Source organism: Sphaeramia orbicularis, chromosome 22 (genome assembly GCF_902148855.1).
Source record: "Sphaeramia orbicularis chromosome 22, fSphaOr1.1, whole genome shotgun sequence".
NCBI lineage: Eukaryota > Metazoa > Chordata > Actinopteri > Kurtiformes > Apogonidae > Sphaeramia > Sphaeramia orbicularis.
Genome location: NC_043978.1, coordinates 35873456 through 36161813, shown reverse-complemented (window position 1 = coordinate 36161813; position 288358 = coordinate 35873456). Strand labels below are relative to the sequence as shown.

The window sequence follows — 288358 nt, the reverse complement described above, 5'->3', positions numbered from 1 at the left end:
AAATACATATATCTATATACACTTTATTCACAGTTATAGTAAAAAAAAAAAATCGTGCAATTGTGGATATACAGTTAAGCAATTATACTATTGAGCATGTCCTCAAATATACTGTTTGGTGTTAAAGATTAAGAGGAAAACTGCAGTTGTCAGAATATTTAAGTGTTTTATTCTGGTGAATTGTTAAGACTGCACTATCCGCTTCCTTCCCATGTGTTTAGTGTTTCATTGCCGTTGTGCATATGTGTTATTTGCCCTTTTCAGTGTCTGTCAGGTGTTCAGCCTCCTGCCACCTGCTGACTCCTCCCTCCACCAAACACTTTCACACCTGAACTTCCTGTCTGTAATCAAGCCACCTCCAGACCTTGTCCTGGTCCTGGTCAGTTCAGTTTAACTCTAACCATTACTTCATCCATGGATCAATAGTTGACAACTAGTCGATTGATTGTTGCAGGAAACTCAAGCTGGAAGCAGGACTGAAGCTTTCAGGTCAGACTGTGAGTTAAGTTTCTATCATGTGTCCCTTTGTGGTACTGGAATGTGCTTCTGTGCCATGACTCTACAGTAGCTGTGGAAACCTGCAGACTAGTGTCAGTCCATGTGAAATCAGCCTCCTTTAACCCTTTCATGCATGCATTATGAGAACCTTAGTCAATATATTTTTCTTCAGTGTTTTTATTCCTTGTTAGGCATGAAAAAAACAATGCAACTGATTTTTTTTTTTTTTTTTTTTTTTTTTTTTTTTAAAGAACCTGTTTTTCGTAGAGTTACAAAAATGTCCACTCAGCTGGACACCATGCATTTAAGTTTTGAAGCAAAGAAACATATCTTGTGTGAAAACTATGAAAAAAAAAAAACATCTTTAATGCCGCTAATTGCTAAATTGCTACTGTTTTCTCACATTTTTTATCATACTATAATATTAGTTATTACTCATTTCATGGTGATAATTTCCTCCTGAGACCCAGGAAATTGACAGTTTTAGCTGTTTTACATTAAAAAAATTGTCTTGATTGGAAACTGCATAATGCAACAGTTTTTTCAGATACATTTTTAAATTATTTTTATTTATTTAGTGATTTTTTAATGGAATGTCCTTTGCAATGCACAGCAAACTTTTTTCCCATACAGAGGACAAAATGCATTGCTGGGTTTCAGGAGGATATGCAAAAAAAAAAAAAAAAACTTTTTTTTTTTTTTCCCAGAAAACTGTTGATTACAGTCTAATAACAATTAGCAATTGATTTACACTCAGTGATTGTATGAATTGCAGTGTTTGTGATGATGCACTAGTGTCCACTGTGTTGGCTGATATGGAACTAAAACAACAAAACCCATGAATATACAAGAGAACAGCTGGAGAATAACTGTCCAATGTAGTGACTTCTGTGCATGAAAGGGTTAATGACCAGCTCTGATTTACTTCATACTTTCATAAAATAATGTTATTAGCTCTAGTAACACCATGCAAAACTTTAGCTTCATATCAGGGGTGTCAAGCTGATTTTGGTTGAGGGGTCACATTCAGCCCAGTTTGATCTCAGTAAAATTATGACATAATAACCTATAAATGATGACAACTCCAAGTTTTTCCTCTGTGTTATAGTACAAAACCCCATTTTATTCTGAAAATATTTACATTTTACAAAAAAAAAAAAAAAACCTGAAAAAAAATGAAATTTCAAAAGAAAAATTCATACACTTTTAACAATATTATGCCTCAATTTATTTATACATGTGCAAAACCCATTCAATTCTGAAAATATTTACATTTTACAAAAAAAAGAATAACCTGAAAAAAATGAAATTTCAAAAGAAAAATGAGTACAGTTTTAACAATATTATGCCTCAGTTTATTTATACATGTGCATTACACACAATATTACAAGCACATGGTAACGGGCATAATATTGTTAAAATTTTGGAGTTTGGATCTAAAATATTATGTCTCAACTTAGTATTAACAAAGCTTACAGATCACAGTGGATCCACAAATGCAAAATATTGTTAAAATTTCACATTTCAGGTTCATATTTGTTTTTATTTGTGTATTTGTATTTTGTTGTGAAAGGATAGTTTGCAAATGTAAATTTTTTTCATAGAGTAATGTTATTTTTTCACATTAAACCAAAAAGGAAATGTGTAGTTTGTCATTAGGGACGTTAGAAAATATCAGTTCTGCAATATATCGCGATATTTCATTTCACAATACTGTATCGATATTAAAAAGTACTGTATCGATATTTTTAGGTATTTATTCAAATGCAGATATTGTGGAGGTTTATTTTTGTTTGTTTGTTTTTGTTTTTCTTTTTTGTTTACATTTTATTTATTATTATTTCATACTCTTTTAATAAATAATGTTAGTTCCTTTGTTGAGATTGTACAAAAATAATGTTATGATCTAATAGAATATGAACATTTGAGTAGGATCTTAAACTGTAATGTCTGTAAAACATCATTTAAGTTTGAACACAGGAAATTTTTGTGATATAGCATTAGATCCTGTTGTGATCAAATAAAAATGTGTTTAGTATTTGTGCATATTTCTGGTGTAATTCAATTCTTCCAGGAAATAATATTTTAAAATGAAACAACACCAATAAAAAAATTGCCTTTTTAACAGTATCGTGATATATTGTATTGTGATCCTAGTATTGTGATTTGTATCGTATCACCACATTCTTGCCAATACACAGCCCTAGTTGTCATTATATATAGATTATTATGTTATTATCTTACTTGAGATCACATTGGTCTCTAACCTGAACCAGAATGATTGTGACACCTTTGACCGTTACTATCCTCAGTGTAATTTTGGCACTTTCATCCTGTGGGCCAGACTGGAACCTTTGATGGGCCAGATTTGGCCCACGGGCCGCATGTTTGGCACCCCTGCTTTATAGTATTGAGGCTTTGAAAATGGGCTGTGATACCTTTTCCAGTAAAACTGAGAAGAAGACCCTAAATACATTAAATTAGTACTTTTGAACTATATAAGATAGATGCATGAAATATTAAGTATTTGTCTTTAAGGTACAAGATGCATTTAACTCTTTGAAAAACAAAGTTCACATATAATATTTATCAAATTATAGCTTTAGAACAAAACAAAAACAAATCCCAATCACATCTGTCAAATGTTGGTATTTATTTTTAATGTTGTCATAGTCCTGTGGTGACTATTTGTCTGTTTTTTAAGAGACAGTTTGATTCAAACTAATTTATGTGGCATTAAAAATTGGAAATAGAAAAAAAAAGATTTATGACGTGTATTTCAAATGCATGATGCTCATATATGACAAAAACAATAAAAAACAATTGTAACTGGAAAGAACTCTGCAGAATCTCTGCCCTAAAACATGAGTTGTTACTATGACCAAACACTATAGTTCTGAGGTATCAAATATGTCATGTTCAGATGTAAATATACAAACATTTTCTGAAATTTGGTGATTTGATGTAGATTTAGCCACTAATAAAATCATAAATTATTATTTTTATGATTCACAAGCACGATCAGGTTGCTGACATTCCTGCATTATTATAATTTAGTCTTAGTCCATGTGCATTGAATTGAGAAATAGTGGGTTTTGTTGTGTTTATTCTGTCAGACATTGGTTCCATCATCCCTCTGAGCAGTGGAGGACGAAGTAAAAGTATAAACACATAAAAAAAAACAAAAAACAACACACACTATATAGTAAATGTTCTGTATTCAAAATGCCATGTAAAGAGTTAAAATGAGCTAAATGCATTTAAAGTACAGCAAATAAAAGTAGTTTTGCTGGTTAATAGTTCTTATTTTAACATTTGTGCTGCATTTTATTGGTAGATGATTTAATTTGATCTTATGTGAATTATTTTATTTATTGATGGGCTGTTTAACCAAGACTAACTAATCTAAAGTGTTAACTTTACATGAGCTCTGTCTAAGGTATAGGGCAAGGTAATTTAACCCTTTAACCCCTGCTGTGTCTGTGGTGAACGCTCTGAAAGGATGATTTATTTTAAATATTCATAACAATTCAGCCGTTTGCTCAATAAGAAAAATTTCAAATCGTGCTGATAGAATAGACCTTGTTCTTTCCACAGACATCTGAGCATGCTCAGTACACTCCCCGCTGCCTGTGGGATCAGGGGCAAAACAGAGCAGTGAGTGAAATTGACACACTATAAAAATACATGGTTTGGGCTCTTTATTTTTTATTTATTTATCTTTTTTTTTTTTTTTACACCATTTTCCCTGTGGTTTTTTGTTTTTACTGCAGTGTTGTGGTGATTTTCCTTTTTTTGTTTTTCACTGTGTTTTTACGGAGTTTTGACCGTGTAACTACTTTTTGGAGTTCACCCAGGTGCCAAAAAGCAGCTGGACTGATTTAGAAAAAAAAAGACCCCCAAAGCAAAAAGTACAGAGCCAAAATTCAAACCCTTGTTGTTCAGTGTGTTCTAGTTCACAACTCATGTTCAACATCCTAAATCTCTTATTAATGTATATTCTGAATGCATTATTTGGTAAAAACCTGTCAAACTTCAATTCCTCCGTTTGTGTTTTCCTGTTTTTCCACCGTTTACACCGAAATAATGTCTCAGGGGTTAAAGGATTGAAAGAGGTGTTGAAGTTTTTAGCTCAAGATGGAAGAGAATTTTCTTCATTATTAACATTTAACACATTTGAAGATGAATCATTTTCACCAGGTAGGAAATTAATGTAAAAACTGAAATCTAAACTTAACTAAAATCTAAATCACCCAGATAAATATAGCAATGTAAACTTCCTAACACCATGCAGGGAATATTCATTGCTTTACATTAAAGAACAGCATTGAACATTACATTACTTAACGTTTTAACCTACTGATCCAATTTTTGAAGGTGTGGATGTCAACGTAGAGTAAGATGTCTGTCAAATAAATTAAACTCTTAATTCACCTTTAAATCTAACACACCACCACAGAATCTTCACCCTCACTGAACCTACATTTGCTTTCTATAATAGGTATTATTACAGGCTGATTGGAATGAAATGAATTGCAGTTCTTGTGTTTCACCCTGTAAACACTGGAGGGCAGTATGAGCATGGCATAAAAACTCAGATTGTCATTTTGCATCCTCTTCTAGGTTCCATCGTTGGAGACTAAACAGGTGCTTCTTAGTTCATCTGAGATACAGTGGAGTATGTATTGCATCTGGGACATTTTTTTAGTCACCGCTCAGTTTGAGCAATGGGAGGCAATAAGCTTGTGCAGAGGTCAGTTTTATTTTGTTACATATGGGCTGGAAATGGCTCACATGAGGATTAATTGAGACCCATAAATGCTGCTTATGGGACAATTTATAATGCAAGGACACTTGGATTAATATAATATAAGTAGGGCTGGGAGACATAGGGAAAATGTTGAATCTTCGTTTTTTTTTTTTCTTCAGTATTATCGATCATTCCTGTTTTTAACATGAACTCAAGGCAAAACATGAATCCAAAGCAGTTTTACTCATTAAAACTATACACGTCACATATGCAATGTAAAAAATGACAGAGCAGCTCTTTGGAGGGTGTCAATGTGTGTTATTAAAAAAATAAAGAACCACTTACAGGCAATAACTGGAAAAAAAAAATCATAATTAATGTATTACAACAGTTTGCTCTTTGAATTTTTGACGAGAACCCACATATCTTGATTTCATGATCAAATTAATTTAATATATTGTCATATACCCAACATGTAAAGCTAGTAGATAACATCTCACTCACACCGCTGTGATTGTTTTTTTGTGTTATCATTTAGTTCTAAGTGCAAAATATTGAGTCTACAATTATTTTGTTTGCCAGATGATTTAATGACTTGTCAGGAATTGTCACTGAATGCAAGCTACTAAATGATTAATTTAGTGACACGCAGGGAAACTGTCATTTCTGAAGGTTGTGTACTTTGTCAGACATAATGACATATCATGGGCCATATTCCCTAAGATTGGCAGTGCCCAAAACAAAAGTTTATTATATGTGCTCTTGATTATGTTGACACTATAATTATTAACTGTCAAGAAAGGAACCTGTACATTAGATATGTTTTTCTCTGAGCTAAAATTATGTTAATTATTTATTCCCTCTAACAAAATTATTGTTTATTGTTTTGACACTACGGTGTTGCCATGGAGCCAGGATGATTGACAGCCCCTGCTAGGTTTCATCTGAGTTCACTAAACTTGACTGAGATTATTTTAAACTACTATAACAGTCAATGCTGTTTTAGAAAGAAAACACTGGAAACAACAGGGCTACACCTTTGTCAGCTAAGTCTGTTTAATCCATCTGATACCAGACATCGTACAGTATTATCAGGACTGTGATAAAACTGAGTTTCACAGTTAACAGTACCTTTGTAAACTGGAAAGCTAACTGCTAGTACTGCAGGCTATCTTAAAATTTGCAGTCTGTACAGTTGGTATTAAAAGTCATAAATATTACTGGAGATTCTGACCCATAGACTGAGGACTGAAGAAGAGCAGTGTCATTATAAATGGGAGAAATGGACAATTTTCATTTCAATGTCACATAGTCACAAAGGTTTTTTATGGTTAATGTATCCAAAATGTCCCTCATGTTTGTATTGTACAGAAATCAAACAATAAAAATAAAGTTAAAAAAAAAAAAAATCATAAATATTACGATTTACACAAATACAAACTTGACATCTGCCAATATTTTTTATTTTCGCTTGTAAAGAATACAATTCATCCAGATTTAACCCATAAAGGCCCAGTGCTACTATTATGTCACTTCCCAAATTATTTTTTTCTCTCAATTTATGTTTCTTAAGTGATTTATCACCATTTATTATAACATTATCTTCTATATTTTGCATTTTTCACTCTAAATCATGTATTTTCCTATACTTCATTTAGATGGTCATGAAAACTCAGAGTTAATTCAAAGGTTATTATATCAAAACAGAGAAAACTAAAAAAAAAGTGAATTTTTCAGCAAAGATACCAATAACTGAACATATAAACAAGCATCTCCATCCACTGTCATTTATTAAACTCTATGCGTTTTGCTGGTGAATCAATGTTTTAGAAGATGACAGTGTTTCCACGGTAACTACAGAGCTTCTGAACGTCCAAATATCTGATGACCATGAAAAGATGACAAACTATATTTTACATGAAAAAATAAAGGAAGGTCCGCACAACCTGTGAGCTCCCAAAACATTTATTCAGCTTACGTAGCTAAATAAATGTTTTGGGAGCTCACAGGTTGTGTGGACCTTCCTTTATTTTTTCATGGTTAATTTTGGGATCCTGCACACCTCCTATTTTTGGATGTGCGTGTCGTTTACCTTTTTTCATGAATTATATTTTACACTAATTATTTACATGTATTGATAGGATTAATGGATCAACAGGTGTTAACCAGTTTAGATCAGTAGATGCTCTTGGTCACCAGTGGCTGTTTGGGTCTTTATGGGTTAAGGCCAGTGTATTTAGATCATATTGTTACTCAAGTAATGCAGTATGTTGTAAAAGTAACATGGTGAGCAAAACAAAAACTGTGCCAAAACAGCAACAAAATATGCACATTTTTATGACTGCATTCATAGCACATTGTTCTAATAATAGACTGAATGAACATCATAAATGCAGTAGCACACAAAATATGTGAGATAAACAACAGGGTTTATTTGTTTCTTTTTTACTTGAGTTGCAAATAACATTTTAGTTTTGTTTCTTAAATTATGAAACAACACACGTTTGGGTTTCAGTTGCTTTTATTGTTAGTGTTTGTAGGTCTACACTGTTAATGTTAGAATAAAATATCTCTTCTCATGAAATGAATGTGATAATGTGATTTATCCTTGATAAAGTGACTCTGTATGTAATCATTGAACCTGGTCAGAGGTGATTACTGATGTGTATAAATAGGAATGAAAAGAGTAATGTGTCTGAAAAACAAAATTATTCCAACTGTATGGGCGACAGTTTAATATGTATGCCATAACTTTCCTACAAAAACAATGAAACAAAGCCTGTTATCTTTCAGTCAGATGTTTTACCGTTATTGTTGACACATGTCTGTCAAAATAAAAATCTGACATCAGACATCATTTAAAGGGATAAAAAGCAATGAAATAATGTTTAATCACACACTTATGAGTCACCAGATGACAAAGAATCTGCAGCTCAGACTAAATATATACAGGCCTGACAATCCCAAAACAAACCCTTTGAACAGTAGTGGGTAAGAAAAGCAGGAAAATCCAACAGATTAAAAGGAATAACCAATAAAGTAAAGCAAAAACTAACTGAACTCTGCAGGAGGGGCGGACTGTGAAGCTTCAAAAACATATTCCCTTATTTGGAGTATTGATGATGTGGCACAAAATCTCCCTGGATCTGGTGACTATGACACCTTCACCTTCAGCTATAACATGTCCCCTCTGTCTCATGTCTCTTTGCACACCCTGTCCATTCCCAGTGTCCACATGAAGGGTGAAGTTGGACAGTGATGATCTGTAGTTGAACCAAGCACCACCTTTCAGATGTGTTACACCATGGAGCCATGTTTGGAGGTAAGACGCCAGACCCGTGCTGCAGTCGTCTCCAGTTTTCTTACAGAATACTAATTATGTTTGCATAATTGGTTTTAGTCATTTAAATGCAGAGCTTGTTAAATCTTTTCCCCCTGTTTTCACCTACAGCTAAATTTAACTATTAAGGTCTGTCTGAATCTGAACCGCTTTGTTCAAAAAATAAGGAATTAGTGATTTAGACTTCACAGTGCAGCATCAATTGATCTTACATCTTAAAAGAGAGAAGATAAAAATTTGAAATGACTTAACAACTGCTTATGTGATAAGCCTCGGCAGTGTTTTTGTGTTTCACAGCTGAATAGCTTTAAGCAGCCTCTTCTTGTGAAATAGCAGAGAGATTTTAAAGAAATGTGACATTTTGTTTTAATTTCCAGTTGATTATCTATGATTATGTACCAAAACAGCAAACTTGCACCGCCTTTAGTGAGTGAAAACGTAAAAGGCTAGAAATTAGAATCACCAGAGAAAAGTATGGCCTGGGGAAAAGCATCAAGTAATGTGCTTTTCCATATCCACCCGCACTCCCTCATCTTCATTTTTGCCATTTGAATATACACAGAATTATTTACACCTTCAAGGCAACTCGACTGAACTGCACATCAGTCAATTAGTAAATCAGAAATTTTCTGTGATTCCAGTTTAGCGTGGAGTCCTTGGCTCCCTCTGGTCCCCCCCTTTTAGTCTCCCATCCTGACAGTGACAAATTACTCCTCTGCTTGGCGAGATTGAAAATTAAAAGCATTTAAAGTTGCTCATGCATTTATGCTAATGAGAAATTCAGATATGATTTGCATGCGAAAGAGGCTAGTCTGAGAACTCATCATTGCCCCCACCACCACCTCCAGCTCTGCATTTCTTTAGGCTCTTTTTTAATGCATGTTAGCAAAGAAGAAAATGCTGTGTGTAAACATTCTCAATATATGACATTTTATATGGCTGTGTCTCATTAAATACAAGAAATCATATTATTGCCTATATGAGAGTCTTTGTAGTCTCTCTGCACCCTACCATTTACTCCCCCGTATAGCCACTCAGCCAAATTGGGTCATTGTGTCTAGCGTTGTCACATCACTCCACAGGAGGAAACACTATGAACATAATGACAATGTGCAGTTACTGCTCATGCTGTCGACTGTCAGCGGTTGGATAGGTATCTATTAAATACAGGACATGTTCACTAGTGTAACACTGCTACGGTAAAACTTAAAGTACGTACACTCCTCCCTGTGCATAAGCTCCACAAGTCTAATATTAAAATGTTTGTTCAGATGAAAAAAGGCTTTGTTTTGTGATAAACATGTGCGGAACACTTTGGAGCCGGAGGATTAATACTCAGTGCTGATTTGTTTTCCCAGTAAGCTCCAGCCATGTCTCCGTCTCTAAATATCAAAGCACACGCTTCTTTGCGTTTGTTTGTTCCAGAGTTACTAAATGATTGTAACCTTGGAAACAAGATGCATTAATGAAGGAGGAAAATGAAATGGGACTTTAATTTGTTTCAGTGTTCATAGCTGAGGTGAAATGGATTAGCTTTGATTGAGGTGTGAGATGAAGAAGGAAAGCGCTGACATGACACTTGTATTTGTCATCATGTCATTTCAAGGAGGATGCTGCAGCAATTATGAATATGGGTACACAGCAATTAAAAGCGGTAGTATTCATTAATAATTTTTATATTAATTTTTCACTGGTCGCTGGAATGATTGCCACTGTGCACAGGCGTTCCAATTATGCAGCTTAATTAGAAATGTCAATATTAAGAAATAATTAAACTTGGGAATACATTAAGGTTGTCAGAAATACTTGAAAAGTTGTGACCATCACTCAGCTGATGTTTTCTCTAATATGTTTCGCAATGATTTGTAAATTAAAGATGAGACTGTGATCAATGTGTGTGGCAAACTAAACTAGATAAGTTACATGATGTTGTATGTTGTTTTTAATGGAGGCTGCTTTCACATTTAGCATTCGTGTACACATCTCAGTCTCATTAGGGAACAGAGGGATGTGCTACTTCCTCACCTTTGACCCCTGTCCTAACCCAGACGCCGGCCTCTGTAAACCCTGCCTGTTCAAAGTCACCAGAGAGGTTAAGAGATGATAGAACCGGTCCACACCGCTAATCTCAAGGTAATCAGATGTGTTGTTTGGTTTACATTTAGTATTCAGAACTTATTCATCACCAGTGAAATTAAAGAGGGAAGTGTTTTAATTGTTATCATGAGATTAAAGCTAAAGTTAGAGCGATAGACCATTACATGTGTGTATCTTTTGCCGAGACTCGCATAAATAGACAAAATTCAGGCATTACTTGATTAAATGATATTGTTTAATCCATTTGCACACATGAATATACATGTACATGTCCTGGCGCTTGATTTTGATTGCATTTATTTTTTCATATTGTGAGAAAAACAATAAGTATTCATTTACTTTTTTCACTCTTTATTTAACCAGAAGGTCTTCAGGGATGCAATTTATGAGCCAGGCCTAAATGAGAAAAACAAAGAAGTGCAAAAAAACACATTCATAGGGAAAGCAGGATATAGATGTAGATCAGGGGTGTCAAACATGCGGCCCGGGGGCCAAAACTGGCCCGCCAAAGGGTCCAATCTGGCCCGCGGGATGAATTAGTCAAGTACAAAAATTACACTGAAGATATTAGCAATCAAGGATGTTAAAATAAATTTAGTTCAGTTCCATCTGAAGTGGGTCAGACCAGCAAAATACTATCATAATAAAGTATAAATAACAAAAACCACATATTTTTCTCTGTTTTAGTGTAACAAAAAAAATAAAATTACAAAAAATGTTAACATTTACATTTACAAAAAATGTGGAAAACCTGAACAAATATGAACAACCTGAAATGTCTTAAGAGATTTAAGAGTAATTGTACCAATATTCTGTCTGTTATTAAATGTTTTGTGTATTTGTAGATCCACTGTTATCTGTATGTTGTAATGAACATGTAAAAATGAGAAGCTGAGGCCAAATAATGGCATAAATTGTTAAAATTGCACTTTTTTTCTTAATAAATTTCATTTTGGTCATGGTTCATGTTTTTCCATATTTTTTTAAAGGATAGTTTGTAGATGTATAAATTTTGATAATATAATCTTACTTTTTTCACTCTAAAACATAGAAATTAGACATACAAATTTTGGAATCGATATGATTTATATATTATTTTGTTAATATTTTAATGATCCGGCCCACTGCAGGTCATATTGGGCTTTATGTGGCCCCTGAACTAACATGAATTTGACACCCCTGGTGTAGATCAAGTGAAAGTGGACATCAACATGAAAAAGTACATTTGCACACATCATTTATCAAGTGGGTTAATTTTTTTTTAGCTAAAAATCTCTATTTTTACTTCTGCCAAGTGTAACGGCCGAGGTTAAGTTTTCATTGGGGTTTGTCTTTCTGTTTGTTAGCAAGATAACTCAAAAAGTTATGGATGGATTTTCTGGAAATTTTCAGGAAATGTTGATACTGGCACAAAGAACAAATGATAAAATTTTGATGGTGATTGGTGGGGGGGTAATTTTTTGTTTGTTCTTCTGTCTGTTAACAAGATAACTCAAAAAGTTATTTACGGATGTGGATGAAATTTTCAGGAAATGTTGATACTGGCACAAGGAACAAATGATTACATTTTGGTGGTGTTGTGGGGGGGGGGGGGGGGGGACTGATTTGCCTTGGCGGAGGTCTGCGATCTCCAAGTGCTTTTCTAGTATGGAACTCTTATCCTTTTTAAAATACCACTTAGACAGTACAAGAGAAGTTCCAAACCTTCTGCTAGGCTGCATTAAATTAACAAAAAGACATGCAAAAGACTGTTTATTACTTTGAGAAATTAAAATTCTGAATGATGAAGTTGGTGAATTCATACACTGGTCACATTTAAAAAGACTATCTGTGAGCGCCGGCAACTTTTATGCATATGTTTTGGACATGTCCCTTCCTTCGCACATTCTGGCCTGCAATATTTAACTCTTTGAGTGAGGTTTTTAATATGGTTATTAATCTACATCCTTTGATAGTTTTATTTGGTGTAAGACCTGTGGGGACTGTGACTGGCCATTAAATATCTATAATGTTGTGGCCTTTACTACCTTACTCACCCGTCGCCAAATACTATTAAATTGGAAGAGCTCTGAACCCCCATCCCACGTCAGGTGGATCAGGGACATTACATTTCACCTGAAACTGGAGAAGATCAAATTCACTCTGAGAGGAAATAAGAACAATTTTAACAAGGTTTGGATGCCTTTTCTGACTTATTTCAACAACATTACCGATGTGATAAACTGGGACTAGTAGAGTATATTTGTATACAGTATTTCTGCATATTTAGATGAAGACTGGCAACTTAAACCAGTGGTGTGTTTATTTCATTTCCCTTTTTTTTCTTTTTCTTTTTAAATGTATTTATTTATGTAAAAAAAAAAAATATATTTTTTTTTATTTATTTACCTATTTACTATTTATTTTGTATTTTGTGTCCTCTTTTCCTTTAGAGGATCTGGGATCATGGGGTGGGGGTGGGGCAAGGGGGGAATGAGGGGATCTACTGTGTACATTTACTGAATTTGTGATTTGTATGTTTTTAACAAAATATGTTGATAAACATTAAAAAAAAAAAAAAGACTATCTGTGACCTGTTACCAAGAAATTACTCTTTATTTGTAATTGACCTATATCAGTATGGACCACCACAAGTTGTAAATAACACTGTGTTAAATAAAGCATTGTGATTATATCTGACTTGTTTTAAAAAATAAGTCAACATTTTGGGTGGTGCATACAATAGTAAAGAGTTGTCCACGTGTTACTATGGCAACCTGTCCACATGTTACCACATTCTCATGTCAATAAAACAGAGACTTTTCAATGTTTTACTCCAAAATTTATTTTCATCATAGTTGAACATAATATCTAAAAGCTTTTGTCCTACTTGATATCAGTTTATATTGAGAACCGCATGTTTTGAATGTTTACGTAAAGCTTAAAAAATTGATGTCCGTTTCAAGTCCACATGTTACCAAGCAGTAATTTGACATTTTTCACCTAAAAATTTTCATCTCCCCACATTTTGTTATGCATAATGTTAAAGTGCTTATAAATACCTTCTCAAATATGTATAATACATGCGTATAAGTTACTCTGCTTACATAACAGAGACTGTTGAACACTAAATGTGTCCATGTGTTACTGTTTGCACCTTTGAATATATGAGAATATTCCTACATTCACCTAATATATGTGAACATGGGCAATATTATCTTCTTGAAACTAAAACTCCTGTATTTTAAAATGAAATAAGAAGAAAGACATGACTGAATCAAATGTTTATTGTAGGCTTTATTTAATTCTAGTTCACGGTGAGGTTGTTCTGTCTGCCTCTGGATATTAAAAGCACTAAGAAAGCCTTCACTTGCTTTTTATGTTGAGACAAAACAATATTTCACTCCCTTTGATTATTAGTTCGCATTCTAAGTGAAGAGATTTCACAGGTAGTTGAATATTGATACTGTCAATTTAAGGCAGGCTAATCCTGTGGAACCATCACCTGTTGACTGCAGCTGAGGCTGATGGGAAGAAAAGACTTAAAAGCATGTGTAGCTCAAAGCGAAGGCAGCCTCTAATGATAGGATCTGTTTTTGCACAGCACGTTGGCCACGTTTCCTGTAAAGTCTTATGTGACAGCTCTTTAATTGGACTCTTACTCCGGTGTTACTCGGTTGTTGCGCTGCAGCAGGGGTGTCAAACATGTGGATGAATTCAGGTACAAAAATTACACTGAAGATATTAACAGTCAAACTTGTTTTAGTTCAGGGGCCACATTCAAACCACTTATGATCTTAAATAAAATATAAGCGTAATAACTTAGAAATTTTCCTCTTGGTTTTATGTGAAAAATAGAATAAAATTACATTATGCCTATAAATAATGACCACTCCAAATTTGTCTCTTTGTTTTAGTGCAAAAAAATAACATTAAATCATAAAAATATTTACATTAACAAACTATCCTTTAACAATAACATATGAATAACCTGAACAAATATGAACATTCTGAAATATCTAAAGAAAATTAAATGCAATTTTAACAATATAAGGCCTTTAACTGAATGTTTTGTGCCTTTTTAGATCCGATCTAATGCACATGTATAATATTGTTAAAATTCCACTTATTTTTCTCAAGAAATTTCAGTTTTTTTTTTCAGGTTATTCACATCTTTTTTGTTTGGATAGTTTGTAAATGTATATTTTTTCAGAATTTAATGCTACTTTTTGAAGCAAATAGAAAAATTTGGAGTTGTCATTATTTATAGGCTATTATGCTTTAAATTTTACTGGTCAGGTCCACTTCAGATCAAACTGGACCGTATGTGTCCCCTGAAAGATCATCTCTGCACTACAGGAATATATGGTAATCTGTATTATAAATGCCAAGTGGCCTCTGCATGTGTGTGTGTGTGTGTGTGTCCAGGGATTCACACAAAATCTGGAAATAGCTGATTGCAGCAGTTTGAGATATTGATGTATTTTTGGTCAAGGAAGAGACTAGTGAAAACGGCAAGTTGATAGGACCAATATTTTGGGAGATATTGGTAATTTTGGAATACAATAGCCTTACAATCACGTTGCTATATCCAGAACGCTTTGGCGGTGACTGCTGGACAAATGCGGTACAGCATGCATGAATACACAACAGCGTAAAAACTACCACATCTAGAACCCACAGATCCCCGCAGATCAACGAGCTAGTAAAATTTAATGAGACAATGTTAAAATCAAGGAATTCTGGTGCATCTGTTTATAAACCGCCAATGTGTGGTGAACGATTTCTCCCCCTAATCAAATGCTACCTGAGCACTCATGCATGTAAGTGAAGGAGGAACAGAGGCTCCTTGGTGTTAACAGTTAAGGCAGTGCTTTTTGCATTCATCACAGGATAATTACTAGAACCATGTCTAATTACCTGGAGTTTTTCAAGTCAGTAGCGACAATATTTAGAAGTAGTGACTTTGGAAATTAGTCTCTCTTTGTTTGTTTCTTTACAGTATCTTATATGACCAAAATATTATATAATAGGGCATTTTTTATGAATTAAATGCAGTTTGTACAACGTGACAACACACAAAAAAACCCTATTTCATACATTTTAAATTATTTACTCTAAAATTTTAACAGTATTTACTCATTTGTTTCTTTTTTCTGTTATTTAGTATGTTTTCTTTTTTGTAAATGTTCAATTAAGTGTGAGGAAAATATAAATAATGGCTGTGTAAAAAGATAAATAGAAAACACTTTTCAATGGCAGTGTGTGGCATAAAAGTCCATTTTTTTTAAAAAATTTCATCCAGGTCTAGACAGAGCTCCTTAGTTTTGGTTTCTTTCATCATTTGGGTAATTGTTTGTGGTTGGGATAAAGTTGCATGAAGGCAACACAAGTAATCAAAGAGGAAAGTGAACGTTTTATTTAGTGGTGGAAAAAAGTTTTCAGACTCCCTTAAAATTTGACACAATCTCAAACATGAAATGTGGAGAAATCTTTTTTGTGTTTCAAAAGGTGTGACTGCAACAGACAAACAAATGCAAGAAAAACTAAATTAAATTCTTCAGTTTCTGCATGCCATGTCGTGAATGTGCTTCATTATTTTGCTGAAACATCCAGTTTTGACCTTGATGGAACAGAGCATGTGCAGAAGAGCGTATGTGGGTTTCTAGATGGAACAAAACTTGGCAGAGTTCAATGATTTAACCCATAAAGACCCAAACAGCCACCGCTGATCAAAGCATTTACAGATCTAAACTGTTTAATCACTACTGATCCATTAATCCTATCAATACATGTAAATAATTGAGGTAAAATGCAGTTTGTCGTCTTTATATTATAATCAGATTTGACCCATTTGGATGTTCAGAGGCGCCGTAGTGAACGTGGAAACACCGTAATCTTCTACAAAATTGATTCACCAGTAAATCCCATAGAGTTGGATCAATGACGGTGGATGGAGACATTTGTTCTTACATTCAGTTATAGATATATTTGCTGAAAAACTCACTTTTTCTTTAGTTTTTTTCTGTTTCTGATTCAATATCCCTCAACTTTAATCTGAGTTTTTATGAACATCTTCATGATCAGTGAATTAGATATAGGAAAATACATAATTTATACAGAAAAATCCAAAATACCGAGGTCAATATTACATTGAATGGGGATAAATTACTTAAAAATGGTTAAATATGGAGAAAAATTCATTTGGGAACTGCCACAATAGTAGCACTGGGTCTTCATGGGTTCAGACTGATTCTTAATGCAGTGTATAACAAATGCATGAGGTGAACAAAAATGTTTCCAGCTCTGTATGTGACGTTCACTTTTCTCTTTGATTTCTTCTGTTGCCTTCATAAAAGTTTGTGTCCGTGCTGCGTGGAAACATGAACAATCACACAAATGATGACAAATATTGCTGTAGTGTGATGTCTGAGGATGTATGTATTGTTTTTTGTCGTTCTGCGATACATGCATATCATCATATCACACACACTGCTCTGTGGGGCGTCGTGTCCTTGACCTTGGTACTGTTGACATCTCTCTCTTTCTGTCTCTTCCTTGTTGCTTTTGCCCCCCCCCACCCCAAACCCCAACTCATCTAAGCTAAACGGAAAGTAGAAAGACCTTTGTGAACCAAAGCCTATATCAGTCAGATGAGAGAGGATGGAGCCAGAGTGTGTGTCTTCTCTTACCCTGCGGCAGCAGATTAGCCATGAGAGCCAGAGGATCGCCCCCGCTCTCTGACAAATGAGAAAAGCCACAGTGGCCCTGGCCAAAGTGACAGGCCAAATGGAAGCAATTCCTCCCGAGGCGGGGGAGAGCAGCTGTGGCCCGGGCCCTACTCTAGACAGAACTCAGTGTGTGTGTGTGTGTGTGTGTGTGTGTGTGTTGGCTATAGAGACTTAACCCACAAGACAATTGGCATTTCTCTCCTGGCAGTCATCGTGAAGCGGTGTGTGTTGCTGACCTATGGGAAACCCCATCAGTCGCAAATGACCGTGCACCTTCACCTGGGGGGTGTGTTGGTGTGTTGGGTGTGTTTATTTTTACCTGCCCTGTGCTTTACAAGATGTGTGTGTGTTTCCGCTGCCTTTATGAACAGTACTAGTCATCACTATTGTGCGAGTTAATTCCAAACTGTAATACATTACACATTACTTGTTACTGTTATTTAAAAGTAATTCCTTACCGTACAATATTACTCTCAGAATTGTAATGCATTACATGACTTGTCATAAATGGCACATGCACAGTAGAACCCAACCCCCGCCCCAAAAGCAGGGTTAGGGTTAGTAATGAGCATACGTCCATCTCATGAATGTACCGTCTTCTGCCGTCTTCACCCATTGGCTGAACACCAACAGGAAACAGAACTTTCCTGTTGCATTTTTGATTCCTTAAAGCAGTGTATGACTTTCATCACAAATTTTTCTTCACCCCCAAGGAGCGAGTGAGCAGTGAGGGCCCGGTCATACCCTGTATGCTTATGAGCATGCTGCACAATGACATATTCCTAAAATGCCATGAAACTGATGTCTAAGTGTTGTTTTTCATGATCACTTATATTATGAGGTGACAGTTGACTTACAGTAGTTCCTTCCATTTGTTCTGACCCGGTAGCAGACACAGTTCCATTGTTTGTTGTTTCTGTGTTTGTTGCTGCTGCAGCTGTGTGGAATTCCCATTCCCACAATGCACTTGACGACAAAATTTCTGAAAAGGCCCAAGTGACTTATCGATTTGGTATGTAAACAAATGGACTGCTTGTGATGGAGTCATCTTTGAAGTTGTTCACCGTGAGGGAAGTGATTTAGGTGTGTAAGACTAATGGATTAGTGATAATTAGGCTATCACTGGGGTTTTACACATTTGAAGAAAAATTTGTGATAAAAGTTATACGCTGTTTTAAGGTCTCACAGTCTTGCTGTTTTTCTTTCTTTTTTTTTTTCATTTGCACAATAAAATTATGGGCGAAAAGTGTGTTGTAATGCAAGCGCTACTGAACATGTACCGAGTAAAATATGACTGAAAATTGATTAGTAATACCTTACACTACTGCCTTACAGCAACAAGTAATCCGTTACTGTTAAGCATTACTTTTGTAATACGTTACTCCCAGTGGCGGCTGCTCGTCCTTCAGAGAGGGGAAGCTCATTGTCGGCTTACATAAAAAAAAAAGGTGAAGCTATTTAAACATAAATTTGGCCCTCCGTTCCTTTTTAAGAAAATGGTCGTATCGTACCAAATAAACAAGAAAACATTGAAATTATGTTAAATTGAAACAAGGAAGTACAATGAGTGTGTTTAATTTACAGTGCAAGAAATGAACAAGTAATTTCGTAGTGGTTTCTCTCTTGATTTCACAAGAGGAATGCGCAACAGAATTAAACTGAACTCTGTCAGTGAAAGAGTAGATCTCAAACTAGCTGTCAATCAAAAAGGATTCAACCTTTTGACCGATCCTCCAATCAGCACGTGTAACCCTGGCGTCCAGCCCAGCCGAGCTCCGCCCACAGCTCCATTCACCCCCAGAGATGCCCGGCGTCCGGGGGCGGGACAACATCATGGCATTTATCCAATTACCGTCTAGTTTTGAGGCAATGAAAAAAACTGTTCCACTCAGTCCCATTGAAGTGCATTGATGCCGGGCGTCTACGGGCAAATGCACTGAGCAGAGATCGTATGAGAAAACAGCGCAACGGGAATATATGAGAAGTGAACAACATCGTGTCCGTTGATTTGTGATAAAACTGATTCTGAACGAACTTGTCCTTGAGATGAACGTGTTCTAACACATTTGTAGTCAATGAATTGTCAACACAACTGTACATATTTAACCATTGATTTTTCGTAATTTTAGGGGAAGCCGGGCTTCCCTTGCAGTCTATGAGAAATCGCCTCTGGTTACTCCCAACACTGAAAGTCATGTCTGTAATTTTGTTGATTTAACTTTTTACATTACATTAGTTTGAGGATTGCTGAGACAACTGACCTCAGACAAAGCTCGTGCTGTGGGTCCATTCTCTTTAAAATGCAGTGCCAGGGTATGTCAGTGTAGCTTCAGAGCCCTGTTCTTGTGTGAGTAATTAACACTTAGCCCTGATGGATTAAATACTATCCTGCTGAGATTGACTCTGTCTGCTGCCGTTGGCATAGTGACCTGCCAGCAACGAGGCATTTTCAGGGGCAAGGACAAAACTGATCAGAGCATCTAGCACTGAGGGAAATGCAGCGGGAGTTTATCAGTTCCAAACCATCTCTATAAACAAGACAGGTGTTTTGTATAATGCATCTGAGTGAATCATCTTAAAAATGAGGATTAAAAGATGGATAGCTCAGGGTTGGAGGCTATTCCCGCTCGTGTGTTGTATTTTGCCTCTAGTTCAGTAAGGCTGTCAGGAGATATATTCAAGCCGGCGTCTCCGCGCTGTCTTTTCCTCCTCGTCTCTAAATCTGTCTGTTCTCGCCGCACTTTCTCTCCTATCACCCAGGGCCAAGTGGATCAGGCTTCACTTTCGACACAGCCATCATAATTACTCTGCGGCGGAAGAATCAATTACAGCTAAGCACCATTGTTTCCAGAATGGAGCTAAACATTAAAGTTTAAAAATTCCGAATTATTAAAAAGTCATGCTCTCAGGGACACATACAGAATATTTACTGTTAACAAATAACTTAATAACTTCACTCCGAATTATTAATTCATGGCTCGCATTGGCTCAGCAAGACTTGTCTCATGGTTAATTTCTCTGCCTTTATACACTTTTAAATATGCATCACTTCTTGACTATTCCATATGAGCTGTGGCAAATCTGTCAGCGCTTTTTGTGCGAGTGTTAGAAAATGGGAGCAGCACTTTTGCCTGTTGACGTACTGATGTGAAATTTCTAGTCTCAGCTAATGTTATGTGTATAGCTCAGGGAACGGGGGCATTCTGTCGTGCATTATACTGATATTTGTGGTCTAGCTCTCTCTGGTGGTAATTGCTGTCATTTAACCGAGATACCTCCATGTCAACTTGCTTTGACTCGCGTACGAGCTAATGAGGTGGTTCTGATTAGAGCGCCTCACAATTCAGCAATCATCCATCACTGTTTGGTGTTTCGTCCTGCAGCGATCCCCCGCTGGGTGCTAACTGTTTGAAGGTGAAATTAGCTAACTAATCAGTCATGCCTCTTGAACCTAGAGTACAAAATGATTGTCACAAAACAAAGGTGGGAAAAAAACTGACAGGAGTGACACTGGACAGTTTAAAGCAGTGGGTTTTCGGAACTTAATCTGTAATTTTTGTGTGTGTGATTGCTTGTCTACTTAACCTGTAAAGACCCAAACATCTACCGTCGACCAAAAGCATCTACAGATCTAAACTGTTGAATACTAGTCCAGTGGTTTCCAACCTTTTTGTGGCCTCGTTGTAACGTCACAAGTTTCTGGTGACCCCAGACATTCAAAACTGAGATATTTTTCTCTTGTAGATGTCTTAGCGGGGTCTGTTCGGTCTGGTTTTCTGACTGCGAATGGGGCAGGTTGAAGTGTAGTAACGCATGTGGTCATATGATCGGGTCAATCAAGATAAGCCCTCTCAGATTTTATATCCTACAGGGTGGAGAAGCAAAATTTACAATATATTGAGGCAGGGATTGAAAGACAGTGTATGACCAATTAGTTTATTGAAAGTCATGAGAATTTATTTGCCACAAGAAAATTGACATAATAGAAAATGTTTTTATTCTATGTGTCCTCCTTCTTTCTCAATAACTGCCTTCACACGCTTCCTGGAACTTGTGCAAGTGTTCCTCAAATATTCAGGTGACAACTTCTCCCATTCTTCTTTAATAGTATCTTCCAGACTTTCTGGTAATAGTTTTGCTCATAGTCATTCTCTTCTTTCCATTATAAACAGTCTTTATGGACACTCCAACTATTTTTGAAATCTCCTTTGGTGTGACGAGTGCATTCAGCAAATCACACACTCTTTGACGTTTGCTTTCCTGATTACTCATATGGGCAAAAGTTTCTGAAAAGGTATGGATAATAGTGTTAGGTATGATTATGACATCAATATATGTTTGGTTTCAAAACAATTGACGTAGTGCCTGCTGAGAAAAAACAACTAAATGTTCATTGTAAATTTTGCTTCCCCACCCTGTACATTATATTTGAACTTGATTTTTACAAGAAAAGGGTGTGGTGTTTTTAATTATAATGAAATATATGTTGAATCATTAAAAAAAAACTCTATTAGTAATTTATTTTTATCAATTACTAGAAATTTCAGGTGACCCCATCTGGGATTGCAACCCCAAGGTTGAAAAACACTACACTAATCCTATCAATACATGTAAATAATTGGTGTAAATACAGTTTGTCATCTTTTCATGGTCATCAGATAAGACCTATTTGGATGTTCAGGGGCTTCGTAGTTACCATGGAAACACTGTCATCTTCTACAATATTGATTCACCAGTAAAACCCATGGAGTTGGATCAATAACAGTGGATGGAGACACTTTTTTTTTGTTTTTTTTTTTCAGTTATTGATATATTTGCTGAAAAAGTCTGTTTTTCTTCAGTTTTCTCAGTTTCAGATACAACAAGTGGTGCCAGGCACAACAAACCCCGCCCCTTGCACATATTATAAGTAAATGTGAAGATTTTAAAAATTCATAAAAAATGTGAACTTTGACCTACTGTTCCCAAAATGTAATGAGATCCATTCTAGGTCACTGTTAATCTATAAAGTCAATTTGGTATGAATTCAACCAATAGTTTTGCTGCTACAGACATGTGAAATTTTGCCCATTATAAGTAAATGGGATTATTATTATTTTTTTAATTCTTAAAAAAATTTAACATTGACCTACTTTTTCCAAAATGTAATGAGATCTATTCTGGGTCACTGGCAATCTATAAACCCAGTTTGGTATGAATTCAACCAATAGTTTTGCTGCTGAAGTGTCAACAAAGAAACAAACCAGACCAAAAACAATACCCTTTGCCTCTCCTTCGAGGGGCGGGGTAATGACCTTCAACTGTAATCCGAGCTTTTATGAACATCTACATGATCAGTGAATTAAATCTAAGAAAATATTTGATTTTCACTGAACATTTGCAAAATACAGAAGATGATATTACAATAAATGGTGATAAATAACGTAAGAAAGGTTACATTGAGAGAAAAAAATCATTTGGGAACTACCACAAAAGTCACACTGGGTCTTTATGGGTTAAAATCAACACAGGCCGTTCCAGATTGTTCTGTATCCTCAGATTGGCAGTCAATCGGCTGTATCCGGTCCTGAAGCCAACTGTTGCTGATGGCACTTCTTACTCATTTCCGCAGGCTATGCGAACCGAATATTGCAAAAGGGATTTATTTCCTTATTGGCTTTTTATGCTCACTTCAAGTAGTTGGGTTTTCATAAGATTAATGTTATTGCTGACTTGTTCTAATAGCCGTTGCAGCAAGCAGAAAACATTTTCCATTATAGGTTACACATACAGTAGTCCATGAAATGCAAATACCACCTCCGTTACAGAGGGGATGAATGGAATTTAATGGGCCAGAGGATGATTGAGAATCAGGAAAGTGAAGGTACTTGCTCTTTTAGCCCCATCCAGCTGAGTGAATCAAAAACTCTACGGCAGAACCTGAAATAGTTCGCAGCTTCAGGAAAAAAAGACCCCAGGGGCTGTAAATTGGCTCTCAGAAGAGGGAAAAAGAAACAATTGCCCTTTACCTCTGAGGTTGCATGTCATCTCTGTGAAACTCACTACTGGGCAGATTAAGGTCAAGTAGATCACCCCCCCCACCCTTCCCCTCTCCTGTGAAGGGAGCGAGTAAAATGATGACAAGGAGGGATTGAGAGAGAGAGCATGGGTAAAAACTGGGATTTTTAAGGTCTTTGAAAGAGGTTTTACACCCATCCCTGGTGGCTTTCCTCCCTCACTCCAGGAACGGTGTTGATAATGGCTGCTTGTCAAAGAGGATGAGCCCACTTGATCTTTGTAACTCAGTCCTGCTGCTTTGGTTCACAGCATCACCACCATTTTCATTAGTTTATGATTTGATTTTTCACCTCATTTCATTTTTAGTTAGTTTTTACAAATGTATTAGTGGTGCGTTTATTTTTTATTTCATGGAGTTGACTAGTTTCAGTTTAGCATTTAATTAGTTTAGCCTCAATATGTAGAAGCTGAAAAAGGTAGAAAGAAAGATTGTATATGGCTGGGTGATATGGCCAGAAAAATAAATTTGAAAAAATTTCAGCATTATGGACAATTCATTGACATAAACTCAAAACATTCAATAACAATTCAATAATAATATTCTTTACTAAAACTATATAGTTGGAGGAACATTTTCACAATAAACATATTACAAGACATAAACACTTTTTGGCTGTTTTTGGTTTTCAGATGAATAATCTTAATTTTAATATTAACAGTCTCTGAAATTAATACATTATATTGCCCAGCCCTAGCGCAAGGCATCAAATATGATTCACAAAACTATTTAACCAACTCAAATTATTTATCAAAAATCCCATATTGTCTAAAACTATTTTATTCTTGACCAACATCAGCACTGGAGAAAAATGAAGCTGATTTTACCCCCCCTCCTCTAATTTTAGCCCTTGTTGCTTTGTTCCGTGTATATGTATAGTTTTCAATCATGCCTGATAAAACTGGTTGATGAATTTTTAATTAAGTTGGTGAAATTCTTTTGCACTGTTAGCTTTATGTCCTGTTCACATTAATACATGCAATAAATTTGGGCTTCTTCAGATGTACATCCTTTACATCGCAAAAACAGAGATTTTTAAAAACTCTTTCCAAATTCTGGTTTGTGTGTATCCAAGGAAAAGGGTGAGATTGGAAAACGATAGTGTCACATCCCATTTTGCTCATGTCTGTTATTGCTTTTTGTAATGAACCTGCACCTGAAACATCAAATCCAGGTGTATAAATCAGTGTCTGACCTGCAGTAGATCGAGATCAGCATGGATTCATTTGAAAGACAGACCAGACCGGCATTATGGACAAATGTGTAAAGAAAGCACTTCGATAACCACGACAAACGCCTAAAAAACTTCAGTTTATATGTTAACTTGTTGTTTCTGCTCACCTTTGTGACAGCTTAATTCCTTGGGGTGGTTGTAGATCACAAGGTAAAGCAGGATGTCCAATGATCAGAGGGTTGGCAGTTCAAGTCCTGCTCCATTATACTGGGGAAAAAATGTCCCTCTAAAAACAAGTCAATAAAATAGGACCAAGGATCCTGTAATCCAACATCATATTTAAAGACATTCATTTGACCATTCAAGATTATCTTATATCAAAGGTTGTGTCATTAAACAAGTCGTGATACTAGTATATTTCATCATATTGCACATGCTGTTAATTTTGAATTTAGATTTTGGACTTTAGAAAAACTTCTTGTAGAACTGACTTTTATCTTGTGTCTTTTCGTCTTGCTTGTACATGTTTTTAGCCAAAATCTACAGTCTGGGATTGACCTCTCAAGGTCAAAGGTCATGGCACCAAATGAAAGCCCATATGTGACTTCCTATCTATTGCCAATAGTAATTATAACAATATCTTCAACTGTTCTCAAGTTACAGCACTTTGAAATTTGTCCCATTATAAACCAGCGGGGATTTTTAAAATGGTAAAAATTCAAGAAAACTAATTAAAAATCCCCAATTCTTTCAATAAATTTGGTAGACCTTACTCCATAGATGCTCCACAACAATATCAAGTCATTCTGACTGGCAGTTTCGGAGAAGAAGAGTCTTGAACGATTGTTTTTGGACAATGGACAGACGACAACTGATACCAATAGTCTATTGGATCCTTCGGGCCGTTGGACTAAAAAATGAAAACAAGTCTTGCAAACCGACACATTTATTTAGAAAGTGAAAAGTCCCTTAAAGCAAAAATTCAGGTATCATTCTCCACCATTTCTTGGGCAACTTCACCCACCTTGACCTGGTGGTCAGAGAGGCTGTTGGTACAGGTTAGCAGCCATATTTCCATCACATGTATAAAGGGGTGAATGAGTAATGGATTCAACTTTGAGTTCCCTGAAAAGTGCCATATAAATACAGTTCATTATTATTATTATTATTATTATTTTTTTTTTATATTATTATTTATTTTTTATTTTTTGTATTATTATTGTCCATGTTCATTCCATTTTGTTGTCTTTTTTGTGTTATTGTGTGGACGTAAATGTTTTGTAAGACAAAGGTCATGTGACTAGTGAAAGTATCTGTTTAGAAAAATAAATGTTAGTGTGGACATATTTGTTTTACTTCCCTTTAACCCAAACTTATTCCTTGTAGTGAAGCATATTTAATATCCTTTGACAAATACATTTTGCTGATAAAACACACATTTTTCTTTCTGCCTGCCGTTATAATTTGTTCACCAAACTGTAGGCCATAGAAGGTCAACCACCTCAACTCTGAATTACCAGACTGACCACAGATATCGGAGATAGCAGAGGCCATTACCACACTAACGCCATATTATGTCATTAGGTGCTTTCTCGTCACAGATGATAAATCAATGAAGCCGAAGTGGCAAGTCTGCCAATTTTAATTACAGAATCAATTGACACACAGTTAAGTGTTTTGTTTCAGTGGATTGTCCTGTCAATCAGGAGAGAGCTCTTGCACGTTCACTAATGTGTGAGTGAGTGGCATAACATTTTGCTTTCCATGTCAAGGGCGTAGTCACCAAGACTGTGTGCAATTAAGAACTATAATGTGCTGAGTCGAGCACGGAAACAAAATAGGCGGCAATTTCTTCTGCCTCTGTTGAAATTATGCTTATCAGGTACCTCGCCTCAGTAAAGGTGAAGGGTCGGCCCGAGCAGGCAGGCAGCATTTCTCCACATAATTGAGAGAAGTTTGGATTTAATTGTATAATTAATCTTGTCGAATTAAGTTACACAGAAGTCCGACCCCTAAATTAGGCAGTCTGGAATATTTTAAATTGCCTTAATGTGAAATCTGACTCCAGAATGCACTTTGTTCTCTCCTGATGGTATGAGGCAAGTTTTTAGCTGTGATGAACACGGCATGCCGTAATAACCTGTTAGCAGTTCTTATCACGTTGTTCCTTTATATGATTAATTTCCTCAGAAAGTAATTGCAATTTCAAAAAGAGGCTCTTTTTTATTGTATATCTCATTGTGCACCAATGAAGTAAGACTATAGAGGCAGAATTCACAGTGAAGCTCATCAGACTCAGTTCTGATAACATTACAGCTTATTTTATTTAGTTGCTTAGTTTATATTACTAAGTTAATGTATTCTTAACAATCATGAGTCCTAAAATGAAGCATTGGATATTGGTATAGGATATTTAAAAAGTACCATAGCCCAAGTGTTTACATAATTTTATAATTCATTATTTGCTTAAGGTATTTATGAAATGCAAATTCAGACTGTTTTCAATGTACCTTTGTGAATGTGAGGATTTGCAGTTTGCTTGATCTAATTATGTTTTTATAATGGATTGGTTTTGTTCTGTTGATTTTGCAAAATTTTACCCCGGGCTTTGTGAAATGGAATGGCCATGTTTTGTAATTTAAAGTAATTTATGAGATTAGAAGAAGTTTAATTGAGAGGCCGGGAAAAACTATTGGCAGAATAAAATAATTATTATTGTTTGAGGTCGATGGCGATGGTCAGAATACAGCAGTTTTGTACAGGATCCAAAATGCAATGTGTTGGAAATACAGGGAGAGGTTGAATTGTTATCAGACATTTTCTAGTGCATATCATGCCTGTAAGTAGGGATGGGTGATCTGGCCAAAATGACTATCCATAATCTGAATTACAATTTTTTTCACCCTGTATAAAATTTAAGTGAGTTAAAACCAAACTGTAACTCCGATTTTTTTTTTCTAGTTTTCACTGGTTTGTGGAGGTTTAGGTCATTTTTCACATTCAATAGTCCAGTAGACACGATTGGGACTACAAAATTGGTAATGCTAGATATTTATTGTATATATTTATTGGTGTACCTGTAAATGGAGGCTGCCAGTTAGACATGACATTCACTATGTTTGAAGTGTTTGTGGATTGTTTGATGGTGAACATGGTGCTTAAATAAAAAAATGGATATTTATCAAGATTTCCTGTCTCTGGGTCTCTTCATTAGACCAGTTTGCAATAATACATGATGTAACAGATGCTTTAATCTGTCACAAAGGTGAGCAACAACAACAAGTTACAAGTTACTTTAAAGGGGTCATATTTTCCTAAACCAACTTGTATTAGTCTTTGGTACATTAATTTGTGTATTTGGGGACCCTATTAGTTCCAAAAGTTTGAATTTGAACCCTTGTTGAGCCGCATTATGTAATAAATTCCCATTATGTAATAAAAGTTCAAAATGTAATAAGAATGTCACGTCATCTTGTAATAAAGCCGCATTATGTAATAAACTGACACATTTTGTAATAAACTACCTTAATGCATTATGTAGTAAATTTTTTCGCATTATGTAGTAAGTTATTACAATTTGAGAAATTTATTACAAAATGCACTTGACACATTTTTATTTTCAGGAAAATGTAATGTGCTAAATTAATCTTTAAACTCTGTGGTTAAACTTCTGATTCCATTACCTGTAGCTCCTGTGACTAATGTCTTCTAAATTGCTCTGAAATTATATTAATTTGGATTGTTATTACATCATGAACCATGTTATTACTTTTTTTTTTTTTAAATAAAAATGTGTCAAGTGCATTTTGTAATAAATTTCTCTAATTGTAATAACTTACTACATAATGTGAAAAAATTTACTATGTAATGCGTTGACGTAGTTTATTACAAAATGCGTCAGTTTATTACATAATGCGGCTTTATTACAAGATGATGTGACATTCTTATTTCATTTTGAACTTTTATTACATAATGGGAATTTATTACATTATGCGGCTCAACAACCCTCCAAGTGCTGCAAAGCTATCTTTACATTCATTTTGGCAAAAATCTAGTGGATTTCTACAACCTGTTTTAATTCTTTCTTAATTTGCTATGTCTATAACTAGTTACGTCACGACATTTGCACATATAAGGTCAAGACTTCCAACGAACATTTCTCTGAGTATGACATAACTGTTTGTCAGCAGCAGCGCTTGTAGTAAAAACTGAAAATATGTCTAAACTTTGAGCTGATTACCTAAAATGTTCATTTGTTGGTTGAATGGGACAGAGCAGCACAGCCAACAACCTGGAGGGGGTGGGGCCTGAAGTGGCTCGTTTGCATTTAAAGGGCCAGCGCTCAAAACGACCTTTCTGGTGTCATTACTCAGAAATAGGGTTGAAGATGGACCTGTGGAGTTGAATTAATGAAGAATTCAGACCCCAGCATAGCATTTATAGTTTATGTAGACCACAGGGAAATGATTTAAATTGCAAAATATCACTCCTTTAAGTGTTAGATCAGGGGTGTCAAACTCATTTTAGTTCGGGGGCCACATTCAGCCCAATTTGATCTCAAGTGGGCTGGACCAGTAAAATAATAACAGTAAAAAAAAAAGTAAAATTCTATTATGATCAGGTTTACGTCTAGAAAGTTTCCTTCAATATCTGAATAACATGAACAACTTGAATTGTCTTAAGAAAAACAAGTGCAATTTTAACAATATTCTGCCTCGGTTTATCACTTTATCATTTACACTTGTGCATTACAATCGCACAAAACATTTAGTAACAAGCAGAACATTGGTAAAATTGCATTTACTTTTCTTAACACATTTCCATTTGTTCATATTTGTTCAGGTTATTCACATTTTTTGTAAATGTATAGTTTGGTGATGTAAACATTTTCATGTAATTTTACTTTTTTTACACCAAAAAATGAAGAGAAAATTTGGGGTTGTCATTATTTATAGGTTATTATGATAATATTTACTGGTCTGACCCACTTGAAATCTAATTGGACTGTATGTGTCTGTATGTGGAACCTGAATTAAAATGATTTTGACACCATTGATTGTTAATATCTTCAGTGTAATTTTTGCAGTTTTTCACAAATTCATCCCGCGGGCCGGATTGGACCCTTTGGCGGGCTGGTTTTGGCCCCCGGGCCGCATGTTTGACACCTGTGTGTTAGATGAAGTTGTTCCAGGTGTGTTCCTTACCTGATGTAGATTTGTTCATAATGCTGGTCTGGTCTGACCCCCGAAGGTATCCATGCTGATCTCAATCTTCTATGTTGATTTATACACTTGGATTTGATGTTTCAGGTGCAGGTTCATTACACAAAGCAGTGACAAACATGCACAAAATGGGGTATGATGCCATCATTTTTATCATTCATCAATTTTTAGAAAGTGTTTTAAAAATCTCCTGAAATGCTTTTTAAGTCTGGACTAGAGGCTCAAATATAGAAAAAAAATTAATTCTTTCTGCAAAATACTATGACATTAGAAGTTTTATAGTGAATCAAAGTACATTTTCTCACCAGGATAAGCCTAAAGCATCTATGTAAATCAGAGTCGCTCATGTCGGAGTTCAGAAGCCGAACACTACAGAGCACTACATCGTCAATACTTCCTCAGCAGCACCAAAACGGCAGATTATTCAAACTCTGCAAGTTAATGTGAACCAAACTTGAACACTTTAGTCTAGACCAGGGGTGTCAAACTCATTTTAGTTCAGGGGCCACATTCAGCTAAATTTGATCTGAAGTGGGCTGAACCAGTAAAATAATATAACATATTTAACAATATAACATAATAATATATAAATAATGTTGACTCCAAACTTTTCTCTGTTTTAGAGTGAACAAAGTAAATTTACATGATGGAAAGGTTTATATCTACAAACTATCCTTTCAAATGATGTGAATAACATGAACAAACTAAAAAAATAAGTGTAATTTTAACAATATTATGCCTCAGTTTATCATTTACACATGTACATAATAACGTACAGATCACAGTGGATCTACAAATACACAAAACGTTTAATAACAGGCAGAATCTTGTTAAAATTGTACTTCTCTAAAGACATTTCAGGTTGTTCATATTTGTTCAGGTTATTTACATTTTTTGCAAATTTATGCTTTGTTTTAGTGTAAATGCGTGAAAATATTTACATTTACAGAGAGGAACATTTGGAGTTGTCATTATTTATATGGTATTATGATTGTATTTTACTGGTCCGGCCCACTTGAGATTGAATTGGTCTGAATGTGGAACCTGAACAAAAAGAACTGTTAATATCTTAGTGTAATTTTTGCATTTCACAAATTCATCCCAAGGGCCGGACTGGACCCTTTGGCAGGCCAGATTTGGCCCCCGGGCCGTATGTTTGACACCTGTGGTCTAGACAGACACTGAAATGCTGCTATAAACAGACTAAAATAAATTCACTGGCCTAGGGACCTGAGCTAACAATATTAATGCTACAAACCAATGAGATGGTGCCATACTCTCTGTAAAACACTACAATGACACCAATAAGTGGGCCATTCGAAATGAAAGTTAGCTGAGTACAATTACCATCCATCTGAAAAGTGGATCATTTGCCAAATTAAGATCGATTGTGATCTAAAATCCCGAGATCACCCAGTCCTACTTGTAAGTATGTGCTGCGTAGTACAAGCCTTTGGATGCATCTGCACTCCTCTGTTGCAAATATATTGTGTTTTCCAGCCTGTTAGGAGAGTCATACATCTAATAATGTCCTGTTGCTGTTAGCACACTGTCACCTCTGTTCTACGTCGAGAGTCAATAACACCTGCTGAGCCTTGGTCTATAGAAGGTGTAATTATTCCGTCTCCTCTTGAACTGTATTGTAGCTGAAGTCGTATGGTGTCTGTGTTGATGCTGCGGCGTAATCTCGTCTTAAATCCAAAAAGTCTCCATCTTGAAGCAAATGAAAGCACCTCACCATCTCTCAGCCAGATAATCTCGTTTCAAGTCACAGTTAAGAGTGCATCTCACAACAGTGTCTCTCAACAGACTTTTCGCAGAGATTAGAAACACTTGAGTGGAGATTGGTTTAGGAGAGAAAAGCCAGTTGAGGCGTCACATGGGAAAGGGATAAAACGTTGACGGTATCAATGAACTGACAATAATCTGAGATGTTGATAACACACCAGTTTGGCTTTTCATCATCATGAGGAAAAGGATTTTCTTTTGAGCAGTGCATCCACTTATTTTAATATGAATTTAGGACTTAATATGTACTCTGTGGCAAACAAAGCTCTGTGAAGACCTCATGCACTTTATGTTCAACTGCAGGTACACTACATAATTCATTTCCCCACTATATTAATTTGCATCTGTGTAGCTGACTCAACTCTAATGACAACATTTCTATTTACTGCAGTATGGAGATGAGGATGCACGTCCAGTCGTCTTCTGCCTAGAAAGCGGGAGGCCCCTGGGGTATTTGCCAGCATAATTCTCTTCTTAACACAACGACCTTACTCTGCTGCTGTTGTCAGATTTAGTAACAGCAGACACATGAGAAGAGCTGGTAGGAAAAACTCTCCTTCGGCTTGTTCCAATGCCAAATGTGTGTATGAGCTTTCAAAGGGTCTTCTTTTATGTCCGTGACGTACGACTGTTTCTGTGTAGACGGCATCTGGGGGAGAGAAGCGCTACCCCTGCACAGTGCCGCTGTCACCCAGAATACAGATGGAGGATCTGCCCTTGTGCTCTTTCCCTGAAGTACGTACTTGCATAGATGGCTCTATTCTGCACTGATGCGTGTGTACTTTATGCAACTGGGGAGACGTACGGTTGCTGCAGTGGAGTTTTCTGGAGTGTGATTATTTTTAGTGTCTGACTTTTTATCTCTCTCTCTCTATCTTTTACCAAATTGAGTCAGGCATCTTTGCGATAAACCCATTTCTGGTTACTGGCAGAATGTGAGACTCTCAAGACTAAGGGGGGTCGAAGATGTGGTTTTGTGCTATAGGAATCGTTCTGGTGTGGTTTGTTGTCCAGAAGGGGCGTACCTTCCTGTCCCTGCAGAGAACATCAGGATAGCATTACCCTGCTTGGGAAAGTGGTCTCAGACTACAGTCTTGGCCACAGAGTCTCAACGTGTTTAACCTTTACCCTTGATAGTCCCGTGATATTTTGCAAAAGGCATTGTTTTTCAGCAGCAAACCATGGCAACGCGCTACTATGAAACCAAATCAACTTGCCTTTTTTTTTTTCTTTTTTTTTTTTTTTAAGACGTCTGTGCTTTATTTGCCCCCCCACCCCCCCACCCCCCGCCAATCCTTTTTTGATCATTCAGGGAAATCTTGTGAAATGCAAATAAGGCCAAACAGAATGTAATTGCTGCTGTGTGATGATTACAAGGGAGAACTAATGATGTCCCAACACTAGGGTCAGGTAGGGTTTAATTAGAGGAGGCATAACCGGTGTCACTCTACTCTCACACTCTGCTGTTCCTGGTGCATGCCTGGTCCTGTGCCAGCTAGGTCTCCAAGAGAGTTTAAAGAAAATGGGTTGCTGATGTGTAATGAGAGAGGGGGGTAGAAATTAATGCAGCTAAGTTCTTTTGTTCAGAATGAGGTTGGTGTGAAAATGGAGCCCCTTATGAAACAGTGGCCTGTCTGAAGACAAAGGTGCAGGTTAATGAATGAATGAATGGAAAAGGTTGCCATTTGTGTACCTGAAAACAGTGGTTAAAAAACAGCCCTGTGTTTAACTTACAGTAGCTCGCATTCCCACTGTAACCCCAGTAGCAAAAGGCTCCCAGGTGGATTGTTGTGATCATACATCATAGTTGAGCAGGAATATGTTGTGCAACTGTGCAGATTACAGCAACAAGGAGACCAGATTGGACAGATGAGTGAATCCAGCCAAGGAGCATAACTGTGGCCAACATTCCTGATTATCCAATCAGCACTCCAAAAACATCAATTCCATCTCGTCAATAGATAATTAAGAGGGATAATTGGCTGGCTGTGCTCTGGGCAGACAAGCGCTGCTGGGAAAGTTCCATCCCTTACCTCAGCAACATAAACACACAAAGCAAATGTGTCTGCCCACTGAAGGTCAACCGTCTACCTGATGTAACAGGATGAGGTTTAAGAGTTAAAGCGAGTAGTAATATAATACTAGAGCGACCTCCAGGACTGAGGAGTGAAATTACTGTAATTAAATTATAAAATGAATTCAATTATAACCTCTGCAATTGTTTCAGTAAGTGAGGAAATATCTGTAATTAAAATACAATTACTAAATGTAGGTGATTATGATTGAATATGTTCTTCAGGGTAAAAGGCTTAGATGTTGAAAATATCAAAATAAAACCAAACGGTATGAAGGACACGACAACTGCGGTCAGTGATAGAAATTCAACAGTTTTCCCTCTGAAACCTGGAAAAAGTTCGGTGTTGGTTTCTATTGTTGCTTTAAGGGCTTTTCAGTTTTATTGTCCAGTTTTGCATTTGTCAGTAAAGTCATCAAAATGTAATAAACTAGATTACTTGGATGAAATCATTCAAATAATTAGCTTGCTTATTATTTTCATTTTGTTAAAGCTTCATGATGCTATAGTTTTATGAGTAACAGTTACCTTTCAGTGTGTTATGAATCTGATGGTCTGAGAGAAAACCATCCTTCAGCACAGTGCCTTGGATGTGTTTTCATATTATACAATATCCACTCTATGATGCAAGATCTTGGCCGCTCATAGGTGTTTTCACAGATGCAGAGTGTTTAAATATCAGATTGACAGCTGTAATTACTGACTGCTGTTTAGATTCCATCAAACTTGACTTTACTGCTCTACTCATGGCTTCATTTTTCCACAATGGCATGAAATGGTATCAGGTATTCTTATCTATTCTTTTGATTTGGACGAAGAAGGGAGACCTACAGAAGGAAGCTTTATATCCTTATTTATATAGGCGTTTTTCTTTCCACCCCGATTTCAGCTCCTGCAGCTTTAACTAGCAATGTGTATGCTCAAGTTTCAAGTTGCAAGTTCATTGTTGTCTGTTCTGCATTCAAAGAACACAATGAGAATCCTTCTGCCTCAGGTAGGATCCGTAAAAAGACAAAGACGGTGCAGAACATGAGGGCAAGACCCACAACCGTGGAAAAGCGATACATGGAGAACGGTAAAGAAAAATAGTGCAGCATGAATTGTACAGGCAGGCCTAGTGCAGAACATGAGGATAAAAACCATCCACCTCTTACATTTCAAAGGTAACCTTCAGAACGCTGGTGTCTTCCTTTAAAAAGACCCCGGCCAGCTGTTCCACATTAGGATTTTTTCCATGTGGATGCCATTGTTTTAAAGCTACTATTAAGGATTGTCTTACTTAGCAGCTAAAGGCCAATTTTCACCAGGCAACCCCCTTCGTAGACTAGATTTTTTTTCTGAAGCGTCTTGCTCAGACCTATTCATCCCCTTTAGATCCACGAGTGTCGGTGAAGTACAGGCCGGCAGATTTAACCGGACAGGGCCAGAGATTTAAAACATTGACCCGCTCGGTCTCAACAGCTGTGTGCTAATCCATTGCTCTGACTGTCCTCCCCCCTTTTTCCTGCTCTGGTGAATAGCAAGGTCCTTAATGTGTGAGATCAAGAGGAAAATAAGGCTCTCCAAATGGAATCAAATCACACGGAGGGGCTGCCCGACTCGTAGCAAAAAGGCCTCAGCAGCATTAGGGGCCAGAATAAGACAGAGCAATTGGACTGTAATTCCTTTTCCAGCTATTAGCCCGTCACAGCTTGCCGTTTGCTCGGTTCGCCCCCCCACCCCCACCCCCACCTTCTCCACTCTGAACAACCGGTCTTTGATTAATTCATTAATTCACAAACAGAAGCTGAATCACATCTCGGTGCTTGGTTGACTCAAATTGGATGCAGGGTAACAATCAGTCCCTCCCACCCCAGACTGATCTGACAAATAAAAAATACAGCATTACTGAGTAAATAGATCTCTGTCCATTCGGCCTGATAATTTGTTGCATTTTCATGTTTTATTTATGCTCAGAGAAGCTGCCTGCTCTCGTATATCACAAACCCAACGAGGCAAGGCGGGTAGGGGTGTATTGATTTGGGTTGACTGTGCACCCCTCCACACAGCCTTACCCCTACTTCCCCCTGCTACGCCCTTTGCAGTTTGTATTCGTCTCAAGCTTTTAGCCCTCTAGCCCTTGTACATTGGCTCTCATTCAATGGTCCCCCTTCTTGGCTCACACAAGGCCCAATCCCATTCCCATGCATTCAATATTCCCATTATAAGCTCATTAGTCTAGTCATTGTTTTGGACTCATTAATAGGATATCCATCGCCTTAGACACCTCTGAATTAGCATGTCTCAGTGTGGCCCCTTTCAGAGCGTCAACAGTGTGTGGATTTGCAGAGTTGCGCACGAGTGTGTGTAAATGTGCGTCCACGCTTGTGTGTGCCACGTCGACCTTGAGTTTGCTGACATGCCAGCCCCTCTAGAAACCTGCTGACACACTTCATGAGGATACACATGCACCACACATACACACACTGAAGTCTGCCCTCCTAAGCACCAGTTCCCCGCCCACTCGCTCCCAGAGGCTTGTCCGTCAGTGATGCAGGAGACAACGGAGTGAGCGGGTAAGGGGCGGGGGGCTACGGCTGGATCGGGTTTTTAACATGCGAAGCAGGTCCTCCTATGCGTACGTATTGATCCTCTGAGGGCTCCCAAGCCCCCTTTTTCCTTTCTCTCCCTGGCAGTGGAGGCCATTCATCACAGAGGCCATGACTGGAGAGCTCAAACAGCCGTCTCTGTCAGAAAATGGGCTGTGCTGTGCCACACAGAGCTGGCCTCTCTCATCAGAAGGGATGAAGCCTTGACACAGTGGCTCATGGCGTGATCTGTTCCTTTCACTCGCAGGAGTCATCCATAGCGTAGTGGTCAATGCACAGTCATGCTTTTATAAAGCCAGGCTTCCAATAACTGCCTTATTGGATTGCAGTTGTCTACTCTCACCTAACATGTTTTTATCGATTTGTAGGGAATAAAAAAATCATACAAAGTGGATACAGAGCAGGCGTTTACGCTGCTTGGTAAAAGTAACAATCATATTTTAAATGGCCTTTCCTCTACAGGGCTATTTTTAATGTGTGCTCAAAAAGGAAATATGAATCTGGATCCAGATCATGTTCGTCTCTGACATCTCTCCCCTCGCTGGTGATTTATGCAAGTCTCCTGCAGTCTCCCTTCCTTCCTGCCTCCTGCCACACCTAGGTCCTCCCCCGCACCCTCATGTTTGATTGATAGTGACTTTCGACGCCATGGGGAGATGTGCATCCCAGCTGAGCTGCCAAGGCTGGAGCTCCCGCCTATGTTTGGGCCACGACAAGGACAAACCGGGAGACAGAAAGACGGTGAGAGGGGAGCAGAATGGAGCAAGGCCTCAGCGTCACATGCGTTTAAATAACTTTGACACTGGAGTTTTAAGTGTCTCTCTGGGCTGGAGCTAATCTGATGTGAGAGGATGCCACACTGAGGCTGATAGGACACAGAGATAGAGGAGAGGACGACAAGGCAAAGGGAGAGAGGAAGGATATAGAGGTGCTCACTCAGCTGGTGGGAAATCTGCCCTCTTCATCTTTTCATCTCTCCATCCTCTCTCTTTCTCACTTTGCCCCTGCCTCCCCCACCCAGTTGTATCCATTTACCACCAAGCCTCAGCTCACCACTTCTTTCTCTTCTTTCTCTTTCACACTTTGCGTCACGCTCCCCCCCCCCACGCCTATGCCTCCATCTCTCTGCCCGTCGTCCCTTTTCGCTCACCCTCTCCCCCGCCTCTCCGCTGCCTCCCTCTGTCTTTCACAGACGATTTAGGAAGTCACAGCCTCTCCCTTCCATTTATGAAATTGCTCATGTTATTTCCTGCCCCCCCTCCACCTCCTGTGCCCAGCTCTCCCTCATAAGTCTTAGTGGATGCATCCTCTCCCTGCAGATAGTAAGCACATGGCCCAATCCTCCATCCATAAAGGACACCTCTCAGTGGCCAATGCTCTTAAAAAAAAAACAAACAAAAAATCATGTGGACTGTAATATTCTCAGACAGCATGACTAACCCCTGAGACCACGACCCCGCCATAACACTAAGCATCCATTCTTAATCCCCACCCATGGCCTCTTGTTTACCTCATCGCCCTCTGGCCACTGTGAAAAGGCTCACACTGGCCCATTTTTCCCCTGGCTATGTCTTTTTTTATGGCATTACTGCTCTGAGGCCATAGTGGTTATGAGTGTTGTCCGAGCGGTTGAGTAGTCTGAGAGATTTACAGGACCTCGAAATGTTTTTGTTTTTTTCTTCTTCACAAAATGGAGAAACATTGAGCATGAGTCATTTATACCTGAAAAGGATAGAATTCTATAGCTGTAGTATTGAATTATACAGACTCTTACTGAATGACAGAGTACTTTTACACATATGTTTTAGAGGAATGGAGAAACTATTACACAGTTTCATTCAGAGAAGCTCCATTAAAGAGTACGATGTAATAAAACAGTCTAGTAACTGGGTTTATAAACATGTGCATAAACACTACATTAACGTTAGGAGTGGGTTTGTGGGAATTTTTGAGTCCTCTTCGAGTTGTGATGTGCTAGTTCATATGTAGCAGGAAGAAAATAAGACACAAATGTTAATTTTGACAACAGTGAGGTCAAAACAATAAATGTATATTTTTATGGCATGATCATGAGTGTGCAATGGATCAACTTCCTTCCATCTTCCATTGCACTGCAGAATAAGATACCAGCTTTGTTTAACTGAGCCCCATTTTTATGGCACTTAAATTGGAATTGTTGTTATATAGTTGCTGGTTTTATATTTTTATTGATTGTATTCTTATTTGTATTCTTTTTTTTTTTTTTTTTTTTCGGGGATTGATTCAATACACATCTGATTTTCAACAATTAGTGTTTTCTTATTCTGTGATAATGAACTGTCAGACTGAGTGTTTTTGTGTGTATTTGTCATTGTTGATTAATATGCAGCAGCATGTAGCACTGGTGTCCAAGCCAAATTTTCCACAAGGGGAAATAAAGTATATTCTATCTATTCTATCGATCTATCAAAGATACCTGGTGCAGATGTAAATCAGAGAAAATAACCATTATATGATGAAGTGTGAGGGAAACGACTGATGAGCTGGACAGATGTTCTGGTGAATTAGCAACTCTACCTAATGCTGTGTTTACACACTTCAGATTGTTGTTGTCGTTTCTATTGCATTATAGAAAGTTCCAAGACAAGAAGTGATTTATTACTGGCAAAAGTATTTACACTTATCCCAAGAAACTGGTGTCAGCAGCCCCCCAGGGCAGAAACTCTGAGATGTAGTGCTGGCAGTTTAAGCAGAACAAAACAATAGGTTTTCTTAGTCTCCATAAAAACTTTGTTGTTTTCAAAAAATAGATTGTTAGTTGAGACCCTGAAATGTGTGTTTTAGGGGTAAAAATGCTGCTCATATACAACAAACAGTCACAGGGATTTAACACGGGGTGGTTACTGTAGATGATCTATGTTGGACTGAACTGAACCGACAAGAAAACACCATTAGCAGCAATATGCAGAAAAAATAGCAGCTGAGAGTGGATTTATGCCCATTCTACACTCATACGCATATTTTTTTAGTGTACAGATTAGAGCGTAAAAATGACTACAAATGGTCAGATAAACCATCATAACTGTTGGACTTTAAACTGTGGACGCTGAGCTGCAATAAAAGGCATAAACTTAAATTATTTTCTTTATATTATGTAGCTTTCACCGCAACACTGGTACATCCATCTGCCAAATGTGTCTGTGCTGACTTCAGTCTACTGCAGGTAATAATAAACACACTGACGTATGCACCTATGACCTATATTTAATGTTAAACATAAACATACACAGGTGCATGTTTGTTACTCAGCAACAATATGCATGTGTGAATTAGGGTGTGACGCTATTGTTTTCCAATGTTTGTTTGTTTGACAAATCTCCATTTGTAACCGAAAATGTCATTTACTTGTGCACAAGAGGTGTACAAATAGAGAGAAGTGTTTGTTTTGCAAAGTTGGGGGTATTTAATAGATAAAAATGCAACTTTTTCATCAGATGTTTTGTATTTATGCTGTAACAGATTTATATTTATGCAGATATCCATTTGTCATTACATTACAACATTGCATAAAACCTGAGAAAAAGCCTTACTCTCATACAATTGTGAGCTAGATGCTATTTTTTGTCACATTTTGAGCTGGGCAGATAGTGTACAATGGGTTCTTTAGGGCTTTTTGGCTGCGAACATCCGCCTGCTAAAAAATGACAATGAGTTTCTAGAATTGGGGAATGTGTTGGGGTCAAGGGAGAGTTCTTTGTGGCTTCATCACTACTTTAACATTGTTCATTAGACACAAATATTAACCTGGACATTAGAAAATAGAAATATCTTGGATTGAATAAAACTGGATTGGATTGAATTGGATTAATTTAACAATATAACAAGATTTTTACAGTGTTGGTTTGTTTATGTGCTATTCAGTTTTGGATATTATTAAGTTAATAATGGTAGATAACAGGATAACAAATACTACATGCCAGTTTCTAAGTAGCACTGGATTGTCCTTTAATAAAGCTGCTTTTCAGTATTAGTGTAAATGGGCTATTACCTGCTACCTGATTCACAGTAATTGGGTGTAGTGTACTATGCATAGTGTGCATGTAACCTTACAAAATGGAATGACTCCATATGAATAGCTGTGCAAGGATGTGTGCCAAACCTGTGACTGTGTGCAAGGAAGCACACAGGTATTTTTTTTTTTTTTTTTTTTACATTACATGGAATGTGATGTAGAGCAGAACAGGCAGAGAGCCAGACAGTAGGAAGTAGGGAAGGGGTGTCAAATTGTGAAAGACAAAACATTCAGGGGGACCTTGATGGTGCTTGGCTTTCCAGGATAAGGTAAGGGAGGGAAAGAGATTGAGTGAAGAGTGTGTGTATGTGTGTGAGGTGTGTAGAGGGAGGCAGAAATGTGGCGGCCTGTCCTTGTGCCTCCTCCACTTCTCTCCTCTCCAGCCTTCTCCTCTCTCCTCTCAGCCTGTTTCTGGCTCATTACCCCCTCCGCCAGCAGACTTCTCCCTGGGCGGCAGTGAAAAGAACTGTCCTCTCTCGCTCTCTGTTTCTCCCCGACAGCCGCAGCCTGAGCACTGCCCTGCCCTCCTGATATTAATCAACACACACGCACACACACACACACACTCACAGACACACACTCCTTCCAGCACACTCTCGCTCTCCCCAGTGAGCTCTTCTGACGGACAGGCTGGTGGGCAGCCGTCTCTTCTCCTGGCCCTCACTTGCAAATGAGACATCTAACCTCCTAGAGAAGCAGGCGAGGGACAGGATATTAGAAAAGTTTTATGGGCAGGAAACTTTGTTTTCATTATAGGTTCAAATGTGAGTGACTGTGGGAGGAAATACTAAATGAGCATGGTGCTGATGGGCAATTTTGTATTTTTCTTACATGCTTTAAAATCAATTATTTAAATACAATTCTGTGTCCCTGTTGACATTCATACTAAAACTACTAATAAAAATAACACTGGTCTACAATGTACTAAAATAGTTAGAGTAGTAAATTTTTACCATGTGTGAGTCACTGATAAAGAAAAATCAAGTCAAAAATGCTGTTTGGCTGAGGTTTCCAAGATACAGTCTTGGGTCAAAATGTGAAATTCGAGAATTAACAAGAGAATGGGTTTTATTCAAAAGGAATATTTGTCTCAGAGCTACCAGATCTACTTCAAAACACTGTCCGCACATTGCAGTACATTCACTTTACAAGTTCTATCTAATGGAAGATTATAAATCTGTTGTATAAATATACATAAACCAATGTGTAATAACACTGTATCATATACCTGGAAAACATCCACAAACCAGCACTTTTGTCATTTGTTTTCCAAGTGATCTTATTAAAATATGTAACATTTAACACATTTAATCTCTGAGGCAGATAATTAAAAAAGAAAAAAAGTAGACTGGTGTAACAGATTCTACCCACAGTGGAGGCATTTTTTTCTCATTCTGTTCTTGGCTGTAGACATTTCACTAGCACATTGTATTAAAGCAGACATTCATTATTAGCATCTTAGCATATCTGTATTATAAAAGCCAAGTGGCCTCTGTGTGCGTGTGTGTATGTGTGTCCAGGGATTCACACAAAATCCAGAAAGAGGTGACTGCTGCAGTGTGGCGTACTTATGTATTTTTGGTCACGGAAGAGAGAGTGAAAATGGAGAGTTGATAGGACCAATATTTTGGAAGATATTAGTAATTTTGGAATATAATAGCCTTACAATCACGTTTATGTGGCCAGGATGCTTTGGCGGTGACTGCTGGACAAATGTGGTACAACATGCACAAATACACAACAGCATAAAAACTACCACATCTAGAACCTGTGGATCCCCACGGGTCAACGCACTACTTGTAGTTACCTATATATTATTGTAAAGTAATTAGTATTGCTTTATTCTGCATGACCTATAGTATCTCTCAGTTACCTTATAATTACTGCTTATTGATAGTAAATTCTTATCTATAAGTTGAGCTGCTGCAACAACAAAAATTTTTGTTGATTAACTAATTAATGTACTAATGTTTTAATTTTTCTTTTCTGTTTACTTTGTCAATTGTATAATGTAACTCAACACACATAACAGCTAATGAAGCAGCACACTGGAAAACATAGTACAATATAAGCCTTACAGTATTTTATTAATACACATACAGACAACATAATTATAAGAAGAGCCATTTATTGACCATTGGAACAATAAATTCTAAGATGTTTCTCTTTGTGTTTTGAATAAATAAATAAACTGAATATTCAAAAAGCCTAGAATATGCAGCTAAGTGCCTCATGTTGAAGGAGCAGCAGTGATATAACAGTATTAAAAGAGCACCAGTCAGTCTTAAACGGTGTAAAGACACATAGAAATATTAAGTTTTTCTTCAGCTGTTTATACAGTTGAGTCCAATTAATTATTATTATGCAAAATTATTGCTGTTAACTTAAATAATTACAATAGGGTGATTATATAATAACAGTGAAGCTCACACTGTGCAAAGCATATTATGGTCATTATTATTCATGTAGATAAAATGCAAAAAACCACTGCATTTTTTCAGATTTCATCAATATCTGTATTTATTTAAAATGGCAAGCGTCAAAGGTTAGTGGAGAAAGCCAACGTGCTCTTCAAAGTGCCGTAGTGTGTTTATCACACACTGTATCTCGCCTAAAGATATCCCAGAGCCCCAGCCCCACCCTGTCTTACCCTCTTTGCCCTCTCTTAAAGCCTGTGCCCGCTGACAGTCTGCCAGGTGTGCCCATACCCAGGAGACATGCCCGGTGTCACAGACCAAGCGGGCTCGCATTGGCTGTGAAGAGAGGCGAGATGCCAGCTCGGCCACAGAATAGCTTTAGGGACGACAGCGATGATCCCTGACGCTGGTATGTGTGACATTAGCTGGCTGCCTTCCCTCTCAGCCCCAGCTCTGCCTTCACACGCTGACTAGGTATGTGACCCGGTGTCCAAGTGACATATTCCCTGGCAGGGAGTCAGAATACGAAATGATCATATTATTCACGTCCTACCTTTGACATTGCCTGTTAGCTGTACCGTGGAGGTAGTGGGTGTGTAAGCATCAATAAGGATGCCTGCAATAGCCACCTCTCTCATGTGTGTTGTTACACAGCATCATTCAAAACAGCTCTCCAGGTCTGATGCGGCGCTAATATCTTTGCTTCCATTTTTGTGGTTCTGTCTCACGGGTGTTCCTCGAGTCTTCCTGTTCTGATGAGAGCAGCTGGACACCGGGGAGTCTTCGTCTCCTTTCTCAGGCAGACTATGCAATTTAAACCTGCCTCAGGCATGTAGATATTACTCCCCGGCGAGATGGCTGAAAATTAATGGAAATTGTTTTAGAGGAATCATTATTAACATTCTCCTTTGGATGCCCTTTTGTCATCTCAGCCCTGCCGCCTCTCCTGTGTTATTCTCACGCTAATTTATGCAGCCGTTGACATTCCTTTTGGTCTGTGTGAATGTGCCTGGAAATGGGGATAATCAGACTAATAATTAGTAATTGCACCGTCACTTCAGTGGGCATATATTTTGGCTTTAAAAGAATATCAATCATGCATATTCTCTTATCTCACTGTTGTTTTCCCCGTTATGTTCTTTGTTATTGTTTCGGTTCTGTAGCTTGAAAACTTCAGGTATCATTATTGGGCAGAAAAGAAGAAGCTATCACCCTCACATTTTACCTCTACTGAAGAAGACCTGGTTGTATCATACTATAACTGGAAATTACATTCCTCCACACATACTCTACAACTCAATTTCACACCGTAAGCTGGATTAAGAGGAGTCTTCGCTCCAGGCCTGCTCAGAAAAAAGGGTAAATATCACCCTTGTTCCTGCTCCGGGAAAATCCGCTATTTAAATGGGGAGTAATATAACTGACATTTTCCAGTTCATTATGCACCCCATGACCTTCACCGTGTACGACTTGGATACTTCTCTGGCCTGGTACTTTCTAATGGGAGATGTTTGACCTTGTCAGGAACTAAGAGGGGGGTCAGGGATGAAGGAGGCTGTAATCGGCCCAAGAGGAAATGGGACGCAAAAGAGGTGCAACATGCGAAACAGCAATTCTGATAGGTGTGACTCAGAGTGGGAGAGCTGGGAAATGTAAAAACTGGACAAATTTCTGACAGAGACGAGCAAATGTTCCTGTTTTGTGAAACGTGATTTTGATACATTATGTAAATTCCTGATCTGCTTGGATAATCTATAACTGTCGAATGTGTATTACATCATCTGGTGTTCAGATTTGTGTTTATCTGTAGTTTGTGGCCAAACTGCTCAAGATTATCATAGATGGATTCAGCTAATCTTCAACTGGCTCTTTGCCTTTATGTCCAACTGTACTTTAAAGACTCCTCAGGATTTAAGATAAATCCATTGCACTCAGTCACCAAACGTAATAGAAAGTAATCATATCGGGAGTCTTTCACGGATTAGGCTGTTTTGAATGTGACTTGTAATCTCTCCCATTTGTGTGAACTACAATGCTGAGCACTGGGCGCCTGGCAGAGATAATCTTATTACCCAGTTGGCTTTTGTTTTCTGCTGCCTTGCTTTTATTCTTTATTAAAACATTTTGCTGCATTAAACATGCTAATTTGTGGCTGGGCATAATTGGGGTCTTGCTTTAAAAACCTCTCATCTATTTGGTAGAAGATTAGGAATTTCATCTTCAGGATTATGTATAGAGTACATTGAAAGCCCATGAAATAGTCTTGCTTTCCATTATGTTTAAAGCCACTCAAGCTTATTAATGTGAAAAGAAAATGTATTATTCTGAAGCCATTGTCATATGACAAAAAGATGTCAGATGGTGGGTATTTTGATTGATGGGATTGGTCGACTGATTAGTTGTTGTCCAATCAGAACGCTTCAGGGATGAGATCCACAGAGCCAATCAGTTTCCTTGAGTGTATTTTCAGGATTGTTGGAAACGCAGGGCTGCAAAACTGTCAAACCTTCTATATTACAGTCATAAGCAGAACAGCAGCAAGCCTAAGTTTGGACAGCAGAAGTAAGAATGTGAGCCAGATAAAGCCCAACAACTCACACTGGAATCCTCATTGATCACTGGTGGCTTTCCATGAGCCTCAGATGTTGAGTGATCAGAGCTTCAGTCTCACTGCGAAATGATATCTCACAATGTGAAATTATTCCCAGATCTGCTACAAAAATGTCAAAGAAAGTGCAAAGAGAATATTCAGGTGTCAGTATTTCTGCCTAGTTCACCTAGGGGTCTAATAAGTGATCACACAAAAAACGGGGGAATCTCTACCCCATAATGCTGAGCAACTTTTGATTTTGTGTCAAAACATATTTAAAATTTGAACAGTACCGTCATTCCTGTGGCGTGCCGCGCTCTCCGTGGGGCTTGTCACGGGAGGCGTCACGGCATGCAGTACCAATACACGAGGCTCCTTTCATTTTTCTGTCTGACATGTTAAGTGTGATGGCACAAAGAGGTTCAATTTTAATTGTTTGGACAGATCACTCAAGGGAGAGAGGCTTTGATATTGGGTGTTGACAGAATAGGCACAGGCCTGCTGAGCTGCTTTGGTGTCTGTCTTGCTGGTTCTGGCACTGCGTTGTATTGATTGTGATAGGACGTCTACCTCAGGCTGCACTTAACCCAAGTCCAACCTGTATGTCCAGCCAATGCCAGGGCTTATTGCTTGTGGTCGTACATTGTTTTGAACAGCTTGTTATTTCAGATTTGTATTTTTATTCTGATGTAGCCTTTCCATTTGATTTTTGAGTTTGGTTACAGTTTTGCATTTGTATGAATACTTTTAATTTAGTAATATAATAGGATAATAAAAAATAAAAGGAAAATAAAAGAATGAAATATAATAAATAGTAAAAGAAAAAATACTTTTAATTTGACTAAGTAGTTTTAGTTCAGTTTTATGTAGTTTTAGTGTAAGCTGTACTTTTTCATGTTTTCTTATTATGAGGGAAACCTTGATTTGTAAACCTTTTTTATTTTATTTTTTTTATTTGACCTTTAATTAACCAGGAAAAAGCTCATTGAGATTAAAAATCTCTTTTTTAAGAGTGTCCTGGCCAAGACAGCAGCAGCAGAAGTAACACCAAATAGAAATCGCAGCCATACATCCACACTAAAAATATACATAAAACACAATAAAAGTCTGTTCTAAAACCATAAATAAAACAGTAAACTAAGAACATACATAAAAAACACCATCAATAATTGTAAAATGATATAAATGGGATAAATACATCAACAGTGGTTTATGAAAACGTTGTTCATTAAAGATCCTATATTGTCCAAACTATTTTAATTTTTATGTAGTTTTTTTATGCTGCTAAATTTACTTATCTCAGTTTCCATTTACTTTAATCACCCTGATTTATACACAGAAGCCTATTCAATCAAACTTTGACCGTCAGTGCATTTTTATTGGATAATCGCTCAGGTATACCATACGAGGAAAGCTTTGCGGCAAGCGCAGTGACAAATAAGTCATTGATCTATAAGCATGGGTCTACTGTATGTGTAATATCTGTATTAAATAAGATGAATGGGCACTTGAGCTGTGCCGTGTGGGCGCTTTATGAAATAGGAGTATACTTCGATGAAGCCTATGGAGCGGTGAGAAATCACCTGTTGATAGCCCATAATGTAATAGAACATTCCTTTTGAATGGGCGGGAACCATAATGTCACACAGTCCATTAATATTCTCCTGCTGTGCCCACGTCCTGGGTCTCTGCTCCAGGGGAATGATTAGGGTGACGGACGGTGGAGTGATGACACAAGAAAACAACTTCTCCACCTCCCTCTCCCCCTCCTCACCCCATCAACCCCCTCACTCCCTTTTCTTTGCCTCCCCTCAAGCCTTCAACACAACAGCCACAAATTACCCACTTTACTCGCAATATTATCAGGGCTGATCGTTGGTGTCCATAATTAGAGTCTTAGTGTCGTCTAGCCTCCATTAGGCTCACAATAGAGCCTTGGAACAAGGCCACTTTGGGCAAATAACATGTTGAGAACACTTGACTTTTGTGAAGAGATAGTGAAAAGCATCTGAGGCCATTACTGATCCAAACAGCCTTGAATGGTTCTGTGGCAGCTGGGTGTGTGAAAGCCATGGATACTGTAGGCTCACTGTGTTTTCATCTCCATTGTAGAAAAACACACATACATAGACAAAGATGCATAGGATGGAATCACAAGAAGAAACACAATTGCATAGCGTTGTGCTGAACCAGTGACAGTGTTTTGCTTTCTGTGCCCATATTCCTTTGACAGAGACACAAATACAAATATCATCACACTCCACGCTGCAGCTTAGTCGAGCTTGTATTTCAATCACACAGTGTTAGATAGCTAGCTGCTGAGTTTCCTCCCAGGCTACGGAGAAAGAGAGAGAGACGGCGCTCTGTATTCTGAGCCCAGGCCCTGTTTGATCTCCGTCATCGCCCCTCTAAGACATCATTGTGTAACACTGTAAAAGCGGACGGCTTCATGGTGCGAAGGAAATATCAAGGAAGTTATTCATAAATATTAGATAAGATCAAAACAGCCGGTTGCTCTCAGACTCTGAGCTCCTGGGTCAAGCCATCCACATCCCTTTGATTTTTTTCTTTTCCACTCAGGCTGAGCACAGAGGATTGAGCGTGCATTGAAATTGAAGCCCCCCCCCCTTTTTTTTTTAAGAGCTAGAAAACAGGAAAATAAGAAGGAAAAAAAACATGTCGAGTCCAATTCTGTTACTAATAAGCCTCTAATAAAGCACAAATCTACTGTTTTGTTTCATTTCTGATCAACACTTTTCATTATTCATAATTCTCTTGTTTTGATTACCGTCCCTAACGCACAGTGCGCCGAAACCTAAGGAGATTAATAGGCAGCATTCTCCAAACTCTTCCTCCTCTCCTCCGGAGCTGACACAAATTGGTGAAATATCACTTTGATCATGCCTCCTGAACAACAAACAAAACACAAACCTAATTAGCCTAATTCAAAATCGTTCCAAATGCCTCTGTTTGTTATGAAAGCCTTCCTTCTCTGAGCTGTTGTTAAAGATAAAACTAACTTGGACAAGAGTCAGTGTTTTACTTCTGCCGATTTCTCTTTCTGAATGTTTGTGGATTATGAGTCCCCCTAATGCGTTATATGACCTTTGACCTTTCGGTTCAGAGAAGGCAGGGGGTGCCAGTTGCTCTGGTGCTGTCTGTGGTGGGTTTTTGTTTTTTTTCTGATGTGGGAGAGCTCATTCAGCTTTGTTGATGTTACTCATCCCATCTGGATTGAAATGTCAAGTGGCAGGGGAATGGAAAAGCTTCTGATTTATTGCACCACATTTGTTTTTCAAAGCCAGAAAAGAATAGGTGTAGAATCTGCTAATGCACTTAGTGTAAACTGGGAGGATAATAATGAAATGGTTTTACATTTTTTGAACATCTCAAGGAGCTCATCAGGAGGCTTCTATTTCAGTACATGAATATGCTATGTAAGCCACTCCAAGGTGATGTGGAAGCAATGAAATTAGCAATTTGCTGCTGGTGCCACTAATTTGTGGTAAAAGTTGACGCATCATGTCAGCGTCTGTTTGCCATGGGGGAATTTTTTTTTTCAAGGGCAGCAATGCACCAAAGCTACTATACAGCATTTGAAGTGTTCACTTACTGCAAGCACCATGAAGTCTACCTTGCAATGCTAGTGGATTAGCTCACGATGCCTAGCTAACATATGCAATGACTGCCGGCGAGTTCTTCCCCATTAGGTTGGCACATCAAAGGCGGCGGGAGAAGTTCTTCACAGGCAGTTAAAAGTGGGCTCAGTGTGGATCTTGTAAATACCGTCTTTGAGTCTGTGCCTCTCGGGGGACACTTCACACGCTCCTCCAGTCAGGAGAAGGGAGGGAGAGGAGGGAGGGAAGGAGAGGAACAGTGACAGGCATCAGAGAGGGAGGAGGGGATAGAGGGTATGGGGTGGGGGTGTGGGGGTGTATGTGGGTGTGGGGGTTCTGAGAGCCCGGTCCCCTGTCACCATCAGGATAGGATCTGTGGATGAAGAAAATCACTCTCCTCTCCTCTCCTCTCCTCTCCTCTCCTCTCCTTTCCTCTCCTTTCCCTGTCTGTATCTTACTCTCTCATCCCGTTCCTCCTCTTCACACTTCACATGATAGCTGAAAGTAGAGCATAGCTGTTTTCCTTTTTCTTTTGAGTCATGTTTTTCATAACACATAAATAGAGCATGCGGCGTCCTGGGAATTCTGTGATTCTGTGTTTCAGTATACGGGCGGACACAATAGCATCCACTCTTTTCAAGTGTTGTTGAAAACATTTTATCCATCATAGCCGTTTGTAGGGCTCTGGTGAGGCCCTCGACTCCGCAAGGAGCAGAAAGGAATAAGAGATGTGTTTTGTTAGCAGCCTCATGAACACACACACGGAAAGCCACGCACGTACCATACGCTCCCAAGCCCATCGTTGCCTGATTTTGCAGACTGATCAATGCAAATGCTGTTATTTACCCAAGCCTGAAATGAAAAGACTATGGATCAATTTGATGCACTTCCATAGGGTGTGCTCACAATGGCTGGCTGGGTTTTTGTCTCGACTACACGCAGCCCTCCTCCTCCACCCCTCTTCTTAAATACCCCCCCCCCCATCCTTTTAACATCACTAATGCAAAATATACTACCATACTCTCCAGCATACAAAACCATCATCTCTGCATTCTCGCTATGCACAATCTTCCTCTCTTTTTCTTTCAAACACACCCACAGTGTGACACCGGGGCTGCATCCGTCTGAGCTGTGTGTGTATCTCTGTGTGCATGTGTGTTTGTGTGTGTTTTGGGCTGACCCACTTTCTGTGCTTGGCCAGGCTTGTGCTGCTGCTGCTGCTGCTGCTGTCTGCTGTGCTGTTCTGTGCTGTGCTGCTAGGGGGAGATCCCTGCAGACTCCCCCGGAACAGACTCCAGCTCTCCTCCTGACAGACACTCACTGTGGCATGTTATCCCCCCACGGATTGAAGACCTCTGCCTCTGTCAGTGTGTGTGTGTGTGTGTGTGTGTGTGTGTGTGTGTGTGAGTGTGTGTGTGTGCATGTGAGTCAGATACACCTTGATGCAGATGCACAAATGAATACTCACAGAAGTGCATGCACATGAGCGCACATACAGTAACACACTCCTTACCAGTGAGCACACACATTCTTACTCACATACTCACACATACTCAAAACATATACCACTCCAGATCTGTATATTTTTAATTCCATCCACCCTCTTCCGGCTCCTCCTCCTCTCTTCCCTGTGTTTGTCTGGAGTTATTGTTTCAATCTTGCTGCATCAGGGGGCCCCTGAAGGTTATAAATTAAACATAAATGCAAATGCGCTGAGCCATTGCCCTCCTCCACCTCCCTCCTCCCGCACGCACACACACCCTTCCTCGCCATTCAAACAGATCAGTGTGTCTGCGAATTAATAGGAGAACAGTGGGCTTTTTTTAATGAGCGAGAGAGGGAAATTAGAGTTGCAAAGCCACAGCGCGGCACACCCAGAGCTGCAGCCGAGGCAACGGCTTGAAAAGCCGGGCGCCATCATAGAATATGCTAATGCCCCAGGTCCCCTCACTGTCAGCGTTGGTGTTGCCGTAGATGAGATCAGAGCTGAGGCTTTGATCTGGGACACTGATGGGAGCCAGAATCGTCATGAGCACAAAGTACAGAGAGCAGGAAGGGTGTGGATGAGGCTTGTTCTAATCAGAAATTGTGAATATAACCAGTGATGAAACTCCAAGTTGACAGTGAAGGTGTAGAATTTCTTGATCATTTAAGAAAATACACTTTGCTCTACACTTATTTCTGTCACCTAAACATTTTCGGTCCCTCACTCACAGAGGATGCAAATGTGATGAGTTCTACGGCCATCCTATAGATAAACAGCCATCTGGTCCTGTTGATGCTATAGGCTGGGCCTAAGCTACCTGAGTAGTGAACACCATGCAGACTTTGTATTTGGACCATATTAATGTTACGGCTTTGATTCTCTGCCATATGGACTCATAAAGGCAAACGGCTGGAAAAGGGTTTTAGGGCTGACACTCACTTTTATTTTTCTCCAGTCAGTGAGCCTCCTTTTGGAAAAATGTGAACGTCTTGATATGAATATAGAACAGTATTTTTGTTTATCACATCATCATTTCATCATCACATTTTGGGTTTTTTGTGCCTGTCACTGTCTCAATAGTCTCACTCTCGTCTGTCATACTCAAACACATGGGGTTCTTGGTTTTTTTAGCATTCTATTTATTTTTCAAACAGTGACTTGTACTAACAATACATCTCCACCAGGGGTCTTCCCATTGTCATGTACATGGCCTCATAGTAAATAATGTAGCTCAGTGGATTAGGCAGGAATAATTTCTACCTAATTATTTGCAAATATATGATTTTTGCAACACTAGTCAAAACAGATACTGGCCATCCATTACCAGAATCACAGCTGTCATCATCACCATCATCATCATTATCACCATCATCATCATCATCATAGTCATATTTCCCACTACCAGAAGTCATTATCATTACCATGGCTATCCTCAGTACCACACTCATCCCCAAATCCTTCTCTTCCCACCCTCCCCCCTCCCTTCCTCCCCTCTTTCATCCGCAGCTCCCTCTGTTGATCAAATGCATCTGATCTCATCAAAGCAGACCCTCTGCTCATTCAAGTCTCAACAGACACCCCTGCTTCTTTACTAAGCACTATTTTACATTCATGTGTGAATATTGCTGATGGGATAGCACGTCTTGTAGACTTTGGTTTTGTGTGGTCCTACACTGCAGCCTGGGGTTGCATTCCTCCCTCTTTCTTTTTCTGTGTTATTCATTGTCATTTTCACTTCAGAAAAGTTCGTATCTGACAAAGTAAATTCAATGAAGGAAATTAAAGTCTGTGGTCTTCTACTCAAATAACACCCTAATGAAGAATGGCTTTAATATTCATAACATTGAAGAGTGGATCTACTGTAGCACACTCGTGCTTAATGGAAAATGTGATATGTTATTACAGCCACAGTCATGTAGAGTATGATATAGTGTGTGATATATGGTTCTAGTCTTTTTACCGGATAGTTACAGTTCTTTGTTGAAGATGATCATTATTCCTTTGCAGGTTGAAAAGATGTGATTGGAGTGGCTATGGGATGAGTTCTGGTACAGATATTACAACATTATAGCCGCTATAAAGTGCGATTACATTCTTATTCCGATGGCAACATTATTGCGCACAGCTTGTGGTTGCGTGTCCGACTCCTGTCAGAGCTGCAGAGAACTGGCTTGAGCCGAGGGACAGAGAGGATGGGAAGAGGGAAAATCAGATCTGGATAAGTAGGGAGAAACTCGCAGGGGCTTATTTTAACAGCTGTTGTTGTGTTTATTTGACGGATCCGCTCCAAAGTGAGCAACAAAATCTATGCGTAATTTGTCAATTCTCGAATAGACTAACCTATATAGAGTAAATTTAAGAAAGATTAACCTGAAACTCAATGGAAGACGCCGTTCCTTGGCTGTCAAAGGAGCAGACATTAAAATAAAACACTTTTTAATGTCTAACCAAAGACGTTGTGTAATTTACAACGATTGCGCGCTTTGTGTTGCTTTTCCTAACACGAACCTGTAATGTTAAGGTTTGTGAAACACTGTCACATCAGCGTGCATCGTGCGTAATGGCTCACGACTCCAGTCCGGATTTTCCATGTGAGGCGCGCCGGAGCCCTGGAGGTGGATAAGCTGGTAGAGCCCGCTCTCTCTCATGCCATGCTGGGCCACAAGGGCTCCGGGAGACGCTGCTACATATTACCGAGAACCGGGATGGAGGAGAGGCGGTGGGGGGAAGAAAAAAGTTTCGTTTAAAACTGGCAGAGAAACTTTCAACATGAAGCCTCATTGGCGCACCATGTCACCATCACAGCAACACCAGCGCTAGAACAAAGCTTGCTTTTAGTGAATATATTTTTTACCTCCCAGCGCGTGTTTTTCTCCCCTCTTGTACTCTTTTCTGCGTGCAAGGCTGGCCGGGGCTTGCTGTCATTGCGCGCTGAGATGTTGGAGTGACCATGGCTGCGCAAGTGGCATCGGCTCCGACCAGAACTAATAACAAAAATAAGAAATTATCCAGCGGGTTGGGACCGGAGCTCAATTCGGGGAAATCCGGAGGAGGAGGAGGAGGGACCGTACAGCGGACTGGACCGATGCTGGGTGCCGGAGATGGGACTCTGAATAATGTAGACCATCACCGCCGAAACGAGCTGAACATGGTCCATTCAACTTCCACGAGTCATAACGCTCCGGACGGCCACGACAAGGATGGGAATAACCTCACGTCAGCCTCGGCGTCGACTAATTCATCCACTTCCTCGATGGAAACGGGCTTGATCGCGAACCATAAGCTGAAATGTGTGGGGAGCGGAGATCCCCCTCAGCCTCAGCCGCCGCCGCAGCAGCAGCAGCCGCCATCGCAATTCGGCCAATTTGCGCCACATCAGCAGCGACAGATCCAAAGTAACAACACCGCAAATAACAACGGCCAGGGGCCCCGTGGGGACAGGGGTATGGATCACCCACACCACGGTGGTAAAGAGAACCTGTTGGGGGGCCAGGGGGAGCCACAGCAGCAGCACATACCAGGGAAAGGTGAGGGGGAGCTCACCTGTAAACCTGCAGAGAGGATGATGGGGAGCAGGTATGAGCACTCCAACTTGGGACCAACTAATAACAACTCCGAGTTTAATAACAACAACTATTACACTCCAAGGTCTTGTTATGAGCAACATGGCGGACAGCACCAACAAAGCAGTGGGATGGGGATAACGCACTCCACGGCGCATAACAGCATGGAGAACTCCCACGAAGCTGGGTACCACAACAGCCAGTACAACCAGTACCCGTCGTACCGCGCGGGCTACGGTGGCGGGGCCTACGGGATGATGGGCCCCTCCGGATGCAGACAACCTGGGAACATGATGATGGGCAGTAACTCCCCAGCAAGCCACGGCAAGTCTCCTCTTGGAGCAGCTGCCTCGGGTGGCTTTCAGAGGTTCCCAGGACAGACTCAGCAGCAGCAGCAGCAGCAGCAGCAGCAGCAGCAGCAGCATCCCTCAGGGGCCACCCCGACCCTCAACCAGCTGCTTACCTCTCCGAGCCCGATGATGCGGGGTTATGGCGGTGCATATCAAGACTACAGCGGCCCCACGGCTCAGCAGCAAGCCGGCATGGGCCTGGGGAAGGACGTGGGGCCACAGTACGGGGCCACTTCGGCTCACGGCTGGGGAGGACAGCAGAGAAATCACCCCCATTCTATGAGTCCGGGGAACGGGGGACAAGGCCTGGGCAGGACACAGGTAAGTTTTTGGAAACTTTCTGTCTGCTGTCCGCTCCGGTGAGCATCAGTGAACTCCTTGAAGCTCCACAGCGCTGGTGAAGGCGGTCACGCAGAATCACCAAGTGGAGCGTGTTTTCAACACAAACAGCATGTGCGTCTCAGGCAGAGGGTCATCATGTGTGGGCGTGTGTCTTAATTGTGAAAGTGATGAAACTCCAGAAAATTAATAACAATTTTATTCAGCAGCATTTTACGCGTAAGAAAAACAATCGCGTGTGCGTAATTTCTAATGTAAAGATTTAAAGTGTGAGTTTTGGAGTGACAGAGGGAATGAAATGCAATATTTATTTTAAAACTGCCAGTTTTATTCAATCAGAACATCTTATTTTATTCGTCCACACTGTTAGTAGTTTATATTTTGCTGTCATTTTATTATTAAATGTTTAGTTTTAGTACATTTCGAAGCTACATAAATGTTTGGCACATTCACCCTCTGCCGACGTGGTCTCAGACACGTTGTGAAACGCCCTGTTTAGAGGACGTGTTGTGTTCAAGGCGCTCACCGCGGAGAGTGAAATATTCTCTATAGTAAATCCATTTAATTCCTCATTATAAAAACAAACCCTTCTACAGTAATTACCTTCTTCTCATATCAGAAGGATTTGGAAATCCAAACAACCACCGCAGCCGTGACAGGCGGCAGATCGCTCCGCTCTGTGCGCCTCGTATCGAGCGCGTCTGTGCGCCTCGTTCATACTAGTGCAACTCCTCGGAATTTGAATAGTGGAGGTAAACTGGCTAAAAGCTGTGAGTGCTCCTGGCTTACAGTTGACACCCAGTCTGCCATCTGATTGGCTCCCAGTGGCCCCGCTGGGCAGCCTGCACTCAGAGAACAGGGAGGGTTCTGGCACTGATCTGTGGCCATGGCGCTGTAGCGGTGCTGCATTGGTGTCATATGGGAATACTACGGACTTGGAGGCCGTCCAAAGCAATAATTGAACTTTTATGAAGGTTAAGCCCGCATCTGCTAATTATTTTAATGTTTTTTCATATTGAACAGATACTCAAAATGCATGAAATGGAGGCCAAAATGATAAAGAGAAAGGCTGTGTTGCCATGTGCCATATTATCTAAAGTACCCTCTGTGTGCATAAAAATGACGACTGGTTTTATTTGAAATGACTAAAATATTATTTATATCAATGAAATAAATCGAGGGTTACATTTATGTCATCAGTAATCTTTAATGTGTGATATCAAGGCTTGCACTTAAAGATATTTTTTTTGGTTTTCACCAGTACACTTTGTTAGTGTTGTACACTTGTGTTCAGTGGGCCTGTGGAGCAGCTGGGTCTCATATGTCCTGTTCAAAGTGTAACATTTGAGGAAAGAAAAGCTGCTACAATTAACCCTGCCACTTTTTTTAGTGGAATGTCCCTCAGGGGTCTGTGGGTGTCTCTAAACTCCACACACTTTTGGAACCCATTTCTTTGCACGTTGATTGCATGGATGTGTTTACAGACCTACAGCCAAGCAAAGTAAGAGCTGCTAGTTAACAACTGTGCTCTAAAAATACAGAGTTTGTCCAGAAGAGCCATTATTCAGTGGTTGTTTTTAATGCACTAAATTATGTGCAGTGCTGGATGGCACATCTGGATGACTGGAGGGCAAGGTGGTTGAGCGTTGCATTTACTGTCTGCCTATCACACAACAAAAGCAGTTCATTAGCCTACATTGTTTCAATCAAAAGCAATTTGCATTGGATGCTGGGGAAATGAAACGAGTGCTTTAGCGTGGGAGGGTTTGCTGTTGTATTGATTGTTGTAAATTACACTGATAGACACCAGAAACCCACAACAGTCTCACTCCTCTCTGCAGTTAGTGCATGTGATTTTGTGTAGAATAGATATAACAGTGCATATACAGTGTATTTAATAGGTTAAACAATAGTCAGAGCCTACAGTTAAGTGAGACATTCTTATTCAATTTTTATTTTCTGCAGATTTTTGCAGCAAACCGGCCTATTAAATAAAATTTTGCATTTAATGTTTTATTCTGCAAATGTTTTTTTTTTTTTTTTTATTTAGTATGCTACTTAAAGAGTAAGTGCATGTGCTGCTGTGTTTTTTCTTGACTTCACCAACATTTCAGCAGCAGTATATTCACGGTACAAAGCCCTATGTTTAATTCATATTTGGTGTAGCAGCACTGCTCTCCTGTGCACTGACAGGCTGTGTGAGAAAGGCGAGCGGTGTAGTGCATAATACTGCCTCCAAATTGGCCCCGTGATATGACTGCGCTTCACTTCAGAGTGCGTTTGGTGGGAGCACGCCTCTGTCACCTGTTGGCACAGTTTCCCCTCTTTCAAATTCAATTTCCCTCCCCACTGCCTCTCTTCAGGAGCAAGCTGGGAGCGAAACGAGTGCACCTCATTTACACCCCACCACCCACCCACCCACCCACCCACCCAACTCACTTGTCTGGCCACTCACCAAAATGAAGACAGAGCCCCACCATGGTGCGCGTGTGACATGCGTGCACACACACATCTGAGATACAGCAGATATGTTATTTAAAGGTGTGTGTGTGTCGAACCTGCTCCCTCATCAAAATGACATTGTCCTAGTTTTTCAAATGACTGTGGCCTATTTGAGTGAAAGAAAACAGAATCATATTCAGTGTTCAGTGTGTAACCTTCTGCCTGAATGTGTTTGTTGAATGTGTGTCTGCTGCACGTCAGCTGCTGCACATCCAGGCCGTTCCTGCTGAATGTGTTTTCTGTTTTATGACACTGTGTACTATAGCAGCTAAAACCAGCATATGTTCAAATACTAATGACTTACAAAGGTCTAAATCACAAATGAAATAGTATTTTCAGCTTCAACCTGTATGTGTAATAAGGATCCATCTGTTATCCACTAATCAGAACACACACAGTGTACACACACAACAATAAAAGTAATTAGTAGATAATAATGAAGGCCTAGCAAGTTGGAAATAGTGTTGCTGCTTAGATAATTGCAGCTGCAATTCATTTAAATCTGACCTAATAAAACAGAAAATGAATGGAATCTACAGTATTCACTAATTTATCTATTATGCTTAGTGTTTTGCCTTTGTTGTTTTAGAATGGAAATCAAAGCTGTGTAGTTCTACATATCAAAGAGTAGACCCAGTCCCATCCTTGGTAATGTGCTTACCTTGAAATGATCCCTACTCACACTGCTCTCCAGTGCATACTGTTTACATTTCTCTCTTATGAATTATTAGTGTGATATGAACAAAGACTTTATAATGGGAGCAATGCATCAATGTCACATTGTATTATGCGGCTATCTCAGGGAGCCTTGTGCATAGTGATGGGCCTGACTGTGGCGGCTGGAATTTAATTTATGGTACATGTTCTGCATTGAACAGGCAGCCCATGGGGGTCTGGTCAGGAAGTGGGCATGCAGGTGTGTGTGTTTGGGTGCATCTCTCTCTGCCGGCTGCCTGTGTGCGTCCTTGAATGTGTCTGTCTTGTGTGTGTGTGTGTGTGTGTGTGTGTTTGTGTGTGTGAGCAGGCTAAAGCTCCTTCGTCAGCACTAAGCAGTCCAGCCTAACCCCGCCTCTCCCGCATCTCACGCCGTGTGTCTCCTCTTCCTCTTTGCCCCTCCCGTCGCTCGTTTGTTTATGTTGTTTTGTTTACATCTCTGTCTTGGCCAGCCAGCACACTGCTGATTAGCAACACTAGACTGCAATTTTAATTTGCTCTGTTGCGTCCGATAAGAGCCCTGTGCAGCGTTTTTCATCTTCCTTGGATGAAACACAGAGCCTGCTTAGGTAATTGGCAGGCAGAGGTTATCCTGGTGTGCATGTGGTTTGCACAAAATGCCAATTAATTTTGATTTAAAAAATAGTAACGATATAAAAACAACTGTCCAGTTGCACGACTGGGTGTAAGCTTATGTATTATTAGCTAATATGTATTTTTTTATCTGACTCCATTATGCACATACGTATAACATCCCCTGGAGTCAAGGGTTGATGTGAAACACCCTGAAGAAAAGATTTAATTACTATGAGCGGGTGTTGATTTGGTGTCAGCTCTTTCTCAGCTCTGTCTTATCCAAACTGCTGTTGTCAGAAGGGAGCAGAAAAATCAAAACCAAAGCAATTCTAGGGAAGAAAGTTAATTGTCCATATGGGAGAGTTTGACTTTGTGTGGGTGAACTAGTCCAACATTTGGATTTGACATTGATAGTTGTTTTAGTTCCATTTCTTAGTCATAGTACGTGTGTCAGCAGTGATGGGTTCTATTCTTGTTGTCCTTGTATGAAAACTGGAGTTGTCCTGTGGCATTTTGGAATTTGTGTGTTTTATCACGTCTGGTAGATACTGTAGCTACGGGGCTGAAAAATGTCTGTGTGACTTCAAATCAAAGCAAACTTCTGCAAATCTCTCTATTCTCTCAGCTGCGTTAAACTGAAGAATTCAACTTCTTTAATTTTCTACACAGTTACACCCACCAGCAAAAGTGGAACTTCTTCAACCGTCGGTATTTATCACTTATTTTTCATCCATTAAAACTGTAATGAAATATGTCAACCATGTAAAAGTATGTTTTTAATTTTACTGAAGCTTTTTTTTTAATCACACTAATTCATGATCATTGTTGGGGAAACTACTTGAAATAGTGTAGTGAGTTAAAGTACCAATTACCGGACATTAATGACATTTTTAAAGTTCCTACTAAAGAAATGTAACACACTAAGGTAAAAGTAGTTTGTTGCATCAGAAACTGCTTTTTAACATGATTATTATTCTCTAAAATTGAATCAGTTTTTCAGCAGGTCAGCGCTATGACAGAGATCAATAAAACTGTCAGTCAAGCAGATGTGCAGGTAATGCTCAGTTCATTTATGATACACAATAACTGCTTCAATCCTCAGAAAACAATTTAGAAAAAAACACAAAGCGGGTTCCACATAATAACAAAATGCAGGTGTTGAGACTGTTTTAATCTGTGTTTGTTTGTAAGTGCATTTGCACGGATATGCTGAATTTAGATGGAACCAAATTTAGAGCAAAAACTGTAAATTATCTGTAAATTGGTAACTCCTCAGTGTGTCAGGTTCTTTCTGCCATTCCTCTGCTGTCTTTGCACCATCAACTCAATCAGTTCAAATATCATCACATGAACTCACTGTCATACATATACGTCTATGGTGCAGCAGAAGGAAATGCTCGATTAACCCATAAAGACCCAAACATCCACCATCGACCCAAAGCATCTACTGGTCTAAACTGTTGATCCACTCATCCTGTCTATGCATATAAATAATTGGTGTAAAATACAGTTGGTCATCTTTTCATGGTCATCAGATATGACTCTTTTGGACGTTCAGAGGCTCCGTAGTGAACGTGGAAACACTGTCATCTTCTACGACATTGATTCACTAGTAAAACCCATGGAGTTGGATCAATGACAGTGGATGGACACACTTGTTTTATGTTCAGTTCATGATATATTTTACTGAAAAAGTCACTTTTTCTTCAGTTTTTTTTCTGTTTTAAAATAATAACCTTTGAATTTAATCTGAGCTTTTATGAACATCTCCATGATTGTGCAATTAAACATAGGAAAATAGATGATTTTCACTGGAAAAAAATTATAAATTCAGAGGATAATAGTATAATAAATGGTGATAAATCACTTAGTAAAGGTTAAATAGACTGCCACAAAAGTCACACTAGGTCCTTATGGGTTAATAAACATTTTTTTAAAATATCTTTTTATTTCGTAAAAGGAAATCATTCATATACAGTACAAACTTAGCGATAGTGGATTTTACATTTTGCAATTCTGCTTTGTGCACTCTTCCCACCCCCCACCCCTAAAGGAAGAAAACAGCTAAACACACTCAAAAGTAAATATAAATGAATAAAAAAAAGTAAAAGTGATAATAATAATAATAATAATAATAATAATAATAATAATAATAATAATAGGGGTAGCAACATAAGTATAAGCATAGTGATACATACTGTAGCATAAATGATAGTAGGGCAGTATTCAGCATTTGATGTACAAACTCAAACATTCTCCATACCAGAGATTAAAGGCAACCAAAATTCATTAAATTCATTAAAGAGATGGCCAAGGTCAGTTTTTCTAAAGGTAAAAAATGAAGACAGCTGATCATGGAATTAACAGTTTTTTTTTAACCCTTAATAGGTAACCTGGGGTCCCAGCAGACCCCACGTTTTTAATGTTTTATGTTTTCACGCAGTTAAGGAGAATTGTACTTCACGCAGTAAAGGAGAATTTATTTGGAAAATAAAGCACAATTTTGTTATATTTTTTTCGTTTCATTGCTATCCTTTCATACTATAAGCAATAAAGTACCGTAGCTGTGGGGGGGCACCATGGTTACCTATTAAGGGTTAATGATAAGCCAAAATACTGATATTACAACCATGTGACTAAGAATTCCAGTTAAACCAGTTCGTGACTCTGCTGCCCAACACTGGTTATGATCTGCATGAACACACTTATACGGAGCTGTTTTTTTTCCATGTGAGGCCAGAGTGTGTGTACAGGAAGGAGATGCAGAAATGCAGGCGATATTTGAAGTGAGTCACATGGACGACTGCTGACTTCTGAGGAATGGGCCTGGCTGAGTTCAGAGAGGGAGAGAAAAAGGGAGAGAATCAGTATCTGAACTCTGGCAAATGTCAGCATAGTTAAAATCCTCTCCCTCTGGATCTCACCCTACTTCAGCCTGCGAACGATGCGAGGAAAAAGAAGTATTTACGAGCTGTTGGACACACATACACATACATACACACACACACACACATATATATACTGGGTTTCCTCACTCTATTAATGTGTGTGTGTTTGGCAGGAGGCCAGGTCTCATGGTAGCGGGTGCTGCAGTGGCACCCCAAACACCCACTCCACTCACCACCACCCCCCCTGACCTTCACATATGCTAATTAGCCACGTGGAGCTGCTGAATGGAAACCCCCCCCCTCGTCCTCCTCCTCCTCCTCCTCCTCCTCCTCCTCTTCATCCCCCCTCCTCTTCTGCCATCCCAGAGGAATGACGCTTTCTTTCTTTCCTCAGATGTCTCCCTCTTTTTCTTTCTGTTCAGCTGCAGCCCTCTGTAGGTTTATTTTTCTGCGATTAAAGAAAGAAATGTATGGCAGCTAACTATACTTACTGAACAGATGGTCGGCTGTATAGATTGTTTTCACTTTCAGAGCTGTCTCTTTTTGTTCTTTCTGTTTTCTCTCTAAATACGACCTCTCTTCTTTTATCTACCTCCCTGTCCCTGGCTCTCAGCTGCTAGTTAGGTCTCCCAAGGGACCAGCAGTCAGTTCAGAGGTATTTAGACAGCCAACATATCCTTCCGAATAAATAAGCACAAAAGCGGGCAGTTCTGCAGGCCACCACTGTTACAGTATCCTGTCTTCCTTTCTTGTTTCTCCTCTGAGAGCAACAGAAGAGGGGATGGGAAATGAACAGGTCAGACCCTCCAGAAATTAGCAATTTTGGTGATTGCTGCAATTAATTTGAATTCAAAGAGACAGCATGAAATTTTCAAGAACCAGCTAAACTCTGCATCTCATTTGTCTTTGCAGAATAGAACTAATGGTACTCCCGTTCAGCTGCACAAAAAAAGTAAAGAGAGAAGGATAATTGGCACATTATCTGCAGGGAGTTTTATTTATTTTTTATAAAATTAGAAGATTTTTGTTGCAATTATTTTTCTTTTAACCTTCATGTTTTTAGAATTTCTCTTTTGAAGTTGGGATTTGCTAGGTGTAACATATTTGAAATAAAATTCAAGCGAGTAAGATTAAGCACTTTTAAAGCAGAAAACTCAGCACAGGACCTGAATTTTTTTTATACATTAAAAAAACAGATAGGTGAAGGTGCTGCAGAATATGTAAAACAGCGACAAACTGCTGCATAATGTCTCTTTTTTTGTTCGCATTAGGCATAAAGATGTAAATGCGAGCTCATATGTAAGCTTTTCCATACAGCAGTCTTTGCGCGTATGTAAGTATATAAGGAAATCATCATCATCATTATCATCATCATCACTACTAACACTTGTCACTTTGCACATCAAAGCCTGTGCTCTCTCTGCTTCCAGATTGTAGACTGTGCACTCCAGTCGCACGTCTTGCTGTTTGGTTTGAGTTGATCCTAATCAACGCTGGCACGGTGGGACCATTTGCTGAGCTAAAAAAAAAAAAAAAAAAAAAAAAAAAAGGAAAAACACAACCAAATAGCACCAGCAAGGAGCTGTCTGTCGTTTGTAAAGCACAGAGGAACAAAAATAGAAAACCAACGGGACGTTCACCATGCACTGAGTTTCTGTTAATGAGTTTTGTCTGTTTCTTCAGGTTATTTCTTTTCGTCTCCCAGTCCCTATGAGTCCAGCTATATTTTTCTTTTCGTCCCTTCCTGTCTCACACACACACTTGTACGCTCCACACATACAGTCTTAAACACACACTTAGACACGCTCTTCTTTCTCTTTGTCTTTTGTCTGGACTGGTCAACCATGCATTTTTCCAGCCACAACATATTCCATGTTCTTTTATCTTTTTCCTTTGTGAGCGAACCTTAGATTTCCCCATTACAGCCAAATGTGTGTGTGTAAGAGAGAGAGAATGGACAGAGGTGGTGTGCAGATATATTGTTGATTTATAGGCATTTGTCACAACAGGACACTAGTGGTCACTGCTGGCTGGACACGACCCCATTTAGATCAATTTTATCTCAGCAATTTAGGACGCAACTTCACACCACATCCTCTCCCAAACACTTCTGCACAGAGGACACACTTATGCTTTTTTGCACTGGCGGAGGACAAATACCAGACACTACAGTGCAAAAAAAAAAGGTATTCACAAACATGTAAGTTAAAGTGCAGAAAATGTGGCTATTTAGAACTCATTTTAATTGAGTTTAATAATGATTTGATTTTCTTTTACATTAACCCTTAAACTCCTAGGACTATTTTTGTGGTGATTTCCAAATGAGAACTTTTTGCATTTAATGTTTTCAAACTAATTTATCGCCATTTATTATGATGTTATCCTCTGCATTTTACCCCTTTATATGTGTGTTCCTACAGGATGGGGAAGCAAAATTTACAATATTTTGAGGCAGGGATTGAAAGACAGTGTATGACCAATTAGTTTATTGAAAGTCATGAGAAATTATTTGCCACAAGAAAATTGACATAATAGAAAATGTTTTTATTCTATGTGTCCTCCTTCTTTCTCAATAACTGCCTTCACACGCTTCCTGAAACTTCCGCAAGTGTTCCTCAAATATTCGGGTGACAACTTCTCCCATTCTTCTTTAATAGTATCTTCCAGACTTTCTCGTAATAGTTTTGCTCATAGTCATTCTCTTCTTTACATTAGAAACAGTCTTTATGGACACTCCAACTATTTTTGAAATCTCCTTTGGTGTGACGAGTGCATTCAGCAAATCACACACTCTTTGACGTTTGCTTTCCTGATTACTCATATGGGCAAAAGTTTCTGAAAAGGTATGGATAATAGTGTTAGGTATGATTATGACATCAGTATATGTTTGGTTTCAAAACAATTGACGTAGTGCCTGCTGAGAAAAAACAACTAAATGTTCATTGTAAATTTTGCTTCCCCACCCTGTATATTTCATTTACTTATTGTGTAGATGTCCAGAAAAACCCACAGTAAGTTATATCAAAATAGAAAAAAATGAATAAAATGTGACTCGTGAACATTAAAACAAGTATCTTCAATGACTGCCATTTGTCAAACTGCATGTGTTTTACTGGTGAAATAATGTGGCAGAAGATGATGGTGTTTTATTGTTCACTACATAACCTCTAAACGTCCAAATATGACATATCTGATGCCACTGAAAAGTTGAGAAACTGCATTTTACCCAAATTATTTCAATGTATTGATAGGATTAGTTGTTAATAAGTTATTAAACACTTTTCATCAGTGGATGCTGTTCAGGTCTTTCGGGTTAATAATATTGATAAATACCTAGTATTAACTAAAGTTGCTTGTAATCAAGTGAAAAGTCAAATATTTGTCTCTAAATGTAGTAGTTGCATAAAATTGAACTACTTCAACAGTACATAAGTAGAAGTATTTGTTTGCATTCTATCCCTGTACACTTAACAAGAATTACATGAGTACAAGAGACAGGAGATGATCTGTTAAAACTGTGAAATTCAGTGATGATGTGCTGGAGTGAGTTGTAGATTACAGATATTCTTTACTCTTATATGGTTTGATTGGTATTTTACATTCCAGCCACTCCTTTGGCATAAACCGGATGAACTGGATTTGATATCGACAAGACAAGTGAACTTTATTTTAGAGTTTAAATGTCTTATTTCTTTAAGATGTTAATTCCTCCAAAGGATATCAATGCCGTTAGCAAGAGCAGATGTTTGCTGTGCACAGCTAATCTCCCTGTGCAACTGCGCCGGTGTGTGCGTGCGTGTGTGTGTGTGTGTGTGTGTGTGTGCGTGTGTGTGAGCACTGCACACGCCTTCTTGTCTACTCAATGAACATCTATAGCTACTGTTGGCTAAACATGCAAAGGTTACTGTAATGTCAGACACATGCCAGAGGGGAGTGTGGAATACCACATTACCATAATCCATAGACAACTGTCCCGTGTCCAAACGCCGCCGTGCCAGGCTGGTTGCCACAGTGTTGAACAAGTACACGAACTGTTAGATTCCATCAAGGTACGACTACACAATGGCACTTCTTCCAAAGAAAATGGCTGGTTGTCAACATTTGGCTTGACTTGTCAGGACAGATTATGATGTTTGAAACCGAAGCCTTCTTCTTCTACTCTACCTTAGGCAAAGACTGACAGCCTACATGGCCCTTACAGTTATGAAATGTTGCCTTTCTCACCTGCTGGCCTCTGGGTGTGTGTGAAGAGTTTGTTTGTATCTTGACAGCCTTTATTAGATTTGGCATCCTTTTTCTAAATCCTACTACAAACCACTATCTAAATAACCTCTATTCTTCAAGATATGCTGCAGTAATTGTTATTTTGTCAAGGAATAAGGTCACACATGATTTTTTTTTTTTTGCTTGCCTTTGGGAAGCACTACAGAGACGTATTTAAAGCTACTACTGGACTAATATTTAAAGCATTCAGCGTTAATTAGATGTTTTATGGTAGCTGAGGCGGCTAACATGTTGCCCTCTCACCCGCTGGGGCTGGAGTCTGTGCCGACAGTTGGAGTGATTGTTTTGATAATTATGTGTGCATAAGCCAGAGAAGAGCCTCTTAGAGCATTTTGAAAAATACATTTCATATTTACAGCTCGGTCTGACTGTGCGAGACTCCGCTTTCAGCATTGTTTTCCAGAGATCCATTGTTTTTCACTTGCATAACGCATATTTTAATTAGACTGTCTTTGGAAATTCCCCGCGTGTGTTGTGGTTTGCGTTGGACACTGCAGACTCCCACAGCTCCCAGACATTTCTCAACTTTTTACACACTGGACACATTCCAGAAAGCAGAGTCATGTGGAAACTTCTGCATATTCACATTTTTCTCCTCTGTATTTTAAAAGATAAACAATCTCTCCATCTCCATCTCCTTGTCTCTGTCTAGTTTTTTTGTTTTTTTTTTTCCAATTGTTTCCAAGCCTTCCTCTTTTGGATGCTAGTTGTGGGTGACCTTGGCTGCTGACTACAGTGCCTACTCATTAAGTAGTAAAGATGAATGGTTCCATTATAGCAGGGGGAGAAACGAGCGGGGCCAATTAGTGGTAATTAACAGTGGAGAGGGCGAGGCGCACTGGAGGGCACCCTGACCTATGCTCGGAAGGGGGCAGAGGGGGGCAGGGGGCGAGTGTGAGGCGGAGAGTGAGGTATATGTGGAAGTACATTCACATGCATGTATTAGCAAAAGTGTGTTTTTGATGGGGGTGTGTGTTAAGTACACTGGTGTGTTTATGTAGGTGTTAGTTTACATAATCAGACATATCAGGTGTACAGCAGGAATGCCAATATACACGGACACACTATCTGTGTCTAGGGCTGTGTGATATGATAGTACACACAGGTAAATTAAATTAGTCATGTAATTTTCTGTAAATTAAATGAATAAGTTGTTTCCATAAAGCGCTAACATGAATTGTTACATTTTGATTCCTATAATCATGTATACTCATATCAAATTCCCTTTTTTTAGAACCCTTGTGTGAAGTTGTATTTAAGCATATAAAATGAGTGTGTGTATATATGTATTTAAATACAGAGATACACACTATGGCTCATAAAGTTGGAATAAAATATTTATATTTTTACCTCTTCTCGTGAAATGATTGTGACAATGTCATGTATTCTTGATAGATCAGTATGTGATCATTGTACCTGGTCAAAGGTGAGTATAAATAGGAATAAAAAAAGGAATGTGTCTGAAAACAAACTTACTCCAACTTTGTGGGCAACAGGTTTTGATCTGCAGCAAAACTTGGCTCTGATGTTCTGATTTTGAAGGAAATAAAAGTTATAAAATTTAAAGACTGCATAGTGAATCACCCATTTTTATGGCGAGTTGGCTACTCATTTTCAGAAATTAATGATTAACAATTCTGACTTGGATTTCAGTTCAGTTATTGTCCAGTTTTTGCTGAAGTCAAAGGCTTCATTTCCTTTTTTTCAGGGGTGATATGGGCTGATTAATTGGCTATCTGCTTTTTTTTATTCCATGCTATTATTTTTATATCAGTCTTTTAAAAACCACTATAGGTCGACCTCTAGTAGAGTTTTTGAGTCTGTGTCAGACTTTCATTGAGTCCAACTTTATTTATAAAGCACATTAAAAAAAAAAAAAAACACCAGTATTTGCCAAAGAGCTGTGAAATAAATAGGAGCAGACTGTGAATATAGTGAAACATCCAGTTTACACACACGAAAGCCCATAAATAAGAACGTAATAACCAAAGACCAAAACATGTGCATGACTCTCAGTGGGTTAAAAGCCAAGGAGGATTAAAGTTGAGTTTTAAGATGCACTTTAACTACCTTGGGGGGGGGTGGGGTGGGGTGACGACTTCTTTTTCATCTTCATCCAAACCATGTCCATTTTGAGGTCCTTGCTTCGCTGTCGTTGGTCAGAGTCCTTCTCTTTTTTGGACTTCTGTCCCATGTTCTCCTTTATGTTTGTGCTGCTTTCATGCAAATTTCCAACCTGCATCTAAGCCACAGGTGTCAAACATATGGCCCGGGGGCCAAATCCGGCCCGCCAGAGGGTCCAATCCAGCCCCTGGGATGAATTTGTGAAATGCAAAAATTATACTCACGATATTAACAGTCAATCCTTTTACTTTAGGGCCCATATAAAGCCCTACTTTAGTCTGAAGTGGGTCAGATCAGTAAAATACCACCATAAAAACCTACAAATAATGACAATTCCAAATGTTTCCTCTTTGTTTTAGTGTAAAAAAGTGAAATCACATGAAAATGTTTAAATTTACAAACTAGCCTCTCACAAAAAATATGAAAAACTAGAAATGTGTTAAGAGAAGTAAGTGCAATTTTACGAATATTCTGCTAGTTACTAAAATATTTTTGTAAATTTGCAGATCCATTGTGATCTGTAAGTTGTAATGCACATTTACAAATGATAAGCAGAGGCAAAATAGAGTTAAAATTGCACTTTTTTTTCCTTAATAAATTTCAGTTTTTTCATGGTTGTTCATGTCATTCATATTTTTAAAAGGACAGTTTATAGATGTAAATGTTTCCATCATGTAATTTTACTTTTTTCACTATAAAACACATCAAAATGTTTGGAGTTGGCATTATTCATATATTATTATTATTATTATGTGGTTAATTTACTGGTCCGGCCCACTGCAGATCATATTGGGAGGATATGGCCCCTGAACTAAAATGAGTTTGACACCCCTGATCTAAGCTGTATGGAAGAATTCAGAACACCATCCAGATGATGAACAAAGAAAAGGTTTTTATTGTCACATTGCAGATTATTAATGTTAACTTACGTCGACATTAAGGTTCAACCTGCGTACCTATATGCATTATAAGGGAACGCTGGTGTTTGAAAATCCTTGCTGACATTCCTGTGTGCTGACAGATGGGAAAAACACCAGGGGATTCGGCACGTTTGAACATTTCGGGGTGACGGGGTCAACAGCCGGCAACACCTCTCTTTGACTTTTGATCCCTGATGTGATGTCACTCCCCCTCCCAGAGCCCTTTGGTGCGACCAGGGAGCTTGTTAGGCAAAGGTCTGAGAATTAAAAGGCCCTGAAATGCCAAGCCAATATACCATCAGCGCTAATGAACATTTTGTGATGATTTTTGTTCTTAATTGGGGATTTGGTTTTGTGCTGATCTGCAGTATTTTAGCATCTCTGTATCAAGGAGAAAGTCAAGGTTGTTCACTGAGAGACTCTCTTACTCTCCCACTGTCTCTTTTTCTCGCTGGCTGTGCTTGATTTATTCACCCCACCTACCTCTGTTTTTTATAAATTTTTTATTTATTTATTTATTTTTTATATCAGTTCTTGGGTGAAATTGTCACAGTCATGTAATCCTTTGGGTGCCACTAACCAGGGAAAACACACACACGTGAGCTGGTACCTGAAGAGAATGCTGTGTGTGTAATTGTTTGTCTAAACAGTAGGTATCACCAGTTCTTGTGTCCAACATGGAAACCCTGGCAAGTCAAAAAAGCAATGTTCAATATACCAGGGGACAAGGCTGTGTTGTCACTTTAACAGACATTTTCGAATTGGCAGTTAGTGAGAGAGAGCATTTGTAAAGGCTGCAGATTTTTTAAGGTATTTTGCAAAGTGCTGGCAAAGTGCTGCTTTCAGGGCCCCTGAAATTGCAATGCCTGGTAAATGGATGGTTTGAGGAGTATACAATGTATTAGAAGTCAATTGTGCATGGGAGGGCCTATTTTCCATATCGCTAGTCGAACAAGTGTGTCACAGTATGTGTGTATGTGCACATGTAGCTGGTGTATCTCTGTGTTCTTGCTACACACACACACACACACACACACAGACTGTACATGCCCCCGCTCAATCTATTCCCCTGTTGCTTTAGTGTCTTTCAGCACCGTCATGTGCAGGTACGTCTACATGGGATTGGAGGGAGGGGGGGCAGCACTGTGGGGGCCGCAGCATACATCAGAAACCATTACCCATAATGGCCTCTTTCCCCACAACCCGCATATCCATTCCCTTTCCCTCTTCTGACATTTATTTTATGACTGCTTACATATCAAATATTTAAATAAACAGAATCGGGGGCTTCGGCTGAGGTTTGCCCGAGGGTGACGGCGTGAAGGGGAGGGGGTTGGGGGGGTGTATGATGACATTCATTTCCGAAACGAGGAAAGAGAAAAAAAATAGTTTGCTGGGTGCAGAGTGGTGAAGGGTGGGAGGAAAAGCATCAGCAGCAAAGAGGAAAGGGGAGAAAAAAAAATGCTTCGCTTGGCTCCAATCAAAGCGGGCGGGCGTGTTTTTTCGCTTACGCCTGGCAGCAGCGGTGACAGACGGTTGTGTATGCGCATGTGTGTATGGGTGCGAATGTTTATGTGCTTGCGCATGTTGTCGCGGGGCTCATCCGTCAGCGTTTCCCGGGGACGCTGGAGGACGTGGGAGAAGGCCCTTGTGGCTCGTAAACAGCAGCCCGCCGTACTGAAGCAATATCAGTTGTGCAGCTTCCGCCAAGGAGATCAGAGCATGAGACAAAGTAAGGAAGAGAAAAAGAACAACAAGAAACAAAGTGTAGCACTGCAATGAGTGGAGGTGGAAAAAAAAAAAGAAAGGACAGAGGGGGGAGATGAAGGTGAGGAGGAGGAAGATTTATCTCTTGTTTCCTCAGGAGATTGAGCGAGAGAGTGGAAGATGGAGAGAAGGCGGGCGGAGAGTGTGAAGGGTAGAGGTAGAAAATAAAGGGGATAAAGAGAGACAGAGATAGGTGTGTATGCTATATATATATGTGAAGGGAGACGGAGTGGTCCTGGGGTGCAGGGGGCCAGTCTTACGCTGGCTGGCGTCGGTGGGAGGCCCATTACTGTCAGACTAATCTTAAAATAATTAATTGCGAAGTCGACGCTTTTTAAAGAGTATTGTAATTGAATCCTAAATTAGGCTTGGGAAAGGGGACGCGTCCTGCTTTGCTGCAAATCTGTTCCCATTCTCCAGTCTCACACACACACACACACACGCACACACACACATGCACACACACATCAGTTGGTCGTGTGCACAGGCGGATAGAAGGAAAAAAAAAAGACAACAGGCGAAGGAAATGCTAATGAAATGCATATTTGGGGAGAAAGGGGCCATCTATAATTTAGCTGTGCTCTTTGAATGTGAATGATGTGTGTGCAAGCGCTGTGATTTATTTTTGTTGTGCAGAGGGATAATTCTGTCAGAGTAGGCTTTTATTCTTGTAAACAAATGTGGGGAAAAGAGCAGAATAAAAGTGGAGTAATAAAGTAAACAGAATGGTATGAATACATTTAGCTGCTGGCATGAATAATTTGTATAGGGGACGGAGGGTTTTGATGAAAGAGAGATGACAGATATGAGAGCTGTGATATTGCCTGATGAAATTTTGGGTTGGCCTCCGTTGTCTATTTTCTAGGATGTTTTGTGTGTTCGCGTGTGAGTGTTTTCTCCTATGGATTAGCGCTGTATATCTTTTCCCACACCCGCACAAGTAGGTAGAACATAGCCTTTGCAGACGCATGCAAACACCCAGCATGCACCTTTATAACCCCTCAAATCCTCCAAGGCCCTGTTGCACTAGCCTCCGCGCCCAGGCTCAGCTGAAAACGAGCAGCTCAATGTGCTTTCATTTACACACACGGCTGCCTACACGGCTCCTCTTGGATGACCCCTACAAAACTATGGGCTATAGAACATTCTGGATCAAAGCTCCGGGAAAAGGGTCTGCCCTCCATAAACGTCGGCCCTGCTCCATAACTCTGGCGGCAGCCAGGGAAGAAAGATGGCACAGGGAGCAGGGTCAGGGAGACAATTCTGCAAAGCAATAATGGAAAATAAGCAGTCAACAGATGCTTTTTGTAAAGGCTAAAAAGTAGAGGCACTGTGATAATGTGCAGGAAAGTTCAGGTCCTCGCCTCAAGGACTATAAGCTATTATTTTCATAGGCAAGTGCATAAACTGAGATTCATCTGGTCATTTTCTTCATTTTATCATCTACCTATGATAATGGCTCAGACATGTCATGTTTGACACAGCAGTTATCGGATTAACCCTACATTTGTTGGACTCAGTCACATTTAGTTTACATGTTTTGTGTTGTGTTGCACCATGGTTCAATCTTACCTTCACAAATGTTACAGGAACCAGTCTAACCACCCCACCAACATGTCCACCCTTGCTGTCATTCAGTGCTATGCCCTAGGCTGTGCACTTCAGGTTCAGCTGGACTTTCATCTGTATTTAAATCCTTATCAGAATCCAAAGAGATTGAAGTTCTTCAGCTCTGGCATAAGAATCTGGCAGCATCTGTATGACAAATCAAATGTTCCTCATGCTGTTTTCCAAATGTTTGAAACCTATTCAACTCCTATTTGGCCCAGATCTGACAGCTATAAACTTGGCTCTCAACATCCCATTTTCTCCTGGCCGACTGGGAAGAATAACAGCAGAGAGGACAATATTGTGGTCTAGCTGAGCAGAGCCGACTCTTCTGTCTCTGTGATCCCTCTATCAATAAGGAACACAGGCCTGTCAGAAGGCCTGCCAACTGTCTGGCTGTCCAAGCAGCCTGCTCTCTACACAACATCTGGACACAGATGGTACACACTGATCACACACACGCACACACAATATTACTACATGTTTTACTGATACCAGCAGACGTTCACAGGCAGTCTGTGTGTACACATGCAATACAAATACCTTATACAGCAGATAAATACAGGTGTGTATGTGTGAACATGTGTGCACTTTAATATCATCAAACTTGGTTAACTCCCATATTGATTTCAAAATGATTTTTACTCACACCTGTAGTATGTGGGCTCATATCCACTCTTACACGTAAACAGCGCAATGTAGCTGAAGATATAAAGTAAATGCTCACACACGCCCTCTTCACAGTGTCAGACACATGGTGAAATCTGTGTGTTGCAGTCAAAGGATCTGTTGCCTCTCCTGGGAAATATGTGCATCGCTTTAATATGTCTGGCCTTTAATAAAAACCTGAACAGAAAAGGTCGGTCAAAGTTTGGTGTGTAAAACAGCTCACGATCAGAGTACTTGCTCTGGTCACAAAATATCATGCTGTTACTACATGCTGTACTAATGCTGAGTAGCAGGATTAAGCCTTGTTTAATTTCCCTTTTCATGTGGTGAAAAAGAAATAAAGCAGTGAAATCTAATTGTGTTTTTACATCACAAATAGATGGAAAAAGAATTGGATTCAATACTAGAGAATAAAAAGTCATTTTCTGTGTGATCATGTCTAAATCTAATTAAGGCTCTTAAATTGCAAATATCACTCAATTTTCTCAGTCATATGTTATTCATATGGTCTGGCACAGGCAGTCCGCCGTAAACATAGCTGCCCTGGGGCTTAGCAATAATGGAAGTGAATGGAAGAGTTCAATGTGAGTCAGAGATGTGTATGTGTGTTCAGTAAGGCCATGCATCAGGGGTCCTACAGGCCTGGAGCCTCTCATTGATCGCCCCAGCTCCCCCAACCTCATGTTCTCAGCCAGCTTTGGTGATTGATTCCAAGTCAAGACTCAGGAGATGGGAGGCCTGGCCCGAGCTCACAGAGCCTGGGGCCTCCCAGAGGGTGACCTGCAGGGGCTGTCAGAGGGGGGGAAGGAAGCCTATTTCCAGGGCCCCTAACACAGGTCGAGGAGCCCATTTCTGGGGAAGCCTTCACAGCGGGGTGGAGGAGAGGAGACTCAGGTTGATTTACAGGGGAAAATTAAGGCCATGTACGCACTGACTCTTACATGGAGCAGTTGGGAAAAACAACGAGCAGTGAATGGAGTATGTTTGAGTGTACGAGGTGAAGAGGTTAAATGATATTGGTGTGTGGGGGTTTGGGGGTAAGAGCACAACATAACATGCTTTTGCACAGTCTGTCACAGCAGCATACCATTATACAACTTAGACACAGCAGCTAGGTGTTTTTTTTTTCTTTTTTTTTTGTTTTGTTTTTTTTCATTGCATCTAAGTTAAATGAAAAGTAGATAAAAAGCTCTGCTGAGAATTCTCTCTCCAACTTCTACTGGTTGTAATGGTATGTACAAAATTCCAGTTAAAAATACCTGACTCCTCTTTAGCCAGTGTTATTTTGTGATTATTATTTTTATGGAACAAAATAATATTTAGGATATTGTACTTATCTCATGAAATCTGCATATTTGCTTAACTTTTTTGTTACTGTTTGAGTATAATGTAAAAAAAAATCTATAACCTGCATGTTTTTGTTTTTTTGTTGTTTTTTTTTACTTACTATAGAAAAAGTCTGCCAGAGCATATCTTTCCATTTTTTCATGCTGTAATGCTAGTTTTTGGAGCTTTTTAATTTGCTATACATCAATACAACCCTTATATCCAATATTTTAATACGTATTTAAAAAGCCCATACTAACCAAATTGCTAAAATTGCAATAAACCACAAAATTTTCTAAACATCTGTATTCCTAAAAATTTTAAATGTAAAAAAGATGTGGAAAATTCTTTCAATCTACAGAAAACTTATTTTGAGTGTTCCCATAACGAACTAAATGCCTAACTAAATGAAACCTAAATATTGCAATCAAATCTATAAGTGTGCCAGGTACTTGCATAAAAAGTGCAGCTGGAAGCCAAGAGAAGTGTTTATCATGGAAAAACTACAAGTCCCAGGAAAATGACATCACTTCCTGTTGTCGGTGGTAGACATGTAAAGGAAAACGATGGGATAGTTCATGTTCAGAATGTGATTATGTAAATTCCAACATTGGAAGTGCTGGAAACACCAGATCACATCTATAAACCACCTGTGGTCTGGATTAGATTTTTTTTTTTTGCTGGATATCTGCAAACCCATCAAAGGAAACATGTTGAATGCATAATATGTAACTCCTCCAGTTTTATATGCAGAAAGAATTATGGCTCTATCTTATTTGGTTGCTGACTGTAGACAACAGCATCTAAACTCCCACAAATCCAATGGAAACCCTGCGTCAGCATACATAACCACTGGGGGGGTAAACACAACAAATTCATGGGGCCTAGCATTAGTGGGCGGCCCATAGAGCAGTGGAGGGGGTCCAGTGGATACAGGTTAGAAGTTGTGAAAATTTCGTGTAAGATCCGCTGTGTAAGTGAGGCATAGAAGTCGGACGTTGAAAGCATGTTAAGTTGAATTTTAGTTTCATGGCAGCGTAAGAGACGGTAGTTATAGACCGCACCCCCACGTATATACAGGGTGGGGAAGCAAAATTTACAATATTTTGAGGCAGGGATTGAAAGACAGTGTATGACCAATTAATTTATTGAAAGTCATGAGAATTTATTTGCCACAAGAAAATGTACATAATAGAAAATGTTTTTATTCTATGTGTCCTCCTTCTTTCTCAATAACTGCCTTCACACGCTTCCTGAAACTTGCGCAAGTGTTCCTCAAATATTCGGGTGACAACTTCTCCCATTCTTCTTTAATAGTATCTTCCAGACTTTCTCATAATAGTTTTGCTCATAGTCATTCTCTTCTTTCCATTATAAACAGTCTTTATGGACACTCCAACTATTTTTGAAATCTCCTTTGGTGTGACGAGTGCATTCAGCAAATCACACACTCTTTGACGTTTGCTTTCCTGATTACTCATATGGGCAAAAGTTTCTGAAAAGGTATGGATAATAGTGTTAGGTATGATTTTGACATCAATATATGTTTGGTTTCAAAACAATTGATGTAGTGCCTACTGAGAAAAAACAACTAAATGTTCATTGTAAATTTTGCTTCCCCACCCTGTATACCAACAGATTGACAAGATACTGAATTTTATAAAGGGTCTACAGTGTTTATCCTTTCATGGGGCCCATAATTGATAGCAGCGCCCCTGCATATCCACATACGCACATACGCTGTTCGTTACCGATAAAACTCAGAATATGTTTTCCAACTAACCTGCAGCATTCCGTTGCACACCCGAACATGGTCTCACCTCACATCTACAGGCCCCTCTCCATGTCACTCTATGGCGGTCGAGCGCAAGGGGGAAAAAAATCATATGAAAATCAATTTTTTTCTAATTAACTTTGTAAATTTCCCGCTGAGCTATCAGACGTGGGGGCCTTGTGTGTCGTGCCGAGTCCGATAATGAAATCAATTTGGTTCAAATTGTTTCAGGTGACTTTTAATGAGTATCTAATATCCGCCTGAGGAAGGAAGGTCAGGGTGTCTGTTTGTTATTTGTATTTTTGTTTTTTGTTTTTTAAGTGATGGATCACCCGCAGGAGAAATATGGATGGTTCCACCCTAGAGGACTGGGCAGCATTCCAAAACAAACTGCCGGAATGTAAATCCTTGTTTTTAGTGGGGAGCCTCTTTAACTGCACCACTGGTGTGACCTAGTTGCTTTTTATAGATATGTTACATTTACTTTTTATTAATTCTTTGATGTAAAAGCCATATATTTTTGGGGATATTCCACCTGTGTTTTAGCAGCACCAAACAAAATCAAGCCACAAAAAAGTGGGTAAAGAAGTGTGTGTGTGTGTGTGTGGGGTGGGTGGGTGTATTGTGCTGTTGCTTTAGGTAGAGCTTTCACATTCATAATTTACTGTGCTCCCTCTTCTTCAGTGGCCAGCCTCCCAGCCTGAAGAGCTCGTTAAGCTTTGCCTTACAGGGAAGACTAATGGATGGCAGAGAAAGCCCCCTCAGGACCCTTTAGCATCGTTTCTGTTGGTCTGCTCGCTTAGTATTCACTTATGTATTTTCACCCTACTCTGAGCACAGTATCATGAATAACCATTGCTAATTCATAAACACACTTGGTGATATGGGGCCTCGTTCATAATTATCTAAGCTGTAGAAAAGCAGTTCCTCTCCAATACCATTCCATTAGCAAAGGTGGTGATTTCCTTGAATAAGAGGAGAATCTAGCTTGCATATTTAATGGCGGCATTTCAGACATGAGAAGCAAATGGACAGGGTGTATTCTGTGTTTGTGGCAGACAGAGTTAATGTCATTTTCCTCCCCTCCTGCCCCCTTTCTCTCTCTTTTATTTCGGTTGCGTAACGACATCTCTATGGGGTTCTGCGGGCTGGGGAAGTTTGAGAGGAGCACATTCCTCTCGTTCCACCACGGCCCTTAGATGAAATGGGCTTTTTCAGCAGGCCCTCCTCTGTCCCAGGGTCGCGACAGGCAAGAAGCACACAGCACTGAGAGCGGAAAAAGCCTGGGAACTAAGCGCTGGCTCCTCTACATCAGAAAATAGGCAAAGCAGCCTTGCTAGAGGTGCCTGTATTTCCTGAAAGCATTTAATTTGCATTGGTTTCAAAGCAATGGTTGTACCTAGCAGCTTTTCAATAGATTTTCTACCCAGTGAGAAACTTTTTAAAGGGAAGACACTGCTGGTTTGTAGCAAAGAAGATTTAAAAACACATGCTCAGCACATGTAAAACCAGCGATGCCTTAGAAGAGAAGATAGTGTGGAATTTTTATCTTTGACCAGACATAAAAAGCTCCACAAAATATCCATGTACAGAGTCTAGTTATAGCAAATAGCTCATTGCTGTAAGGCTGGTATTTTTATTCACAAAGCTGTGCTGCTCCTTGTTATACAGTAAAAATCCAAATGAGCTCAGTTTGGAAAACTGCTTTCTGGCAGGATATCTGACTGGCAATTTGGGGGACCATGCTCTCCCACACATGTTTGCTTTGCAATGTTTGCAGACGATTGCATTTTATTTGTTTTCATTCTCTAATGGTGTGTCACAGGCATGTCAGCCACATCTCGTTTTGTCATTCAGGGGTTTTTTCTTCTTCTTTTTTTTGTCCCTGCCGCTTCTTTAGCTCTCAGTCTCAGTGAAGGAAAAGGGCTCTGGCGACCCCACGACCTCAATCTCACTTGAGACAGATGAAGCCGCCTCTCTTCTTCTCCTCCTCCCTCCTCCTTGCTCCCCCTTCCTCCTTCAGCCCCCTCCTCTTTTCTCTTAATGACGTCTTTGTGTCGGCCGTGATGAACCAAACGCTCTGCAACTTTTGCTGATGCACATGGGAGGGGGTTTAGACGGGGTGTGAGTGTGAGTTTGTGCGTGGTGTAAATATTGGTGTCAAACGCACAGGGCACACCGATCAACAGCTCCAGGACGACGCCGAGGAGAGACCAATTATGTGTATTGCACCATACACAAAAGCATGCTGGTTGGCCGCATTACAGCAGCCTCTTATCTGGCTTCTCTCCGTCCGCCTTCCTTTCTATCTCAGCTGTTCTCCCAGCATCATTGCCAAACACAGTGAATGTATACGTTTCCCCTTGTCTCCTCTATAGCTGTCATTCCCCACACCTCTTTGTCCTCAGATAATTTCATGCGTCTCATTGCTAGCCAGCCTTCATGCCTAGCTGCCTGTGCCATCCAGGCATATTGGGCTGAGGAAAGGCAATTTGGCTCTACCCAGCTCCCTATGGACCAGTCCTACTCTTCACACTGTCATTCGTTACGAGACTTTTTACTAACAAGGCGCGTGCTGAGATGCAGGATGAGATTTTGTTTCAAGATATAATTCACTGAATTGGGTCTTCTCAGCCATGCTGCAGTCACATGGGAACACCATCACCCATGTAGCCTTCCTACTTGACCACAGGACGGTGTCACAAATGTACAATAAGCTCTTTGTTAGATGGAATAAATCTCTGGAACAGATCTGTCAATGCAGATACAGTGTGCAGTTATTAACTTGTTTGATTCCTGTATTGTTACTGAGGGGTGAGCTATTCCTCATGGAGGACGGACAGGGAGGAGTTAACAGCGCGCTGCTCCTCTCCTCTCCGCTTGATGACATCAGTATTGTCTCTGCATCCATGAAATTAATTTTTCTAATCTTAGTCAGCAGGAGCGGGGGAATTTGCACACATTAATATGGAACTCGATCTGTACTCGCCCACTGCTGCAGTCTCTCTTCTCCTCTTTCTCCCTCCCCCTCTCGTCCTCTCCCATCTTTTCTCTTTTCACCCTTTTTTCTGTTTTGTTTTTTTTTTTTTTTCTTTTTGAAACAGTAGGCCCAAATGCACAGGGTTTCAAGCCTGAAATACAGAGCTTTGTTCTGGAGGCCGAGGCATCGCTGGGCCCCGCAGTGTAATAGGAATTGGAGAGTGCTCTGCTGCATGGTATAAATAAATAACATAAAAGACAAGGCTGATTGTCCCAGCAGACCAGCAGCTCTGGCTGCAGCATGTTGATTCTCCAGAGACAGACGCGGCACAGAGGATAAAGAGGATCCGTTGACAATAATTATCCTTATTTGTTTCTCCTCACAAATACACACAGGCTAAAATGGTTTCATTACACAGGAATAAAAGCTGGCATACTGCAGCAGTCCTTCCAAGAAAAAGAAGATAATCAATACCAAAAAGGCATCTTGGGGCTAATTTTCATACACAATCAGTTTTGATGCGCCTTTTTAAGGTGATGTTTAGAATGCTTTTCACACGGCACTAATTTGCGCCATGTGAGTGCCAAATAGGTCTTTACACCTAATAGCTGAAAAAATGTTCATTGCACACACAAGACTCTAGGGTATCACTGTACAGGTCTGCTTCACTGGAACACTACATGTAGTTGAGTGTACATGAAACGCTTGTCCCAGACAGTAATAGACCACCAGCATGTGTGAGGGGTCATGTTAGTTGACTGAATTGCACAAACATTTTCTAAAGTAACTGTCGCTCAATAAAGTATCTTTCAGCCAATAAAGATGCTATGAAGTATCACCATTTAAGTATTGGTTGTATGGAGACCACTTTGCTGTTAGATTGCCAGATCATAAAAAGCAGGGGGTTTTAGAGGAAACACTGCGGGGCTAAAGGCTGGCATGTGAAGAGCAGTAGCAACACTGTTTTCATTGTATTACTGCTTCACCTGCAAAGTGTGTCCAGTCTGTCACTGTTCCCTCGGTGTGTTTGTGTGGACAGTAAATAACTGAAATGAAGGGCTGATGCAGACAGGTGATGATTTGGCCATCTACTGTGAAGGGCAACGTTTGCAATAGCCAAAGGGACATGTGTCTAAACCAGTGTGTTATTGTGTGTGTCAATCCTGCTGCAGCACATTCAGTTGCAACGGTGTATAAATTCACACATTTAGGAAAAAAAAAAAATCTGCATCCAAAATGGAATCGGAATAATAACCATTTACCAGTATTGTTTTATGTTTTCTTGATCCAACTGTGTGTCTCATAATCCACATTTCTGAGCCTTTTGTGTCGAGCATTTTGTCTCTTTCTGATTAACAACTTAGCACATTAAAGCAAGGAGTAAAATCATTTTTGCAACATAAAAATGCTGTCGATTGAGCTCAGAAAAGCAATTTAGCAGGTTTCACCCCACAGTAATTTCACCCATGTTCTGTTTTAATGGCTTTGTTTTGTTAAAAAAGAAAAAAAAAAAAAAAAAAGCTCACGAGAGTCAGAACGCTAGAGAGGAGTTCATAAATTGAATTTTAAATTTAGCAGTTGAATTACTATTGTCTCCCCCTGCCTCCTCCCCCTGCTCCATTGAATGGCATGCCCAGATGAACAAAAGTGAAAAACACATTTGAAGAAATAAAAAACAATATCTGTGTATTCCCACTAGTTTTTTATCTGCTGTCCCTCCTGGCACAAACACGATTCACTTCGTGTCATATTCATAATTTTTTTCCTAAGTACAGCCATTTCTCCGAGGAGAGAGAAAAAAATAATGTTTCAATTTGTCAAGAATTGTTGTCGTTTTTTTATGCCTAGTGGTGTGAGGGAAATGGTGGGCATATCTCTAGGAAAAGGCTGCAGTGGGCTGAAATCTCATTTAATGGAACTTGTCATGAGAGCAGATATGAGACTGCGTTTGGGGAGGCGCAGAATACTTTTTTTTCCCTCCGTGGACAGGTGTGGATAATGCCATGTGTGGAAGATGGACCAGTGTATCTGATAGCTCTATATAATTTTATTGAGGCAGTTTTATTTCAGGTTTGCTCTCAAGTGTGTTTGAGAGCGCCAGATAGATCAACAACGAGAGCCATCGCAAGATTCAGCTAATACATAAGTGTGTGTGTGTGTGTTTAATCGAGCATCCACTTCTCCAATCCCAAAACCCTGAAGTTGTTTTCCATGTCCAGTGCCTTTCTAAGTGCGGCAGTTAACGTTTTTTTGCAGGCATGTGTGTACACTTGGCAGCCATGTGAGGGGATTTACTTGTGTTGCGCTCAGCATTTTTGGCAAACGGAGGACCTCTTGAGATGAATTGGTGAACTGGATGGAGTTGGGGAGGGGGTGTGTGTCCCATATCATGGGTGGCACAGTGCCCTGGATTTTCAGAAACTCGAGTGCGTAACCCTTTTACTGCAGATATGGTATATAAGTGGTGTGTCTGCCTGCCTGCGTGTGTGTGTGCGTGTGTGTGTGTGTGCGTGCATTTAGCCAAAGTGCCATTAGTGCTACAGAGCAAATATATGACCCATGTCAATTTCAGCACATTAATGTACATCTAAAACCAATATTTTCTTTGATGCTTTACATAGTCCAGATGTACTTAAACACTCAATTTATTTTAGTTCTGTTCTGAATTATGAAATAATAGGCAAAGGCAAATTATATAATGATTCAAGGCACAAGCTGGACTTGATTTTCTTAAATTTCATCCATCAGTATTCTCCTATCAGACACATTTATAAGAGGTTTTACTCCACAATGGCTAATGGTTGTTCCTTAATGTGCTTTACTGTAAAGCTGGCAATCATTTTGTCAGATTAGACATCCTGTGGTTTAGTATATATTTAGGAACCACACTGCTCCACGCACCACGGCAAGTGATCGCTTATGAGTGGGTGCATGCACTAAGAAGGGCAAAATAAAGTGCATGTGGTCGGACTGTGAACATGCACTTGTACACAGATGGCACGAAGACATTATCGTCTCTTTTTCAGGATTAGACTCTTGAAATCCTGCGGACCTTTACAGGATAACCCCCTTTCACCCGGTCACCTCCATGCTGTGAAATAACTTTTAGTCTCCTGAGAGCACTCATCTCTCTGGTTTTCTTTCTTCATCTCTTCTCACCACCCAAACACTCACTCTCTTTCCACTGCACTCTGTGAAATAGTCCAAACTACTCCACACACATGCCTCAGTAGACAAAACCACTTTAAAGCCAGAGCGCCGTAACCGTCCACACGTAACTTGCTGAATAAAGTGCTCCCATCCCCTGACATGTCTTCTTGATATTAGCCTGGCAATATGAGGCAGCGGCAATTTCTCCTCTACACTAGACGAGGTGATATTGAGTTGGGGAGAAGAGAGGGAACTGAGGAGGGAGCTGGTGGTGGTGGTGGTGGAGGAGGAGGAGGAGGAGGAGGAGGGCGAAAGTTAGTCAGAGATGAGAGAGTAGAAGTGAAAGTGTGTGTGTAAAAGACGGTGGGAACAAAATGTCATAAATCACTCATGATCCTACACGGTGGAGACAAAAGGGAGAGAGCAAGAGCGGAGACAAGGAAGATAGAAGAACCTCACATTATCAGCCCGACAGACAGACAAACACGGCGCTACGGGTGACAGATTAGCATTAGCTCACTGTACTATACCGGAATTTTCCAAGGGCTCACTGAGACCCCAAACAACCCCTAAAAAGGCTCTGAAATACTTACAGTGGAATAAATCGCCCTTGACACCTTTGCTTTCTTGTATTTGTTTTTTTTTTTTTTGTACGTATAAGAAGCAAGCTCCTAAGGTATAGCTTTACTTTGACTGCTTCACTGCCCTGCATTGCCTCCTGGGATTTCCAACTTAAAATATCTTGCCACAGTTGAAATGGAAAAAGTCTGGATCCCTGCCATGCACCTTCTCACTCGGAGCCAGACTTTTCAGCCTTTAACTGTTATAATATTTTAAGGTATAAAAGCACAAAGTCAAATCTAATAATCAATATTACTGCCAATTTGCTGTAAGCAACAACTTAGCGAGTGAATGCCGTGTAGTGATTATTGGCATCAGTGGGTTGTGGTTGTGGGAACAAGGCCATAGAGTTTTTATTGCTATTGCTTCCCATCGCTTTAAACAACATTTACAACACTTTTAAAACCCTTTCAGACATTAAAACAAAGATACAAGCTTTAGGTTTTAATTAAATCATTTTATTTTGGCTCTCCTCCAGCTAAAGTTTGCTTGCGATTGCGGCCAATAAACATCTTTGCTTATTTAATTCCATTTGTAGTTCATTTATGACCTGTAGACATTAATTTAAGGCTTCTACTCACTGTGCAATTATATAATAAATCAGTGGTGGCTGTGGTTTAGAGTGTGTGCACTAAATGGACTTCTGTCAGGGGTTCCAGCTTGGCAGATGGTGGATGGATTCATTTGAATGCCTGAACTAATCACAACTCTCCATCACAAACAAATGGGAGATATTATAGAAATGTTGTTGATAAATACTTAATCCCTCTCTTCCTCCACAGGTGTCCTCCATGGACTTCATGGCTATGAAGCGCTCGCAGCTGTACGGCATGGCCAACAATCCGTACTCGGCCCAACAACAACCAGGGGGCGGGCCTTATCCCCCTAGCCAGCCATACACGTCGCCTCCCCCACACCGGTATCCAATGAGCATGCAGGGGCGAGGGCAAATGGGCATGGGCGGGATGCAGTATCCTCAACAACAGGTATGTCAACAAAAAGCGACACAGTGCCACTCTGTCTCAGTGTGATTTGTAAATGAGTCAGCCCCCTCTGCAGTGCCGTTGTAGATATTGTAGCTGGTATTATAAACGATATTGCGGTGGGACATTCGCTTCTCGTTGTGAACATTCTCCAGCGATTTTCCCCTGAAGGCTTGGCATGTTCAATTTGAGACGGAGCCTAAAATACCAGGCAGCACATCTCACACCCTGGCATGTGGTAGTGTCACTCCTGTTCATCACTCAGCTCCCCTCAGACTCCCAATGGAGCGGGATGGGTTTGATGCTGTGCTTGTGTGTGCATTGGTGGTATGTGTGGTATGTGAATATGCATGTTAGTGCCTTTATATTGGCTTGGCAGTGCACTTGTATGCTTGATTATATATTTCTATATGCCTCTGCATGCATATAAGCGCGTGCATGTCCTGCCTGCTTGCTTGTTTGATTTCTTTTTTCCACATCTTGCTTTCATGTCTTTTTTTTGTGTGTGTGTGAAGGAATGCTCTCTGTGTAGTAAACATAGACACAGCACAGCCGACCCACGTCACAGTCGCTCTATGCAACACAATAGGCCTGTGTTGGAGACAATAGTGCTTCTGTCTGTATTATTGAGTCTTAAGTAAATCCCATTTGGACTGGAAGGGTGTGTGTGTACGTTGAAAGAGGGGGGAGATAGTGAGAAAGTATTTATATGTATTAATGGTGTGTACTCTATTTGTGTGTCTGCATGCATTGGCGTGTGTGTCCTGTGTTTATACCCGGCAGAAAACAGACTTCTGTGCGTGTGTCTGTCCGGATGACAATCTCGTTCCGTCAGCGTAGTCTGTGGTGAAACAGCAGTACTGAGCGCCACAGCAAGCAAGGAAGGAGCACAATGTCCCCTGCTGTCACTGCCTGCTATATTTAGGCAGCCTGGTCTGTTGGTCTAGACTTGGACACCTCTCACTGGGGTGAGCGAGCTTCCACACATAGCAAGACCACAGAGAGAGAGAGACAGATGGACTGACAGACGGACTTTCTGAATTGTCCAAAAATATTGTACAAATACATGTCAGTCTAATAGCTTCAAAACCTGGTGTATAATTCTCTTGTATTTACACATAATTGTAAGTGTATTCTTGTGAAGCACTTTGTGACCTTGCTCTGTGAAAAGTGCTCAGACATAAGATGTATTTGTAAAAGAAAACATCTGCTGAAAATGGAAGAGACTAAACCCAATAGACAAAATGAAAAGCTCCAATTTAGCTGAATGGAGGATCCAGAATTCTTTGAGCCTGATCAATGGAAGACCAGTACATTGTTGATGATGTGCATGATTTTTTTTTATATGTAGTCAATTATAATAATAATTGTAATGGCATAAATTATAGTAGTTTATACTTAATATTAGTAGAAACTAGCAAATATAGATTGTTCTCATTTTTCTCAATGGTTACGGTAGAGAATCTTTGTCTTAGACCAATCTAACAATTACATAATCAGCGGTGTGTTTACCATGATCATATTGCAAAATAATTACCTCCATGAAAACACTGGGATCAAACTGAAATGGCATATTTTCATGACTATTTTCCATCATGTGAGGTGTAACTGACCTCTTTTTAATGACATCATCTTGTTGTGCCTTTTTCTGCTATGGTTGAATCAAAGGACTCAGTTGACTGACAACTGAAACTCTATATTTTGTTCCACTGCAACAGAATTTCCTTGCAATATCGTTATTTTTCCACCATTATGGACTGAAAGCGGTTCTCAAAAAGCACCACAGTTTCATCTTTTTCCCCTAATCTCTGTGTCCACAGTCTTTACTTCTTCCGAACAAACTATATTGATAAGAAGTGAAACTTAATTTTTGTTCGGTGGCTACATAAGAGTTATATCTCTGCCATTTTTGACCTCACCTCTTTCATCTCTTTGCTTTTATACTTTTTGATTTAATGGCACTTGGAACCTGTTATCTTAAGGTGCTTGACTTCTAATATTGTTTAATGTTTCTCCTCTTAATAATGCATTATTAAACTACTATTAATAGATTTATACTATAATAATGGCATTAAATTAAAAAAAGCCAATTAGATCATTAATTGCAATTATCTATATGACAATCAGCTGTCATGATCGTGACAGGCCTGTCGTAGACTTTGTCACCCTGGCCGCAGGTCTAATCCACATCGGGTGTCAACAGATTCCCAGGTCTAGCATTACTGAGCCTGCGGAGGGGTTTTACAAAATGAAAAACACACAACTGAGCACAAGCAGAGAGCAAATGTAAAGAAATGTTTTGCATAGAGACTAATATTAGTGCCTTATGACGTACAGTCACTCACACACAAAAAATACATCCCTGGTACTGTTGTGTGATGAAATCCTCCGGCGTAATACATAGGGGAGGCTGAGCGTTGGGGTAGCAATCACAGCATAGCGCTATGGAACGTAATTAGTTCAAATAGAATTAGTTGTTCACTCTGGCTATAGCCATGGGAACTGCGCTTCTAAAGTTTCTAATTATCTGGCTCTGGCTTTAAAAGCAGCACCACCGCATTGCCTATCTGCAGCCGGTGAAATCTAGCTCACAGTAATGAGTTTGGAGGAGGAGGTTTAATTCCATGCTCTCAGATGAGCGTAATGAGCCTCACCTACAGAAAAGCGGTCAGGGGTCTGATCAGGGAGGAGAAGGGAGGGCTAAAAAAAATGAATGTTCCAGATGTGGACGGCAAAATATACTGGCTATATAAAGTCCTAAAGTGACTGTTAATTACTTATCAAAAGATGCACCAAACACTATAAAGATGGACATAATTGCAGCTGTTTTTAAGGGAGGAGAAATTAGCATCCTCTCCTGTTTTTCATACCATTAGATTCATACAACACTGTCCCAGGATCAGCTGCAGAGAAATCTCACTGTCTTCACTGCAACCGCATCAGCTAGGGGATTTTGGGTGATGTAAGACGCGGCACACACGATCCCCCATGATGCATCTCGCTTCGGGGCTGAGACCTCAGCTTGTCACAGTCAAGCATGCTGGGATGTTGCCAGGCAACGTGACGTCAACAAAGATATGCGTGTATGTCTATCTCTGTGAATTCCCTGGGACTGAGCGTGTGTGTGTTGCGGGTTAGCAGAGACACAAACGGTCCTCTTTTATTATGATTCAATCCTGCTAAAATGAATTAATTCAATATATGAATTAAATGAACAGTTTAGGCCTTTACGAGACTGTCTCTGTTTTCTACGCATGCACAATCTTGCGCAGTCACATGCCTGCCCAGACAGTATTTCCAGTATAACCGTCACTGTGTTAACTACACATGCACTTGCTCGCATACACATGCTCTGACACATTCTTGATACCACAGCTCACTACCAATTAAGTACTCTGCTCATGGCCTCCTTTCCTTAATCCAGTCATCGGAGGCAAGTACAGACACCAGTCTGATTGTTGATGTCTGAGAGAAGAAGCAGACCTCTCCTACCAGCCTCCAGCAAATAAGGCCAGAACTTGCATTAGGTGTAGTTAGCATCACGCTACGTCGGCACGCATGAGTGTGAGAGACAGTTTGTGTGTGTCAGAGAGGGTGAGAGACATAGTGTGCATGTGAAGGTGTTTAAGTGTGTGCATGATGGGAGCCAGGACAAACATATCAGAAGAGGAAGACGAGGAAGTGGGAGAAGGATACGGGTGTCTTGAGGATGACAGGCCACGCGAGAGTAGCGTCTGTGTGGGAAAGGAATGAAGTTGAAAGTGAAAAAAAAAGAAAAAAAAATCAGCACCGCCAATTCTGAGCGTAATTTCCTGTGATGTCAAAGTTGGCAGACGGAGAGGAAAAGGAATTTGAAGGAAACATTAGTGTTTGATGTGAAAAGAGGGGAGGGGTGACAGAGTGGGAGAAAGCACAGGAGGAAAAAAAAAAAGATATCCTGGGAAATGAAAGACACAGAGAGAGACAGGAAAAAAAAAGGATGGAGTGAGTGTGTACATGTGTGTGTTTGTGTGTGGTGGTGGGTGAATGTGTCAACGAGTCAGGCAGAAACCATTACCAGTGTTGGCTGTTTGTTCCTTACACACTGGGCCAACTTAATAGAAGCCAAGCATTTAAAGTCAAGTGAAAATGTGGTTGACCTGCCGCCTGTTCAGTCCATACAAACCCCCACAACCTCACCACAAGCTCCCTGTTGGTACTGTATACCTATTATAAAGTGCTCTTTTTTTTTTTTAAAGATACTTTTATAGATCCTCTATTTTCAGTAATTGTCATTTGGGAAAGAAAATAGATGGAAGCACAAAAAAAAAAAAAAAAAAAAAAAAAAAAAAAAAATATATATATATATATATATATATATATATATATATATATATATATATATATATATATATATATATATGTTTAAAAACCCACGTGGGTAGTTATTTTAAATGGACAAAAGATGTGTACATTATAGATGAAATAAGAATAAATTATAGCAAAATGACTGTTCTTTTTGTTATTATTGACTTGACTTCAGTGTGTCAAAATAATTCAATGCAGTAAGATGTTTTTTGAAATTCAATGTAGTTTCATGGAGTACTTAAAATACTATTTGACAGCAGTCATTATAAATATATTTATCTCTTGTATTATATTAACTGAATCACAGGAAATACTGATAATAATTTCAGATTTATTTTTCTTGCCAGCTGTCTTAAACTATCAATGATGTCTTTTTCATTATGTCATATTAGAATGAGCAAAATGTGTGTTATGTACTTGCTGAAAATGTTAATGTTGCTCAAATTAGATGTGAGTTCTAAAGGGGCTTGGTTTAATGCAGGTGTTTAAAAGTCAGTCAGTTTAATCTAAACAGTGTGAGCGTTAATAGATCTGTATCACACATGGTCCTGTTGACTCACCATAGTAGTTCAAATGAGCAGCAGAGGAGTGTCTGTGATAGGAAATGTGTGTCAGTTAACCTATGTTTGCACAGTTTCTAACTCCAAGCTACAAAATGAGTAAATGAAACACTAGATTAAAAAAATGCATAAGGTGAGGCAGTTAATGAAGCATGTACAGCCCATAAAGCAAAATTGCAAGGGACACGTTGCCTTTAGTGAGTCTATTGATCACATTTGATGTACAGTGTGTTGTCTCATCTTAGGCAACAGGGGACAGATCATCTTTGGTTAATTGGAGACAAAGAAATAATGTCCACACTTCATCTGACACTATGTAATATTCTTCTGGGACGGGGGTAAAAGCTCTCTGGGCTGTTGGACTAGTTTGTTTTACTTTCAATTAATTGGATGGTGGTAATCACAGGATGTACTAACAGAGCCTTTGCAAAATAGAGTTGGGGAGTCCATGTATTAGTGTTCAAATGACACATTTTCTGTAAAAAAGTCCAGCAAAGAGATTGACCAAGTATATTTTATCACCTTGTCTTTAAACAAAATTCAGTTGTCATAGATTGTATTAGTTACACTTGTGTCAAATATCATATGTTCTCTGTTCTAGTGATTATTACTGATATTATTGATTAAGAGCCTCTTTAAACATGGATTACCAGGTAAATCTTCGCTGGTGTTGCTGATCTCAAAGATGATTACATCTTGAATGTGTGTATTCATTATAGACTCTAGGTTGTGTTTTCTACTTTTACCAGTTAAGACATAAAATGCTAAGAAATAAATCTTAAGAGGTTTATTTATGAACGTGTGTAAATATACTAGTATTTATACAGTCGCAAAATACCGATTGGGCTTTTAAGTTTCCATTAAAACAAAAAGCTGTAAAAATCCTTGTCTGTCCAAACATCATCTTGCGGGCTATCGACTTTCTGGAGTTAGATGGGTAATTTACGACATCGATTGAGCCTGGACGAGAGGGGGGTGGAGTGTGGGGGGGGGGGGGGGGGGGGGGCTCTCACCGGTGGGGAGAGTGAGGGCCACTTGGAAGCACTTAGGGGCCCCGGGTGCTGGGGTTGTCTCTGGGGTTAATGCAGCCTGCGCTGCTGGCTCTGACGGATGGCTGGGAAGCCCCAATAAATCAGCTCCTCTGCCAGGAAAGATGGAGGGCGAGGAGGAGGGGCCGAGGTACAAAGGGGACCACTCCAGCATTGTCACGCCCCTCCCTTTTTGAAAGGCTCTTGAAGCATCGGAGGCATGGTGATCAAAGTACACATCTCCTTCATGCAGATACGCACACACACACACACACACACACACACACAAAACACACTCCTTCTTACTTTTCTCTCCTCCACTCATGCCAACCCATGGGGCCCTGGGCATTTTCACCTCACAGTTAAAAAGCACATTAGGACAGAGGGAAGAAAGGGAAGGGGGGGCAAAAGAGGAGAGAGAAAAAGGATTGAAAGAAAGAAGGACAACGATGTGGAAAGGCTGATTAATTAAGGGTTCCTCTCTGGCTACAGAATAGATGAAGTTTCAGGATCAATTAATTAGCAAGCTAGCCTACGCACGTCAATGGCTCTAATAGCCTGCTCTCATTTGTAACTTTTATTACCCCGCTGCCGTGGAGTGACTCTCAGCCAATCAGATGCACATGGAGACGATGCTACATGGCTATTAACTGGGAGGGGGTAGAGCGAACCCCCTTTCCTGCTTTCAATTACATCAATGTACAGATCTAACATAAGGGAAGGTAACAACATACACAATGGAACATCTGTCCAAGCCTTCCATACACATAGTCTGGGATAGTTGTGATATACAGTATATAATATGCCATGAAGTGGTGGATTATACTTTTTCATGTGAGCCATTAGTTAAATTACAAACCCAGCTGTCTCTTATTTCTTGCTATTGCATTAGCTGTATGAGCTGCCAGCGCCATCATTCTCGCTCAGGCAGGTGAAGTGATGTTGGAATTTAATATAATTTAGTGCTGAATGCAGACAAGCGGTGTAAAACGTCACAAATGGTGTGTTTTTGAAAGATCCGGGCCTGGCGCTCGGTGTCTGCGGCACGCTATATGTGCCTATTGATAAGATAAAAGAGCAGACAGATGAAAGTGGAGCGAAACGGAGGGAGTGAGGAAAGAAAGGGATGCTTTACGTCTTTGCAGAGTTACAAGGGGATTAGTGGCTGCTCTAATTGGCTCACCGAGAATTCATCTCAGTTTTCATCCAGATTAGAGATAGATTTTTACACAGGTCAAGTCTGCGCAGGCATCACAGTACCTCGGCTTCATTTGTGGAGTGTAGAAGCGAAGAGACGTGACACACCATCAACATTTGAAAACAGATCTGAGAAGGCAGAGATTGGTACGATCAAGGTGTTACCTGATTTCAGCCTCTTTGTATCGCTCACATCTATCCAGCTTTTGTTTGATTGGTATAAATAAAGAGGGGCCCAGTTATAGAGACTATAGAGTCCTACTTCAAAGTACTTCTCTACCTTATTGAATTTAATATAAGTTGGACTTTTTTGAAGGTAGGAGATAAATGAGTAAGTCTCTTTTTAAGTTTCCTTTAAATAAAATACTGCAAATATAACAGTGTCAGGAGAATCACTATTATCAGCGTGTCAGTGCTGTGTAACAACCTCTTGGCTGTAGTTAGGGTTATATTCAGGGCACAGAGACAAACAGAGTGACTGAATATTTAAGTGTAAAAATAAAATTATTAAATTCAGGCCAGTGCAGATGATGTAACTTTCAGGTCAATAAATAAGGTGGTGTTTAAGTTCTGTTGTTGGGTGGTTGACTGGGATGTATGGATGCTTTTGTGGTTATGTTTGTTATGTTGCACCAGGCTGTCCACATAGCTGGAAATAAGTGAGTATATAATTTGATTTGCATGAGTCATTTTGCCTTCCACCCTATAAAGGTCAGAGGTGACAGATGCTCGTGCATGAACAGTTCAGCCTGGATTAAATGTACAGTAGTGCTTTATACTGAGGTGCACACATTCATCATTAAACGTTCCCTTTGTAGGTTTTGCGCTTGCTCGTGCGTTTTTGTGAAATTTCTGTGGGAATCTGTGTTATGCAGGGAGCATTTCTAAGCAAACAGGATCTAATGTTGCACAGTGTTGCAACAGTAGAGGAGTAAAGAACGGCATTGAAGAACCTGAAAACAGACGTAAGATCAGACACCACTGCCTCTATGTAGAAATGCCTGTTCTCATGGGTGTAGACCATCCAGACTGTTGTTAGCTTAGCAGTGGAGATGAGTAATGTCAACAAATGACTGGCTCCCAACACAGAAACAGATTTCAGCACCTTTAACTAGTTGTTTATTAGCACACATGTTAGTAGCAAAAGGGCTTTATGTTAGATATTATAAATTCTTACTTGTGCTTATTAAGAGAGGAACTCAGGAAAGTGTTGTACATGAATCATGACCTTAATTTGCTTTCCTTGGTCTGTGCCTTACAAATAAATCTGTAATAGTAACAATTATATGAACTAACAGTAATCATTTTATTTGTTATATTAGTTTGTTCATCCTTTTAAGCACTAACTAATGCATTATTAATTCCTGCATTATCATATTTATAACCACTAGTTCAATAACTAATTATGTTCCCTCAATACCCTCTCAGAAACTGCTTAAAAAATTAAGTACATGCATATTAAATACAATCTTCTGCCACTTTTTTTTTTTTTTTTGGCATTTCCACTGCATTAGAGCAAAGACCAATGGGTACGGTTTCTAGTAGAATGTTTACACTGAGTGGTACAGTTTGGGTTGGTACAGTATGCTATTTTGTGTGTTTCCATTGAAATACAATATCTTAGTAACCCTCTGTTGGTGGCCCACAGGAAAATGGTATGTGCAGATGGGGCGGAGTCAGACTGGCATCACCCAGGACAATCTGTTGATTGGGTAACAGAAAAATGTCACTCCTTGCTGCTGGATGTCCTCCATTGTTGTTGTTAGTTCACTGTCGTCACACCAGTGTAATGTCATGCTAGGTGTTTGGCCTGAACCCCATGTACCAAGTGAAGGTACAGCCTTTCCCATTCCAAACCATACCGAACTGCACTGACCTGAACCGTACCACTCAGTGGAAACGTGCTTTTGGTTTACCTTTGCTGAGGTTCCAAGTGAGCCAAAGAATTGTACTGAGCACAGATCAGTTGATCAAAAGTCAGAATGTATGAGTGTAATCATGTCAGGACATGGTGCATCAAACCAAGCTAGTGGGAAACTTCCAAAAACATTGGCACAAATTTTCAAGTAGGCCCTATATTGATATTGATAAATCAATAAATTGACCACAGACATGAGCCTAAACAACAATGTTTGCACTTGAAAAATATTAAAATAGGATTTCAGTGATTATCATAGTCTTGTGGTTGCAGGATAAGGTGATGCAGAATAAGGCATTAATAGGTGCTTTGTAATGACTAGTGTACATGAATGCCTCAGCCAAGTGTTTACAGTGGTTAAACACTGTTTACCATTGTGCACTACACTTTGACTCACTCATCACTGTGAACTATATGCTAAAGCTGAGTGGAATCTAACTTTTCTGTTATTACAGTATTGTTGTTTGTTTTACTTTATTGTTACTACCTGTCTATAAAACCTGTTTTCTTTCATGGCGTGTGCTGCTGACCTCTTGGCCAGGTCGCCTTTGTTCAAGAGACCTCAATCTCAATGGGACTCTGATGAAATAAAGGTCTATTAAAAAAAAAAAAAATGAAACTAACAAAGAGGCGTTGTGCCGCTAATGTGCATGTTCACATGCAGCCAGTTAAGGCTGAATGTGTACACCTTAATACAAGGTGATACTGAATTTAGTAAAGTGTGAATTCAAGTGAGAAGACACAGCATGGAGACACAGTCAGTGACAGTATTTACCTATAACTCTTTGAGCCCATTCATGTCTCACATACCGTGCAATATCCAGACTGACCTGAAGGAATGTGACAATTTGTGGTGTCACTGTCATTTAACACAGCGGCACCTCACAGTGTCAGCATCCAAGAAAGACAGCCGCGCAGCAGGGGATGTAAAATACGAGTATAATCTCCTGTGCTGATGTCAACCATAATGGTGAACGAGCATGTTTCAACTAGAAGCCCCAGCTCTCCCTTCTTTTTTTCTCTGTTCAGATGTAATTGACATGACTCCTACACAAGTTGGAGCCTGTCATCACAGCAAGCAGTAAAAAATGAGCTAAGCCGCCATGTGCTGAAATGATTGATCTGAAAGATGCTTTCGGGGTATTTTGTGCTAAATTGTGATGTTTACATGTATCATGAGTATTCTTTCCTTGTTTCCCCTTTGTAATCTAATGATGGTTATTTTCTGTCTGTCAAGACTGAGCCTACTTTGAGTTAAAGCCAACATTAGGTAGCCTTTACCACTACATTTTCAGCTCTAACAGCATGGCAAAACCTGAGAAATTCCCTTTCAGATGATGAGCAATCTCACACACTCCCTCAGTGGGAAGACCTGCCATAATTCCTTCACAATCTGCCCCTTTCACTCCCTGCTCACTCCCTCATTCAAATCCATTTGAACCCCCCTCCCCAAATGAATCGCATTTGCTTTTTTTCTCTCACCATTTCTCAATTTCCCTCTCTTCTGTCATTCTTGGCCTCAGATTGGGGTCAGGAGTTTAGTAGGGGAAAAACATTTGGAAACGGTGGCACAGGGCCCAGAGCCTCTTGCAAAAAAAAAATAAATAAAAAAAATAAATCGCTGTTCGCACACACATTACAGAGAGCATTAACCTGCCCTGCACTGGCTCTCCAAATGTCTCCATTACGACTGTGCCTGGAACAACACAGCCGCTGCTAGTCACAGCCAGCCAGCTAGCAATAAAACGAGCTACCCCCCCCCCCCCCCCCAATCCTTTTTCTCTATCAATTGATGTGAGCAGAAACAGAGAATTAGAGAGGAGGAAAAATAAAGAAAAGCAGACGGGGGGGTGCAATCTTTGGTATCTTCACAAAAGAATCCAAGATGAAAATATAGAAAAAACACTCCTGCCCGTGTGTCTATCAGTCGATGGCTACACTATCTGCTCGCTTTCACTCGCCGTCAGTGCAGTGTTGATCTTATCACCGGGTCGATAAGTCACAGGCTTTGAATAGACAGGCTTGTGTTTCATTTTGGGATAAAAACCTGTAGTATATGAAGTTCCGTGGGAATAAAAATGCGGAATTACAGCATGCTTCATATCGCCAAAGACAACAGCCAACTTTTTCTTTCCTGGATGTGTCTGTGACTTTATATTTAGTTTATTCATGATAACCCACCTGGCGTTTTTTTACCGCTTTGTGGGTTTAGGTTACAGGCGTTGCAGGCCTGAGAGGCGTGTATATCCCTCGCCTTGTCCTGCTCTGTTTCCGTCCCTCCTCCAAGGGCAGCTCATTCCTGAGGTGTCAAGGGCCTTTCGATGCACGAGGAGGGGGAGGAGAGATCAAAGTGAGGTATGGAACGATGGAGAGTGCCGTCACCTTGGGGGGAGAGATAGGAGGACGATGACGAGTACGGTGATGCGTCCCCTCTTCTTCCTCCTTATGTTTAATCATGAGCCTGTTGATGCTGATCCTTCCCTCCGATGCTTTGCATTTCATTAAGGGACTCACCTTCGCCTGCTGTTCTAATGTTGTTCCCACCTCGTTCTCTACACAAGAGATGAGCGCGCACGGTATTGGCTGTGAACGGCTGATCTTATCACAACAGAGAGCTGAAGAATGTGGAATGATAGAGTGCAATGATAACCTCTTTAGATCTCGGCTTCATATGATGCAAAAAGGGAAGAGCAGATATTCACATTAGCAGTGACAGACTTTGACAACAGCGTAAACAGCCTGCGTTACTAGACAGGGGCATAGTTCTGCCTTTCTTATCACCATCGATGCACCTGTGTTGCTTCAAAGTGCATTGCAACTTTCTTAACAATAATCCTTTCATTTAAAGATCTTGACATAAACTGTGTAAGAAAGCCTATTGATACTTTGGAATAAACTGATTCTCTAACCTCGTGAAAGATACTAACAAATCAATTTTAATAGAAACATTTCTCACCTTTGTCTGGAAGAATAGATGAGATTTCAACATTAGTCTTTGTTTACATCAGGTTTTACATCAAAGTTTTTACCCGCTTGTATTTAGAATGTATAGTGTCAATACATATCTGAGATTCCTGGAACGCAAAGATTTTTAATTGGGGTTTCTCTTGACTTTCTTGCTGCTATAGATTTTTAATCATCTGTCTTCTTTTATAGTCAATAAGAATTTTTTGATTAATGGTTGAAACTCAACGGTTGCCCCAAGTCTCCAGCTGCATTTCATATTCCTCATTTTTTGTTTCAAACTGATCATATTAATAAATAAAACCATGAACTGCTATAAAATTCTACAGACTCACTGTTTATACTTTTCATATTTCTGTATCTGTAGAATAAAGTGACTCAGTGTTTGACAGTATTCATGTAATTTTTTTTCTCCATTGTAATTAGTCCCAAATTGCATAGGTCTGGGAAATGTTTTATGTGACCCTTTATGTAACCCATAAAGACCCCAACATCCACCACTGACCAAAATAATCTACTGATATAAAATGTTTAATACATGTTGATCCACTAATCCTATCAATACATGTAAATAATTGGTGTAAAATACAGCTTGTCATCCTTTCATGGTCATCAGATATGACCCATTTGGACATTCAGAGGCTCTGTAGTGAACGTGGAAACACTGTCATCTTCTACAACATTGATTCACCAGTAAAACCCACAGAGTTTGGCAAATGACAATGGATGGACACACTTATTTTTATGTTCAATTACTGATATATTTGCTGAAAAATAACAACTTTTTATTCAGTTTTCTCTGTTTTGATAGAATAACCCTCAGCTTTACTCTGGGCTTTTATGAACAGTAAATTAAATCTAGCAAAATACCTGATTTTCACTGAAAAAGTGCAAAATAAAGGAGATAGTACTACAATAAATGGTGATAAATCACTTAAGAGAGGTTAAATATGGAGAAGAATTAGTTTGGGAACCGACACAAAACTAGCACTGGGTCTTTATGGGTTAATGAGCTCATTGGTTGGACTTTCAGGAATCTGTGGGGAAACTTTCCAGGATATTGCCTGGAAATCAGCAAACCCATGTATCAACATGACCACAATGCATCCTTCAATTCATCTTTTTAAAAATAAAATGTCTTAAAAATAAGAAATGGAACACGTTATGAGATGATTTGATCCACACATTAATATATATTTGATGAACCTCCATTTCTGAGTTTATCATAATAATGCATCCCAGTAGAGCCATTGTAACACTATTGTAAAATAGTTTGCAACTGATGAGTCAAACATGACTGGTTAGTTTTCAGGCACATTCCTCTTTTTATTCCTACTTCTACACATCAGTATCACATTTGACCAGATACAATAATTATGTACTGAGTCCCAGTTACACTTTATCTATCAGTAATAAATCACATTATTACAATTATTTCATGAGAAGAGATACAAATATTTTATCCCAGCTTCATCGGTAACAGTGTTATAACCAAGCAAAAAATGTTTCATGTAATTCTGTGAAAAATTTTGTATGGAACTGACATAAAAATATAATGTACTGGAAGCTATTATAAATATGCCAATGCTTTGTAAACCTTAAGTTATATGAAATATGTTGACAGTGAAGTCAGATTATGTTATATCATGTTTGTGCCATTTGCTCAAACATAAAATCTACACCAGAATTTTTCTTTTTTTTTCAATTAACAGTCAAAATATTCTTTATGTTTATGTTTTCATCTACTGTAAGTTTTCACCTACAGTACATCTCACTGCAGTTGAGTTTTGTGATTATCTGTTTTGTTTAGTTTTTATTACACAACATAATCTGCCCAAAACATGTGATTTTATTCCTTTCTGTCAGTTGTAGGTATAATGCTCCATCATGTCCATGGCTATGGGTAGTTAAATAACAATTATATACAACATTCTGTAAAATATTAGAATGGATTACATTTTTAGTACAATAAACAGTGTTGGTAGATTTTTTCCTATGGTGATACAACTGGAGCATCCGTCAGGTCCACCTTGTATTGGTGTGTTGTTTGTCAGTATTGAAAACATTTAGAAATACGACGTTTACAGATATTTTTAAAGTGTCATAGATCAGATCATCTAAAAACTGTAATCGTGGGATAATGTAAATACATAAGCCACTTACCATAAATGAGCTTTTACCACTGCCACAGCCGTCACCGAGCTATTTTGATACCTGGATATTTTTTCATTCAGTTGATTGGCAGATCTGTCAACACTGCCAGTTCTCCCTTACCGTTTCCCTGCTGTGCTCTCTTGCTGAAATCTCTTTTGATTATCTGCCTTTAAGTTAGCTTTCAGTTTCACTGAACTGCCGTTGAGTCTGAATGTGAAAGAACTCGGTGTCATTCCACTCTTTGTTTACAAATGTGATTATTTTAATGCTGTCGACTTTTGCATTTTCACATCCAGTGTTCAGACAATGTGATTAACAATATGACTATAATATGTATAATATTTTAAAGTTGTGTAGAAATTAGAGTAAGAAGCTCTGAAGCCCCTCACAAAGGTCATCTGGGAGCACTGTGGTGCCTTCTAATGTCCAAAAAGCAGTTTACTGATCAATAAGACTTTGTATGATTAAGTTAAAAAAAACAAATGGAAACACTGTTATGGAGGATATGGTGTTAAAATAAACTGGTATGTTTAAGTTAGTACAGCAGCATCAGTTAGTTCGCTGGATGTTGTTCTAATTAAGTGTTAAGAGTATTGTATGGTTATTTTATTCATTGCATCACTAAATGACAGTGTACAGGGTGGGGAAGCAAAATTTACAATATTTTGAGGCAGGGATTGAAAGACAGTGTATGACCAATTAGTTTATTGAAAGTCATGAGAATTTATTTGCCACAAGAAAATTGACATAATAGAAAATGTTTTTATTCTATGTGTCCTTCTTTCTCAATAACTGCCTTCACACGCTTCCTGAAACTTGTGCAAGTGTTCCTCAAATATTCGGGTGACAACTTCTCCCATTCTTCTTTAATAGTATCTTCCAGACTTTCTCGTACTAGTTTTGCTCATAGTCATTCTCTTCTTTACATTATAAACAGTCTTTATGGACACTCCAACTATTTTTGAAATCTCCTTTGGTGTGACGAGTGCATTCAGCAAATCACACACTCTTTGACGTTTGCTTTCCTGATTACTCATATGGGCAAAAATTTCTGAAAAGGTATGGATAATAGTGTTAGGTATGATTATGACATCAATATATGTTTGGTTTCAAAACAATTGATGTAGTGCCTGCTGAGAAAAAACAACTAAATGTTTATTGTAAATTTTGCTTCCCCACCCTGTATAGTGAATAAAATCTGTAATATATATAAATCTTATGTTCACTATACTCATATATTAACTAGGGTTGTCAAAGTTAACTCATTAACACCGATTAATCCATCATCATGATTAATCTGATTACACATTTTAACGCAATTAACCCATCTGATGACTCTGAACGTCTCTGGCAACGCACTTCGGGCAGTTTTTCCAAGTAGAGTTAGTGTCGCGCGTGAACAAATGGGCAGTTGATCTGGTAGTGACAGGCAGCAGAACTAACCCATAAAGATGGAAGATGATGAACAGCACATTGACTCTCTGGATGGAAATATGAGGACAAAAAAACCCAAGATAGAACAGTCGACTGACAAAGTATTATTTACACTCTGCAGGAAGGAGTTTTCTTTTCACCGAAGCACTTCCAGCATAAAATACCACATTAACGCGAAGCATACGTTAGTCGTGATTTCTGCAAGCACCTCAGCTAACACGTTGCCCAGCTTGCAACAAACATTAAGCGCAAATATTCCCTTCTGTCTTGAGTCTGTTTGTTCATGAAAAATGAAACGTGATTAATATATTTTTAAAATGAATGATATTTAATCTAAATTAATCCACAGCAACTCTGTGATTAATCTGATTAAAATTTTTAATTGTTTGACAGCACTAATGTTAACATGAACTGCAGCACAACTAATGCTGATGGACTGAAGTCAAGTCTTGTCAACTGTGGAGGTCTTGGCCAATAGGTTTAAGTCTTTTGGTCTTTTTTAGAATCTAATTGACCTTTTTTAAAAAGGTACAACCAAACTCCAAGTTTTTTTTTTTTTTTTAATGTTTTCTCTGGAGTGTTGCGTTATGTGTTAATTTTTTTTTTTTTTTTCTTGTTGTCTGCATTTTTGTATAATTTTTGACAGACATTAGTACAGCATTGACACTGCCAACACAAACTCCACATTTTTGTGTACATACAGTTGCAGTGGTTCCATTAATTACCTGAATTACTGATTTGTCCTGTTGGAGTTTTGTAATGAATTAAAACCCTTCTTAACTTCTAACATACCTCTAAAGCATCTGTATAAAGTCAAAGTCACTGCAGCTCATGGAATTGCGGTAATTCTTACTTATTTAGTGAAGACAAATGTTGAAGTATCGCTGTAAATAAAACTGAAATAAACACAATAGACCAGTGAGATGTGATGAAACAAATCCATCGGTCAGTTCAACACCTATGTGCATCACTTTCTGTAAAATAACATAATTACGCAAATAAATAGGTCATTTAAAACAGATAGTTGTGGTGGAAACTTTTGATAGTACTATTATTTTTTTCTATGATATAATCTGTAATGTCTGTGCATCTATATATTTTTCTATATATGGCAAATATACAGGTTATAGTGCTGCAGTTGCTTAACTCAAACATTTTTCCTTATTATATTTAATGGTAGCCTTCATCTCTCTAGGTTTAGGAGCACTGGTTGATAAATAAATACCATTATGTTTTCTGAAGGACATTATCACCTGCATATTTAGATTTTTTTATTTGTATTATATTATATTATTTGTTTGTTTGTTTGTTGTATTATTTGTTTTAATCTGTTTATTTCTTTGTATTTTATGGATTGTTTGTTTTATCTTGTTGTACAGTGTCCTTGGGTGTCTTGAAAGGCGCTTATAAATAAAATTTATTATTATTATTATTATCATCATTATTATTATTATTATTATTAAACATTAGGCAGTTCATTGTCTCATTATAGTAACCCTCACTACCTGGTGTAAACTAAAAGTATTTGGTATTATGTTATCTGTAAGTTGATTTTTTTTTGTTTTTGTTATTGTTTTTTTACTTACCAATGGGACTCGAGATGGAAATTAGCTGTATGGCTATACTCTCTTGTATTTACGTGTAAATGTTCATTAATACGAACCGTCCCCATGTAGAGCTATAATTTGATATAATATCTGTCTCTTTTTGAACTCCCTGAACTCTTGTCCTTTTTTGTTTTGTTTTGTTTGTTTTTTTTGGTCATTTCTGGGGTTTTATTGTCTGTGTGCTATGTATTATTGTTAGTCCTATGTTTTACATTTTCCTTGTCACACCTGCTTTGCTAAAAAAAAAGTTCAATAAAAATATGGTTGAAAAAAAAAAACCCACACACACACAAAAACAAACTTTCCCATTTGAAAAATCAATCCATCAATCAATAAACTAAAAGTATATAAATGCCGTTCGAAGATGTTGTTACTAAGGCGCTGGAACACAAAGTAGTTTGATTGCACTGATTAGCTGCTCAAACGCACCCTGAAGTGTTTTTGTGCTTTGTATTGTGGCTGTATGGATGCATTTTTCAATCGGTTTTCTATACTGAAAACCTGCACAGAATCCAAAGAATGCATTCGCTCAGCCATCAGCGCCTTTAGAACTGCTGCTGTTCATTTCAACCAGCTTGTTAATTGTAATTAATTACATTCTCCTGGTGTTTCTGGTGTAAATCTGAGCAGCTCCTATTTACCCATGCCTGTGCTTGTGCTGCACGCTACTGAAACCAGTGAGTATTAAAGCACTTTGTGATCCACTGCAATTATTCTCTTCTCTCTATTCATCTTCATTACTATCTCACCTTATCCCCATCCTTCCTCTAAAGCGCTCTCTCCTTCCTCTTCTTCTCTCTCAGTCAGTCTGTGCCACCACTTTTTTTCCTTCCACATATCACTCTCTCGTCTCTATCTGCCTCCCTCTGTCTTTATCATTTGAAACATCTCTTTATCCGTCCCTTTAAGTATCTCAGTCTGTAACACCCATCCTTTATCTCCCGTCTTCCTATCTCTCCATCTGTCTCTCTAAACATCTCTTTTTTCCCACAGCTTGGTATCTCTTAGCATGTCTGTATCATGCTTTAGTCATGTTGCTTCTTTTCCGTTTCGCTCTTTGTCAGATCATATGACGCCCTATTACTTGGAACCCTCTTTCTCTCTTTACTTAAAGCTGGCACCGTTGTGGTTTGCGGGAACCAAATATCCTGACGGTGTGTGAATGCTGATGCTGATGCTGATGCCTGTGTGTGACTGTCATTCTACGTCTGGGGGTCGGGGTGGTTGCTCTGCTTAGCGCTCTGGTTGGCTGATCCCATCTGTCACTCAAAACGGTTGACCTGTGGTCCCGGTCGCCAGTGAGCCATATCGCCACTTTGACAGAATTATGAAAATTCCTGTCTATTGCTTATTGGCCCAATTGAATTACAAGCAGTGCTGTGTTCCGTGCAGGGTTTTTTAACGGTTGATTTAAGGTGCACACACACACATACATACACACATGCACACGTACACACACATGCACACATGCACGGCTCTGCTGAGTGAGGGTTAGCATGACTATTTATTCCATCCATTTGCGGAGCAGGAGGATATTGTCTGCCTTTTTATACGACTCTTGTTTTGATAGATTTTTGATTGAGTTCTTCTCAGCTTTTGTGAGCATGTTTGTGTCTTCGTGTCTTAATATGCCACCAAGGCTTTTGTTTTCATCACACTGTTTCTGCAGTTTATGGTAAATTATTTGCTTCGCAGGACGTCTATTCTGCGTCATTTCTCCCTACAGCACTTCACATCTGTTGTCATTTCATTACAGACATTTATTTGACACTGTGTGCCTGCCAAGACACTCTGGATAAATCACACTGTTATTTTGTCTGCTTGCACACACCTGAGTAGAAGGAAAAGGCAGAAAATGGTCTTATTTTCTACTTCCAGCAGTTATTTTTATTGGTATAAGCCAACAGCACAGCAAGTCTGTTTATCACCAAGCATATTCTCAGTCAAAGCGAATCAGGTTTCAGTGAACTTGTGTGTACTCAGTAGGTACAGTACATTCATACAGTCTGCCCCAGCGATCAAACAGAAGCTGCATTTGAATGACTCTTTCTTCCCTCCCACAGCCACTGTGACAGGTTGCTACTTGTTAGACCTCCAGTCTGCCGGCTGTCTCTGTGCCTACTTGACTGACTGACTGACTGACTGAATGACTGACTGGTGGTATTTCTGCCTCTTTTGTTTGTCTTCATGTCTGTCTTTCTGCTCGCCTGCCTGATTGCCTGTCTACCTGTTTGCATATCTGTCAGTGTCTCATCCTGGATACGCTCAAAGTGGATGGTCCCTCGTTGCAAGCTTTTCTGTACAAAGCAACTTTAGGCTTGAAAAGAAGTCAGATGCCGGGGATTAATCGTATAGTTTCATCTGCGGTGATCCACATTTAACCACGACCGCCACTACTCAATCTTCTAAAATAGATTAAATAAGAGAATTGTATTGTTCTGAGAAAGACACAGATCTTGTAGACGAGGATGTATCGCTGTACCAACATGATGCATTGTGTTATACTGTGCTTTAAAGAGCCAGCAAATATATCCTCCTTTGTTTAAGGAAGGGCCTCCTGCATTACAAATATTTTAAAGTATGTTGTGGTCCATTTTTCTGGATACAGACAGCAGAACTGCTTTAGCATGCACTTGGATTTATCACAGCAACATGTTTTTGTGGACACTTCACTTGTGGAATAAAATCGTCTATTTATGCACTGTTGCCCATAAAGTTGGAATAAAATATTTGCTACCTCTTCTTATAAAATGATAGTGACAATATGACTTATTCTTGATAGATAAAGTATAACTGAGACTCAGTATGTAATCACTGAGTTTGATCAAAGGTCATTACTGATGTGCAAAAATAGGCATAAAAAAAGTGTCTGACAACAAAATTATTCCAACTTTATGGGCAACCGTGAACCCATGTACATGACCATCAAAATGTGATAACTGGGTGTAATCAGATAATTGTTATAATCAGATCTAATGAATTCACATGCATCTCAGAAATGCAATAATCAAAAAACCCCAGTTTACATGTTTCAGTCCATTATTACCCTATTAGATGTCTTTCAGAGTACGTACACAGTGATGGTAGACTTCCTGTTATTTTTTTCCACTCATATTGTAATATGTCACTTCCGTTTTTTATGTTTTGTTTTAACATGTTCAGATGTAATGCACAATGTATAATGTGTAATATAATACATAATGTAATGCGCACTAAAAATCCAATCAGATTTTTAGTGTCCTTATAAACAAGCTCACAGTATTAAACGGGAAAGAATACTGGTTAAAGTCTGTGCAAATCCAGACATTTTATTTTATTTTTTGATTCAATTTCTATTCCCTAATTATATTTTACTGTTGTACATATAAGAAAACATGTCAAATAGTTGGACTTTTTGGGTTTTTTTGTGAGAATCATGACAATGGACACATAGGAGATATATTTAGCATCACCAACACTGTAATTTTATAAAATGAGGGCATTAGTATCAGTGATTCTCCTGCACAGTCATGAGTTTTTTATGGTGTATACTGGAAGATGGGTAACTATATGAGGAATGATGAAATATAATATATTATGTCCTGTGTTGTTTATGGATATCTTTAAAGGGGTCATATTTTGCTAAACCCACTTTTATTAGTCTTTGGTTCATTTATTTGTGTATTCGTGGATCATAATAGTTCAAAAAGTTTGAATTTGAACCCTCCAGGTGCTGCAAATCTATCTTTATATTCATTCCGGCAAAAATTGTGTGGATTTCTACAACCCGTTTCAATTTCTTTTTAATTTGTTACGTTCACAACTAGTTACGTCACGACATTTGCACATATAATGTCAAGACTTCTGACGAACATTTCTCTGAGTACGCTATAATTGTTTGTCGGCAGCAGCGGTTGTAGTAAAAACTGAAAATATGTCCAAACTTCGAGCCGATTACCTAAAATGTTCAGCTGTTGGTTGTATTAGGGAACACAAGTGGCTGAACAGGACAGAGCGTAGTCAACAACCTGGAGGGGGTCATGTGCATTTAAAGGTTCAGCACTTAAAACAACATTTTTCATGTCATTACTCAGAAATAGGGTTGAAGATGGACCTGTGGAGTTGAATTAATGAAGAATTCAGACCCAAGCATAGCATTACAGTTTATGTAGACCACAGGGAAATGTTCAAATGTATAATTCCACTTTAAAAAAAAAGCTAAATATTGCTCCTTTAAATAAAAATAGCATACTGCTCACTTAAACAGAATAATTAAATTATTGTTTGCAGATTGAGAGGAACAGGGTTGACTCTTGTCCTCTGGATATCAGGTCTGGGTCTGGTTCTCGAAGCATGTATGGCTGTATCAGCCCAATTAAAGCTGACAAAACATCCTAGTAGTTTATTTGGGCTCCTTCATTTCATTTAATTTCATTTCTTTTCTTTTTTTTTTTTTTTTTTAATTTTTTATTAGTGATACAGTTAACAAGGCATAGTGGACAGAAAAACAACAACAACAAATACACAAAAGAAAAATCAAGCAAATGAACAAATCAACAGCAACAAAATAATGACAAAAAACAACATCATATTACAGTGAAAAAAAGATTAAATGTAAAGAGCAACTAAACAAGGCTCCTTCATTTCAAACCTAAAGTCTCTGCTGCTGTACTCTCATTATAGTATTAGCCTAGTTTCTTTCAAAAATCTAAATATCCATTATCCAACTTTTACGTCATAGTGCTGTTTTACACTTGAGAGGTGACTTCTTACTATTTTATGTAACCTTAACCCCTGTATACATCGGACTAATGTAACCTGTGGATCTCTGCTAACTAGGAAATTAACCTCCCAAATCTGTGCTCCATTCAAGATAAGCAAACTGTGTTTTTACTCAAATTGGCTGACAGCATTTTCCAGTTCTGATATCAAGGGTAGACGCACCTCTGAGAGATAACTATGGAAAGATAGAAAAATATTCTTTACTATAGCTGTCATGCATAGCATCCATCTCATCATTTGGAGAAGTCTTGCAATGCTGCTCTTTCAGTGAATATCCATTTTATGTCATGACATCAGCCTCCTGAATTTGCACTCACAGTAACTAAAACTTTGATTTATCATCACCAGCTCAGCCTCCAGCCGTGATATAATTCCCTGTAACAAAAATGCTGCAGTTTGCACCAAATCACAAAGATGTCGATTCGTACTGGACTAATATTATCACCGGATCTCTGTGTTTGATGAAATATGGTGGATAATTTGCAGTGGAATTTTTACTTTACAAATTACAGATGTGGGAAATTCACATGGGATTCAAATCACAGACAACCTTCACAATTATTTCAATCCGCAGGTTGGACTAGTCCTGTGTGAAAAGGGCTTGACTACTACTACTACTACTTTTGTAATCATTGAAATTTCACATGGTGGTTAATAACACATTATCCTGTGGTGTGACAAACTCTAAATGGAACTTATTACTGCTTTACACAGATTATAAAATCATCATACTAATTCATGAGTTAGACCTGGGCAGTCTGTTAAAGTAATTTAATTAATCAAGCTTTTACTCTTTGAAAATGTTAAAAAAAAAAAAAAAAAAGCAAAATCAACATTATTCTTTTGGAGATGTTTGCTGCTCAGGTTCTTGCATGATGTTCTTACTGTCATTTAAATTTATTAGCAAAAGCAAATGTTTTTTCTTCACTTCACAGAGCTAGAACACAATCAGTCCAAATCCTAAATACAGATATTTAATTTTTTGTTCATATTTCCCAGCTGTACAGCTCTAACATGACCGCATACTTTGTCACTGCTTGTATTATTTTATTCCTGTGTGAAATATTATAGCTTGTGTTCACCAGTGGACCCACTTTGCAAACTTCAGCGTATACGTTGCCATTGTACAATAATGTTTCCTATTGTTTTACACATCCTCTCAGACAGTGAAGAGGGACACCAGGCATACATTAGCACATTCAAGCTTTTCACTTACAGCACACTTACTAGATAACACTGCTCTACTGTCGAAGACATGGAGGAAACACGTCCCTAGTGTGTCTTTATATATCAATTCTCTGCAAATATAACTGGCAATTTAAAGACAAAAGAAATGAGTGTAGGTTATTATTTATTCATTAGCTTTTCAGGCGTTGTAACAGGGCTATTTATAGCACCAGGAAAGCATTTGGCGCCACAAACTCTGGTTTTGTACAAATCTACGTTGTTTACCTTCCATGTGTGTTTGCCTTTCGTCTCTGCTCGCATTTATCTGTTGTGTCTGTAACGGGTTGCCCATATCTGTCTTTCTGCCTGTCATTGTATTCGTCTGAGAAAAGGAACCCACCCACGGTTGTCTGGTCTCGATCTCCATGGCGACCTAATCCCCACCAATCCCAGAACAGTAGTGTTCCAGTTGAGACCCACTGTGTTACACCAGTCTGTCATCACCGATCACTGGATAGAGCTGCGTCTGTTTTATCGGAACGGCTTTGATCCACAACTAATGATGAGTGTGTGTGTGTGAGATAGAGAGAGGGAGCGTTTGTTTGTCTTTCTTTCGATAAATCCCTACGCTCAGACTCCTTACACTGATGTGCATATAGTTGTGTATGTATGTGGAACAAAAGTAAGTACTGTGTGTGTGTGTGTGTGTGTGTGTGTGTGTGTGTGTAAGCGTGTGTGTGTGTGTGTGTCAATCTAGCTGGCAGTAATGAATCCAGTGGTGCTGTTGGCATGAGCAGGGCCATGCTATTAACCTCTCTGCCAGCTAGACTGATCTCACCCTGTCTGTCTGTCTCATCGGCCTAATGACACACTCTCACACTCTTAGCACAATACGCACACACACGCTTGCACAAACCTGTCCTTTCTAATCAATTTTCCATTGAAGTGAAAAGTATTCTACATTGTCCAATCATCTCTATTCAGAGCGTCAAAAAGCTTCTGCCAGCATCAAGAAAAGATTTTTTTTTCTTTTTTACCACCCACTCAAAGGAAGTTACAGCTCAAAACTATTTCAGATTTATTAATCTAAAGAGGTGCTCTGCAGCTAGATCAGATTTGGTCATATTTTAAACCAACCATCATGTTTAACAGGGATTTTATGAGAGGGTTTTCTCACTAAGCGTAGTCCTAGTAAAGATACAACTCTGATCACGTGCTTCGTTGCTTTTGATCTGACAAGGCCACAGTGTAGTAGTTAACGTCATGTCAGAGTCCCCTATAATGCCATTAACATTCCAGATATAAATCACTATTAGTTTGAGAGACTTTTACTTTGCAAAGCCTGACAAGGAAGATTTAAAGGGGCAGTTCAAAGATTATGACGAGGCAAAAGCTGGAGGTAGACTTCGAGCTTCGCGTGTGCCCGAAATTACAGCCTCCGTGTCGTGTTTAATGAGTCTGTGGCAGCGCTGTCGGCCGTCACCGCAAACGAGGGAATAAAAAAGCAACATGACATGATGGGGAAAAAATATGACATGAAAAGTGCTATCATATTGCTACACCAGTGGCTGTAAATGTTGTTTAATAGTCTGTACTTGGCTTTTGGTGTGCGTCTGTGTGAATGAGAAAACCCCAGCCTCCATAGGAAATCCTTAGAGGAGTGAGGAGCACCTGGTGCTGTCTGTAGTCATAACAAACGACAAGGAAGGATTAAGACTGCATTTGTATTGGTGCCAGCTTGTTACATGCTCTCACATTCTCTCTCATAACTGCCATGTAATGCTGCAGCAGCACTTTGGCGTGGCGAGTTGGGTTTTAAGCGAACTGCTCTGGAATGCCTCGACTCATCCATATGTCCCTCATTAGGGTTACGGCCTGGGACGGGCTCGCAGTAACATCCAACACACCTCGCGTTGACTAAGACTGAGATAATGTAGAGAGGAGGATACATTTGGCAGGTTTCTGCAGAATGAGTTCATTACGTAGAGGACTGCTGGGAGATGGGTGTCATCTCGGTTTCTGCTGAATGGAGAATCCGTAGCCAAGTTACAATCAAATTATTTGGCAAATGGAAAGAGGCCAGTGTGTGTAGAAACATGAGTGATGAGTATTTTCCTAAAAAATCCCCAAAGGATTGAGTTTGCAGACTCTTCTGTTAGTGTGTGTAGCTACTACAGTACATTACTTGGCATCAGTGTTGGAGAGTAACGAGGTTCATGTAAATGCCTTCAGCCATTTTGTAATAAAATTAAAAAATAATTGTAATATATTTGACTTGTTAGGAAAACATAATAGAGCTGGGAAATATGGTCAAAAAACGAAATCAATTGTTTTCTGTCTACATTAACCGAAGCCAAAACTTGATTCAACTATTGCTCCTTCTTCATTAAAACATTGTGCAATAGACAGCTGGAAAAACACATCCATATTTAATAGATTATAAGAAAAAGAAAACAGGTTACACTTTGAATTTTTGCTGAACAAGAGAATGATGTTGAGGGAATTTTCTCGATTTTCAGAAAGTCAAATCTCGATTAATGAAATTAATTCATTACATTACAGTTGGTAATCAAAATGTTGATTATTTAAAAAGTTTGAAGCTGAATGTATTATTTTCTGTGAAAAACAAACAAAAAAAACCCAAACAAAAAGCAACTTGGAAATAATTATAAGATTAACATTGTGCAAATGTTAATCAGACATCTGGTATAACACACATACTGTGCAACCTGAAAATGAAACTGGATGAAATAACCTAGACCAAAGAAAAAGCATCATAAACATAAATTAAGAACATAATGTATAAACAACTAATATTAAAAAACAATATATCAAAAGGTCATTTGAGGAACCATTCTATTAAATTTTTACAAAAAAATCTAAGGATGTATTAATTATTTCCAAAGTTGTAAACATATAATATATCCTGTGTGAAGAATAGATCTGACCTGCAGGAATGCTATCGTTTAACTCTAAGTTTTTTAGGACTTTTCTTCATTTTCTTAGTTATAAAAGCAATAAAACAAGTAATCAAAAGTACTAAGTTAAATTACTTCGATAAAGAAATTAGAATAGTTTCTTTGCGTATTAAATTTTTTAACAGGGAAACTAATAAGCTGTAACCTATTGCACTTCAAAAGGAACCTTCCCAACAGCAGCTCGGCACCTGCTGCGAACGCCCGCTAACTGCACCTGGCAGCCTCACCGCAATGTTTTTAATTTAAACCTTCACCTTAATGGGGCTCCTCTAACTGTCGTGTGATTGGTTGTTTCAGCAGGTGGCACCGTACGGCCAGCAGGGAATGGGGGGCTACAGCCAGCAGCAACAGCAGCAACCACAGCAGCAACAGCAGCAGCAACAGCAGCAGCAGCAAGCGGGGCAGCAGGGAACCCCTCCGTATTTCAGCCCCCCTCAACAGACCCCTCCAGGCCCGACCCAGAGCCCCTACTTGCAGCCTCGGCCACCACCACAGCAGGTACCAACGCACACACACATACATACACACTCCTCATGTTCTGACCAAGACACACACTGCGTTGCTTCCTGTGTGGAAAAATTGGTCAAGACTGGAATTTTAATTTGTCCCCTCACATGCCGCGAGCAAAAACAGCTGATACCATAACTCCGGAAATAAATATGAATAAATATTTCTGCTATACATGGATACACAGATGTCACTTATCAGACTTAACATCTAGAATAACATTCGAAATATCAGCAGAAACGGGATTTCATCCAATTTTTTTTTTTCATGGGTTGTATTTTAATGTTTTACTGCTGCTGAAATTGGAGAGAGCCTTTTAAGGAATAAACTCAATGTGTGGGTGTGTGTGTTTGTGTGTAAACATGTGTCGGTGGTCCAACATGCCTGGTCTGTGGGTCGTGTTATTCCCATGTATTATTCATGAGTGGTATTTTAGGTGTATTTCACTCCCTCTGTATCTGTATATTTTCTCATCGGTTTATGGAAACAAGACATCAGAATGCAGTACACCTTCACAGATTAGAACAAACACGGACAGTATATATTTCCTATGCACACAAACACGCAGACCTGCCAGTGTAAACTCAGTCCATGTTACAACAAAATGCCTGTTCTGCAGATATGGATCGAGGCTCGTCCTTGCCAAGTCTGCGCATGATGTTCTGTAGAAGTTTTCCACTGGGGAGCTGGGTTCAAGCAGTTGTTTTTGAGTTGAGTGAAGGCTGCCCATGTGTTTCCCATCCACTCTGCAGCCAGAGGGATCTATCAGCCTGTGTGGAGTGACTCTGGCTAACAGCCCTGGCCTGGATCAGAACAGAGCAAAACAAAGCAGCAGAGAGAACAGGATGAGAAGAGAGATTATAGCAGGACCGGACAGGAAGGTAAGATCAGACAGAATAGGAAAAGAAAGGAAAGAGAGAACAAGACAAATCGCAACAGGACGGGGAAGATGAGTGAAAAAAAAAAAACTACAATAAAATCACTACAGGCCTTATGAAGGTCTGTTTGGACTCATGGAAACACATGCATAAAGGGTTTAACACCTTCAAAGGAGCCGTTCTTTACATTAAGAACATTCTTCTGCTTCAGAGTGTTTTTTTTTTTACTTTATTTTGCAGGTTTTCATTAACAAACATACAACTTACAGACACAAAAAGAAATATATCCCCCCACCCCCAAGGCTCTTAAACAAGAATAAAAAAAGAATATAAAAAATGAATACAAAAAATAGTCAGACAGGCTCTTCTCATCATATCATGGGTGAATCGATGTATTGAGTGTATTGTAAGTAATTATAGCCATCAAGATGTATCATTGAAAGAGAAATTCTTCTACAAATTCTATAAAGGGACTTCAGGTCGGGATGGGATGAATGGAAGAAAAAAAAAAAACTACAATAAAATCACTACAGGCCTTATGAAGGTCTGTTTGGACTCATGGAAACACATGCATAAAGGGTTTAACACCTTCAAAGGAGCCGTTCTTTACATTAAGAACATTCTTCTGCTTCAGAGTGTTTTTTTTTTTTACTTTATTTTGCAGGTTTTCATTAACAAACATACAACTTACAGACACAAAAAGAAATATATCCCCCCACCCCCAAGGCTCTTAAACAAGAATAAAAAAAAGAATACAAAAAAGTAGACAGGAACTTCTCATCATATCAGGCGTGGACTGATGAATTGACCATATTGTAAGTAACTATAACCATCAAGATGGGAAATTCTTCTACAAATGTTTTAATGGGACTCCAGGTCAGGGGAGGATGAATGAAAAAAAACTTACAATAAAATCACTACAGGCCTTGTGAAGGTCTGTTTGGACACATCGAAATACATGCATAAAGGGTTTAACACCTTCAAAGGAGTTGTTTTTTACATTAAGAACATTCTTCTACTTCAGAGTGTTTTTTTAAACCTTATTTTGCAGTTTTTCCATTAACAAACATACAACTTACAGACACAAAAAGAAATAGGCCTATATCCCCCCACCCCCAAGGCTCTTAAACAAGAATAAAATTAAATAAACATGAAAAAAAAAAAAAAAAAGAATCCAAAAAAATAGTCAGAATTGATGTATTGAGCATATTGTAAGTAATTATAACCATCAAAATGTATCATTGAGAGGGAAATTCTTCTACAAATTCTATAAAGGGACTCCAGGTCAGGGGATGAATGAAAAAAAAAAAAAACGACTACAATAAAATCACACCAGGCCTTATGAAGGTCTGTTTAGACTCATCAAAACACATGCATCAAGTGTTTAACACCTTCAAAGGAGCTGTTCTTTACATTAAGAACATTCTTGTACTTGAGATTGTTTTACTGCCAATAATTTCATACTTAAGTACACATTTGGACATACCTTGTACAGAATTCGAGCACTTTTATTAAAAGTGTAGGAGCCAAATTCAGAGGAAAAAACACCTGAGCTTGAACATAAACACCTTCCATCTGTTGCTCTCTCCCCTCAGTCTGAATAAGTTTAGACGTAGGCTATGTTCACACTGCATACACATTACAACATAAATGCAATTGCTGTCAGACTCGTGTGAACAGTCTGTGGTCCTGAAATGACCTGGATGTGCGGAAGATAAAACATCACAGGAAGCACACGGTGTTTGTGGAAGTAAATATGGATCTTTCCAGATTCCCCCTCCTCCAGCTCAGGATTGTGACATTAGTTGCATTTTAATGATGTGCAAGTTAGAGAAAATGTAACATAACTGCTAACATAACAAAACATCAGATTTGTCTTTGATTTAAGACCACGTGTGAAATTAGCCTGGGTCTGATTAAAGAAAAACAAAACAGGACTTAAATACATAACATGGTGGATATCTATCACTTTTTGTTTTGCTTTCTCTGCTTGTCTTCCTTTTTACTTTGACTGTAAAGAAATAACATTCTTGATTCACATACTTATGTTTTATTTTACTATATGATATGAGCTATTGTGCAAACATTATGTACTACCTCAGTGTGCTTGTGATGTTACACAAGCATATTTTACATAAACCAGTCCTGAAGCATCATTGTAATTTTAATTTTACCGGCTGTTTTTTTTTTTGTTTGTTTGTTTACTGTTTGTAAAGTTGTCATAAAACTTGAATAAATAGATTTTTTGTTCTAATTTTTATTCAGAACAGTCTCATAACATATTACATGGCACATCATTGGAACAAAGTACACCGTTCTCTTTTTTTTGAAAAAGAAAAAAAAGGGGAATAAATAAAAGTAAAAAAAAAAAAAAAAAAAGATTTGTGTTGTCAGATATGGGTCATATATGGGGAAAACTGTCAGATTTGCGCCATTTTTGCCTGAAATGTGAATGTAGCCAAAGTAACATCATTTTTGCTGTAGATTTGCATTCACATGGCATCTGATTGGTAATTACACCTGTCAATCAGGTATTAACCCCTCCCATCTGTCTGAAAACCCCTGTGATTAGACAAAATCACTGCATCTCAGGTTAGGTTTTCTACAGCCTGAAAAAAACATGCTAGAATTAGACGCAGAAGTCTCCTGTTCTCTCAGACCACTTGAATTACAATACACTGAAAGGTAATTATGGATTTTTTTTGCGCAGTGATGCCAAAAAACTATCAAGCACTGCAGATTTAATGTAACACAATCAAATAAGCATAAGCCAATATTATAACACAATCAAAAATAAACAGGCTATTGAAGATGTGGCAAAAAACATAACCAGACGTACTAACCCGTCCATCCTCACCTTTGAAATCTTATCATTAATTTTTCACATGTAAGCATGTCCATAAGTGTCTTTATGCAGCTAGTGTGAGTTTGTTTTGCACTGTAGGCGATACTTGAAAAACACCTGCAGAAGAGCGAGACAGTATAGACTATAATGTTTGGCTCATATAGTGAAAAGCACATCCAGCTCTGCTTCTCCGTGCCACATTCTCTGATTTAACTTGGATACACACACAGAAAAACATTTGTTTAAAGGTGTTAGAATTAACACCAGACAAGATGTTTAGGATTTTCCGCCGTTGAAAATAAGTTGTTTGTTAATGAACAGGTGGCTACCCTTCCTGTTGTGTAAAGTTGATATGATTCTCACATTTCAGTAAATGATCACAGTGTTTTCCATCTTCAGACAATATGTAATGTAAAAATAATCAGCATGAAGAAGAAAATATGTACTCTCTCAAGAATCATGAGAGAAAATCGTGATCTCATTTCTCTTATTTTATCCGGAATTGTACAGCCTTAACTACAGAGTGTCCCAAAAAAAGTGTTTACACACTTTAAATAATTGTAAAGTAGGTGTTTATTAAAATTCATTTAATTTTCAAAATGTAGAAGAATTTACAAACATCATTTTATTGTTTTGTCACCGCCTGTTCTCAAACTGACGTCTGTTCTGCTCCAGACACTGCTGACAACGCCAAGCAATGGAATCGCACACATCACAAAACAGTTCCCTTGGTATTTGTGTACATTCACGTTCAATGGCTGCTCTCAGTTCAGGTTGCAATTCAATTCTGTTGCAGGTCTCATAGCGTAGACTTTGTCTTTTAGGTATCCCCTTAAAAAAAGTCTAGTGGTGTGAGGTCTGGTGAATGCGGAGGGTCTTGAACGAAACCCCTCCATCCAATCCACCTGTTTGGCAAGTTCACCAGACCTCGCACCACTAGACTTTTTTAAGGGGGAATTGAGAGCAGCCATTGAACGTGAATGCACGCTGTTACCAAGGGAATTGTTTCGTGATGTGTGCAATTCCATTGCTTGGCGTTGTCAGCAGTGTCTGGACCAGAACGGATGTCAGTTTGAGAACAGGAGGTGACAAACAATAAAATGATGTTTGTAAATTCTGTAACATTTTTAAAATTAAATGAAGTTTAATAAACACCTACTTTACAATTATTTAAAGTGTGTATATATATTTTTTGGGACACCCTGTATATACTCCCTCCCATCATCCGTTCGTAACAGTGACTCTCTCCTCGTATTCAAATCTAGACTCAAAACTCACCTCTTCAGAATAGCTTAAAGCTGCGGGAGACTTTGGGACCAATTTATCATCAAATCTGTAAAACCTCAGCCATAACCAAGTATCATGAATCTGTAAGTCTTTCTGTGATTACTCACCTGAATCTCTTACATTACAGTGAACAATTTCGAAGTGCCATCCACCATAAACAAACCATGTGTTTACATTCTGAGCCAGGAGGTAACTTGGGCATTTTTGGAATTTTGTTGCAACATGCATTGTGGGAAACAGAGGCTCGTGCAGCCGCCTGACAGCGGCAGCTAGAATGGATACAATGCAGAAACGGCAGGAGCTCCCTTCCCTCTATGCATATTCCTCCAGCTGCTTCCGCTTTCAGACGTTTCCATGTCATGTTTATTTCATCCATATAGTATCATATGGTTGCACTGTTGCTACCACTGCAGGCGACTGCGCGAACCTCCCTTTCCCACAATGCACGTCGCGACAAATTTCCGAAGATGCCCAAGTTACCTTCCGACTCTCGTGATTCGTTTATGGTGGATGGCACTTCGAAATTGTTCACCGTAATGCAAGAGATTCAGGTTAGTAATCACAGAAAGACTTACAGATTTGTGATACTTAGGCTATGACTGAGGTTTGACAGATTTGATGAAAAATTGGTCATGAAATTCTCCTGCACCTTTAAGTTTTACTGTCCATTTTACATTTTCATTTCTATGTATTGTAATTACTCTTTTGTCTGTTTACTTCTTTGTATTTTATGCACTGTCTGTTTTATCCTCTGTTGTATAGTGTCTTTGGATGTCCTGAAAGGCGCTTATAAATAATAAAATATTATTATTATTATTATTATTATATAGTTACACCTTTTATAAGAGAGAACAAGACAACATGCATGTTCTACTAAAATAATCCTGCTACATAGAACTGTCTAAACCTTGTGAATTTCTTTTTCAAGCCTTTAATAAAAATCCACTCAGAAAAGAGCACAAGGAAGCGAGGCCCATGTGATCCCTAAACAGCATACTTTCTTTTGGGTCCAGGCACCATGTTGACCAATAATAGTTCACAAATTTGAATAGACTTATCCAGCAACTGAACAAATTGCTGCTGTTTGGCAGCTGTGGAGTTGTGTGTGTCGTGGCACTTATACTGTGATTTACTGAGATGTAGTTAAACCTTCCTTTAGACAGCCTTGAATATTGAGCACACCAAGACAAATAGCCAAGCAAAAAGCCATTGTGAACACAAAAGCAGGTTGTCAGAAAAGAAAATCGTTAGTCTTAGCATAGTAATTTTCATACTGAGTGAACATTTCAGCCAGCATGCCTTTTGTCTCACATTTAAAAAAGCACTTACTCTTGTTTCCTCACTTAACATGCTCACGCTTACAGACTGAGCAGCCTCCTGAACAAACATTATTCACTCTAACTAGCAGAGGCTGAGATCCATGGCCAGGTTGACATTTTGTGACAGTAATGGTGTGTTTTCATCATCGCTGATGATGTAGAAGCAATTGACCCTCACTGGCATTTATACAGCAGGTAGCTCAGTCCAGCTCCTCTGATTGGCCAAAACCGCCTTCACCTGTGCCGATAAGTTCCATATTTGTTGCCATACCGACTGATCTGGTGACATTAGTGATGCTTTCCTTCTGTTTTTTATTCTAATGCATACAAGCGTCTTCAAGGGGCAGTATTTCAATCAGCCCAGATGCTTGTTAACATTGCATTGAAGCTGCAATTCCTTCACCAGTCAATGCATCAATGCTGCTTTCCCGCTGTCTTTACCTATAATCAAAAAACCTGTTAGAGATGTACAGTATTTTATGTCCCTGCAGCACAGCAGGCAATGTGCAGACAGCGCCTTGGTTCTATCTACTCACCATCAAACTGTAAACCAAGCAAAAACCACTCTTTTTCCCCGACTAATAAGCTCCCAGTCCCATATTTTTAGATTTACATTTTTACAGTATGACCATTAGCCCACTGTGGGAAATGAGCGTTAACAGGAAACTACTAATGGAGAAAGTCCAATTCATCTAAAAACTTAGCGGGGCTGAAATGTACAGCATGTGTTAATGGATATTTATGGTTGGTAATGGGCTTAATTTGATCATTCAGAGGTTGATTTTTGGCATATATATTGCAAGAATGTCCCTTCTTATGTAAGGAATGCAGAATTCAGGTCCAAGCACTCACTTTGTTTCAGGACTTTATGAACAGATAATTACAGAAAATACATATTGATGATATAAAACATGACATTTCACACCTAGCAGAAACTGGGATGTGGTGGCATTAAGACTGAGGTAATTGTTGTTCGATTGAATGTGGAATTTAGTGAAGAAAAGCCAAACTAGAATACACACGAATTCATTTGAATAACAAAGAAATAGGGTCTCTGTCTTTGATTTTGGATCCAAGAGCGAACATGGTGGGAAACTGAACTTACACAGAGAAGTTGACCAAGATTACAAATAGAGGATTTGGTTGTTTTTTTTTTTTTTTTCCCTCAGCTCACTGTTGTATTACTTTCATTTTTCTGTTTTGAGTGAGTGTGTGTTTTTGTATCAGTTTTTGTGTGTCTGTGTGTGTGTGTACACTAATCAGCGGAATGTGCTGCAGCAATTCTGAGCTGTGAAAAGGTCAAACAGTGACCTTTGTCTGTGATTCTGAGCTGAAATGAGACATGATGTGAGCCGCACGAACCGGATTACACGCACACACACTCAGACTCACACACACACACAAACATACGCACGTTTGCGACGGCGCGTCAGATTAGGATGTCATTGTGGTTTTGACCCCTGTTTTTTGACCCTGCATTACTCGCAGAAATCTAAGCTGAAAAGTTCTTTATTTTCTTCTTCCGGCTCTCTATGCAGTTCCTTTCGCCCCACTCCACTCCCATTAACCCTAGCCAGAGGACATCCTCCAGTTGATGGAGCCATTCCAGCTGCCTTTGACACAGAATTTGCTCTGCAACCGACCGCTATTAGCTGGTTTTGTAACAAATAGAGGGAAAACACTGCTTTCTTTTGAGTCTATTGCACTGCTGTGACCTCATCTGATTGCACAGAGCAGAGCAGGCTAAAAAGACATTTCTAAGACATCAAGGCTGATAGGAAATAATAATAAAATAATAATAGCGCATCAGGGAAGTAGAAGGTTTTGAAAAAAAATAAATGTGGGTGTTTTGTGTCTGCTAGTTTTTGAGTGCTGTGGGTGTTTGAGAACATAGAAGATATTTTTAAATTGATGAATGCAAGTTGTAGGTCTCACAAACACAGACGCATCTGCTTTAAATTGCTTGACTGAGAAATCTTTTTGACCTTATACACTACTTAATATTATGTTATTTTTTTTTTAATTTAACTTTCTAATAAATGTCATTGAAGCAAGTTTAAAAATGGGAACAAATTCAAATTTCTTCTATATAGAAAAGAAAAAAAAATGAAAAAGCAACTCTTGAGCCAAATATATTTTTACTAGACCTTTTAAATATTATTACCCTAATGTTTTGATCTTACTGGTGGCTTTAACTTCAGTATGAAACAAATCACTTAAAAGGAGAAACATCTTTGCCCTTTCTTCTTCCTTCTAGTCCTATAACATTTGCCTCATAACAGATGAAGTGTGTGATATTTTGTTACCGTCTAATACTTTCTACCTCATAAAAACGGAAATGAGAGAGCCGTAATTTTAAGAATTTGCAGATTATTTTTTATGGCGTGTTTGCTTTATTGGGTAGTATACAGCGGAGTGTGACAGGAGAGACTAGAGGGAGGCAAAAGGAAGTGAAGTGCGGCGTTGGCCTCCTGCCAGACCTAAACTCATAATGTTGTGAGAACATGTTACTGGCTTTCATCTGTTATTCCAAGGGGTACCCCCTATTTAATTTTTCACTGAGAAACACTGTGTTAAATTTGTGTTTAGAAAGTAATTACATGTAAACGGATATACCCCAGCCATGTATATAAACCGTACGGTGAATATGCAGTGGAGTGGTGTTTGGGTGAGTGGTAGACTTGTCTGGATTTGACTGATAGGCTTTGAAGAAGGAACTCATTCCCGGTGACATTTAGTCTCCACAGTAAAACCCACCTTTCCACTCTCCTCTGTGAAACTGATCCCACTGGTCGTTTCCTCTATTGGCCTTAACTACTTCCTCTTCCTCTCTCGGAGTAGGCTCTGGGGAGCAGCGTATCAGCCTAGAGGAGATCTCAGCTGATTGGAGGAGACAAGCTCACTTACAGGGACCTACATGGACGGAGCTGCTTCATTGGTTTATGCTTCTTATGATGTTTGTGAACACAGCGCGTCACATGTCCACCATGTGTCTACCTCTAAGCACTTAATACTATTTTATATTTATCTCTCAACATATAAGTATAGTTTATTTTTCCAGTGTTGAGGTATAAAGCAAGGGTAGAGATGTGTGGGATGACCTGGAAGTATGACTCTTGAACTGGTGACACTGGTTTATGAGTAAAAACAGTGTTATCCATATTCAGAGCCCTGGAGGGTTTCATTCTTGCTCTAAAATCGAAAACATTCCTATATAATGATCTGTGTCCTTTTTTCTGATCACTTGAATGAGGCCTCAGCAGGTCCTTAAAAAAATCTAGAGTTCAGTGATGTGAATTCTAAGCCTTAAAATGTACTTAAATACAATCTTGACAGGTCTTAAAAATTGATTGGATTTAGTGCTTGGCTGAAGCCTGTTGAAAATAACAAATTTGAAGCCTGTTGGATGTAGTGCAAGAAAACGCTCAAATTAGGAACTTTGGTTATAAAGGCATTAGAGTCGCTTGAGAAGCCAGAAAAACATAAAGACCTCTTTTAAAGCCACCAGTAAATGGCTGCCATAACCCAGCATCGCTCTGGATTCACATTGGGAGCATCACCGAAGTCCAGCCCCAGTGCAGTGAAATGTGAAATAAGTCTGGCATTGCATTCATAATTGTCTTATAAAGGTCTTAAAAAGTCAAACCCTGTTAAAGGTCTTTTCTTTATGCTAATGCTTTACTTTACTGAGATATTTTAGTCAAGTATTCTTTATAGGTCAGTAGATGTAACTAAAACAAACAAAAGACAGGCCAACAATACAGTACATCACCTGGATCCTTTACTATCTCCTATGTGGAAGCACCATGGGCTATTTCCCATTTCCTGTCTGTCACCTCTGTGCCCCCAGCCGGCTGCAGCAGCAGGCTCTTACCCCCGTCCCTCGCCACCCCCGCTTTTAATCACACCAGGTTAATTAAAAGGCCGTGGAGCCTTTCTGCGGCCTGCCCCCTTGGCTTTATTACCCCTGCACTGTATACTTGCTCTGTTGCCTCAATCACAGTGCTGCACCCCCTCCTCTTCCTCCCACGAACACACACACACACACTCTCTCTCTCACACACACACACTCGGAAATGGAAGCTCACCTTGGCGACAGGGAGGAAGTGGAATTGACTGGAAATTGTGTGTGAAGGAAAAAGTGAAAAAGATGTGGTGAGAAGGTGTGTGCGTGTGTGTGTGTGCGTGTGTGTGTGTGTGTGTGTGTGTGTGTGTGGAGGGGGCGCGGCGTTGGGGCACCCAAAGTTCAATGTCATTAATTGGTCACCATTTGAATATTAAGTGAAGAACTCTGTTAATTAACGGGATAATAAAAGTGCTGCTGGCTGGAAGGGGGCGGACAGAAAGAGGGAGGGAGGGAGGACGCTCTGCGGAAATGGAGGGCATATGGTGAGAGAGAAAGAGGGAGACAGGGTGGAAGAGAGGGAGAGCGAGCGAGCCTGGGTGCAGGGTGATAAGAGGGAGAGAGAGACGTCCGTGGGTAAAGGTCTGGCAGTGGTAATTTGCGGAGAGCCGCGTTAATTGTCATAACCTTTTAAATGGCAGAGTTTATCGGAGTCCTCTAAATGTCCCTGCGTATCGCCACGGCAACCCTGGGCCTGCCACACTCTGATTGGCTGCTGCTGACGAGCACTTAAGTTTGATGAGTTTTCAGGCAAAAAGTAAATGATAAAATTGGGGGGAAAAAAGAAAAAAATATATATGTCAGCTAGGCTTTGTGCGTAGAAGTGTGTGTCTGCGTGTGTTTGAGACAATGTTTTTAATTTAGTGTGTTTTTTACCTCTACATTGACTGACACTCGCTAATTGCTCGACCAGAATCCGCCACTGTTTTTTTTTCTTCTTTTTTCCCTTTTTTGATTTATGTTTGTTTTTGTACAGCTGAGCAGCAATTCAAATGCAAATGAATGAGAACGGGAGAGGTGTTTTTGGAACGGTTAGGACAATCATAATGGCTTAGAAAAAAAGGGGGCCGGTAGTTAGCGGCACAGCACCCTAGGGGCCTCATTTAGCTGCCATTTGTTAGGAAATGCCGCTACATTTGTTCCTGGATACAGACTTCACAGACAGAGAGAGAAAGAGAAAACACCAAAAAAAAATGTCACAGTCAAAGTCGAGCTCGCCAACACACCGCTATTGTTCCTCCATGCTTAGCAAAAGTCATGTGGGTGTACACCAGTTTGGGTGGATGTCCTCTTTAACTACAAGCCAAAGCAATTGAAGTGAATGGGCGGATGGGGGTGGTGGTGACGGGAACTTGCAAAGAGTGTGTGAAGTGAAGATGGTACAAAGACTGGCTTTTATTTGATTAGCCTGTGTAGAGGAATGAGAATGAAAGCCCTGGCAACGGCATCTGCAGCTAACACTGTTAGCTCCATCTGACATCATCCCTAAGGGAAGGTCTGCGCACATCCTGGTGTGTGTGTCTGTGCACGTGTATACATATACATATATATGTGTCTGTTTATATTGGTAAGAATGAGTACTGGCTTGTAGCTTTGTGTGTGTATAAGCTGTTCAGAAGTGTGTGTGTCAGTGTCGGCGCTCTGGTCCTCACTTGTAGTCTCTTTGTGCTAAAGGTCAGGGGGATTGCTGAGATAGAATCCAATCTGAAGGACACGGCACTAGAACAGGCCCTGCTACAAATGGACCTATTAAGATAGGGTGGACACACACTCATACACACAACACACACATCACAGATATATAGGTATACACAGCCACCCTCCCATGCTCGTATGTACATACAACAGCAATTTCCATCCTAATGGTCACCTTTTCCGTGATGATAATAAGAGGTTGTATCCTGGAATAAATACTTCGAAACGTTTGCATAAATGATGGCATTTACATGAAAAGTGGCTCTGCCCTTTCATATATTTGCACCATATCTGAAACAATCACAACGCGACTGCAGTGTTTTCCAAATATTCCGAAATGGATCAAAAGATGCAAGTGTCAAGAAAACATGAACGATAAGCATATCATAACAAATGTTGATTTGTCACATTTTCAGAACACAGTGTAGCTCGCTCTCACTGCTGATTGTTGCTTCAATTATGGTTCAGTCAGTCTGATTGGTGTGAGCATGTGTGCGTATCTGCGAGTCTGAACCAGTGCATGTGTTAAAGCAGGGTGTTGAATATGGATGTGCTGCCCCCCCACCCTCTCTTACCCCCACCCCCCACCACCCCTCTACCGTCACCAGCATCACCTCTCTCTCTGATGCATAGAGCTTTGTGTATACTTCTGTTAGTGTTTTTCTTTTTTTTCCCCTTTGAGGGCCATATTTTTTTTGCAGCGCAGCCAAATGAAAGTTAAAAATAACACCTTCAACAATAATTTTGGCCAGAGCTCAGAGCATACACAAACATTTACAGCAAATATAATGCTTATTTTCATGTCCTACCTCTGTTTGACCCTTCTCTATTAACTATGTAGAGGGACTTTGCCACACTGACATCAGTTTCTCCTTTTAGTAATTGAGTAAGAGGTGCAGTGGTGTTTATAGTGTGCGTAAGATTAGTGTGTGTTGGGGGGGGGTTTATGGGCTTCTCTCCTAAAGACACACAATTAAGCTTAATTTTTAATGAATATTAATGGCATTAGCATCAGATTTTGTGGAGATGTGCATCTGCCATGGTCCAGGGGAAAGGGGGGATGACTAATTCATTTGGTAGTCATGAATATAGCGGCAGGAGACAGAGAAGGGGGTGGGGGTGGGGGGGTGAAGGTGGTATTGATGAAGAGGAACAGGGTGCAGAAAGCTGAGGTGGTAACAGAAAGGGTGATGGATATAGCGTAAGAGTTGGGATAGAGTGGGAGGGATGTGAAAGGAGTGGAGGAAGCGAGAGATTAATGGGAAGAGGGGATGGACAGAGTGGAGGGAAAGCAGAGGGAGGGAGGTGAAGTGATGGAGACCAAGGGAGCAATTAAACCTGGGAGATAGAATGAAGAAAGCAGAGCGAGGAAGCACCGCAAGCAGTGAAACGATGTGATGTTACTAAGAGATGGTGACAAATGAATCAGTGAGAAGCAGCCAGATGTAAGCAGGACACCTTCTGTTAGAGAGATGTTTGAAGAAAAGACTGACTGACACGTGCACTTAAAGTTTATGAGAGCGAGATTGCCCAGAGCAGACAGAAGCATTGCAAAAAGGATTAAAATACAGGCATGTTAGACAAAAAACTGCCAAAGTATAGTTTGAAGTAATCCACATTTTCCCCCACTGTTTAAAAAAAAAAAAAAAAAAAAAAAAAGAGATCAAGACAGATGTCAGCCAAAATCAGCTTAACTTAATGGCTGTGATTTTTGCTCTGGCTGCTTTCTGTTGTGTCAAGCGGTGGCATCAAATGTTCATGCTTGCTGTCATGCCAGTTTCATTGCTTATTTCTCACGACAGGCAATCAAACTGATACAAGCAAAGCGGGGCAACATTTCACCTTGCTCCCTGCTTGAATATAGAGATAGAAAGTGCACGGTGCAACCAAGCAAAAAAGGGCCCAGTGCAGCCTGCTTAAATGAAGTGTGAGCCATAAAAGGTAGAACGGAGAAGAAAGTGTCAAATTTGCTCTGTGCGGCTGAAAGTGAAAGAATGACGTGCCCGTTAGATGCTAGAAGGCGCTGTTCCGCTGCACAACCTGACTTTTGACCGGGTTTTCAGAGCTGAAAAAAGTATCCATTCTGGGATTAACAAAGTCTAACATCGTGCTGACAGATTAAATTTCAATTTCTGGACTAGTTTTTTTTTTTTGCAACTGGCTAGTATCTTATATCCAAAACAAGCGTCACGATGCATTATAGACACATTTTTTTTGCTTTTTGAACACTTCCAGACCGACTCCCATTCCTGAGTGACTGGGATTAACGTGGTGCTGCAATATTGATTTACGTCCGTATAAAGCCTCTCCGGCTCTATATATTACACCACATTCAGCAGTCATCTATTCAATCAAATCTAATATTACACTGCCTCTCCACACAGCTGTCTAATAGCATTTAACTCACAGTTTGATTCCTGCATTCCCTCATGTACTTCAAACGCTTGCCTTCAATATCCTTCATTCGTTTCTACTATGCCAAGATGAAGTCTTTTGAAAAGCAAGGAGGATGAATGAGCGTGTCTCAGTGTGTGTGCGTGTGTGTGCGAGTGAGTGTGTGTGTGTGAAGACAGGATTAGCTGTGGCCTAAGGCTTAAGGTATGGAGTGGAGTGTATTTTAGAAGCTTCTAAATTAGCTGGGAAATGGGATTTTGAGACAATGGACTGGAAAAAACTCAAATGAAAGGATGCACTCGCAGCACTCCTTCATTTGCTTCTGATGTTCTCTCGCTTTCGGTTTTTGTAGGTGTTTTTTTTTTTTTTTTTTTTTTTCCCCATCGTCACTCCTCATCGTCTTTCTGCTTATGCTCTTCTACCTTCTCCTCTGCTTCTCTTTTTTTTTTTTTTTTTTACTCTCCTTTCTTTTGCATCTCACCTTCTTTGTTTCCTCTCGCCGGCCACTGTTTTTATTTTTCTCTCTCTCGCCCTCGCTGTCCATATTACAGTTGACAGTGATGATGTAAGAATATGAGTGTAAACAGTAGTATGAGGCAACCCTCACTTTGACCCACTTAAAACAGAAATCCCCTCGAGTACGCACACACACGACACACTCATATGCCTGAGTAAATATTGGACTTGGGTCAGCAGCCACTTTTCTGATCTCCATTCACTGTGCTAGTAACTGCCTGTCCATGCGCCTGTGCATGTGTGTGTTCTCTCACAGCGACCACACATCTCCCCTCTGCTTCTACCCCTCTTGCCCCCTGCTTTATTTACCTGCGGAGGTGTATTTGTGTCTAAGCTGGGTTTCTGCTTCAAACGAAACACTTCCCACCCTGTAATAAAAGCCTGACGTTTGGCGTGCATCCAGGCTCCCATTGATAAACACAGGGGGGCTGTGCACACAAACACAGGGCTTGCCTGGGGCCCTGACGAGGAAACTAGCACGGCTTTGTTTTTAAAATAGCACCTCCGTACTTTCCTGTGGTCCCATTGTAGAATGTCTGTCTGCACCCACCCACTTATGGGATGAGATGTGATCCAGCGATTTTTACCACAGGGTGAACAGGGTTTCCCCTCTGGCTTTTAGATGTGGTTGTGGGGTGCTGCTGGTTTTTGGGGTTTAGATTATGATGAGGGTAAAGGAGCTATTGTGGCTTGATTATGGCTTCGTGTTCCACTTGAAAATTACATCCTTGTGGAGATTTCGTCATTTTAAGTTGTCCACTTGGTCTGGAAATAACAGGAAAGTATTTACTAAAATGAATATCTAATGAAATGCCTATATTTGAAAACATTACACTACATGATATGGTGGAAAAGTCATGTTGCAACTAACGCGTGTAGTGCATAGTGCATGTAATTCAGTCTAAATGTGAAAATGTGCTCTTTTCAAGTCAAACAAACTTAAAGGAGTGATATTGTCTGTTTTTTAAATGAAATTATGCACTTTAAAACATTTCCCTGTGGTCTACATAAACTGTAAATGCTCTGCGTGGGTCTGAATTCTTCATTAATTCAACTTCACAGGTCCATCTTCAACACTATTTCTGAGTAATGACACCAGAATGGGCGTTTTGAGCACTGGCCCTTTTAATGCAAATGAGCCACTTCATGCCCCTCCCCCAGTTGTTGGCTGAACTGAACATTTTTGGTAATTGGCTCAAAGTTTGGACACACAGTCGCAGAAAAAATTATTAAACCATCAAAAGTCATCAAAAACAATGGTTATGCAATCGAGTACTAACTCCTGTGTGAATCATGTGACTAAAACAGACAAAAAAGAAAACATGGAATGCCTAGAAGCACTGTTTTTGTCAGTACAATGCCATAGCTGTTGATGTAAGAACTGAAGTGATTTTGGTTATTATCAAGAAATCCATGGAAAATGGCTAGATATCAGCTCTTATGTTAAACTCTTATGAGCTATTTTTGTTATCATTATATCTGTCCAAACAAATGTACCTTCAGTTGTACCAGGCATTAAAATGTACAACAAATTGAAGAAAACAAGGGGTGGTCTAATAATTTTTTCCGTGACTGTATTTTCAGTATGGACTACCACAAATCTTGACCTTATATGTGAAAATGTTGTGATGTAACTAGTTATAGATGTAACAAATTAAGAAGAAGTTAAACAGGTTGTAGAAATCCACTTGATTTTTGCCAAAATAATATAAAGATAGCTTTGCAGCACCTGGAGGGTTCAAATTCAAACTTTATGAACTATTAGCATCCCCAAATACAAAAAAAAAAAAAAAAAAAATGTACTTAGGACTAATAAAAGTGGGTTCAGCAAAATATGACCCCTTTAAACTAGTATAAAAAAAAGGCTAATCTATTGACTATCACCTCACCAGACATGTAGTGGACCTTTAAACTGCCACCATTATATAATTGCATGGTCTGACAGTGTGATTCGATTAATTGTGCAGCTAACTCATATGAGCAAACCATTACATTAGGAATGTCTCTCCTTATATCGTGCTGCCACCGGAAATAGTTAAAATTGTGACAGCAAGACACCACCAAATGACATTTTGAATGTGCATTTAATTTTGATGACTTGACCTTAATCTCTGTCTATTAACTGAGAAAACTATAATAATTACATATATGGTTATGCTAAATTAATTGAGTAGCTTCCATATAGGAACAGATGAAACGTAATATTCAGCGACATCACACAGAACGAAGACCCTGCAGGAACAGATGTAGGAGCTCTCTGCCACACAGACAGGCAGTGTTTGGTCTTTGTGTTTATTTCATGCTTAAAAACTGTACATTAGTATCATAAATGCATGTGCACATTATTTGTAGCACCTCAACATTTCAGGAAATTAAGATATGTATTTTTTTATTTTAAGAATTAGCGCTTCAGTGATTTAATTGGCTAATAATTAAAATGAGGATCTGATGCGATTACTCTAGGGCATTTAAGGTCATTACATTACCTTTTTTTAATAATGGATGAAGGAATACATTAACTTTTTGACTGTGTGTACATGTGTGCAGAGATGCTAATTCAGTGGAAAAAGTTACTTTACAGATAAGATATATATATTCCCAAGCAATGAACGACTGAATGAGTGTCTCGTGGCACTGATGCACATTTAATCTTCTAATAATAGATCCATTTCACATGATACATCTCTTGCTGTGAAGAATAATCTTCAGCTATAAAATTGTATCATCTAGCTGGCAGTAATATTGCCCACCTACTACAGTGTAATCACACAACAGATAAGAAATCAAACTGTGGGGAAAAAAGTGGATTTGAAGTAAAAACCCGAAGATGCTGTGTGTATGTAACGTCAATGTTGTGTCTGCGTATGTTGTGTATGTCGGGCTGTGTGTGTAAGTACCCGCGTGTGATCTCTCGCCGTGTCTCGCCGATCAGTTATCACTAATCCTTCCACTCAGAGCTCTTTAACAAGTTGCCATTGTGCTGCCGACGCTTAACATGATGGAGGAACGACCTCCGCGGTGAATGAAAAGAAGAGGCAGAGGGAAGGAGGGGGAGATACAGAGGGAGGGAGAGGGAGAGGGCAACACCTCCGACAATGGGAAGAAAATTGGTTTACACTAGATAGGCTTGTGATTACAGAGGGAAAGAAAATGACTTAGATTGAACAATAGGGCTGAGAGTGTGTATCGGTGTGTGTTTGTATGTGTGTGTACGTGTCAAGGATTAGTGGGTGGTTAGGCCAAGATTTGGTTGAAATGAATTGTTGGTTATAGCTCGCTGATGGGTGCGTGTTTCAGTGTTTGTCAGTCTGCTTGTACTGTATCGCCGCGTGTGTCTTATTTCCTTTTTGCGCTGCGGCTTTTTGTGCTGAGACTTGATCTAACTGGAAAACATCATCTTTATTACAGCCCCGCAAAACTGATACAGCAGTCCAACTGATCATCTGTAAAACAAATAATAACAGAAGAGTGTGGTTTCACGTTTTAGCTCAAGGAAAAGAATGTGGACTGATATCACTAGGAGTATTTGATGTGTCGTATATGCACAGATTTGGTAAAAATCCTTTGAATTAGTAAATCAAAGAGTAGCAGCAAAAATGTCCCGGAGACAGGGTAACATAAAAGCTCAAACTATTGGTAATGTACATGCATGCATAAAGAATATGTACAATAATTGTACTCTCATTCTATTTAATTTATGAATTATTGATTTTAATTGCTTTCTCTGTTTGTCTCTTTTGTTCATTCTCTCTAGGAGCCACAGCAGGAGAGTTATAACACCAGGGGGCCAGTCCCAGGAAATTCTGGCAAGTCCAACAATGAAGACGGTATCTCCCAAGACCGCCCATCTAGTCTGCCGGTGAGTGAGTGACACTTCTGACAACCAATGAGCACCAAGCATCTCTGCGTTAGTCACATAGTGTGAATATAATAGCACCCTTTGACTACCCTGAGCATGTAACATATGCAGACTGTGTAGTGAGTGGGCTGTGATACTCATGTTTGTACTAGATCCACCTGCAGCGCTTTTACGTTTTTCTGATTCACAGGCAGAACAAGATGGTGAACGTTCATATTTGGATTATGCTGGAAGCTTAAAATGCTTCCAGTTTAGTTTGACGTTATAGTGCAGTCGGCTATGTTATAGAAAGCTAAACAAAATGAATGGAGATAGTGTGATCAGGATATAGAAGGACGGAGTTAAGCTTTTATCAACAAGCTTTGATTGGTTTGAGAGTCTGGTTTCGACAGGCTCGATATGTAAAGTGTCATGAGATAACTTTTGTTATGATTTGGCGCTATATAAATAAAATTTGATTAAAATTTTGAATTTGATTGCTCATATGTTTTTTAATTTACTTCTATAATTTCCTTGACAAGTGAATCTTCCACTTAATTCTTTCATGTCAGCTGTTAAAGTATGTAGGTGTTGGAAACTGTAAATAACTCATCTTTAACAATCCAACAAATTATATAGTGTCATTTAAAGTTTAGTAGTAATAAAAATATTAAGAAATGACTAACCTATTTTTATGCTAATAGTTGGGATCTGCGTGGCACATACTTTCAAAGAACTTTATTTTTTGGAATTCAAGTTTTTATTGAACTTTTCAAAGGCTTGGTACATGGCAAACTTAATATTCCATACAAGAACAGGTAGTATATAATTAACAATTAACTCTGGCGACAGACTCAACATAGTTTTTATCTCATAAACATAAAGATCAAAAATAAAATAAATAAAAGACAGGCAGCAAATACAAAAGAAGGTGGATGCATAATAATATCAACTAGGGATGTAACAATATGAAAATTTCGTATCATGGTTATTGTGACCAAAATTATCACGGTTATCATTATTATCGCGGTATTATTAAAAGTGTCGTCAAAATGTTCAAAAAGTACTAATGCATGCACTGAAATAATTTAACCAAGTTGTATTAAAATAAATAAATAAATAAAATAATTGGCACAATGCACTTTCTGATAGCAGAAACATTCAAATATTAACCCTTAGTGGTCTGAGCATATTTATTTCAGTCCTTTTGATTTTGCCTTTATATACTATATAAACAAATGTTTACTATACCCATGTTTGGGATCTTTGTTTTCAGCACAACTTCATTTATATCATCTGCCTATTATTTTCTTCACTTTAACCTACTATATCAACACAAAAGTCCAGAAATGACAAAAAAATATAAAATCCGATTTGAAAAATGTATAAAATGTATTGCATAAATAACATACAGATGCTTAATGAACCTTTTCAAAGACTTTAAAAGTGAAAATTGGTTCCAAATATTAGGTATAGAAAATTAAAATTGTAATAAATTAAAACTATACTCAAATATTTAACATAAAAGCAGATCTTTACATAGGCGTTTTCTCCGGAAAAGTGCGGTAATCAAACACGGTTATCATGATAATTAGAATTTAAACGGTAATACTAACCGTCTGCAATTTTACCGTGGTTTATCGTTATACCGGTAATCATTACATCCCTAATATCAACTAATATGTATCTGTATGCCAAGGTTATTATCATTAACGAAAACTAACGAAATGACAAAAACTACAATTGAAAAAACATTTTCGTTAACTAAAATAAATAAAAACTATAATTAAAAGAAAAAACAATAACTAACTGAAACTGTATTGTGCACTTACAAAACTAACTAAAAAACTAGATAAAAATTATGGATAAAATTCCCTTCGTTTTCATCTTTGTCAATGTCGGATTGATATAAAATCGATTTATTTCGCTGTAGCAATTTTAGCTAGCGGCACCATACGACACTTCACGGTCTGTCACTTCTTGTCACTTGTCGTTTAGAGTCGTCTTCTCATGCCCACTCTAGCTGGCAACATGGAGACTAAAGTTGGGAGAAAGCAGCAGAGTCCTGTCTGCGATTTATTTGAATATGATGACGAAGAAGATAAAATATACGACAAAACTAAAATTAATACTAAAACTAAGCATTTAGAAAAAAAAGAAAACTAATTAAACTAGCAAACCTGCTCTAAAAACGAATTACAACTAACTGAATTCGAGAAAAAAAGTCAAAACTAAATAAAACTAAACTATAATGAAAAATCCAAAACTGTTATAACCTTGCTGCGTACACACACACCTGTACATGCACTCATACATCAAAGAACTTTATTGATCGGCTTGGAAATCCATTTGTGTAAGAAAACCAAAGCACGTACAATCACACATGCATCCATTGGTACATGTGCAACTTTAAGAAATGTTTTAAAATGTCACTAGTAAGAAAAACTTCAGCTAAAAACTCACACCACTTCCGTGCTTCTCTCACACTGGTTGCAGCCAGTTTCACTCCTGATAATGGAAGCATTGTGTTGCAGCAGCTGCTTTACAAACTGTCCGCTTATGTTATGCGTTCAGTTTAGCCAAAGGGTTAAAATGAAGGGAAACATGCTCACACTTTCTGCATCCAACCCTACTTTCATCTCCACACTCTCCGACCCACCTCTTTGTTTTATGTCTAATGGGAGATATGGATTTGACTGCTCATTTCAGACCTTATGTCTATGTTTTGACTCGTGTCCACGCCAAAAGCAAAAAGGCCACATGTATCAGCTCTTGGTTTAAGCACTCAGTTTCACATACACCCACACATCAGGAAAGCATATGCACGGACACAGACATCGCCACTAACGCGCGCAGTCACACATGCAAACCCACACACACACTGCCTCTTGGCATTTGGGTGATCTAAAAATCGTTAAGCAGGTTGACTGGAGGAGTAATTGAGAAGAAATGCTAAGGCTAGGCTGATCTATGAGGGGGAAGAGATGTGGGCTGCTCCACTTTTTTGGCTAAACTAATTTTTCTTTTCTTTACTCTCGGTCATTTCTTACTTTGCAGCTCCTCAGCACTTTCAAGAATAGAATAAATAGACATTTGCAAATTGTCGCAAATATTGGCACTGCTTGAGGTGTGTGCCGCCGAATTTACCAGATACTTTGGAAGAGCTTCGGGAGTGGAGGAATGAACTCCAAAGAAAATCTAAATGAAGTGTATGAACTGTAATTAAGTGTAATATTTTCCTTATTGTCGCACCTTTTAGGTCTGGGTTCAGTAGTTGTCTATTCACACTAAACTTTGCTTTGCTCTAAATCAGCCTGGGTGTGTTTAAAGAGATTCCGAATGCTTCGTTTTTCACACACTCACAGCGTCGCTCTAACACTCTCTTTTAGTTTTTCCATCCATAACATACTAATACTATGTCATCTGCTTTATCTTGACGTTTCTCCTTTTTCTTTCATTTTCCTTCTCCCACACTCTTTACCCCCCTCCTCTTTTAGCCTCTCTGTCTTTCCCTCTAAAGTAGCATCATGAAAGCTTTTTTTTTTTTTTCCCCCTCTCGTGCTATAATGAGAAATGGCCTTGATGTATCAGTGTGTGAATCCAGAGCGAGGGAGCAAGGCGAGGCGAGGAGCCACAGCAGTCGCGGGGGCCAATCTATTTGAACCACCACCACTATCACCCCATATTCCCTCACCACTTTAATCCTGGCGTTTTACCCCTTGGGTTCTCGTGTGTTTTCACATCCCATCCAAAGCGCATGGCTCGCCGAGATCCTAATCGGCGGCAAGTTTTGATGAGAGAGACACAGAGAGCGCGATGGATAGATAGAGGGGGAGAGAGAAGGAGGGAGAAATTGCATGTGCCAGGCTCTTCCAGCAAGCTGTCATGGCAGAGATGTAACCATTTTTTCTCCCTCCCTCCCTCTCTCTCTCTGTCTCTCTCTCCCCCCCTCCTCTCTCTCTCTCTCTCTCTCTCTCTTTCTCACTCTCTCTTGCCGCTGTTTGATGTCAGATCTAAAGCTGCTGTCATCTTTTTTCCCCCCCTTACTCTCTGTCAGGAGGGAGGGAGCGCGGGTCGGCAAAGTGTCATGTTGTTGTTTTGGGACGAGTCTGCCGTGTGATGTGGCGGGATTTTTGAAGGGAGACCAAAGGGAAAAAAGTGCTTTAGTAACTTATCATAAATGCAAGTCACACTGCCCCTTGGGCCTTTTCAAATGTAATGTATTGGAGACAGAGAATGCCTTGTAATCCGTATCATTTAATGCTGCTGTTAATCTACAACTGCCATCACTTAACCGCTCCGTTCAGATAAAAGACAAAGTAAGCACCCTCTGCTTTTATTTTTAAATTTTTTTTTTAGATACTCTTATTGTTGACTGTCACATATGCTTACAAAATGTAAAATTTCATGATGGTTCTAGGACTCCAACCTAGAACCATCGTGAGTCCTAGAACCATCATGAAATTTTACATTTTGTAAGCATATGTGATGGTCTTTCAGAAAATAAGTTCTTTTGGTTGGTACTCCTTGTCATACCTGTGGTATTTGAAAGTGAAAATTAATGAAAAATGTTATTTTGTGATTTTATTATGACAAAAACAACAACAAAAAAGGATCATACCCATTAATAAATGCTGATCTGATTACTCTATATACTTATGTAAAAGGATGTGTAATTATTTGCAATACATCATATTTGGTTTGTGTTTAATTGGTCAATAAATATAGGGGTTCGTGAAAGTTTCAAGTTTATTTTCCAGATTTCACAAGGTCATACCACAGTCCCAATAAAGACAATGTTATTGATAATATACATATGCAATCTATATGTGGTAGTCATTCTTTGTTGAAAATTTCATGCATTTAGCTAGAAAACTTACTGAGATATTGCACTCTAAAATTTGCTACATTTTAAGACAATCGCGAAATGCACCAAAAACGGCAAGAGGGGTACCCTGTTCATGAATTTTTTTCTTCAAATGTATTTGATATATCAATCTGAAATTTTGGCTGAGGTGTTTTTTAGTGTTGAACTTTATATGGTAAAAATTTCAAACAAATCTAAGATGGTCGAGCAGGAGGCACTTGTTGAATTGAGGTGGAATGACCTAGCAGTAACATAGATATTATTGGTTTCATTTTCACATATATGTTTCCGCTGCCAAGAGAATTATTTAAATTACTACATATTTTGTTCGATTTCTTCACTTGTTTGCTTCTGGACCAGATCTGTAAATGTGACAAAGCTTGGAATTTAGTTCACTTTTTCCAACAAATCCATAAGATTAAGACATGAGACATAAGGATTCTATACTGGCATTCTATATACACGTAATGAAATTCCAATTTGTGTATTTTTTTTTTTTTTTTTTTAAGATATTTCAGGTATTTTTAAGATGTCTATTTTTACGGTGTCTGTCAGTTGTGACATTTCGCTTTCTCTTTTAAAGCAGCGTATGACTTTCATCACAAATTTTTCTTCAAATTTGTAAAACCCCAGTGATAGCTGAATGATGACTAATTCATTAGTCTTTCCTTGCTTATACACTTAAATCACTTCCCTCATGGTGAACAACTTTCGAAGATGACTCCATCACAAGCAGTCTGTTTGTTTTCATAACAAACAGATAACGTCACTCAGGCCTTTTCGGAATTTTGTCACGAAGTTCATTGTGGGAATGGGAGTTTCACGCAGCCGCAGTGTTCGTTACTGGGTCAGAAGAAATGGAAGGAACTGCTTTAAGTCAATTGTCTTATCTATGTCTTATAATATGGGATGTGTGATCGTGAAAAGCAATACTTTGTTATAGGTATTATTTGTGCGAATGTGGTATACGACATTTTGTTCATGCTTTCTTATATTCTTCATTTCATAGGTCTTATGTATCTCATTGTTGTGTTTTGTTTTGTTTTGTTTTTTTTGTAGTTTTGTTTGTTTTGTTTTGTTTTTTTTCTCTCTCTCTTCTGCCCAGTTTACTCAGTTCTGGTTGTAGTTATTGTCACCATTATAATTGTCTCCATGGTTGTTGCTGTTTGTATTGTTGATACTTTCTTGTGAGGGTCTTCGCCACCTTCTTCTCTCTTGTTCTCTCCCCTTCTTCTACCCCCCCCCCCCCCCCCATGTCAGGTCCAGCATCGAAATGTGGTTCAACAAAACTCATAATAAACACAGTAGAATATCAAAGGGCGCTTCATATACTTTATGAAGTTACCCTTGGCAAAGCAAATGTGTTCAGCACCAAAAGGAACCAGACTACCATTCTGCTGTTAGGACGCTGGACAAGACAAGTAGAAAAAAAAAAAAAAAGTAGTGTGAGATACTCCCTGGTAAAATGTCCAAATAAAAGAGGATACACAAGCAAAGGTGTTAGAAAAATGGGCAATGATGACTGGGAGTACAGTTGGTGTCGGCTGCTGCCTTATCGGTACAGACAGCTGCCTGTCAGCCAGCTGAGCCCATTAAAAAAAAAAAAAAAGCAATACTTAGACATCAGTTTCATGGCATTTTCTAAATATGTCATCGTGTAGGCTTATCATACACGCCTCGCAAACATACAGCATATACTCACCACTCACTTGCTCCTAACAGTATGTATGTAAGCCTACACAATGACATCTTCCAAAAATGTAAAATGTAAATCTAAGTGTTGTTTTTCATGATCACACTCCCCGTATTATAACATGACAATCGACTTACAGTGATTCCTTCCATTTCTTCTGACCCAGTAGCGGATACACTTTCATTGCTTGTTGTCTCTGTGTTTGTTGCTGCTGCGGCTGAATGAAATTCCCATTCCTACAATGCACTTCGCAACAAAATTTCCAAAAAGGCCCGAGTGACTTATTGGTTTGATGTGTAAACAAATGGACTGCTTGTGATGGAGTCATCTTCAAAGTTATTCACCATGAGGGAAGTGATGGATTAGTGATAATTAGGCTATCACTTAGGTTTTACAAATTTGAAAAAAAAATGAGTGATGAAAGTCATACGCTGCTTTAAAAAAAAAAGCCAAATGTAACAACTGACAGTCAGACACCTTAAAAACAGATATCTTCAAAATACCTGAAATATCTAAGACACAAACAAAACAACTGAGCATTTCCATAAATATGTGCAATATGAATAATAACTTATAGCAGCATAACAAGTAGGAAAGTGCAGTACAATGCAGGTCCCAATTGTGCAAGATTATGAAAAATCAGCCGTAGCAATTTTAATGAAACTTGGTGGAAGGGTAGGTTATGAATCTGAGACTAACACACTGAATTTTAGAGCAGATCTATAGCCTGGGTTTTTTTGTTTGCTTTTTCCTACATTACAAACTAAGCTATCTGATCTAACAGAATTGCAGTGGAAGTGTATGCTCTACCGTGTGTCCTTCTAAGTCTGTATCAAAACCGAAAAAAATGAATGTTGTTTCAATTACATACAGTTAGTTTTACAAGAGGTTTAAATTCCAGCATTCATGTTCATTTTGCTGTTAAGTCATGGAGCATTTGTGGTCTTATTTGATGATTATCTGTTACTTGTATGAAGTTATGCTTTTACACTCACATCAGTGCCTAACTCTTGATTTTCAGTGCAGAGTTAGCACAGATATTTCTGCCTCAACAGATTTTGCTGTGGTCTAACTGAGCCTGTTCCTCCAGTTCCACACAATGGTGAAGTCATGAGCCAGAACATAGATTGTCTCTGGAGAAGATGAGCCACTCCTCCTCCCACCTACTAGTTTGCAAAAAGTTGGCATTAATCCCCATATATATAAATTTTTTTTTTGCTGCCTTGTGGTTATATACTACACAGAGAGGAGGAAAAATTTTAAGAATAGGAATATTAACTCATTGTTGTTCTAGCTGTGCATTGCTTTTGATTTGTATGTAAAGAAAATCAAATACAATACAAAACACAAAATGGAGGCTAAAACATTTTATCATGGTCATTTGCTTCATTTGTGTGGAAACTCTCACTTCTCACTGTAGAGTTTAAGTTCTTGCAATAAGGTTTGATAGTTACGGGTTTTATCATTAGTATTTTTAACCCTTTCATGCATGAATTATGACAACCTTAGTCAAGATTTTTTTCTGGAGTGTTTTTATATCTCCTTTGGCATAAAAAAATTGCGATCGAGTTTTTTTTTTCATGGAGTTACAAAAATGTCTATGCATTTAATTTTTTAAGTAAAGAAATATGTATTTAAAACCCAGTATCAGAAAGTAAAATGAAAACAATGAAATAAAAACATTTTTAAGGCTGCTAATTTGATGTTTTCTCACATTTTGACATACTCTAATGCTAGTTATTACCTCATATAATATGCAAAAAACAACTCTTTTTGTCTAACAGATAACAACTGATTTAGACTTAAACATGTTACTGCAGATCAGGTTTATCAAGAACAGCAAAGTTATAGTAATGGTATGAATTGCAGTGTATTATGGGATGTTGCATAAGTGTCCACTGTGTTGGCTCATATGGAACTAAAACAACAAAACCTATGAATATACAAGCGAACAGCTGGAGAATAACTGTCCACTGGAGTGACCACAATGCATGAAAGGGTTAAAATCCAATACTTGCTTAAATAAGTCACTTTAAAATACTGTATTAAGGATTATGATTGGTTACATATCACAGATGACAGCTTATCAACACGGAAATGAGGATAGAACTAATTCCCAGAAGTTGCTATTTATATTTCCTACAGTTCAGTGCGAAAACTGACAACAAATATTGTTGCAACATCACTGACTTGTACGTCTTTATTTACTTTGTCAACTTTTTTCAGTGTTATGTTGCAGTTACTCTAAATTTTGACACCATCTTATTTTTTGTTGCAAAAATGTAAAAATATCAGTTCTTGATCTCTTTTATTACAAACCTCTCCAACTCATGAGGTGTTACAGGCAAGACAGTTGGCACATGCTGATTGTTCTGTTACTTCTTGTGCAATTAGTTTTGGTACGTGGAAATAGAAGAGGAGTGAGCGCTCTGTTTTCTTCCTTTCTGTAGCGCCCTCAGCCCTTACATCTTTTGCCTAACGTCTCTTAAGCCGAGCCAGTTCTTCCAGCACCGCAGCAAGGTGAGGAGCAGGGCCTTTCCTACCCTCCTGCACCCCTCCACCCCCACCCTACCTGAACCCAACCGCCAGCCCCCGTTCCAGTCACTACATGTTCCCTGCTCCCCGGCGTTCCCCTGACAGCCTGCCAAGCTGCCGCACAACCTCCCATCCTCTGGGACATGGGAGAGGATGGCCAGCCATGTGGAAAGACCGAGAGAGAGCTGAAGGTGGAGGGGAGGGGAGGGGGGTGGGGGGTAAGGCAAGGCGAATTGAGGTGAGGGAGAGAGGAAGGGGGTGAAGAACAGGATGAGGAAAGAGTAAGAGAGAGAAAGAGAGAGAGGGCGTGAAGCAGTGAAGTGAAACATTGTTATCTTTTTGTCACTTGTTCAGGGTGAGGGATGTTGAATTCAGGCTATGGGGTTCCGCCAGCCACATGTTATTCACACTAAAACACACACACACACACAGACAAAAATATTCTTGTATGTCTTTCAGTGCTCATTTGCCCCTCCTTGACTTATTTTCCATCAGACAAAAGGAAAAATTCAAGAACACTATCTCTCCCTCGCTGTCTCTTCCTTCTCACTCCTGTCCACCTTGGCCTCCTCTGTTTTTCCGAGTGTTAGGTCATGAATGATTGACAGGGCACAGCTGGAGAAGCCTGCTGCCCTCCCCTCTCTCTCTCTCTCTCTCTCTCTCTCTCTCTCTCTCTACCACACTCATACACACACACACACACTCGGATGCACATTCTGTCCTTTCGTGCACCGTCGTTTTCACTCACTGAGCGCGTGTATGTGTGCTCTATCAGAGCATGTCAGTCAGGCTGCCTATATAGTATGTGCTCTCACTCTGGCTCTCCCCACTGCTGTGTTTTATTTTAGAGTCCCCAGGCAGGCAGACAGGCCAGCAGGCAGCACAGAGTAATGTCATCCAGCAGGGTTAGACTCAGCCTCCACATTAGCGCACACAGGGGGGAGGAGGAGGAGGAAAGGAGGCAGAGGGAGTCAAGAAAGCAAAGAAATGCGAGGGAAGATGAAGAGGAAGGAAAATAGTGAAGGGGGAGAGAGGGAAGGAGGCACAAGATGGAAGGGTGGACCCATATGGAAAGAAAAATAAATCTTATATGTACATTAAAACATGCTTGGGGCGTGTGGTTTAAAATACACAACTCTTACACACTGCAGATGCAAATGATTCGACATATGTTTTGAGAAACCGGCGCACTGTCAAAACGTATTAGCTGTGACATTAGTTGCAATGTCAACAAGCAAATTTTCTGTTTGTGTATTCATGTGACAGACACTAATAATACTAATACACTTTATTCATGGAGCACTTTTCATGGTACACAAAGACAGAAGTTAAAAGCCAATAAAAGTAACACACTGATGTAAAACAGTATATAAAACTCACAGCAGTCATATAATATGAGCGCCATGCAATATTGATCTCATACATGTGTTAAATAGATGTTTATAAATTAGATAGATACTTAAAATATATGGTTTTGATGTGTGTGGAGACAGAAAAAGAGGGTAGATGAGGGGGACTGGAGTTGTTCTCCAAGCCCTGCTACCTATTCTTAGAACAGACAGCAGCACTGAAGGCCACAGCAGCTCCCTGCCACTGCTATGAACACATAGCAGCTCTGAGAATAGGACAGCTAATCTGAAGCCAGTTTCACACTCCCAGCGCTAGTGGAATGCTTACGGTCACGCCATAAGAACAGCCAGTGTTAAACCTGTCAAGCTATTCGTCTAAATTCAAAGAAGCACTAGCAGGAATAACTGTTTCTTTCTGACTTGATGTGCGGTGCATGTCCAAATAATGTCATAACTTCCCATGTAATTTGAACCATTAAACGTGCACTACACTCCTTCATGTTCACACATACGTCTCTTCAGATTTGTTAGCGCACCCTCCTCTCCCCAACCCCCACCCCCCGGTTCTCGCCTCTGCCCTGATTCACCACAGACCCAGATATCATGACACAGCAAGTCGGAGAACCTGGCTTCATCTAAAATGCAGACAGGCTATTTTTCCACTTGTATGCCGGCCTGTTTTCGTTTGCTACTCATGAATCATTTAGCGTGCACACAGTTTCATGTACACGCGTAGTTTTGTTTGCCGTTTTTTTGATCCTCAAAAGCTGGGAACATGCATTTGGTAGCGGTTTTAACATTTGATCCCCCACAGCTTCAAAACTACAGAACAAGACATGCAATTGATCAGCGATTAAATTTTGCTGAATTCACCTGTGAACATATCTAACACTTTATTTTACAGGGCGGCCATGGCTCAGGAGGTAGAGCAAGTCATCCAATAAGCAAGGTTGGCGGTTAAAATCCCGCTCTGACCTAGTCATGTGCTGTTGTGTCCTTGCCACCCACCGTGCCTCCAGTGTCACTCACACTGATGTATACATGAATGTTTGGTGGTGGTTGGAGCGCGAATGGGCAGCAAATTGGCATCCATGCTTCCGTCAGCCTGCTGTATGTAGTTTACCACCACCAGGGTGAGAATGTGAGAGCGAATGAATAATGGATCAATAATGCAAAAATCTAATCCATTTTTACCCCATCCCCCAAAGGGGAGGCAAGGGGTATTGTTTTTGGTTCTTTTGTTTATTTGTTTGTGAACAGTCTAGCAGCAAAACTATTGGTTAAATTCATACCAAATTGAGTTTATAGATTGCTAGTGATCCTGAAAAGATCTCATTACATTTTGGAAACAGTAGGTCAAAGTTCACATTTTTTATGAATTTTTAAAATCTTTTTTTTTCCTATTTACTTATAATGGGCGAAATTTCACATGTCTGTAGCAGCAGAACTATTGGGAGAATTCATACCAAATTCGGTTTATAGTAGGAATGTAACGATTACCGGTATAACGATAAACCACGGTAAAATTGCAGAGGGTTAGTATTACCATTTAAATTCTAATTATCATGATAACCGTGTTTGATTACCGCACTTTTAGGGGAAAAAAAACGCCTATGTAAAGATCTGCTTTTATGTCAAATATTTGAGTATAGTTTTAATTTATTACAATTTTAATTTTCTATACCTAATATTTGGAACCAATATTCACTTTTAAAGTCTTTGAAAATGTTCGTTTAGCATTTTTGTGTTATTTATGCAATAAAGTATATACATTTTTCAAATCGGATTTTATATTTTTTTGTGTTTTTTTGTCCTTTTATGTTGATATAGTAGGTCAAAGTGAAAAAATAATAGACAGATGATACAGATGAAGTTGTGCTGAAAAAAAAGATACCAAACATGGGTATAGTAAACATTTGTTTATATAGTATATAAAGGCAAAATCAAAAGTACTGAAAAACGGACAAAATAGGCTCAGACCACTAAGGGTTAATATTTGAATGTTTCTGCTAACAGAAGGTACATTGTGCCAATTATTTAATTTTATTTATTTATTTTTTTTTAAATACAACTTGGTTAAATTATTTCAGTGTGTGTATAAGTACTTCTTGAACATTTTGAGCACAATTTCAACAATACCGTGATAATAATGATAACCATGATAATTTTGGTCACAATAACCGTGATATGAAATTTTCATATCGTTACATCCCTAGTCTATACAGGGTGTCCCATAAGTCTCCATACATAGGAGATATAATACATATGGTTCTAACATGTATTTCTTTATATTTCTTCTTTATAGTTCTTCAGCAGTGGAGGACACGCATTGAAATGTGTTCCTGACAAAATGGCAGTCATATAGAGCATATTATATAAATAAAAATGGTTTATGTCAAGAAACGTTTATTTTTCCTATGTATGGAGACTTATGGGACACCCTGTAGATTGCCAGTTATGCAGAATAGATGTCATTACATTTTGGGGAAAATGGGTAAAAGTTTAAATTTTTTATGAATTTTTTTACATCTTTTTTTTCCTCCCATTTACTTATAATGGGCGAAATTTCACATGTCTATAAAAACATCAATTTTGTTCCAATTTACTTCAAACTTGGCACATATATAGAGGCAACTGATATGTTTACATCAGCATACACATAGACATAATGACATGAGCGGGATCAATGCCAAAATAAGCTACAATATGTGTGAGGGGTGGGGTTTGTTGCGCCTGGCACCACTTGTTATCATTATTATTAATTAGGTAGTGTATTGGGAGTATTTTAGCTTTAAAATTTTAGCACAGCTGTGAGAAGAGTAGATTCATTTGACATTCTACACTTGAGTAATGTTCCTTTCACTACTTACACTTGAGGCAACAATGCTAGAAGTTGGATTAGATAGAAATTGTGAAGTCTTCCGGTTGGACGATCCCCATGTTGTGTAGCATCTGCGCTGCTGAAGTGTCCTTTAGCAAGACGATGAATCCCTACCAGCGCTCCTCTATAGCTGACACTGCACTCTCATTCCCTGCTGAGGCAAGACACACCAAAAGAGAATTTCCCTATGGGGATCAATAAAGTATCTTTTGCCTGAAGGCTTTTAGTGGTATCTTATGGCAAAATGTGATGGCTACATACTGTTCTGCCCGCTGGGAACTATGTTAGCCAGTGTAGGTTGTTAAAACTAACTGGTAACACAAGGCTGATCAGCAGTGGCAGAGAGAGGCGGCTAGAAGATGAGAGAAACTCCTTAGCAGCAGAGGAGGCCATGTTTATACCCAGCCACCCCTGACTGAAGCCCAGCGCAGCAGAGTGAAGGGAAGGGCAGCTTTTGTAGGTGTGTGTATTTGGATGCACCTACCCCCGTGCTCACATCCCCATAGTGTGACAGGAGTTATGATTCGACAGTTTTGGGAAATGGAGAGGGATGAACTTGGTTAAGAAAACACCAGTTCGGTTCCACTGGCGCCGCTCCACCAGCTGGTCCGACAGAGGGGGAGATAAGGGAAGAGGAAGAGGAGGAGGAGGAGGAGGAGAGAAAAGAGGACTGACCCTAGAAGGAGAAAAATGTTCCCCCATCTTTTTTTATCCTTTGCCCATCAGTTCTCCTCTCGGCTGGTGTCTTTTGTCAACGCTTATTTCTTTGCTGTAACAGATGAGGAAGACAAGTTTAGTTCCAGTTCAGGACAAAAGAGGACAAACAAGGAGAAGCACAGGCTCAGACAGTGTTGTGGAGCTAAGACCTAAAACCCAGACATGATTCAGCAGTTTGTCTTTCAAGTCTATGTTTTTGTGGAAAAATGTCTGAAAAGATATCTGTGTTTAATATAACATTAAGAGATCCTCATGTTTGTTTGTGAGTATATATCTTCCATGTGTTTGGAAGCTTTTATATCCATGAAAGTGTTTGCTAAATGTGAAAATGTCATTATTGTGATCATGGAAGCCTAAGTAGTCACTAGTTTGATTTAACAGCCTTGTTTTGTTGTAGTCTAATTCTAGTTCAAGATCAGGTCACACTAAAAGTAAACACATGACACCAAATTACATGTTAGTGTTGAAGTTCATTTCTAATCATTTGAGCTCTCACGACTGCAGGTATCACAAGCTTGGGTTTGCCATTGAGTTTATTTTCTGCAGTGAACCAAAAAGTCAAAAGAAAAAATCCCTCTGGCATTTTGTCAAGGGAACCGGGGCGACTAACTTCCATGCTGGCCTACAAAAACACATTATCCTGCAGCACTCTATTGCTGTGGGGTTTTATTAACACTGCACATACACTAAACCGTGTTCCAGTGACAAGAGGGACTTTATATTAACATCCGTCAACAAGTGGATGATTTAAAGGTAACTCCATGTCTATATGAGCTAACAAGCATTTGTGTATTTGAGCATATGCATCTGTGTGTTTCTGAGGATACAATTTACCCACAGTGAACGGAGCTCAGATGTGTCTGTTTTCTGTGTTTGTTTGGGGTTTTTTTTTCGTTGTTTTTATGGGACACGACACCTTGATCCTTGTCCTCCCTGTTCCACAGCTGAAGTGACAGTCACAATATGGGACATGACATTTCAAGGTGTTACTTCTGGTGCAGTTGTCACCTCGGTTCACGAGGGTCAAAAAATATTTTTGGACTGTTTGGATAAAACACTCATTCATTTGGATTTCAGAAGCGTCACAATCTAAATAGATCTCCTCAAGTGCTGACTTGATACATAGATTTCATTTTCAACAACCATTAATGCCAGATATGCGCTTCTGGCACTATTCTCTCCATTACAAATGGTGATTTTCTGTTACCACATTAATATTTAAATTAACTGTTAAAATGGCTTCAAATGTTATTGAGCCAATCTGAACTGGAGATTGGAAATATCTATTTTATATTCATTAAGAGTTTGGAATGGGCACTTTCTCTTGTGAAATAATTTTTCAGTGTCTGAATCTGGAATAATTTTACTTCATCAGCGGATGACGACATGGACTGGAGAAACAAATATTTAAAACAGAGTGATGTGTTTTATGATCATGTAAATTACCTTTTCTATTCATGTTACTGTTAGCAGAGAAAACAGAGAAAGGGATAGATAAACAAACACTTCATCATCTCCTTCAAGCTTCCTTCCCCTCTCCCTGATTTCCTCTCTTGCTCTTCCTCTGTCTCATTTAACACCCCCGTCTCCTTCCACTCCCTCCTTTCCTCACTTCAGTCATCCACTTCTAACCTTTCTGGGTTTATTTTTATGTCTGATACTGGCAGTGGTATTAGCTAGCCAGGGGAGGAAGGAAGGAACCAGGAGGAATAGTCTGTCATCACCATGGCTCCCTCTGGCTGCTGGGAGGCTGAAATTACATCTTCATACTTCGGAGTTAGGGGCAGCAACACTGCCAGCGTTGCTATAGTGACAGGAAGTGTGTATGTGTGTGAAAACTCCTTAGGAGGTTTATTATGCATGATCCACACTGTGACTAGTCCTGATGGCATTACAGTTGTGTTATTAATCTACTCTCATATGATACCTGTGCTTTAAACACATCCGCACACACATACACAAACATATCAGTGAGTTCATGCTACGAAGCATTAATGCGCCCGCATACACACTCAGACACACACACGCGACCCATTTCACAGCTGGATTCAAATCTTCACGTTGTGCCTTTTAAAGATTAAGATAAAGTTTCTCCTCTTATTATCTTTGAGAAGGTTTAGCTGGCTGCACACTGTGCTCACAGGCAAATGCATAAAGCAAGCGCATGTGCAAACACACACACACACACACACACACACACACACACACACACACACACCTACACACACACAGTTGTTCAGATTGCAGATAGCTGTGTTTGGGTTGTTTGAGCTGCTAATATTCCACTGAGTTCTGGAATATTCATGGCTTTTGTTTTCCATCAAACTCTGAGAGCTACAAGTAGATAGATAGATAGATAGATAGATAGATAGATAGATAGATAGATAGATAGATAGATAGATAGATAGATAGATAGATAGATAGATAGATAGATTAGTTGACTAAAAAGATGAAGGTAGACAGAGAAGAGATGGAGATGAGAGATGGAGGGGTGGAGGGGGTGAAAATAATGTTCCATTAATGCAGAGCCAGGCTCTTGCTGAGGGCCCAGCGCCAATCTGCATCTCCCTACAGTCTGCCTGCTATACATTTTTCATGAACGCTGAGCGAGAATTAGCGACGGATTGCTGCTGCAAATCGTTTCTCCTTGGTCGGGGGGCAGAAGGAGAGAGAAAGAAAGGAAGATAGAAAAGGAGGAGGGTGCAGTGCCGGAAAGGAGAGGTGAAATACTGAAAGAGAATTGGATGATTGAAAGGGAAGTGAAGGAAGGGAAGAAGCAGGTTTTTATCGTAATAGTTCCTCCTCTCCTCTCCTCTCCTCTCCTCTCCTCTCCTCTCCTCTCCTCTCCTCTCCTCTCCTCTCCTCTCCTCGACCATATAGCTCTGACCCCAATCTCACTCTGCTCTCTCCACTCCAATATAGCCCACTTTCATTTTCCACCGGTGGCCTTGTGCTGCCATTACACACCCTCACTGACTGGCTGACCCACTACCTTACTCGTATGTTGACTGTTTTACCGACTGGTTGTCCACCAGAATTCTTGTTTCCCTTATGATTTAATCAGTCGCCTTATAGTAAACCAAAACTTTTATCAGACGACATGTATGCAATGTATGTGTTTTCATTTATATAGACCTTGTTTTGGTGTATGATGGCTCTACAACATCCCAGTCTGTTCATTCACTTAGCATCCATGTTCCTGTAGGTTTCTGTGCTCATGCAATAAAAACACCAATACCTTGTGAGTACATTTTTATCACATCTGTGGGCTTACTTTCCCTGATACCATTCAGTTGGTATTGATTTTTCATCTAATCTAACTATAAAAATGTTTATATACAGTATGAATGCAATTTTTGAGACACTGTTGAAAAAAAATGTACCGAACAGTTAAGACCCTATAATATGATGTAAAGAATATTATTAAAAGTATTGACTTTATCCATAAAATATGTAGCAACTTGTTTTGGTGGGAGTTGTTTCTGTGTCATCATGGATCACACATACTGTCACCGTTCAACTCTCCACTTCTACAGTATCATTGCTTTATAGGAAGGTGTGTGTACCTGAATTGGTGCTGAGAGGCAACACAGAGTAGATGTACGTACGTGTGTGTGTGTGTGTGTGTGTGTGTGTGTGCGTGTGTGTGTGTGTGTGTGTGTGTGTGTGTGTGTGTGTGCAGGGCCTGTGATTGCTGCTGTAATCTGCTCTCTCCTGCCAGCCACAGTTATTACAGTTGTCGATATGGTGCTCAGGGCTTTATAGACACAAGCAACAAGAATCAGCCTGGACGTCCGCCAGAGTGTGTGTGTGTGTGTGCATGCGTGTGTGTGTGCCAACAAGCTTTATATTTGTTTACACCCTTTTATGTGTGTATGTGTGCATGATCCTTTTCTCTATGTGTATGTAATTGAGCCCTCGTCTTATGTAAAGACCAGTTCAACAGTGTGTTAATTATGTTACAAAGTCCTGGTCCCTGTGCACGCTCTGTGAGTATTTACTTTATTCATGCATGTGTGTTCATACTATGTGGGTGATTGTGCATGTAGTATATGGGCCAGTCTGCATGTTTCATTCACTACAGTTCCGAGCTCACCATATTGAGCCTTTTTTCCCCCATATTCCGAAAAAGACAATATTTTTAATAAGCGGTTTAAATGGCTAATGAAAAGGGAAACTGCACTCATATTTCTGTTTGTGTGCAGCATTGATGATGCCAAAACATGTTGCATTATGCTTGTGTCAGTTTGCTTCTTTGCATCTAAGTCCTTTTTTTTTTTTAACTTTTCCAACCAATGGCTTATTTGTTTGACCGTGCAGCATTCTCTTTCATTCCTTCAGCCAACTTCTTGAAAAGGTCGGCATTGCGACATTTGCACATATCCAACGACCTGCTGTCCAGGTTTTTCCTTAAGTTTAAGACTAGATTTGTCTCCTTCTAACCAGCAATGTGGGCTAGTCTTGCAGAGTGTAGTATTAGTTTGCAAGTAAATGTAACGACTGTTGAAACTTCTTTTTTTTTTTTTTTTTTTATTCAAGAAAGGAAAAACAGCATATAATGCATTTTAGATACAGTGTCTTGAATTGCTTTTCTTAGTTTAACCAGCCAAAACCCCTCCCTACATACATACGTACAAACTACCACTAAACACGGAACAAAACAAAACAAACCCCCCCCCCCCCCCCCCGATCACCACCAAAATTTTATCATTTGTTCCTTGTGCAGTATCAACATTTCCTGAAATTTTCATCCATAACTTTTTGAGTTATCTTGCACACGGACAGACAAACCAACGCCGGCAAAAACATCACCTCCTTGGTGGAGGTAATAAATAAGGGGGGAATGGGGCCACAATAATGTAAATCATGATATGGGTAAATTAAATAAGGGAGACTTGCACACGTTTTTTTCTAGCTTACAGGGTATATGACGCTACAGGAGGGTGTTGAGCCTATCAAAATACAAAATTAAGGGGTCCCATAACTTATGGAACTTTCCAATTGATCCTCTGGTGAAATACTTTATTTTTTCTACGACTGTTGAAGTATTAACTTAACTTAGTATTAACTTTAGAAGGAAAGAAGAGGTGTCTGTGTTCGGGAGATGATGACAAGAGGATGGAAGCAATAGCAAAAGAAGAAAAGAGAAAGCGAGGGAGAGACAGAGGCAGAAAAAGGAGTTTTGGCTTGGAAAGAAAAAGGGAGGAAGGAAGCACTGAGGTGTAAACGGTTTTCTCCTGATGCCTGTTGTTCAGTCCACTTCAACTGTTTACTGTGCTGCCAGCTTGATTACTATCAGGGCTTGGCAGTGGGTTGTAGCCGGACTGAAACAATACTTGTGTAACATTTGCTTTTGTAACACTGTCATACATGCCTAAGCACACACACGGACACGCAGCGCGAGGGTCACTAATGGCCCATTTTCCCAGTCACACTGCTCTTTTCGAAGTGTGTGGCCATCTGTCAGACTTGGCCAAATGATTAAACAAATCCTCCCTCTCTGTCTCTCTGTTTATGTGTTTGTGTTTCTGTGTGTGTCTGTGCATATTTGTGACAGTGTCTGTAAATGTGCCAACAATGTGATTGAGGTCTCAGCGACTTGTGACCTCCAAGATGGATGAAATTCCTCTGTTTCAGTAGTGTGTCTATGATTGTGTGGCTCCGTTTTGTTGGGATGCAATAAAAAACTCCATCTCTAGATGAATGTAGCGCACTGGAAATTAAGAAACAATATCCCTTCTGCTCTGTGAAAACATCTTGTTTTTAATGGATTCTTTATGAGCTCTAATTCTTCAGAATGTTTTTGTGTGTACTGAGTAAGGTTTGGTTGTTATAATTGATTCTTATTAAGTTTTAATTGTTGTTTCTCTATGGACTCAGTACGTTTTAATTGTTTTAATTATTTCATTATGTAGTAGGACTGCCAGAACCCACATTCCTGATTAAAAAAAAAAACAAAAAACGGTGAAATTGCTATAAATCACACAGGAGTCCATCTTAAACACACAGCTCTTGACCTTTGGTTCATAATATTCTGTCCTGTTCTTTTAAACACATGTTAGTCTGTGGTAGAGGGGGTGTGAATTGTTGGTGAAAAGACTTTCTGTGTGGGCTTAAGGCTGTTTGGAGTCAGTCTCCTATTTGTGATGTGCTGGGTGACCTACAGTAGATGTACAAAACGATCAGACTGTAAGAGATTAGAAAGCCTTAAAGTTTAGCCATCCATGATTAAAGATACTGACCATTAACAGAGAATAGAATAGAATAGAATATTAAAAATGCCATTCAATTTGTACGGCATATAAAAATCTACAATAAACAAACAAATAAAAGCAGCTAAAATAAATAGGTAAAAAAAAAACACTTAAACACAAGCATACATTCTGTTATTGCCCTTAAAAACCATATTGCACATTCAATGTGTGATGGCGCCATCATTCCCACCTCTGTCTCCACCCTTGTGTCCCTTTCTCCTCTCTATAATCAGCTTTTATAATATTCTATAATAATGTTACTTGACACAAATCCAGTATTCTTACTTATCATTGTATTCTACTAGCAGGTACTTTATTTATTACATTTGTGTGGAATGGAGAGGTCTTCATGGTCATCGCCCCTAACTGTCTGCTGGCTGGTGCTTTTGTCCAAAAGACTTACATTCTCACATGGGAAGCAATTTGTAGCACAGTGTCATGCTCACGCATCAAAGAATCATACTGTCAATCCTGACTTTAATGGTCATGCAACTCAGTAAGTAGCCTGGTTCACTGGAAGTACTCTCCTCGAATAAAGGTGAATAATTCTGCCGTACAGTAGCAGGACTGTCAGTCTCCCTCCATCCGCCATCTTTGTGTTATCGCTTTTGAAATCCTCCTCGCTACATGTGAGAACAGCAACCTCTGAGCTGGAACTCCAAGCTGAAAATGGCTTGTTTTAACAAAGATACAAGGTTTTCTATGTGCTGATTTCTTTTGTAGGGATTTAGTCATTTTAATACAATGAAGCATAAATGTTCCACCGAAACTATTTGACTCCTGTCCTGACACTATTTTGCACCACCCAGGAACAACCTAGATAACTGTTACCCCTATTCTGAAATAGTGGTGGGGGGTCCCAGACCTATCTACAACACTGGCTCAGAGCTAGTGAGACTCAGTAAGTAGTGTGATTCACAGGGATTTTGTCGATCCAGTAGTTTAGAGTAGGTTGTTGAGTCAAGTAAAACTATTTGAGTCATCATTCTCCTCCCTGTCAGCTATATGTGTTATTGTTTCCAGAGCCCCCACCACCACCACCACTATGTGAAGCAGCACAGACTCCGAGCTGCAGCTGCATGTTACAGATCAATGTTGCACATTTTTAGCCATTTTAATGCATCACTACGTGGCACAAACATAAGTTCCCTTCACTTCTGGCACTATTTTTGCTTCATCCTGGGTTTGTTGATGCCAAAGTCGTTTACAGTTAGAGAAATATTAACCAATACAAGTGTAGAAATAGGCGTGGATATGTCAGAGTACTGAGTTGATGTTAAAACTTGATTTTTTTCTTCTTCTTTGTAATAATGATTGAAGTTTGTGCACTACTGGCCAAAAGTCAGAACTCCATTTATCATCTAAACACCAAACTTTTCAAAATGAATCAGGCCAGATTAACTGTTTAACCAGCACCCATTTCACACTCTTATACGAACACACATGCATGCACACTAACTTGGGGTAATTTTGAAAGTGCCTTGTGATAGCTTTGCATAGCATTTGGGCTAATGGCGTGCTGTGTGCTTCCTCCCAGGTCGCTGCATCCATTAGCAGCCATATTACTGCCACATAATGGCTTATTGGTTGGTGGGAAAAAATTACCAAGGAGCCGGGCCCAGGGAAAGAAAGACAGAGTGATGAAAAGATGAAGAGGGAGAGAGAAGGAGATGAAGAAAGCTGTCTATGGCAGGGCCCTGGAATTGAGTTACAGCTGTTATGATTTGTCGTCTCTCAAGTCTTTTTCTTTCTATTCTTTTTCATTTCTTGTTTCCACCCCTTCTCTTTCACCCTCAGGGCTTTAGGAGGTTTTTATCTGTCTAATGAGCCGTCGGTTCCTTTTTTTTTTTTTTTTTTTTGGTCGTTACCTCAATCATTCCGGATTGAAGGCAATATTTGTCATACTGTCAAGCCTCTGTTTGCATCTAACACATGTGTATGTTGGCTGCGGGGGAGTCAAGTGGTGTGAAGTGTTGATGCTGTAGTTTTGGGTTTGGTTGCCGTTAGTTGTGAAAGTGGATGCAGGGGTCAGAACAGTTTGCCATAGTGGTCCGAGTTGGATGCTGCACTCCTAGGCTTATCAATATGCAGCAGCGCAGTGGGCGGTTTGCACTTGAGTTGATTGCTTTAATTGGGTGGCTGGTAACAGCACAGACACACACACACATACACAAACACATACACACACACACACACACACACATACACACATACACACAGAGGGTTAAAACAATTTATGCCATGTGCCGGTTGCTCCGAGTGCATTGTTGTTGTGATATTTTGTCCAGTAAATGTGGGACTCAGTTCAAGTTTGCATGAGTCATCCTGCTCCTACACTCTCATATGCATATTCTGTAAACACACACACACTCGTACACTCGCATGTACATATACAAACAGACAGTTTGGAGTAGAGAGAAGTTTAAAGGTGAGCCTCTGTTATGCACAAAATTCATAAATATGTATAACGCAGACTGTAATGCATGCGCTCACATGCACACACCAGAATGAACAGTGTAGTGTGTGTGTGTGTGTGTGTGTGTGTGTGTGCGCGTCAGTCACTGTATGTACATAATACCACTGTTTGGAGGGAACTCAAGCATGTGCTTACTTGCTAGTATGGCTTGGGTAGTGCTGTGTTTTTATGTGTGTGTGGGTTAAAATGATGTGGAAATCAAATTCACCTTGAAGTGTCCTTCTCTCTCCCCTCGCCACCCCCGTATTTTTGCCTTCGTCTTTGCTTTGAACACACTGCAGCACTCAGTTCAAAGAGAAACGCCTGCTTGTGCATGTGTGCGAGAGTGTGTGCATACGTGTGTGCGTACCAGTGTGTGTTTGTTTGAAAGGAAAGCAGGGTTGGTAGATGGAAAGAGGGAGGAAGAGAGAACGACCCGCCGCTGCACTCCTCTAACATCGCACACCCCCTCATCCTTCCCCATCAAAGAGCAGCCAGGCTTAGAGGAGCTCTCGTCCTTCTTCCTTCACCCCCCTCCCTAATTAAAAACAACCTGGGACAGAGCAGGCGGGGCAGGGAGGGTGAGACAAGGTCGACAGAGGCAATGAGGAGGTGACAGGAGGAGAAGGGATGGAGTGAATTCAGCTGGGGGGGCAGCTGAGGTAATGTCAAAGAGAGATGGAGCACAGTAGTCCAGTGACCTTTGACCTCTGTGCTCATATTCAGGACAGGAAAAGCTAGCAAGAAAGGCCAATGGAATGGGAAACAGGCTTTTTAATCAGGGCACACTCATTCTGAATTAAAGTGGGATCCAGATTATGTTGAAGTACTCAATGTACTCATACTGACATGTGCAGTCTCTGAAATAAACACCTGACAAGGTGGATGAGTACATTTTGGAAGGCAGTTCAGCACATTGGCTGGTGAATGATTGTATAAAATAGTAATGGAATAAAAAACTCTGAAGGATATATGCATAGAGAAGAAAACAACCTTCTGGCCAACTACTAGCTGCATTTAGGCTCATTAAATACCAAAGTCACTAATAATAAAGAGGATAAAGAACTTACATAAAGACATTTTTGTGAAAAAAATTAGGTTTGAGGATAAAAGTTTTAAGAGGCTTGCTGTAGTATGAAGCTTTATCTAAACTGAAATAAACGTCATACAAAGAAGGTAAAATCTATTGTGTTTCGCAGCCATTTGGCTACAAAGTAAAGTTCAGACAATGCATGTGTGTACTCAGGTGTATGTGATATACATTTAACATGTACCTAGTGATTGTATTTGTTAGTGCATGCATCATACTATGCCTGTTTGCACACACGAGTGTTTCTCCATCGGGCATTTGACCTAAAGGTCATCCTCTAGTAGCAATTGACAGCTTCAGATTGGTGCTCAATATCTGATATTCACAGTTGGCTTTGGTGCAGCATAATCAAACATGATTAATGTTGCCAGTGCTTCGTGTTCGACTCTGAGTTGCTGACAAGAATTGGGAAAATGAAAGGACAGAGGGAAGGATGTAATTGAGGTAAGGAGGAAGGAAGAATGGATTGATGACAGGAGTTTGGAGAGAAGAAAAATAGATAAACATGTTCCCCTAAGGCATCACACAAGAGCTTCAAAGTGCTCTTTTTGGAAGGAAAAAAGGTTAAAAGGATGACATGAAATAGGAACGGAAATAGTGAGATTTAAGGATCGTGGGAATTAAAAAGGAGAGGATACACAGAGAAAAGAACGACAGACAAGAGACATTTGGACTGCAAGCGAGGAAATATTCATATCCTCACCAGACCAGATGGAGAGACTGTGTTTTCTCCCATTCCTCTCCCTGTTTCGTTTTCTCCTCTCAGGTCCCAGTGAGACTGGTTTAAGACAAAGAAGTGTCAGGGCAGGAGACAGTAAAGGTCACCTCATCCTTCTCCTCCTCCTTTCTCTCTCGTTCTTTCCATCTCTGAAATGATTTCCACTCAAACTCCTCTGCCAACTTAATTTTCCCTCAGCTACGACAGGAAACGTTGCATGTTGGTGTCAGAATAAAGAAAGATACCCAGAGAGACGAGGAAACATCCTGAAAGGATTTTATGGCATCATTAAAAGTACAGCCGCTATTATATTACTTTATTTCTGACCTGCTACATCTTTTGTCTTTAATCACAAGGACATTTTAGGTGTCAAGAAATGCTTTTTATATTTAGCACAATAGGATTCAGCTGAGGTAGCATCAGCCCATCCACTCATGTGCTTTCAAACTGTATATTTCTTTTTATTTGTATTCATTTTTTAATAAAACTCCACATCTGCTCCTCTCCCTTCCATTTCTCACCACCCTTTTGATCCAGATCTCCTCTCTCCTTTCATCATCATCCCTTCCTTTTTCCTCTCCTCCTCCTCCCGTCTCTGACTGTAGTCTCAGAAAGGTCAGTCCCAGCTGACATTTTCTGTGGAACCTCATCGATTTCCGCTCTCAGCGCTGTGATTGGCTAATCGGAGCTGCCTCCATTTCCCACCAATCCCCTTTAACCAGGAAGCAAGCCAGCCAGCTGACCCCGGGGTCATCCAGCTCCAAATAGCTTTCTCTGGAGCGCTACAGTCTTGTTTGCTCTATATTTCTCTCTTGCACAGCTCCCTTTAGGCTGCAAGAAAGAGGGAGAGGAGAAAAGGATGGATGAAGGAGGACGAGGATTAAGGCTTAAAATTGAAGTTTACAAGGCCAATGGTTCTCATACTGTGGTTCACAGCCTCACACGGGTCTTTGGTGAGACTCCGGCGAGCCCCTGGCAACAAGGAATTAAATACTTTTACTGTAGTTTTCATGAAATTTCTGATGTTGGAATCTGTGTTCAGTGTAAGCTTCAATATCTTGCTTTTATTCTACCTCAAAACACCCATGCTGAGAGAATGTATGATTTTCTAGCTGATCCAAGCGAGCATAGTTTAAAGCCCACTGCAGAAGTACATTATTAACATTTATCATCACACATGACACATATATAGGGTAACATAGTATGCAAAGTAATCAATGAAAAAAAAAGGTCAGACCTATGTTCTCCTGCAATATGATGTGACCTGAATTCATTTACATAAAGTATGAGAGGAGTGTAAGTGGGAAAGTATTGCATGTACATCATAATGATTAGATTGTAAAGTAATAGAAGACGTCTGGGTAATACTGTATATTAGTACACATAGTCGCCATGCATATTCGTAGCAGACTGGCTCTTTATTAGACATTATAAAACACTTAATTATGTCATATTCTGCTATTGTTTTCCTCAATAACCTCCTAATCACTCCTTATTGGTAGCAAGCGAGGGGGTTGTTGTACATGAATAACAGTTATATATATTTTGCTTATCATTAGGATCTTTATGAGGTGGTAGCATCACAAGAATAGTCATTCTCACTTGAAGGGGTCATATTTTGCTAAACCCACTTTTATTAGTCTTTGATACATTTATTTGTGTATTTGGGGACCCTACACTGCAAAAAATCTAAATCTTACCAAGTGTATTTTTCTCATTTCTAGTCAAAATATCTCATCACACTTAAAATAAGACATAATCACCTAAAGAGTAACTTTTCAGTGAGATATAAGAACTTATTTTTAGACAATAGATCTTGAAAATCTTATTTTAAGAAATCTTAAATCAAGCAAAAAAAATCTGCCAATGGAACAAGTGAAAATTATCTTGTTAAGATTTCTTGAAATAAGATTTTCAAGATCTATTGCCTAAAAATAAGTTCTTGTATCTCACTGAAACGTTACTCTTTCGGTGATTATGTCTTATTTTAAGTGTGATGAGATATTTTGACTTGAAATGAGAAAAATACATTTGGTAAGATTTTGATTTTTGCAGTGCAATAGTTCAAAAAGTTTGAATTTGAACCCTCCAGGTGCTGCAAAGCTATCTTTGTATTCATTTTGGCAAAAATCGAGTGGATTTCTACAACCTGTTTTAATTCCTGCTTAATTTATTACATCTATGACTAGTTACATCACAACATTTGCACATATAAGGTCAAGACTTTCGATAAACATTTCTCTGAGTACGACATAATTGTTTGTCAACAGCAGTGGTTGTAGTCCATACTGAAAATAGGTCCAAACTTCGAGTCGATTAACCTAAAATGTTCAGTTGTTAGTTGAATGAGACACAGCAGCACAGCCAACAACCTGGTGGGGGTGGGGCGTGAAGTGGCTCATTAGCATTTAAAGGGCCAGTGCTCAAAATGACCTTTCTGGTGTCATTACTCAGAAATAGGATTGAAGATGGACCTGTGGAATTTAATTATTGACAAATTTAGACCCAAGCATAGCATTTACAGTTTATGTAGACCACAGGGAAATGTTTTAAAATGCATAATTCCATTTAAAAAAAAAAAAAAAGCCAAATATCACTCCCTTAAGAAATATGGCCTATTGTTAAGGAACAAAACACAAAAATACAAGTGTTAGTGTGCAGATAACTAATATGTTACTCAAATGTATGCTACTATGCATCTAGTTAATACTGAATATGTATACTTTAATATAAAGTGTTAATATAGTCTTAATGTTGTGGGCAGGGGCGCCGATACCAATTGTGGGCCCCATGAAAGTTAAATGTTACCCTTCATAAAATTTAATCAATATCTTGTCGATCTCTCGGAGCATGCACAGGGGGACAGGAGTCAGGGGTATACGTGGGTGCGCTGGCATAAAACAAAACTGAAACTTAACATGCTTTCGATGTCTGACTCCTGACATCTATACCTCTATTATACAGCGGATCTTATCCACTGGACCCCCTCCACTGCTCTATGGGCCCCCCACAAATGCTGGGACACACGAATTTGTCATGTTTACCCCCCCTTAACTCTGCCCCAGGTTGTGGGTATATTATACATAGGAAACTCTGTCTTTTTGCATCCATGTTGATGTTTACAGCACACTCTGCTCACTTTCACACCAGTTATATACGCGGCTGCTCTTTAAATTCAGTGTTTTGCTCAAAGACACCTTAGTAGGGGTCGGTGCTTGTTGAACTTAACAACAAAAGACATCCTAGCAGAGATATAGACTCTGGAAGCTTCAGCACAATGTGTCTTATACCTCTAGTGTAAATTGAGCCAGTTTGTGCCTCATATGTGATAACACGGTGAATATGTTTTTACTGTACAGAGAGTGAAAGGGACAAACAACAAATGAGAATATTTTGTGGTTATGCACAACTGAATATTCAATCTGTATATAACCCTGACTGATGCATGCACTTTGTTTTGCATAACACATATCAGAGTGTTATTCTTCTTTCTGTGAGCGCCTCTTTGTCCGCTGGTGTTTTCTTCCACACATGTTCTTTCCCTCCCGGCTCAGCTGCTTCCTCCAGCAGAAAACGCCGTCCTCGTGAGACAGCAGTGGCGGCGCTGGTAGAAAATGTCCGAACGCAGCAGCGTAAACAAACGGGCAGACAGCTCTCGGTCTTTCTCTGTGAAGTGATAATGTGTTCCCCACGCTGTTTTTGTTCTCATGCTAATGAAGTGGACCGCATCGGTAATCACTTTCAAACCCTCAGCCAGGGAAAAAGTAGAAACGGCAAAACAAAGGCTCAAACAAAAGGATGCTGCGTTGTTGTTAGTGTGTGTGGAAATGGAAGTGGATGTTTGAGAAGGAGTGGGCGTGTGTGTGTTTTTAATTTTTTTTTTTTTTTTTTAACGCTTTCTGTATTCGTGCGAACCAGTTACAATCCTGCTTCATATCCATGACTGTAGGTGGAGGTCAAAGGTCACTGGGTTCAGATGATTTAAAAGGAAATGCTCAAATAGACTAGAACAGAATCCTTGTCTGTTAATCAAAACCTGATCAAATGTGATAACGCGAGGCTGAAAACTGTCAGACTCTATCCGTCCTCACGTCTTGTATGACATCCTGTTTCCCAGCATGCATTTAATACTTCTGCAGAGGTTGTACTGATAGCTTTTGCCAGCGGAGGCATATCTGATGCGATCCTTTCTCTTTCAAAAACCTCCTTAAATGTCTTTTGTGCTGTAAGTCTTCATCTTGTGGTGAGTGGTAGACAGCTCCTGTAGACACAGCCTCACTTTACCTCAATTACTGTGAAGAAATACACTTAGAAGTCCAGTCGGAGCAGCGGAGTCGCTCAGCATCTGCTGTTATGGGCTCAAAACTCACTTTAACTTCTCTCTGAAGCATTACAATGCTGTCCGGATCTGTAAAGTTGTATGTCTTATCAAAACACAGCTGTCTTGCTTGATTTTTTTTATTGATCCCGGAAATGTTATTATGTTCGAAGCACTCTGACCTTTTGACCTCTTCATCACCTGTCATTACATCAAGGAGTTTAGGTTTCTTCTGTTATTAAACCGCCTGTAAGTAAGCACCTCTGAGGAAAAAAAAAAAAGCATCTTCTAAAAGCAAAGGATTTCGTGGGAAAAAAATATAAGAAGAAATCGCCGAAACGGTTTAGAACACTTTTTCCTGCGCCGTAAAAATAAAATGACAGATCCAATTGCTTAAACAGGTTTTAGCTATAAAACCCATCTCAGCAGATGAAGGAAGGAATCTAAACTTTCATTTCCTGCTTGGTTTCTTTCTCTATATTAATGGCTCGTCTCCTCCTCCCCCTCCTCTTTTATCTCATCTCAGTTTTTTTCTTTTTTCAAACATGGTCTTGTTCTCCTCTGAGCTGACGGGGTTTAGACCGTTTAGCTGAAACGCTGCCCCCTGAGAGCTATTTGTTTACCAGAGACCTTGGAAATTAGCATGTTTCATAAGGCAACATGCACATTGGATGGTATATTGTCAAAGATTTGGATGTTATTTTAAATGCTTACGTGCACTCCGCCGTTTCCTCTCACATTTTCTCCGTGTTCGTCCTTTATGCATGTTAACATATGCCTCTGCACTGGTGTTTATCTGCTTGTGTATGTGTGTCAGCTCTCTCTGTGGAAGACATTAGGCTGCAGTAACCAGCTATTGATTGGGCTAGGCGGGAGATTGCTGCTGATCTCTCACGGAAATGCTGAAACAGGAGCGAGAAGCACACACAGACATGAAGCAGCACATACAAAATGCATAAATAACAAGATGAAACAACACAGCAAACAGATACCTTGCAGTGTTTTTTTTTTTTTTTGGACATCTTCCTGAGTTTGTGTTTGTGTTCGGGCAGCGTTTCCCAGAGATGCTCCCTTTAGTTGAGTCGATAAAGTTGAGTTTTCTCTCTTCTGTGTCTATTTTGGCTGTTACTCCTAATACCTCTCTCCGTCTATAAATCATGGCTTTTAAAGAGAAGCGGATTCTTTCCATATACTATTAACATCTCTACCTATTCACAACACAAAAAAAAAACCAAAACTCCATCTTTGATCATATCGGACGATCAGTTCAAAACATCAAGCCTACCCCCTCGGACCCCTCCACATACTAAAATGTCAAAGTTGTCTTTTATTTTTCATTTTTTTTAATCCACATTTGGGTATAAACTAGTGAACCTGTTAGCAGGAAAATCAACTGTGGTTTGTGAAATATTGATCAAGGTTTGTTATTAACATTTCTCTCTCAAAATACATTTCAATTTGGAACGCCTACAGAGACAAATACACAGTTATGACTCTCACTTTCTGCCTCGCACACACACACACACACACACAGACACACACCTGCTTTGCTGCTGGCGTGATGTCGGCGTCCCAGAGGTAATTAGACTGAGGCTGTTGCTGGCTGTGCTACAACAGCTCAAATACCTGGACTGACTCCACTACACCTGTCTGAAGGGAAATACTATGGGCGTGCGTGTGTCGTTTTTGTGAATGTGTGTCCTTGCCCATGTCACGTGGTTGTGTTTGTGAAGTGAGTGTGTGTGTGTGTCCTCGCGGCCCGTGCGCGTTCGGATGGCGGTATATGCGTTTGTAGTATACGTGTTTGTGTGTTTGTGTCATCACCTGCCAGCGCACAGTTGTTTTGACATCACTCTGATCTCTGTGATAAGCCTTAACAACAGGAGCATATATGATCATCCTCTTTCTGACTCTCGCTCTCATGCACACACACACACACACACACACACACACACACACACACACACACGCAAACTAGTGTAGATGAAAGGCTAGACGTCTGGATTATGGAGGAGCTAACATGACAAGGCTGTTATCTGCTATGCTCTTTATGAATATCACTAGATGGTCTTTAGGATAGCTGGCGCGGGCTTTGATGATCGTTGTGTTACTGGAATGACATTTTGGCAGTTGTGTACACTCAAAAACACACCGCAACATAATGCACTAAGCTCAAACACACACAAACACAGGCAAACTCACAAATGTGGGGATTTTCATGCAAGCTGTCTCTTTCCTTTTCACACATTTTTTTGGGAAGAGAGCACATACAGCATGCTGTTAAGTCTCGTTCTCTTTTTCCTTTTTCTGCGTCTCCACACAAACACACACTTGGTATCAGTTCAGTGTTGTGTTACAGGGTGTTATGAGCTATATGAAGCCAACAAAGGTTAGTTAGTTCGACCTCTGCCTGCTGTATTAAGCCTTTTTTCCCATCTATTGGAAAGGTAAAAACACACAAATGCACACCGACTGGAGGCTAATATTAGCTCTGTAATTGGGATGATTTTTGGAGGAGAGTAATAAAGCGATTCAGAGGAAGCAATGAGAGACAGAGAGAGAAAGCCTTTTTCCCCTCACACAGCGCATTTCATTTTAAATTGAGCTTTCTTCTCTCTGTTTATTTCTGATGGCTTTATGCCACTAGACACATGCTAATAGGATTTTTGCTCATAAATTAACTTGGCTCTTTCCTCCTGTAGGGCCGATTCTGGTCTTTGACCACTTGCTGTTCAATTATATTTTTTTAAGTTCATTGTAATATTAAATGCAGTATGTCCCAGAGTTTCCCTATCTAAATGCTGATTTTTAAAAGCCTTTTTCTCCTTCACTAGGAATACAGTTCTGGTGAAGAAACACTGCAAAACTGTATTCATATTTATTTGTATATTTCTGACTTCTACTATTTCGGTCTAGTTTGGATTTAAAAACATGTGCTGTAGTTCTGTAGCAGTGCAAATACAGCGCTGGGACGAGGTGTTGTTTTTGCAGGGCTGCTGAATATTGTTGAGGGGTGCTTTTAATGGAAGCAGGGAATGCAGGAGCAAAGCTAAGAAAAAGTACAATATGGAGCTCCTGTGGCTCAGGGTTTGAGTGCACCAACCATGACGCTGAAATAAAGTGTATGTTTCCTTTAATTTAACATCAAAAACACAATAAAGTCAAAATTGTGAACCTCTTCTTAGAATATGACATCTCCAAAATCTTATATAGAACACTTAGCTCCAAAGATACTTTCCATTTGAGTGTATTTTTTGGAAGTGGATCACAGTTGGATTAAGAATGTATTATTTAATCACATTATTTGTTGGTGTATATATATGCATACATACAGAAAGCTGAATCCGCTGTGTGTTTGTGTGTACGTGAGAAAATACACCAAAGCTGACTTCCCTCCCTCAAAATTGTAGATCAGTGATTTCTCTTAGTTCAATTTGGAGAAACAGAGCGATTCAGGGGGGTGGGTTGTGGAGGGGTGGTGGTGGTGGTGGGGGGGGGACAGAGAGAGCAGCCACAGAAAGAAAACAAGAAAGTAGATAAAAAGAAGAGGAAAAACTGCCAGGCTGTTTGCTCCCACCTGTCTTGCCTTGAAAGAAGAAAGAGAGAAAAGACAAAGACTCACAGACGCCTGGGAAGACTTGAAAAGGGGGAACAGAGAGAGAGGAAGAGGAGGAGAGAAAGAGGAAGAGAGCAGATATGTGTGCAGCCCCAAAAGGCACGTCGGCGTTTGAAGCCGAAGCACTGGAACAAGCAGTAGCATCGACTTCATAGAGAATCAGTCCCCGGGTAAACGAGTGGAGTGGAAGGAGACGTTTGATACTGGGAGCGCTGGAAGGGAAGGATCGCTCATTAGACACATCCACCAGAGCAGAGACACACCAAACCACAAACTGTTATATCTACGGGATTAGGATATGTAAACAAGACTGACTCTTTTTTTTGTGTTTTCTAAATTCATTGGAATATATTAGTCTTTAACTAATGTCTTCTCTTGTGCCTGATAAATACAATTCTGATCTGCATGTGTTTTTATGAATCTGTGAATCAGTTCTCAACGCTTCCTGAACAGTCCACATATTATTTACACTTTAGATTCATTATACATAAAAAAAAAAAATCCATTTAATAGACATAGAGGAAGAAGAGAAGGATCATATTCCTTGACACAGTCGGTTGCTTAGAGTGTCAGGAGTGGGTAAGGTCAGTGAAAACCTCCTCAAAAATGAAATAAAAGTTGCTTTTTTGCTGCTGCTACTGAAGGTCTTCGCTGGCAGGAGGAGAGACAGAAGTGTTTAAGAGGAGAGCAACAACACCCTCAGGCTTACATGGGCACTGATTATTCCACAGCTATAAGGAAATTTCAGAAAAGGACAAGCTTTAAATGATTATTTCTTAAAGCTGAATATGTGGAACATGTTCATTTATATCAACTGAAACTGTGATTGTGTTACCAAGAAGGTTGTAGTGAAGTCAAGTCAGAGGTCACATTATTTTGAAGGACTTGTGTTTTATCCGAGAGGTGAATAATATGAGGTTAGTTGAATGAATGGAAACTCGATGTGTGTATGTGCTTTTATATTCACTGTGTCACATAATACTATTTGTGTGCGTTTGGATGTGTTTCATCTCGTCCATTTATGTTTGTAACACCTTCCTCATTTCACAGACTTAAAGAATCTTCATGTCACGCTTTGTGTGTCTGTTTTATTACCTTGTTTTAGATGTAGTGCAGGCACGTAGACACAGGGTTTTTTTTTTCCATCTTACTGTAACCTTCTCAGGTTTTTCTGCAAATTTGACAAACAAAGATCCATCACAGGTTCAGTATATACTAAGGATGTGCACGAATAATCGATTAGTCAAATTGATGCGCGTAGTCAACTTCACTAAATTTTATTTTTGGTGGGAGTGGGAGGAAATTTATGTTGTACTTCATAGAGATGCAGAACTAATATATATATTTATGGCACTGCTTCTGCCTGAGTGTTGCATATATTTTGAGTAAAGTGTGAATAAATGCTGAAAAGAAATGAAATTATATACTTTTTATTCACTCACTCACGCATTTGGTTGGTAAGTTATTTTTTGTAACCCCAATTCCAAAATTTGGGGTTGTATTTTTATACCCAATCATGTTACTGACATGTTGCAGATTAACCTAAATAGTTGCAATATGTTCCTCCACCTGTTTCCTTTTAGTACGACTACTTTTCCAGCCTTTCGTTTCCCCCGTTGCAACTTTTTGAAGATGTATTGATGCTGTTAAATTCTAAATTAACCCATAAAGACCCAAACAGTCACTTGCGACCAAAACCGTCTACTGATGTAAAATGTTTAATACCTATTGATCCACTAATCCTATCCATACATGCAAATAATTGGTGTAAAATACAGTTTGTTGTCTTTTCATGGCCATCAGATATGACCCATTTGGATGTTCAGAGTCTCCATAGTGAACGTGGAAACACTGTCATCTTCTATAACATTGATTCATCAGTAAAACCTGTGGAGTTGGATCAATGACAGTGGATGGAGACACTTGTTTTAAGCTCAGTTATGGATATATTTGTCGAACATGCCACTTTTTCTTCAGTTTTCTCGGTTTCTGATTCAATAACCTTTGAATTTACTCTGAGCTTTAATGAACCTCAATGGATTAGATATAGGAAAATACATAATTTACACTGAAAAAATGCTGAATACAGAGGATAATATTTTAATAAATGGTGATAAATCACTTAAGGATAAATAGAGAGAAAAATTCATTTGGGAACTAACACAAAAGTAGCGCTGGGTCTTTATGGGTTAAAGACAAAATGGTAAAGAGGGAAAAAAAATCAATGTTCAAGTAGCACAAAAATGTCAGAAGTGCCCTGAAAGAAAAATTAACGTCCTTTATTACCTATACAGACGCCATCGACAGTTGTTTTTCATGCTTTCTACCCTCGTCCTTGATGAACACCTGAGTCTTTCGTGCACATTTACATCTTGTATTTTTTGACTTGGTGAAGAGCCTGCTATCACTTTATTTCTCATCAAAATGATCAGATCTTTTTCTTAAAATAGTTTTCTGAGTTTAAACATTGATATGTTTTCTATGTTCTACTGAAAATAAGATGTTGGTTTGTGAGATTTGCAAATCATTGCATTCTGTTTGCATTTACACTTTACACAACGTCCAAACTTTTTTCGTAGCTGGGGTTGTTTTCTGTTCAGCTATATGGCACAAGAGTACATCCGTTTGTTTGGGGGTGTTTCATCTCGTGTCTGTTTTGTTGCTTTGTTTTAGGTGTAGCACAGTATGAAGCCACTTTTTTTTCATCTCACTGTAAATCACTCGGGATATGTTCTGTGAATTTGAAGACAAACACATCTCCGACAGGTTCAGTATTTACACATATTTACTGTATTAAGAAAAATAACACAAAGTTCAATCAGATGCATCCACTCATGTTACATCCTAGATTCAAAAACATACATTGTATTAGGGCTGTATTATTAATCTATTTTAAATCGAAATCAGATTTTTTAATTGCGATGATTTTTAAAAAAGGGTCATCGTCAAATTGATTTCATCTCGCTCATCTCAGGGCTGTGCGTGAGCCTTGCTCCTACCGTGTTCCCATCATGGTTACCACTGTGCTCAAGTGGGTGGGGGGATCAGGGACCATCAACACTGTCAATTTGAAGCAAGCTACCAATAGAAATGCAGCCCTTCTGCTTGTGTAGATCCCACCTATCACATTCAGTTGAACTTGCAAGCAAAACTTTTTTGCTTTGCACAAGATTTAGAGGTGCAAAACCTTTGGACTTGCAAACAAAACTTCTCAAATGACTAAACATTTTGGCCTGCAAGCAGAAGTTTCAGATTTCAAATGAAAAAAAATAAGAACACAATCGATTTTTTTTTTTTTAAGCTCAAAAATTTTGAAACCTTCATTTTTGTTTTCAAATTTAGATTTTTTGTTTCCAAACTGTATTTTTTGTTTGCCTTTTTTCCCCTTTGCTTGAATAATAAAGACACAAAATTATCTTCATATTGTGTTTTGTAGTTTTACCCAAAATTCAAAGTTGAAAATCAAGTTTTTAGAGCAAAAAATTGGGATTTTATTTTTGGCCAAAATTGTGCAGCCCTACGTTGTAGTCTAGTGGCCTTTTGTTTATTTAATAGTAATGACCTTTGACCCCTGGCTACCAAAACTCACCTGGTCCAAGTAAACCAATGCGCCTTATTTTGTTCCTGTTCACTGCGTGGTCTGACATTATTTACATTATGCTGTGCTGCCCTTCCTAATGAAAACAGGGTAAAATAAGCACTGACAGCAGCTTTCTGACGTCCATTCAGCCATTTTCTTACTTCTTCTGTTTTAATTAAAGAAATAAAGAAGAAGAAGAACATTTAGCAGCGATGTTGCCATTTGATATTTAATAATGCACGATTCTCTTTCTGTATGCGTGTATCACTGTTTACATGCAGGTTTACGTCCACGGAAATAAATGTCTACACATGTATATGATCATAGTCAGGTAAAAGGTTTGTGTGTTTGTGTGTGTGTGTGTGATGGGTGGTATGACACAAGCCGACGTGCGTTTTGGTTTCGCTGTTTAAACAGGCAGCTCCTCAGTCAGCCGTGCCTGGGCTGCATAATGAAGGACCCCAGTCCATTGAGTTTCCTGCTGCGTTCAGACAGAGCCAACCAACACACTGCAGTCTACCAATGCACACACAACCTCGCTCGACCGTACTCTCTCACTGCCTATTCGTCTCTCTCTGTCTTATGATTGTTTGTGTCTGTTGTCTTTGATCCGATACTTCCTCTGTCTTTTTTCACTTATATAGTTTCATGCTCTAATTTCTCTAATGGTAACTTTTTCCTCTGTCTTTCTGGTCTTTATGTATATATCAGCATTCAGGAGGGGTAGGATTACTGTTTTCAGTCTAAAGGAGTAGGATACAGTTTTGGTTTTTCAGACAGAACAGGTCCGTTGGCATCAGTTATAATTTCATCAAACAAGCTCAAAACAAGGAGACTCTGACTTAATCGTTTTTGCATCTTTACACCTCAAAATCGTCTTCTGAAGTCGTCAATTAGCAAATAACTCCTGTTTGATTCAGTGGATAAATCAAACGTATAGACAGCTGCTACCTGTCTGTGTTTTCACCTCTCTTCTTCCTCACATATTCTTCATCCGCTCCTTCATCTCTCCTTGCTCTCATTCTGTATCTCATTTATCTCACCGTCCAACAACTTTTATTCTTCCCCCCCCTACCCCCTACACCCTTTCTTCCTCTTCATCTATCACTTATTATCTCTCTTTGTCTTTCTATGTCATTCATTTTGTCTCTGGCGCTCACTCCAGTAGACGAGAACCGCAGAGGATGGAAGTAAATGAGAGGAAGCGAGACAAGAAAATCCAGCCATAATAACTTTGTCCTTGCACTTAAAAAAGGCAAAATATTTAAATTGCAAACTGATGAAGGCAGGAAGCAGCCAGCAGGGTGGAAGAAATGAAGGATCGGGAGGGGTAAAAAAGGAGGACTGACAGACGAGAGAGAGAGAGAGAGGGAAAGAAAGGGAGAGTAGAAAAAGAAGAAGAAGAAGAAGGGCAAGTGAGAGAATTATTAAAATGTCTTTAGGGGGATGAGAGCAGGGAATCATTTTCCAACACAAAAGGAAGAAGACCAGCTGAAAAAAGTATTAGCCATACAGAATTTTCAAATGGGAAGACGCAGAGCTGAGATTTTACCTTCCAAAAAATGAACGTGGGGCGATGTTTTGTGTGTTAAAAAAGCTCAAAAAGAGAGCGACTGCGCTTTCATCTCTCTCTTTTTTTAGTGTTTCTGTGATCTCAACTCTGGAGGATTTCGTTTCAGTGCTTTTGAAATCTTGTCCCCGTTTCCTTCTCTGCGTTGCTTTGCTTCCTTCCTGTCGCTCAGTGTGTATGCATGTGTGTGCACGTGTGTGTGTGTGTGTAGGTGTGTGTGTATGTGTGTGTGTGTGCACACATGCTACATGTCTGGCTAACGGTGGCAGCAACACAGATGTGCTGATAGAAATCCAGAGGCTAACAGCTAAACTCTGAGGGACACACACATATCAACGGTGACAACAGGGATGAGTGGAGTTCACCCTGGGAGACTACACAAACACACACACACACACACACACACACACACACACTCATATACTACAAATACACTCCACAGAATAAATACCATCTTTAGAGGAGAATGTCAAAACGTATTTCTCTGGTTACTCTGTACCCATAAGGGATATCGCCATCTGAGGTGTGTGTGCTGGAGTGTTTGCGGAGATGAGATAGAGCAAGAATTGACAGTTGCATTGACTGTTGCATCCCACTACACTAGCTTTCAACCTCACTGACCTCGTCGTGTTTTTTTTTTTTTTTTTTTTTTCGCTGCCATCATGATAAAAATCACCCCTCCCTCCTCATCCATTTTAAATCCCCCCACTCCTATTCTAATTCACTTAAAGGGATAGATTGTTTATCATCCCATCTGAAGCTGCACCCCCCCCCCACCACCACCACCACCACCACCACCACTATCACCGCCCCCTCCTTCCATTCTTTACCTTTTACTCCCTCCCTCTCTTCTAGCTCTAGCTCTGCATTTTCCTTTTTAATTTCTCGCGCAGGCTCCTCGCCGTCGTTCTGGGTAATTAAAATGAGAGCTGGGAGATTGAAAATAGGAGGAGAAGAAAGGGAGGGAGGGAGGGAGGGGAGTGAAGAAGGAAGGGAAGAAAAGAGGGAGGTGAGGAGAGGCCATGTGACCAGGCTTCGAGAGAGAAAATGCGTACGTGTTCGCGCTGCGGACGTTTCTTCACTGTTATTGGCCGAGAGCAGTGGCCATCATCGCTGCAGCCAATCCACACACCTGACAGCTTCCTTTGGCTTCCCATTCCTTTATTCACCCTCATGTTTCACTATTTTACAGTTTAATTTGTAGTGTATTTGTATATCTCTCCATTTCATATCCCATCAGTCAGTTCATCCCTCCATTTCTATGGTAATAACACTAATTCTCTCCCTCTCTTTCCCGCTCTGTCATGTGTAAACACAGTCATTATAACACTGTGAAATCTACTGTGATTCTCAAAGGCACTAATGATCCGACAACCACTTAAATAGCACATCACACACACACACACACACATCCATGTATTCACACACATGCACACACACAGTAACAGTAAGTGTCACCAGTGTTGGAAAACATTCCTGGGAATATATGTAATTATATGCCAAGTGCCTGTTGTAATGCCATGTAAAATTAATGAATTGCATGTTTTTCTATGGAAATAATTATATGCAAATGCTATGGAATGTATGAGTAATTATACTGATATCGTAGTGCTGATCGTATTATAATTACAGCTTTTCTCTCTTTCTCTATGTCTTTGTCGCTGTTATTTGGGCTGCACCTTCATCATGTAGGTAAGTGATTTTTTTTTTTTTTATACATATATATAAGTTATCGGTATTTTAAATTATCATCATCTTCCAAATTAATTTTTATTACCAAGAGGTCAAATCTTTCATCATCTCGGCTCTGCACATGTATTTCAGCAACGATTAAAGATAAAGACTTTTCTCACTCTTCAAAAACATTCTTTAAAAATCCATTCTAATTCATTTAAAATGTAGAAACTTAGTTTTCAAATCATGGGCTGCTTCTTAATTAACCCTTCATTTTAACTGAAAAACATTTGAGAGCATAAATCACATGAAGTATAGGTCACATCGTATTACCTCGCATGCGCACGGAAATAGATCATAGAGTAGTTTTACCCCATGGAAGAGACTTCAGAATGAAATAAAGTCTCGGAGCAAGAATAATACATTTCATCTGTGTGTGAGTGTGTGTGTGTGTGTCTGTGTGTGTGAGGAGAAAAGAGATGGGGTAAAATGAAAGTGAGGAAAGAATCCAAAAGAAAGTAAGGAGGGGATAAAGAGAGAGTGATCCAAACGAGAGCTGGCTGTGTGAATGAGGCTTTCTCTGATCGCCACAGAAGAATGTGCCTGTTCAGATGTTCTTTCCCCCGCTCTGCTTGTCCCTCTAAGGGCCCTGTAACAGGCCTTATCTAAGAGCTGTGCATGGCTACTCATCTCTGACACACTGAATATGCACCACGCACTGGAACACACACACACACATACACGCACAGTTACTTAAGAGAGTGTGTTTCCATATTATTCACACTAAATGCCTAAACGCTTCCGTCTCTATGCTCTTCAGAAGCGTACGGTTGAATGGCGCCACGATTTGACATTGAGAATGCATTGTGAGAATGTAAGACTGGCCGTGAGGGACATTTGTGGGAGCTGCATCACAGATATGGACGTCATGTGCCACTGTGGATTATGAATGTGTTGGATTTTGGCCACTTGTGATGGAGTGAGATGTTAATGTGCTTACATGTCTAAGATGCGTTCTGATGACCACATGTAGTCCGATCTGTGTTCTTAGGCATTAGGAACGATGGTTAGGTGCTAGTGTACACCTGTTCACCTGAAAGCCTCAGGTCCAAATCCATCTCAACTTCTTGGAAATAAACTGGCGCAAATATAATGGTTTACAAATTTAGTATCTTAAGAGTCTGGCTTCAGTAGCAGCCATTGGCTAATATTAGCACCTCAGCTGCAAGTTCTATATTCGGATGTGAATAATACCTGTAAACATGGCCCTGTATTTTTTCTGGGTCATTTAATTGTTACTTCCAGATGTATTTGTTAATACTTTGACCACTGATTGTCATTTATTCATTTATGACTTTGGGGCAGCCATGGCCTAGATGGCTGGAGAGTCGGCTTGTGACCGAAGGGTCGCTGGTTTGATTCCCTGAACTGGTGGAAAGTTGTTGGCTGATGTGCCCTTGAGCAAGGCACTTGACCCCCCCCACACTGGAAAAAATCTGAATCTTACCAAGTTTATTTGTCTCATTTCTAGTCAAAATATCTAATCACACTTAAAATAAGACATAATCACCTAAAGCACAGGTGTCAAACATGCGGCCCGGGGCCAAATCCGGACCGCCAAAGGGTCCAGTCCGCCCCTTAGGATGAATTTGTGAAATGCAAAAATTACACTATGATATTAACAATCCTTTTAGTTCAGGTTCCACATTCAGACCAATTCAATCTCATGTGGGTAGGACCAGTAAAATACTGTCATAATAACATATAAATACTCACAACTCCAAATTTTTTCACTTAGTACATGTAAATATTTTCATGTATTTACACTAAAACTAAGTATAATTTCACAAAAAATGTGAATAACCTAAACAAATATGAACAGCCTGAAATGTTTTAAGATAAGTGCAATTTTAACAATATTCTGCTATTCTGATATTAAATGTTTTGTGTATTTGTAGACCCGCTGTCGTCTGTAAGCTATAATGAACATGTGGAAATGATAAACTGAAGCATAATATTGTTAAAATTACACTTATTGTTTCAGTTTGTTCATGTTATTCACATTGTTTGAGAGGATAGTTTGTAGATGTAAACATTTTCAGTGTTTAATTTTACTTTTTTTACTCTAAAACATAGAGAAAATTTTGGAGTTAACATTATTTCTATATTATTATGTTATTATTTTACTGGTCCAGCCCACTTCAGATCAAATTTAGCTGAATGTGGCCCCTGAACTAAAATGAGTTTGACACCCCTGACCTAAAGAGTAACTTTTCAGTGTTGTTCCATTGGCAGATTTTTTGCTTGAAAATCTTGAATTAAGCAAAAAAAAAATCTACCAATGGAACAAGTGAAAATTATCTGTATAACATTTCTTGGAATAAGATTTTCAAGATCTATTGTCAAAAAATAAGTTCTTATATCTCACTGAAAAGCTACTCTTTAGGTGATTATGTCTTATTTCAAGTGTGATGAGATATTTTGACTAGAAATGAGAAAAATACACTTGGTAAGATTTTGATTTTTTCCAGTGATTTGCTCCCCACTGGCCTGACATGGTGAGCCCACTGCTCCTAGCATGCAGTGTGTGATGCATGATCTAGTGATGGGTTAAAGGCAGAAGACAAATTTCGGTGTGATGCATGTTTATGTGTGACAAACTACTACTGACAAAATAAAGATTCTATTCTATTCTATTCTATTCTATTCTATTCTATTCTATTCTATTCTATTCTATTCTATTCTATTCTATTCTATTCTATTCTATGTTTACTTAAACCTCTTTCACATCAGACTAATATAACTTCAGAAGCTGTGTTTTTTTTTTTTTCAATGGTTCTGATGTCAATGCTCACCACTTACAGATAACAGCAGCAAAGCAGAAAACAGTTCCTTACTCTAGTATTTATGTCACCTATCTCATCATATTTTGAGACTTCTGAGGGATCTAAGTTCACTCTTTCAGTGAATATCCATGCTGTACCGCAACATGACACCATCCGAGGCAGCCTTCATAGCTGCTGACCAGTAAATAGTGCAGAGAAAACAAATAATGTTGCAAATCCCTCAAAATCATACAGATGTCGATACAACACTAATATCACAAAACCTCAGTGTTTGCTGAAATAGACTACAGTCGTGGAAAAAATTATTAGACCATCAAAAGTCATCAAAAACAATGGTTATGCAATCAAGTACTAACTCCTGTGTGTATCATGTGACTAAAACAGACAGAAAAGAAAACATGGAATGCCTAAAAGCACTGTTTTTGACAGTACAATGCCATAGATATTGATGTAAGAACTGAAGTGATTTTAGTTATTATCAAGAAAACATGGAAAATGGTTAGATGTCAGCTCTTTAATTAGACTCTTATGAGCTATTTTTCTTGTTATCATTATATTTGTCCAAACAAATGTACCTTTAGTTGTACCAGGCATTAAAATGAACAAGAAACTGAAGAAAACAAGGGTGGTCTAATAATTTTTTTTAGTGACTGTAGATAATGCGTGAAGGAATTTATACTTTACAAATTACAGACATGTCAGATTCACATGGGATTAAAATCACAGACTACCTCTGCAATTTTTACTCATCACCAAAGGTCCACAAGCCACATGGAAACTGTGTAAAAAGGGCGTCTTTATATGTGATTAATGGGTTGATTAATTGGATGTTGAATGATTTCTCCAGCTCCAAATAAGAGATACAATACTGATATAAGGTCTGGGATAAAGGCTTAAGACAGGTGGTTTGGATATGGGCTTTTGGATTTACAGAATCAACAAGGTCCTTGATTATTATGTAACTTTATAGCTCTGTCTTGCACAGGTACCAAGTGTCAAATTATACCCTAAATCAGTGTTTCCCAACCACTGTGCCGCGGCACATAAGTGTGCCATGAGAAATCATCAGGTGTGCCGTAGAAGATTATCCATTTTCACCTGACTGGTTCTGTATGTGAGCACAGTGATATAGATACAATATGTACGGCTGAACTCGCCGCCTGATTGGCCCTGACGCGGTGTGTTCTGATTTGCATAATATTTCAATAAATATACTTTTTGTGACATTTTAGTTTGGTGGTGTGCCTTGTGATTTCTCTAATGTAAAATATGTGCTGTGGCTCAAAAAGGTTGGGAAACACTGCCTTAAATGACTCTTTTTCACTGCTTACACTTGTAACATATTCTGTGATTCCTTACGAGAACCCCCACCAACACATTCTCATGCTGTTTCTATAAAAAACCAAAGATAATAAAAGAAAAAGAAAAAGCACAGAACAGCACTGGTAAAAACCAAAAACATTTGCTCGTGTGAGTTTTTTTTTTTTTTTTAATCCTTGGTGTTTCCTTCATTTGATAGCCGACTGTGACGCTGGATGCTCTACTTGTGTTTGAAGTCAACAGCGTGAAAAGCAGTTTGTTTATTTGTTTGTATCTTAAAAAAAGAGAATTTGGTGCAGCCACTTAAAAAATGGGTAGACCTTTCTCATGTGTTGTTTTGAGTGGATCTGTCTAAGAAAGAAACATCCTGTGATTCACTTGAAATAACTACCGAAAAACAACCATGCAAAACGCCACACAAAAATTTTACATTTTTACACAATTTAATACTCACTTGTGCATGTTTTTTTTTTCTTTCTTTCTTTACAAAGCGTATTGCTGACCTTGCCTTTTTGAGACATCCCCTGTAGAGATCTTGCCCTAAGCCCTTTCTCCCTCCCAAAATCAATAAGCTAATAGAGAATGCAGGACCATGGCTCTGTCGGTGTGTATGTGTGTGTCAGTTTTGGTAGGTATTAGTGTCTCAAAGCAAGGCTAGCCATACAAGATATTGCCCTGCGGTGAAAGGGAGATTTAAGAAGTCTTAATAGCTAAATTTCCCCAATGCTTCCAAGTCTTTTTTTACCCTGTGAGGTGTGAAAAGAGCAAATAGCTAACCTTAGCCTTGCTGCACTGGGAGTCACCAAATAGGGCCACAGCCACACACTCTGAAAAGGACACACACATACACACACACTTATATATATATATATATTTTTTTTTTGCTTCACAGTCAGCATGTTCCTGCGGTGGTGTGAAAAATTTGTGATTTGGTGCTTCTCCGTGGAGTCCTCATCCTCTCACGCAAACACACCAACACCTTCAGAGGATTTACTGCGCTGTATTAGATATTTGCTTTGTCCAACATCCCGGCAATAATACACAAGCTTTGGGAATATCTGTCTCCTATTTCTGGAATTGGTACTATAGCTCTTTTTCACCAGAGCTGACACATTATTTCGCCCTCCACTTCTCTCTCTCTTTTTCCACTCCCTACTTGGTTCATCTCCCTCAGGCTAGCAGAGAAGTTTGGTGCCCTTTCCCTGTGTCTGGGGTGCTGGTTTAGGACAGAGAATCAGTCACAGTTACACATATTAGATTAGAGAAGAGTGGAAACCAAATTGCCCTCTCCTCCTCTTCCTCCTCTCCTTCTCAACCTCCTCTCCTCTGCTTCCCCTCCCATTTCCACATTCCCAAAGGAGGTACAATGTCATTGTCCTCTGCATGTCTTTTTTTTTTCGGTCTCTGTACTTCTTTATCCGCCTGTGTCCTTTGCCTTATCGCCCACCACGTGTTGGGCTTCCATGATACATTAATGCAAAGAACACCTAAATTTGGATTCCTAAAACCTGCCCCCTCCATCACTTAGAGCAGCAGGAGCGGAAATTAGGGGGAAAAAACACCAGAATTTCTTGCTTCTGGGGTGGCACAGTGATGCAGTGGGTAGCGCTGTCGCCTCCTGAGTCCAATCCCTGACTTTGTGTGGGTTCTCTGTGGGAATTCTGGCTTCATCCACCATCCAAAGTAAGGCTACATGATTTTGGAAGCAAAACTGACATTGCGATTTTTTTTTAACCCTGCGATTTGAAAAAAAATACTCATGAGTATATAATAGCTACGTGGTGCCGATGTAAATGGTCAAACAAATTAGTTGTGTTTCCTCTTGTTGTGTCGACAGTGCCTTGCACCTGTTGCCACAGAACATGTGTTTCAGTTTCATCCTTCTTGTAGCTGAAATAATTCCACATAACTGACATTGCTTTTGTTTTTGGCACCAAGCCTTCATTTATAGTGATTTTCTCTGGTTCATTGCTCATTTTTCATTGTAGTTACCAGCGACTCACTCCAAACTGATTAAGAATGATTGTGATTGGTGGATCGCTGTGTGCAGTGTGTGTCAGGTACCCAGGTTGAAATTAGATGAGAACACATTGAGTTCATTTGCTTCCTACATTGCAGGACCTGCGATGTGACTATTGTGCACACGTACATCGCAATCTCTATGCTCAAACGATATATTGTGCAGTTCTAATCCAAAAACATGCACCTTGATAGTTAATCGGTCAGTCTGTATCATCTGTAGGTGTGAATAGTTGTTCTTCAATGAACGGTGAACTGGCGATCCAGGGTGTACCCCACCTTCACCTGTTGGTAGCTGGGATGGGCTCTAACATCCCCGGGACCCTCTTGTTTAGGACACAAATGGTTGAACACACCATCCTTCTGCACTTGTATCTTTTCAGTCTAAATAAAACTAACCTGATGTACAGTCGCGGAAAAAATGATTAGACTACCCTTGTTTTCTTCAATTTCTTGTTCATTTTAATGCCTGGTACAACTAAAGGTACTTTTGTTTGGATAAATATAATGATAACTACAAAAATAGCTCATGAGAGTTTAATTTCAGAGATGATATCTAGCCATTTTCCATGTTTTCTTGATAATAACCAAAATTACTTAAGTCCTTGCATCAATATCTATAGCACTGTACTGTCAAAAACAGTGCTTTTAGGCATTCCATGTTTTCTTTTCTGTCTGTTTTAGTCACATGATACACACAGGAGTTAGTACTTGATTGCATAACTATTGTTTTTGATGACTTTTGATTGTCTAATAATTTTTTCTGCGACTAATTTCTCCGAGGTTGTGAATCTGATCACTGATTGGTAGTTACAGCTGTCAATCACATTTCTACCCTTTTTCCTGTCTGAAAATATTCATGATTAGCTCAAATCTGTGTCACGGGGTCAAATTTCCACACACGATAGAAGTACAGTAGATGCCCCAATTCTCATGTCCTCTCAGACCACTTGAATCACAATATGCTGAAAGCTAATAATGGATTTTTTTCACAGCAATGCTAAAAACTATCAAGCACCGCAGCTTTAATGTTGTTTCCCAGGATTCCCTGTCTTTACCGAGGCCCCGCTCGCTCCATCCGTCCCATCATTCTGCAATTTTTCTTCCACTAGCTAATCACCCTATCTCACCAGGGAAATGGGAAGCTTGACTTTGACTTTTACCTCTGGATGGCTGTACCTGACACAAGGGCACTGAGCCAGGATATTAACTTGGATAAATGTGCTTTCCCTTTGATCTATTGCCTACACGTAAATATTATCTCGCTCACTTTTGTGTTGTGAATCTGTCATATTCAGAGCACTTGCTTTGAAATTCTGTTTTGATTAAAGCCATATTTTAACCTAATAAACTATAAATATCAGAAACGAGAATGAGTTAAGAGAACGGCAAGTCCTCCAGATGACTCCCAGTCGCCCACAGCGACAGCTAATCCCATCATAAACCTGTTGCAAGGAGGAGAAAAGGATCCCCCTCTATACATCAGCACACGTACACTCACACTAACAGATGACTGATAAAGGCTTGTGTTTATACTGTATCCTGCAATGCACTGCTTTTCATTTTGCTTTTTTAATTGATCAGTTTTCACTATCTGCTTCTTGCTATTTTCCTGCACCGTGTTTTCTGGCTCTGTCACGTTATCTAACATAGTATCATCTCCATTTAAGGTTCAGTGCACATCAAAACCAGCTTTTTACTTGTGGTTTTCCTTCCAGGTAAATGGATTTTTCTTGTTGTGTAGTTCTAATTTGTTAGACCAAGGGCAGGGTTGTATCGTCTGAGGGTTGTCCTGAGGCAATTTGGGCTTAGGCTGGAGGATTTTTTCAGTTTGCTCTATTTTTTTTTACTCTCGCAGCATCGAAGTTTGGAAGGAACAGGATCAACCCGAGTGAATAATGGTTTTCAGGTGATAATAGAATTTGGTGCTTTTTTTATTTGGATGTAAATTAGAGGAGACATTGGTCTAATCTTGCTCTACATTCTTTCATCTGGATTTTGTTATTGACAGATATCATTATGTGTGTTCTCATTTTTTGTTCTTTCAGCATATATTTACCAATATTTTTTGCTATTTTTCGCTCAGTCCAATAATGGAAGAGTGTCCTTGAAGGTTCAGTACAGTAAGTTAAAGTAAGATTTGTAATGTGGGCCAGATATAGTCTTTCATGTGTAGCCATTGTGTTTCATGAGGAGAGCGTATCATGTCTGTTTTATGTGTATTGGAGACTAATTGAGGGGATGGCCAGGCGTTGAGCCATGCGAGGGGCCCCCAAGAGAAACAAACAGCATAAGATGGCATATGACACCCCTCTCAACCCCATACTGTGCACTGATCACAAGAAGATAGAGGGAAAAGACGGGATATATAGACAGGCTGATATGAGAGGCCTAATTATGGGTTCTGATAATTTGCATCAAAGATAATGAAAGTCTTGGACATTCTCCCAAATCTCTCCTGAGCATTTGGAACCACCCCTCCCCCCCGGCCCTCATCTTTCTGCGCCTTTCTCTTCCTCTCCACCTTTTCTTTTAATTTCATCCCGCATATTCCCCCAAAACCCTCTCCACCACCGTACATCAGCACTGAAATGCCAATACATCATTTTTAAAGTAACACCTCAAAAATGAAGCCATATTTCAGCATTTAGCCCCAGCTATGAAAAGTGAACTTTTCGAATGTCCTTCCCTGGCCTAATGGACCTAGAAATCATTCAGCCATGAACATTATGCTAATACTTGCTAAGCTCGCTCTCTCTGCCTCCTTTTGTGAGTGTCTGTCATTCTATTTAGCCTGATAAACAAGTCTGATTTTCAATTATCTCTATTCAAATGAGGCCTGCGGCAGTATTTGCTTAGAGACGTCCAATTTGTGTGTGTCTGAGTGCGCGTATGTGTGTTTATGAATACAAACATACATCCGACTGACAGGAGTGGTTCTCAGCTCTCTCTTTTGAAAGTAATTAGTAGTGCTGTTTATTTCTGTGTAGTTATGTGTAAGTATGAGACTTATTTCATACCGCGCTCTGTTTAGCTGTGTCTACCTGTAAAGAGATTCAGTTTTATGGAGATTCTATAAAGCATGTGGCGCCCTCTTCTCACAACTCACTCATACTTTAGGGATTTCTATCTGTGACACACACACACACACACTTAATTGCACACACAGTCCTGGCTGAAATAGTCAGACAAACAAATAAACTGGTTATTGATCATGTGTCATTACTGTACGGGTCAGACAGACAGTCTGACCCGAGCTAAACAGGAAGATAAGAGAAGGACAATTAAAGTAGAACATGATTCATCTTCCTCCCTCCCTTTTCTCTGTCTCCCTCCATCCTTTTTTCTACAAACCTCTTGCATCTGCCCTCCTTTCCCTTCCCCTCCCTCTCTCCCTCCATCGCTCGCTCTCTCTGTCCTCTGTTTATGAATTCCCCTTGCTTGGCACAGCGGCCGATGGAGAAGTTTTTAGTATGCAGCCTCTCTCAAGGACAGAGCCTTGTTAGAAAGCCTATTGAGCTGTGGAGGAATAGCTTGCTATAGCCTGGCAGTGGACTCTCTTTCTCTGCATCCCTCCCTCCCTCTCATTAATGATGTATTAGTTTATTAGGCATTGGATATTGGGTCGGGGACCCTGCGACGGACTTCATCATGGCAGAGCAGTATGGAGAGGAAACAGAGGGAGGAGGAATAGGAATAGGGAGGTAGGGACGCATACAGATGTTCAAAGACTCTCATGGAACACATACTGCACACACACACACATAAAATAAACATGCTCAAACATAATAACACATGCACACGTCTTTGTCAGTATTCATGAACACGAACTACTTACTGCAGGGTGATTTAGTTGGAGTGGCTAGATTAGTAACTGTGCTCGTGTTACTGTTGACTATAGCGTTAGCAGACAACTTTGCTTTCTATACGTAGCAGCCCCTGGACACCAAGACACACAAGGCGCTCTCCCATAATGCCTTTAGTATTTGTATAAGCTATCTGCCATGCAAAGTGGAAGGATTCAAGCAGTGAGGGGTAGTGATTGTGGTTTTGTTGCATATGGTTACAGATGCATAATGCATGACCTTCCTGTGTAATTTATACAGTGATATTGGATTGTGACTAGCCTTTACTTTATTTGAATACTTTGTACTTAATTTCTTTCTTAAAAGTACATTTGCTGTTTTTCTCTTGAATTGTGTATTTTATTGAATTAAAAGGGTTTTTTTTTCTTATGGCGTCACTTCCATCCTTACTTTTTTGGTGTCCATATTTCCTTTTTTGCTATTCACACTTTATTTTAGACTTGGATCCAGTATATTCATTATGTTAAGTGATTCTTTATATCATCCCCTGTTGCTTCATTCATCTAACTGTGTTTGTGTTGCACTTTTCTCTTTTTCCCCCCCTCACACCCTTACTCCCTCCTCTATCTTTTCTACTTATCCTTCTCCTCACATGTCCATCATACCTCCCTTTCTTCTACAATCATCCGTCCCTCCTAGTGGTCCATCTCTATCTCTCTTTTTTCTGCTCGGGTGATTTTGTTTACCTACTTGTCATTGCTGAAGTGCCCCCCTCTCCTACACACACTCACACATATATATATATGCCTATAAATATGTTATATACACAAACACACATTAACAGGGATCCCAGCCTCAGCTCTCTGGCTACAAAGTAGGCCTTGAAAGCCAGCCAGCCCTTCACTTCTAACCATCTTTGCTCTCATTCTTTTGCTTTCTCTCATACACAGGTACACACACAGCCTCGCTAGGATATTTTTCATCATTTCTACAATATTGTCCTCCCTTGCAGGGGGAAGAAAAGTCATATTTTAGACCTAAATGGAAAGCTGTGCACTTAGAATTTGGCTTTGGCCTTCATCTTCATGCCAAAAGACGAGAAAAGTACTCACTAAGTGAATAGAGTTATTGTGTGTGTGTGTGTGTGTGTGTGTGTGTGTGTGTGTGTGTGTGTGTGTGTGTGTGTGTGTGTGTGTGTGTGTGTGTGTGTGTGTGTGTGTGTGTGTGTACGCATGTTGTGTGTATGGGCCAAATAATTTTTAGGGATATATATTACTTTAATAATGGAAAGGCACATTTGTGATTTGCTCTAAATTATACTCTTTGCATAATACAATTCTACTTCTGATCTTATTTTACTTTTTACTGAACTCAGTTTCCATTTTATTTGAAGTCCATTGAGGGTTCTGTAGGTGCACCAGGAATGTCATACATATAAATTCTGAAAGATGTGAGAAGAAACTTGACAAATAATACTCTCTCCTCAATAAAAACAAGGTCTACTGAGGTTCAAAACGCTTGTGCATGTGTAGCCTTTGGGAACAATAGAGAGAGCACTGAATTGAGGAACAAGATGATGATTAAAAAGAATACCTGTTTAGTGAGCAGCCAATAACCCTTTATAGTGCACTCATAGAAATACTCTGAAATTCAAATTTTCATCCTTAGTCTGTTATTGGAGGATGTAACAAGACGTAATTACTTTTGTGAAATTAAAGAAAAAATGATCAGTGAAGTTGCCATATATGGTTCTTTACCCATAAGTAGAAAAAAAATACAAGAAATAAATGTGAAAAATACAAGAAAATCAAATGTAAGGTGAAAGGAACATGTATTTTAGAACATTAGAACATCACTTTTAGAACATTAGACCAACATAAGTGCTGATCCAGAAGCCTGTCCACATCCATATTATCCCTTTGAACGTCATTCCTTACATTAGTAAAATTTCTTCATTGTAACTAACAAAGCAGGTACACTCATTGTTCATGCAGAGGTGGAACTTACAGACCTTGTAGACCATATTGGGCCTGAGATTGTTGCCTCACAGTCCTCACTGTAACTGTTACTGTCACTATCTTGTAATGGATGCGGAAAATTACCAAAAAATAGTCACTTGCCTGATAAAGGGTTAAAAACCATACTGTCCTTGTATTACTGCTATCATTACTACAGTTAGCTTGCAGCAGCAAAGTTATTGCAGTTATAGTAGCATATGATCCTTGTAGTACTGCTACTAGTACCACAGTGACACCGACAGTTGAATAGCACCTTTAACCCTTAGGGGTCCACAGTCACGGCCCCGTGACTCAATCATATGACATTTTCAACATGTCGTAGCGTGGGAAGTCGGTCATGTAGACCACTGGGGACAATTGCATTTGAAAGTGCGGACTTGAAACACTGACTTGATGTTGATAGAGCAAATACAACAGGAGATATGACAGTTTGAACTTGGGGCAAACAAATGTGAATAAAAGTATGAAAATGAGGTGGTGGTGGGGAACGGAAAACGGAAAAAACTGGCCGAATATGTGGATTCTAATCCACAGACTCCATTAGCATTACAGGTAAGGGTGAGAATGACCCCCACCTGAACTGGATGCAGAAGCTGGGAGGACTGGGGGTATGGGGGGGAGGGGGGAGAAAACCGGAGAAAACGCCTATGTAAAGATATGCTTTTATGTCAAATATTTGAGTATAGTTTTAATTTTTTACAATTTTGATTTTACATGTCTAATTTTTGGAACCAATATTCACTTGTAAAGTCTTTGAAAAGGTTCGTTAAGCATCTTTGTGTTATTTATGCAATAAATTATATACATTTTTCAAATCAGATTTTATATTTTTTGTATGTTTTTTGGCATTTTATGTTTATATAGTAGGTTAAAGTGAAAAAGTAATATGCAGATGAGATAGATGAAGTTGTGCTGAAAAAAAGATACCAAACATGGTTATAGTAAACATTTCTGTATATAGTATATAAAGGCAAATTCAAAAGTACTCAAAAACGGCCAAAATAGGCTCAGACCCCTAAGGGTTCATTTAACTCTTTGACATACATTTCTACTCTAGACATATCAGAATAAGAAAGTATAATAAAATGAAAGATCAGTTTCAGGTTATCGTTCAAGCTAATATTTGGCCAAGTTCAAGTATAACAGAGTACTCAGCTGTGAAGCTGGATGTTGCTGAGGAAAAATACAGCGCTAGCTTTTCAGTCTCCTGAGAAAGAAAAAAAAACTGAATAATAGAAAAAAGTTTGGGTTTGTACAGGAAGAAGCCTTGTAAGGTAAATGTCAGTCAGGAAAGTCAAAAAGAGATGACCTCAGAAATTATGTTATTGACGGCCTCGGCTGTCTGCTCTCCTATTCTGCTCTTTTTTTTGTCTGTCTCAGCACCTTTCCTTATTTCTATCTCACACAGAAACTGTCCACTGGACCCTTGCGCTGTATGTATTGAGCACGGTATCACTCTACCTTCTCCTTCCCGTCTGCAGAGACTATTTCTATGCTAGCGTGTCTCATGTTTGCCAATAAGCAGCTGCAGTTACTAGCCACAGCGAAGCTACAGACGAGCTTTAAGTGACAACAGACTGGAAGTGACAGAGAAAGCACAAATCCTCTCTCACACTGCACTCGCATACTTAACACGTTTTTAATTGCACGACAGCTCTTGCCACATTCATGGATTGACAGTATGTGAGTGAAACATTTATTGCACATGCGGAAACACAATGGACGGTGTGTTGTGCAGTAGCCGAGGAGTTACACCATCGCTGATCTGCACGTCCTGCTCTCTTCAGGTGTTGACCTGTTCTTTAGAGAAGATTAAGAGGACACTTTTTCACATATTAAGGCAACAGTGTCCCTTTTTCCTCCTCCTCTGTCTCTTCCTCCCTCATCAGACGGTGTGTTGTGTCTCCTGTTGGCAGCATATACACACACACACTCAGTCCTCTCTTCTTATTTATTAGTATCCAGAGTGTGTCATCACCCCCCCCACTCTCGAATATGCAATGAAAGCTGTGGGGTCACTGGTTCCTACTCATTTTCATAATCTGGTGTTCAGAAGCAGACAGGCAGAGAAGGCCAGAGAGGAGAGTTTCTTCTCTCTCTTCTTTTTCTCTCAGCAGATATACCGTTGCTAGTTGTCCCTGTGAGGAAAGAGGAGGGTTGTAGAGGAAAGAAAATGGCTTCTCTCTACATACATAGATACACACACACACACACACACACACACACACACTTTCTCTCCATATATTCCTTTTCTACACTGTCTATCTCATCTTTTCTTTGTTTTTACACATTTCAAGGTTGCCTCTTAGACTACAGTTTTCTATGCACTCTACTGCAACCAGTAATATTCAGGAATCAAAGAATAACTAACTATGCAATATCATCATAATGCAGCGCTAATGATATATTATATGGCAATACATGATCAATTGCAAGACAATCTGCAGTAGATCACAGCATTGGTGCCTGCAGCCTGTGAGTACTGAGTGAAGTTTGAGAGAGAGAGAGAGAGAGAAAGAGAGAGAAAGAGAGAGAGGTAGGTAGGAAGGTAGATAGATAATAATAATAATAAGGGATTAGATTTCTATAGCGCTTTTCAAGGCAGCCAAAGCGCTTCACATTATTGATCCATTATTCATTCGCTCTCACATTCTCCCTCTGGTGGTGGTAAACTACATTTGTATCCACAGCTGCCCTGGGGCAGGCTGACGGAAGCATGGATGCCGATGCCAATTCGCGCCAAATGGCCCCTCCGACCACCACCAAACATTCACGCGCATTCATACACCAGTGTGAGTGACACTGGAGGCAAGGAGGGTAAAGAGTCTCACCCAAGGACACAACAGCTCAAAACTAGGACAGAGTGGGATTCGAACCGCCAACCCATCGGTTATTGGACGGCCTGCTGGTAAGGTTAGGTAAGGTTAGGTAAGGTACGTCATGCACGGTACTTAAGGAGAACTCCCACCCCCCTGTCTTACAACCTATTCAACCCCGCACCCCCTGGTTTATGAATTACCCGCCCACTCCCCCCCCCACCCCCGGTCCGTTTGTACCTCACGATGTCACTCTGCAGGCTCCTGGATCACAATGTCAGTGTAACTGGACAAGAAAAGTACACCTTACAAGGGGAAAAAAAAAAGCAGGAATTATGTATTTATTCACTCCATTATAGTGTCACTTTCAAGTAAGTTGTCAACTGAAATTAAACAATGTATAAAAATTATACAAAATTACTGCCTCTGCATCACACACACACTGACAGCAAGTTCCATGTCTATGTTTCCTCTTATTTAAAGAAGCAGTGCAAGTAATGAGTCAAAATTGCAGAGGAATTAGTTTAGAGCACCTGCATGTTTTAATAAATACACTAATGTTTGGCCGTAGCATATACTTTGCATATATAGCATATATATAGCATAGCATATATAATCATATCAATATTTTCTTTCACCCCTAATAGCAGAAACAGTTCAGAAACAGCCGGCTCATGGAAGGGTGATTTCCTGTGTCCGTGTCATGGGGGGCTTCTCTCTCCATTAGAAGACTCGCAGCAGATCCTGTCCTATTCATTCCAATAGGAGACAAACATATGCATTTAGATTTAATGATGGACTGAAGCTATTTTTGATTTTTTTCCCAAGCTACATATCAGCCAAATATTCTAATATTAAAACAGTATTTTGAAACACACAGATAGGAGGAAATTTTACTGTGTTTGTGTCTCAGCAACACACATGTAAAAGATCTGGCAGCACATATTTCTTTGAAAGGTGTTTAAAATAAGTGTGAAAATAAGGTGAATCATGATTATTATAATTAGTGTTTTACTGATTATTTACACACACTTCACAGACAGGAAATGTGTCTATACTATTGACGCAGCTTGCAGTGGATTGTCTTTGTTATAGAAGATCTTTACAAATACATTTTAATTCATTCACATCCAGTATTGGTAAGAAAATGGTGCTTCTGTATGGACTTGACAAATTTATTGTGTGAAAATTGTCACCTGTGGCATTTGCGCTGAAGAAACAAGGTCAGTTCAGGTGACCTTAAAAGGCAGACCACACCAAGCACTATAACTATGAAGATACCTGTAACTACAATGTGTTCATCTACACCAGTGGTTCTCAATCTTTTTCTGTCAGGCCCCCCTTTGGAGGATGAAAAATCTCTAGCCCCCCCCCCATAACCCCAACAACACTGTAACAGTAGTGCAGTTATAACTTTTATTGAAAGAAACATCAATATTATAACAATACTTTTTGCTTTTCCTTGAATAATGTTTTGTTCAAATTAAAAATAACTTAGATTTTTGCTTGAACAATACAAATAAACTCAACCAGACTGCTCAGTGAGACATTATTTTTCCAAATAAAAATAGGAAATCTGCAATTATCTTACAACTATGACAATAAAGTAATTTTTTTTAGACCAACAAACAAATTTTGGTAACAAAGATGAACATTTTAATAATATTAGTGGCTGCAATGAGCCTGTTTCTATTGCACATCTCAGAACATTAAAGTACAAACTGTTAAAAAACAGAAATATTGCACTTTTTTTTCCCCCAATCAAATCCTTGTCCATTCTCCAAACCTAAACTCTTTGTCTAGTCCAGTCACATATCACCATGGCAGTAGATTTGTTTGTTGTACGTCCCTAAAATGAGTCTAGGGTGCTCCAACGTTAAAACATTAGTTCCACCGGCTACATGTTCTAACCTGAGGAAAAAAAAGACGCCCAGGAGTGATCCCATGCCCCCCCTAAAGGGCCCACCCCATAGTTTGAGAAACACTGATCTACACTAATGAACCATAATGTACATGAATACTGTCATACCATAGGTGCAGAGTGCAACCTTTAAATCAACATGAATTGCACTGGAGATGGAACTGTCTCTCAGTCTTGTGGTTTAAGCTGGAACGCTCTATAGTGTTTACTGGAAAACAGCAGTTAAAGTATCTGTGAACTGGATGTGTGAGGTCTGTGCAAATACTCCTCACTGTCCTGGGGCAGTGAGTGGCGTAAATGTCCTCCAGTTTTGGGAGCTGTACCCTGATGCTTCTCTCAGCTCTCCATACCACCTGCTGTTGTGCAGCTGTGTGTGTTTTTGCCCTCTAAGCTCACACTGTAAATGCAAAAAATGTATTAATCCACCTTCCCTTGTACAAAAATAAGTGGTACGCTTAATATGAATAAAAAAGTTTGATTATCTCAGTAGGTTCACAAAAGTTACACATAAAGTCAGGTGTAATCCATGACACTTGTCACTTTTCCACTGACCTGCAAGAGATGGTTTTTCGGGCGTAGCGCAAATGGTATATCACGCAAAACTGCAATGGAAAGACCTTTTCCATAACTAGTCACGTGAATAAAAAAAATAAAAAAAAAAAACGGATGTTGACAGATGTTACAACAAGCAAAGAAGAAGAGTTTTAAAAGAAACATGGCACGGTATGTGTGGACACACCAGGAAACTGAAGAATTTTTTAATTTAGTACAGGATAGAGAGGTAATATATAATAATAATGAATATATCTGTAAATCAATACCATATTTAAGTTCGTCACCATGTTTATGGAATGACTTCTTGTGTCATCACGCGATAATAAATAAACAAAATCCATTTGTGATTTAATGGAAAAACTGACAATACACACTTCTGTTTTTTCAAAATTTAGTAAACATCAGTAAAGTTTTGCACATATGTCCAATGGAAAAGCGACTATCGACTGAAAAACTGCCAACCTTCACCATCGCTAACTGCTCACAGTTAATTTAATTGATCTGCACCACAGCTTTGGAACAGCTTTTTTCTTATTCTTACTAACATAAATAATAACTACATAAGGTTACATACAATGTTAACACATGCTGAACTTCATTTCCTGTGCTGTAATTGGCAGTGCTTTTATAATTCATGAAATTACTCTTACAGTGATCCTCGTGATGTCATTGTGTCCTCTGTGGTTGTTGCTGTACTTAGTCATGTATTGTTTGAATTACAGTGCTTTAAACCTGTTGAACTTTTTTTTCCCCCATAAATATTTAGTGTAACCTACTTCCACCATTGTATCATTCTAATCTACATCATTCACACAGCCATGAATATTACCAGCATGAATTGGCTCGAAAAGCCTCAAACCTCTTATTTATTCATGCATGCACTGACTTGTGTTTCATTACCGCTGTTGTTGTTGTTGTTGTTGATGTTTGCTTGCATGGCCAGAGGTGGCAAATGATAAAGATCTCTAAAGAAGGTGCAACCACACACACAGACACACACTTTCCACTTGTTCCCCCTCGTCCTTTCTTTATCTCTATTGATCTTCAATTCTTTTATTCCTCCACAAGCTCCTCTTCTCTCTGTCTGTTTTGCCCTTTCTCTCCCTCTCTTTGGAGTTTCTTCTTCACCTTCCTGCTCAGTTTCATTCATTTTCTCTCTTGGATTTTCATTGCTCGCTGTCTCGCTCCTCTCTACTGTGTCCTTCCCTGAGAGACCATAGTGGCAATAAACAGAGCTGTGAGAGGGTCAGTGTTATAACCTGAGGAAGTGTTAGTGCAAGTGTGTGTGTAAGTATACAAACTATTGCCATGAAATGTGTCCTCCCATGAAACCACTAAAGCCAAGGCCAGCTGCGGTTTCATTCCCGTCCTTCACATATATTTCATGCATATGCTGCATTTGTTAGTTGCATAGTGCACAAGGACGTAACTGCAAAAGGCACATGCTTTCTCATTCTCCCAGCTGACAAAAGCCAACGGTGAACTAAAGGCGGGACTGAACAGGCTTCATATGTTTCAGGGTCAAAAAAATTAACTCAAGTCACCAAAGACCCATAAAACGTCAATGCAAATAACAACAGCAGGATTTTAAAAAATAGTCAGGGTTTCCACACACACCTGTTAGCACATGCTCCTTGCTCTCTTTGTATTCATGCATTGCAGCAGCCTTGGATTCCACTTCAAGTCTAAGTATTAAATCAGTAATGGTATGTAGAATTGGTATTCGCTTGACTGTGGAAAGGGGTTTGGGGAAAAACAGGCTGAGATTGAAAATGAATGTGGACTGCATGATAGTCTGCCTCCTTCCTCTCTCCTATTGTTCCCTATTCTTTCGCCTGCCTCCCTTCCCATGTCCCCATCTCTCTTCCTCCTCTCTTTTTCCCCCCTGTCTCTTTCCTTCTCTCCAGAGGGATTTGACTCTAACTGGCCTTGGCGCCCGTAATGAAACCAAATCTATTTAAAGCCAAAAGCGATGCAAGTTTTAATTTCCTATTCCAGACTTAACCTTTTTGGCTGCGCTGCATTTTCACATCCACTTAATAACTTTTTACCCTCCACTCCCCCCCACTTCTCTTCCTCTCCCCTCTTCATTCTCCCCATCACTCTCACTCTCTGTAGCTTCCTCTCCTCCATCACCCCCCTCCCACCACCACCACCACCACCCTCAATTCTCCCCTTCCCACTCCCACAACCCCCCAACCCCCCATTGCTCTCAGTGGCGAGGCACAGGCTGCCTCTTCAAGGGCAATATCTGTCAAATGATTCCCCTGTGAAATTAAGACAGAGGCCATGAGAGAGAGGTGGTGGCGGGGGTGTCTGGATGCAGGACGTGGAGGGTGAGGAGTAACAGGAAGAGCCTGGATGGCATGTGTGATGGGTTATACAGTCAGGAGGAAGTCCTTCTCTACCTCTATTTGCCAAACTCAATCTCATCTGACAGAAAAAATTAACGCAGTTTAAAGATAAATCTGGCAGCAGCCTTTTTTACATTAAAAAAAAAAAAAGAAAGTGACAATCTGGGAAATGAAAGGCTTGGCGAACAAGGAATTGAGATAGGGAGGGAGAGGGAGACTCCTGAAGAAAAGAATTTATTATTTTTTTCTTTTTTTTTTTTTTTTTTTTGTCTCGTCTCATAATGACCATGAATTTGCACTGAGTGTTTGTGCGTCTGTGTTTGCACAAATGGATGAATTGAAACAGTGATCATGTTAAGTGAGTCTCTACAATCCTCAAACAGTGTAATCCCACCTGTCAAAAATACCTCATTTGAAATTTTAGAGGCATAATAAACATCTCACAAAAGCTAAAGTCATTGAGAATTTTATAGGTGTATTATTCTGCTGCATTGGTACATAAAAATCCATAAACACTTCAGTGAGATGCATCCATATAATGATATTTAGGTTTTTTTTACACACTATATTTATCAATTACTGTCCGTCTAAATTCATGTTTTCTAGTTTGAATCACATTAAGAAACAGTGAACAATGTTGCCTGATCCTGCACGCACCCCTCTTCTGTTTGGAGTTTGATCACATGCTTCATGGTGCTCACAGCAAGCACAGCGCCATCTCCTGTCCAACTCTGCCATTGCACCACAGGAACAATGGCCCCCTCTGAAACCCTCTGTGTGAAAACAGACACTTTTCTCCCACTGTTCTCAAATCAAGTTTTTACTTTTTCACACCTGCTTTGCATTTATTCACATAATAAATCGCTTGCATCTAATTATTCAATATCTCAATTATCAGAGCTGATAGCCTCGCAGCGCACCTCGAGAGCTTAAATTTACAGCCCTATTCCGTAAATGTCTAAAATGAAATTAACTTTTTACAAGGTGTCATCTGTGGCTTTTAAGTGGTGAAATTGAAGCCTCCCCCCCACACACACATACACCTCATAATGAGAAGCCATTATTAGGCCGTGATTGGAGCCAGGGTGCTGATATTAAAAGTGGCAGGAGAGGCAATATCACCACAGTGTCTAATACCCTAGTAGATATGTCATATATTTTAAGACAGCTGCTTCGCTATTTATAATTAATAGCAATTTAGTCCTAGCAAAAATTGGACGACAGCTAACAGAGGGATCTTGTTCTATTAAGTGCAGATTCAGAATCAATGTCAAAGTGACATTGTGCAGTTTTTTGAGTGGGTGGTCTGCACTCTGCAGGGCTTATATAAATACCACAAAGCCCATATGGTGTTATGTGTGTTTTGTGCAGATTTCCCTTTGATTCCGTATAAAAATAAGTACAGTACAAACAAAAAAGAAATGAAGTTGGCCTCTAAAGACACATGAATAAAAATAATCTGTCTTTATTCTCATGCCTCGCAGTCATAAATCACTCCTTCCCAAATGACAGTCTTATACATGGTGTATCAGTGTGGCAAATGGCTCTATCTTATAATAGCAATGTAGCACATAGCAATATTATCTGCTGTGGAGTATTGTAGTGCATGTGTCTCAGCACTGTGCCCTGGAGCGCTTGCCAGATTACACTGGCCTAGCGACAGTCTTATAATAAGACTCGCCCATTAAATCATATCAGCACTGCTTTTTATAGGCCAACACCTCAGCTACGACACTATGAAACTGTCGATCACACAGAAATGTGCATGTCAGATGTGTGTGTGCATGTGTGCGCATGTGTGTAAGGCAGAGATAGTGTGCGAGACCGTCTGGGAGGAGATGCATGTGTGTTTTACCGAATGTTGCTGGCGCTTGAGCTGCTCGCCACGGCATCTGACAGCGTTTCATCTTCTCCTTTTATTAGATCAGCCTCGCGCCGCTGTCACCTCTCCTTTCACTGTGCTTACATCACACACGCACACACGCCCTCGCGCACACACAGCCCAGCGACCATTGGCTCGCAAGCTCAGAGAGGACGTTCTGGTTGGTTAGCTGGTTTCTGTTCCGTCAGGCCGAGTCGGGAGAGGGCATCCAGGACGAGTTCCCATGAATATGCAAAGTGGAGAGCTGATTGATAAGAATGTTGAATCTGAGTGTGTTTAGTTGGCGTATTCATACTTGAATATGCCCACATGCCCTCCCTAGATTTTATGTGAAGTTGTAGCTGACATGTGTCACAATCCCTGGTATTTTTAATGTTTCACAGAAAAGCATCTCATAAATCTTCCTAGATTTGGAGGTGGCAGGTCTAAGTAGCGTACAATTAAGATACGTCTGAGGTAAAATGTCATTAAACATAACAAAAGCTGTCTGGTCTAGGGGAATACAGCAAAAACATGGAAGTATCACTGAGATGCTGAAAGGGTTTGGTGTATTTTTATCTATGACTTAAATCTTGAATTTCTGTATTTTTAAGGTTGTCATTCTCTGTTAAATTAGTTCAATTAGGACGCTGCACATTCCATCCAAAAGACATTATTTAAGAAAAAAAAAAAATATGCAGACTTTATTCTTTGGACATGGGGCAGATGAAGAACACAAGATTCAAACCTCTTCTGTCTTGGCAAACCTCCCCTCGTTACACACTATGCTGTAAGTAGTTTTCTGTCTGTACTCACAGCAGCTTCCCAAGCAGAGCTGTCATGTCACATTTGTCATCTCTGATGGATGACGTCGCTGTCTAGCAGGGAAGAGTTAAAGAAACAATCCCACACAAGACACAGCAGAGCAGCTCAGATTCTTTTGGACAAAGCAGATTGACGTGTTTTTGTTCACCCCCCCTCTCCTTTATTCGCTGCCTTCTGAGGGACGGTTTTCTGTTCGGTTGCATGTTTGACATGGCTTGCTCGATAGCGGCACTGCAGCAGTGAAGTTAATTCAGAGGGTGTGTGTCTGTGTGTTTGTTCCTTTTATTCTGACAGCTTTGTGATTTCCTTCCATATCTTCAACATTTGGATTTGCTTGTGTTGTCACTTTTTATGACATTTCTCCCTGTCTCAGTTTGTTATTTCTGTAGAACGGAGAATCTGGATTGTTCTGCAAATTACTGTGCACACAAAGGCAATTTAGAAGTTGTATTATTTTGCAAGCTATATCTGAGCATACCCTTTAATTGTCTAGAATTGTTAATATGCTGCTGAAATCACACATGAAAATCTATCAACCTTTGAAGTCACGTGCTTTCTCTAAAATAATCAGTTGATGATACATTTCCTAAATGCAGCCAACAGAAACAAATGATCCACACAGTGTGATTTAATCGAAATGTGTAATTGCATTGTTATTCACGCTCGCTTTCTTGCCAGTGTACTCCATACATATGCCTCCCATGTCATTTACACACAAGTCTGCAGTTCAAGTTTACGCTCAAAGACTCGGCGCACACTCAAATAAAACTCAGACAAAATCGACTGATTTGACAGGAGGAGACACTGACACAGAAACCCACACATTCATGCTGACGCTCAAACATGTTGCACATACAAAGCAATGTGGTACACACACTCAGATGGACAGGAGACTGTCTGACAGGCAGGAACACACACACAGTATCCCAAGGCCGCTCCATATCTCGGTTAATCCAAGCCGTCAGTCAGTGCTTCAGGGCCTGGATGCTGCCGTTTGATTGTAATTGCAAAAACCAGAGGCAAAGGGATGGAGGGGTGGAGAGAGGGGTTGTCAATAGACAGGTGGAGGGATGGAGGGATGGATTCCTCCTGCCTACCCACAAGGCCCTGCTCAGCACGCTGTGTGCGACTAGGTGTCAGCAGTTTGTCTTGTGCATAGCTAATGACGGCTCGGCGGAGAGACAGGCTCCAGTCGGCTTCTTACAGTTATTCGATCTCTTTCTCTCTATCCTCTGGTCTTTAGCTGACTCCCCGACAAATGAGATTTTGCCTGAGGTGGATGCAACGATGGTATGCGGAGCAAGGCCTCTGTCTGCCCGTCTGTCTGTTTTTTAAGAAATCTCCCAAGCCCGTAAAAAGACCCAGAGGTTTTTCTCCTCCTAAACCCGCCCGTTCTTTTCTTGCCTCCTCTCCCTTCATTCTTTCGCAATTCCTGCAGCCCCGTCTGTCTTCTAATTTAAGTTGGAGGCCAGAATAACTCACGGTGAATTGTTTTAATGAAGAAACAGGGGGAGGAGGGAAGGAGGGGGATGTAGGGAAAAAAAAAAGAAAGGAAAGGAGAGGAAGTCGGGGGAGGAGGAGGAGAGGGCAAGGGCAGACTGAGCGGCAAGAAATTGGAGGGAGAGGAGAAAAAACAATAGACGAACTGTGTTTGAAATGAAAAAAAAAAAAACAACAGCTTCTCCAATTAAGAAGTTTTTTTTTGTTTTGTTTTGTTTCTTTGGTCACGGACAGTCAGTCACACTTGCTTTTGTTGAGTGTGTGATGAATTACACCCCTCCACTTCTTCTCCTTTGCCTTTGTTGTGGTGAAGCTCCAGCCGTTTGTACCTCCTACAATATCTTGCGCTGTGAATTCTCCATGCCTGTTTACGAACCAGGGCTCTTTTGAACTGGCATAGAGAAATGGCTTTTTGAGAAGTCTCTTTGATGGTGAGCCCAATTTGTTTTCACCACTAAAAAGTTTGTTTGAACGCTCTGAAATGTGGGTTGACGTCGGGGCTGGGGCCTGTCCTGAGAGGGCTGCAGCCTCCCTGTGTTGCTCAGCGTGTGTTTGTGTAGTCAATCAATCATGACTCCCTACATGTCTGTTTTTGTATTATAATATTTATATATTCATCTATGTCAGGAAATATCTAAAAGAGGTGCATGCATTTTACCGCTTGTGATCTATTTAATAGAGGCAAAAATGAAAAAAGAATGCAAAACACATTCACTTTTATGCACATTATATTTCAGAAGTCACAGAAGAAATTACAGTTAGTAATAAATATTTAAAAAAAAAAAAAAGAAATATATGACAACAGGCTTTCAAGTTTAGAACAAAGAGCGAATTATTGTGCAGACATGACCGGGCTGACTGATTCTCTGCATCCTCCAGGTGAAGGACAGATTGAAAATCAGGCGTTAATTTTACAGCGCAGTAATTCTTCAGATACACTGATCACAACAAGATATCTCTCTGAATTCCACCAGTCCCGTTATTGATCAGCGGTGGTGTCTGATGGATTACCGAGGTGGACGCACTGACAGGCGGCACATCCAATGGGGAAAGAGTTTTACATCGCACCGATCAAACCAGACCCTCAAACCAGACTCGCCCACTCCCTCGCCCCCTCCCCTTCCCATCTCCTGTCTTTTGATCAGAGTCATTCTGACAGTGATGCATAAGTCTCTGCAGCACAGGGCTGACTGGCTGGCAGGAAATGCCACAGATCCCCTGAGAGTAGAGGAATGGGGGATTAAACAGAGAAAGACACCCTCTTAAAAAAAAAAAAAAGGAGTAAAAAGGAAATCAATGTTTCCTCCCTCTGCGGACAGTAGGAGCTGTTTAAGGATGCTGCCACTTCTATGTTTTTTTTCCTTGAAGGCTTTTATGTTTGTGTGTAAACTCTGCTTTGTCTCAGGTTAGTCTCGTCTGCCCCTCGCCTGCAGTACACTGAAGTTGTATGTGGAGGTTAAATCGAAACAAATCATCGCTATCATTCCCCACGCTGCCCTTGCCTGTCTCTGCATCCCTTCCTACCAGCTTTAACGCCCTCTTTTTGTGTTTTTTTTTTTTTTTTTATATCTTGCTACTTCTATCAAGAAGTGAATGGCGTGTGTTTCATCTCTCCTAAGCGACGGTGGGCCTGAAACACCACAGAGGTAGCGCTGGCTAACATTGAACTGGATTGGGTAGAGTAAATACAAAGGCGAGAGGGAAAAGAAAGCAGCTGGGGAAACACAAAAGGAAGGAGCTGCAGATGGGAACTAACCTTGCCTGGGTTTCTCTGATGTTCCTTTTCACACACACACACATACACACCTCCACCGTACCCATTACTGTCAACCCCTCTTTTTTGCTCTCTCTCTTTTTTTTTTCCCTCTCAAGTCATCCTTTTATTTGTCATGTTCAGAGGACAGCACCAAAGCAATCTGAGGAATGGGAGGTTACAGTGTATTAAAGGAAATGTTGTTTCACAAAAATGGTCATTCCCCTTTCAGCAGGAAATACAGAGACTGTGCAGCCACTGTACTTCAAAGCTACCCAGACAACTTCCCATGAAACTACTTTGATTGTCTGCATCCAAAGGGACAAGCAGGGGATTTTCCCCCCTGGTGACTTTGCCTGTCTTATGCTGGTTTTGACATTAACGTTGAGATTTGTTGCTTTATAATAAGAGAAAAGTCTTCTTGTTGTGAATTTGTAATAATATGCATTTCTGTTATAGAATTAATTAATTTTTATTCTCAGCAAAAAATGTTTGGCTTAATAATAATAAAAATATGACTATACATGTAAAGAATTCATTCTCACATGAAGAAATGATACCTTTGACAGATCTGAAGTCAGAGTAGTTTTTAAGTAGCATTAAAATAAAATTCATTATTACCATTAGTGGTCTTGAACTCTTAATTCCCACTTATACAGTAACATCCCTGAAGAGCATGTCATTATTCACACTTTTAAATGGCGAGCAATTAACATTTGATAACATTTGAAAACGAATGGCATTCTAGGATGAAACCTGTCATTCATGTACATTTTTTACGCTATTAAAATTCCCTTACCGACCCATTTCAATGTAATATATCTCTTCGAAATAATATGTTGGAGGAGAATGGACTGAAGGAGCTGGTACATGCAAATTAGTGAGGAGAAGGAGGAGGACAGGGAGCATTAGAGGGAACCATAGAGAAATTAGACTGGTTGTTTGGACGTGTTAGTTTGAAGTGAAGAGGCTGCAGTCGGGTGGACTGTCTCCCTGACACACTCACACACACACACACACACACACACACACACACACACACACACATACATAACATCCCAACTCACACACAACCTCTCCCCCCTCACTCCTCCAATGGCCCTGTCGGTGTGCCAGGGCGGGTGATTACCGACGCTCTCCCCCAATTATGGGCTGATTATTCCGCCGCGCTCTAATTGACTGGGGAGATATGCAAATGGCTGTCATTTGGGATGATAAAGGATGCGGGTGCTGGATGCCCCCTGCATTATTTAGCCTCGGCTGTACGCAGCGTGAAGGATGTGGCGTGCGCTTTAATTGCTGAGGAGAGAGAGGTTAAGCTGAACGAGCAGCTGAATTAGAAATGAGGAATTTGGGCCCTTTATTTATTTCTTTATTTCACTCGTCTGCTTCCATCTCTCTCTTTTTCTATCACACACACACACATATATACAAACACGATATGTCATGCATCTTTTTTTTTTTCACTTCTCTCTTGGGTGAGTGGAGAGGTGAGGATGGGGTGGGTGGATGGCAGGATGTCATGCTGGAATGCCATAAATAAAAACATTAGCGGAACCAATATGTGCAGAACAAATAGGGTGAGTGTGTATGTGTGCTGGTGTAAGGACAGGATGAGAGTGGTCGGCTTGTGCATTAAAAACCAAAGTGTGAAGAACCTTTGTGGACTAATAGAAAGAAAGTTTCTGCAGCTCAGACAATATGTGGGCTCTGCCTGTCTCCGTTTGTCTCATTTAAGCTGCTGTTTTAAATGAAAGCTAATTTAAAAACACATTTCTGCAGAATACCAATGACTGGGCTTGATGTGTGAAAGGTGGCACTTGTGGGCATCTTTGATTCCAATTCCCAGGCGTGCGACGATGACCAACCTTCATGTTTATTTAGCCGCTCAAAGGATGACTTTAGTTGTTTTAGTCACTTTACTGCCATTGTAGTGGGGGAGCATTACGTTAATAGGGCCCAGTAGCTAAGTACTCCTAACTGCCACAGCTTGGAATATTATCAGGGGGAATCAGAGTGAAACTCAACACTAATCCCTCTCGTTTGGAGACAAGCAGTGCCAGATTTGGGCGTCTTTAACAGCTTAGGGGTAATAGGGCCTCAAATGTCCCTTTCAAAGTGGCCCGCCCCATATCTCCACATTATGAGAGGCTTAACAGCCAGGGCAGTTATCATTCAGTGAGCCCTCTATCTTACAACAAGCAATAATTGCTAATGCAGTGGAGTTCCTGTTAGCATTATCACCAGTTATGCTAAATCTATTGGAATCCTGAGTCAGGTGTCCACAAGTGTTTGACCTGTCACACCTGACTCCACTACAGCTTCTCTGAGTTCAGAGTTTTTCTTGCCTGTGCCGATGGTGAAAAACATAGAGAGCTTTCTTTTTTCCTCTTATCGAGATGCTGCAGTATTATCAGGAGATTGTCTGGGCTTTGTGAAGTGTGCAGAAGCAGAATTAAAAAGAAAAGCACAATTGCTTTTCAGTACTGCTGTGGCTCTCCTCCACACAACTTTGGGAAGCCCTGAACAGTTTGTTCGTAGGCTGCTTTTGTTCTGGATAACAAAAACAGAAAGAAAGAAGGCAAAAAGAAAGACAGTTTTCAGCACCGTTTCCTTCCAAAAAGAATTGTGTTTTTTAAATCTTAAAACACTTCCACAATAGTCATGAACTGTTTTGCTTCACACCAGCATTTTGCTCATTAATATAATCCCATGGATGCTGCTTTTACACTTGTGTGTTCAAGGTGCACAGAAGCAGAAACAAAGAGAGCACAGTGTGGTTGTGGTCTTGTGTATCTAAAAAGATATGAGTGTAGAGTAGTTTGGGTTTGATTCCTACTGACAGCCTAGAATTAGCAAAGTAAAAATTTGCCTGATGTTTTCAAATAGATGAACAATTGCACCCACTTCACACAGAGAGTCACCTGGTGTGCTGAGGTATCAAGTGAAGGCAGTGTTTGAACTTGTCTCAAACTCAAGTTTCTCATTCTTTACACAACCCCACGTCCCTTTACGAAGCTACTTTTCCCTCCAGACTAGTGTATAAAGGCACACAAAAGAGACCAAAATCCAACAGGACAGGTTATGCAGTTGGGTGGCAGCTATGACAGGCTATAACAGGCTTTTTGCCCTGCCTTTGAGAATCTGGAATAGGTATGAAATTTTTTGCTTTTCGATGTGGATGGAAGCTCATTTCAAGTATACTGAACCTATAGGGTTCTTAAGGGGGCTTGGTGCAGATAGAGGAGGTCTGGTTGTCAGTATTCTGCTGAAGTGCTCTTAAACCAGTACATTAACCTGCCTGGTGGACAGTGTTTTGTAATGTACGCTAACAGTCTGTAACATAACATACTGAATTTGATTTGCTCCATTACACCGTTCTGATTGCTACACTGACAGCATCACTCTATTACATGTCTTGATGAGATAGTGTGCCACCTGTGGCATTCTGGGCAGACTTAAATGAGAGACAATTGGAAACCTGAACACTTGAGAAGCAAACATTAAGTCTCCAGTCTTGTGGCACGACAAAGAGGTCTATGGATTGGAATGCTAACGTACTTGAGTGCCTGCTGGGCGCTAGCCCAAAGCCCACATGGGTTTATGGGGAGCCTGAGGCATGCCAAACATCTCCCATTGGTTTGTAGAGAGTGCCCTTGCCTGTATTTGGAATCTCTTTGCCTTGTGCCTTCTTCTCCTTATTGAAGATTTCACTCAAAGACCCTCAGGAGATGGCATAGTCTCGGCTTGAGAACTCTTATCTCTTTACACATGCGCTCATACATATGCCACTTTACACAAAAATACACACATTATCTAGGAAAGACATACGCTTTTAGGGCATATTCACACATTCCCATATATACTAAAAAAGTATTAAGACAGTCATGAGCTAGCAAGAACAATTTGAACAGCGTTTCACAGCCTAGCAGTTAAATCATCATAATTGTTATCAATTCTCATCATCATCGCCAGTGATGATCATCATCATTCCAGCCCTGGTAGACAATCCAGCTGATTGACATCAAAAAACCAAATGATGGTGTGGGTGTTGTGTTAAATCTCATCCCTAAGTCTCTCTCTCTCTCCCTCTCATCTCTCTTCTTCTTTCTGTACTTAATAGCACTTAGTGAAGGGTATTACAGTTGGTGCTCTACATGGGGCATCGTTTTAAAACCTTTTCACACACACGCACACACATACACATTTAGCAGTCCATTTGGATTCATTTGCATGGCATTTCATTTGGATTTTGCCTCAATCGACGGTTTGGGGGGAGGATTTAAAAAAAAAAGAACATCTTTGTGTAATAGCATTTCCTCGTAGTCTCCAGTGCACCATAAAGATAGAAAGCACAGCGGCCGAAGCCGATAAATGAGTGCAGTGCTGCCATGAGCAGGCCTGTCCCTCAGGCTTCCAAACGATAGCTATTGGAGTTAATTACAGTTTACATCATCATATTTACCCAGAGAAGAGAAACAGAGAATAAAACTGGCCTCTGAGCCCACTGAGGTGTTATTTCTGTATGTACTGTACAGCAGTCCAATAGTCACTATGCGTAACATTATAATGGATTTTACTTTTGACCTGTGAAAACATGGGTCCTATATGGGTAAATATACACATTGGTGAGAACATTACTGCTGTAAGAAAACTACATAAAACAACAGCAATACACACATGGTCCATATATTTATATATCTTTGTACTGTAGTCCACCCACTCTGTCTCCCTTTCAGAGGATGCTTATAGTGGGCCTGGTGAGCAGCAGGAGCTTTGAAAAGTAGAGGGGCAAGGTCTCTGCAAATCTTCAAATCTAGGGCTTTGGATGAGAACAGATCACAATGGTCGGCGATTTCTCTGAATTATAGTCTCCACTGGATACAACTCAGTGGTTCACACACACACACACACACACACTAGACTACACTAGACTTTATTGGACAGGCCACCCAGGCATATTAACGGTCACCAAACTATATTTGGTCTGTGTCTAACCCCTCCTGTCTTTGCACACCCTGAATGAAAACATAATCATGCGGAGGAGGAAACATTGTTGTTGGGTTTTCCCTGCAGAGAAGACAGCTGGCCACATTCCTGAATACAGTCAATCCGAAGCTCACAAATGGTTAGTTTTATGAACAGCTCTGCACACATTTCTCCAACTTAGATATTCAAGTTAACTCTGACGAGGTGCAGTATGTGTAAGCATGCAAAAATCAAGTGGATTTCTACAACCTGTTTTAATTCCTGCTTAATTTGTTACATCTATAAGTAGTTACATCATGACATTTGCACACATAAGGTCAAGACTTCCGACGAACATTTCTCTGAGTACGACATAATTGTTTGTCAGCAGCAGCGGTTGTAGTCCATACTGAAAATATGTCCAAACTTCGAGTTGATTACCTAAAATGTTCAGTTGTTGGTTGAATGAGACACAGCAGCACAGCCAACAACCTGGAGGGGGTGGGGTTTGAAGTGGCTCATGTGCATTTAAAGGGCCAGCGCTCAAATCGACCTTTCTGGTGTCATTACTCAGAAATAGAGTTGAAGATGGACCTGTGGAGTTGAATTAATGAAGAATTCAGACCCAAGCATAGCATTTACAGTTCATGTAGATCACAGGGAAATGTTTTAAAATGCATAATTCCTTTTAAAAAGCAAAATATCACTCATTTAATATTCAATAGAGCAGCCTTTGTTCTTATTGACTGTATTAAGACCATTCCTGTAAGTGTTCATAAACTTCCTGCATGTCTCCTGTGGGATGTTGGCCCACTCTTGCTCGGCCAAAGCCTCCAGCTGAGTCAGGTTGGATGGTCTCCTGGCCATCACTCTGGTCTTCAGCTTCCTCCACAGGTTCTCTGTGGGATTTAGGTCAAGACTTTGACTTTGGGCATGTCCTTGAACCAGTACTTCAGTACCTTGGTGGTATGTTTATTGTCATGCTGGGATATCCAAACAGGACCAAGCTGGAGTTTCTCAGCAGACGTTTTCAAATTGTCATCCAGGATGTTGATGTAATCCTCCTTCTTCATGATGTCTTGTGTCTTGATGAGGTTCCTGGTGCCACTAGCGGAGAAGTAACCCCATTGTATTATGTTACGACCAGCCAGTTTTATAATCCATGTTCCTGGTAATTTTTTTAAAAGGTCCCACAATATAATTATAATATACCCCATGTGGACTAATTTAGGTCTGTCTCTATGCCTTTTTTTTTTAATCTGTCACAACACTTTTGGATTTGTCCTCAGCCCATTTCCTGCCTTTCCACTAAGCTGACAGACGGACCAACAATAGGTACTGGAACCATAAGTAGTGGAACAGTGGCACTGTGCGTATTCTCAAAAACTCAAACAAATTTAACCAAATCTATTTGTACAGTAGAAGAATAATGGTCATTATTCTTGCGCCTCTTTAGCAGATGACCTTGAAGTCAAATGGCCAGCTGAATAGTTGCTGTTACATAAAAGACAGCTTACATATTTTTTCTAAAATATATTTTTGTGCTCCCTGCTGGTTCAAGGCCATTGGGCGTACCATCCTAGCATTCACAGATTTGCTTTTGCTTGAGTTTTTTTTTTTTTTTTCTTGTTTCTTCCATCTTTGTTCAAAGATCCCTGCTTTATTTCTCAGTTTTCCATCAGACAAAGTACATTTCCTCTACAATGTGCCAGCATTTCAGTCAGTTCCTTTGAGATTTTAGTTAAAGAGGTAATTCTTTTTCATTTACACTAAGGATCTATAAGATGTTTGTAGTTTAACATTTCCTCCAATGTCTGAAAATGTTGTATTTAGGTGTGTAATGTGAATGTAAATATCAGGTATTTTACACATACATGAGCAAAAGGTATGTGAGTGATTGGGAGCTGAGGTTGTGTTTCAGGCTCCAGTTAGGAGACTAGCCATCTGGTGCAGAGACCTCAGCCGTCCTCATACCTCTCACTGGGGCAGACAGAAAAAATAGATGCTGTAAGTGTGTGTGTCAGAGTGAGAGAGAAGTTACCGGTTTCTCCTGTCGCTCTCTTTTCCTGTAGCCACAGGAAGCTGCAGCCAATGGCTCCTCCCTGTCTAGACAGAGAACCACTTTCACATACACACACACACACACACACACACACACATACACACACACTCACACATTCACACACTTGGTGCCTTCTACCATAGCAACTTTGATTAATTCCCAGTGTGCAGTGAGAGGAGACAACATCAGCACCATGGTCAGGGGAAAAAGGCCCACAGTGTGCCGGATGTGACAGCTCCCTGCTTCACACTGACGCCATATACCCTGCTGGTGTGTGTAAGTGTGTGTGTGTAAGTGTGTGAGTGAGAGCAGGTCAGTAGAATGAGTGAGGGATGGGAAATGCATGTGTGTGTATGTGTGTAGCCTCATCTGTCCCCTCGGCCGCATCAGTGCTCAAGCATGTCTCAGTGTGACAGCTCAGCAGCCTGTGTGCCTGTCACACTCACACACACAAACACAGACACACCAAACAAGAGTGTGCATGCAGACACCAACACCAGCGAGGTGAAGGGTCACGAGCGGCTGCCTCTCCAATGTTGTGTGAAATGTGTAGATGGCAGTCTCGGCCCATTATGTGTTTATATGCAACTCTGAGTGTGTGTGTGTTTCTTGAGGCGGGGGCAGAGAGGGAGGGGGGTATCTCAAAGTAACTGGTTATTATCACCTCAATATTTTTCTTATTATGACAATTACATGCTCCAGGAGCGAATTAAGCGATACAGGACGCCAAGCGGGAGTGGTTGACAGCTATTTGGAGACTCAATGCACAGAGCAATTTGCAGCCCCGAGCCAAACAAATTGGATTTGGGCCACTTTGGACTGGGGCCCCAGATTGTTGGGCGTTTGGATCCTCCTGCCTGGCCGGTTAACTGGCTGTCTGACTGGCATCGGTTCTTTACACATGACTACTGTATGTAACAGACAGTTAGCCAGGTAACTCAATGCTCTGTGGCCCTTGAAAAGAATTAAGTGTTCATGTGCAGACAGGGGTGTGCACGTGTTGATAATGTGTTTTAGTAAGAGTGCATTGTCAAATTACTTTTTTTCCACTGTAGTGCATGGGCAATTATCACCATGGGTTTATTGGGTATTTACAAATGACATTTACTGTACACCTACTCCAGTGTTTTTAAGCTTTCCCACCCTTTAATTTTATATAGAGTTGCTACTTTTTTGGTCTTGGGCCACACAGCTGTGCTCAAGTGTGTGTGTAATCCAAATGAGCCTAACAGCCTCTAAACGAATTACTGGTACACATTTTCCCACCCCTAAACTGCCACTGGAAAAGCTGGCAACAACACCCAATTAGGTGAAATGCAATTATTCCCATCCATTCACACAATTAGCCTGTGGGTTAACAACCTAGCTGTACATCAGGCTAGCTCTTGGTGTTTTGGAAAAGCCATTGCTATGGTTACCCGTCTCTCATACCCCGCCGTGTCAAATGGCATGCACCCGGGGCAGCGGATCGGTCGAAAAATAACACTGAACCTTATTGGTGGAAGCAGCGTATTACATCACTGAGCTCAGAATACAGGGTGACTTGATTGGCTGAGACAGGGAGTGGTACCAGGGGTGAGGGGGGAAAAAAAAGAGGGAATGGCAGAGCGGGAACCAAGTGCCCCATGTGCTCAGCAGAGCGAGGGTAGATAATGCCAGGCGACAGACTGGCAGGCTGGCAGAGCGGGTGGGCACTCACAGCGGCATGATGGAAAACAAAAGCTTTGTGTGTCATCGCCGGGATCGCATTAACCAAAACAAGCCGCCGTGGACCGACTGCCACAATAACTTGGTTGTCTGTTCCACAGGCTAAGCCATGCAAGGATAGAAAGAGATGGGGCTCGCCTGTCTTACTTTTTAGATGATATAACACGGTGCTGGGGTAATGAGAAAAAGAAGTATTTGCCTACTGGTGACACAGAAGTGACAAGAGCTGCATACTCTCAAAACAAATGCAGTTTTAAAGTTAGACTGCAGAGTTTGACAGGTACAGTACATATAGTGTTTACAGTTTGTAGATTATGTTTAAATCAAAAACAATACAGCAGTGAAGTAATATGTTACCATACTACACTGCCAACATCCTCACTTCTCATTGAAGAAAAGGCCGCTTGTGTGGTTTTCAAGGTGTAAACTTAGTATATTTCATGTAAATATTGCACTAATATTTATCAGAGAGCTAAGGCAGTCATAATTACATCATTACATGCAGGCAAACCAAGAGATGCAGTGTATTTTATCCTAAATATACGACTGTACACAAGGTTCAAGGTTACTTTATTTATACCCGTGGGTAGATTTACACAGCATGAGTTCTTGTATATCTTTCATTTTTAAAACTGCATTAAAGTCCAAATATGAGTGAGCCTAAGTTTTATATTTTGATGGCTTGCAACAAATGTTTCCAACAATCTTCACGTTCAGAGAAATTCATCATTTTGTTCAACGTGTCAGACTGTTATAATGGAAAACACGGGATAAAACATTCATTCATTCATCTTCTGAACCATTTTGTCCTCAAGAGGGTCACAGGGGTGCTGGTGCCTATCCCAGCTACCTATGGGTGAAGGCGGGGTACACCCTGGACGTGTCACCAGTTCATCACAGGGCTGACATATAGAGACAAACGACCAATCACTCTCATATTCACACCTATGTTCTGTTTTAGGTTAAACAATTAACCTATTAGTCCATGTCTTTGGATGGAGAGAACCCACGCAAACTCCATGCGCTGTGTGGATAAAACATCTCGTACTAAATCACAGTGTCAGACTTATACGTGGCAGCTCTTATGCACCTCTTATCTCCATCACACACATTGTGCAACTTGTCGCCACTAAGCCTAGATGTACAGTACATGATGTTAAATCCTAACTCCCCATTAGACGCGTTGACTCATCTAATGTTATGACAAACATCACTAAACATAACGTGGATAAAATGTTATTACATTACTTTGTCTGTAAACATCATCGGAGCCTGAGTCACATATAAAAGATAATTTCCAGCAGCACTGGAAGAAAAAACAATGACTTGATACTATCAGTAAACATCTTTTGTTATTGTATTAACTGAGAGACCCTTAGTGCTAGAATGAACATGTTGTGTGTTTCGAACGCCTTTGTAAAAGCGCTATTGTAGACGACGTAGAAGAGCAGATCGTAACATCAGTGAAGGGTGCACAAGGCTCAGGTGTGTCAGGAGTAGAGGGTCTGCAGGACTGGTGGAGCAGGTATAGGATCAGCTGGCATACACCCACAACTTTTCCCCTTCCTCCCCAAACGGACACCAGCCAGAAAACCAGGTCACTTACAGGTGACTTGCTCCATATTCAGCTACAGCTGTGGCACAATCGCCAGTCTGTGGGCATGTGTGTGTGTGCTCAGATGTGTGTGACATGTAGTTAGGGGGCAGCCATCACATCCCATCACATCATATCTCATCTGGTCCTCTCTTTACTTCTGCCATTACCTCTCCTCCATGTTTCATTCTCCTCCCGCTCCCTCCTCCTCCTCACTTTTACACTGTCAGTATTCTGTCAGCAGTATTTGGTGGGGATTCCCTGGAATCAATTCAGAAAGAGGGAGAACCTGCTAAGCACACACATACACACAAACACACCAAATACACAATTCTCCACTCACCACAGGGAATGAAAACAGTAATATGAACTCACCCTTGGTCCGAATGAAAGCGCATTACAATTCATTTTCACCACAGCAGCTAGTGTACAGCCATGGCTTCATCTGTGGGTAATGTTTTTGGGCCTCTGCCATATAATTTGTTTTTACTAAGACTGTGTAGACTTAATCTCAATTAATAGAGCGCAGAAAAATAAAACTGTCATAACTCTTAAGGTCTTTTTTTATTGGCATTTAAAGTCACACAAAATGCAATCAGACGCTGATGGATGAACACAAGGTATCCCTTTCCGTCATTAATGAAACAAAAAACATTATATATATTTACATAATTACATCTGCATAAAAATACATTTAATGTTTGAAAAATCATAGTTGAGACGCAAAACCAAAACAATATCGTCACCTTCCTAATTTTTTTTTTCTTTGCCTAAATCATCAAATACTTAATATCTGGTTAAGTCAGCAGCTCCCAACCTCTTTTGAATCGTGACCCCATTTTAACATCAAAATTTCTGGCGACCCCAGACATTTTTTGCTAAAATTAATTAGTTTTTGATCATGTAATAGTTTGCTATACTATGTTGCAAATAAACGTTAATTTTAGACAACATTTAGGCTATATGATGTATATAATGCACCTTTTTGGTGTCTGCTTCTCAGTTTCTCTTGGAGATGACTTAGCGGGGCCAGGTGGGCAAAGAAATCTCTTCATTCTCTGTCTCGGTTTTCTGACTGTGACTGTGTCCGGGCAGGTTGAAGCATAGTAACGCATGTGGTCACATGATCGGGTCAATCAAGATATGCCTTCTCAGATATTATATCCTGCATTTTGTTCGAACTTGATTTTTATTAGGAAAAGTATGTGGTGTGGTTTTAATTATAATGAAATATATATTGAATCCTTAAAAAATATTTTTATTGCTATTTTTTTTTCTTTTTAGCATTTGCTAGAAATTTCAGGTGACCCCATTTAAATTCAACCCCAAGGTTGGAAAACGCTGGGTTAAGTTTTTTGTTTTTCCTGAAAAATCTGACAAATTACTTGATTTTAGGAAGGTGACATGCAAGATAAATAAAGAATAGGTGTGATAAATGAGTTGTCTAAAAAAATATAGGAGTAATGTAAATTTTTGTAGTCCCTAACTGTAATATCAGTGGTAACCTTTTCTGTTTTGTTTTTTCCCTTTTACCCTTGAAAATACTGTAAATATGTGTCACAGGATTCACTCCTTTTAACTTTTCCAGGCTATGATCAGTTTTTTCATATCTTAACCATCTGAAATTGTTACTTTTTTTTTTTTTTTTTTTTTTTTACCATTTCCTAATATTTACTGAGGTAATTTAGTGCTTGCTTGAACTAAATTTGCCACCTGCTGCATGGCCCTTACTATTACATGCCTGGGTGAGCCTCATAAGTTCTGTGTTCTGTTTCAGGATTTGTCTGGTTCAATTGATGACCTCCCTACTGGGACGGAGGTTGGTCTGGGCTCAGCCGTCAGCGCCGCCGGCTCCTCCAGCAGCAGCAGCAGTAGCAGCAGCCAAGGGGAGCAGGGAGGCACCACCAACCAGGGACAGTCGCCCTTCTCTCCACACGCCTCCCCCCACCTCCCCAGCCAGAGGAGCGGGCCTTCTCCCTCCCCTGTGGGCTCACCCGCAGGATCAACGCAGTCCCAGCAGTCGCGATCCGGCTCTGGACCCATCTCTCCTGCCAGCGGACCCTCTGCCAACAACACTGCACCAGGTAGGCAGCGAGACGTACCTTCAGAGCCTCCACCAGCATGTGCACATGGCCCTTTGTAATCTCATTTTATAATGGAAAGTAAAACAAGTAGCATAGCCTGGATAGATTTATTAGCAAAATTGTCACAAATAAACAAGGCGATCACTGAGAGGATTTGCAACCTCAGACCTGACACCACACTGCATTTTACATCCTGCACCACCGTGTTAGATTCCCAGGGAAATCTGCAAAATTGCTTTACAGCTTAAAGGGAAATTGCTTTGTGCCAACAAACAAGGACTGCTGTTTGAAAGCAAATGAGAAAGCAGAAACATACTGTTGATGTCACATCAGGTGTATTGCCTTTGACAGCAAGTGAAAACAGCAACTGGGACACCCCTGATTGGGCCGGTGCCAGCTCTTTAAGCACCTTTAAGGCTGTGTATAGTTAGTAAACCTGTAGCTGCTGTGAAGGTACCACAGCTTTCACACCTATATTTCTGCTTGACCTTTCCATTTGTATAGCTATTTAGAGCCCTAAGCCTGATTTCATTTATTTTTTGAATATGTGCATTTTAAGAGACCTTTAAAAAGGTCATGAGGAAAAGTGACCCTGATGCAGAGTCGGTATTTATATTTCCACAAATATCAACCCGCCATTTCTTAAGTGTAGCATGTTTTGTGCTGCAAGAATGTTTACCAGGTAAATGTGTCCCTAGCAGAGGTCAGCCGGTGATGGATTTTTAAAGGCCAATATATTAAGAGGAGAAAGGAGCAAGCCAAAACTGATTATTGGGCTAATATCACCTACACTCTGGGAAAAATCTTTTATTTTATGAACTGTATAACCAAAATATTGAACTAAAGTAAAAGTAAATAAATAAATAAATGGATCATTGAACATTAAACCATTAAAAGAGCTATGATTTCCCCCTAATGTCAGCAATTTTAAGAATTGGAATAGTAGTTTTCAGCCAGTACATTGCCATATCTAGAGTTTTTAACCCTTTAAGCCTTTGAATTTGCATCTGTAGATGTGTCATAAAAGCTGATGTGAGTATGTGCTTGTGTTCCTTTTCTTCAGTGGTTTTGTTTTACTGTGTGTTTTAGGGTCAAAACAGGGTGGAATAACAGAAAAAGACGGAGAGGAATTGAAATTTTACAGGTTTTTACCGAAGAAGGCACTCAGAATGTACATCAATATGAGATTTAGGATGTTGAACATGAACTGTGAACTGGAACACACTGAACATCAATGTGTATTCAAATTTTGGGCCAGTAGTTATTGTTTTGGGGCTCTTTTTTTTTCTAAATCAGTCCAGCTGCTTTTTGGCATCTGGTTGAACTCCAAAAAGCAGTTACACGATCAAAACTTGGAAACAACACTGTAAAAAAAAGAGGAAAATCACACCACTGCAAACAGTAAAAACAAAAAACACAAGAAAAATTGTGTAAAATAAAGCCCAAACCATCTATTTTTATAGCGAGTTGGTCTCACTCACTGCTCTGTGATTTGCCGCCCATTCTGCAGGCGGCGGGGAGTGCACTGAGCATGCTCAGATGTCTATGGAAAGAACAAGGTCTATTCTATCAGCACATTTTGAATTTCTTCCTGTTGGGGTGAATTTTTAGAAATATTTAAAATGAATCATACAGTCAGAACGCTCACCACAGACACGTCAGGAGTAAAAGGGTTAATCCATTGAACCAATTAATTGTTCTATCTTTTGCATCCAGGCAAATAAATATGAAGTTCGTCTAGTGATACAGATGACCATGTGTGACTTCACTGTGATATTTGTTTTCATTTGATGTGACTCTGTATTAATCATGTCATGTTCCTGTAATTCTACCCACTGGCTTTGCGCAAGTATTAGGTGGCATGTTTTTGTGAAAAGTCCAGATGGCCCACAGCACAACAGTGGCAACATCCCGGTTTAATAGCATCGCTTTTTTTTTCTTATCTTCAACTCACTATATAATCCAGCCCGATCAATTTTCATTCTGTTGGTTTGGACAGAGGATGAGTCTGGGAGCGCACTGCAGCAGAAAGACCAAATAATATCAATCTAAGTTGTCTAGACTTTGATATCTCTTCTGTATTTCAGATCCTAATTCAAACTGCTGCAGAAAATTACATCTTAGAGCAGAGCACTTCATCAAAAATGGCTCATTCATTTTCCTCACACAGTTTTTGTCCTTGCATAGTAGAGATTTGTAAGTCTTTGATCAAGCTATTGTAGAAAAATGTCCCTACATGACAGTGGGCTTTTATTAAAGTCCGGATACCTGCCACCTGTGGAGTGCACAAGTATTTTGGAGGAAAAAAAAAAAAAAATCAGTGTCTTCGCAGAATATTTCTTCTTCATTCTGAGTGTTAATGAATTGAGACTGACAGGTATTGGAGGACTTTCCATCTGATTTGTTGCCTTATCTAAGATATAGCAGGCCAAACAAGACACCAACAGGATTATCAGACAATGCACGGTGTGTCTGTCTGTCTCCTGAGGCCATTGCAGAGCACATAACAATTTAGATAAACACTGAGCATTATAAACAAGTGTGGATTTGATTTTCCTCAGACAGCCGGGTGAATGTGTGTGCGCTTGTGCACGTCGTCACTGTCTGGCCTCCCCGTCATCCCAGCACCTCTCTGCCCGATTGAGTGGCTGACCGGCGCATCAGCATGTCTCCGACCTGTCAGTCACTCTGATGAGGCGGGGCAAAAATGTCTTGAGCGAGCTCCCGATGCCAGCACCTCCTCCTCCTCCTCACCTCGCAGCTGCTTACTAGAGTGATTGACGCTAATGAAAAACTGGGACAGTGGTTTTCCAGGCGCTAGTGCCAAGAATCATGACGAGAATCCGGAATGAGACGGCAAAGACGGGAAGCGAAACCGATCGCTGGGACGTGATTAATAAGAAAATATTTAAAAATATTCCCCATGCCAAATAAATGGTGATAAAGCGTGGAGCAGTGAGTAACATCTGGCATGTTTTAGCGGCTGTACTACAATCAGTTTGAATTAGATCAAGGAGCAGCCAGCCTAAGAGAGACACAGGAGAACTAATGTGGTTAGCACACATCTGATTACTAACGCCCCGCTTTCTAACACTTCATCACAAGTTAGGACACTTTGGGTAATGTTGTCCTTTTAGTTTGTTGCAAGTCAGTGAGGAAAGGAAGGAGGAAAGCAGTAGTGTGTATTTATATGTGCATACATGTGTATTAAACATCTACATCTTCACTCACTATTACATCTACGCTCATAAAGCATGCTCTTATAAGTCCTTATATAACTCATATATACAGCTCTGGAAAAAAATTAAGAGACCACTGCAATTTCCTCTGAAATCAGCATGTCTGCATGTATGACAGACATTCCATTCCTGCATCTGTTGAATTCCAACACAAGTACACCTTATTCTACTTAATAAACACCTGATGAAGGAGACGTGTAAAAACCAGTACTGTGGCCATCACTATCTTCTTACAATAGGACTAGCTGGGTGGCAAAAACAGTACTATTAGTACTGCAAAAGTAATTGGAATCAAAAAATAACAATTGAAAACTACTCGACTTCCACCTGGGGTGCCGATAAGGGGGGAGGGGGGCGGTAAACATGACAAATTCATGGGGCCCAGTAGTTGAGGGAGGCCCATAGAGCAGTGGAGAGGGCCCAGTGGATATAGAATTTGTGGAAATTTCATGTAAGATCCACCGCATAAGAGTCTCATACAAGTCAGGAGGCGAAAGTTGAAAGAAGGTTAAGTTTCGTTTTCACGGTATCGTAAGTGACATTGTTTATGGACCGCAACCCCACGTACATACCCCCCCAACGATTACACTGGTCTACAAGGACAATGCTTCCAGAGTAAAAGTAATGAAATTTTACCACATGAGAGTCACTGATAAAGAAAAATCAAGTAAAAAATGCTGGTTGGCTGAACTTTCCAAGATGCAGCATTGGGTCAAAATGTGAAATTCAGGAATTAACGAGAGAATGGGTTTGACTCAAAAGGAATATTTGTCTCAGAGCTACAAGGTCTACTTCAAAACACTGTCTGCACATTAGAATACATTCACTTTACAGGTTCTATTTAGTGGAAGATTTATAAAACAATTATATAAATGTACATAAACCAATATATATGTGTAATAACACTTAATCATATACCTTGAAAACATCAGCACTTTTGTCATTTATTTTCCAATTAATCTTATTAAAATACGTAAAATTTAGCACATTTAATCTCTGAAGCAAATAATTTCTAAAAAATTGTAGACCAGTGTTATGCTTTCATGAGGCCCATAATTGGTAGCGGTGCCCCTGTCTGCAACAAAAGTGTTCCCAAACTCTGGGGACTGGTTTTTCTATCAGGACAATGCTCCTGGCCTCAGCTAGGTCAATAAAGGTGTGGATGACGGACCACCAGATGAAGACCCTGTCATGGCCAGCCCAATCTCCAGACCTGAACCCACTTTGAAAACTTCTGAAGGAAGCTGGATCATCATTAGCCATCAAACATTGCTGAGCTTCTTGAATTTCTCTGCCAGGAGCTGCATAAAGTCATCTAACAACAACGGTGGAGAGCCAAGACACGTGAAAGCTGTCACTGAAAATCAGGGTTATTCCACCAAATATTGATGTCTGAACTTTTACCAAGTCACAACAATAGTATTGTGTTGTTTAGAAATCAGTATGAACTGGTTTTCTTTGTATTATTTGAGGTCTGAAACCACCTGCATCGTTTTGTTATTTTGACCATGTTTTGTGTTCTGCAAATACATGCTCTAAATAATAATTTTTTGGGGGCGTGGAATTTGGGAGAATTGTTGTCGGTAGTTTAGAGAATAAAACAAAAATGTTAATTTTACTCAGACACATCAGAGAAAGTGATAATTTTGCAGTGGTCTTTTATTTTTTTCCTGAGCTGTATTCCCATTAATTAATTAGTTGCATATTGTCTCTTTATTAATCATTGTAAAGTACTTATTATTCTTGCATGGGCTCAGTTTTCCCACCAGCAACTTCCAAATTACTACTTATTGATAATAAGTTGTACATGAATGATCATAATATGCTTTTCTGTACATGAATTACAACATTTATACACTTTGCCTAATGAGGGCCTTCCTACCACCTCATCAGGACCTCACTGAGCAAAGTGTTTTAAGACTGTAATTCGTGTGCAGCAACTTACTTATTAAATATCAGTAATTAGGAGATTATTGTGGGAATAGTGTTAATTAACGGGCTAGTAGTTTTAGAATACGGTCAGGCAGAATAAGGCGTTAGTAAGTGCAACATAATGACTAATAAAGAGCCAATGTTTTACTCATATCTATGCTAATAAGCTACACGATACTGTTTTTATGATTAAAACCAGCTTTGTTCTCATCCAATAAACAAACCAAGCTCATTAAAAATCCAATTGAAAAGATTTTTCTTTTTTTTTTTTTTAATCTCCAGTACTTTGGATGCTAGTCAAAACAATTCAACGCACTAAACATGATGTCGCTGCTTGAGTTTACTTTGAGTAAACTAGTAATTACAGGCTCTTTGCTGTGATGGACTCTGCTCTATAACACTTACACTGGTCTTTTAGCAATGAGAGTGTGTTCTGTTACAATATGTATGGTCAAAGCTACTGAAAATCAAATGTGTATTTTTTTTTAAAAAAAATAACCTAAAGATGAATTTATGGAGTAAAAGTGCATGTGATTTTACATGAGAACTTGCCTCTATCAAAGTATGTGAACACCTGAAGACAAAACATAGTTACTCTGAAGCTGCTTGTTTTTATGGAGTTATCAGCCGTGAAATCATCATCCTAATTAAAATATTTTCAAACTTTATAAATGCTGACCTCACTAAAGTCATGTGGATTGTAGAGGCGACATGTAACACAAAGATAATGGCATAAAAGATACAATAAGACAAAATAAAAAAAATAAAATTGTTAAAAACCAGAGGATAGAAATTAGTTTTTAAAATATAGCTTGAGGAATATTATATAAAAGATGTAAAACGAGAAAAATTTCACAGAAAAAGAGACAGATACATTGTTTTTGAGTCAGTAAAAATAGATATTGTGGCAGCTTGTAATGGATTTTTGTAAATTTGGGTCCAGAGGAGACGTCAAACTGAATTTTTCTTCAGCTGAAACAGTTTGCAAGTATAAAAATATAAATAAAGAAAGTCAGCAAATATACTTGAGAGCTTCATAGCACCGTTATATATGACTATTGTTATATATATATATATACGCTATGTGTGTATGTGTGATAGTCTGTCACCAACCAGCCTCGCTCAGTGGACTGATCTGTCACATGTCTGAACACTCATGGGACTCGCGGTCTCCTTGACAGCAGTGGTCAGAGAAGAGTGGTTTCATCATGCTGTTCCTCTACAAAGAAAAAAAAAAAAAAGCCTAAACTCCCAGAAGACAGGTAAAGCGTACGTAGGAGCACATGAGCGCGGTTTCGAAGAACAGTTTATTTCACAGTTTCACACTACGCATACTGTATACGGTCGCACGTATAAATCGCTGATATATGCTTGCTTGGATGAGTAACAGTGTTGTCAGTGCATTTGTGCGAATGTATCGAAGACAGAACAAGCAAGAAACCGTGAGAGAAGGAGACTGACAGATTGGCAGCCTATCATACACCCATACACTCGCACAAATCTATCTTGTCGGAGCTCTATGGCACGCCTGTGATTCCCTCGTCTCCTCACTTCTCCTCATCTTTCTCCCGCTTTTCTCTCCCTCTCTCTGTCTCCCCGTGAAGCAAATCCAATACACTGTAACATTATCCGGGCCTCGCCTTGCTATTTGGATTCTCTCCCGGAGCCAAAAAGGCACACACAGGGCCAAATTGATTTTCCTGTTGCGCTAGATTTGTGACAGTCGAGCAGAAATCACATTGCTCAACTGCCAACCTCCCCCTCCTCTTCCTCATATACACATACACACATACGCAAAAACAGGCCTTTATTCACACACACACACACACACAACTCCTTCCTCCCAGTGTCTCTAAAGCAATTCAGAGCGTCCTCCGAATATTTTTCTCTTTCCTTGAGACATCGGGGACAAGGCGAGCAGCCATTCGTCTCTCAGCCGGATGGATGTGGGGTGAAAAGGGAGCGCCGGCATGCGAGCTTCCATCATGAACTGCGAGCTGTGGGAGAGAGGCGAAGTCATCTAGTCAAAGTGGAGAACACAAGGTGCTGAAAAACTTCCTTAGTTTATTTAGTCTCAGTTGAATTAGCCAGTGTAGGCCCGACATATTTGGAGATCTGCTGAAAACAACGTGCGGTTATGGGAGTAAACATGGATAGTTTGTCAGCAGGTTGATAGCCTGTCAATATGGTGTCACTTCCTGTCGACCACAGAAGGGCTGTCACTTCTACTCAAAGATGAGTTGAAGATGTATCCATTAACAGGCTGATCCTGATCCATATTCAATGAAACGTCACACAAATCGAGCACAGAAACTCAGTTGTCATCAGTCTGGATTGTGCTTCGCGTATGAAGCCGATAAGACAGAGAGATCTACACACCAGATGCTGCAAAAGAAGAAGAAACACAAACTATTTTCAGTGTCAATTTATTTTGGAAGCAACGATACTGTTGTCCGATGCGAGGCAGATTTTTCTTTGCTTTGCTTTGGTGCAGATGGATGATAAATTAAAGAAAGAACAACATAATTTAATGATAGAATTACCATTATATTACAATAGACCATCATTGCTTTTGTTGTTTTTGCAAGTTTGTAACGGCTATACAAATCATATCAATTTATGTACAACTGGAATATACAGGAAATATACAGGGTGGGGAAGCAAAATTTACAATGAACATTTAGTTGTTTTTTCTCAGCAGGCACAACGTCAATTGTTTTGAAACCAAACATATATTGATGTCATAATCATACCTAACACTATTATCCATACCTTTTCAGAAACTTTTGCCCATATGAGTAATCAGGAAAGCAAACGTCAAAGAGTGTGTGATTTGCTGAATGCACTCGTCACACCAAAGGAGATTTCAAAAATAGTTGGAGTGTCCATAAAGACTGTTTATAATGGAAAGAAGAGAATGACTATGAGCAAAACTACTACGAGAAAGTCTGGAAGATACCATCAAAGAAGAATGGGAGAAGTTGTCACCCGAATATTTGAGGAACACTTGCGCAAGTTTCAGGAAGCGTGTGAAGGCAGTTATTGAGAAAGAAGGAGGACACACAGAATAAAAACATTTTCTATTATGTACATTTTCTTGTGGCAAATAAATTCTCATGACTTTCAATAAACTAATTGGTCATACACTGTCTTTCAATCCCTGCCTCAAAATATTGTAAATTTTGCTTCCCCACCCTGTATATACAATATGAAAAATAGAAATATATATCAAACAAAATACAATGATTATTTAGTCTAAATGAGATCATCTGGACAGAGAAAAGAGGAAAAAACAGCCAAACTATAAAGAAAACTCAGGGACCTTGTAAAAGAAGCAAGATGCATAATACAGAGTGTGATTATTTAAGAAAACTGACCCATGAGAGTTTAAGATGTATTGAATCCAAATGGAGGTCACACTAAATACTGACCTTTTTCTTGTAGAAGCCGCTTAGTTCTGATACTGTGTATGTATTCCACGTATTTTCTTGTTGTATCTTTATAAAGAAACTGAGAAATAAAGATTCATTCTACTTACAGCCCCTGCAAAAACAACCCTTTTGCATAGTGCTTTTATAGTTCATCTTGGTTTACTTGGCTGTGAGTGTACTCAATAACTTGGATGAAGTCACTTAATACTACTCTAGTGTTATTGTCATTACTAATAGCAGTAACACCTAAACCAGGGATCTGCAAGCGTTACTATCTAAAGAGCCATTTTTGATTGAGGAAAAAATGTGACCGGAGCCATACAACAAATATTTAAAATCATCTACATTTTACCATGAGGGGGCTGTTCTTCTGTAGCCTATTTGTGATTAGTTTGTATTTAACTATTTAACTTTGTATTTCCACTACAATAATTCAATGTTTGCTGCATTTATGAAATTATACAACACAGGGGTAAAACATGCAGCCTGGAGGCCAAAACCGGCCCACCGAAGAGTCCAATCCTGCCCCTGGAATGAATTTGTGAAATGCAAAAATTACATTGAAGGTATTAAAAATCAAGGATATGAAAATCATTTTAGGTCAATTCGATCTAAAGTGGGTCAGACCAGTAAAAAACTATCATAATAACCAATAAATAATGAAAACTGCAAATTTTTCTCTTTGTTTTAGTTTTAAAAAAAAAGTTAAATTCTTTACATTTACACACTAGCCTTTTACAAAAAATGTAAACAACCTGAAATGTCTTAAGAGTAGTATGTCTAATTTTACCAATATTCCGCCTGTTACTAAATGTTTTGTGTATTAGTAGATCTGCTGTGATCTGTAAGTTATAATGCACATGTATAAATTATAAACTAAGGCATAATATTGTTAAAATTGCTGTTTTTTTTTTTTAAAACAATTTTCAGGTTTATATTTGTTCATGTTATGTTCAAGTACTGTTTGAAGATGTAAACATTTTCATTATGGAATTTAACTTTTTTTTACTCAAAAAAATAGAGCAAACTTTGGAGTTGACATTATTTATAAATTGCTATCCTTTTATTTATACTGTTTAACTGGTCCGGCCCACTTTATAAAATATTAGGCTGTATGTGGCCCCTGAACTCAAATGACTTTGACACCCCTGTTATACAACTACAATAAAGAAAACATTCAAGATTTGTACAATTTTTTAATAATGTACACTATTCCCAAACAAAATTCCATTGTGTAATAGATAAAAAGCTCAACTTTCATGTATATGGTCTGACTTTTAAACAGCCAAACTACTAACAAATGCAAACTGAGTATCTTGTATTCAATTTGGTAAGAAAATAATGTAGTGTGACATACATTTTGGTTTATATGCTGTCGAGAAATTATTTGATTCTGTGTAGCTATAGCCTGCACATTTTTGCAGATGGACAATATTAGAATTGATTTAGGCCTATAACAATGTTAAAAAGTAATGGTTCATTCAGTTCATTTCAAAATGCTCCTATGTTTTTTGACAAGGGGAGCCATAGAGAGAGGCTAAAGAGCCACATTTGGCCCAGGAGCCATAGGTTGTAGACCCCTGACCTAAACCTAAGCCTCAACATCTCAACATGTGCTCTTCCACCTCTTCTTCTTCTCATTTTGCTTAATAACTGATCAGATATTGCCTTCATTTCCTGTGGCTGGTCCAAGAAACATCCACATTAGAAACAAAACAAGCTACAGTTGTGTTTAACTCTTTTTGTTGGACCAAGTTGAGGATTCACACCCTTATAATTAAGGTTCAGATCAAACCAAAGAATCCAAAAGTCCAGTCTTGTGTGTGTGTGTGTGTGTCATCATGACTGTATGTGTGATGGCCTTATTGGATCCTCATTTTCAGAATTGGTCCTTGTTTGTTAGTAATTTTATCTTTGTGAGTGTTTGTGAGCATGTGTCTGTGTATTTTTATGTCTGAGTGCTCATCAGTTGAAGATCTGTTCCCATATTTTGCAACTTCTAATTGACACAGAGCACATCCACACTCCTCCACTCCACCCCCCGACTTGCTATATCTGCTGCAGGAAATACTCATCTCCCCCTCTTCTATTTTTCTCCCTTTGTCTCTCCGTCAAGGTCCTCAGAGGTCCAGTTAACAGTACCCCCCCCTCATTCCTCTTCCTCCTCCTCCTCCTCCTCCTCCTCAGTGCTCCACACTCCCCTCTTCCATCCCTCCTAACCCCTTCAAGTTTTTTATTTTCTCCTAAAGAGGTGATTGGAGCTTGCAGGCGAGCGCTCGGGAGAGTTTAAGCTGTTTATCTGCACTTCGCTTCAAGTGCTTCCAGGGCCTAGAAAAGGACAGAGAGGTCAGGGCGAGTGGAGGAGGCAGAGGGGAAGGAGGCTTAGATAGAGGTTTGGAGACAGAGGGAGAAAAGGCAAGGCCTGTCCAGTTTTGGTAGCTCAAGGGTCCATTCATATGAATCTACTCCAACCTGTTTTGCATCTACTTGTGTCCTTTGCAAAGTCCCCCAGTCTACCCTGTGGTTTGTATCGAGTTGTTCTTTTTAATGCATTTTTTTCTTAAACTATGCTAATGAGAACTACGGATAGAATTTACACTGTTGCAATGATGCTGGTCTTTTTCCTCACCGGTGTCAAAGGTCAAAAACAAACAACTGACACATCTCCAGCTATGACCTCAGATCAAGCTTGCTTAAAATAAGGGTGGTCATTTTTTTTAAAACAATGTCAGTTTACAGTTTATCAGTGAAAGACAAAAGAGCAAAATAAGCAACAAAATACCCACCGCTCGAAAATACGCCACAGGGGTCCTCAACCCAAACTTCTATTTTTCCTCTGTTAGCGGTGGAAGTTATTACAAGAAAGCTGCAGAAAAGGGTTGAGGAGGGGGTTGAGATTTTATGCAAGTGTGTTTTCCAGTGAGTGGAGCCAAGCAAGTTTTCTAGTCACACCACTCCCTAAGAGGCTGCTTGGTGGGAACACCGCCTCTGGCTGTCCCTGTCCCTCTCTCTTTCTCATTATTTTTATCGTGCTCGCTTTCTCTTATGTTCCCTCTTGTGTCTCACGTTCCCTCGTCCCCACCCTTTCCACTCTTCCACGCTCTCCATCTCTGTTTGCCTCTGCTGCTTTCTTAGCTCAGAGCATTGCTGTGGTACAGGCGTCCCACCGAGGAACAAGGCTGAATTTTCCATCCACATTTCTGCCTCTGTTCCTCCCTGTTATTTCTCCACATCTCTCCTCCAGCTCTCTTTCTCCACTTCTGTCCTTCCCCTTTTTTTCTTTTTTTTTTTTTTTTTGCTCACTCCCTCTCTCTTGTTCCCATCCCCATCAACACATCAACCCCCCTCTATCCCTCCCTCCCTTCTCCACAACTCACCCCCTCTCCCACATGCCTCCGTCTATCCTCCTCCTGATGGCTGCTCGTGTTCGAAGTGAAACAGCAAAATGCCCTCCCCGCAGGCATTACATTCACAAAGCACACCGTCGGCCAAAACAGAAAAAAAGCCGCCTGCTTGCAGCGTTAGCCGTTTAGAGAAATCCCATTCTAACTCCGTCCGACTGGAAAACCCTAACCGGAGCACAGCGCGCAATTATTCTCCCTCCCCAACACCTATTTCCTTGCTTTCTTTCACTCCATCGCTCTCTCCCCCGCATCTTGCTTGCTGTTTTTTAGCTTAAGCTGCAGTTTTGCTTTACTTACAGTTGCTACTCAGCGTTGGAAGTAATGAGGATCTTGGGAGAGCGCTTGTTTTGCGAGCCACTGCAGGCCTGCCCTCGTCCCCTACAGGGAGAGTTAACTGGCATTAGCCCCCGGCTTGGAGAGGCATTGACTCGCACCCATTGAGATCTAAACCACCATTATTGGAGCCCGCTGTTTATCTGCCTCTTTCCCCTAAAGACACGCCAAGTAGGGGATATTACCTTGGTGTGTGCATACGTGAATGTGTGTGTTTGTTGAGTTGTGCAGGTGCGTGTGCATTTACAGCCTAAGGGTTGTATTAAGAGATGGTGCTGAAGCAGCCCTTTCTCTCTATTCTACACCGGTCTATTAGTGCTTACTGCCGTTACCTCACTTTAGCCAAAATGGGCCCCGCTGCTCCGAGGGGTCTGTGATTGTGAGAAATAGTTAGAGAGAGTGTGTGTGTGTGTGTGTGTTGGCAAGCTGAGGCAACACTGCATCTTTGTGAACACATAATGCTGCAGACTCATAACCATGTACACACATGTCTGCTAATGCACACCCACTCCTCCCTTTCATCTGCAATTAATAAAAGTCTTTTCATTGACTCTCTGGTTGACTTTTCATCATTGGCATTTTACACATACACACACACACACACACACACAGTCGCTCCAAAGCTTTATATTACCAAGTCCCTGAAACAAAACAGAAATATGGCCACAAGTGCTCTCCCTTGGCTTTGAACTTCTCTGGCATTCACGTATGAAACCCTGATGAAAAACGCTTCAAAGACCACACTCCGTCTCTTCAAAGGAGACTCAGGGTTGCCTCGGCAGTTGTTGCACAGGAGAAATTTAAAAATGCGTATTGGGTTTTTAGCAGGGAGCATTATCTCCGAAAACGCAATGAACTCCTATTACTTGTGGCCCTGCTGCTTTGTATCATGGGAAAGTAGGAGAAAATGGATGTGCTCACTAAGTGCCTTTTTACAAAGAGGAAATTACAGTTATTTGACTCCTCAGCTGCATTCCAAACAGCATCCTTATTTTAAATATCTTCCTGTTTGCTCTTGGACTTCACACAGCAGGTCCAGTCTTGTTAAACCTCCATCAGCTTGGCCATTAGATCTTTTCATCATGAAAGCCTAACGCTCTCCGATAGATAACTAAAAGACAAACATTTGTACAGGTGGCGAATCAACATGAATGAATTGTGTAGACCTGCTATGAAATGATAAACTTTAGTTCCAGCAACGCATTAGTGAAAGATATTATATGATATAATTATTGTTACAATAATATACAACTACAAATTAAGAGTAACATGCTAATTTACTGGTTTCCACTATTGATGGACAGGATTATTTATTCATCTTATTTATTCATCGTATTTTTTTGTATGTTTTTGGCTCAGATGGATGTTACTAAAGCTGAAAATGGGTGAAGGAACAAGCTTTAAATGTTCAAGGTAACTTTATTTATACTCGTAGGTAGATCAGTTCTGCAATCCGGAGAGGGCATCTCAAACATTATACATAAAAAATATTAAAACCACAGGACACATTCAGGGGACAGATTAAAAACAGCACAGACAAAAGACATGGACAGGTACTCCCAGCAGCTCAATGATCCTAGTTAAAACAGACTAGAAATAAATAGATAAAAAACAGACTAAAATAAATAAAAGTCATCAGATATCACAAAAAATGCCAATATAAAACCTGTTAAAAGCATGATGAAACAAGGTAAGGTGAGGCTGACACAAACATTCAGAAATTGCATTCTAAGCTCACAATACATGAAGTTTTTTGGGCAGGGGAGGGTTACAGATTTGATGTGTAGGAGGCTGGTGTATGCAATTATAATCAACAGAACAAAACACTATTGGAAAGAAAAAAGAAAAAAACTACAAAAGTACTCAGAGAGCACAAGATCAGTCCTGTCGTCCCCCCCCCCCCCTCCCCAGATCTCGACCAAAATTTAATCATTTGTTCCTTGTGCCAGTATAACATTTCCTGAAGGAGGTAAAAATATAAACATGATATAATGATATAATACAGGACAGCAAGACATTTCCATGCCACTGATTGCCACATGTGCTCAGTGTTATAGAACACCTATGGGATCACTGTCTCTGTAAGGCTACACAGATGCATGCAAGGAGAGAAGACACTTCTAAATAGACTGTTAGGAAGATTCTGCAGGGTTTAGTTCAGGGAACACATTCAGCCCAATATTATCTCAAGTGGGTCAGACCAGCAAAATAATAGCATTATCATGTCAACTCTAAATATTTCTCTGTGCTTTACAGTGAAAAAAGTAAACTTACATCATGAAAATGTTTAAATCTATAAACTATGCTTTAAAAACAGTGACCATGAACAACCTGAAATTTCTCAAGAAAAATAAGTGCAATTTTAACAATATTATGTCTGAGCTTATCATTTACACATACACATGTATATTAGGTCTTACAGATCGTAGTAGATCTACAACGGCACCAAACACTTATTAACAGGCATAATAGTGTTAAAACTACTCTTACTCCTCTTAAGACACTGGAGGTTGTTCATTTGTGTTCAGGTTATTCACATTTTTGTGAAAGGATAGTTTGTAAATGTAGACGTTTATTTTTCTTTTTTTTTTTTACACAAAAAGACAATATTGTGGAGTTGTCATTATTGATGGGATAATATGAGTATTTTTTTTGTCTGACCCACTTTAGATCGAAGTGGGCTGTATGAGGACCCTGAACTAATATGAGTTTGACACTCTTGATTGTTAATATCTTTAATGTAATTTTTGCATTTCAGAAATTCATCCCACAGGCCAGATTGGACCCTGTGGTGGGCCGGTTTCACCCACAGGCCATATGTTTGACACTCCTAGTGTAGATATTAAAACAACCACTTCATGGTTAATTAAGGTGAACAAATCATTTAATAATGCTTTAATAATCTGAACTGAATGAACTAGCACAGCTTTTAGCATTATGATCTGAAATAGCAAATAGATGTACACACAGTAGTATTTACCAAAACAAACCATACAGACTTATGAATGCACATAAACTTACACAAATATGTGCAGAAAGAAATATCATATACCACAGCTCCACAGTAACATGAAATACATGTGGACACCAGTCAAAAGAAAACAGCCTGAATGGCTAAAACATTTCCCAACCATTTATTTGTTTTACATTGCAATTCATAGCCGGCACAGGCAGTTTTTTTTTTCCTGTGGACAGGAAAAGATATACAGTCAGCTCCTGCTGACATTTAGCTCTTTCTCCTCTCTCACTCAGCGGCATGCGGAGAAGACCTGCACGTCAAAGATTCAGCGTATGAATTATTAATGGTGAGGATTAAACGTGCCAGGACTCACTGTGGAGCCTGTTTGTTTTATTTGGACATAATTATTTAAAGGCACCTTGTTAAAAATGATAGTGAGGTGAGGAGAGGAGAGGAGAGGAGAGGAGAGGAGAGGAGAGGAGAGGAGAGGAGAGGAGAGGAGAGGAGAGGAGAGGAGAGGAGAGGAGAGGAGAGGAGAGGAGAGGAAAGGAAAGGAAAGGAAACAGAGGAAGACGAGGGAAGATGTAATGGGAGAAGATGTGAGTCTGCTTTTGTTCAGTAATTGGTAGTGAAATAATTACAAAGTGCTTAAAGACTCACCTCCCTGGAAAGAGGGGAAGGAAGTGTGAGGCCTTGACTTCACTCCTCTGTTATCTGTTTTTCAATATACTCTTTCTGACTAAGTGTTGATGATACTTGTCATTATTGTTGTCCCTTTTTTCTCTCTCTCTCTCTCGCACACATACATACATTTCTTTGCATTAATCATCCTCGGGGGCAACATAACATGCGTGAATATTTGGAGAGAGTAGCGGAGCGTTGAGGGCACTGTTCTCTATTTATACTCTCATACTGGCCTATAAACACACACGCGGTACAAGCTGCTGCCGCCACCACTGTGCCATCCAAACAAACAGAGTCTGACAGCATCGCTGGTGCCTGGCATGCATCCCTGCACACACACAAAACACACACACGCAAAGGCTAGCCTTCATCGGAGGGTCGACTCTCATAGTTTAAGGGTTCAATAAACTCCTGCCAGCATACTTCATCCTCGCTACCCACCCACCCATCTAAACTCATGCTGCTGCTAAATCTGTCCCTCTGGCAACAAACAGCCTCTGGCAACAAATGACCCTCTCCAAAAGACTTTAGGCTTCTGCAATCAGGCACAGACAAACAGTACAATCAAGTGTTAAAATACACACTGAAACAGGGGCACGGCGAGGAAAATATTTTCTTCCACACACCTACAGTCCATTCCAGCAATAGAAAGCAAAATTACTTTGCAAGAACTATGCCTTGGGTATCACATTCTTATGCTAATTTCTATCTGTACTCAACTACATTCCAGAAGGAAAGTTTGTATTTTTCCTCCCGCAATTTCACTGCATTGTTTTTAATTTAAGTTTTTATGTTGTTTTCTGACTCTTGGAAAGCACTCTGTGACTTTTTGTCTGTGAAATGCACTATACAAATATATTTTACAGCTTACTCACATCGACGCACAAAGCTATGTCCTCTGGAAGCGCATTTGTTATTTAGCCAATACTCAAACAGCTCCATCTCACAACCTCATGTAAAACTGGTTTCCGTCGGTTTTCTTTGATCAGTCAAATGTCATGAAGATTTTGAGCCTTACAAGTTGTTTGCTAAAGAAATAGAGGAAAAATAGACAGCTTTTCAGTTCGGTTCAACTTTAGTGTTGAAGCTGTGGCTGAAAATCACACATTTTCTTTAATTTACATTAACAATGTCAAAATAAACTTAGTCTTGACCAGATGAAGTATTAAGTGCTACCTAATGATGGAGTAGCACAGTATAATGTAAACAATGTGAAACATGCTGCATGTGGAGTCATTTCACATTAGGCATTGATAGTTTTCCTGTCAGCAAGTGAAGGGTTTGAGTTCTTTCACCGCTATACCTCATGAGCTGTACACAAATAGGAACACAAAGCTAGCATTTCTAGTGTTATTTCAGAGTTGCTTCAACGTTCGCAGTGACGTTTCCCCTTCCCTCTCACCACATGGTGACAGACTAACTAATCGAATATTCTCTCTTTGAAGGAGCGCCGCTGGATCTATTCATGTGTGAGGCAGGGGGTCTGTGTGTGTGTGTGTGTGTGTGTGTTTCAGCATATATCCTATGTGTATGTCTGCAGTTGCGTGCTTACTTGTGCGCTTCAGAGTGTTTATTTACACGTATTTGTGCAATTACATTTGTGTGTGTGCATGCGTGTGTGTGTGTGTGTGTGTGTGTGTGCGTGTGTGTATGCGTGTGTCTGTGTGTGTGAGTAGGCGGTCGGTGGATGGAAATGTTGTTTATGCAGTTTTATGCAAAGCAATTATGTTGACTTAATTGGGTTTGTTTGTGTGGAGAGTGTGCCACCTCCAGTCATGTATTACTGCTGTGCACCACGGACAGACACATTACACACACTTACACATACACACACATGCACAAATACTTCTCTAAGCAGCATATTTTCTACTACGTGATTGAATAATGTGAAGTGTGTTCTCTGGAATAAGGGGTTTTTATGCGTTGTGAGTTTTAAGGACATTGTAGAAAAATTACAGCATTCCAGCTGAACTTTGTAAAGTATCATTCTAAGAAAACGATTACTCTTGGCACATTCCTCATTCAGTATAAAAGCAAGTCAACTAAAGTCAATTGGTGTATGTGTAAGTAAATGCGAATTTGTGTCATTGTCAAACAGAACTACAAATTGTTAAACGTTGCCTGTGGTTTTGCTCATACTGCACGCATTAAACAACATAGTGTTCACTTCATTTGAAGAAATGCACAACACACTCTGTCTAGATGTTTGTCCTTCTTCTCCTCATCGTCTCAGGTCGACACATGCAAAGATAAAAGGTTAATTTGCCATCTCTCTCCTTCCTCTGGGCCAAATCAATTTCACCATAGTCTCCGTCTGCCATTGTCCTAATCAGACCCTCAACTCACTATTGGATTTCAATGGAAAAGGCACAGCCCAAAGACCCACACAACCACGGAATCAATGATCCTCAAATGGCTCTGGTTTTCTACAGGGGATCACTCTAGCTTTAATGCTTACACAAGGAAGTGGCACACAGGCAATGACTTGATATTGTCCTCTGGAAGCACATTTGTCATTTAACTAATAGTGGAACACAAACAGGTTCATCCTCTAACCTCAGTCAAAAATGACATTTTTGACATACCACTGTTTTCTGTTTTCTTAGATCAGTCAAATGCTGTAAGGCCATAGACATAGATAACTTTTGTGCTGTTGAAAGAAATACAAGGAGAAAAAAAAGAATAAAAGTGGTCCTTCAGCTCTTTATTATTTCATCCGTTCCTGACCTTGTTTCCATGCAATAAAAAAAGCCAAAGTCACACATGCTTAATTTGAAAGTTTCAAAGACAAGGTAGCACCATTTTCCCTGTTCATATTCTTATTTTATGTTGTTCTCCAGGTTCAACCATGGCCCCACAAAACTCTGGGAATGGACCAGATGGAGCCCACCCTCCAATCACCCGCTCACCTATGGCTCAGGAGAGAGGTATGTGTACACTATATGTGTATCCATCCAGATATTATTACTACTAAAAATGATTTTATTGAATAGACAATGATAATCGATAATAGGATGATGGTAATTGAAACATTTTCCAAGAACAAACCTTAAGAAGATGTGCATTTTGCATTGTGGAGTAATTTTGTGGAATGGTATGGAGGAAAATATCAATCAATTTAAGATGATGCGTAAAATTTTATTGTTCAGGGGTATAATAACAAAGAACAAGAGTGTAACGGTAACAGTAGCTGATGGTGAAGGTGAAGGTGTTATGGGCTTGCTTTGCTTTCTTCTTTTGGGGACTGAAAATTGACCTAACTTTGTGTATTATATTCACACATTGATTAATCATATAAACATAAAATAAACATTAAAACCAGGGTGGGACAGAATAAGTTCAGGTTCTTCCGTCTCCATTTCGGACAAAAAGTCTTATTAATGTGTTACATTGAAATAATTGAACATTTTGTATGCCATTTTTGTTTGGTCTTTATTATGAAGTATTCTGCAGAAATCTGTGTTGTTTTTTTTCTTTTCCTTTTGTTTAGCTTAATGATCTTGTTCTTTTTTGTGTTTGAAATAAATGTATCATCATCATAATTTAGTAGAAGCAATAAGATAATCTTAGAATTTTCAGATCAATACTTTTGGTCAAATAATTGCTTTCTTTTGTAAGTAGCTGTGTAATAAACATTTATAATTGCAGAATAAACCCAAAGAGAGTCTTAACTGAGCAAACGGTGCTTATACTTGTCTCACAGTGGAAAACCAAAGTGTTTTTTCATGCAAATAGGGCCACAAGATGTTTACACAGAGGTATAAAAAATGGCCATTTTAGTATTATACACTTTATATTTCTTTGCCCTTAAGTACCTGCCGCTACAGAACGTCTCTTTAGTATTTCTCACTTTCCACCTGTCTGTGCAGATCCTCATCTACCTTTTTAAACATATATGGGACCTGAAAAGCTTTTTGTGCTGCAGGAGGATGTTGTGAACACTTGTGATAACACTTACAAGGTTTTGCTTAAGTGGCTGATAGGATAGTTCATGGGAAAAAACGTGACTTGTTAAAAATTGAACAGTAACTTTATTCATGCATTCAAGTCAGGGTGTATATGCGTTTAGATTTTTTTTGTTGTTGTTGTTGTTTTTTTTTCTTTTTGACAGAGCCATTTCAGTTTTGGCTGCAACTTGCCGCCAAAAACTTGTAACAATAATGCTAACCCGCAAGCCATGCATGCCAGCTGAAGGGGAAATTGTTTCCAGCAATTATGACCACTTCTCGAGTATTACTAAAAGCGGCAGAATTGCTCATTAGAAGAAAAAAAATCCACACAACATTGCCAAAAAAAAAAAAAAAAAAAAACACAAAAGACTGGGATGTAACCTTAATGGAATGACTGTGATGCTCTCTCTCTATCACCCACCAAAGAGCAGTTAACATCAGAGAGAGACAGAGGGAGTGGATGGATGAAGACGGAGAGAGAGGGAGGCACTGTAAAAGGTTATTTCCCAACATGATGAAATCAAGCCGAAGATTTAATGCTGCTCTCTAATGCCTGTAAACCTAGAGCCCTTCCCAGCCCGGTCCAGGGAAATACAGCGCTGGTTAACAGGCCTGGCTGTTGTTTTTGCTGTTTTCCTAGCTAGGATTAACCCCCATACACATACACACACGCCTCACTTTGTTCAAGTGCCTGCCTTCCTAAAAGCCTCTCTTGTCTCTTCATTTCCATAAATCCGCTGAATGTCCCTTTACCCCCCCCCCCCCCCACACACACACACACACACACACACACTTTCTCTCCCGTGCTTCGTCGGCTGCCTGTTGTTGTTGTCCGGCTGAGAGCTTCATTCGCTTTGCCAGAGAGACAGAAAGGTTTATGTGTGTCAGAGTGTGTGCGTCTAAAGAGGGAGAGGGAACGAAGCAGAGAGAGAGAGAGAGAGGAATCCTTGAATGTGTTATTTGCTTTTAGCACTGTCTGCACAATGTTCCTCTCCCCATCCATTTTCCAGGCAATTTAAAGTGCGGTATTACACACTGTATTTTTTCTCCTCTTCTCCCAGAATCCCCTTACCCTAATGGAAGCAAAACATTACAATAATGTCCTCGCTCCTTAAACCCAGCACTCGCAGCCTAAGCACTTTCAGGCCCCAGTCGCTCTTTTCCCTCTGTTGCACTGTCTTTCCCTCCCACACACACTTACTCTTAGCCTCTCTTCCCGCCTTGGCCTCTGTCTCTTCTCCGCAAACACACACACACAGAGCGTTTATTGCTCTCGTTCTCCGTTATCTCCCCCCACACACTCAGTAACACAAATATGTACACCCATGTATGTGCACACAAGCGTACGGTGAATACACACATAGCATTTTTAAAGTTTTATCTCCCTCCCCTCACATTTTCTCTTGCTCTCTTTGCAGAAACAAGGAATTATACAAGTGTCAGCTTGCACTTTCTAACTCCATCTCTTCTCTAAACCCCACAGTCGCTCAAAAGTTGCTCTGTGCATGATCATTCAACAAAACGGATAGCTATCAAAGTTTACAGTCAAGCGGACCCAATCCATTAACACCAAATCTGTAATACTGAATCCCCTCAACACACACACACAAGCGCACTCTCTATTTCTTTCAATGGCCATCCAGCGACCTTTCCCCGTTTGCGGTGAAAGGTGGTTTTAAAAATGAACAGGACGGCAAAAAAGACTGAGGCCCATGCGAGAATTGCTTCAAATGTCAATTTGAATGGTGAAGGCGAGTTCGGGCCTGAGAGGCTTTGACACATCTATTGACAGAACGGCTTAGAATAACATAGTAGCCATGGTCAAATCCCCTGCTTACTCTGTGGCGAATGAAGCATACGGATGGCTTTTTTATTACCAAAGCATGACCCTTTTTTTTTTTTACACAAACACACACTGACACTGGCATTTGCAGTTAAACACATCTTTAAGGCCAGATATCTGCTAGTCCTGTGGTTTCACTGTGATACGATGCACAAAATGTTCTCTATATTTGTGTTTATTTGTACTCAGTGTTCCTTTTACATGTCAGCCTGTCCTTTTAGTGCATGATTTCTCAAATGCTGTGCACCATTGCATTACTTATCGATGTGTATCTCCGAGTAACAGGAGCCAGTGCCATGGTAAAAGATTAGGGCTTTCATCCAGGGGAAGGGTAATTTTACATGAGGAAAGTAAATGGGTATAAGCTAGAGAATAATCACAGCTGCCCACGCTCAATCCCTCAGTCAACATTTGATTTCACCAAGCAGGTAGAGTCTGTGTTGGAAAAACACCCTTGGTTGGAGGAGTTATGCAAGCAGACTGTTGAGTTTGGCTTTTATTTATGTGTCCATGCGTGTCTTTCAGGGTTCATGTCCAATATGCAGAGAAACCAGGGTGGTTCCCAGTTTGCCTGTCCTCAGTCTGGTCCTCCCATGTCCCCCCACCCTGCACCTGGAGGCCCATTGTATCCTGGAATGGGTCCCTACTCCCAAAGTGGTCCCACAGGCCCTTATGGATCTCAAGGATCACAGTACGGACACCAAGGTATGAAGCTGTAGCGAAAACCTTAATTCAATTCAGTCTAAATGTTGTCTTCATTGGTGCACTTAGACTTTAGAGGTTCATTGTGAAATATTGAGGGATATAAAGTGTCTGAGTGTCGCTCTGTACTCACTCTGACCCTAAACTGCCTGCTAGAGGTCTAGAACTTTTTTTTTTTTTTTTGAGGGGGGGGTTCTTTTTTTTCCTCTCTAAACTGAAGTTATTTATCACCATTTATTATAAAATAATTCTCTACATTTTGCATTTTTCAGTGAAAATCAGGTATTTTCCTATACTTAATTCACTGACCATACGGATGTCCACAAAAGCCCAGGGTAAATTCAAACTTTATTTTATCAAAACACAGAAAACAGAAGAAAAAGTGAGTTTTTCAGCCAAAATATATCACTAAATGAAAATAACACTAGTGTCTACAACCACTGCATTTGTCAAACTACATGATAATTTTATTGGTGAATCAATGTTGCAGAAGATGATGGTGTTTCCATGTCCACCAGGGAGCCTGAGCCTCTAAATGGGTCATATCTGATGCTGCTGAAAAGCTGAGAAACTGCATTTTATATGAATTATTTACATGCATTGATAGGATTAGTGGTTCAAAAGTTATTCAGCATTTTAAATCAGTAGATGCTTTTGGTTCCTGGCAGCTGATTCGGGCTTTGAGGGTTAAAACCTATCTGTTCTGAGCTTTTAGTAAAAGGGATATGATTAACTTGGGCGGTAATCTGGTGGTAATGCACCTTAGTATTGGATGCCACTGATCTGAAAACAAAAAAATGCACAAAAGCAAGTCCCATTTGGGCTACTGTAGAAGCATGATAGTGGAACAGCGTGGATTCTTGTTCTGTAGATATAAACAACTCATTTTAAAGTAGCATAAATAATGCAATGAGTCATACTTCCATATGACTGTACTCTAATGAAAACATACATTTATTTATACATATTACATTATATTATATTAATTATATTCTATACTTTCTGCAATTAAATCCCTCTAAATCCGTGTAAGGACTGGCTCATGTCATGGTCTTTAAAAAATATATTGAAAACAAAGTCATGGTTCCAGTTCGTTATGTTGAGCCTGGTGAAGCAATGGTTTCTCTGATCATTCCAATGGGATTTTTTTATATGTGGGAATCCCTTCGTCCTTACTCAGATGAAGTTACTCATTGATTTCAGGCTTTACACAATCATTTTTGGAAGTGTTCAAGATTGGTATGAAACAGGTTATTTATTCTGTAAGATTTTGCAGATTTTTTGTCATACCAGTGTTGAAATTATATTCGCAATTATTATTATTGTTATTATTATTATTATTATTATTATTTTTATTTATTTATTTATTTTTGTTCAAGTGTCAGTTTAGTGCACCAGAGCCAATAGTCCACTGAGGGCACAAAACCTGATTTAGAAATCTAGATTTATAATTTGAGCCAAGGGTCAGTCATTCCCAAAATTCATTGTAGTCTTTTAAGCAGGACTATTCTATTAATGCTGGCTAAGTCCTTGAAGCCAGGCTAATTAAACACACATATACACACACAAACATGCATTTAAAAGATTCCCTGACACTATTTGTCAAAGACGAGGATGTAACACTAAGGCCACAGATTAAAATAAACTGTTCAGTACAAAAAAGAAAATGTGTTTCCCCACAAGCTATGATGGCTTTCATACCCATGAATGAATTATTAATTGTGAAAATAAGCCTTTGTGTTGACATTTACCTGACATCAGAGTTGTGGAGCAGCTTCTGCTTTCCAACTTGTCTTACTAGAGTGATGAATACCTCGTGTATGATTCATTCAGAGGGTTATAGAGGAGACTGGCCTCAAATGGGAAAAGCACATTTGTCTTTTTTCATGACTGATGGCCCCCGTTTCACAGTCACACAGGGCCTTGACATCAGTGTCATTGGTTTCAAAAGAGAGTTTGCTAATGAGGAACGTAAAAAGTTTCATGCTGAAAAACACATCCATGGTCTGTAATGCTACTGTCTCTTTGTATAACTCCCATGCACATTCACATGTAGCTTCAGTCTTCTCTCTTCCTGTGTAGTTGATCTCACTTCGGGCATTAAAATCCGGGGTTTCTGGGGGTGGGACTCTAAGAATATTCATGAGACTGAACCCTCTTGGCCCTCCTCATGATAAGATTATGAGGTAGCTCCAGACGGACATGCCAGACTGACACGTCTTGTGGTTTATCTACTGAATAATGATGTCGATACTGTGTTTAAGTGTCAGACTCTAAAATGTTGTTATATCTTTAGAAGGAAATGAAGCGTTGTTTTTAAAGCAGTGTACTACTACATTAAACACATGGTGGGGCCCAAGTTTTATTGGATCCCAACTGGTGTGGAGTTAAATATGTAACAATCCCATGATATGTGCAGCCCAAGCCGCATGAATGTTATTATTTTATGTATAGATGTTTAACTTCCAAATGGTTCCTGCTCAAATATGTTTGATTATCTGACACATCCAGACATCATGTCCCTTTCTGTGTTCAATGCTGTTTTACCAGGAAAAATGTAGATGTTATGGCTATTCATTATGTATTTTTAAGTATGAATCCAGGAGGGGCACCTTATGGGTCTCAAAGTGAAAATGTACGGGACACCTTTTTATGCTCAGTTAATCTCATGATAATATGTGGTTTAATACTAATGTGTGTGTATGTGTGTGTGTGTGTATATATATATATATATGTGTATACATATATATATATATATATATATATATATATATATATATATATAATTGTTAGACTAGTAGAATAAAATTATAAAAAAGAAAAAAGTTGTAGTTGTGATAGTAAGAGTACACCACAGTGAGGATTAGATCAGTGAGAAACCAACATTATTAATCTGTTCCAAAACAGTCTGTGATTTATTTCAGTTTATTACAAAATGCTTATGTATTTAATGTGTTTTTGTCCAACACATTGCAGGCCAGTATTTTTCTTCTACTGAAGAAAAATGTTAGGAAAAAACACATTAACATATCCCAGGAAATTTTGAGGAAAAGTTTGGATAGCAATCTATAATTAAGCTTTTGCCACTTACTTGGCCATCCAATAAAACGCTGACATCTGCTGTTGTACTTCGTTTTCTGCCTTTGGCAACACACCAGACGAAACATTGTGGTATTTTTTGGTAAATGTGTGTTTTAATGTGTCACCTTGATAAATGCGCCCAACCGTGCATGTGTTTTCCCAAAATTGCGTCCTCTCCCTCGCATTTGTTAATGTTGATTAATAGCCCTAATGCATTTGGTATTTGGTCTCCCCTCTCCACCCACTCTTATCTCTTAATGTGACTTTGGCTGGGCTGACAGCCCAGTAAGCAGAGAGAAAAAGAGAAATAAAGTAAGCAGAGAGCAACAGCGAGGCGGACTAGCCTGGAAGAGGCTCTGGAGGCAGATGAGCGTGAAATCTCACTCGGATGACAGGAGAGATGTTCCCATCAGAAGCAGAAAGAACAGTTCAGACTGGCTGCCTTCTCATCACACAGATATAATATACTGTATATGTGGATGCACTCATACAAATTTAATACACTGAAAGACCAGCCTGCACTTACACTCTTGAAGTCTTTCTGATAGCAGTATTGTGATTGCCTAAAAGGGACATGTGAGCCACTGCAAACAAGTAAAGAATACACAAATATATCTGTATGTATAGAAGCTGTCATTTCACTCACCTGCAGGTAAAACACAATCTTAATGAGGAGGAGTTGTTTAGATTTGGCTGAAAGTTCAACCATTGGCCACCACAACTTCACTTTAACACAGTCTACACAGACACTGATGGATCATATCCACTGAAATACTACCGCTAAAACTGTATAACACTACACATCTAAAACCTACCAAAGCGCATACAGACCTCCAGGATGTAGTCAGACCCCGGTTCTTTGAAGGTCTGTACAGGATCAGTTTATAGTGAACACGGCAGACAGCTGCTGGTCATTGTTCTTAATGACAGCTCCATCTGCTTTCCTTCCCTCTCCCCGATGTACGGACAAATTAGACGGCCATTAGCCAACACAAAAACTCACTCCAAGTTCCTGAACTTTGCACTCTGTTTTTCTTGGCCTTGTGTGCTTTTACTGGGAGAAATCAATTCTGAAGTCTGCAGGTTGTGTTTGTGTTGTAGAAGATAAAATATACTCACAAACATAGAAACTAGAGGTCTTCAGAAACTCTTAAAATTACATCCAGTTTATGGGGTCTTCATTGCTTAATTAAACATTATATGTAATAGAATTTGTCCAGAATTCACTTTCTTTTTGTTAAAGTGGTTCAAGCTTCTTCTTTGTGAAAGCCCACATTTCTGTTCCAAATATGTAAATCTACCACTGAACTTTACATGCACCTACCTGTTAGCAAAGTGTGAATTAATTAAGTAGCATATCTGCTACTTATACCTTTAAATTAATGAAAAATCAATTAAATTTGATTAAAAATAACCTTAAAAAGGTCATAAAAAAGCATTATACTGTTATTTTGGCAATGGCCTGTGCAGATAGTGTAAGTGTATGGATGTTTTTTTCAGTAATGGCAGTACATGAGACTATACGATGACTTGACCCTTCTACAAATACAATATTAATTTTAATATTGTTATTCTCAGAGGTATTTAATGAGTAATATTCATTTCAAGACCTTAACCAAAGGCTTTCTGTCAGATTGATGTGGAGGTGAACCTTGCCAAATCTTTTCTCCTTGGCTGCGTTTTCTCTCAGTCTAAATAAGTGCTCTTATGCAAAAAAAAAGAAAAGAATGTTTAAACAGTGAAATGCTTATGGGTGTCCTTTGAAAACGTTCTCCACGCAAAGTTAAACTGATCTTGAACTCTGTGTTAATATCAGGCTATCTGAGGACTCAAATGGCTCCAACAGCTGTTTTCAAGACATGCACTTGGACCTGGTACAGAGCAGCATTTGAGAATAGTGGACGCACACACAGACAGGGAGGATATCATGCCGTTACAGGAAAGAGATTTGGAGTCTGACTCGGCCCTGCTCTCTCTCTCTCTCTCTCTCTCCCACCACTACCCTCCATCCCCTGCCCCACCTCGAGGGGTTAAGCACTCTGCTAGTAATGACCATGCTTCAGACAGCACTTTTAAGCCTTGGTGCCTTGCTGCAGCCACGGTGTAATGCGGCCTAAAAAAAAAAAAAAAAAAAAAAAAAAAGCCATGACTCAAGCCAGCGCCTGGGGGAGGGAGTGGAGTTTTTTGGAGGAAATTGACAGTGTGTGGAGCTTGCAGCCCCAAGGCGCACCCTGGCTCTGCTTAGGCTCAGACACCCTGCTGGGGAAGGTGCTGAGGTGGCTGGGAGAGGATGTGGGGGCCTCAGGCAAGAGAAGACGCTGCAAAAAACTACCCATCACAGCAAGTCAGACACATTGCAGTCTAGTACTGAATCTAAATCTGTAAACCAGGTGAAAAAGATGAAATTATGCTTGAAGTTTAAGACTTATTTGGCTGAAACCTTGCTTTATATTATGTTTTGCTGTGTGTTGGCTGCCAGGAAGAGTGGCTGCTCCTAAGGTGGTGGCTAATGGGGATCTAAATAAAGTATAAAATAAAAATAACATTCTACTAAACACTTAACAAATGGTAGTAAACAGTCTTGTATAGCAGTTTAGGGCCTGTATATGTCCTGTGTAAGGAGGAATAAAGTTGGTGCAGTGGTGTCTTATTCTTGTTGACACACCACACTTTTTTCTTGCCCACCTCTCCAGATGAACCCATCCTCCTCCGAGCACAAGCACAGCCAACAAAAAAAAGTAACAATAAAAATGCTGTTATTCATTTCTTTTATTTGTGTTCGGCCATACTTGGACAAAGACGACCTACCCACAATCCCGTCCTTGGCAGCTCAACTATGCAGCCATGTAATCTGCGTTCCACTCCATCCTGCATTGGTGCACCATCATACCTTTCTGTGCCGTAGCCGGGAGAATGACTGCCTCGGCTGTTAAACTTGGCCGGTCCAGTCTGCTGAGGAAGCAGTAGACGGTAATCTGCTCGGTCACACTCCAACTCTCCCACGGGAGTGCTGGAATTAAACCCGGCGCAGGATATAGCGTCCGCTGAATGCGTGACGGTGCCGGGAATTTCCATGTAATTGTGAACGAAGCACTGTGAGCTCTCCTTCTTCTTCTCCTCCCCTCCATCGTGCTATAAATACCACTAAGACTCCCCAAAGGCAAAGCAACACTGAGCCACAAGGACAGGAGAGGGGGCACATGAAAAAATGACATCCGCCTTGTCGTCTTTTACTCTTGTCCCTCCTTCATTCGGGTCAAGTGTTTTCTGAGGTTCATGGTTGTATGAGGCGCTCATTTGTTAAGGCTTGTGCGAATTTGTGGGTGGAGGTAGAAGTCGAGTTTTCACCTCAATGTAGAGAAGCTAGCTTGATGACGCCTGTAATACTGTATACCATCCTCCTGGACATTTCACACATGGACTTCTTGTAATTTAGTTTGCTGGAGCTAGCATCCACCTCACACTAGTGGCTTTTCAATTCACCCTCAAATTGCGCAAATATAACTTGCGCATAAAAATTTACCTAATGGAAAAACGACAATATCGCCAAAAGTATCATTTTTGATTAAAAGTTTTTGCTCTGGCAAGAGGTGGTTTTTCGGGCGTAGTGCAAATGGTATATCACGCAAAAACTGCAATGGAAAGACCTTTTTTCGCAACTAGAGTCAGGTGAATTAAAAAACCTGATGGTGACATACGTTACAACAAGCGAAGAAGAAGAAACATGTCAGGGTACGTGTGGACACACCAAGAAACCCAATCATTGTTTAATTTAGTACGAGATAGAGAAGTAATATATAATAATAATAATGAATATATCTGTAAATCAACACCATATTTAGATTCGTTGCCATGTTTATGGAATGACTTCTCGTGTCTTCTCGCGATAATAAATAAACAAATCATTGCATTTGTGATTTAATGGAAAAACTGACATTACGCACTTCTGTTTTTTTGACATTTAGTAAATATCAGTAAAATTTTGCGCAGATGTCCAGTGGAAAAGCAACTAATGCAAAATCTAAAAACAACACATGCTACTTTATTTATTTTCTATAGAATACAGAACAGTATGTTTGATGTTAAATTGAATGTGGCGTACTACATGCACATAAGACTACCAACCTGGTGTACAGTTTATGTCCTTTATTTCCTTTTAGTTTAGTTTAAATTGCTAATTGTACAGTTTATTTCTTTTATTTCATTTTAATTTAGTTTAATTGTTTACGTTAGTTGTGTGACGGAAACTCGCAAAGTAAGAATTTCATTGCTCCTGTGTATATGACAAACTTCTTGACTCTCAGACTTATGGTCGTAGATACATTTACATGCCAGCTGTTGGCAGACATTTACAGAAGTTTACATTATATTTGTGCTCAGCAAAATCATTTCAAATGAGTTTGTTTGCATTGTTTGTTGGTATCAGTTGTTAATTAATGTTAGTTTGCTTATTAGCAGGTTTCAGTGTCTGTAAGAGTATGCTTGTTTTGGCTGCAAATGATCATTTTCATCAAAGCATACCATTGCAAATCATTTCATATAAGTTGATGTACTTACACTTGAAGCACAGGAATTTGTACCTAATTTCCAGAGCTTTATATCCATTTCTTAAGTATGTAAACAGTGAAAAACCACAGTTCTAACTTCAGCTAATTTTGACTCACCACTGAAGTCGCATATTGTGAAATTGAGCCAAAGCAGTGTACATCCAGTGGTTTATTCCTATAGTAAATACTGCATTCTGCTTTTACTCAGCATCAGTACACCAAACACACTGATAAAATAGATGTAGTTGACCAAAATAATACAATATAGGAAATTTATTTTTTGTTATGTGCTTTTATTTTGAAGCCTACAAATTTTTCATTTTTCCATTCGTGTCCCAAAATTCCTCAGCATTTCTCTTCTGCTCCTCTACAGTGGTAACAGTCTACAATGTTAGTCACCGTTAGCTTAAAAGTGGATTTAACTCCAAACTCCAAGGCAAACTCCACATAACCACACAAGCACATATCCTACATACTCAACTAAGTTTCTCTGTTGCGAATAATGTTTATATAGTTCAGACATAGTCAGACTCTGTATCATCCTGGTTTAAGAGGTGTATATGGGTGCTTCTGTGTAACTGAGTTCATTTTGGTATCTGGCACTTTGCCAGCTTTTTTAGACCCAGTAAAAGAAATTTAGACATACCCCCCCCCCCCCAGAATGTACCTAATGATGACCTCAGATAAATGCAAAAAAAAAATTATACTCTTGCTCTGAGCTATCCCAAAATGAATGAATTTTTGATAAAATATTGGGGCCAAAAATAGAACCAAAATTGGGACAGGAAAAGCTACGTAGGTGTCAGTGCATTTGATCTGGAACACATGGCTTGAAATGGTCTGACATACCGTTATAAACAAAGACACTGTGTTAAATTTGAGGATCCTAGTGTTTTTTCTGATCCAGACAGGCAGGGTTTTCATGAATCTCAGTCTCATTCCAGTTTCATGTGTAACCCATTGTGTCCACTAGTGTTACATGCAGAACCTGCCTATTTAATCACATAAAAATTGTGAGTGATTTTGCAACGGCGGTCATTTTTGTGAAACACTCTGCCTTGCATAATTAGTTTGATTCTCAAAATGTACCTGTGAGAGAATTAAAAGATATTCACAAAAATAGTAGCGGGTAATTTTTGTGTCCTTTTTATCACGTTACACGTGGATTTTTGTATAGAAAATAATATAAAAATAATAAAAATGTGTTTTATCTGAAAAATAGTTTCTCTTTTATCTCAGTAAATATTTATTTTTAAAATAGACCTAAAGCGCTTCCAAACTTGCTTCACAACATTAGTCTACATCTGGTTTGAACTTTTAGCCCCTCTGTCCTGTTTTTTGGTACCAGTTTCATAGAAGCACCCATATACATGCAGGGTTTGTGATAACACAAATATGTTGTTGGTTGTAGTTTTTGCAGGTGATATGGAAACCTGAAGTCATCACTATTCAGGCTGGATATTACTCTTAGGAAGTCAGGAAGCATGTGTTGTTAAACCTCTCAAATGAACATAGTTAAATGTCGATAGATTTTGGATTTCTCACTGAGAAAGGTGGATGAGATGTGAATTAACAATTTCTATCAAGGTCATTGAACTTTTTTCAGTAAAAACCACATCACACTGACTTTATTATTCAGTGCAGAGTATTTTTTATTATGTCTTAAAACATAACTGGAGGGGATATTTTAAAAATGATATATTCAGTATATCCTCTAGTTATGAATATTTTGTGTTATGTGTCTGCAATTATCCAATTTTCCCATTTGAAATAATCTGAATAGCACTTAAAAACTCTGAGATACCTGAATGGCACTTATGAAAGAACCTAGAATTTCAGGATTGAACTCTAAGTCATTATAAAAAAGTAGGTTAGTGCGCTATCTGTCCTTGAAGAAGGGCTCTGGCTGGCGTAGCACCAATCCTTCAGGAAGTGAATCATTCTTGTCAGGATGGAACAAGCCTCTCATAGGAAAGCTTAGTATATTAACCCAATCCCACTGCTACTCTGTCTTCTCTTTGTCAGCTGAGGCAAACATAGCCCACAACTAGAACATTTTCAATGGTAGTACATCATGGCTGATAAGTTGTCTCAATGCAGCGTGTCGACTTAATGACACATTTTTTCGACACAGACCCCTTCAGCACGATTTGGCTCAGCATCTAACCCCCTAGTTAAGTTGAATACTGCCTCATGGAAACTTCCAGACACTCACTCCCACTTTTGGGACTTTTGGCTTGTCCTCTAAAGATGAAAAAAAAATGCAAATTGTCCAAATGGGACTGTGTGATATAAACAACTCCCCAGGAGGTGTGTTGGAGCCTCAGTCTGTCACATGGGCCAAAAACCACAAAGTATCGGCCCAGGCAATTGAGAATGTATGGCAGGCAGCCATGACGTGGGGCTCAGCAGCTGTCCAAAGAAGGCTGGGAGAGGTCGCTGACTGGGGCCTTGTTCATCTACAGCGAACTGTCCAGCCAAGGCCAGGAGGAAGGAGGCTGCACTGCACTGTTCCCAGGATTTTCCACAAGCCAGTCGCTTACAAGTGGAAGAAACAAGGAAATGTTTCTTTCAGTGGTTGCAAGGTCTCCAAAGTATTATACATGCATTCGCACAGACAAGCAGATGGACACACATACACACACGTGCACACATGTACCACGCACCATCCTCCTGTGTTCGTTAGCAGACATCCTTTCTTCCTGAACGCTTCCCTATTATAGCCCCAAAACCCTTGACAGGTGTCAGCCGTACTCAGCTCACCGACTCACCAAAGCCTCCCCAGAAATAATCCGCTTCTTCTTTTCCCATCTCCCACAGTAGATTTCATCACAATTTCTGGACAAATTCAACCGGAGCTGCTGACTTTTATGGGAAAGACTTTTATTTTGATTCAATATAAATCCTATCTCGGGGGTTGAGGGGCAGGAGTTTATACCCCTCCCTTTCAGCCAGTCTGTCTTCTTCTCTTTCCGCCCCCGCCCTCTGCCGCTTCCTCTTTCTCCCTCTGTTGGACTTGCAGGCTTATGTCATGTGGAAAGTGTCTTCAGTGGAGCAGCTCGAGGACACCGAGAAGCCATTTCCATTTTCAGAGTCGTTTTTTCCCCCATGTGGAATATTGTCATTCAAGTTTCCCTCGTCTAGCGTGCGGAAAAGCCTTCAGGTTTTAAAGAGACTTGATCCCCTTTTCCAGACATATTCTCAGAGGATTAAGCAGTGAGGCCCAACTAAAGCACCCTTAATCAAATCAAAATAAATAGCCCCCTTCACAATAGAGGATGCCACATTTTCCATTTCTATTTTGCAGGGGATTTGTCCCAGGGAGGGAATATCACAGTGGAAAAGGCCCAGTGCCTGCAGAGTGAATACATTGTGATGTGCTCCGTGTGTGGGTGTGTACTGCCCTTGCTTGTACTGCAGGTGCGTTTTAGTGTGCCTGGATGTATGTAGATGTTGCCTTTGACAACACGGGGATACTCACTCAGCCCCTTATTGCAGCTGGTGCTGGAGTCGCACAGAGCTTTTAGAGCCAAAATGGAGGGGTTTAAGTGTGCCTAAGGAAAGCTTCTGGCGTCGCAGCCGTGTGGCACTACAGGGCAGAAAGAAAGCATTTACTGCAGATTAGAGCTCCTTTCAAGTGTTTCACAAAGTCAGTCTTAAGCTTGGCAATTGTTCCCAGGGCCATCTAGGAACCTGTAGCTGTGAAAATGTCACCATATCTCAGCCCTTATAGCCTTCCAGCTTCAACAAGAGGTTGTAGGGGTTGAGAATTTGTTCCTCATCTGTCACAGGAATATTTTCTAGATGGTTGAAACATATATTTGTCATTGCTGCGGGTATGGGATTATCAACACTTTTTTGCCTATCTGTATTTCACAACTGCCTTTTAGTGTCAATCTATCAAATGTAAGTGTGATTTAAAATATACTAAGTGTTTTATCTTTTGAGCCACAACATAAATGTGAGATTTTTATGCCCCTATGCTGGCAATAGTCACTGTCGGAGACATTAAATTTCTGCTTTTCCATCCATCATGCTGCCTGTACGTCCATACGCCCTTCACATTCTAATGCAAGCAAACAAGGCTTGAAAGAATTTCTTTACATTTGGCACTCAGAGATGAAATTATTCGGTTTTCATGCACCAGATTTGCACAATATTTGATGATTGTGACATCAAAACATTATTCTAAGCCAAAGTCTTTAGCCATTATTCAACATTCTTACTATTAATACTCCTATTTAAAAGTCTCAAGATGATATGTTTGTCATATTTAATCTAGTTATGTACTAAATCATAGGGGAAACAAGTATTGAGATCCTGGAAAAATGTTACTGTTAATGTCAAAATGTTGCCTTAATAAAAGTATAGAAGTAGCATCATATCAAATAGGTTATCAGATGTTTTAAGTGTCATAATGAATTCAGTGGAGTAAAAAGTACAATAATTCCCTCTGAAATGTAATGAAGTATAAGAATAATGTAGCATTACACAGACATACTAAACAGGAAAGTCTAAAATTTTACAGTTTTGTGAACCAGGTTATCTGTATAATAAAGGGCTTTAAAGTAAAAAAAAAAAAAAAAAAAAAGTAGAATAGTTTTCCTAAACATATTTATTATATAAGCACATTCAACTGAAGATGATTGGATATCTGGACTTAAAGGACCCTTTTTGATTCAAAACACCTATGATCCAAAATAAAGATGAACTAAACAAGATGTCACCTCAGCTAACAGATTACATGATAAAATATATACTGATGAAACCAATGCAGACACATGGAGAAGACAACATAGGTAAAACACTACTAAAATACTACATAAAACATTGTAACACCCCCCCAATTCTAGCACAGCTGGTGGGATCAGACTTTGACACAGTGTACAGTGAGTCAATTGGACAGTACTTGTGTTTTTTAATTGCTGTGACCTCAACTAAATTTGTATCTTTAAAAAAAAGTAAAAAAAAAAAAAAAACTTTAAAAGCTGTCAAACTTTTCTGTTATTACTAAATTTTTGTTTGTTTTAATTTATTGTTATTACCTGTTTTTTTAAACCTGTATTCTTTCATGGTGTGTGCTGCTGACCACTTGGCCAGGTTGCCCTTTTTATACAAATTTTGCAGTATACAGAACAAACAAATAAACAAAAAACAGACCACAACAGTTAGAGCGTCTAGGTTCAACTTTTAGACAAATAAAACACACAGGTTCAGGATAACAATGGGACTCTATCTGGTTAAATAAAAGTTTAATGAAAATAAAAAATAAAAAGATCATTGAAAAGGGAGAGAAAAATAAGGTGACTGTCACATACAGTGCTTATGTAAATGTACTTTCCACTGCTGCTTTTAATAATTTTAACCCTGTAATGCCAAACGTATCATATTTGATACTTGAGTTTTGAAGCCCTCTACATGATCAGCATGATATTTTTTTTCTTGAAAAATCTGATGTATATAATTAGATACATGCAATACACAGATAATGCACTGGGGGGGAGGAATTCATTCACCAGAGGCCTTTCCAGCGACACTACAAGATTATCATTAATGTGGAAGGAGGCAGAACTTTGCCAGTTTTGAGAAGGAATTACCAATTTGTTAGACATGTTTGTGTTATATTATGTTTTTGTTTGTTCAAAAATAATAATATTTGAGCGTTGAGACCTGATGTATCAAATATGATACAAAATTCAAAATTTCAATTCATACATGGAAATTGATATTTGAAATTTTTTTTTTTTTTTGGTTGTTCAGAAGGACCAATAAAGGCTCCGGTTTCAAAGAACTGGAATGATTTAATGGTTCAGGCTTTACAGGGTTAAGATCATCAGGTTTAATTAAATGTTCCTTCTTTTCAGGTAACTACCCTCGGTCCTCCAGCTACGGTGGGTCTGGCAGCTCCAGCTACAGCGGCCCCGGCCCCGGCATGTCCAACAGTCTGGGGATGAATGCCAGCAGCCCCATGCACGGTCAGGGCCCCAGCCAGCCCATCCCCGTAGGACGGAGCCACGGTCCAGGAAACCAGAACAGGGGGTACCCTCCCATGGCCCCCAGCTCCCCCAGCATGCCCCAGGCAGCAGGACCAGGGATGGGCCCTCCATCTTTGGGTGCCTCAAATCGCAAAGGCCAGGAAACCACACCGCCCATGTCAGGATCTAACTCAACTCACAACAGGTAAATGCTGTACTGCACTGTTTTATATTTCATCTGGACATAGTGGTGTGCTAAAATTAGTGGCCAGCAAACACTTCTATCTTATATCTCGCAGTGAGTGATTCCACTCTGCCTGGGTCGTCTGTGGGGAGACAGGCTGAAAAGCATCACAAAGGGTTTCTGTCATCTTTTCAGACATGCAAGCAAAAGTTGTTCTCAGGGGTTCTCTACTTTTATGAGCCATTTGCAGAACTATCCCTATTTTCACACATCACATAAAGTCCCTGACATTTTGATGGCTGGCACTATACACCAAGTGCCATTTGTTGCAGTAAGAGAGATACTGGTTCACCACAAGCCTCTATAGGTTGAATACTGCACTGTCAAAACATAAAAGGAGGAAACTGTGAAAACACCAGACAGACGTGACACCAAGCACATTAATACAAATATAAAGCACTTTGATGCTATAATGTATATGAGTTGAGGGGTATTATTTTTCCATCAGAGGCTGGAGCTTTTATTTTGTAGTGTTGGAGACCAGGGCTGTTGTGGGATTGTGTGGGCATTAAACTTTTGTTGAACCCTGTTGGGGGAACTTATGAAAACATGAATATCTTCAGAGAGAAAGGGTGGTTGTTTTTTTTTCCCAACAATGCATCATGGGAACTGGCTTACTAGTATTCTACGAGCTGAAATGGTAGATTAATATTTGTCAGTGTTCATTCCCATTTCTGATGCTGCATGAGTCAGACTGAAGACTACGAGACTATGATGATTTTTCAGATGAATGTCTCTTTTGCTGGGGTTTGCAGGCAGCCTCCGTATGTGAGGTCCCCAGTCCAGATGCAACCACACCCTCCCAGCTCCATCCACTGGCCTGCACCTCACACTGCCTCCTCCTGCACACAACCTTCACCATCTCCCAGACCTAACCACCCACCCATCCTGCCACCCTCACATTCACAACTCCCTAGGTAGGTCGACCATGTTCATCCATGCAGGGTTTGTGCAGGTTTACATCTGAAGGCTCATGCTCTTCGGACCCATGCATCCATAGACGACTGTATTTACCTGTTGTGTACCATTGTTTACAATGTCATTACTCCTTAACAAATACGAGAAGCTAAGGTGAGAGTCAGCAGTGATGTTGACCATGACCCGACCTGCTCACCTGTTAATTTGAGGGTCAAAAGGTCAAAGTCAAAATTTTAAAACCCTCTACAGTCTATCATGCAGTTCTAGTATAGACATCATTTAATTTAAACATTACTGTGTGTTTCTGTTTATATAGATGAAATATATATTGTTATATTTTATAACAAAGGATACTTACAAAAAAATAAAAAATAATAAAATCAATACCAGGTGTGGGTCAACACCTCTTCTGAATACAGTCTAACTGATGCTGTGAAAGAGTCTATCCTAACCCAAACCATAATCTATTCGAAACCTAACCAAGTAGTTTTTATTTGCTAAATCTAACCAAAATTGAAAACATAGGAAAGCTTTATGTTCTGTACTCCATATTCCTGTCTATCCATTTATTCACTAAACCCTTGAATTACACTATTTTTGTCTGTATATGTACATATTTGCCTCTACAGACTGCATCTCTGTTATCAGAATTTTAGTACTTGTCTACGTCATAAAATTTACAATGACTTTGACTCTCAAGAACTGATTGGATTAAGTGGTTGGTCAAAAATAACAAAATTTAATCCAGCTGCATTTTGTGTAAGAAAACACTCAAATCAGGAACTTTGGTATAAGGGCATTAGAGACACATTTAAAGTCTGCTATTATCTTTCTATTGTAATATGTGTATATATTAGTGCTGTCAAATGATTAAAATTTTTAGTCATATTAATCACAGGATTGCTGTGGATTAATTTCGATTAATCACGATGAAATATCATTCATTTTTAATCTATATTAACTATGTTTCACTTTGCATGAGCAAACAGACTCAAGAAAGATGATAATATTTGCACATAACGTGTTTATTAAACATCGTCAACAGTTTCAACAAAACAACTTGTTCATGTGCGACGGTAACTCTACTACTACAGAACTACTCTTCAGAGTAATTCTGTGCTGCGGATGGGTTAACTGTGTTAAAATTTTTAATCACATTAATCATGATGATGGATAAATCCACGTTAATGCGTTAATTTTGACAGCCCTAATATATACAGGGTGGGGAAGCAAAATTTACAATGAACATTTAGTTGTTTTTTCTCAGCAGACTCTACGTCAATTGTTTTGAAACCAAACATATATTGATGTCATAATCATACCTAACACTATTATCCATACCTTTTCAGAAACTTTTGCCCATATGAGTAATCAGGAAAGCAAATGTCAAAGAGTGTGTGATTTGCTGAATGCACTCGTCACACCAAAGGAGATTTCAAAAATAGTTGGAGTGTCCATAAAGACTGTTTATAATGTAAAGAAGAGAATGACTATGAGCAAAACTATTACGAGAAAGTCTGGAAGATACTATTAAAGAAGAATGGTAGAAGTTGTCACCCAAATATTTGAGGAACACTTGCGCAAGTTTCAGGAAGCGTGTGAAGGCAGTTATTGAGAAAGAAGGAGGACACATAGAATAAAAACATTTTCTATTATATAAATTTTCTTGTGGCAAATAAATTCTCATGACTTTCAATAAACTAATTGGTCATACACTGTCTTTCAATCCCTGCCTCAAAATATTGTAAATTTTGCTTCCCCACCCTGTGTATATATATATATATATATATATATATATATATATATATATATATATATATATATATATATATATATATATATATATATATAATATTCTCACCAGTAGCATCAGCTAAGTCTGTGGTCAGTGTGCAGTTCTCTGCCCTAACAGCTACATCTTAAATCACACTCATAATGGTCTTTACCCTTTTGACACCTGCAGAAACTCTGTCATCACAAGCACCTGTCCTGTAAATTAATGATTACGTGTATAGCAATATGATGTTGTGTTATGACTGAACTGAATGACAGTTATTCAGCCTAAAATGAATTCAATGTGACCATGAAAACATTTCTCACGACCTCCACGTGTGAGAAAAACAACAGGAATGATCTCCGTTGTCATAGTCACTGCCATCATCACCTTCATCATCGTCACTTAAGTCATCGTTCTCTTCATCGGCGCCTCTTAGTCACTCTAATGCAACTCCAAGTCAGCACATATGATCCAGGGCAGAGTGAAAGTGTTGGTGTTTCGGGGAGGTGTGGGGGGTGTCACGGCAGACATTATGTATGATTAATTGAGTGCGTCAGGGGGGCTTAGTTCTGTTCACAAACACACACAGAAACACTAATGCAAATCCTGGCCAAGCCATTAAAAGATGTCTTAGCTGTCAATAAGAAGTGGCATGACATGATCCCCACTGCTGGGACCAATCAGACTGCCTGTCAGTTTTCTGCTCACATTCTCTTCGACACCCGAGAGGTGTCGCTCGCTGTGATGCCACTGAAGAAATAAGCGCTCGCTTTCCCTCATGTTTGTTTACAAGGCTGTCTCACAAGTGTTGCTGCGTCTTTATCTATTTCTTCATTTTTACAGTGACCCCTTTTGATTCACTGACTGTGAAAGCATCTCCACGTTGCTCGATTTCTGCGTCTTCTTCACCATTAAGCAGTCAGTCGTGTGTGTTTTTTACTAAGAGATTCATTTCCAGCAAACTGCATGTCCAGTACAGTGTCATTTTTCTCTTTAAACTGTCTTTTCTCTCTGTCTCTTTTCTGTCACAATGGCTGTTGCTTCTCATTTTAGCTTTCTAGCTGCTTTGATGCTTATTCAGAACAAAGTGTTATATCTACTGCACTGGAGGACAAACCAGAGTAGAATAATAAGCAAGTTTTATAAACTAGTTTGTGGGAGAAAATCTGCCGGCTGAGTGAGACTATTTGCTTCCAAGAAGATTGGTGTTCATGAATTTGTGTTCATCTTTATTCAGAATATTGATTTAAAGAAAACATGATTTTTACAATAAATAGGATTTATTTAAGAGTGCTGGTTGACAGTTTTTTGACTGATATAAAATGTGAGTGTTTTGTTAAGATGGGCATTTTTGCAGAATACTTTTGCTGCCTGTCTCTCACTGAGTGTTGTTCTTGTATGCTGTCGCTTATTCTACCTCTTTTATCCCAACCCGTCTGTTTCTGTTCTCTCTCCTCCCACCTTTTTCACTCTTTTTACCAACTCTCCCAACTGCATCGCACTCTCAGTCTCTGTGCAGATCTGTTATCCTACCCAGACTGTTTTATCTTGCTCAGTCTTTCTTCCTCCCAATTTGCTTTTTGTTCTCTGCTGTCTCCAGCACAGCCTTGTTATGTTTTTCTTCCTCAGATCCCACTTTAGAACATCTGAGGGAGATCAGGAGAAAATTGGCCTCCGAAACCTGCAGTTAAAGGCTCCAGTACAGCGTTTGCTCTCAAGATCTCAGTGCAACATTTTGAAACATTCAGACCTAGTTCCTCTCTGTCTGAGAAACAAGTTGTTAGTCGTAGCACATGTCTGGTTTTAGTGTTTGATGCATCGATCCTGAGTGAGCTGCCACAGCCGCCCTTTTCCCAACCTTCCAAATCAGTGGGCTAGTTAGCAGTAGCATGTTCACACACGGTCTTCTTCCTCTAGTTATTTCTTAAACATGTACATTGGTTGCATCTCAGCTAATAAACCCTCCTCATTTTCATCCTGCCCCAAAATGCACACACCCTCTCAAACTCTGGTAAACACACTCCAGCTTCATTAGGCTGAATAAAAAGAATCCCCAGTGAACAGAGAAGGGCCACTTCTGGGGTCCCGTGGCTGCAGGCAAGGGCCGCGATTAAATCTTCATAAAATGTGGCATTAGTGTTTTGTTCCCCCGAGCCCTCTGAGTTTCTGCTCCGGTGGCCAATTTGAATCAGAAACAAACGTCCTGCTTTTATCTGTCAATCTGTTTGATAGGTGGATGAAGGAAATTAATGTTGTGGGTTTATGTGACAAAACGGATGGCACAAAGGATCTGGTTGTTGTTAAAATAAGGTTAAATGTGCCCTAAATACAAAACATAGCTTTTATTTTGACAACAAAGTCACAAGGTCCTGCTCAATATATGTTTTCTTTTCTACAGAGTTGATCCTGTAGTTGTAGTAACTGCAGTTGAAAAAGTTAAACATAAATGTCACTTGTCCGTGCGTGCTTGCATAATGTTACAAATGGATGCTGGTCACTCTGAAAATGAGGGTAATTTTGTGGAAAATAGAATCAGTTTCATGAAATGTTGAGTTCTTGGGGGTATTCGGCTGTCAGTTGTCAGTTTGATAAATTGCAGCGTAAAAAGTCTGACAAGTTATGTTCAAATAACATGGACGAAGGCAAGCCTGTCAGTGTGGAGGAGGTACAAGTTTGTTTGGAAGAAAGGTGTAGTAGAAAATTTTTAGGGACGGCAGATTGATGTTGGGGAAATTTTTGGAATAGAGAGGAGAACAGAAAGTATTAAAAGGTATAAGCTTTTCTTGGCAACAGCTTCTGAGGACAGAATTGGCTTTTCAAATGACTTTCCAGCGCTGCCGGCGACACTCTACAAAAAGTTCCTGGAGCTATAGGAACAGGCTCTGTCGAAAAATAAGCACTTAGTAGAAGAAGAGCAAAGCTCAGGAAAAAAAGAGCCGTAAATCAAAGGGAAATTGAAGGGAGAAAAATGTTGGAAGAGGGAAGAAGAGAGGAGAGGAGAGTGCTCCCAGGCAAATCCTCGCCAAATAATTCATTTCTGACCTCCTTAGTAAGTAAATTTGCTAAATAAATAAGAGCAGCGCTTGAATGTCAAGAACGGGGGATGCTGCCTGTGGCGCTTTGTCGCTCGCAGTCTTGGCAGTGCTGCGGAGCGCTCTGCTTTCATTAGATGGGCAAAATAAATGGCTTCTCCTCCATCCATCCTGAGCTGTTTGATGTTTGGAAAGGATGAGGGGGGAGTAGCTTTTCTCTGGATTTAATATGTTAAAAGCTGTCCTTTTATTTTTTTGTGGGGGGTTTATTCTGGTCTCCCCTCTATGTGTGTGTGTGTGTGTGTGTGTGTGTGTGTGTGTGTGTCTGTGCCGAGTTGAGTCAGGAGTTTGAAGGAGCTATGCACCCAAGCTGCCCTGAGAACAGATTGGGTCCATATATAATTCATGGCCTCCAGCCGATTCACTCCATCCTTCCATCCAGCAGCATCTCTCTGGCTCTTTTTCGTTCTTTCTTCTGCACACTCTTCCACACACAAAGAGAGGGATCGATAGACAGGGACGCTCAGCCATCACACACTCCTCTAGCCCCGGCTCCTCTGCTGTCTCGTCCAGTTAGCAGCACTGGGAGGCATCACTGTGGCCTGTCAACACGAATGAAGGACAAAGGCGCTGCCACTTCTAGAGAGATGCTGTCAGCTGGTTGGCTGGCACCTCGTAACCATGGCATCCCCTTGGCAACGGCGCCCACTCTGCGCATGAACACAAGGACATGCTCAAACACACTGACACTTGCATGCAGTGCCCACAGTGTGAAAGTGGCCATCTCTAATGCCCTTCACACATGTAGACTGAATACCAATAGTAGAGAAATTACTGTGAGTGGACGTGCAGCGAAAATATACAGATACTGAAGGACGGTGGAGTAGAGCATTTCAATATAGAATAGAAAAGCAGCCGAGTAGTAGTTGGTCTGAAGTGGCAGGGGATAAACAGACCTGACCTGTGGAATATTTCAGTATTTATCAATGCAATCCAAAGGTCTTTAATATCACCCTCACTAGGTTACATGATATTAGTTCGTAATACTTAACTGCCTTGTAAATGTTCAGGAGGAAAGGTTGTTATAATAAAAACCAAGGTTTAGACAAAAAAAATTAAAACTATGTTTGCAAAACTGACTAAAATAAACTAAATTTACAAACAAAATGTCTTATTTTTATCGTCTTGGTCTTTTTTTTTTTTTTTTTTTTTGGCAACAAAAGCCAAGATGAAATGCCCATTTGGGATGTCTTTGAATATGATTGTCTTTAGATAAGAGCAGGCGCCTTATAATGGATGGGGATCAAAATTATATGGAACATTTCTCAAAGGCAAAAAAAAATTAAAAACCTATTTCAAAAGCTGTTAAAAAGGCTAACCCACCTTACCTTGACACTGAATGGCACATTTTTATCGTTGTCTCTTGTGCAAGGTTCGTCTCTTCTAAATGAATCAGTTTTTTTAAATGCAATAATATTTTGCAGAGTTTTTATTATTGATACTTTTTTTTTTTTGGCTTCTGTGAATCTCAAACCCACATTAAAACATTAAAACTGCCAAAAACTAGATTAAAATAAAGTGTTTTCAAAAAATTAAAACAAATCTAGTAAAATAAACACACGAAAATGAAAACAAAAATAGACTAATGAAAAATGCAAAGCTATTATAACCTTGTCAGACAGCCCAAACAGAGGATGGGTTTTTGTGCAGCCTTTTAACTCATGTGGTGTCAGCACTGCTTTACTAACTTTGTAAAAACTCTGGAAATAGGTAGTCTTATAGCGCTGTTTCTGTCTTTGTCTCCTCAGGCCACTCCTAGACAACAAACTGAGAGTGCACTGGTCTGATGGTGTTAGGATAGATGTTTTCCATGTTTCTCACTGAGAGTGCGTGTGCGTGCGTGTTCCCTCGGCTCAGTCTCATGGAACAGCGATTACCTCCAGCTCTGGGGCCCTGAGCTGAAAATATGCCCCCCATTGGTCCACCAGGGACCCATACACACAACTCCAGCTTCTTCTAGCCTTAATTTCCCTTCCTCCTTCCTTTCTTTCTCTCTTCCTCTCCATCTCTCCATCCTTCCTCTCTCTATCACTCACTTGTTCTCTCTCTGCGGCAACAGGATGCTTTTTTTTTTTTTCCAGCACAAAGGTGCCCAAGAGCAAGATGAATGCGCTGTGCCTTTTTTTTCCCGATAGCAGCACATGCATATATTAAGTGTGATTAAACGCTGTGCGGTGCCTCCATCAAGTGCTTTCTAATGGGCTTTTTTATGACATGAATTAGTCATAATGGGAGAACGCCACAGTCAAAAACCTCCAACCACTGTTGTTGCTGTTGTTGATTTGGATATTTCACCATTCACATGAGAGCTTGTGCTTATATTGCTTTAGGTGGGTGGGGGGCGTTTTACAGTATGGATAAATGAGGTTCACAGGCATTTGGCATCCCTAAACTTCTTCTTTTTTTGTTGGCTCATCGGGCCTTTTATTCTTTTGTGGGTGTTTACATTGTAGAATACGTGAGATGGAGAGAAAGGTGGAATGATCACAAGGTAAATTTATTTCAGTTTGACTCACACAGAGCTTTTTAGGGAACACGTAGGCAGCATCGAAGGAGTTTATATTTCTCTAGTATAAGGAAATGGGGCCAGATAAGCGTGGATTTGGTGTGCGCTTGTTTCTTTGCCATGGAGCTCCCCTGTGCACCTCGGCCCCCATAGAGGGATTACATATGTATCATCAGCCGTGCTCTATGACTAATTACATCTGTGAGATGAGATTATAGGGAGGTTTACCAAGCCGATCCCTCCTCTTAGGGTATGTGTATCGCTTCCAACATGAGGTATTACACTATGTTTATGTGTGTGTGTGAGAGAGAGAGTGAAAGAGAGAAAGATGCCAGTTAGGAAAGATTTTGAATGACATAAATCCGTGTAGCATTTTTCTTTTCGACACATAAAACAGTGCATTTTGAGCCAAACACTCCTCCTTGTGGTTTGTTATATCTTAGCAATGCCTTTCTGGTATCTTTTACATATTTCCTTACATTTTTTTCTTCCTTTATATTCACCCTTTGTGACTCTTTGACTCTTCTATCTTCTTCCTCTCTTCTCTAGCTTGCAGTCCTCCCTTACTCTCTTCACCTCACATCTCTTCTGTTGCATCCAGTCTTTTTTTTTGTTTTTGTTTTTGTTTTTTTTTTATGTGGTTGTCCAGGAGATAATCTTGAGTCAGCAGGAGATGGACCAAATTGTTCCAAACATGGTGTTCCCTTTCAGCCCCCATGTCAGTGGCTTTGGCCTGCCTGGTACGCAACGATAGATGCTGCCTTCAATCACACGTACACACACACACACACATACATAGAACAGAGGGATGGCTAACATTAAGCAGGTTGCAGATAAGCCCCTCTGATGTCACTTGCAACACCATGTGATGAGCTGCCTTAAAAGGGCAGGCTGCTGAGGGAGGGAGATTGAGCGCGATTGATTTCTCCCGTCGCCATGGCAACAAATAACATGATCCTCTCCAAAAGCACACCTTAATTAGTTAAATTATGACTTGTGGGAGAGGGAGGAAGTGATGGGGGGGGGGGGGGGGGGGGGGGATTTGTAGAAGAGTAGACACGGAAGGTTATTTTATTTATTTATTTATTTTCTGGTGTAGCTTGCTCGCGTTCAGTCTTTTGGAAGAGCTGTTTGTTTGATCAGGGATATGTAGAGTACGGTGTGCGTTTTATTGTGACTTACAGATATACACGCCGCCTTGTTTTTAGCGACAGCAATAAAGACGCACAGCAGTGACAGGCTGCCAAATATCATCTGTGTGCGATTTTTGTGACTTGTGTTCCTCCGCAGCAATCACTGTTAACCCGCTTATCTCTCCACAGCCTGTCTTTGCATCAGAAACCTAAACTGGATTCATCTCTGTCAAATCTACTCCTAACTTCTCTCTCCATTCCCTCTCTCTCTCTGTGTTTGTGTACTAGGCAGGGCAACTATCAAGGTCCTGGTATCAGCCAGGTGAGCACCATGGCCCCCACGGTCCCCTACAGCCAGCCAGCGGGTAACAGCAGTTCAGCCATGGGCAACGCACAAAGTCCAGCCTACAACATGCCACCCTCAGGTACTCATGCAAATGTGAACAGTTAGATGTTATTATAAAGTTGTTCTTCAGTCATTCTAGATGACACAATGAAAATACTGTGCAGTGGATGGTAATTTGACTTTAAAGCTACAATAGGTAATAAATTAATAACCCACTTCCTCTGTCATGAACACTGTATATAAAGCAGTAAATTTTAATGCATATATTAAGAGTTGGTTCTTTACCTTCATTATCATCAGCATGGTTTAAAACTTTACCAGGTAAGTTGTATTTGATAAAATAACATTCTAGTGGCTAATAGAGCAGGAAAAAAAACTGAAGGTGACTTTATCTTCTACCCCTAAACTAAACCAGTGGCCTGTTGCAAATACTACATACACTGCAAAAATCAAAATCTTACCAAGTATATTTTTCTCATTTCTAGTCAAAATATCTCATCACCCTTAAAATAAGGCATAATCGCCTAAAGAGTAACTTGTAAGTGAGATGTAAGAACTTATTTTTAGACAATAGATCGTGAAAAAAATTTTCAAGAAATCTTACTAAGATAATTTTCACTTGTTCCATTGGCAGATTTTTTTTTTTTTTTTTTTTTTTTTTTTTTTTTTTTTTTTGCTTAATTCAATTTTTTTTTTTTTTTTTTTTTTTTTTGCTTAATTCAATTTTTTTTTTTTTTTTTTTTTGCTTAATTCAAGCAAAAAATCTGCCAATGGATCAAGTGAAAATTATCTTGGTAAGATTTCTTGAAATAAGATTTGCAAGATCTGTTGTCTAAAAATAAGTTTTTAAATCTCACTTACAAGTTACTCTTTGAGTGATTATGTCTTATTTTAAGTGTGATGAGATATTTTGACTAGAAATGAGAAAAATACGCTTGGTAAGATTTAGATTTTTGCAGTGTAATTACCTTTCAGCATATTGTGGTTGAAGTGATCTGTGAGGACACAAACCCTCTGCATCTAGTCCAGTGTTTATTATGGGCTGTAGAAAATCTACTCTGATGCCCTGATTTTATCTGATCACAGGTAGGATGGGGTTAAATATGTGATTGATAGCTGTAATTACCAATCATTCATTCAATAAATCATTCAGATTCTGTCTGATGCAGCTTGGAAAAGGGACTTCACTTTTCCATCAAAGCATGAAACGACGTCAGGTCATCTGTCTTTGTATTTGCAACATTTCAAGTCTTAATTTTCAGAATCTCCACACATCTTTTTCATGAGCAAATCAAAAACAGAAATAAAAATATTACCACTATCAAGCTCCCATCTTCTGTCAAGGCTAGATCTTTTAATGTCTAAATACAGAACCAGGAGGCAGTGCAGAAGTATTGTTTCCTTTCCGACCACTTGAAAAGCAATATGCTGCCAGGTTATCATGCCCAGTGATGACAAAAAAACACTGCTGTTAGATAAAAGAGTTTACATAGCATCTTCTTTACCACTCTCATTTAGAATCTCAAAATATAAAAATGTAAAACTATATAATGGATTTATTAGATAATAGATATTTCCTGCTTCCCTAAAAGTCCACTTTCTGTTTTCATGTGGTGATGGTTTCAGGTTTCCACACCATAATACATACTAGATTACAAGTAACTTTAATCTTTTCTTTGTTTGGCCCTAAAGTGCAATGTTTGTGCTGAAATTCAAACATTATATTGAACAAACTTTGACAAATATGTGTTTTTGAGTGAGGGGAGGGTTTAATGGACTGTATATTGAAAAGGCTGAAAGAAGGTAACCAAGAACATCTATCCCATGCGACTTTGTAAACATCTTGATTTATCGCAATTCAATGTGCTGTCATAGATCAGAAATGGTTAATACAGGCTTCAGCCCCTGGCATTAACCAGGGAGTTAACTACAGAACACATGGTTTTAAAGTTTTACAAACTGCATGTATTTCTCAAAGAAATATTAAAACATCCAACAACTGAAGATGCTGCTCAACGTTCTTTCTGAAAGTACATATGTTACCTGATTATCTATGGTCCCCGATGTTCATGCATCAGTTTCAACACCCTGTATCTGTTACGTTGTTTTTTATTGTATGACATTCTTAGATCATATTTGTTTTGTTTGGATTGTTGACTGGAGGAACTGATCAATAGCAGCATTGTAAAATCTTAAAATAATCTGCATACCTGATACTGGGGAATTTGTTTAATTACTATTATAACAATTATGCCTAATGCCACTAATTTCCATTGTAGTTAATACAGGTGCTATTCTAAGTGGTGGAGGTTTGAGGGGTTTTTAATAATTGTAAATAAATCTAGGCAGTAAGGTAATATAGTCTTCACCTTCTGCTCCATCTTTAGCCAAACCACAAGGAACAGTCTGTTAGACAAAGACAGAAGAATGCATATAAGGGCGTCAGTGCTATTAGTAAATTTAACTAAACATGGTAAATTTAATGTGCACATTTCATTCGGAACAGTTATTGTCAAAAGTGTTAAAAGTTTTAAGTGACTACAAATCAAAGTAACTAAACATGAGCTGATGTGTGTAGTTGTGGTCTGAAATAAAATCTCTTGACTATTAAATATGTTCTCAATTTCCTATTCATAGTTCATGCATTAACACAAGCTTTCAGTCCAGTAAAGTCTTCAATTAACCACTATAAAAGGTTAAAAAACTGATCCAATCTGCTTTGTTTACATACTAATATTGCAATTTACAGAAGAGAAGTTGATGATCTGGGAAATAACCTTCCGTGTCAGTCATCACAGTCTCTAATGTTTCATTTATTAGTGCAATAATTGACTCAAGGTGAATCTAGATGTTAATGTTGAATGTATGGTAGGACTGTTCTCCTATAGAGACAGATACGTGGTCGAGTAGTCAGGCAAGTAAAAGAGTAAAAGGCTTAGAAATCTAGAGTTCACTCTCTTCATGTAGAGCTGGCCCTCCAGTGAGCAAAGATTAATGCGGTGCATCCCTTTTTCTTTCAGCCCTTCACCCTGCTGCATTGTTACTAAATGCACCTCAGAGAGCGCTGTGGCTGTGGAAATGAAAGGCACCTTTTTATTCAAAACCAAATATCAGAATGTGTGACATTTGGAAAACTTCAAACGAATTAGAGCACCAAGGTTCCTCAAAACTCATCTGGTTTGCCCCTGGGCATGGTAAAAAGCCATTCTTTTTCCCACTGTGGCACAACGCACAAGGGAAAAATAAAGAGGGGAGCCTTGTATCCAAGGACCTCTTCTTTCTGTTAATAAGAAATATGCAGCTGCCACTATGAAAAGTAGTCTTGAGGATGCTAACTCTTATTCAATTACGAGCCACATGAAAATAGATGAATGCCTTTGAAAACAGAAACAAGTTTTCTTGGCAACCAACATCTTTTAAATACTACTCATCCCATCTGTTGCTGTTCTGAATATGCAAGAATACAGATGAATTCACCCAAACTGAGGATGTGCAGCCAACAAGGTTAAAAGAGTGCGCAGACTCACTTCTACTGGAGTCTTTATCTAATTCTCTTTCTGTGTCTTCTTTAAGCAGCAGTCTTTTTATACGTTCCTTTCACAATCTTTCCTTTAAGGTGAATAGCAAGACAGGCTTTAGAGGGGCCTTGAAAGCACAGTAAGAAAGACCATAGTATTTCAACTGAGCAAAAACGCTGAACCATTTTACATTGTCTGACTTTGTGTGTGACATTATACAAACCATTATCCAGTAGTTTTCATGCCACACAAAGACGACACCATTCACTTTAAAGAGTCAAAGCACCCCAAATGGACCACAATACAAAAACATACCAACTACACCTCCTAATTTCACCTTGGTGAAAGCATGCCTTTTGTCAAAAAGGTTTTTTAACCAAGAAAACACCAACTTTTGTTTAGATTAAACATCAATGCAAGGCAAATTTATTTGTATAGCACCATTCATACACAAGGCAATTCAAAGTACATTACAAAGGCATAGAAGCACATAAAATTACATAACACAATAGCAGAATAAAACATTAAACAAAAGGAAAGTGCAGAAAAGATGCTCCACCCTGCAGAAACCACCACCCATGGGGTTACCTGCCACGTTGTGAGCGCAATTTGTTACTTGCGCCCTTCGGGACTCAAAGAATCCCAGAAGCTCAACCAGTTGTTAACAGCATCTCTGCGAACAGCAGGTTAACCCTGATGTCCCGGGTCTGAAAAACCTTGAAGCCCAATCCAGTTGTTCCCCCTGCACAAATTGTGAAACCCTGGCAGCGGACCGAACTACCTGCTAGCACCTTTAACCCTGGTATACCACACACTTTTTAAACCCGAGTGGCAGAAAGAAACAAATTAAAACAAGAATAAGACATAGTTTAAACAAAAGCTAAAAACAGTCTGATTAAAATTTAGAATTTAATGTTAAATCAATCAAAACAGTTAAAATTGTGGGGTGCAGTGCAGGTATTAGAGCTAAAAAAATACTCTAATCAAAGGCAGCTGTAAACAAATGAGTCTTTAACCTTGATTTAAAAGAACTGAGAGTTTCAGCAGACCTGCACTTTTCTGGTAGTTTGTTCCAGATGTGTGGAGCATCAAATCTAAAAGCTGCTTCTCCCTGTGTGGTTCTGACTCGGGACAGAGAGTGAACCTGTGCCAGAGGACCTGAGTGTTCTGGATAGTTCATATGGTACAAGGAGGTCACTGATGTATTTGGGCCCTGAACCATTCAGAGCTTTATAAACTAACAAAAGTATTTTAAAGTCTGTCCACTGAGAGACAGGAAGCCAGTGTAAAGACCTCAGAACTGGTGTGATGTGGTCAACTTTTTTGGTTCTATAGTGAGGACTCTAGCAGCAGCATTTTGGATCATCTGCAGTTGTTTGATGGACTTTTTAGTCAGACTTGTAAAGACACTGTTACAGTCATCGAATCGACTGAAGATAATGCATGAATCAGTTTTTCCAGGTCCCGCTGAGACATAAATCCTTTAATACTAGAGATATTCTTCAGGTGGTAGTAAGTTGTCTTTGTAATGGTCTTAATGTGGTTTGGTCTGAGTCCATAACTACATCCAGATTTCTGGCCTGACAGCTGGTTTTTAGTTATAATAATTGAAGCTCTGTGCTGACTTTTGATCGCTCGTCTTTTGGTCCAAAAACAACTACCTCCATTTTGTCCATGTTTAGCTGTCCAGCACATCCATTCATTTATTTGTTCTATTCCCAGGACCTGTGTGGGACCATGGTCACCTGATGATACTGTGATATAAAGCTGTGTGTCATCGACGTAGTTATGGTAGCTTATTTTGTTGTGTCTTATGATCTGAGCCAGTGGACACATATAGATATTAAATAAAAGAGGTCCCAGGATGGAGCCTTGGGGAACTCAGATGTGTCAGAAAAGAAAGACGACCATGTATTCTTCAGTTCTAAATTGTAATTATGAAGTCTCTCCTTGTAGATGTTATAATGGACCTGCAAGTTTGTCTTTCTCCACCTTCGTTCAGCTTTACGACACTCTCTTTTTTTCACTCCTGACCAGGGTGTCTTTTGTCCATGGTGATTTTTTCATACCGGAGATAACCTTCACTTTAGTGGGAGCATTGGAATCAATTAAATTTGAAATTTTGGAGTTGAATTGATTTGTCAGCACATTCACTGAGCCACAGGACAGCAGGAAGACACGGTTTCAACTCATCTGAGACCATGCTGATCGTTGTGGCCAAGGATTAAAGCTTATCTACCCAGACATATCTTAGTTCCATTAACACACCAAAATGAAATGTTTATTATTCGTTATTTACTCTTTTTGTTGTCTAATATTCAGTGTGAGTAACAGTTTTCTTGTTGTCTGTGAAGCAGCCATGGTAATGTCAGGAGACGGGGTGATGAGTCCAGATGGGAAACCGAAAACAGACGTAAAAGACGACAACGGCGCCGCCAACGACCCTCACAAACCAAAGGTAGCTTCATGACCTTTTTCGTCTTTCCCTCTTGGTTTTTAGCTCCCTTTGTTTTTGTTTTGTTTTGTGTTTTTTTTTTTTCCCTTCATCTCCTTCCTCTAATGAAGCAAACCAAATCTGATCAGCATATGCTGCCTCAGCACAGTGGGCCGTTTCTCTGTTGTTTTCTCGCCATATTTAATGATTTGTTTAACATTTACCACTCCTAATGTTTTCCTCGCTTTGTTTTTGCCCCAAGCACTCTCTTCTTGCTGATGTTTTGGCAGCCCAAGCTGAAAAAAAAACAGACAGAGAGAGGGAAAGAAATGGGCTCAGCATCTGCAGCACACACACACATATGTACATGCATTTAAACACAACACAGTAACGCAGTGCACACACTCCGGAGGAAGAAGCCACATGCTGGCCTTTCCATTTGCTCACACCCCAACACACACACACTCTCCTTGTCTTAAACACTGCTTCCCCAGTGCCTCCACTCCATACATCCACACTCAGACACACACACGTCCCAATACACAATGCTGACTTCTCATTTTGCCCTACAATTGCAGCTCAGCTTGGCTCAGCTCAGCAACAACAGAACTCTGCTCTTTGCTCTTTTCTACCCCCTCCCCTTGTTTTTGCTTAACAACCCCTCTCCCACACACACACATACACATAAACACACACAAACACACGCCTCCATCACATCCACTACACGTCTTTTCCCTCCAAATCCCTGTCTTTTCTTTTGCTGATTACGGTAGTAGGGCCTTTTGAATTATTTAAGGCAGTCAGAGCAGCCAGAAAGACCCCCAGTGCTCCCAAAAGAGATGATCTGTCTGCAGAGAGAGAGAGTGAGAGAGGAGGAGAGCGAGAAAAAGAGATGGAGAAGAAACAGGGAAAGAGAGAGGGAGAAAGATAAGGTTTTGCTGACATGAGCATTCCGTACACAGACCAAAAGCACTTGTCAAGCTGTTGTTCCCTCTTTCACAGTCTTTCTTACACACAGACACACACACACTTGCGGAGACATGTGCTGAAGGACTCTCACATGTAAGCATAGACTTCCACGCACATATACACACATTGGTGTACGCTAACATGGAGTGTTTTTCACAAAGAGGGAGCTTCGCGCATGATACAGACACACACAAACTCTGCAGCAACACACTATGATACACGCTGATCTATATGCATTTAAATATGTTATCCAAGAGCTCATAGATCAACATATGCATTTATGTATGTAGACTAAGACAGAAGGAGCCATGTAAATATGCACGTGCACATATCGAATCTCCTCCTATATGACTATATCCACCACACAAATCTTATAGACTGTATAGACCAACTGAGACGCAAGCAGCAGTTTGGGTATTTTTTAGTTTTTACCATGGAAACTGCCTGGTAGGGTTGGAGTACTTGAGATTTGTCAAGAATACAACTGTGTGAATACCACTAAAAAAGATGTGGAGTGTCTGTCTTTTTTCAAATCACAGTGATTGTGAAAGTAAACTTTTCTTTTAGGTGTAAAACTTTGCAAATTGTACTTAAAGCTGTTTCATAATACCAGTTTGCTGGCAAGAGGAGTCATTGCGCCTCTCATTTAGACAGTTTGTGAATATTAACTAAACATATGTGGCACCTACATAAGTACTTACGGTTGCTTGGTTGCTTTTTGCCACTTAGTTGGGTAACAAAACTCACAGTTGAGAGACTAAATCAGATTTGAAATCAGAATTTCTTCAACTCATCATGATTTTGGTGAACATGAACATAATATAACTTAAAGGAGTGATATTTAGCTTTTTTTTAAATGGAATTATGCATTTTAAAACATTTCCATGTGGTCTATATAAACTGTAAATGCTATGCTTGGGTCTGTATTCTTTATTAATTAAACTCCACAGGTCCATCTTCAATCCTATTTCTGAGTAATGACACCAGAAAGGTTGCTTTGAGTGCTTGCCCTTTAAATGCAAATGAGCCATTTCACCCCCCTCCCCCTCCAGGTTATTAGCTGTGCTTTCTGTCCCGTTCAGCTACTTGTGTTTATGAATACAACCAACAACTAAACATTTAAGGTAACTGGCTTGAAGTTCGGACATATTTTCAGTTTTTACCACAAGCAATGCTGTTGACAAACATTTATGGGGTACTCGGAGAAATGTTCATCGGAAGTCTTGACCTTATATGTGCAAATGTCATAATGTAACGTGTTATAAATGTAAAAAATTAAGCAGGAATTAAAACAGGCTGTAGAAATCCACTCCATTTTTGCCGGAAATAAATATAAAGATAGCTTTGCAGCACCTGGAGGGTTCAAATTCAAACTTTCTGAACTGTTGGGGTCCCCAAATGCACAAATAAAATACCAAAGACTAATAAAAAGTGGGTTTAGCAAAATATGACCCCTGTAAGTACCAATTTTCCAATCTTTCATATTACTTCATATTTTAGTTCATCACTCCAATCAGTTCCTCTGCTTTTACTGTCCTCAACTGTCATAATTTGGGGTTCTTTTGTTGACCAGAAAATTTTGTATCACCTGCACAAATGAATTCCAAATTGTTAATTCTAAAGAGGTGAGCTTTGAGGGGGGTGTGGGATTACCAATGAGTTCTCCAATCTGGGATCGAATGAAAATTCTAGCTTTCATCTTTACATGACTTTGGACATCACCAAATGTTTCCTCCAGGTACTGAAAGCCATCTGAGCTGATATGCAGGAGAGATTGTGATTACAGATCTGGAATCAGTGTACCTCATTTAAGTGAAAACATGTATTTTTCTACTGGTAGCAAAATCATTGTTGACCAGTATAATTTGCGCATAAGACAACAAAAGTGCATTTAATTTTTATTACTCAGGAGGTTTATTTGTCTGGAATTATTGGTAGAGGTAGTTTTGTAGATATTTTGGCATAAATTATATTGTACACATATATGTTGTTGTATCTATGCAAACCTCCCACTCATCTGCTTGTAGTTATGGTTCACACTATTATGAAACAAACATAGTATGAACCTGTTTGTTGTCTCACCAGCCTACTTGTGCAGTCACTTTAACACAATATTTTCTTTCTTCTCAAATATCTCTACATCTACAATGGGACATTATGTGCTTGGGAATTATCGGTTCACTTGACAAAGGTGGCTTCATGCGCAGATTTCTCATTATTTGGATAAACGACACAAGTTAGCCTGAGGAATTTTGGATACTGCATCTCATGGGCTCATTTCTGGTCCTATGTCATAAGCTTGTGGGTCATTAATTTGGTGAAAATGATTTTCTTTTTCCCGCCATGATTTGAAGGAGCACATAGCACCAGATCCTAAATGAACACTGAAAGACGGCTATTTAGACAAGGCATTTTAGTCCATGTAAGCAGTTGATTGCTGTAACTATGATCAGACAACATGTGTTAAACTGTGTGAGTGTTGCTTTTGCTTTGTTTGAGCCATGATTTTTGTCTGGAAAGCAGAAGACAACAGAAAAATGTGATCAGGCAGGTGAAGGGCCACAACAGTGACTGATGTGTTGATCCAGATAAAATTCAACCCTGTGCTCTTTTCCTGTCTTGTCCAGCTACAGGACGGCTACAGCAACAACAACAGCACCGGCAGTTCCCAACAGTGTGTGTCCCAACCGGCCACACCAGGCGGCGCCCTGCCTGTGCCCTCCCCCCTCTCCCCCAGCCCGGCCAGCCTGTCCTCCTACCATGGAGATGACAGCGACAGCATCAGCAGCCCCCCCTGGCCTCTCAAAACCCCCTCCAGCCCCGTAAGAGCTGTTGACACATGTATGAATGTATGATTGAGAGACAGGGTACATTTAATTCAATTTAGCCACAAAGATCACTGAGAGCCCTTAGATTTCTCTTTAATTTAATTGATTTATGTGTTTATGAAGCTGGTTTGACTGAAGGATTACTGTGTAATTGCTTGATCAAAAGCTGGCCTACAGAAGTCCGTCTGACCTGGACTGAAGCCAGACATGGCTGAGTGGGATTAAACTTGAACTTGAGGTAGAAAAATGTGCTGTGAATTATCTTTGAAGTAAACTAAGACTGCATATGAAACAAACACTGTGAAGAAGTGTTTATTTTAGCTTGGTCATTCAAGCAAGGGCCTCCTTCAGAATGTGTAAATATGGGATGAAATTTTAATGATCCCCAGGGGGAGAGTGGCGTGTTGTAGCAGGAAACAGTAATTTGATACAGCAAATAAAAGTACATGTTCGAGGAGACTGCATACACCTTTACGTGATGCACTGTGATGAATGACTTTCACAAACCTGCAACTATATGTCAACATGTCACAGCAATAAGGAATTAATTGTGAAAATACACACTGTTAATGTTAATATGTCACCATTTTTAATAACTTGTCTTTACTAATATAAGTCCTTTCTCTTATTTAACTTCTCCACGCTCTTCAGAAAGCCAACCCTAACTCCTCCACCCTCAGTGGGGAGCGAATCACGCGGCTGTTTGAGCTCGGCGTGGAGCCAGAGAGGCGGGTCTGGGTGGAGCGATACCTGTCCTTCATGGAGGAAAGGGGCACTCCTGTTGCCCAGCTGCCCGCTGTGGGCAAGAAGCCTCTGGACCTCTGGAAACTTTACATGGCTGTTCGGGAAATTGGCGGCCTTGCCATGGTAAGACATAAGGAAATTCAACCTGTTTAGCCACTTTATGTATTGCGCACAAAATTTTACTTCACCTTAAATTCATGCAATTCCCAGACCATCATACACATCAATGTGCACACAAGTAGAATGGCATATTATGTGTGTGTTAATGTTTTGGATGAAGATGCATGAATTCAGGTTTGGAGAGCCCATATTAGTGAAATACCATGATACAATGACATGTTTTGAGTCCATCTTCTAATAATAAGCTTTATTTGTTTAATATTTATACTCAAAGCATAGATACAAAGAGTCCAGATAAAAGCAGAAAAAATAAATTTAAAAAAATATCAGTGTATTATAAAAGAGATGAAAATGGACACATAATACTCATATAAATGTAATGATTCTGTAAGATGTAAACGGTCTGTGTGAAGAACTACATATGAATAAAAACAGAAGCATACATTTGTCTGAAATATTAGGTTTGGGCACATGATTAACATTGGAAGTTCATATTACTCCAAGAAAGCAAGGATTTCCTTTTTTTTCCTGCAGTCATGTTATTATTAATATTAATATTATCATTATCGTGTAGTCAGTCATTTTTGGTTGTTAGATTAACAACATAAGTGTCAAATTTAAGTGCAGTCTGTGGTTATAGAGAGTTAAAAACATTAGTGCCTAGCTATGGAATCAATTATTTTGATGCAGTTCAGCAGCTTGTGGTTTACCATACTCTAGGCAAGACGACAAGTGTGTGGCTGACTCAACTGTGATACATTACAATACATAGTAGAGAGACTGTGAACGTAAGATTTGATTTAATCTTATAATGTCCTGTCATCCCTCCCTGTTTACCTCAAAACCACTCAGGTAAACAAGAACAAGAAGTGGCGTGAGCTGTCCACCACTCTGAACGTGGGCACGTCCAGCAGCTCTGCGAGCTCTCTGAAGAAGCAGTACATCCAGTATCTGTTTGCCTACGAGTGTAAGATGGAGAGGGGAGAGGAGCCACCTGCAGACAACAGCAACAGCGGTGGCAGCGGTGGTGGAGGCAGTGGCGTGGCTGGAGGGGAGAACAGGAAGCAGGTCAAGATCCAGCCACCCTCGCCCGGTAAGGCCTGATAACAGACTGGTTCGCCAGGTTTTTCATGACTTCACTCTCCCATCTGTCGAGAGCCAAACAACAGGTGTCGCTGATCAAACTACAGGTGTCAGGAATCATCTGAGAAATGCGGATCTGTATTCATGACAATGTGGCACAAAACATCAGCGCGATAACGGCTTCACTGTAAATGGAGCAGAGATGGGATGACTAAATATGTACTTTATTAATCCCAATCATGATTATAGGATGCAGCACGCTTGTATCGGTAAAATAAATATTTTATATATAATGTGTAACAGATGCACATTCATACAGTATCAGACTGAGTACATTTGTTCCCTAGTGTGGGTTTTAATGATGGGCAATTTTTCAGTTTGGAGAAACAGTTACATTAGTTACATTACATTAGTTCACTTTAAAGTTCACCAACAAGCTGATGTTATCTCAGTACAACAAGACATCTGACTTTGGTGATAAAAAAAGGGCAATGGTTTAGTATTTGACCCATGTAAGAAATATAATCAAAAATAGATTTAGTTTATTTGGTTCATTTCAGTGCATAATTTCCAGAAACAAGTTTCCAAAACAAAATAACACTGTAACCCATGCACACTCAACGACCACTTGAACTATTATAAACACTCAAAGAGGAGCAGGACAAAGAAAAAATCTTATTACCTGCTTCTTTTATGAGTGATAACATGTTTACAGAATCATAGAATTTTGCCATTTCAACATTGTTTTTATTGTTTTAAAAAAAATGCTCCATTAATAAACATCCTTTTGAATGTTCTTTTTGTTTAAACCTGTTTGTACGCCATTTGTTAAATGTTTATATTCTGCAGAGTTATGTTAACTGGGGGAATTAATGACTGACTTAAAGAATTAAAAACAGAATGCTAAGCGCTTCCACAGCTGGACTCTTAAGCATTACATTTAAGATTAAAAATAGCAGTCAGGTACACATCATGAATACATAAGCCCGGCTTAAAACCCGAGAGAGATGAGTAAACATTAACACTGTTTTGATTAGATGAATCTTAGTTTAATGAAGGTGAGCTACAATCTGATCACCACTTGCACCTCAAACCAGAGGCTCGCCTTTATTTGATTATAGTCATACAAAGGTTAAGTGATATTGTTTTGGTGCAGCGCCACAACAGCAAAGGCTGCGTTTTTGTTTGTGTATATTACCTGTTCACACCGTGTGCTTCGGTGCACGATTATGACGTGAAGATCAGGAGAAGAGAGAGAGAGAGAAAGAGCTGAAGCGACACAGAGCAGTAAGGTTGCGTCTCTAATTTGCAGCAGAGATGAGAAAAGTGACCCGGGCTTTTAAATAGAACATCAGAGCACTTTACCTGCCTAAGACACTGCAGATTGCTTTTCCTGGTGGAGGGAATAGAGCGTCTTCCCTCCATTTGCATACCCACACGCATGACCCACACATGCATAAACACATGAATGAATGCATGTTCCTTGTCCCTCATAGAACTCTCCCAAATTCCATCTATATTTTAAAATACGAAAAGGTCAGTACTTGTGATGCGTGGACCACCTTTGGATATGCAGCACCGATTGTAAACTGCTTATGCTGCAACATTCAGCCACGTCTCCTGCGCATTTTTCCATCTGCATATATAAGAATATGTGATCCTCATGAAAGTAAAACTCATCCTGTATTAGTCAGAGCTGCAGATTGAGCGCTCACAACAAATATATCTTTCAGTTGACACTTGTGTGTTATTTATTAGGTTTGTCCGTATTTTCTAACATCTGAAAATATAGCAACACTGTTAAAAATGTCAGAGCAATTAGCAGAAGCAGCTAGAGGAAAAGACAAGCAAATATGTAGTTTACCCAGAATTATTTACAAGTGAAAATGACAGCGAAAGTAAACAGGTATAGTAAAGCAATCTACTGAAAACGTTCATCCATTAACCATTCACTTTCTACTTTGTGTGCATTTCTGTGAATGCTTTAAAACATGTAAAATCCTATCATCTGAATTTAGACCTTTAGTATAATTCTGACAGGCCTTAAATAATAGGATAGTGAAATTATTGTTACCTCAGTCTCAGAAAAATGTGATCACACTGAAGCAAGACCGAAACTATGCAGTGTGAATGTATTGAATGGGCTCGTGTCTTTCCATTGATTCTGAAAGTAGTGAGCAAAAATTGCTTCTGTTAACAGTTCTTTGACCTAATATCAGTAAGTGTAAGTTCAAGGAGATGTGGCAGAATGGGCAGAAATGACCTTAAATTGCACTTGTAATGGTCTCAAAGATGTCTTAAGTGTTCAATTAAATTTTCAGTAACTTGCAAAAACCCTGTTAGAAAACCACTAGATTGCTTATCATTTAAAATAGAATATTTTCTTAGATTAGTGGTTCATAAAAAACACCAAAAGATACAGTAATCTATATAAACATGCATAAATATAGCAGATGTATTAACAGGTAGCAAGGTTAGATTTCTATCATTTGTGCACATGGGAGGAGTAATTTTTCTTTGCTGAATGAAAAAAACAGCCTTTATTTAATCTTAGAATATAATGACATTGGTGAGAAAAATACATCGAATAAACAGCGAAACCTAAAGAATAATTAAAGAAATGCAATATGGTACTTGGGTAAATGGTGATTAAAAACAACACAAAGTAATTCAACAGATAAACAGAACAATACATTCATTAAGAATCAGAATCGTGTTTTTTGCCATGTAAATAAACAGGGTTCATATTACCAGGAATTTGCTTCAGTGGTTTGGTGCATACGTAGAACATGGAGTAAGTAAGAAGCATGCAATAAAAAGTAAAATTAAATAATGTAAGGTAGAGAATAAACACATAAGCAAGTAAAAAAAAAAAAAAAAAAATTAACATTGCAATCTGTAGGTGGATAAATTGATATTGCAGTGGATTTGGTGTTATTTGGAGTTCAGGAGACAAATAAAGAGAAATAAAGGATGCATTATTTACCCAAAAGTAATTACTTAGCATTGGAGAACATTTAATTTTTACTAGTAGATTGGGTGTATTCATGTTTGGTTTGGTTCTGTTACTATACAATATCAAAAGTTGAATTGTTTTTACTAATTCTGTCCTGAAAAGAGCTGAATTCCAAACTCTTTCAACCTCATCCGGTCTCTATTTTATGTCTCACTGTTGACCTCGTGCCTCTTCTTGCTTGCTCCAAAGTGCAAAGTGGCCTACTGACACCCTGCCAGCCTATATATAGACTGACAGCCCTGTGATGTCACTGAGGGAGTTCGTCCAGAAGGCGGGTGGGGGTGGAAAGAGAGTGTGTGTGTGTCTGTATGTGTGTGTGTGTGTGTGTGTGTGTGTGTGTGTGTGGGGCGGGGGGGGGGGGGGGGGGAGTGATTAATGAGGACTGGAATGTAAAACGTAAACAAACCTGACCTCGCCGTCACCTTTCATTCACAAAACCGGCTCGGCTGACTGACTTATCACCCCTCCACCCCCTCCCCTCCCCTTAACCACCACCACCGCCACCACCCTTCTGGATTATGTCACCCGCTGACACACATGCACACACATTAACACACTTTTTCCCCCGCAGTCGCCTTCTCTGTCTTCTTTCTCCCTCTAAATGTGGAGCAGAGGGCAGGGTTTCCTCTGAATCTCCCCCCCTCCATCTTCACCCCCCACCCCCCGTCCTCCTCCTCCTCCACTCCACACGATTACAGTATATATCCGTCTGTCTGCACTCCTGCTTTTGAAGAATGGCAAACCTCTTAACCTTGGCTAACCCCAGCATTGTTTTTCCACATGTGTGAGTGTGTTTCTCTGAAGCAAGGATATCCCATGAAGTAAAGAATCCCTAATGCTCCCTGGCCCTTGTTTGCCCTCTCGCCTACTTCTCCTCATCACCTCCTATCATCATGGGATAACCATCTCTCTCTGTCTGTTTCTCTCTTTCTATCCTCTGATGTAGAGGCAGGGGGTATCATTGAATAATTCAGAATTAGCATCAATTTTTAAAGCTTACGTCTCTTTTTTTTTTTTCCTCTTTCAGTAGAAACGTGCGGTGCAGAGAAAGGCCACAGAGGCTGTTTCGGAGAAAAGCTTTTTACGCTAAATGCTCATTAGGATACTTTTCATATTCTCTCTTTCTCTGGCGTAGTCCACATTTTCTATTAAACCTGCTTCTGGGAATTCGAACCCCTTGGTTTTATCTGACTGGGGGTTCTTTGTGGTGGGCCCTTGTAGCTCGCTGCTCAAATGATTTCTCCGTCATCTGAACTGAGAAATTCACAAAAATGTGCTGTGATAACAAGAGAGCCCACTAACCCATTTTTAACCCCAGTTTAGATTCTCACTGTGTGAAGGCATGTATTTTTCAAGAGGAGGTCAGTACATCAATCCTCCCTCGCACTTTAGGGGGTGTTTGCATTTAATTTGATTTTATGCAGCACACGTATTGGTAGATTCACACATATTCCTCAAATACTGTACATCTGGGTCCATGAGCTTAGCCCTCCATAGGAACCTCTTATCTGGTCTGACATACCGAAAGAAAAAGACAGCTAAAATATCTTCAAACAGCATCCAAAGATGTCCGCTGAGACAGTCTGAGTGGGCAATTCCCTCAGAGAAATCCCCCCGGTCTCTCTACTGCGTCCTCTCCTCTCACCTACTTTTCCCTTCTTTAGTGGTTCCTCCATCTCCATCGTTTCTGCCCTCGTGTTTAGTGTTTGCTCAAGCTCAGTTTTCATGTAGGACACCACAGTGAGTGCTTTGGCCTTAATTCTCATGTTATCTTCCTAAGACAGCACCTCGCTGTAGCTAAAGCCTCCTATGACCGCTCTAACTCAAAACCAGATCCTGTCTAAGGGCGTGTGGAACCCAGAGTTACAGTTTTTATTGGGAATCACCGAGCTGTTGTAGTAAAGCTATTTCTGTCTCGCAGCAAATTCAGGTGGATCCCTCCAAGGCCCGCAGACGCCCCAGTCCTCTGGTAGCAGCTCTACGGCAGAAGCAGGAGGAGATCTGAAACCCCCGACTCCTGCCACCACCCCACTGGGACAGGTCACGCCGCTGCCCCCCAACAGGTACCACACCAATGTCCTGTGACACTGGAAATGACTCCACTGCATCAGTCACATGGTTAAATTGATGCTCATTGTGGTGTTTGACATTTAAATAATGAATTCTAGTTTCATAAAAAAATAACTCTGCATCTCTTTCATTTTGAAGTACATGAATTAGCCATAGAAACAAGGAGGCACACAGAGAAAAGTGCATTTCATACTATATTTATTTCATCTATTTTATTCTCACACTTATGAAGGACTATTTGCAGAAAGGAGGCTTTTGTTTGTTTGCGTTGCAGTGGACATAAAGTATATTTTTACACAACTGACATGTTACAGTTAGTGTATATCACATGACAGTGTTACATCCCGGCCTAGGGGTTTACCAGGACACACATAATGCGCTCACTGTGCCCCCTCCCAGCTCCCAAGCACACAAGTCAGTCCAAAACTAAAGTTCACAATATTTATTTTTAAACAACTAAAGGAGGGTTAGGGGAGGACTCGACTAAAACAACAAACAAAAAATCTTCTTCAAAGTTCAAACTAAATTACCTTATCAAAAATAAATGCAAGAAATAAAATAGATGAAACTAACATAAACTTCCTTACGAAAAAAACAGGAGAAAATGTGAAACAAATGAGACGTCCTCCCCTACCAGAAAAAAGGATTATTTTACAAAAAGATTCTGTTTACAACTATATACAACTACGAATTAACACACGAACACATGACAATTGACGATCACACACACAGGAATCACAGTTGGGAGCTGGCAGCAGACAAGGAGAGACCGATCTGGAGAATCCAGTGCCATTTTTAATGGGGCCGGGTAATCACGCTCCACCAAACACCTGCGTGAACGAAGGACACACAACAGGCACAGCACACCTACAGGACTGGGGGAGAACACAACAACACAGAACATATACACATATATAAACATAAATTATGACCCAGTGTCATAACAACAGTAATATGATATGTGAATTGATATGATTGGAGTGTTTCTGGAAGAGTTTACAAATGTTAAGCAATATGAGATGGCAAAAATGACTTCAAAGAATAAACTAAAGGAGAATATTGCAGTGAGACAAAAAAGAAAACGATGAGAAAAAACACAGTAACACATGGAAAATGTAAAAAGAGACACCTTGCTTTGATGGTGGAAAAGTCAGTAAAAATGTTGACATTGTCTTGATTCATAAAATGAAGTTTTTCAGGACTTGAGCAGCAAAGGTTTGGGAACCACTGCGTTACAGAAGGTATAAATGAATATGAAATATATAGATACGGCCTTAAACATTTATTGTTATCTTCATTATGTCACAGACTGATGTGAATTGTAAACATTTAAAGGGAACATATCAAAGAACAAATATGTAAAATTTAAAGATACACAATTTATTCAGTAGTCAAACCACATCCATATCATGTAAAAGACAGTTTTTATCCTATTCAGGGTGGAATAAAAGAATTTGTGATATTAACTATACACATTATGTGTGTGAATAAAAACCTTTCACTAAAAACTATTAATTATTATTGTTGTCATATTTGCTGTCACTACAAGAATATAGCCAATGTAGAAAAAATGTTAAATTAAAAAAACACACAAAATAGATTAGAAATACATGCACAGCTCCTTCTCAGACCTGGGTATCCATAGCATCAGTGCACCCACCTCACCCACTCCCTCCCCCTCCCCTTTCTTGCCTTGCAGAAGCAGTGTGAGTGTACAGGACCCCTTCTCGGAGGTGAGCGACCCAGCCTTCCAGAAGCGTGCTACATCCCTGCCCCCCTCAGCGCCGTACCAACAGGGCCTCGGCATGCCTGACATGATGATGAGGATGCAGTACGACACCAAGGACCCCTTTGCAGGGATGAGGAAGAGTGAGTGGACACACGCTGTCACGTACCTCCACTGAAATATCAAGCCCGTGTTTCCACTACTGTTCACATACATTTCTTACAAACCAACAAAGCCATTGGACTTTTGTACCCACTGTTCTGCTCACTACATTATTTAAAACAGTCTCTTTAATTATATGGTTTGCGTTATAGTGATTTAATATATAATATTTGACAATAAATAGCAGATTCAAAGATTTATTTCAATTATCCGACCTGCCTAAAATCAAATATCCCCAAATCTCTCTATTTCTACTTAATGTCGCCTTTAAGTAAAAATATTTTAATGTAAAACTCAATATAAACTTACATGATTCATTGTCAGAATGACTCATGTATCCTAAGGCCATTGTTCTTTCATCTGTCTAGTTGGTCTAATTCACCACTGTGTCATCTCAGATCAGGACAGATGTGTACTTTTCACTTTTATAAATATGAAAGGAGATGAGAACTGTTTGTTACACACACACACACACACCTTTATCGAAAACACAGCAGCTCCTCTGATGTTCTTGTAGCTTAGCCTTCGTCTCATCCTAACTTTGTTCATCCTTTTCATCCTCCTCATTCCAACCTTTTCATCCTTTCCATCCCGCTGAGAAGCACCTGTTTTGGCCAACTCATGTGGTTTAGTTTTCAGAACAAACAGTAGTTTTAGAAAGGATGGCGGCTTCACTGAAGGCTGAAGAGAATGGAGTCTGAATGAATAATATGGAGGATGTTAGCTGCATAACAACAGTTACAGCCTCAGAACAATAGGTTTAATCATGTCAACTAGAGAATATTCATAGAGGAATGCTGCCACCTGGTGGTTAGAGTAAAAGAAGGCTCAGAGAACAGAACCGGGATACATGCATCTATGCAAGAAACACATGCTTTCATGACTAGTATTGCTTTATGATAGGATAGTGATATTATATGTTACCTTGTTAATCCATTTTCCATTTTTTTCACATTATCGGCACTGCCTCATTTACATGTATTTATCTATTTAAGTCTGCCTCCACTCATCTTCCTTTGTCTAACCTTTGAGTGTCACTGATAAGTGTCTGTCCAGTTTGATGTTGTTCCAGGGTCCAATCAAGTGAAAGTGAACATCAGCATGAAAAAGTACATTTGCACACATCATTTATCAAGTGGGCTCATTTTTTTAGCTAAAGATCTCTATTTTATGAAACTGTTATCCTTTTTAAAATACCACTCATAGCAAAAATGTTGCAACTGATTTTCTCGATTGTACTTTTTACGCAATAGCCATGCCTCAGACATAAAAATATAACTGGGATTTGATGCTAAAAAAATCTATCTAAAACGTGAAAATTTATTCAATTTGTCACATTTAAAAAGACTATCTGTGAGGTGTTACAGAGAAATTACTCTTTATTTGTAATTTACCTATATCAGTATGGACCACCACAAGTTGTAAGTAACACTGTGTTATTATTAAAGTCATTAAATAAAACATTATGATTATATCTGGCTTGTTGTTTTAAAAAAAAAATGAGTCAACATTTTTGGGTGATGCATACAATGGTAAAGAGTCATCCATGTGTTACTATGGCAACCTGTCCATGTGTTACCACATTCTCATGTCAATAAAACAGAGACTTTTAATATTTTACTCCAAAATATATTTTAATCATAGCTGAACATATCTAAAAGCTTTTGTCCTACTTGATATCTGTTGAGAACCACATGTTTTGAATGTTTGCATAAAGCTTAAAAAATTGATGTCTGCTTCAAGTCCACGTGTTACCGAGCAGTATTGTGACATTTTTCACCTAAAAATTTTATCTCTCCAAATTTTGTTATACATAATGTTGAAGTGCTTATAAATACCTACTCAAATATGTATAATGCATGCATATAAATTACTCTGCTTACATGACAGAGACCGTTGAACACTGATTGTGTCCATGTGTTACTGGTTTATCGGACCCAGTGTTTTCATGTTCAGCTGCTGAAGGTGGAAAGTTTCTTCCTGCTTATCTAAAGTCACCAGATAAGCAGTTTAAGAGCCCAAATCTACCCAGGAGACACAAAAGTGCACATATTCTCTACATCACTTTAAGTTGAAGAATAGATTTGTTTAATGTGGACTCGTTAATGAGTTAAAAGTCTTTCCTTTCATTTAGGTTATTATAAGTGGGAAGGCGCACAGTAATGCAAAATAAAAATAACTAATACTGCCACATTAAAGTATTAAAACTTAAGGAGTCTTGCAAATGTACGGATGTATGTAATTTTAGATATTTGTACTGAATACAAAACTTGTATAAATGTACTATGATAATGTGTCAATGTCATTTTAACAGTTTATAACAAGGTTATTGAGAGTTTATTGAAAAAAGTACATCAGCAACCAAGCAGTGAGATAATGAGGATGCAGGATCTAATGGAGAAAAAAATGCCCGAATTTAACAGCTAAGCCTATTAAAGAGTTTTGCAAAACTATACTTAAGACCATGGAACAAGACAGTGCATGTATAGCGTATTAGTCAAACCAAATCACACACAAAGGAAGAATGAGAACACCAACTACATCTGGCACTTTAAATTGGCACTTTACTGCTGTGCACTTTATAAATAATACTTTCTTTTTAGTTATTTATAAGTAATTTTTAGGGGGGGTGTTATCGTTATTGTTATTGCTATCTTTTTTATATCAGTATTTTATTATTTTTATTATTTTATCAGTAACTTATACTATTTTTACCAAATGCTGCTGACAGTCGGGGACCTGAGTACAATATTTCTTTTCTGTGTATTTTTATATGCTGAAATGACAAATAAACTTGAATCTGAATCTGAATCTGAATCTGAATCGAAATATAAAGCAGATCTAACTAATCGGATGTGTTGATTCTGATATTTAACAGACCCTAAATCTTTTGCAGGGCCAGGAAGGGACTAGTAAAGACAAAAAAACATAAATATAACACATAATCCCTCTGCAATAATAATATGTGTGCACAACACATAAACAACAACATTGTCAAGTAATTTGCCGGAGGTGGATCTTTAATCCGTGTTTTCTTCCAGTGGCAGGAGGTGATCCCTACATGCCCAGTCAGATGCCCAGTAGCGGTATGCAGGACATGTACGGTCGCCCACCATCTGCTTTGAGCATGAACCAGCGGTCTCAGTACCCATATGGACCAGGATATGACAGAAGGTAGGCACCGAGCCCAAGTAACAGGCAACACACAACATTAACCTGCAGGATATGGAGTAGGTGGATACATAGAGTATGTTGATAATATTCTCTTTCGTCTGATCCTCAGACCGGACCACGTGATGGGGATGGACGGCAGCATGGGGCCGCCAGGGAGTCAGAATAACATGGGACCTTCTAACAGTGAAGGCAGCATGTATTCTCCCAGCAGATATCCATCACAGCAGAGGTCAGCGCCAGTGTCCGTTATTGTACAAAGAAAGAGGACAGCTCTATGTCTTTATGTTGCTTTGATCTTTTTTTTGCCTTTCTTTTATTTATTTCAGACATGATGGCTACGGGCAGCAGTATCCTGGCATGCCATATGGGATGCATCCATCTGGGATGTACCCTCAGCAACAGGTAAGATGCACCACACATCTGCGTCTGCACAGTGCAGTTCATCAGAAGCCCTTAGAAATAAAGTCTGGTCTGTGTTTCCATCAATATTATCCTTGAGTTCAACAAGAGCTGCTCAAAAATATCAACATTTAATGCAAAGATAATGAATGAATGAAAGATGTATAATGCCATAGATCATCTCTCTCAGTTAAGACAGATAATAATACTTCACTTATAATTCATTCACATTGAATATTCTCATTTGCTTTACACCAACACTGAGAGTGAAGTGGTATTAATCACAGTCTCAATTAAATTTCAGTTTTAGCCCATAAAATGTCTCAAATGTAACTCTGACAAGGCAGAAACGTGTATTGGATTATAAAGTTAATATGACTCCTAAAATGTTGCACTTCTAACTTAACCCTTTAAATGGCTTTCTGGGATAAATTCCAACCGACATGGAACAAAAAACTCTCTGATAGTGTGTTATACCATGGTGTGTGGAGCAAAGTGGCATCCTCTCTCATTTTTATACATAAAAAAATAGTTACTTTTACGTTTATTTAAGTAATGAGTAACATGTTTTCTGTTAGCATTGCTTTGGTCTTATACAGTCGTGGAAAAATTATTAGACCACCCTTGTTTTCTTCAGTTTCTTTTTCATTTTAATGCCTGGTACAACTAAAGGTACATTTGTTTGGACAAATATAATGATAACAACAAAAATAGCTCATAACAGTTTAATTTCAGAGCTGATATTTTGCCATTTTCCATGTTTTCTTTATAAAAACCAAAATCACTTCAGTTCTTACATCAATAGCTATGACATTGTTCTGCCAAAAACAGTGCTTTTAGGCATTCCATGTTTTCTTTTCTGTCATTTTAAGTCATATGATACACACAGGAGTTAGTACTTGATTGCATAACCATTGTTTTCCATGACTTTTGATGATGATTAATTTTTTCTGTGACTGTATGGGTCTGATTAGTAAAATGCTGAAATACGAGGGCCGTTCAATAAGTTCATGGCCTCACCCAGAACAGAACAACACAGACTGATAATTTATATTTTATTTTTCAACATAATCTCCATTTACAGCAATGCACTTGGTCCATCGATGTTCAAGCATCACTATCCCATCACGAAAGAATGTAACATCCTGTATTATAACAACCAGTATTTCTGGGTGAGGCCATGAACTTATTGAACAGCCCTCGTACTATTGCATTCTTCATATATAGGAATTACATTCAGGATGGTCTTAAACAGGGTCTTAAATGTATAAATGTAGCCTCACAAACAACATAAAAACACACAGACTACTCGCATAACTTTGCAGCTGGCGTACAAGGCTCTATTAAAAGGTGTAGACACTTCAGTGGTATTATTTAGGCCAAACACTAAAGTCTTTTGATTTTTTAGTTTTCATGGTTGGAATTGATTTTCTGAGTGGAAATAATTATTCCTCTCAGCTATACAAAATTTACAAGTGATACAATAAATACCCAAGGATATTGTCATTTGATGAAATTGAAATTAAATGTTACTTTCATTTAATATTTTTTGTAATATATTTTATTTCTAGTATGAACATGAAATGGGTCTTCCACTTTTACATTTACGGTGTTGCAAAAAATCCTTCAATAACTAATTCTATTCAGTGGCCACATTTAATGAAGCAGTGAAAAATATTAGCAAAATACAGAAAGAATCCATAGTAACCTCCCCTGTGTTTGCTTCAACAGGCCTACAAACGTCCCATGGATGGTATGTACGGCCCCCCACCTAAGAGACACGAGAGCGATATGTATGCCATGCAGTACACCAACCAGCAGCCGGACATGTACAACCACTATGGAGGAGGCTATTCAGGTCCTGAACACAGACTGATCCAAGGGCAGTTCCCCTACCCGTATCCACGAGACCGCATGGGGCCCTCAAGCCAGAGCCAGCACAGTATGATGGGTGGGGGATCCACTCCTAACCACGCTGCTGATGGCCCCAACATGTGGCCGTCCAGGACAGACCTTGGCTATCCCTACCACAACCGACAGGGCCCGTCATCACAGATACCACCGTACGGCTCCATGGGTAGGGAGGACATGGACGGACGGCCCGGTCAGGAGCAGTGGCACCGCCAGTCGAGCTACATGTCATCATCAGGAGCCATGCCTCCCCTTTCTTCACGTCAGCCCCCCTCATCCTACTCCAATTCCCCGTCCATGGTTAACCACCTGCCCAGAGCGCCGAGCCCAGGGGCCTTCCAGCGCTCCATGGACGCCCGGATGTCACCCAGCAAAGTCCCCTTCATGTCACCCTTAAAGATGCCTAAGCCTGGGATGACCATGCTGGGGTCTCAGGGCAGCGGGCTACTGGGTCAGTTTCCTCCAAATCTAAGGAGGGACCTCAACTACCCACCTGGATCAGCAGAGGCCTCCATGCCGATTCTGAAACCACGACGCAAGCTCACCTCCAAGGACACTGGTGAGTACTGTACAGGAAAACAAAAGGTGAACAGGTTCATCCATCTGTGGAGGATGAATCACTTTAAAAGGTTCTGTTTAATTCCAGTTGTGTCTTTGCATTCTTTTTTGTTATTTTACCATAAACACATATTATGACTGGATTAGCTGAATGTGTGTATGTTCAAAGAAAACCAACACAACACGAGGCCGGTTTAATAGAATGAATTACAGTGATCTCTTCTGCCTTGTGTTCCTTTTATCACTTGGACAAAGTCTGATCACTGTGTTTTTATTTTTCTAAAATCCCCTGCTTGGATACCAGGAACGCCTGAGGCCTGGCGCGTGATGATGTCTCTGAAGTCTGGCCTGCTGGCAGAGAGCACATGGGCTCTAGACACCATCAACATCCTGCTGTATGATGACAGCACTGTGGCCTCCTTTAACCTCTCCCAGGTAAAACTGTAGTTTAATGACTACATTTTACTTACGTAAACACAGTGCATGCCTGTGTGGTCACGTATTATGTCAGGACCTCTTCTGCGCATGCGGGTCACTTTAGGGTTGCATTCTGTTCATACTCAAAACTGATAGAAGTCACATTTAATGTGTAATATGAAAGAGTACATAAAAAAATCAGATTTCACCAAAAAATCCAAACTGTGCATTAAGACGTGCTGTCTAAACATACTTTTAGTAACATTCTCTGTTATTGTCAGGATCCATAAATTCAATCTGGAAGAAATATTCCTCTGCTTTGCTGAAGTGTGCCTTTAGGGTCTTTTCATACCCGAAAGTCCAAACCACTGTTTACATATAATTTTGGTTACACATGCCATTATGTAAACATACTGAAGAACTTGACAAACCTTTGTTATCGCCTCCAATGTGTGATACTTTTAGGTATACTTTTGGCTTGAATAGAGGACTTTAGATTCATTATATTGCCATTGTAGTACTACTATGACATTACTGTCAGCAGCACCAACTTCTATTTTTTCAAGTTGACCTTTTTTCACATTGTCAAAGCAAATTTCTTTTTCAAACATAATCTCCTCATCTCCACATGTGCTGCCCTACATCATTTTCCGTCTTCTAGTTCTTTTTCTTCTTATTCCATTTAGTATCTTCTGATTTCTTGCCATATTATCCTGTATATCAGAACAATTAACTGGCGTTTTTGCTAACCTGTTAACATTTTACATTTTTCATACTGATAATAATGTGTTGTTCCTATTTAAATAAACAATGCCAGTGATTCAGTTTTGTTTATGTTCGCCTGTTCAGGCCTGGGGAAGTTTCACTCATGTAATTATGGGTCAGATCTATTTATATAATGTAGACCTAATGAGTCTGGTGTAAAGCCCCTCTCAGTCATTATACTGTATTTAGAGATGATAAATCTAACGTGTGATATTGTGTGTTTGTTTTTAGTTGCCTGGCTTCCTGGAGTTGATTGTGGAGCACTTCCGCCGTTGTTTAATTGAGATGTTTGGCATCCTGGAAGAATTTGAAGTGGGGACCATTGCTCAGAAAAGTGTTTCGGACCCTGATACTTGCCAGGAGCCAGAACCCATCTCTGACCAGGAAACAGACTCTTCCGTCCAACCTGAATCCGAGTCGGGCCCGGTGACTGAGGAGCCGGTGCAGCCAGCAGAGGGCGCCACTGAGGAGTCTCCATCAGTCACTGCAGAACCAGAGTCAGCTGAGGTCAGCGGTGAGCACGAGCCATCAGGGGAGAGCGTAAAGAAAGATAAAAGTGAAGAAGACTGTGAGAAAGATGAAGGAGAAGAAAAGGGTGAAAAGAGTGGAGAGATTAAGGATGAGCCGGAGGAGCAGCCTGCTGCAGAGCTTGAACCTCGGCCTAAACAAGCCAGCAAATACGATAAGCTCCCAATCAAGATTGTACACAAAGAGGACCTGATTGAAGACTTGACTGAGCACTTAGGTTACGTCACTGAGTTCACCAGTGGGCTGCTCCACTGGCAGGCTGGAGGAGGTGACTCCACTGCTCACATTCAGACACACTTTGAGCCCCGGACCGAGCCTCCTGCCGCGGAGCAACAGAAAACGAAAAAAGCAGAAAGCAACACAGATGATGGACAGAAACCAAGGAAACATATCACTGCTACTATCGATGATGTTCTGTGTGCTCGAGTTGATGCCCTGTCTTATGCCCACCCTGCACGCTCCCTGCCATCCTACCCCTTCAGGGTGCATTCGGACGGTGAGAAGGACAACATCACCCTGCTGGAGGACGAGCCTCGGTGCCTGGATGAGGCTCCGCTGTCCACAACCTCTGCCTGGCAGGATTCGCTCTCTAAACGGTGCCTCTGTGTTTCCAACATCGTTCGAAGCCTGTCCTTTATCCCCGGGAACGACTTGGACATGTCACGCCATCCTGCTTTGGTTCTGCTTCTGGGCAGGCTCCTCCTGCTGCACCACCAGCACCCGGAGAGGAACAGGTCGCCCCCTACCTACCAGAGAGATGAACAGCAGGAGCAGGGGCTGTCGAGCAGTAAAGAGGAGTGGTGGTGGGAGTGTCTGAGTCTGCTCAGGGAGAACGCCATGGTCACACTGGCCAACATCTCAGGCCAGCTGGATCTCTCCAAATACTCAGACACAATCTGCCTTCCCATCTTGGACGGCCTTCTCCACTGGATGGTGTGCCCCTCGGCTGAGGCCCAGGACCCCTTCCCATCAGCATCGGCACACTCTCTGCTCTCACCACAGAGGCTGGTGCTGGAGTGCCTCTGCAAGCTGAGCATCCAGGAGGGCAACGTCGACCTCCTGCTAGCTACTCCACCTTTCAGCCGACAAGAGAAACTCTTCACTGTCTTGGTACGCTATGTGGGCCAGAGGAAGACCCAGGTCTACAGGGAGATGGCAGTGGCGGTCCTTGCCCACCTGGCACAGGGAGACCCCACAGCAGCACGTGCTATCGCCATGCAAAAGGGCAGCGTGGGTAATTTGGTAGGATTCTTGGAGGATGGTGTTAGCATGGCACAGTACCAGCAGAACCCTCACAGTCTACTGCACATGGGACACCCCCCTATGGACCCACCTAGCATCAACATGATGTGCAGAGCAGCTAAAGGCCTCTTGGCCATGGCTAAAGTGGAGGAGAACAAAACTGAGTTTGTGCTATACGAAAGCAGATTGTTAGACATCTCCATTTCATCGGTGCTCAATGCAGGAGTGGTGGCCATCATTTGCCAAGTTCTCTTTCACTTGGGGAAATTATGACAGGAGGAGAGACAGGACTCGCACAGCAAACACTAAGGCGGACAAGATATTCCTGTGGTTTTCTATTTTTATTTATCAAAATGACAGAAAATGTTTGTTTTTTTAAAAGAAATATCCACATAAACAGAATATCTCTATATGTATAGCTTCTGGGCCCTCTTAAAAAAGCGAGTTTTGGATTTGAAAGCTCATTTTAATACAAATATTTAATACCTGCTGGTGTTGGATTGCAATGTTTGAAATTTTGTTTGACATTTGTTTTTTGTTTACTTTACTTTTTCAGCCAAAGCTGCCACCAGATTTTGGTGCTGAATTATGTGTTTCCTTTTGAGTCAATGAGTTGTTGAGATGTTTTTCAGTTTTTATAAATGCTAATACACTCATCAACATTTTGTTAATGGAGAGTATTTATTTAAAATGTGACACTGTACAGTAGTTTGAACTTTTTGCCAACAAATGTGGAGGAAAACCAACACTGACTTTTTAAACTGAAATGTATACATCTCCTTCGCTGGAAGATAAATCGTGCAATAGGACTAGAGCAAGGTGTCTCTTGAAGAATAACCAGAGGATGATGTAAATCTTTACAGACACATGCAGTGTGTGCTTTAGGCCATGAGGAGGCAGCATTGCACCAGCCAATCAACCTGAGAGAAGAGCATCTGTCAAAAAGAAGTGTCTAATTTATCAATCATAGCCTCAACGACTTTCACAGATGAATTTTGTGTTTCCTAAGCACTTGTGTTATGTCTGTATTTTTTCATCACTGTGTATATAAACGGTTGTACAATGGACGCATATGATTCTTTCAGTCTCAATCAAGCATAGCAAGAGATGGGACTTTCTGACTATTATAAACAAATGCTTTTATTGTTGGTAAAATTTGTTATTGTTATTATACATATTTTGTTAATGGGGTCAAATATTTGAACATGGCAGATGTAACTGATGTTTCAATGTAAAAAAAAAAAAAAAATCCTGTATGCATTGTATTATAGCTGAGAAAACAATCGCTTTGGTAATCAAACATGGAAGTGCCAGGGTGAGAGGATAACTAGGTGAGGTTACATAGAGAAACTGAACATATTTCTGTTCATTTATGTCCTCCATTCATGTCAATGGGCATATTTTTGAATCTAGATCATGCTCTAAAAGAAAAGTGTGAAAAAGAACCCTCAAAATGTCCAAGAGCTCATTGTAAAATTTGCCTTTTTTCGTATGACTGTCTCTCTTTTATTCAGTATACACATTTATACTCTGTGCTGCACATGTCACAAATAAATGTACGATGAACATCGTTAAGCACCGGAGACGTTGCATTATGTCCAGACAATCTTAGGTCAATAAAACAAACATCAGCTGCTTACTCAGGCTGCTTCTTATTGATTTCACTCAAAATAATTTGATCAGTCACAACAGATTCCTTCAGTCTTACAGTGAAATTGTCAAATGAAACACTGCAACAAGCAAGAGTCCAGACACCAAATGAGGGGGTCCAATGTTTTAATCGGTTTTCTCTGTATAAAAAAGTAAATTGAAATTACTTCAATATGGAGACAAAATAAACCTTCCTGCATGATGTCAAACATATCTAATACATGCAACAAGCCTTTCATCCATCGGGTGACCTCTAAGATGTTAACAAGGTCAGTAATGCTTAAAATAAGATTTTCCTTTTTCTTTTATTTTAACTTCAGTATTTATCAGGAACTGATGTACATGTAATATAACACCAAACAGACAACTTTTGGTGAAAGTACATTGATGGAAGTAATAATCATTTGCAAATAACACAGATAAGGACCAAATGAAGAAACAGACTAAAATATAGACATACAAAAACAAAAAGTCAGGTTTATCACCAAAAGATATAAATTAGACAAGCTAGATTATAAACAAATGACACAAAGTGAAAAAATAAGTTTTTATTCATAGGCAGCTGTAGACATACATGCTTAAATAGAGGAAGAGAACACCCAAGTACCTTGACAATTAAGACAAATTCATAGGTTATTTTAATCTGATAGTTTAAAGTGCTTTTTTCTTGCTATCAACAGTATATTGAACATGTATTTGATTTACAAATCTTTAAATGTCTCCAAACATAAGGGAATTGTTACTTTCAATACTGTCTCCATTACAGTTTTTAGCCTAAAACAAGAATTAAAAAGAATATAGTTTATGTCATTGGACTATGTTAAAACTAATGTACAGTGTAAAGAATTATTAGAATTATTAGTAGATTACAGACTTTGTTTATACAATTTGCACTATTATGGTTTGAATACTGCAGATTAAAACATTACTTAACAAGAAAAGCACTCAGAGAGCGCAGACCTCCGCCAAGACAGATCTGCCCCCCCACCACCAAAATTTAATCATTTCTTCCTTGTGCCAGTATCAACATTTCCTGAAAATTTCATGAAAATCCGCCCATAACTTTTTGAGTTATCTTGCTAACAAACAAACACGCAAACACACTAAACAAAGCAATCACAATGCCTCCTGGCGGTAATAATAAGGCTAATGATTGGTTCAGGTTACAATATTTTACTAAATGTAGGTTCATGATATTTTGAGAATATGTTTCCAGTTAAAAGCAGACTGTCTTAAAATGAAACTAAGTTATCGAGGACATTATTTTATCATCCATTTCTTTGAATAAGGTATCACATCATACAGCAGAGACACTTTCTAGAATGCAATAGCGATCCCACCCCGTAGTTACACTTTGCGATTGAGAACACAGACACAGAAAAACTTATAGTTTGCAAAAAAACTCGCAAAAGAAAGATTAAGAGGTTTTTTTATTTGACCACATATGCTTCCAGGACCATAAAAATGCTTTAGTTAAGCAATTTATTTGTCATTTAATACTTATAAAAGATATTTCTTATTTGTGTTGAGGCCTGTTATGCACATGGGACTTCATTTTCTATCCTCATTAGGAAAGAGGTTATTGACCTTGCTACTGCATTTGCCAGCAAGTTATTACAGTAACCTTCCTCTACTTATTTATGCTCTAGAAGAGAAGGAATCTCCACAGAGTTCAAGATTTTTGGGAGATGAAAACTAAATGACCAACAATTATCATGAGTTTTATTTTAAAAACAGTACCAAGGAAATTCTTGTTTGGGTATAAATTGCTCCTGATGACAAGTCCTCTGTTTTCTGTTTATTTTTTGTTTGAATAAGTTCTTAGTTTTCATTTCCCAGAATTGTAACTTCCTCTCCAGTTGGAATTTGATTTTTCTCTCCCTCTCTTTGTTTGCCAGGGGGAATGTGAGCATAATATCAAGTCCTATTTTGAGCTGCCTTAATAATAGTATCCCTGAGGTTGACAACAACACTGGCAATAAACAGTCTCATCACAGGTTGGATTTCAAAGAATTATGCTAGTAGTTTGGCTGGAAAGGGAGCATAATCACTCATCTTTATCTTATTAAAGCCTTAGCAACACCCTCAAACCACTTACAGCATTCCTGCGAGCTGGTTTGACAGGCTGACAGACTTCCAACTGAAGTGTCTTTTCTGTGTAGATATGATTCATGCTCTTTTAAATGTGTCATGCTATCATTACATGTACAGCATGCACCTGCACGTCACCGAGACTTAGCCCACCTACCTCTGAATGTTTTCAATTTCAGCCTGTCATTTAGACTTTAGATGGAAAGTGGGTTGCTGTACTTTTTCAGTGATGGAGGATGCTTTTCACGTAGGCAGCCAACCGCAGGAGAAAACCTCCCACACTCCTGTGCCTCTGAGAAGCTGAGTCATCGAGCTCTGACAGGATGGATGTGGTGGCTGAAAGGAAACCAGGCTTGCCATTGGCTACCGCTGGCCTGGGTACCCTGCCCTACTGCCTCTCACTGCTCTCGTAGGTAGATGAATGAGTACAGGATGAAAACAAAGAGACTGCTATGACCTTTTTGGTTGTATGTTACAATATATGTGTGTATGCATTGGTGTTTTCCACATTAAGCTGCATCCAGTAATTGTAGCTTTACATGATCAGACCCTTGATTATGGTCTGATCTCACATTCATCCTGTCCAGCTTTCTAAACAGAACAATATTGCCTAGATGAAGCATTGGCAGGATGTAATTCAGTCCCCTGTTTTTCTTGGATTCAGACTGAAAGGGTCTATCATGTCCACCATTTCCAAACACAAACAAAGCCTCAGCCATATGTCATCACTTTTCTTAACAAGCCCCGCAGTTAGGGAATTAGTCTGGAAAGCTTACCCATCATTAGCAACCGCTGAAAACATCCACATCTTTCCAACAGATTAATTGTAAAAACGTGTCGCTCGATAGCTTCACATGCCCAGCAGTGGCAGGCACTCGTAAATGCCCCTCGGTCTGATTGTAGATGCATGCCATAACATTAGAACTGGAACACATTTTAACATGACCACATATTCTAAATATTAACTGTCAGCCACTAATGTGATTGAAGTAATGTGGTTCATCTGTGTGCCTTTGTAAGGTAATAATGTTTCATCCGGTCTCATAAAATTCATTGTCTTTACAGCTGTCATATGCACAACAAATGCACATAAGGTACAGTGAGAATATTGTTTTATTCTCTAAACAATCAAGTCCTATCGTATTACATTACATATAATGGAGCCAAAGTTGTGGTTCTCAGAGAAAGTGGATAATTGTGAGGGTGTGGGTGTGAGGGAGCTTGTTGAGGACATGTGCATGTGTAGGGCAGATGACAGAGGAACTGTAGGCTGGTGATGCAATCATCTGTAGTAATAATGTGGGTCGAAGAGGAAATTGTGTCATCAGAGACCTGTCCTTGGCATGGGTGTGTGTCCTGAGATATGCGGCCACATCGCTTTTCAGGAGAAGCAAAGGTAATATAACTACCAGAGCGTTCAACTATTGAATGATTTACTGTCAATTCCTTTCTCATTTAATCATCTTTGCCCTAATAACTTTCTGTTAAGGCTGAGCTCCAAGAAACCACCATGCAAAGGAAAACAGGATTTATTACAAATGACACCTAAGCAACACAACTAATATCAATCTACAACTGTATATATTTAATCTTAAAATAACAACATGATGAAATACTTTAAGCTCAAAATTTCATCCGCCGCCTCTCTGACGTGGTAGTAGGCGTACACTATATACTACTTGCAATGTCCTACAGCAGCAATAGGTATATATTGTATACTACATGCGACTCCATGTATTACTTTACAGTGCTTTATGCAGAATGTGAAAGTACTGTAGTAGTCACATGACCAGCAGACAAATAAGATAACAGAAACACTTCCCTCTATGAAATAGTTCATATACGTTCACTGTGTTGGTTGCTACCTTTCTAGCTTATTGCCTAATTTCTTAGCAAACTGTACCATAGAAATTTTAGATCCGTTTGTAGACAGTCTCATCTCATCCACTACACATGGACCCTTTGAGGCATTAGTCATGTTTGCCTACATTACCAGTGCTGAGGAATGACTGTACTACACTGTGGGATGCAGTAGGCTATATAATGCACATAGCTAAGGTGGTGTACTTGGAAATTTGCCAGTGGCATGCATTATCCCAGTGTTGTTGGTATACTAGAGTAAATAATGAGGCTTACGCTGTGGGAGCTGAGAGGAAGGGTATATCCCCAAAATCCCCCCAATCCTCTGCTCACCCAACCATTTGGAAAAAACACACCACCTGGTGTCAAAATATGACATCATGTAAACTCAAGGTAGTGGCACGAAGACAGAGAAAGGTTAGACAATCGATATGAACTCAATTTGAGCTACATCAACCTGATAGTGGCAGAATAATGGTCAGAGAACCAATTCTTCCCCACAAAACTCCACCTAGTGAATGAATTTTGACACCATATGAACTCTGGATAGTAGTAAGACAATGGACATTTGTGAGGCAATCAGTGTGAACCAAATTTAATCTCAATTGGCCTATTATTGCTTGATTTATGTAAAAAAAAAAAAAAAAAAAAAAACCCTGATTTTAAACTAAAGCCTATTTGAATTACTTACAGAGAAGCTAAAATTGATAGGGTTCCTCCACTAGGGGTCCCCTATGTTGATTATATTGGGATCAGAAATCCAACCAAATCTGTCCCAGTTATTGTGTTCACATGAAGGATATTCGGTGGCGGATCCAGCGGCGGTGTTCGGGTAAAATCATTATATCCTCAAAACTCCATTTTGGGTATACAGTATAACTATGCTATGGTCAGAGTTGTAGCTCATTCTGCACGTCACTTTCAGAAGTTGTTCATTTTTCTTGTTTCCTTCCAGGCTACTTTAATATTACAGATGTAAAATGTAGCAAACTCTCTTTGCTCATATGTATTATTATACATCTCCATTTATTCTGAATTTGACCTTGCTAATTTGCAAATGCCAGCTTAACTCATAAAGACCCAGAGATATTTTTGTATTAATTTCCAAGTGAGATTTTGTCTATGTTTAACCTTTCCTAAGTGATTTATCACCATTTGTTATAATATTATCCACTCTATTTTGCATTTTTCTGTGTAAATCGTGTATTTTGGTATATTTAATTTCCTGATCATGTAGAGAATCATAAAAGCTCACAGTAAATTCAAAGGTTATTAAATCAAAACAGAGAAAACTGAAGAAAAACTGACTTTCTCAGCAAAATATATAATTAACTGAACATAAAACATGTGTCTCCAACCACTGTCATTTGTCAGACTACATGGGTTTTACAGGTGAACTGATGTTGCAGAGGGTGTGTTTCCACGATCACTACAGAGTCTCTGAATGTCCAAATAGATCACATCTGATGACCATAAAAAGATGACAAACTGCATTTTACCTCAATTATTTACATTTATTGATAGGATTAGTGGTTCAACAGTTCATAAATATTTAAGATTGAGAGATAATTTAGGTCAGTTGTGGATGTTTGGGTCTTTGCGGGTTGATGTAGTCTTGTGTGCGTTTTTCTTTTCTTTCTTTTTTTTACTTGTATTTCATTGATCCATTTTGAAGATTTTACAACACAAACATTTAGAACATAGTGTCAGTTGTCATCCTGTCCACTTTTTCCATCAATCTTCACATGTTGCTTGGTGTAGTCTTATGATATAAGTAAGTCTCTTCATGATGTGGATTTCTTCCACAATGTCTCTCCAATTATTTATGGTAGGGGGGGGTCCTTTTTACACCATTTTCATGTGATGGCTTTTTTAGATACTACCAAGAGGATTTTAATCAAATATTTATCCTTACTTAACATGTCTTTTCCTGTTAAATGACCCAAATATAGCACAGAACATTTCCTTGGTAGTTTGTATCCCAGTATTTTTCCAAATTCTTTCCAATATTGGGATAATTTTGTGCACTGCCAAAAAACATGCATATGACCCACATCCTCCAACAGGGCTGGGGTAATGACAGTGAAGCCTGTTGTGCCGAATTCTGCTCCCTGCCGAAAATTGCATCGCCAGCAGCTGCCGAAAACAGCTCCCCCTTCCCAAGTCAGCCATGAAGAGGACAAAGTGCAGCAAATTCACCCTGTCACACCAGAATAGCTCCAAATGTGAGTGACTAAAATAATTTCACTCCTTTAGCTTCACAAGCTAATTCTGAAGGGGGATGCAGTTTTCGGCAGTATCTGGTGCTAAATTCTGCTCCCTACCAAAAACTGCATCCTTAGATGTAGTTTTCGGCCGTATCTGTTTATAATGTTATATATTTTGTGTGTTGTGTATGAAAGATTTAACTTTAGACAGTTTTATATAGCTTACTGTTTGTTCATTCTTTAATATTAAACAGAATTTAACCTTCCCCTTGTGTTAGCTTTCTGTTACCATCTCTTATGTTAATGGGTTGGTTTTGACCCATGTCTTAAATCAGCTGTAAAATACACTAAAAACAATTTTCTATCATCCAATTTGTTTCTCATCTCTTGGTTGCCTTGTTAGGCTTCCTTATCCATAAAAGTATTGGTTTTAATATTGTTGGTGTGGGCCTCTGGGCCTTATTTTTTATCAGTATACCCCTTGATGTGCACTCTGCAAGTCACCAACTCTATACTGAAGTGACCTCAGGTGTGGACATGCCCATCTTTGCTTGTTTTGTTTTTGTGCAGG

The 288358-nt window shown here is 39.5% G+C and overlaps 1 protein-coding gene and 1 long non-coding RNA gene across 4 annotated transcripts in view; one reads left to right on the top strand and one right to left on the bottom strand.

Moving 5' to 3' along the window:
* Window positions 1-5520, bottom strand: part of LOC115414269 (uncharacterized) — a 16846-nt gene extending 11326 nt beyond the window's left edge. The window contains exon 1 of the long non-coding RNA XR_003934596.1: window positions 5510-5520. This is a non-coding gene — a long non-coding RNA (uncharacterized LOC115414269). The remainder of the gene's footprint in view (window positions 1-5509) is intronic.
* A 47530-nt stretch (window positions 5521-53050) lies between these two features.
* Window positions 53051-281618, top strand: LOC115413802 (AT-rich interactive domain-containing protein 1B-like). 3 transcript variants are annotated; one of them, XM_030126899.1, is made up of 22 exons: window positions 53051-54691; window positions 83395-83598; window positions 110008-110208; window positions 128810-128914; window positions 205913-206219; window positions 225042-225128; window positions 228520-228699; window positions 242189-242504; window positions 243299-243460; window positions 252258-252394; window positions 258191-258291; window positions 261864-262058; window positions 262716-262931; window positions 263781-264021; window positions 268949-269090; window positions 270797-270966; window positions 274027-274159; window positions 274269-274388; window positions 274486-274561; window positions 276290-277028; window positions 277332-277462; window positions 278441-281618. In XM_030126899.1, the coding sequence occupies exons 1-22, from the start codon at window positions 53408-53410 to the stop codon at window positions 280250-280252; spliced, it is 7059 nt and encodes a 2352-aa protein (XP_029982759.1). In that variant the 5' UTR covers window positions 53051-53407; the 3' UTR covers window positions 280253-281618. The 3 variants fall into 3 exon arrangements, with proteins under 3 accessions (XP_029982759.1, XP_029982758.1, XP_029982760.1); XM_030126898.1 differs by having other exon boundaries at window positions 53052-54691; window positions 258188-258291; XM_030126900.1 differs by lacking the exon at window positions 243299-243460 and having other exon boundaries at window positions 53408-54691; window positions 258188-258291; window positions 278441-280252.
* Window positions 281619-288358: the final 6740 nt, after the last annotated feature.

Excerpts from the sequence above, each read along its gene's own strand:
- LOC115413802 (XM_030126898.1), top strand. The coding sequence starts at position 53,408 with ATGGCTGCGCAAGTGGCATCGGCTCCGACCAGAACTAATAACAAAAAT. Across the intron at positions 225,129-228,519 it reads ACCTATGGCTCAGGAGAGAG|GGTTCATGTCCAATATGCAG; the intron begins GTATGTGTACAC and ends CGTGTCTTTCAG. Across the intron at positions 252,395-258,187 it reads CTACAACATGCCACCCTCAG|CAGCCATGGTAATGTCAGGA; the intron begins GTACTCATGCAA and ends TTGTCTGTGAAG.